Source organism: Homalodisca vitripennis, chromosome 1 (genome assembly GCF_021130785.1).
Source record: "Homalodisca vitripennis isolate AUS2020 chromosome 1, UT_GWSS_2.1, whole genome shotgun sequence".
In the NCBI taxonomy this organism is placed as follows: Eukaryota; Metazoa; Arthropoda; class Insecta; order Hemiptera; family Cicadellidae; genus Homalodisca; species Homalodisca vitripennis.
This window is the reverse complement of record NC_060207.1, coordinates 80,602,309-80,890,666: the sequence shown is the minus strand read 5'-3', so window position 1 is coordinate 80,890,666 and position 288,358 is coordinate 80,602,309. Positions and strand designations below refer to the sequence as shown.

The 288,358-nt window shown below is 33.1% G+C and overlaps 2 protein-coding genes and 1 non-coding gene across 3 annotated transcripts; 2 read left to right on the top strand and 1 right to left on the bottom strand.

The window, feature by feature from the left end:
• Window positions 1-79,873: 79,873 nt before the first annotated feature.
• Window positions 79,874-264,149, top strand: LOC124367727 (dynein axonemal heavy chain 2). The gene is made up of 89 exons (XM_046824842.1): window positions 79,874-80,217; window positions 85,074-85,147; window positions 87,928-88,285; window positions 88,918-89,083; window positions 90,052-90,256; window positions 90,463-90,550; window positions 91,858-91,971; window positions 94,354-94,478; window positions 98,329-98,495; window positions 100,546-100,711; window positions 102,141-102,271; window positions 105,395-105,571; window positions 106,521-106,686; window positions 108,832-108,978; window positions 110,240-110,454; window positions 110,892-111,049; window positions 113,197-113,354; window positions 114,322-114,467; window positions 114,603-114,696; window positions 117,153-117,323; window positions 118,745-118,940; window positions 119,499-119,646; window positions 120,677-120,877; window positions 123,173-123,300; window positions 124,912-125,033; window positions 126,690-126,804; window positions 127,911-128,044; window positions 128,484-128,782; window positions 130,320-130,443; window positions 131,276-131,427; window positions 134,199-134,310; window positions 137,001-137,139; window positions 137,573-137,793; window positions 137,916-138,027; window positions 139,738-139,865; window positions 140,467-140,556; window positions 142,527-142,656; window positions 145,633-145,795; window positions 146,472-146,650; window positions 147,521-147,712; window positions 149,357-149,499; window positions 150,434-150,571; window positions 154,422-154,592; window positions 155,248-155,421; window positions 164,326-164,443; window positions 166,537-166,673; window positions 168,152-168,307; window positions 168,449-168,657; window positions 169,735-169,920; window positions 174,861-175,059; window positions 178,776-178,854; window positions 181,850-181,995; window positions 182,644-182,827; window positions 185,093-185,202; window positions 185,730-185,845; window positions 193,055-193,155; window positions 193,695-193,904; window positions 194,854-195,032; window positions 195,846-195,935; window positions 196,019-196,158; window positions 198,600-198,744; window positions 200,754-200,792; window positions 201,761-201,906; window positions 207,610-207,740; window positions 210,170-210,366; window positions 212,126-212,290; window positions 212,737-212,903; window positions 213,905-214,076; window positions 214,608-214,820; window positions 222,160-222,375; window positions 223,493-223,643; window positions 224,816-224,965; window positions 229,696-229,828; window positions 232,238-232,382; window positions 232,784-232,983; window positions 233,504-233,670; window positions 235,170-235,316; window positions 240,653-240,959; window positions 243,078-243,209; window positions 243,659-243,743; window positions 245,085-245,276; window positions 247,844-248,028; window positions 249,927-250,149; window positions 252,605-252,721; window positions 253,000-253,150; window positions 255,670-255,824; window positions 256,516-256,611; window positions 262,186-262,336; window positions 263,835-264,149. The coding sequence occupies exons 1-89, from the start codon at window positions 80,136-80,138 to the stop codon at window positions 263,987-263,989; spliced, it is 13,812 nt and encodes a 4,603-aa protein (XP_046680798.1). The 5' UTR covers window positions 79,874-80,135; the 3' UTR covers window positions 263,990-264,149.
• Window positions 97,567-97,637, top strand: Trnaa-ggc. The gene has a single exon. It is a non-coding gene; the product is annotated as a tRNA-Ala (tRNA).
• A 938-nt stretch (window positions 264,150-265,087) lies between the features above and the next one.
• LOC124365477 (transmembrane protein 258) lies at window positions 265,088-277,751 on the bottom strand. Its single transcript, XM_046821462.1, has 3 exons — window positions 277,578-277,751; window positions 270,169-270,418; window positions 265,088-265,308 (listed from the first exon to the last, which is right to left on the bottom strand). Exons 1-2 carry the CDS (start codon window positions 277,578-277,580, stop codon window positions 270,179-270,181), a joined length of 243 nt encoding a protein of 80 aa, XP_046677418.1. The 5' UTR covers window positions 277,581-277,751; the 3' UTR covers window positions 265,088-265,308; window positions 270,169-270,178.
• Between the last annotated feature and the right edge of the window lie 10,607 nt (window positions 277,752-288,358).

Sequence of the window (288,358 nt, the reverse complement as noted above, 5' to 3'; positions counted from 1 at the left end):
TCGTGGACGGTGAGCGCTAGATTGGGCGGGGACTTCAAGGTACATATGGGGAACACCCGATACGAGCCATGGTAGACGTGAGCATCGTGGCAGTACCACACGATGGCGTTTATCCGCCACCAATTATTCTAAACATTAAATGTTTCTCCTGCCGCTTAGTCTGTCATTGCTGTGCAACTGGACGCAAACGCCCCCTTCTCGACGTTAATTTTTGTAACTAACCCACTACTTTCTTCTCCAAACGATATCTTATTAAGCTTTGTATAAATTTAACTGACATTCTGGTGTACTCAAAAACCCGTGCTGCACCTCTTATCAAACCGTCAAACATTATATTACTCAACGAACCGAACTTTGAAGTCTGTTTATAACACTGTACATTTTAGGCCTGCGCTACCTAACACACGTCTTACCAAAACAATATTTTCTCTGAAGAATAAGAGTTGGTCAACTTCGTCTAGAGACCCTATTTCGGCGACTGAATAATACTTAAGTACAGTACAAAAAACCCGTTTGTATCGCGGTTACTACCGCTCTGCCGCGTTCCCGCTTAAAGCGTACCACTCGTTTAGTGCCGAAGTCAAAAACGATCGGTCGGCCGATTTTAATTGTCGAATGCATTGTTATGTTTTTTTGGAGGGGGGGGCGAGGCTTGCTTCGGCACAGGAGTAGAACTAACCAAGATAAACTCACTTTACTAGTGGAGGTAACCTTAGATCAACCGGCGTCAGATGTAGCTGACGAACATACGTCGACGATCTTCATTCATAATTTCACGAGCTACGTCGCGCAAAATACGATTTTTCGTGATTAATCAGTTCTTGATACAAGAAGCTATCAAACTATGTCTTGATTTTAGAAGTTCTTAGAGGCAGAAAAATTATTTTTGAAATTTTCCCGGTTCTCAGAAAAATTCTCGGCTTATTCCCGGTTTCCCGGTCGGGTGACCACCCTGATCTGTCTCACTGCTGGTGCTGATATATTGAAAAAAATGAGCGTATTCCAGCAATCAACTGTTTTTCAAATCAACTTAGGTCAACAATAAATACTAACTAAAACTACCAAAATCACAGCTCAGCACCAACAAACTAGTTGGTATTGACTTAAAATTCCTTCAGCTTATATTTAAAAGACATCAAGATACAATGTGTGTAATATTTTCAAGGAGCTGGGACCCAAATAAGAGAAACCTCTTCTTCCAACTTCCAGCTTCCCTTTTGGAAAGTGAAGCCTTCCATCTTGGTAGGTGTTTCGTTGAGAGACCTCCTCTTGATATAAGAGTTTCTTGCTGAGGTACTGTGGTTCTCTTCATTTGAGAACCTTGTGAACCATGCAACATGTCAGTAGCCTACACATTCCCTCCATAGGGAGCAACTTGACAGTATCCCAGAGCACATCCTCTGATGACAGGGCATTTTTAAATCACATTTTAAATATTGGTAATCTAAGACTGAACTATTTGACTATTTTGAAAGAAATATGAATTTTGGAAACACAAGTTAAGAACAGTTTTTATTAAAATGGACAAACAGCTGATGAGAGTGAATTTTGCCACATTTGTTGTTTGATTGCTGAACATTTAGATGAGATTTAATATTTTATCATTACAATTTTATAAGATTTTATACCCAATTCTAAAATACCAAATACTAAAATTAAAAAAAATTAATTTTCTACAATAATATTCTAAACATTTTAATTAAACTTTCACTAATTACAGCCCATTACATGTTTAAGTAAATTGCGCAAATTGCTGTAATACCTCTTTGAACACCCTTGTTCAAATATTAAACATCTTATTTAATTTGTGGTTAAAATTAGAGTTCAAACTATATTTTTTGTTAATGTCTGATTAAGATTATATCTGTTAAAAAATAAATGTGAACTTTTATAGCTTATAATAGTTGTAGAAATATACCCGCTAAACAGTCTGTGTCCACCATTAAATCAAATTATTAAAAGTAAGGATAAGTTTACTATTCTAACTATGACCAATTTCAGTTTCTATTACTTAAATTTGAGTGACAATGTCTATTGCATAAACGTATCTATAATGACAATAATATATCCTGAATCTTGATTACTTCTTCTTAATAAAAACATACACAGCACTGAGAAGGTAAGAACATATGACAGGTTGTGTTGTAAAGCTTCGTGTATTTGTATTGACTTACATTGATTGTGTAATCACTATAATCACAATGTTAAACCTCATGCATTTTATAACCTCATTTTTATTAACACATTATGAGAGATGTCTATACTTCTTGAATAACCAAATGGTAAAGCACAATAAGCTTTCACATAATGTTTTCTGAATAATATATAAAAGTATTAAAAAAAACTTTTGGATGCGTATTAATTGTATCTTTAAAATGAGACTTCTTCCATAATTCTATAACTTAGAATAAGGTTGTAAAAATGCATAAGGTTTAACACTGTTCATATCAGTGTACAAATAAGAAAGCCAGCTATGTTGCAGATCGAAACACTTTCACTTGTTTTTACACTTTTTGTTCAAAACAATTTACTATATTAAAAAAATATTAGTATAGAATATAAACTATATAACAATATTTCATCAATATTTTTAATACAGTTTTAAATCAAATTTATTCAACAATGATCATTAATCTCCAGTATTTTTATTTCCCACACCAGGAGTGAGATAGGGCTTTCCTTCTTAATATTCTAACTTCTCTACTTCCGTTGAATCCATGAAGGCTTTGATTCAGGAGAATGTTTAACAGGGCCAATTTTCCATTTGAGTAGTGCATAGTTTTTTAAATCTGCCCTTGAGGATCTTCCATCAGCTGAGGCTACAAAATTCTAAAGAACCAACCTGTGACAAACTGAGGGGAGAACTGTGGCACCACAACTAGGGTGTAGATGTCAGGGCTGCTTATTCTCCATTCACACTATATTCTTTATATGCTAGAGTTACAATAATAAAGCGAGTAAAAAAAAGTAACCTTCACCATCTTAATTCAAATCGAAACATATAGAAATCCATTAGACTTCTTAACATTTGTTTTATTTTGACAAATTTCCTGAAATGGCAGAAGTTGAGAAGAACTCAGAATACAGTAATGGCAACTTCATCTTGTGAAGAATTGAGAGAACTTGCAAAATTTGATGTAATTCTACTTATACAAGAAATTACACAATAAAATCACGAATTTGTATATTATAGTTTGGAACTTCATACCTTTGTTAAACAAAACAGCCCTTTAAAACAAATAATAATTAATTGTGAAGAATTAAATATTGACTTCATCAAATTAAACGTGACTTTGCCATAACAGAACCAGTCCTCTGTAGTTCTGTTTGCAAATACTCCCTCCTCATCCCATATTGTTCCTGCAGAGTAAGATCCACAAAAATATCACTTATCATTCTCTTTATCAATGTTGCCTATTATACTCTCAATGAAATGTGTCCCAGTGGTTGCAACAGATTTGCCAGCTCTAAAGCAATGCTGTTCTCTCGTCAAATATATTATTCGCCTTAAGAAAATAAACTAATTGTAAATACATAACACGTTAAAAAATGTTAGAAAAGCTCGTAAATTGATAAAGGTTGGTAATTATTAGGGTCATTTTCACTTCCTTTTTTGTAAACAGTTATAATTTGTAAGATTATTAATTTTTGGGAAATATTGCAGATACATAAGAAGAATTTATTATATGTGCCATGGGCCTGATTAGGTACATTTTAGCCTCCTTAACTACTGGCACTGGAATTTCGTCAGAAGAATATTTGTTAGGAAATTACATTATAATTTTTACTGGTTTAGTGTAGAAAATTTTGCTTATATTTTAATTATTAAAATTTAGCATTAACTATGATGCTAGTTGACAAGTTTGGTATTACTTTCTTATCAACAATGTTAATAAAATAGTTAGAAAATATTCCAAAATATCCCCTGGTTTAATATTTATGGCCTTCAGAAATCAATATAATTTTCTTTATCATTATTTATTATTTTCCATGCAGATTTACAAATGATTTCAAAATTTCAAATTTTATTTTCATTCTTTTTTCGTTGAGTTCAAATATTTACTATAATTTTTTCATCTTTTTTAATAACTGATTTATGTTGTATCTTTTGTGAATCTGAAAGTTTGACTTAAATTTATAATTTGCTCTTTTTTCTTATTTAAAATAATAATTATGCCATTTAACTTAAATTTACTCTAGTCTTTACTAATGGAAAACTTATATAAAAGTAGTACATCAAGATTGTATGAAAAACATTTAGTATTTACTGAAGCACTGTACACCTACAACCATGATTCACTGCTCAATCTATTTTTAAAGATTTGAACATTTTTACTAGAAAACTTTCTGAGTTATAATGTTGCATGTTGCCTTTTTAATACATATTTCAATTTTTAAAAGTTGTGCATCATGATTGAAGAGCTCAGTCATTATACCTTCTGTTATTAATGACTTTCCTGGTAGATTAGTAATAATATTATCAACTGCACTTTCACAATTCTGAGTAATTCTATTTGGAAAATTTCATTATGCATATTGCATGTTATGTTGCCTTAAAATACGACGTAGTATTACATAATCTACAGTGACTTTTAGAACATTGCAATACATTTACGTACCTTTATTTTAGCAACTCAGCACTCTTCTTTTATACTAGCACAGAACAGTCTTAGAAGACAATGCAGAAATTATTATTAGTACAGTCAGACTAAAGACCAAAAACTAGTAAGGAAGGTTGAGGGTTGATAGTAAGAAGGCATTCTGGTTTCAGGTTTGTTCTCTCTTACATAACTTGCCATATCATCATACACCCACCCATGCAATTATAGTGGTTTGTATAAGTACTATAGCGCATGTGGATCTTGAGAGTGAATTGAGATCTTAGCAGCCAGCTGATTATATTTATACCATAGCATTGCATTGAATATACATGCTTCCATATTTCATTTACCTATTTTCACACTCTATTAGAAACATCTACATGGTTTCCTTGATTTTAACATAATCTAATGGTAACGTGCAATGAATAACTCTATAAACATGAATATCTACTGTACATAAACAAATATTTTCTGATAATATCACCTTCATCTTTCATGAGCAAAAACGCCCCCTTAAAGCTAAATCACTTTAACACTTAAATTGAACCTAGAAATAGAGAAAGATGGCTTGTTGTGCACTGGGGTAACAATGTTTTATTTGTTGTACGCACGCTCATGCATGCGTGGTATGTGTGTGTGTGTGTGTGTGTGTGTGTGTGTGTGTGCACGCGCGCACGCGCCTCTTGTGTCCTGACAATGCAACTGACCATCATCAGTTGTTCTCACATTCTTAGATTGAGTTCCTGGTGTCTTGGTTAGGAAAGAGTTTATAAAAAAATAATAAATAAAAGAATTTCTTGAACAAAGCTATATTAAAGATATTCATTCTTTAAAAAAATTAAATTAAAAGACCAAGTCATCAATTGAAATTGTTTGGCAAATGGAGCAGGATATTCTGTAAGTTGAAGGAGATTCCAATGAATCAACCAGTAGAGAGGTTCTAAGATAAGACAACTCTTAGATTCAAGGTCAGCCAAGAGTCCCCCCCCCCTGAAAATTGTGTATAAATGTTCCTTTCTGGACATTAGAAGGAAGAAAAATAAGAAGAAACTAATATCACTACAGCAATTATCTTAATCATTTGATATCACACCTCTGTTACTACCTCAGACTGATGGGTCAAAAAATCTTGTCAGCGTTGACACAAGGTTTGGACCATAGCAGCAATAACTTGGCATTAATGTTATCACTTGCTTTGATCAATCAATTTAATTGAAACATTACCCAATCCCCTACTTCAAACGGTAGTAGTTGTCTTCCCAAATTGTATGATTTCTCTAGAATTCTCCAGGCCTTTAGATTGGTTAGGCTTTATCCCAGGTTTTACTTGAGTGTCAGGATAATAGATTAGTTCATACAAATCCTATGTTAATTCGAGAGGGTGAGCTATACTATCCTCTAAAAATAAGTTTGCAGGTAAGGTTTTTGGTGCTTTCATGTTTTACAGAGTTATATACAATTTTAAAATAAAGAATATTTTATATCAGGTTTTGTGATCATTTGAATGAAACATTATAATTGTTGTCTTCATCCCATAGTTCACCCTTTCTGCGTTTACGAGATTAGGGTAGTAAAGAACCTTCCTTATGTTCTGTATTCCTAGTGGTAAACACATTCTGCAAATACACAAGATCTGTGTAAGGTGTTTTATTAGTGATAATGTATTTAGGACAGCCAAAATAAGTCCAAATAAGACCAAAGAGTCCTTTAGTCATTAACGAAACTGTAGTTTTTGAGGAAAGTTTTTCACAGCAAGAAAAACTGTATATTTTGAGAAGGCATATACTATTGTTAATAAGTAATCATTTCCTTCACTAGAGCACGATAGTCTGCTTATTTAACCCTTTTAACCCCAGCCATTTTTCCATGGACTTGCCAGAAAGCCCATGGCGATAAGGGAACGTAGTGCAGAATTGAGGGAAAATACATCTAGTTTTCTTATTTTTGAAGATAATTTTGAGGTTTTTGTTTTAAATTGTTCACAAATAAGTGTACTTTTAGATTTAATAGTTAAAAAGTACTTTTACAGAATGATTTGTTTTTTTTTTAGCGTATACATACATAAAATTTTTTAATTTTTTATAGTTTGGACATAGATAAAGGGCAGAAAAAAAAAATTGTAGCCCCTGAAAAATGAAACAATTTTGTTGTACACATATTTCTTACTACGCACACAAAATTTGAAGAACTTTCCTTGATCAATGCAGGAGATATATCCAATTCATTGTATTGCTGCATAAGCACTTCTTCATATATTTTCACATACAAGTACATGTCAGTAAAAGTATACAGATATGTACATTTGTTTTTGCACTTGTGAAATAATAACAATTAATTGTAAAATAACACAAACTAATTGTAACAATTGTAATTGTTTGTAACACTAAAACTTATTTAATTTTTCAAAAAAGTAAAAGAAATAATATAATATTTACAACATATACATTTTATATAAACAACTCAGTTCATTGTCTTCAAAAATAGCACCTTCACCACTAATAATATTGTTTATCAAAGTATTTTCACTCACTGGTGACATTTCTCTATGACGTTTACTCATGTTTTTACTAATAATACAATAAATCACACGAAAAACAACCGCTTTCAATCACGCAAACTAATTGAGGTTATAACTCAGCATACAACAACAAATGCAACAGAAGTCGTTTGACGGCTGAAATCGACAAATAAACTATGCTCAACGACGACGAAATACAATGCCAATTGTAAGGTTTATTGTTTTTGCATGTAGCCTATTTCTTCACCGACCACTATACCGAAACTGATGGCATTTGGACATATTATTAGCCAGCTACATTAAATTCTCGAGACGTCCGGTATATCGTACATTGGGCATTTTAGTTAAACCACCTCTGTCCGATATATCCGACGCCGGGGCTAAAAGGGTCGATCTAAATATATATATTTTTTTTTTCTGCAAAGGTCTGGTAGCCATTTCTACTACCCTACGATGAAGTTGGTTTGGTAATTGGTACAATAGAACATTTTCTAGTAATACGTAACTTGGAGGGTTTTTACTTTGATTAATAATTTCCTTAGTTTTGGGTATCTTTATTAGTGTTGAGCTAGAACCATAAAGGGATTTATAAAAAAAATTACAAAACTTGGCACTTGTATAAAACCACTCCTGAAAGGCATTCTGAACTATTTCCCTCTGTATGAAGCACCTCAGGTTAGCATGAAATATCACAGGCGAACACTATAGCTAATGCCTCTAAAACAAACAGACTATAATTCTCTACATGTAGATTCAAGGGTTGAGACACACAACCGATCCATTATGGTCCTGGAGTAACACACATCCCCAAGAACTGTGCCACTTGAAGTCGTATAGAGGGCAAAGGCGCAACACTTCTGTATTGGCAACACCAAGTACTGAGTCCTAAAGATGAATGGAAAATTTGCTAACATTTGCATGTCTTGAATGTCTTGATTTCCAAACAGACACTATTCATCTGAAAATTAATCACCCTGATGTTTTATTAACTTTTAAACCACTAACTGTGGCAGATGCATTAATGCATGCCGACTACTGGGGATATTCAATATCCTTCAGCATAGAGCTATAGTAAAGATGTTAATCACAATATTTTTGATTTTTTTATCCTGTATACAAATGAAAAACATCTTAAACTATGTGACCTCAAAAATATGTTTTATTTACATCAGCTGCTGTAATGGAGATATGATGAAATAGTATGGTAGTTAGAATTTTAAAACTGATTTCATGACTAGCAATATTAACAACTTAAAGTTTTATAAATTGTGAAAAATATGTGCTAATATATTATTATTGCTTAGTTCACTAAAAACAATTACATAAAATATTAGTTAAATAATATAATTGTTAGTTATTGGTTGGACTTCAGTATTATATAAAACAATACATCAGAGTAACTACAGTAAGTATCAGACAGAACGTGATACTTTACCGATCTAAATGTAACTTCTCCCCCCTTAGCCCTGTATATACTAGGTTTCATGTCTCTAGGACCTTTCTATCAATATTTATTGCATAAATTGACAGACAGATTGACAAAAATACATTGAAAAATCTACCTCACATTCAAGAATTCAGTTTTAATCCCTGGCAAATATCAATTTCAACACTTTAGAGAAACCAATAATAATCTATAAAATCTCAACAAAGCACTCATAAAATGTAGTTACAGTTTCCAGAAGTTTTAGTTTATACAAGTTTTAATCTTACAGAATAATGGATTCAGTTGTTACATTTAGGACAGAAGAATGATTTTTTTAGCACAGCAGATAATAATTAGATATTCACGAGTAAAATATTAAAAATTTACTACTAGGTGAGTTAATGTTTAATAGTCTAGCTTATTTAATTGGGAACCGATGACGATTTTATAATTAATTAGGAGAAAAGTATCAATGTATAGATTGCAAATAGCCAATTATTAGCTTACCATAGTTTTAATCGTTAAAGTAAATAATACTTGATGGCAATCAACATACATATAGAAAAAAGAAGAAAAATAAATAGGTGTATTAAAACAAATAACCAAAACAAAAACAGAGTATATTTACTATACTGTTTATAGCAAAAGGAAGTCTATTGGTCATAAAATATACAACAGTCAATAACATAACAATCACAATTAAAATTAAATAGAACAACTAAAAACTACTCCACTGATCTATAAGATACTAATACTAACAATAAATGCAAACAGGGAAAAGATATAGGTATGGTAACATTAGTGTAAATTATTCTAAATTTTTGTTTGAATTATCAAATATTTTCCTGTTTTAATATGGAGAATTTCATTGAACATATATTTTTAGTATATCTTTGGTCTAATAATGTTTCCAAATCATTTTTTATATTTTTATAGATATAGAATAGGACAAAAACAATAGCAACAAATAAAATTGTAACTTATAAGCTTCTAATTTAATATCGATTTATTAGTACTTTCATACTTTTTGTATGTTAAGAAATCAAGTACACACAATTTGAAAATATTTGAAGAATATTATTAAAAAATTAACTATCAAACCAATTTGTAAATCAGTCGTCGACAGTTTAAAGACCAAATGATCAGAGGTTTACCAGTTTGCAATAAAATAATTTTAAGCTAAAAACAGAATTCCAAATAATCACATAAAGACCTACATAATAACTGATTCATAACAATTTCTGCTTCAAAATATCACAGACGACAACGGTTGACACTTTTATAAAGACAAATAACAATACTGATGCCTTAAAATCAATACTAGATCCATAAATTAGGAAAATGTATTGCTATCATTAATATTTGTAAATATACATATTTTTAGTAGAGACATATTCTAAAATAATACAACAGAATTTAAACAAACAGGATAGCATGAAAACACCGAGGATAATCTTCCAAATGTTTAGGTTTAAAATTTAATGAACAGTCAGAACACACATGTGCAGCAAACATAGCTTTGTGTTGTACATCTTCTGTTTGTTTCCTTTTGATTTATTTTCCTCAAAATAATTTTTATATATCCCGGCTGATGATAGTTTGATGGCAGGGTTTCCGTCCTAACCCTGTACAAAATTTATCTTGGTTTCCCTGATTTTAATGAAGTTTGATTCTTAATCTCCAGGTGTTTGTGTCTTCTTTAACTTTGTTAAAACTTAAAAACTATTGTTACACTCTAAACGTCAAATCATATGCTTTGGCTGATGATTCTCTGTGGAAACAACATAAAAAGACTATTAGGACAGGTAACAAGATCTTCAGTGAATATGAAAGTGCACTAAAAATACAAATAGAATAGACCATAACATTCATTTCAGTATTTTTATTAAATACATAATTAAAAACATACAAAATAACAAAATAAATCAAATACTAGGCACGAGATCTTCAAGCGCATGCAAAACTTTAAATAATTACTGCAAAATAATTAGCAAAAAATATTTCCAAAGTTCCATGTTATTATCTTAATTTGTGTTCAAACATAAACAAATAGCATACACGAGATTGAATGAAATTTATTTTGCAATGAAATAAATGATAACATTAAAAATAAAATACATTTTTGAGTTTGAGTGTAAGATTTGAAACTCAGTTTTTTTTAATACAGGTTTATTTGTTTTATAAAAATAGCAATTGACCCATTACTTTCCAGAACATGTGTATGTAAAAACTATTAAAAATTGTTTAGTTTATTTAAAATTAATGTAATTCTTGAACAATATTTATAGACTTATAAGAATATTCAAAATTCATTGAACTTTTACAACTTTGCTGGAATTTCTCGTTACTTTTGAGAAAATACTTTGGGCCCTATATATTTATTTCTAATATGTTTAAGGGCCATGCTAGAAAATAGCTTATGTTTTGCAGCATTGCAAGGGGTATAGCTGCCACCACAACTTTGGTGTCTAAGCATTCTGTGACTTAATATATGTCAAGCCGCAATATTATATGTTTCTTCTTATTTATGCTTGATAGTGATAGTGTGACATTTAAAATATGTTATGCAATTCAATCTTGGTAATTGCAAAGTGCAATCCATAATTTAATTTTTTATTATAACAAATAGTGAGCCCATTGAAACCTATCAACTATATGTAATTTTAAGTGGTGAGAACATAATGAGTGAAGGAGGAATGACGCACAATGTTAAAAAGCAGTTGAACTTGCATTTAATAGGATTAAGTGGCTGACGAAGCACAGTGACAGATAATCTTCTCATCCTCATGCAAAACCCATAAGGCTTATGAGAGAATGTTTCAGTAGAATGTGTATATATTGTGGTTACAATTCAAATAAAATTTTTGACTTAGACTGTTGTCTAGTGAATAAGAAAATGCAAGAAAATTACTATAACACAAATACTTTGCTGTCACAGATGGTTACCAGATCTCTTGACAGAAGACCACAAAACATTGTATTTGACAGCAGCTTTGACTTTCCTGTAGCCTGAGATTATGGTGTTAATTCAATAATTAATCATATTGTGACTATGGTGAAGGATGTGAATTATAAAACAGTTTATGGAGTGAGGACACAAGGACTCTCCAAAGGTACCAAGAATGTCTGCAAACGTTGTCTGCAAGAAAGTTAATGGTCATAGCTATCTGGAACATGAAGAATGTGATTTTGACAAATTACCAAAACAGGGTACAATCATAATTTTGGAAAGATAATGTGAAAATAGAAAATTACGGATGGCAACCAAAACAAGCGAAAGGTAATGTTTGTAAGTAAAGGTGTGTTAGTCATTCCAAAGTTGTGTTTCTTTACATGTTATATAGTTATTGATAACTTTTAATTTAATTTACCCTTTTATTAGTTAAGTTAATACACAAGGCATGTTTTTTTTAAGTAAGTAAAAATTTTATGTTTTTAAAATTAAGTAAACCTTTTTGTAACAATTTAATTTTTATATGAAAGCCTACACTTTTATTTATTTCTCTACATAATTGCCACCATTATTAAGATTACTATTCAGCAGTGACTGTAACACAATCATTTTAACGCTATTGTCATCGTTGCAGTGTTTACATTCGAGATGCTTTTTCCCATAAAAACATAAATGATAGTCACTGGGTCCTGAATTAGGGCTGTTTGAGGATTATAAAAATGCTATGATGAGATCTTGAGTTCATTTCGTCGCATGTAAACTGACGTTGTCATACAGTAAAACATGTTTCTCAATAAAAATGTCATAGAGTTTCCTTAAATTCAAGAAGTGTTCTACTTCTTGAATTTAAGGAAACTCTTCTGATAATGCAGAAATTGTGAAACGTCTGTTCATTACATCTTTATTATTTTCTCACAAAGTCATTGGTAGTCCTTGAGGGTCGTTTTTCAACATTAACATTATTTTGACCTTCTTTTAAAGCTCTTAACTATTTGAATGTTATTCCATCACTTTGGGGGGGGGGGGGTGGGGGGGGGGGGGGGTGGGGGGGGGGGGGGGTGGGGGGGGGGGGGGGTGGGGGGGGGGGGGGGTGGGGGGGGGGGGGGGTGGGGGGAGTTATTTTTTGTTTTTGGGGGGTGTTTTGAAAATTTGACGGTTAACACCACAAAAGCGGCATTCATTAACCGACATAATTATGTCGTAATTTAACTGTTTCTAGGGTTATTAAAAGCTAGAAAAACACTGTGTTGTAGGACATCTATAGGTTATGTCAATTAAAGTTGGGTGGGGTGATCAGTGTTTTTTTCAAGTTCTATTTCAGAATGTAATTATTACTTTAATTTGTATAAAAACAATGATGAAAATAGGGTTCTCAGCCTATGATGTGAAGGTGAAAGTTATCTTGGAGATTAGCTATATAAAACAGAAGTAACACAAAATATCACAAAAAACCAGAAAATAAGGTTTTTAATTTAGGGGTTTTTTATGATTCTATGGCTGTTTTCAATGTATTAATGGAACAATGCAAACTGTTGAATCCCACCAATTTTGCTCTATACTCGTTATTAATAAGAATTTATCAGTTCCTTGGGTATGTGTTTATGAATTTTGAAATGGTTTTCCTTTTGCTATCAAACTTATTTATTATTTCATTGTTGCAACTTTAAAAACACCACATTTTTCTGGATAACTCAAATGTGCAATAATTCATTCCTTATAGTTTTATTACTTTTTGGGTTTGAATTGAATTATTATTTAATTTAGGTGTTAAAAGTGGTAAATAAATTAAATTTCCTTTTTTTCAGAGAGGAAATCAAAGGGTCTCGACGACAAGCTTGGTCCATACTGGCAGCTTTTGCTCTCATCTTCATAACTTGCCTAGGTCTGGCTCTATTCGACTACATCCTGTGGCTCGACTTCCTCTATGACTGCTCTTACATCAAACTGACCATCACTCTCATCAAATACATTCCACAAGTAAGTTTTGCAGATTTGTAAATAGCCTCTTTTCTTCCATGGCTCACTCTCTTGTATCAAACTGAGTATAATCGCTCATCAAATGTGTTCTACAAGTAAGTCTTATAGATTTAAAACTAACCTAGTAAGTCCCACTGATTCATAAATATCACCTTTGTCTATGCTCTCCTGCTTCAAACTGAGTATAACTGCCATCAAATAGATTACAGGTAAATAATCAATACATTTTTATGAAACCTGTTTTGAAGACACTGTAGGACAGTCTTCAGGTGCTTACACTTGTTTATGATAGCAATTAACAGAGGGAAATTACTATAGAGGCATAATTTTTTAGAATCAGGGTAATACAGATCTACATAAGAGACAAGTACATTTTATATTACGTATTTAACCATCAACAAGTAACTCTTTTCAAAAGATAAATAGATGGTATTGTGGTAAATAGCTAGTGAGGGCTTTTCTGTCTATTGTTATTTCACTATGAAACCGTTCATTATGGAGTATTAACCCTAGATTTGGTGTGGCCACATGTTAGTTTGAACCACTATCCCCCGTGTGATGGGTGGGCAAGTTCAGTTGCTATAAAAACAAATTGTAATGAATGAATTATGTAATTTTTGGTACCTTTGAAATGTAGAGATTCCATTATTTACAAATATAATATGTTTTGATCTCCAATGTTTTAATGAATAGAATAAATGTAATAAAAAAAAATGTTTTTGGTGAAATTTCATTTGCCTAGAAATGGTAAAAAAACCATGATTACCGCTATTTGATTGATTTTCAAAACAGTGATGTAGCACTGAGTTAAAAAGAAAATTTAATTTTCTTTCAATTGCTTCTACCGTGAATACGTTTTGTTGTATCACCTTAATTGTAAATCCTTATTTATGTACTAGTATTCTCATAAGTACACATGCAATCAATAAATATTCACTTTGAATTATTTTGTTGAGCAATTGTCATGAAAGATCACTATTTAGTTATTGAGGCACTGAATGTATTAATGTATGATTTATTTTAGGTTGCAAGCCTCATCATTTTCTAGTACAGATAATCAGTCAGAGTTATTTTCTATAAAGTTTTAATACAATTTTTATGTTACAAAATTGCTCTTCAAGATTTTATATTTCTTTTTACCACTTGGTTTTTTATAGTAAAATAGTAATATTTTATACATAATAACTTTCGGTATGGAAAAAATATGAAAACATTATTTTTATTTTATTTTCAGTATAAAATGCCAAGTTTTCAAATGTGCAAAATCAGAGTGAATTTTTTGTTATAAATTTTCATACTACTTAACTTCATTATTTTTGAAAGCTTGTAGAATAAAAGAAAAAAAACAATAAAAACCACTAAATAAACTATAATTATAGGAAATAAACCCATTTTGTGATGTTTATGTCAAATTATATGGTACAAAACTTTTAGTTTTGGCAACAAATTAATTTTGATTTTTAAAAACAGAAATTAAAGAAAACTTGATATTAGAATAAAACAATTTTTCTAAAAAAACAACCTACTTGCTACACATTAACAATCTTGAAGGGTTTTGCAGTATTAAACAGAAAACACAAAAATTACATTTTAAATATATGCGTTTACTTTTGTTTATAATCTTTTAATTACACAAAAAAATTTAATTGCTACAAAAAATAGACTACTCACCACCAGAAAATGAAACACAGATATTTTTCACATAATATTGTTGTCATTTTGTACATCTTGGTTTAAAAAGATATTGATTTTATCATCCCTATAAGGAGGTTTAAGTTAGAAATTTAGTACACAACTTCCAATAACATATTCATTTCTATCATGAACACGTTGTTTTGCATATTATCATTTACTGTTTTTCACATTATAGGTATAACCTTTCAGTTCCTGACAAAAATGTATGTATAATAATAAATTATTTGGGCAAGGGCGTCATAACATTTTTGGTGATTTAAAAAAGGCTTATATAGAGTGCTGAAAACAGGATGACCATTTTGAACTTTTACTAAAGCACTAGATCTACAGTTGAAACAGAAATATTACAAATTAATTACTTTCAGCTGGTCTTTGGAAAGTGTCCAGACTATTCATATACTAATCATCAATGTTGTAGTGTACAAACTCAATTAAAAAATTTATTTGATAAAATTGTTTAAAGTTGCTTTGTTTTTGTAGGCTTTTATGAATTATCAGAGGAAGAGCACAGTGGGTTGGAGCATTGGAAACGTCTTCTTGGACTTTACTGGAGGGCTTCTCAGCATGGGGCAGATGCTGATGAATGCTTATAACTTACAGTGAGTAAACATTTTATATTTGATAGATTTGTAAGTCTGGAGCCATTTATGAACACGTTTAAACATCACGTTTACCCCATCGGGTACATGCGATCTTTCATAACTGCCGTTATGTACACACTGGGCTTTTGTAAAGCGCATTGTGCACCCTATATAATATTCTTTGTTTAAAGTTTATTTTTGACGATGGAAGGATTGTGAAAAAACAGGATTTTTCCGGACATTTGCCACCGTTCACTGTAAACAATAAATCAGTAACAATAAGTAGTTTCGAGATCTGCAATCTGATAACTGCCTAAATAACTAGCCTAATACATAATTAAAAACTAAGTTAAAATAAACAAATCATACCAAAGCATTGTGGCACGCTTCAACTACCATGTCAGGAATCACAACTACCATGTTGTGTGTCAACTTCACTAACTCTAAATACATGCACTTATAAAAAAACTATACACAACACTAATCATTAAAAACTGAACTACAGAAATACAGGTCACAATACGTCTGCATTTGTCTACCAACCACCTACAACTGACCAGAGGCTAGTAGCAAATGGCAATTGTCACGGCATAAAAGAAACAAGATGGCGGAAATAAAAAGGAAGGGGGACAGGAATGGGCCTTTATTATTATTATTATTCTTGGTTCATGCTAGATGAACTTCTTAAAACCATATTGTGACTCCGCATTGGTTTATTATCAAATATCTGATCCGTTTGATACTTTTGGTTTTCTTTTTAGTTCATTTTTTAGAATTGGCAACCAAGTTCCCTTGATGGTTGGTATGGCTACTGTTCCCTTAATCTTCATTTTTGACTTTCAAATATTAAAAAAGTGGTATTCAGTGACATGTATAATCAATATAAAAGTCTTGGCTTAAGTCCCCAAGACCTGCCTATTCACACGTTTACACTGTACCATTTGTCCTTGTTGGAAATTCTTTTGAGATTGGTCTTCAGTTAAGGTCAATATTAATAATGGTCATGTACTTTACGTAATCACAAACCAATCTCAGAGCCTTTCAATGAAAATGGACCAATGACCCCCAACTGACACTTACTATTGAAGATAACATCTGCTACCTTGGCAGATATTTATTAAGGCTGACCTCATATCTCACTAATTTTTCACCATATTGAAATCCTAATGGAATGGTTAATTAAAATGTGGATTTAAACCTACCTATCACAAGAACAACAATATGGTTTGTGTAACCTTGTTTGTGAAAGCACCACTATTGTTAATTAAACTTAACAGATTCATCCATGACCAGGTTTCACATAAGAGGAAAGATGACACTCCCTAGGGAAAGCTGGTTGTCCTTTCCTTGAGTAAAGCCTCCTCCAAACACACATTCAGACCTATTGATTGGATGATATTACAGGGTTGATTCAAAAACCTAACACAGGCATATCCTCTCGAGAGGCTTATTCTCATAGCTAAAAAAACAAGTAAATAAAGTTTCATATCAACACATATGCCGGAAAGAGGGAAAGTGAAACGCTTCGTTAGCGAGTGTTACGGCACTAGCGAAAGGAATTTCGCCCGAGATTTCCACAGAAACCCTTGGTGGAACTGTCAGGCCGTATAAAATGCGTTAAAGGTAGTTTAGTGACAAAGATACCAAATACGATTCGTTTTTTATGTTTTTTATTATCTGACAAATTTATTAAAATTCGTCCCAGAGCTGTAAATGCAATACTTTCAGAAGATATATTACGTAAAACACAAAGGTAAATTGGTGCAAAGAAATAACCACATTCTTTGTGTTTAACAGTAAGAATTACTTCCATAAATGTCTAAATAAAGGTCATTTTTTTCGTCTAAACAGATTTGTTTACGAAACATTTAAATTCTGAAAAGATTTCATGTGTAGATATTAGCTTAAGGAAATAAAAATTAATTATTTATAGGTTATTCGAAAATTTAGCTTTTACTTTAAAAATAAAACAGACGCACAATAAATGCATATTCTCTTATCTGCATAAAATTATTAAACTAATGTTTTGGTTTGTGAGTAAAACATGCCTGATTCTATTTATTCAACGCAACTGTTTTATCAGTTCATATTTTCTTTGCAATAGGTTGGCAATATCTAGCTGTATCAACAATTAAGTTCATGAGAGTTATATTTGATCATAAACCTGTTATGGAGGTTTGTTGTATTGTGCGGCAGTCTGAGCGAGAAGTATTGTATTATTTGTGAGATCCTTGTGATTTGTGTTTTTTTTGGGAAAATATTTTATTACAAGTGTAGTAAAATATTTTTATTAAATAATTTATTTTTTAAAAAATAATTTTTATCTAATACTATTTTATTATATAAAAGTGTAATGTAATTTATCTTAGTAAAATAATTGGCAGTATAATGGTTAAGATGATATGTGTATTCGTGTTGAAGAGTATACGGACATGATTACTGATTTACGGCAAAGTTTAACAGAAGAATGGTTTGAGCTTGCAGTTTCAGCGGAAATACTTCGTGATACTTTTCCACCATCGAAGAAACAACTGCATCGCTAAAACATTTGAAGCTTGTGGAGAGAGTCGGACTTCAGAGAAAACCCTCGGATAGCTTGTAAACCAAAGGCGAATCAGGATACTGGTCTGTCTAAAGCTGGGAGGAGTTGCGTTAGCGCAAAGGTGGAAACTATAACTAATGAACAAGCTCAATTAATATACAATGCTGTAGGAAATTGATCACCGAACCACAAGCATCCAGAGAAGATTATCACGTACAGTTAAAAATATTTGCCAGTTCAAGCGGAAAAGCGTTATGCGCGGGACACTTCATGATAGGCAACAGTTGTACCCATTCCATAGTAACACGTTGTTCAAGAACTATTATTACCGCAAAGGATCTTATATAAACGGAGATGTTCTGCCGCTGGTTAAGAAGAAGATTGTCTTTTATCCGACATCAGTAATTATTCTATCGGGTAATTCTCCGTTACTGATGAAAATCCTGGTTTTACTAGAAAATGGATATTGTAAATTTTATAGATACCCACTAAACTTGGGCGTACGACAACCCACATGAAACTGCGACGAAGGCATTTTCTAACATACATTTTTCACAGTCAATGTATGGCTTGGATGTTCTGGGTGATAATTTGAGTTGGTCCATTTTTCCTCCCTAATCGACCTCTAAATGGAGTAGCGTACTTAAAATTTTTTAAGAACAAACCTGCTTACCCTCTTGGAAGGATATTCCTGTTTCAAAACAGAATAAATGCATGGGTTTATGCACGACGGGAGCCACCTCCACCATTTTTCTAATGTATGTGAAAAACTATGTTTTAAATGATACATACGGTAGTACACATGGATTTGGTCGAAAAGTGGTGACCGAGTAAAATGGCTCCACCACGTTCTCCTGACCTCACGCCAGCAGAGCTTTTACGCAGGACTTTTTCTTATGGGGTTGGATGAAGTCAATTGTTTATTCAAAACGGATTAAACACCATAGAGCGAGGTTACGTTCTAATCGCATTACTAGAGGCTTGGCTAGGAAGAGATACTATCAAGGAATGCTCCAAACGTTATGAAACGACGCTAGAAAAGACCGTGGATTTCGGTGGGATGCCGGAAAAACGTGCGATCATTGCTAACAACCGCGAGGACACTTTGAGCAACTATTGATAGGTGGATTTATTACAGTTTTATAAAGGTAAATACATTTTATGTTATAATGTTCAGTCTAGAATAAAATTGGATCAGCTGTTACTCACAACCTAAACATTAGTTAATATTTTATGGCAGATAAGAATATGCATTTTTGTGCGTCTGTGTTTATTTTTAGAATAAAGCTAAAATTTCTCAGATACCTATGATGGACACTTTGAGAATGGTTAGACATATACCTAATTATTTCAGTTGGAACTATTTCATTTTATTCTTTCAAACCATTTAGCTTGTCTTTTAGATAGAGGGACATTTCTATTTTATATTTTTAAATACCACGTGAACATTTTATTCCAGGTGTTTAATCGTTTTTTAAATTGAATATGTTAGAATGTCTTATCTGCTGTTGTTTTTTACTGATTAAATCGAGGTTTCATCGTTTTGTTTACCAAATATGTTTAGTTAGACGTTTTGTAAGTAATATTGGGGGGTGGGGGGGGGGGGGGGTGGGGGGGGGGGGGGGTGGGGGGGGGGGGGGGTGGGGGGGGGGGGGGGTGGGGGGGGGGGGGGGTGGGGGGGGGGGGGCAATAAGTACATATATCAAAGCATAATGCACAGGTTTAATAACCATTTGTTATTTTGCTCAGATATTCGGTAAATATGCGGGCTCGTCTACATTGTATTGAACCCGTTTATACTTTACCCTTAAGAGTCGGCTGTAGTGAAACGACGTTGAGTTTTCCATAAGGTCGATGTTAAACCTCAAACACCTTTTTGACTTTTTGAATATTTACGAATGCTGAAGTGCAAAATGTTGAATTTTCCCAAATTAACCAATAAAAATATAAAAGACTGAAGTAAAAGTGTTTTAATTTTAACAATAACCTTATGAATCTTAAATAATGTTTCATACAGTCGGCTCTTGAGTGGCGATTTAGGAAATACAACAAATTATTTTCGTGTTTAGTATTATGAACAAACTGGTTATTAACGCATGCTGTATCAATGAATTACCTATACCTGAACTCATACCAAATGCAGAGCCTTCGTAAATGAAATGGTTAACATGGTAAATTTACTTAGAAGAAGGCTATTAAGTTATATTCATAACGATTCGTGATTATTGCGAACAAAGTTTTATACACCTACTTCAAGTGGTCTGGACAAGTACACCTCCCTAGGCTACAATTATTGGTCAGTAATATTATAGTACAAATGTTAAGTAATCCAAAAAGAAACTAGAACAGTTCCAAATCGTATGGTTCTTTTGCTGGGACTGTGCTGTTACGTGTTTTACGTTTGTACTTCTTCTGGCGTGGTGCGAAATATGTTTCAATCATGTATAACTATTTTGACATACAACTATTTCTCCTTAATTCGCCTTTAGTATATTCATTACTACGAACTAATTAATTTACTTTTTTCACACCTTAAAACATACCTTTGTGTTAGACACCTGAAGAAGACATATTCCAGTACTCGAAATAGCGGGTTTCTTTTACTGTTACACTTAACGATGGCATATATCCGCACTCCTATTATCCCTTGATTCACTCATTAGTTCTTGTATCGCAGACTGATACAACCATTAGTTCTTCTACTGGGATTGACATTCTCGCACACTTAAACTCTAATTGGTGAATACCGTCAATGATGCCGACATTCCAAAATGTAATTAACTTAACAATACAGTGTTATGTACAAATCTGAGAATTTAGTTTAAACTAAAGCACTTTTGACACTTGATTACAGCGGTTATGTTGACAACAGTGCGGTCAGCACCACACGATTATAGTAAGCAGCAATCGCACACCGTGCTTACTCACAACCTAAAAAAAATATAATGACATCATCTACATTACTCACTCATTCACGTGCTCTGTCTTAGCAACAGAGCAGGCGTAATATTGATTTTCCAACATTGCTAACAACAATGACGTATACCCAGTAAGATGTGTACGCGTGAAAACATTAAAGTGGTAAGGGTAACAAACAAAAAATGTTGACGCAATTATTTGAAAATACGTTAAAGACAATAATTAGCACTTTCGTAACAAAATTCCGCTCTTAATATGCCTTAAGTGGCCAAGTAATATTTTAATACTCAATTTCGATTATCATTGATCACTTGCAGTGAGAATAGAGAGGGTTTTGTTAACTTGTATCTGGTTAGACTGTAGCATTCTCAAAATTGGTTAAGTTTGCATTTACATTCAACTGAACGTTTTTACCAATAAAACGTAAAATACAACCAATTTTATTACGTATTTATGATTTCAAAACATTTGAAAGACAGGTGCAAATCAGATCAAATTTGTGTATAGCAGTTTTAATGAAAACTGCTGACATTTATTTATGAATAAGTAACATACTTATGTATTCAAACTTTCGTTGTAGATTCACTTTTTTATAAAAACCTATATCCAGCTTGTTCTTTTTTATAATTTGAAATATTTAGGGTTTCTAGGGTCCTATTTTTCACATTTAGCTTTCCAACTTGGTAAATTTACATTTAAATAATTGTTTTATTTTACTTTAGGCGTGACTGTTTACGTGCGTCCCATCATTAATACTTTATATTGCAGTTATGTTACATCAGAAATATTATTAAAACTAAAAAAAAAAAAAACACTTAAATCGAAATACGAGTTAATTTTCCTAACTTTCTCAAACCATAACAGATATGACAACACTATAAATTCAAAAATAACGTTAAGTTTTAGTTCATTTTTTAATACTAGTCATAATATGCATAAATGAACAATCATTTCTTCAATTTGGCTATTCAGAAGAACATTTAATTCTTCAGTTTCGCTATTCAGATAAACAATTAATTGTTCAATGTTTTTTAACACATTTCTTTGTTATAACGACAAAGGGAACAAAAAGATGTCCCGAATGCCACATACCCTTGGCACGTCACACTGTGTACTTCCTGCAACTCGGATATTTTCCAAGATCAATGTCACCATCTATTTATTATTATTATATTTATCACTATCCAAATTATTTTTATCCTTTTCATCTGGCTTCATTTTTATTACTCCATACACATTAAAATAAAGTCACACCTTTTTATTACTCCATACACATTAAAATAAAGTCACACCTTTGTAAGTAATATATAGGTTGACGCCACAACTAAATGTAAAGTATTGGCTTGAGTGAGTCTTTGCCTTCAAATACTGTTGATTTGTGTTTCATTAATACGCAATAAAAATGAGTATCTCATAACGGATATAGTACACTGCTGTCATTAAAATGAATTGAGGCTTTTAGTGATTATTTCAACAAATACCGTTTCATCACTAAACGCCAGATAGGCGGCCCACTTACTGGGTTAGGATTATTTCGATGCCATCCATCCAATAATCGTGGTATAGTACTCGATTATCTTGCAATAACCGCCACACCACCTGGTCAAGGCTGCTACAGTGATAGCTGTAAATAATTCGTCTACCTTCAGTGTGCCATCTGTCTGCTCCAGCTACTTTAACACTGTTCTTAAATTGTTAGAGATCTGTTTCACTACAATCTATATTGTAAACCTGTTCACTTCTATCTAAAGGTTTGGCTCTCGTTAGAGATATACAACAAAATAAAACCGATAACCTAAAATAATTTCACAACAAATATCAAGTGATTACGTGCATAAATAACAACAATTACAGTAAAACGAATTATATGAACTTATATTGTTATATAACAAAAATAATCATATTCCTTATCACAAAGTAAAATTCTATTTTAAACACGAAAAGTACATTATGCAATATTTTAACATTGTGCCAATTTAGAGATCATAAACCCTGCTTCTGCTTTGTGGTTATAGCAGGAAATGCGCTCTGATTTACTCAATATTTGCGGGCGAACGTCTTTTTGCGTTTTGCTCCAAAATACCTTTCGCTATAGAAACTAAAAATTCAGTTACTCTAATAAGCCAAAGTCTTATCATAGTATTGCCCAAGTTTCTCTATAGAGCCTTACCAGTGAGGTCGGCTCCTCCTGTGAGCATACTCCTTCAATGAGCAATATTATCTAATTGGTTTAGTTCCACTATTGAGCCAAGATAATCCATGAGCCAAGCTCTTATAGTAAGAGGTATGTTCTCAAATATCGCGAATTTTTAATTTACGCGGGTTACGTACATCCATTTTATATTTGTATATTTTTGTTTGTGGCGTTATGTTGGTACACATGTCATTTTGAATGTTCAGTTAATTGTTGACAGCTGATATATTTGCAAGTTTCGTGGCTTGTCTTCAATTTGTGCCAATTGAAAAAAATAGATCAAAGAATCTGTATCAAACGTTGCGGTAAAAACTAAACTAAACGCGCGGACGCATTACGAATGTTGACTGTAGCATAATATAGAGAACCTACCTTGAACCGAAGCAACGTTTATCGGTGGTACAAAACGTTTTCAGAGAGCCGAAAAGATGTAAACAACGCTGCTCGCGATGACCCACATTTGCTACAGAGGGTCATAACTATATAGTAAGAAATCATAGATTTATGGTTATGACGTAGAAACCAAAACGCAATCATCCCAATAGAAGCTGTCGCACGAGCCAAGACCGAAACAAGCGCTCCGAGTTCAGTCGAATGTGAAAGTTTTGCTTACAGTTTTCTTCAATTGCAGGGACGTGGTGCATCATGAGTTCTTGCCACAGGGTAGAACTGTCGATAAGGATATCATCTACAAGTTATGCGCAGTTTACGTGAAGCAATCCGCCAGAAACGGCCGGATTGAACAAAAATTAACTTTTGCACGACAGTAACGCTCCTTCTCACACATCGTTACTTGTGCGCGATTTTTTTTGGCCAAAACAAACACACAAATGATGCCGCAGCCACCGTATTCCCCAGATCTGGCTCCTGTGACTTTTTCTTGTTCCCGAACTGAAGGGGCCTATAAAAAGACGACGCCCCGACGCTACGCTAGGATTGACGAGATAAAGACGGCATTGAAGGAGGAGCTGAACAAGGTCACAATATCGACTTTTTGAAGTGCTTCGAGGATTGAAAGAAACGTTGACACAAGTGAATTGAATAATATCTAATGAAGATTACTTTGAAGGGAACAAAATTTATAATGATGAATAAATTAACAATTTAAAAAAAAAAAAACAAACAAAAGTTGCGATTGTTTTGAAGAGACCTTGAATGTCCAATGACCTCACGCCATTAGCCATTTTAGAGGATAAATTTCTTCTCACATCTTAATTTTTTTAAATCATTGAATTATGACAAATGTACTAAACACTCCTTGTTATCTTCGCATTCCTACCTATAAAGAATGCATATATATATATATATATATATATATATATATATATATATATATATATATATATATATATATATATGAATAAAGAATCATACAATATTATTAAAAAATAATATGTGTAAACACAATGATACGCTTTGAAGAATCAAAGATTGATATTCCATGCAATTTAATTGTATTTTATGTGGTAAATAAAATACTAGTATGTATTTATAATTGTCAATAAGATTCATGATGTATTTATACAATCATAAATATGTTACTGTACCATCTGCTGTCGAGCACTCTTTTCTCCCCCGACCGGGTTCTCCAATACCACTAACATGTAGATAAGCTGATAATGCACACAGCGACTCATTGTTGTCAATATAGGATCAGAGGTCACTGGAATGACTTCATCGTTCAAACCGGCCCGGTTTCGTTTTCACGAGTCACTCAACACTGACTGCTGATACTTTCACATGTTTAAAGAAAGGTAATTAGCCAGGAGTATGCCAAAACCAGTTAAAATTTCCTGGACACTATCGCACCTAGACACATGGAGTAGGCAACTATTTTGCAGGTGCGCTTTATACGAGATACGAGTATTTAAAGTTGTATCCTATTCACAACAGACGTCAAGTTAGTAAAATCTATCTAAATCAATTACTTACTGGTCACATCTTATTAAGGAAATTCCAATTTTCGGATTACATCCTGGCCTTATACGCTGGATCAAATCCTATATTTTGTGAAGCCATGTAGAAAAACACTTGGTTGTGTCTATTTAGGATTTTTTGACACTAATTCATAAGTGCCTTAAATAGCCAGCTTTGGACCTCTACAATTATTGTTCATCCTGTCTTTCGATTAAGTTGTGTAGAGTACAACTTGATGGCGTCTATCCTGAAAATTTGTCGTTAATCCATGAGGGCCCTACGGTTCCAGCTTCGAACCCCTACAACTCTCGTTGTTTATATGGATCAAATCCTATCTTTCGATAAAGTCATGTAGAGTACAACTTGGTGTTGTCTATTCTGAGAGTCGCTCGCTGATTTCGGAGTGCTTCAAAGCTTTACTTTCATATTATTTAATTAACTTTGTTTAAATTAATTAATGACACGCTCTAGTCATAATTTCGACGTTCAGTTTTACTATACCACATTTCTGAACATATTCTCATTTAGTTAGATAATTTAGCTCTACAATTAGCAAGCCGTTTGTTCTGATGTCAAGATTGATAAAAGTTTATATCAACAACTTGAGCTTAACCTCTCTTATAAGATTTGTGCCTTCAGGATCAAGATAAACTAAACGTGTAGGATTATGGTGTTCTAATGAATTCCAAGCTGACTTTCTCTGAATACCTAAACAGTGTTGTTTCGAAAGCTAGGAGAAACTTAAAACTTGTTATGTGGATCTCCCGGTTGTTCAAAAACAAAGATTCGAGCCTGGTGCTTTACAAATCCTGCTTCAGAAAAATACCATGAATGCCATCGTTGCCTCAAACAAGGATAGGAGATATTCATAAGCAACAACAGAAACTGAACAGAAAACATCTTTTGGACGGTTTGGTAAGAACTGGTCAAATTAGGTTTGCGAAAACCGAAACCTTCATACTTTTCAGCCCGTCACACCATGGCTTATTTTCCCGTGTTCTGCACAGCTCACACTCCAACAGAGAAATGTAGGTAATAGCGGTAATTTAATATCAGTAGTACATCCTAAAACCTAAAGATTGGATTTTCCTAATTTTAAAGAAATTAAATAATATCACTGAACCATGATTCCATGATCGATTACATTATACTACGTCTATTTATAAATTAATTTTTAAAGTTCTGCAAATAAGAACTTGTCTTTAATGTTGTTTTAAACCTCGATTTTTCATACTTCTTGGTTACCATTGGCCAATGAGAAGATCGGTAAGAACTGGATGAATGGGAACTTTACAAAGAAATAAAAGAGCATTGTATTTGTGCTAACAATTGCACAAAAAATTCGATTTGTCTCAAGTAATTACTAATGTTCCACGCTCTTCGTCAATGCTCAACATTGTCTAGTTCTGACTTATAAAGATATTGTTTGTTGATTGCTAGTTCTTAGTTGATTATAAAATATATGTGTAAGCATTAGAACAGTTTTCAGACTTTACAACTTAAAATGCTTATGGCAAAAAATATACATTTAAATATACTGTTGGAACACTGCAGAATAAAACGTTTGGCATGAATAATGTGTAGCCTATAAAAATAATAATTTGAGAAGAGCGTACCAAAAGAATACTTACAGTATTTTTATTGTGTTATCCTAACAATCAAATTTACGGCATAATACGCTACTCAGAGAATCTTATTTGTTCAAACTTTATAAAAGTACACTTGTATAAAAACACAGTTTCAATTACTTGATTGGATATTCTTAGGAATACGCATATAGGTGAACATAATTAACAGACATTTTTCAAATTTGTCTAACTGTAAAGAGGAATTTCACATCATGTGGTCAAATATTTGTCAATATATTTACTAAAAACTTATTTTATTTTTGTAATATTTTATACAGTAAAAACATTCTTCAATAAATAAAAATACAAATCTTCAATACAGAAATCAGATTCAAACTATGGAGCGAACTGTAAACTGAATGCATGCACGCAAAGAACCTCATTCTTCAATCAATAAAAATACAAAACTTGAATATGTGGAACTTAAATATACAAATCAGATTCAAACCATGGAGCGAACTGTAAACTGAATGCATGCACGCAAAGAACCTCATTCTTCAATCAATAAAAATACAAAACTTGAATATGTGGAACTTAAATATACAAATCAGATTCAAACCATGGAGCGAACTGTAAACTGAATGCATGCACGCAAAGAACCTCATTCTTCAATCAATAAAAATACAAAACTTGAATATGTGGAACTTAAATATACAAATCAGATTCAAACTATGGAGCGAACTGTAAACTGAATGCATGCACGCAAAGAACCTCATTCTTCAATCAATAAAAATACAAAACTTGAATATGTGGAACTTAAATATACAAATCAGATTCAAACCATGGAGCGAACTGTAAACTGAATGCATGCACGCAAAGAACCTCATTCTTCAATCAATAAAAATACAAAACTTGAATATGTGGAACTTAAATATACAAATCAGATTCAAACCATGGAGCGAACTGTAAACTGAATGCATGCACGCAAAGAACCTCATTCTTCAATCAATAAAAAATACAAAACTTGAATATGTGGAACTTAAATATACAAATCAGATTCAAACCATGGAGCGAACTGTAAACTGAATGCATGCACGCAAAGAACCTCATTCTTCAATCAATAAAAATACAAAACTTGAATATGTGGAACTTAAATATACAAATCAGATTCAAACCATGGAGCGAACTGTCAGCCGAACGCTTGCACGCAAGATCCTCAGTGATAGTTACGTTTCTAATTTTTATTATTTTAATAAGAAATTAATAGTAACTAACAATTTTATTCAATACAAAATTTATCTAGGGCCAAACGACAAAGAAAATAGCTCACATAAAATAGTATAAATACACTACTTACGGACCGCTTTACTTTATGGAGATATTAAACTAATATGTGGGGAATTAGAGGTCTCTGCATACATTCGTGTTCAATTTGCCTAGTATAATGTTCAACGGGAACTTTTGGAATTCTCAGTTATTTAAAACATTATTTGTTATTTACACTATGAATACTACATATACTATACTATTATTAGTCATATTTTGGAAAAGTGACTGACAACCATGGTAGGCAAATATCATAACCGTCATGAAATTTAAATGTTATCATCATAGCATGCTTAAGTGAGACTGCATGAGCAAACCCAGTATTAACATTTGAATAGAACACGTTTTCTAGTAATTTCCAGAAGGCATGCATGTGCAGAATCAGCAATAAATAGCTTTATGAGTAAAAAAGCCTTATAGTAATATCCAGAATTACAGCATATGTAAGCTCAGTATTGGTTTTAAGAGTAGAAAAATCCTTCTAGTAATATCCAGAGGGACTGCTTTTGTAAGCTCAGTACTGTTTTTATGAGAAGAAAAGTGTTTCTAGTAATATCTAGAGACACTGCATGTGCAGACTCAGTACTAGTTTTATGAATAGAAAGATCCCTCCAGTAATATCCACAGGGACTGCATATGTAAGCGCAGTATTGGTTTTTTAGAAAAGTGTTTCTAGTAATATCCAGAGGGACTGAATGTGCAAACTCAGTACTGGTATTATGGATATAAACACCTTACAGTAATTTCCAGAGGAAGATCAGAAAACCCTTATAGCAGTCTCCAAAAGGCCAGATTGTGTAAGAGCAACGCACCAGAAAAGGTTTTGTTCCATATTTATTTCCACGGTATTTAAAGAGGATCTAAACAGAGATCATTAGTTGCTGATGGTTCCAAGATGGTTGCTGGTCCTGGCTCGAAGAATTTCATTGATAGATGTTACTCCAGATGCAGTTAGTTGTGTCCTTGACATCTCGCGGTGCAACTTTCTCTGGCTTCTGTCGCGTGTGACAGACTACAGTGGTAACATCTCCGCTTCTGTATATACATGCATTGCTCTATTCAGTTTCGTTAATAAGAAAATTAGTATCACTTTAAAAATTGTCTAAAATACCAAGTTCAAATTCAATAATTTAATTTACATAACGTATGATTGTTAACACACAACACGTCCGCTACCAAAAGTTATAATAGCATTAATTGACACGATACCCAAGGGTAGACACTGTGACTCTTTGTACCCACACTGCTAAGTTATTGTAAATATTAAAATTACGTAATTCATCATTCTGTGTCGCATTTCTGATATTTATGAAAAATAATATTATATATTATTGAATATTAAATAATATTTAATGAAAAATAAACATAGTTATATACTGATACTAAAATGAGATTGATCTAAATATAATAATACTTGGAATTTGTTCACGGTGTAGTATACATTGTATGAGAATAGTCCTTATATGGTTTTTAGTAAAGTTTGATCTACAGAAGAAGTCCGATTATTCGAGGTGCACGGTGAATCGAAGCAATTTTAAACAATTATACTTTAAGAAGTGTGTACAAAATGTCTCTGGATATGAGGGCACTGTTAGTAGCGCGGGGCACGGAACACTGCGTCACGACGCGACGTTCGCATGGCTCTACATTGTTAGTTCGAGCAATACAGGCACGGGTCTAGGACGCGCCAATTGTCACAGCTGGGTTGTAAGTCACGTAATTTATTTCTTAAAAATACTATTTGAATAGTTAATATTGGGTTTTCTGTAAATTGGGATATTTTACTGCAACCTCCGTATTATCCGAGGTTTTCCTGTTCCATTTAGCTCAGATCATCGGACTTGTATTTGACTTTGATGAGGTAATCAGCAGTACAACCCGATACCTACTAATCAGTAAGCGCCCGTGTTCGTAGAAGGGAGACCGCAGTACCGGGTATTGCAGTGCAGTTCATTCCCCTCTCAGCTGACATCCACTTACCCGCCATTCCTCCCACTCTCAGGGTTCTTTTGTGCAACAGTACCAACTCATATGCAGTATTAGGGAAAATAAGGTTTACAACATGTACCGATTGTCAGTTTTAAAATAGCACTTACGCCGTTTCTTATTAATGTTTTTTTTATCAATTATATTTTGTGAAATTACCGTAATGTACCATCTATGATACAGGTTATTTTACTGATTACATGACTGTGGCGGCTAGCTGCATTAAAGACAAGTCGAAACATATAGGTACACACCACACGCTAGGATAATCCGAAACGTGCCGCTCCCAGACAGCAGTTCTTAATATTTTAGCAAAAAAATTCAGAAACTGCTGAAGGAATAACTTGTCCAAACAAAAGACATAACAAACCCCCTTGTAAAATTGTTTTTTTATCTACTACTATACACTACTATAAACTAGCTAAGCATAGTGGAATGCTAGAAATAATTAGGTATACTGGTTTCCTTTTCTTTGCAATCATTATTTAATATTCTCTTTCAATTTAAAATGGTGATGTGTCAGCTAGTAGGTAGAACAGCAAGAACTTCGCTCATGAGGGAGAGGGGTTAATCGTGCCAGCTATTTTAGGATATTGAAATATAAATGAAATTTCATAAAATGGGGGAATGTTCAGAACTTTGACGAATTAGAAAATGTAGGCTATTGATAAAAATTAATTATTTCTCCAAAAGTCGAACTTGAGTTAACACTGACAGTCTTTTTGATAAAATATAATTGGAAAAGTTGTAAGTGTAGAGGTGTGACACGCTAATGAGGTAGATGGGTCTCACCAAAAATCACTACTTTTCACCACAAAAATTTAACCAAAAGGGTTTTAAAAAGAGAAATGCTGACTCTTTACCTCCTGCAGCCTAATAAAAGTTGGACTATTGGTATCCAAACACTAGTTTTAAAGGGAATAAAACTAATTTTGGTTTAGACCTAAATTCCTCTCTATTCACTACCTCAGTGTAATAGAGAAGACGTGGATGAACACAAAATTAATGTAATATAAACAAAATTACCCAACAATAAAATTAGTTTAACTTTAACAAGACATTATCTAAAATCTGTTCATATTATACTAATTTTAAGTGATTTATATCATATTTATGACAAATGAGAGATGAATGATTTATGAAATGTCACACTATCCACGATTTCGTAATCCCCCTGACATTTTGTACTCGGATATAGAATGATAATGTCATTTTATGTAGTACTACTAGTAGTTGACTTTCCATTTTTATTAGAATAAATGATAACAACACTTACATTAATACAAAACTTTCCTTAACTACAAAAGATCAGGAAAATTCCACATGTGAGAAGGTTTTTATTAGTTTGGCCAGACGATTTTTGTCAGCGGAAAATTTGTTGGAAAATATTTAAAAAAATATTTCTACTCTTCATATGTTTTTATAAACTATATAATGTGCTTACAATTGTGGTCGGAAGTGGTCCTGTCTATTTATTTCTTTGGTCTATAAATGAACTATCTGAGTAATAATAAAATTAATGTTTTATACCAATACTGATTATTCAACATAATGTTATTCTCTCCTCTGCCCCAAGTCCACACTATAATGGAGTTCTGGGTACGCCCCTGAGTCCAAAACAGATGTTTTGTAGCGTAAACTGCTGATGGTTACGTTACCGTTAGATGATAATCGGATCATTTACACGACAATTAAGACAGTTTACTCACCCAAATTAGAAGAGTTAAACTGCTTCGTGGTACAACGATAAAACATAATAGGACACTAATATAGTTGGTGTTTTAAAGCCAAAACATTTCCTAGAGTAAATATCAAATCATAATTTTATATATATATATATATATATATATATATATATATATATATATAAACATTTCCTAAAGTAAATATCAAATCATAATTTTATATATTTATATATATATATATAAACATTTCCTAGAGTAAATATCAAATCATAATTTTATATATATACAAAGTATTGTACGAAAAATCAGGTTCTTGGGCTATTAAAAATGCACGTAATCACTAACCAAGAGAATTCTTTAGTGTTGCACTAATCCAGAATATAGAGATTTTGTTCTGGGTTTGCTGAATACAGTCTATAAACACCGAATCTCTTCTCCACCGGTCGTTCTACCTTTGAATAAACGTCCGCTTACCCTATCATTAAGGGCACCATATAGAGAAGTATGGCAACAACTACGTTTCCCCTACCATTTGTGATAATTGGGCAAAATATCACTTGTTCCGTTCAATCGGACCATTAACCGAGTACTGTCGAACTCATGTATACTGTTATAATGTATACTCGATACGATAGTGGTTAGCGTTGGAACCTTGTCATACTTATCGCACTTCCTCTAATGTAATCTCCCTTCTGGAGTACTAGTAGGAAGTTTCCACATGGTTTCAATATAAATTACATTTTATTTCGCTCTAGAGAGATAGTTTTTGTGTACTTAAAATCGAAATATAGCATCACAGACAAACGAGGTAGGTTTGTGTTTCGATGATGGTACCTAACAGGACTAAAACCAATAAGTTGTTAAATGATTGAGATGTAGAAATTGTGTGATGGAAAGTTATTTGGATGTAAGGATGTAAGGAAGATTTTAGACTTTAAGAAAAGATTGATTTATCTTAAGAAGGATTTATCGAAAGGACACACTTTCAGGGAAAGAGCATGTAAAGGCTTATTGAAAAGTATAAGAACTAGCATCGGAACGTTCTATTATTTAAGAAAATGTGCTATATAAACCTGCTTATAGTCTTTACCATAGTGCATAGCGCATACGCTAATCATCTCAATATTTCTGTACGGTATTCTTTGTTGGGGAGAGACTTAAAACAACTAATACTAAAATTAAGAGTTATACAAAACCATTCCATCAGAATTATACTTTAAAAGAATAAAAGGGAGTTATCTTATCCATGGTATGTGCAAATTAATGTATTCCCAGTACAGCACCTATACATTTTAAAGTAATTCAGTTTTTTCACAAGAAGTGGTTTTTATTTATACTTTTTTGTTCTAAATACACGAATCAAATTTTTACATTACTCGGTTACTACTCTGAACTACACTACAGACGTATACATACATACACTGGGCAAGGACAGCGACAGGACAGGGACAGGACATTGATAGCCGTTCTAAGGAACCTCACTCCTGACGCTTATCTAAGCATTAGAGCTAAAGTGAGTGACTAGATTAGATAAGCATAGTAACAGTGGGCAGTTTTCATTAGATTTATACTTTTTACGGTTGTTAGATTGTTTTGTTTATTTTTATTTAATAATTGTTATTGGTACAATTATTTATTATTAATATTAATTGCTATTAATTCATATTGTTATTATCCTTGTTATTATTGTTAATCGTTCCATGCATTTTGTTTTGTTTTAATTTAGTATAATGGCACAAGTCCCAAGTATTCAATTGAAATTGGTAAAATGTAGACAGATTTTGTTATAAGTATTGCCTAGCCATCGGTACTGGCAGATTATGGCTAGTGATATTTCATGTACTGATTTATAATACTTTTGTAATGAAGTATGGAATAAATCATTGTTTCATTGTTGTTCCTTCCTGTTAAGTTAGATGCTACCAAATGTTTGTATTATTACTAGTGTTGTATTACTATGTATTGTTACTAAGTTTGTTATTCTTATTGCACGTTATTTATATTTTGGTTGTTGCTGGGGAAATATTTATTGTTCTTGTTGAGATGTACTGTTATTTATGTTACTATCATATTATTTATGTTCGTTGATTAGGATCTATCTATTATTGGAAATAAAATTCGACAATAAAATAATTGTGAATAACGAAAACTATCGCAATAATGTAAAATATGATTTCCTCTATTAGTAACTTTAAATGTTTTTAATCCCATTAAAATTACTATACATTTATGTTTGAAAATTTAATTTCTGTTGACATTGTTATATTTGTTTTATATGTTCATATTGTTACATGTTATTAACAATATTAATAGTTTGAATACAATTTTGCACGTATGTCAAGAAGATGGTAGTGAGTATATTTAGTTTACCCCTCAAATGGCGACTAGCTAGAGGGTATAATAGCAAAACTGTTCGCATTTCGATTCATTTGTTTAAAAATAAAGAATTCAAGTATTATTACTATTATTATTGATCTTGTTAATATTATCGCCAACATTTTATATTATAGTTGTTAAGAAATAAATATTACCACTATTGTTAAACCTAAACCCTTTAACTAATACAATATCTACTTTGAATTTACATAGTACCAGTCTATATATCAAAATAAAAATACCTACAATATTACACCTTTAGAGAAAAGATAGCATCTCATACTCTGATCCGAACGTGACTTTAACTTTGTTACTTCACTATTTAACTAATACAATATCTACTTTGAATTTACATAGTACCAGTCTATATATCAAAATAAAAATACCTACAATATTACACCTTTAGAGAAAAGATAGCATCTCATACTCTGATCCGAACGTGACTTTAACTTTGTTACTTCACTATTTAACTAATACAATATCTACTTTGAATTTACATAGTACCAGTCTATATATCAAAATAAAAATACCTACAATATTACACCTTTAGAGAAAAGATAGCATCTCATACTCTGATCCGAACGTGACTTTAACTTTGTTACTTCACTATTTAACTAATGCAATATCTACTTTGAATTTACATAGTACCAGTCTATATATCAAAATAAAAATACCTACAATATTACACCTTTAGAGAAAAGATAGCATCTCATACTCTGATCCGAACGTGACTTTAACTTTGTTACTTCACTATTTAACTAATGCAATATCTACTTTGAATTTACATAGTACCAGTCTATATATCAAAATAAAAATACCTACAATATTACACCTTTAGAGAAAAGATAGCATCTCATACTCTGATCCGAACGTGACTTTAACTTTGTTACTTCACTATTTAACTAATACAATATCTACTTTGAATTTACATAGTACCAGTCTATATATCAAAATAAAAATACCTACAATATTACACCTTTAGAGAAAAGATAGCATCTCATACTCTGATCCGAACGTGACTTTAACTTTGTTACTTCACTATTTAACTAATGCAATATCTACTTTGAATTTACATAGTACCAGTCTATATATCAAAATAAAAATACCTACAATATTACACCTTTAGAGAAAAGATAGCATCTCATACTCTGATCCGAACGTGACTTTAACTTTGTTACTACACTATTTAACTAATGCAATATCTACTTTGAATTTACATAGTACCAGTCTATATATCAAAATAAAAATACCTACAATATTACACCTTTAGAGAAAAGATAGCATCTCATACTCTGATCCGAACGTGACTTTAACTTTGTTACTACACTATTTAACTAATACAATATCTACTTTGAATTTACATAGTACCAGTCTATATATCAAAATAAAAATACCTACAATATTACACCTTTAGAGAAAAGATAGCATCTCATACTCTGATCCGAACGTGACTTTAACTTTGTTACTACACTATTTAACTAATACAATATCTACTTTGAATTTACATAGTACCAGTCTATATATCAAAATAAAAATACCTACAATATTACACCTTTAGAGAAAAGATAGCATCTCATACTCTGATCCGAACGTGACTTTAACTTTGTTACTTCACTATTTAACTAATGCAATATCTACTTTGAATTTACATAGTACCAGTCTATATATCAAAATAAAAATACCTACAATATTACACCTTTAGAGAAAAGATAGCATCTCATACTCTGATCCGAACGTGACTTTAACTTTGTTACTTCACTATTTAACTAATACAATATCTACTTTGAATTTACATAGTACCAGTCTATATATCAAAATAAAAATACCTACAATATTACACCTTTAGAGAAAAGATAGCATCTCATACTCTGATCCGAACGTGACTTTAACTTTGTTACTACACTATTTAACTAATACAATATCTACTTTGAATTCACATAGTACCAGTCTATATATCAAAATAAAAATACCTACAATATTACACCTTTAGAGAAAAGATAGCATCTCATACTCTGATCCGAACGTGACTTTAACTTTGTTACTTCACTATTTAACTAATGCAATATCTACTTTGAATTTACATAGTACCAGTCTATATATCAAAATAAAAATACCTACAATATTACACCTTTAGAGAAAAGATAGCATCTCATACTCTGATCCGAACGTGACTTTAACTTTGTTACTACACTATTTAACTAATGCAATATCTACTTTGAATTTACATAGTACCAGTCTATATATCAAAATAAAAATACCTACAATATTACACCTTTAGAGAAAAGATAGCATCTCATACTCTGATCCGAACGTGACTTTAACTTTGTTACTACACTATTTAACAATTTATGAGAAACTCATAGTTTTGTGTTTACTTGTGTTATAAATAATCACTAATAGAAACTAATGATAAAACTAAGTTTCTAAGAAACTGTTAGCACCACATTACAAGATAGCATTAGCAAAGCCCTCTGGGGTTGATAGTGATCGCATGAACACAAAGTATTAAACTGTAAGTTTTTTAATGACAGGATGAATCAAAAGCAATTAAGAAGTACTTTTATATATCATTTCAATTGTCCTAGAAAAATTATTAATTCAGTTTTTTTCTATCTTTTAACAATAAAAATGTCTTTAAATTAGTGTTTTCACTGAATTTTAATTGTAAGATTTTAAAACCAATATGCGGAATTAAAAAAACAGAACATTTCGGACGCCCATGAGATGACCCACGTGTATATTTCCAACTCAATCCCAGACAGAAATATCATAATAGGAAGGAAGGATGGATTACAAAAGGATTAGTAGGGGAAGGGTATACATTCCATCAACTGTAGTAAAGGGTATTAAAGGTGATAGGTTTACCTGATCATATTGATCAGGAAATTTATTTATTGTCCACCCGAAAGATCGGTTCATCTCCGGATGATAACATGACGATACTATTACAGTTTACTACCCCTAACCCGACTTTCAGACCTTAAGGAAAATAAGAAGACTAATGGGTTTTTACTCATTCATAGTCGCAATCCCGTCCAAGGTCGTGAAGATAATTAGGGTGATGTGGACAGTTCCCGCGGTCACGCTCTACAACGACCGCAGTGTCGACTACATCTGTGTCTGGACATCCGTACATGGAACTGTATCAGCGGAAATCCCCGCTAGGGTCTTCGTCATCGTTCTCGTCATCAACGTCATCGTCATCACTTTTATCACTACTTACCAGGAAGACTTGCCTTAAAGCTGGGATTTCAACCTGTTATGAAATCTTAATAAGAATATAAAACTATGAAAAAGACAATACCAGGTCAAATATATTGATGAGTTTATATGATGCTGGATGGTTCCACAGCACATATAAACATTAAACACACACAAAATCTACTCCAAGGGTTAATATCACAACCAGGCGAATAAAGGTTATCGAAGATCGTTTATCACAAATATCACTTAACATCTAGGTTTTCCGGTTCACACTGCTCTGAAACTCCCCCAAACAAAATTAAACACTTAAAATATTTTGGCATAGCGAAAGAAAGCCAGCCACCTTCAGTCAATATATAGTCATTATAATTAATTTGTTGTGAGGTTGCAGCTTTTTTTCCAAAGAAATTAATGACGTTTACTACGTACATTAAAATACACTCATATTTATTACCTCGGATAAAATTGTTTACTGTTTAGATACTTACGTATTCGAGTAAAAGAAAAATATGTATTGTGTTGTGGATAATGATAATCAAAAATATTTTTAAACGTGCTTATGTTTAAAATTTAAGCCTTTTTCACTTGAACTCAACATTATTCAAAAAGTAATGTCAGTAAAAAATCTCATACAGTATTTTTGGTACGTCTCTAGAAGAATGAAATTAAGAGTTTCAAATTAATAATTAAAGAGTAATGTTTTGTGAACCCTTACGAAATTGGTTATTGGTTATTATTTTGATATTTTGAAAATACTGTATGATACTATACATGCATGTCGTGAATAATAATGGGTAGTAGTTTATTTTCACACCATCCCACACATAGAAGTTATTTCAAAGGAGTGTTTGGTGATTACACTGCGCGGCGGGTGAGAATGGCTGCTTCCTGGGCCAGGAGTACAGTCTGTGTCTTCATGTGACAATACTCGTATTGAGGCCGAGCGCCATGTCTGTGAGGGTGACGTTCGTTCTCTAACGATCATTATAGAGCTTTAGCTTAATATGGGAAAGCCAATGTCACAGGGTGAAAAGTAGCTTACTCATAAAAAAATTACAATTAGGACTTCCTCTTATTACAACTCTTTTTACTGCCTGTTAGTTATTACAAACCTACCGTGACAAAATTAAACATTTTACAATTTTAATTCAAAATGAATAAGCCAATTTCACAACATGAAATTTAGCTTATTCGCATAGAATGTAATTTATAACTATGTTTTCGGCGCACGCATGCACAATCAACATAAAAATGTAAGGTGCAGTTTGATATATGGGTTACTATGGAAACTGCTGGACAGTCTGTAGAAGTAAACCTGTGGCCTGTGAAGCAATGAGTAAAAAATACATGTGGGATTTTTGCTAAAATCCGAGAAAAGATTAAGGAACAATTCTTTACCCATATTGAACATTTTAATGAGAAAATAAATTAACTTCATAAATATATTGGACTTTTTCAAAGAAAATTCGTGAATTTAATCAACGCATTTTTGTTTATTTTATTTTACATTCCAACGGAAATCTCCACTTTTACAGTATTAAAGTAGATAAATATAAACATAGATAGATAATGGGTATAAAATATACAAAACGTTATGATGAGTTTTGTATATTTTTTATTAAATGAAGAAAAGCAATATGACATAATAATATTGTTTGAAATATGGATTAAACATGGGGAAGAGGAACAATACCAACAACCAGGATATGACATGCTGGTTCAGCTCGGGTTGGAGGCATTGCTGTGTACATGACATCTGGACTGCTACAGTACTATTACTGCCCACTTGTTGAAGTTATTTTCACTTTCACACACTCGTGTTGATATTACATGGTTTGTTTTATCGGACTGTATTACATGTTTTGAGTTTGTTACCGTATTCATCGTATCCTGGGTTTGGTGTGCCTAATGTGTTGACAAACTTGTGTTGATATTACATGGTTTGTTTTATCGGACTGTATTACATGTTTTGAGTTTGTTACCGTATTCATCGTATCCTGGGTTTGGTGTGCCTAATGTGTTGACAAACTTGTGTTGATATTACATGGTTTGTTCCATCGGACTGTATTACATGTTTTGGGTTTGTTACCGTATTCATCGTATCCTGGGTTTGGTGTGCCTAATGTGTTGACAAACTTGTGTTGATATTACATGGTTTGTTCTATCGGACTGTATTACATGTTTTGGGTTTGTTACCGTATTCATCGTATCCTGGGTTTGGTGTGCCTAATGTGTTGACAAAATTGTGTTAATATTATATGGTCTGTTTCTCCAATGTAAATGAACTGCAACCATATATAGAACTCGTAGATTATAGGCGTACTCAATGAAATCATGAAACGAACAAGCGTTTTCCCTCATAAGAGCGATGTGCAACCTAGTACACTTTTACGACTTTATTTTTATCGTACCGTAATGGAAGATGGCTCATTTTGATGATCTTACTGACTATACGCATACTAAACCCATACTTTTTTATATTTAAATAAATAAATTTAAAACATTACATCAAGTAGATTTACTCGCCAGAGTAGGACTGAAACACAAAACCGTTTTAAAATAAGAAGTGTAATATTCCCGCCAATAGTTCTGTTAGTGGAAAGTATATTATTTACAAACTCTGAATTTGAAGCGCGACATTTAATAAATTTGTCCTCTTGTTACCATATAATAATTTTTTTCGGTTCTGACAATCGGTTGCTCAAAAACCAATTGAACAGATAAGGTAATACTTTGACGGGATGTTAGACTCCTCCTACGGTAATGCTATATCACTTTGCTGGTGATATAAAACTTAAGAGGCTTTTCTCGAGCTGAAAGATGATTGAGACAACTGATGTAAGCCAACATTTACACAAGGCGATCTAAGAAGCAATAAACTTCAATCCATCAATGCATAAATAACGCTTCCTTGAAATAACCAGAATTTTATGAACAGAAGGCTTATCAAATGTAACCATGTAACAGACTGGGTTGTCAATACATTTGGTTTTAGAATCTCATCCTTTAGAGTAACTATATACAATTTCAGAGAATCGGTTTTTCGTCATGTGTTTTCTTCTTTTACTAAGCTATGCGTATTTCTATGTATTATCATCTCATACCTTTACTAACAACGTACATTATCACCCCTTTACAAAAGACCACGGGATCAGCTACAATTAACCACCTAATTCTATGAAACCCACAAGAAAATTAAAAGAATTAAACATATAAAAGATAAATGCAAAATTAGATTTTTATTTTTACAAGACAAGTGGGGTAAAATAAATAGTAATATATAAGTTATATAAAGGCTATAAATAAATAAAATAAAAAAGTAGCGGTTAGAAGCATTTGCAAAACTTATTACACCTCTTCAATCCAAAATTAAAAAAGTTATTGCTGTACTCTGTGCAAAATCATGTAACAATTTGAATATCTCTACATCTTTACGACACTAAGAAAATCGGTGTAGAACCAAAACACTAAGGTAATCACGCCTGCAGCCGCCAAAATGGTGACAGAAGAGCTGATGAGACTTTCCGTTGCATCCAAATTGTGTGAAGGCGCACCAACATCGCACGCGGTATGAACTTTTGTAGAACAATTCGACACTGTTTTTACTACCGGTATACGTCAAATTTCAGTTGAATTTTTAATTTTACAGACATATACATAAGAAATATGTAATTCATGAAATACAAAAAATACAAATTCTAATCACCGGGCTTCAAAAATAGTAATCAGTTTAAATTTAATTTTGTTATTGCAATATGAAAACATCAACTACGCAACAGTCACAGCGGTCTTTCATGTCACTACCAGATAACAACTTTAGCCTAAACGTGAATGCGATATCGTAAGATTGTTTGTTACTACTAAATTGCGTTGATAGCGATTAACGGCATATTTATGACTTCTGCCACTCAAACGTGCTGCACATATTGAAATGAACACATTTGCAATATCCATATGTCCAGCATACTTCGGACTTCCAACCCAGATACTCTGTCTGTTCGCCTGTATGAATTAATGTTTTCCACAGGATTGCTGATATTGTCTTCTCAGTGCCAGGGAGAGAGACGTCACACGAGGGATTCCAAAATCCCAGATAAAGTTACCAATCACTTACAAGATTTAAATTTTGAAAAACATTAATCATAAGAGAAAATTAGTTAAAACATAATATATAAACTTGGTCTTCTAATTGTATTATTTTATAAAAACACACCACGTTTTGGCATCACGCCATTTCAATAGTATTAATACTCAACCTATTGTATAAATACACCTCAACAGCTATTAACACAATGATTTTAATAAACGTTAATAACTTGACACAATTTTCAGTAATTCGAACACATTTATTCATTCATACATTTAGAAATTGCAGTTATACATTCCAAGAGCTATGTTAGGTCATGTAGAAATGTTACATACATAAATGTACAAATAATATTTTAACGCATATAAATATTCAATTCCAATTTTAGGGAACAGTAACTAATTGTTATTGTAGTTTTCTTTTCAATTCTCAAGTTTCTAAAGAAATCGAAGTTACTTGTTCTTTGGTTTCGGATCATTATAAGGATTTTAGGATCCTTAGGGTCGTTAGCATATTATTTATGGCCACTTTCATTAACTTTGTTGTAAATTAATGTGTATTATCTTTTGTTCTATAATTCGAGAAAATTAGAAATGTTGTTCAGACAATTTTCTTAACGTTTGTTAAATAATACACGCAATATGTTTGATACGAGCGAGACCTGTTTAAATATTCATCAACTTTTCATTTTAATAGTTTAACCAATAATATCTTATTGTATCCATTAATGTCATGTGCTAAATAATTTATTTTATTTTCATCATTCGTTAGTAGGCTATATCCACATTATATCTTCCATTGGATGGACTACAATTGATTAATATTAACCGAACACATATCAACATGTTATACAACATTCAAATCGGTCACAGACTCCCAATCACAAGTAAATTTGTGTTAGTTCTCGGCATTTAAATATTTTTAGTTGGTATTTATTTGAAACTGGTATAGGTATTATGTTATAGGTTCAGCAGGGTTATCTGATGATAACTCGACACCTGATATGTGGTAACACTGCCTGGCATGGCGCTGTGGGCGGGCCTTATCGTCAACACAAGGGAGGCGCGGTGCTGCAACGTGCTGTGAGAAGTGCTGGGCAAAACTCACCAACAATTCTTTGTATTTTTGCTTTTACTATCTCAACTCAAAGCGCGCTTAAAAAACTAGAATCGACGGTGAAATTTAATTTTAACTGGTCAAAGAGTGAACACTGTTAATTATATTCCGACCAGCAACCATTATTAGCAATCAGTCTTCTTTTGTTTGATAGGACCAATTAATCTTTGTTAGGTTTTTTAGGTTTTAAGGGTGGAAAACAGGTTTTCTACTGGACGTGGTTTTCTCAACAGTATATCGTATAATATATTAGGACTTTACCATACATTACATAAGAATATTATCATTGTTCATATTTGTTAGATTTTTAGCATGTTGCATAAATTGACAATCTTTCAATTTTGCGCTGAAAATGGAAACGTTTACTGTAATGTAATTTGTTATCACCCCAAACAATATACTGTAATACTGAGCAATACCGTAATCTAAAATTCTTTTCAAAGAGACTTTTTTAACTATGACTTCATTCTCGTTAACGGCCACATTAAAATATTTTTTGTAATCAATATATAGATAGCAATGAACACATGATAACCAATTTTCAGTCAGGAGACATTAAATATTAATTAAGAAAAGAGCGGAACATATTTATTGTTAGTTTAAAATTAATTATTGACAATGGATGATTTGAAAGGATACAGTGTATGAGTACACCAGACCATCGCTAAGTGTAGCCGACAGGCCGTGGGATGAAATATAATATTGTCATTATAAAACTCGATCAAAATTTAAAAAACAACTATAGGATTAGAATTAGGCTAAATTAACAAAAAGGAAACACATAAAATGCACTAATACTACTCTAGATTCCAGCATTACATGGAATTGGAGACTAAGTAGGAAATTCTATCACGGCTTATCCTGCGTCCTGAGAGCTCGGCTTCCTACTATCGCATTTACTATTAGCGGCATTTACTGTAGGGGAAAAGACACGATGGCGAACGTTGAGGGAGGGAAATGGGCAGTTGCCCTTCATCCTTACTTTTTATTAATATCGCTACTGTATGAAGACCCGATTAATTTTAGTTCGAAAAGTTACTTCACATTATATTATGTTGACTCCATCCAAATTCTATGTGATGCATCACATAAGTTGTCCAGTCTACACCGCTTTGAAACATTGTTAACACAACTACATTCTTGAAATGTTTCGGTCTCACTGTGAAGAGCCATCTTCAGCCAACATAATACAGTATGTTAAAACTGAAACTGACAATGAAAAATTCTGCCTATCTATACAGCTGAATTGAACGGGACGGAGTTGTGACGTGGTTGGCTGATCTGGACAATTCACACGATAGTCATGATTCCACCGCTAAAGCCTGGGAAGATTGTCCGCTTCTCTTTTCTCAGATTAAACCACATTCCCATTGCAGAGACATAGGTGTTCAATTTTAACATAATACGGGACCCTATACTTGGCCATACTCTTTGGTTGGGTTGTGGTTTGTTGTTTAAAATAACCTATTGTGGCAACGAGTGGTACAAACAAGTGAATCTGTGCGGTTATTTACAACTCAATATTATGTTTTTATCGCGATAAAGAAACAAGAATTCGATAAAACTGAAGAATTTTAAATTGGGGGTGTGAAAACAATTGGCCAAACTTCATTTCAAAGAGTTTTAATCAATAACCTACCAATCTCGCAATTTGTTAAACTAACAGCATCATAGCATACTCAAGGCATGGATTCGAAAATATCGGCTATGTAACCGGCGAACATCACAGTTTAAAATTACCATCTTCAGTGTAATCATAACCACTCCGCAACTGTATAATCGCATATGCGCGTTGTTTGCCGTGTCATTAGGTGTTCGCGGTTGGCGGTTAAACCGCTTCTTTGCTAACGTAGTAGCCTACTTCTGTTGCAACCATCTAACCACCTTTAGACAACTGCGACAGTTTTGAATATTCATTTACTTATGTAAGCTTAACAATATTCTTCTTCTGCCTGTCTATCTGCACATCTTTGTCAGCCTGTCTGCCTATCTACTGTCCGTCTTTTACAGGATATCTCGAGAGCAAAATGTGCTACAGACTTGAAATTTTGTATGAAGCTTCATTTACACGAAGGCAAGATTGGGTTTGATTATGGTGTACTGTATATGCGTCCATTAGACATGGCTGAACGTTAGCGATGGCTATCACTCAAGAATATATCCACCAGGAAGTTATTGGGGTAACATCCCTCATAGCCTCAAAGCTTAAGCGCGCTCCTGTGTTGTGATACTGCTTGCTACCTTGTATGTATAGTTTAGGTACAGGATAGTTTAGAACATCTGCACCAAACCTTAAATAATAAAGAAGGTTATAATTTAAAAATACCTTATTCTACTTATGTTTCATCTTATATTTACAGCATTTTATTGTGCTTGCTTCTTCTTTTGTTAAATCAAATTTTCAACGTATCATTGCCCTCGGATCAAGGACAAATATAAGTTCCACCTAAGACCAGTTTTTCTCACACTATTTTTACAACAGCTCCACTGGTCATAAACATGATTGCATAGCTTATTAAAGTATTCAACATTGCACATTAAACTAAAATTACAATAGCCTGCTCACAACTTCTAACCGACTTTGTAACCCACCCTCTTTAATTTAGCATAGCCTACCAGTGGCTAACATCAGGTTGGCACAATTGATGGCTAACAGCAATTCAATTTAACTATCATTCAAAATATCCTGAAAATAGGATGTTGGATAGTTGTATGAGGATTACCAGCGTTCTATTTTTAGTATGTTTTGTAAAAACAAGATATGAAATATTTACAGTATTTAAAATAAATATACCAGTAGTGTTTTGGAACCACAATCAAACAATCTTTCTAATTATTACTTTTTTAATTCACACAGCTAACTATAATAGCTGTATTTTGATTTTCAAGTTGACTTTCAGTATGTTTTGTTTCGTCAGGTAGTGGTCATTATACTGATGTTGGACGGTTTTTTTTTAGTTTAGAGACAACAAGCAAAAAACCTAGTGTTAAGAGCACTAAAGTAGGAGAAAAAAGAACAAAATTTGTATACAGGGTGGCTGGTCATCAGTGTAAAAAATTTTTGGGTGAAATTACAAAGTAAATGAAGTGTAATGATGCATATAAGAGGTTCCAAGTAAAAAAAAATTGCTTCAAAAAGAATTATTTTAATTTTTTCAAAAATAACCATGTTTTTAAACATATTACAGCAATTTCTCAACTACCTGTAAACGTATTTGAGTAAATGACGTAATTTTCGTATTCTACATTAAATTTTGAATAGGAATAAGTGAAAATTTTAAAGGATCAATAATAAAAACTCCATTGTTAATAGTTCCAAAGTTTAAAATTTAAGTATCTGTTAAAAATAAAAAAAACATTGGCCTATTGTATTTTTCTACACCCTGTATACAAGAAGGTAGCTAAATATTTTAAAAACTGCGCCATTTTATAAGCTTTCCAACCATACACTACACTATTGCGGTTTAGATCTGCATATGTTCATTTTAGTATTTTGAAATCTCCAAAACACGGGGTGCAGAAAAACGGTTAAAAGGCAATTTATAACAAAAAAGGGGTAATCTAAACGTAGAAAATAGTATTAATTTACTAGTGCCATAATAATCTTATTTTGATTATCAAAAACTAATATTTTCGCTATTCATTTCATGGCCATAAATCGTTATCTAACTATCAAAACAACACTGGTATTTTGAATTATTCTTATCTATTAGATAATGATAAGATAAAATGGTTTATTCCTGTTTTCTTCTTCATGTTATTTTTTATCTTCTGATCAAGCAAATACCTGCTTAGATAAAACATTGAGGTCAGTCAGTTGAGCATAATCAAGTATTTTTTAAAAACATTTGGCCCAATCCAATTAAAAGCGAAATATTAGATTTTTTGAATCATGTGCAATTATAATAACATTAAATTTGTATAAATACAAAATATTAATGTTTAAAATTTTTTTGTTTTTTTTTTCTTTGACTTAACATGTTAAAGAATTTCAAAAAAATTTTGTTAAGATTTTAAACAAATAGTAAGCATGTATTCAGCGAAACTTTTGTTCTAGTTATAGTTTGAACAGTTTTTAAGTTCCCTGTGTTTTCTTGTATTCAAACCACTGAAACAAACATATTCAGATTCAAACTTCAATAGTGTGGTGTATGGTTGGAAAGCTTATAAAATGGCGCAGTTTTTAAAATATTTAGCTACCTTCTTGTATACAGGGTGTAGAAAAATACAATAGACCAATGTTTTTTTTATTTTTAACAGATACTTAAATTTTAAACTTTGGAACTATTAACAATGGAGTTTTTATTATTGATCCTTTAAAATTTTCACTTATTCCTATTCAAAATTTAATGTAGAATACGAAAATTACGTCATTTACTCAAATACGTTTACAGGTAGTTGAGAAATTGCTGTAATATGTTTAAAAACATGGTTATTTTTGAAAAAATTAAAATAATTCTTTTTGAAGCCAATTTTTTTTTACTTGGAACCTCTTATATGCATCATTACACTTCATTTACTTTGTAATTTCACCCAAAAATGTTTGTAACACTGATGACCAGCCACCCTGTATATGTGTTAAATGCAAGAAAGGGCTGCACAGTTTTACTCTTCTCACGTCTGCTGAGTTTTTTTGTTTGTTTATGATTCTTCTATTTGTACGTATATGTAAAACAAGGCAAGATATTGATGATTCCCATGAGTCACTAATACTGTTATACCAAGCATAAACACTACTAGACATGTATTTACAAAGTAGTGTCTACGTTTCCAATTTGTTCAATGATTTCTTCATTAATGTGTCGAATGCAAGTTCATCTTCCACATCGTTGTCTCTTCTTCAACAACAATCAAGTGCAAGAGTGTCTTCATTTTTCTTTTCACCTGTTTCTGAAGTGGAAGTATCTGACATCATCAGATCTATTAAAGTAAAGGTTTCTTCTGGCTTCGACAATATATCATCTAAGCTTCTTAAATCATGTACGGAGTATTTTGTTAGGCCACTTGCCCATTTGATAAATTTTTCATTTGAAAATGGCGTGGTTCCTGACATTTTAAAGTTGTCTATAGTGAAGCCATTGCATAAAAGGGGACTGGTTGAGGAACTTGATAATTTCAGGCCATAAACAACCCTAGTTAGTAGTAGCAATCATCAGCACTTCTACATAGCAAGCTATTTGGATGGCCTGTTTAAAACAACTGGATTGTTTTTAATAGTAAACAATATATCCTGTAGTAATTTCAATGTTCATTAAAGGCTACACCATTTTGAGGACTCCCAGGCACTACAGAAAACAAATAATTGTTACTGTCTATAACGATTTTGTTATTCTTGCTGCATATTATATAAAACTATGCTTGTTATTTAACATGAAATTACAATTTATTAGTTGTGGAAATTCCATACGTTGACGTAAATACTAGGAAAAGATGCTTTTCTGACGAGCAGATTGTCAAGACGGGTGTGCCAAGGGCTCCATTCTAGGACCCTTCCTCTTTATTTTGTATGTGAATGACCTCAGCAGTTGTGTTTCGAGGGACTTGTTGTGTTTGTTTGCTGACGACACATCACTTGTAATTGATGAGTCTTGCCGTTTCAATATGGAGATGAATACGTTTGTTCAGTGTAATTCAATAGTCCAGTGGTTTCAGAGTAATGGTTTGGCCGTGAATGCTGATAAAACTACATTGCTGGATTTTCCGCTTTCATCAAGACGCAATGACTCTTTGAGTGTTTGGGTTGGCGAAGCAGAGGTTTGTTCTGAGCAGATGGTCAAGTTTTTAGGTCTAATTGTCGATAGGAATCTTAGCTTCTCCTTTCATGTAAATCATGTCGCACATAAAGTCTGTGCTGGTTTTTTTGTTCTTCGTAGACTTTCATCTTTCACGGGAACCGATGTGCTTCTGACTTCATATTTTGCATTGGTTTATCCCTACCTTTCATACGCTGTTGAGATTTGGGGTTTTGAAAATTGCAGAACAAAACATGTCTTTCTTTTGCAGAAGAAAGCGGTGAGAGCTATTGCTGGCATCCGTCAATCAGAATCCTGCAAATCACATTTTAAGAAGTTCAATCTGCTTACTTTTCCAAGTATATATATTTACCACACATTGGTATTTTTGAAGCAAAACCAGGGCATTTTCGAGTCACTAATTCCACAGTCCAGACATTACCTCAGAAATAGCAACAAATTAAATATTCCCCCCCATGCGACCTCTTTTTTCAAACATCACTGTTTTTATAATGCTGTAATTTTTTATAATGCTGTATTTTTTTATAATTCTCTTCCTCTGGACCTAAAGAATGTAAATGATGAAATGGTCTTTAAGAGAACACAGAAGGCTTTTTTAATAGAAAAATATTTCTACATCCTCAGTGAATTTATTTGTAAATAGTCTGTATGTATAGATGTAAACTGTACTTGTATTTTTTTATATTTATGACGCAATCCAATGCATGTTATATGTCTGTTTGGAAATAAAGGATATTTGATTTTATTTTATTTGAAATGAAATGTTTTCCTGGTAAGTAAAATTTTTAATGTTTTTGAAGTAAGCATTTTAAAATTTTGAGCTTTTAAACTAAATTAAAAGAGGAATTAAGCCATTTACCTAATGTGCCAATGTGATTTTTTTTCTACTGCATTTTGAGTAAAAGTAAAAAATTATTTGTTTTCTTTTTAACTAAAAAAAATAAACAAATTTGAATGTATAATTTATAATTCTATGTTTTAAATATATGTATCTAGGAATAATAAAAAAAGAAATAGGAATTTTTTTTCTTTAAGAAAATGAGCAATTTTTGGCCAAAAGTGGCTGGCAATCTTGTTACAGACGCGTGTGAAGGCCAGGTATGCTTGGTACTGGAAGGGTTAAATTATCTATATCAATAAAAATGAATTTCCGTTCGTTAGTCTCGCTCAAACTCGAGAATGGCTGAACCGATTTGTCTAATTTTGGTCTTGAAATGTTCGTGGAAGTCCAGGGAAGGTTTAAACGATGAGAAAATATAACAAAATTGCAAGGAAAATACTAAAGACGACAATTTGATTTTCTCATACAAACTGTTCTTACCTGTCAAACATTTGATTGATGTTCATGTATCCATAATTAGTCTGTGTTGGGTGCGTTTAGAAATATACATTGAAATTCACAGACCCGGTGTTGCCAAATTAACTACTTTATAGCTAGATCATCTATAAAATATTCCTATTGATCATTAAAGTTAAAAATAAATCATTTAAATAATAATAACTAAATTTATCAATTTCATTCTTTTAATTTTGTTTGTTTGTGTTTTCTTTTGTTTTGTTCTTTTCACACGTATCTGGACGGCGCACTACGCAATATTTTTCAATCTGTGGTTTGTCTTGACTGGACGTGAAAAAAAAGCTGTCGCCATTATAGGTTAACATTATTAGTGCAAGAAAACATTAATATCAGATACTGCTTACAATACCGAGAAGAAAACGACCTAACATAGGTCGTCGAAGTAGATCGAATGTGCGGCGAGCTACCTCACGCGCTAATCGCACTGATGACCAGCAAGAGACTGATAATGATAACAGTCCTATTGGTATGGCACATTTGCGTTCTACAGTAAATCAGAATGAATACCCGGTTCTGCAATACATAATAAGGGTTTAAATTAATATGGTTTATGTTAAGAGGTACCGTAAGTGAAACGAAGTTCACCTGGTTAGCTAGTATAGTTATAAAATTATATATTTTAACATTTAACATCCAATCCACTAAAGCTGTTTAAACACAACTTTTAAATCCTGATTCTAACCAAATGTATTATTTACACATAATCTGACAAGGATATAGTAAGTAATGTAAAGCATGACAAAGTGATAGAAAGAGAGAGTGGACAATAAGTCACTGATGATAATCAAACATTCAACATTTCAACAATACAATGTTATAAATAACATGAAACACAACAGACTTTTGTGATATGATTCGGCCAATGAGAGCACCAGCATCATGACTCCTTTCACCAATGGGAAGATGAACATTATGAGTCCACTTGGTCTTCCAACAGACCAAAGATAAACCATTCCACTGTGGTGTTATGAAAGGAAAACTTTGTCCAAATTAAGATTCTATTTCAGATATTAGGAATGATACAATAATGATGAAAGCGTAAAAAAATGCAACACTGATAGCAAAAATGATTGTTGATCTTGCTGAAATAGTATACAAATGTCTTACAAGCCCAATAGATTATGGGTCATTATTTTAGATAATTTTATAACTGATTTGCTATTATTACTTAACTATAAGTTTAATTATTATCTGACACATGAAACGATAACTTTAATGTTTTTTCTCTTAAATAAACCATGATAAATACAGTACTGCAACAGTATTTTTTCAGACATTTGCTACTGTTCAGCCCTACAAGAAATCAGTGACAGTATGTTTTGAGATCTGTATTCTGATCTCTTCCTCAGATGGATGACTTACATTTCTACAATCTGGGTTAAAATAAACAAATCATGGCAGAATGTTGTGACACACATCAGACAGGAATCCTAATACACATGTTGTGTGCCAACTCCATACAAACTATGTCTAAAACATGCATTTAACTAAACAAAAACCCTTTATTAAAACTGAACTACACAATACACCCCGCAATTGGTCTGCACCGACAGAATCCACTACAATGACAGTGAGCATGTGACAATAGCTGACAGCACTTTTCTCACCAAAGTGGTCTGTCTGGTCAATGGAAAAATATACAAAAATGATTCCATTGAACAAAAAGTATACAAATAGTGTCTTAAATACCCTAAATACCTAATTAAAATAGACCACTAGATGATGATAACTTAATATTTGTATGAGCTGTAATTTAATAATAACAGTGAAAGAAAATTGTAATTATAGGAATTAGGTGTTCTAAAATTTAATTTAAAATATAAAATCTTGTGAAGTTTATAAAATTAATGTTTACTTTTTTGTTTGAAAATTAAATTTAAACTTTTTTTAATTTTTGATTATACATGAATATTAAATGTGTGATGTCATAAACTTTTCTCTGCTTAATTAAAGATTTCCTTTAAAAAAAAACTTTCTCGTGTTTCATATTTGAAATGCAATTTTTAGTTAATCAATATACTTTGCTTAGGTTTTTCATTTTTAATCCAACATTATTTTATTAAAATTGGGAATAAAACATAACAGTTAAATTATACTTAGAAGCGATTAATATTATTTAGTCAATCCCATAAACTATCAAATTGTTGCTGTTATCTATTGGTAGATAGTAAATCAAAAATCTTTATATTTTTAAAAATCTGCTTTTACAATTACTTTTAGAACAGAATTTCTGACAACTTATTGATTTTCTTTCCTGATTATGATCCCCAAATCAAAAACCACTTCCGTTTGAAAACATACATGCATACATAAATGTGTTCTTGCAATATAATAACTGTAACCAAGTTAGATAACTGGTCCGAATCAGTTAGATATCAGCCATTCTTTTCAAACATACACCTAAGGGTATAAAAATTAATTACTGAATTTCCTAATATAACCGTTAATAAAGCCTTCAAAACATCTAATAAAAGTAGAACTGATAATATTTTGCATTAAAAAAAAAATTATTTTGTCATTTTCTTTAGCTTTGAAGTTGTAGCTTTCTTACTGGCTAGATGTAACCAAACATATGTTTTTTTTGGACAGCTGATACATTGTTAATAGTTTCCCTCCAAACAAATTGAGGTTATGTTCAAGAAGATTGAAGTTTTTCTCTTCAACTGGGGAAATTTTCATTTTGATTTGGTAAGTTTTTGCTGGTTTTTTTAACTAATACAAAAATCAATTCTTGATGTCACGTCCGTAACAAAAAACTACTAAAAGTTTAAATACCAATTGTAATAGTTGGTTAATCAACATGAAATTTTATAAAAGTTAGGAGTGTACCTTTTTTAATTAATTGGTAGTCTTTATAGTGAATGAATAAAAATATTTTCGACAAAAAATAAGTGTTACAGACGTGACATCTCGTACTGTTAAACACGATTAATATCTTGTCTGATATGGAAAAGGCAGTGTTTTAACAGCTTGTGTGTGCTTTTAAAACCTATAGGCCTACTTGAAGTTTGTTTTTGTACCTTGCAGTGATTTCAGTAGCCTAGGCTTACATGGTGCCTTGTGTTTCCAACCTTAAAAAAATGTGGTGCTAAACATTAAACTTCGTTTGAGTAAAATATGCCAATATAATTAAGGTTGTGGGGAGTGGTGATATCAAAACCCTTAGATAGCCTACAGTTATTTGTAATTTTAATGGATTCTAAACAACAGTAAAAGGTTAAACCTTCACTTGTCTTCATTGGGCATTCCTATTCGCCAGTTACTGAGTTACTGGACATACCCACACCGCAACTGGATGAAGTGGGCAGATGTGATCACCGCTTAGGCCTACTGATTACAAAGAGGTTACATTTCTAGTTTATGTTATAGTCTTAAACTTATAGTTTTGGAGTGGTTATTTAAAACTAATATAACCTGTTTTATTTTTTCCAGAAAATGTCGAGTAGAGATCGTGTTGCCAAATGCAGAGCGAAGAAGAAGAAAAATCCAACTAAGTGGCAAGAGCATCTTGAGAAAGATAAGTTGCGTAAGAGAGTCGTCAGAGCTAAGGAAAAAGAAGATTTACATGGTGATAATAAACTTTTACTCCTAAAAAGGGAAAAAGATAGGGAAAGACAGCGTCGTTGCAGGTTGAGAAAGAAAAAATGTTAATGTTGAAGTCTCTGGGTCTGATCTTGGCTCTTACAAAAGTCCAAGAACCCTAGGAAAGGCTGTGAAGAAGGTAAAAGCTTTGTTGCCTAAGAGTCCGTCAAAAAAACGTGCAGTTTTTAAGCGTTTAATGTATGAAAACCTTGGTCCTGAGATAGTTAAAAATATTTTAAAACAAGAAAATCTGGATCAAGACAACTATCAGAAGAGTGCAAACAGAGCGTGATTGAATTTTATTAACAATGATGAGATTAGCCGTCAGGCTCCAGGAAAAAAGGGATGTCAAATCTGTAAAGGACCCTCTTACTGGGTAAACGGGGCCTGATCCAAATTCGCCATATGGTTATGGGAATTAGAGAGGCTTATGAACAGTTTAAAAGTTCGCATCCAGACGAGAAGATTTCAAAATCTAAGTTTTATAGCTTGCGGCCTAAACACATCCTGCCCTTAAGTGAGATGCCCCCATACAGTATGTGTTTGCATTAAACACGCCAACTTCTCGTTCTTGATTGAACCAATATCTAAATTTCATCCTGCATTCCCAAAAACTCATAATGAGCTTTTAGGGTCAGTTTGTTGTGATACAGAATCAGTGACCTGTATGACAAATGAATGCGAGAACTGTATTCAAAAATTAGAGACTCTGCTGAGTTCTGATGTTGATATGAATAAAAGGCTCAAGTGGAAGGAGTGGAAAACAGTAAATAATAGACCTAAGTTGGTAGAAAATACTACAACGTTGAAGAGGATGGTTTTAACATTAAACAGTCAACTAGCTGCATTTAAGACGCCACACATATATTAAAAGAGTACAGGCACAATACTTTGAGAAGTGTAAAAAATCTTTGACCAAGAACCCCAAAAGTGCTGTAATGCAAGTAGACTTTGCAGAAAATTATTCGATCATCCAACAGGATGAAATTCAAAAGCGCTCACTGGGCTCATAACCAAACTACAATATTTACCTGTTGTATTTGGCACAATGACAAAGTATACAGTTTTGCTGTCATAAGTGATGACTTGAAACACAGCAAAAACTCAGTGTTTGCTTTTATGAAGGCAATTATAGTTAAATTTTAAGGAAGTAGTTCCACAAGTAAATAAGTTGATTGTTTTTTCAGACAACTGTGCAGGCCAATTTAAGAGCCGGTATAATGTCGCAATTGTCTGCTACGCTGAGAAAGATTTTGGAGTTACGTTTGGAGTGGAATTTTTTGCTTCGGGGCACGGCAAAAGGGGCAGTTGATGGAGTGGGAGGTTCTGTCAAGAAGAGAACTGTCTGGAGGGAAGTTCAAGGGAGGCAATGTTTTGTGAGCACGCCTTATGATTTTTATGAGGACAGCCAAAGTAAAGTGCAAAGAGACTGTCATTTTATTTGTCCCACAGGCTGAAGTAGATTCAGTTGCAACACTCCTCACTAAAAGATGGGACAACCTGATTGAGATACCTAAAATACAATCTATGCATCACTTTCAGGGGTATGACGATAACTACATGCTCATTGGTAAGACATCGGTTGATTTGATGTTTAAAAGTTCCAATTGTAGAAGAATCTTTAAGTGATGAACCTTCAAGTGAAGAAGAAGACAACCCTTCTAGTTCAATGACTCTAACAAAAGAAGATCATAGACCGCTTCTAATAGGTTTAAGGATGTGTATACTGACTCTGAGGACAGCTCTAAAGAAGAAGAAGAAAATACAACGAAACCTGCTCCATACACATTTGATGAATTGAAGCTGGATGTGTACCTTGTCGTCTCATTTACCACGGTAAAAAGACTTTGAATTTTGTGGCAGTAACTCAAGGAGAAGTACAGCCTGATCGTGAAATTGAAGTTATGTTTATGGAACCTTATGGAGGCAAATCTACGTTTAAGCCTAATGAAAAATGACATAAGCTTTATATCTTGTGACCAGATCGTTGGCATTTTGCCTAAAACCTGATATAATTACCAAGGGGAGGTAGAATTCTTTACCAGTTTAAAAATGATGTTGCTCTGTAAAAGTTAGGACTTGGACTTTTGTCAAGCTCTGTCACTAAGACAATTTAGTCATTATTTTATTTATTATTATTATTTTATTGTTACTGACTAGTCAGTAATATTCTTCTTGTAATTTTTTTACATTATTTCAGGTTTTAGATCAGGTAAAGTTTTTCCACCACTCACGGTGATTTTTCTCTCGCCCATGGCGATTTTAGCCCTCACACACATATATTACATGATTATATTATTATTAATTATATTATTACATATAATATATGTTAAAGTGTGCATTGTGTCAAATAAATGGTTTTTAATGAGAAATTTTACTTTATTGTCACGTCCGTAACAAACCCCAGTCACGTCCGTAACAATGTTTACATTTTTTTATTTTTTATTTCCAATGTTTTCTGATTAGACATTAATGTTTCCCAGTAGGAAATTTTCTTTAAGACTATCACAGATAATTTTAAATTGCATATTTCTCAAATAATTAACAGACTTTTAAACAGTTGTCATACTATGTCAGAACCTAGGTGCTTTTCACGTCACGTCCGTAACACCAACTCTATTAGAATATGGCATTAAAACAAAATAATGTTATGTATTTTATATTCAGGATGAAAATTGTATACACATTTGTCTATCTGCTTGGTATTAAATATTTATAGAAAAAAAAACTTTAATTTTTATTCTAATGAGAAGGTGTGTAACTGTCACGTCCGCAACAAAAGAATGGCTGATATCATGACATTTTTCTATACATTAATGTAGTAGGCAGGAAGGGTTGATTCAATGCGAATGTTTAGTTTATCTCCTTTTTACCTTCCACTTAGTGTATCATCTGAAATCTGACAATGTCACAGACTTTATTCCTGCAATATTTTGTAGTCCAGATGTCTCTAATGTCAAAACAATGGAAATAGTTTGTTTTGAACATCTCCATAGCCGAGACAATCTCTTTAACACATTTCTTTATCTCTTTAATGAACATGTACTCCAGATACCAGGTGACAAGTCTGTGACAGTGTCTGATTTCAGACAATAATAGGAGTATGCTTTTATCTATGTTAAAAGACAGAGGTTTACACAGCCAATAGTGTATTTGCATAGTGTATTACTAAGATTACATATTAAATATTTACAACAAATTTACTCAAAGCTACATTTAGGCAAGGAAATATAAAATGGAATATTAACTAATTGTGATTACTTTGTAAAAAAAAAACTCTAAACAGCATAGTAATGTACAATTTGAGTAATGAAGCTTAATTATACTAACAAGGTAGGAGTATGCCAAACCACGTGTCATTTAACAGTCTTCATCGTTGTTAAGTGCAAAATTTCAAATCTATAGCTCATTTTTTTACTCTCAAGATGGATGTCCTCTAGATAGTTAGTCTACATAATGTGAAAGGCTCAGCCAAATTCCATAAAGAGACAACCACATCATTAAACACAACGCTGCCTCAGCAAAAATGACGTTAAATGTCAAACTTCAAGCCCATAGCTTAATATTTCATTGAAAATAAACACAAAGCCTGATAAACAGACAATCAAGACAAAAGAGCAATATCGCCCACAACCTTTAGTGATAGCTGAGAAAAATATACAAAATGTTAAGTTTATCAATCAATTTATAATCAAGTCTTTCTAGATATATCATCATGAGTCATTCTGAGTGGGCATGTCTGTGGACTTTGCTAACTCATCTAAATCCAATGCTAAGACATACACCATCAACGAACTCTATCTTGTTTGTATACAAATGAACTCATATAACGAGAACCCGAAATCATATTATCATTAGCATTTCTACCAGGAACTAAATTGTATTAATAGTTAAATATGAAAAGATTATAATACTATAAATGAAATGTTATATGTTAAGTTCAATAAAATTAGCCTACACACTGCACTAGATACACAATTTCTACAAATTATTAAAACCAACAATAATTATGTCATAATAGTCCAAAGAGACATAATTTCTCTTTTAGAATTATACTATTAGACATTAAATGTATGAATGAAAATGTACTTTAAGACAGGCACCAATTTATTATTAATGTAATTAATATTTTCACCTGCAACTCTGGTTTAGGTCTCGAAAAACCTGTTCAAGAACTGCAATATGAGTACCATCCCTTATCAACCCTTCATAAAAAAAAAACACGTGATTCAGACAGTGGGTACCAGGTTGTGACCGTGGACTCAGCTTCCATCCCTTAAGAAGTAGGTAAGGAATGGCCTTGTTAGGTGTGTACCTATTGTCCGTTTACCATTTGTACTACCTTTAAAATATCCTAAACACTAAATAGATCTCAGACCTTTGCTAAACCTGTGTAACGATCTCTATATTTTTTTAGGGTGAGGCCCTATGCTCTTTTAAGTCATAAATAAGTTATAGCTTCTCTCGATGATTTCATAGTGCATAGAAGGACTCTGACTGGTGAGGACAGTCCCAACGGTCACCACACACAACCACTGCAGTGTAATCTGTAATGATCAGTAGCGAAAAGTGGCTTTGATAATATGTTTTAATAACTTTTATAGTCTATGTATTCTTATATAATTCATTCCTATTTGTTTCTTTTCCCGATAAACAGTACGCAACACGAACCTTTCAGGTAGCAGCATATTTTAACGTGTCATGATCTTATAGACAATTGTATTATCAAACATGGTAGTATGAGGTACGGTACGGCGGTCATTATTTATGTGGGCATCATATTGTAATAGTCCATGGGTGGCAAATTTTTGTATCCGCCTCTGTGTTTGTATATATGGCAGTATAAAAGTTAATTTAAATTACAAAAAGAGTCATTAAAGTAATATACCAATTGAGATGGTATCAGTCGGTGAAAAATAACTACACCGTGATAGCCATTTTGTCTACGAATTACAAAAATTACCAAGAAATAACTATAAAGATTAGTAAATTTATGTAAACAATATTGCATATTGCTAATACTTGAACAATGACTTTACATTTTACTTATCAAACAATTGTTTTTAGATGCTAAATTGAACTTGTCTTAGGTCAAGCCAGAGTACATGACCTGCTAAATTGCTTGGTTTATTAAAGAATATGATGCGTTGCAAGATAAATTATATACATATGTCATCGAAATAATTGGGAATGTCTGGGGCAGAATTGTCATTTCTTTTTCCTTTTCTTACAGCACCATCTTTGGCAGTCAAGCAAAGCAAAATATTATACTGTTTTGGTCAGTAAACATCTTTATTTTTTATGTTTTTTTAAATTAATTATTCTTACTTTCATATACAAATAAACTCAATATAGAATTTAATGGAAATCTATAAAATAAATCTGAACATAAAATTAATTAAAACACAAACTGTCACCCAATAAGTTTGTGTTTTAATTAATTTTATGTTCAGATTTATTTTATAGATTTCCATTAAATTCTATATTGAGTTTATTTGTATATGAAAGTAAGAATAATTAATTTAAAAAACATATATATTGACTTCTTGTATTATACGCATTACCCAATCAATATGGAATGCATGGTTAATCAAAATCAAGATATCTCATAGAATGGGAGATATAAACCCATGCTCTGAGTTCTGATAAAGACATCAGTAAAATTGATAAATAAATAAAATAAGAAAAAATCCTGAGATGTCAGGTTTAGGGAATGCTGAGCCATACATGTGTATCTTGACCAATCCATTTACCTAGAAAGTAGTTAGTTATTATGGAAACCTCAGACATCTGTAAAGATTTGCAAGCTCAGATGCTATGTTTTTTATCAGATTCATCAAGCTGTGAGAAAAGTTTTCCATCGTATCTAAATGCACTATTCCGTTGATGAAAAGAAAGAGCCATTTACTTTTCTTTTATTCAATGCATAACAACACTTAAAAGTGTGCTATCACAAATGTACTTCAAGGTTTATTGTAATTTCACTGAACCAAATCCTACAGTTGTGTTTATTAATTCTACTACACTCGAGTTAAAACTGTTTCATAACCAAATACTACGTTTCCAGTGAAATCTTCATTTTTATCCAACTAATGTATACAGTTCCCTACAAATGTCATGTCAAGCACTTGGAGAGTCCATTTAATTCTCGCACCATTGTGAATATGTTATGCTTGGAGTATATATATTTTTTCAATACAGATTTTTAAGATTGCTCACAAAGCCTTGCATCACTTGCTCTGTGACATCACAAGACACACTGAGATGACCCGAGGAATTTTGTCTTATTGAACATTCAGTTCCAACAAAACACAAGCGACTCATGATTTGTTAACCTACTTAAACTACACAATATTTATTGTGTTAACTTATTGTGTTAAAGCACAGATATTTTTCAAACCTACAGTCTACAGTAATATAATCTTAAACTTAACCTGTGCATCAAAGATTAAAAGATAACCTTAAACATTGGCCATGGAAGCACTCAACAGAGATCAACAGAATAAATTCTAACAATGCCTACTTGAATACTACTTTATCTATCACAAATAAAATTCCTGGATCTTTAGTAGCATATCAAGTGTACTTCATTATTTTGATTTTTTTTATATTGTTAATAGGAACTCCAGAAACTTGCTATAAATTTAACTCATGATCCCAATTCCAGACAACTGCAACCCCACATTTTGGCACCAATACTGAATCAAATTTATTTATTTATTCATTACTATTGCCTCATCCATCTCAACTTACCCATCTTAACAGTATTCATCAACAATGACTCTATTATGGAAGTAATTGACCCATGATAGTCTAGAGGCAGGACCAAACTGCCAACCGTTATATTAACAATTATTACATTAAAGACACACTGACCACTGCCAACCTCAGAAACAAAATCTCCTAATAATGTTTAAAATGCCATCTAATCTCTTTGAATCCCAGGGCTGTTATAGTAGTAAGTGACAATGTCTCCTCGAGATCACAACTGGACAGTAATAGTTAAAGTCTATAACTATGTATTAATCTATCAATATTCTCAATAAAACCATGCTGACTTACTTAGAACCAATTTATGTGAGATCTGCAGAGCCATTGTTATCGCTGTGAGAGAATCCCCAAGCAGTGCCTGGGCTGCAGTTTTTCAGCCCCCATTATTTGGCAATCCTGAAAAAACAAAGTATATCAAACATGTTACTTGAAGCAACAAAGCTGTCCAGACTCATACACCACCTATCAATTAACCAGCTACTGACACCTGAACAACATGGTTTCCTGCCAGACAAATCAACAATAACAGCACTGATAGGTCTAGTGGAGTTTTTGGCTGACCAATTGGAAGACGGAAACACATCCACTGCCATCTTGCTTGACTATAGTAAAGCTTTCGACTGCCTTAGCCATGACCATCACCTATCAAAATTGACTACTCTTGGGATACAAGGACAAGCTCTTAACTGGTTCAGAAGTTATCTCACCGGACGAAGACAGATGACTGAGGTGAAGTACACAACCAGGGGTTTAACATGCCAAACAACATCAGGGCTGCAAACCGTCACCCGAGGAGTGCCCCAGGGATCTGTGCTCGGGCCAGTCCTTTTCATTCTGTACACCAATGACTTCCCCCGATACATGGAAAACTACAGCAGCACAGTAATGTATGCTGATGACACTGTGCTCCTACTGAGTAAAAAACAACAAGAAGACCTTGAAATAGCTGCTTATACTGCCGTCAACATGGCAGTACAATACTGTCATGGTAATGACCTTGTCGTGAATGAGAAAAAGACGAAGCAGCTAGTTCTAGGAAGGCATAAAGACACAACTGGAAGACTGCCTGAAGTGGAGGAGAGCAGTACTTCAAAATATCTCGGGGTGGTAATTGATGACACACTGGCATGGACCCAACACATAGACTTTCTTTGCAAAAAGCTCAGTGCGGGACTATATGTAATACGCAGGGGCAAAGCTCTGGAATGCCCTCCCAGAAGAACTGAAGAAGACAGAACGACAGCAGTTTGGACGGCAACTGAAGCACTGGCTCCGAGAACACCCTTACTACACCCTCAAGGAATACTTTGAAAGAACTGACGACTAACAGATTGCTTTTCTGTCTTGTTTTCTTATTTATGTATTGACGCATGTACTATTCTCTAAGATTATGTAACAATAAAGAACAATTATTATTATTATTAAGGTATCACATTAATTCCATCCCATTCTCCAATTTTTACAGAGTAATGTGTCAAAAGTTTTCCCAATTTAATACTCACTTTTTCTCTAGGAAGTAGCAGACCAAAGTTTATAACAACACACCTTTTAATGTTACATCTGAGAATAATTTTGAGGGGAGTGAAAAATAATCTTAATGGTTGTGATGCTAAACAGGATGAGAATAAGAAAAAGAAGCAATTTACTCGTATAAACTGAAAGATATGTTTTTTAAGAAGCAGAAGCTGTGTAAGCTGTTGTTGCCTATATGAGTGACATTTTATTTTATTTAACAGCTTTACTCATTTACTGTGACATTATACTGATTGATCTGGAGTGGTCTTGATCATTGAGTACACATTAGTGCGTCTGCTGCTGTCAACATATTAATGAATTTCCAGTTATGCAGACAACACTTGTGCACCACAAAAATGGTACACGATTTGTAGATGCCTTGAAGAGATCAAAGAAAATGTTCTTTGTTTAAAAATGTTAATCTGCAATCATTATTATACTTATACTTCAAGCAGTTAATAAGATTAAGTTTACTACACGTCTTGTGTAGTGCTCTTGGTTCTGTGTAGTGTTCATTCTCCTGGACTTACAGGTATACAGAGGTGGATCTAGGGTAGGGCAATGTCCCCTTCCAAAGATTTGAGAAAAGTTTTTTTGAACAAAAACCTAAATCACTCTCAAATGTAAATTTACCTTATACAGTAATGATAATGGTACACTAAAACTCAGGCAGCTCCTGCCAAAAATCAGGACAATCAGGCCTTGTAGGTACATGCTGTTTATTGCATGGCTCTGGAAAGTTCATCATTACACATGTTACTCTAAATAATGTTTTGTATATGCTTAACGTAATGTCTTAAGATTTTTTTTATTCCTGCCCTGAAAACACAGTTTTCTCCAAAATACTATGTTTCTCTTTCAATCCATTCAAATAACGCTTTGAAATTTGTATTTTATTTTATTACACAAAATTATAATTTGTCCAACCATTGAAAGAGTTTAAATTTCCCAAGACCCTTAGATTTACACTTTACAATTTCATACACAGATTACAAATTATTTAGACTTGTGTTATTCAAATACTAGATACTTGCTATTTTATGTAAAAGAGCAGTTTGTTTAAATTTGTATATCATCTTTTTATTTATAATTTATTCTAGCTTAATTTGCTTTGTAAGAATAAACCTAGAATGAATTAGCGTTAATATTTTTCCTTCTCAGTATTGATGCAACAAATCACTTCGAAACTACATAGATGATTAAATCACCCTTGAATCCCATGCTAAAGATTGAACTCGTGTTGTTATAGCGTATGTCATCACCAAAATGTCAGCTGAGTCTGAATACCTCTCTGTATGTTTGCTCTTGTAATCTTAACTGTTGTTGTGACACTATGCCCTTAGACCTCTAACCTAAAACTGCAATTTATTCGTAACAGGCGAGTTTGTCAAAGGCTTTGATATGTAATTTCAATAAGCCATTTGAAAAATTACGCTACAACATAAACTGACTGTTGCAATGCAATTTTAGTGTTTTGTTAATTTACTTATTATAAATGTTAAGGGTTTTTTTGCAGTGAAATACCTCCCTGGTTTTTTAAGTAAAGTGTCATTTTAAAGAGTTATCTGTGAAGGGATGCCATCATAATTTTCAAAAAATTTAACAATGGGATTCCACCCTAGCTTTTGGATGTTTAATGTTATTCAAATGGGCTTGATGTTTATATTCCCAGATGGTTTAAATATAATACATGGTAAAGTAAAAAAAATAACAATTCCATAACCTAGCATTAGCAGCAAATACAAACATCTATAATGCTAGCTAAACAATAAAGAGTATAATAATGAGTTTACAAGTATGGAAAATGAGTCACACTGTGTAATTGTCTGGTGGCATTTGGGATCAGGCTTCAAAATTTCGTACAAAACTTTTATTGTAACTTACAATTACCTTAAAACTTCAAACATCTTCTTGTTCCACAAGTTTCGAAGTGACAATTTTCTCACTTGAGGTCCAGACTGTTGAGAAAAAATTATATCTGATGAAAAAAAAGGCATTTAGGTTTATTTACATCTGGCATTTAGAGTTCCATTGTGTTTTGTCATAATTAATTGTTTACTTTTTCCTGTTTACCCTAGTACATATTACATATTGTGATATTGATTTTAATTTTGAATACTACAATGTGTAAAAGTAATGAGTGTGATCTTATTTCCATGAATACTTTTCTTAAACAATATTTACTTGGTGTGAATGATTACAAAATGAAAATAATTAAACCATTATTTTTTCTTTTACTAGTATAATTCTGTTTTGAATCAGTTCATATAACATTTGGTAGATCTTTATAATAATGTACTTTGTTAAAGATTAGTGTATGAAAATATATAGAAATATGCAGAAAAATCTTATAACTGGTAGAGATGTTATATATTTTATTGTTTCTCAACAATATACAGATTTGTGTATTTTTCATTGGCTTAATGTATTATATGTATTTCACTGTAATATATGTATTACAGTGATACTCAACAATAAAGTAAAAAAAGAAGTATAACAACTTCAGTATTATACTGAGAGCACTCTGCCCTTATCTACAACTTGATATTACCTGGTACAAGTCACTGCAGTGGCTCATATTTTTTGGCTTTGTGGTCAATGACCACAAGGTTACTCGAGCTGAGTATGACATTTCTTCTACTTACCTGTGACATGTTCTTTCCACAGGATCTTATTTTGTTTCTTTTTCAAATGAGATCTCACAATTTTGTTCTTTACTGACCACCCTGGGCTACCCTCTTTTATTTCCGGCACTAGAATCTTCAGAGGTCCTATGTTTGAAGTTTATATTTGGCGATGGAAGAATTGTGAAGGAAACAGGATTTTTCCGGTCATTTGTCATCGTTCAGTGAAACAAAAAATCAGTAACACTACGTTTTGAGATCTGCAATCTGTTAAGTTTTTTAATAAGTACATGTTTTAGAGTTAGTGAAGTTGACACACAACATGGTGCTTGTGATTCCTGACTTAGGCGTGCCACAACGCTTTGGTATGATTTGTTTATTTTTAACCTAGTTTATAATTATGTATTAGGTTAGTTATTTACCTGAAGAAGAGATCAGATTGCAGATCTCGAAATGTAGTGTTACTGATTTTTTTTTCACTGAACGATGGCAAAAGTCTGGAAAAATCCTGTTTCCTTCTTCAGGGGTATTTTCACTTCCATTTTTCTCAATTTCTCTTCTATCTATTAGCCTCTCTTTAACTCTTTCACTTCTTCTCCTAACCTTTTTTCTTATCATCTTCTTCCTAAGAGAGATTGTCTGAAGTTTAATCGGTACCGTCGAATATGGCCTTGGGAGTGTCCAACATCAAGAGGGACATTGGCCCTCTCCTGGCAATGAGCTGTAGGAATTTATTCTGCCTAAAGGTCGCTTCAGTGGAAGTCAGGAACTAGCCACTTTGATCTTTGATTAGACAGTGCGACATAGATGCAGAGGTCAGACTCTGCATTGCCATGGGCGAGGCTCTGTCTATCCATGTATTCCAGGACAGGGGAAACTGAGACCAGGTCTCAGAGAACTGGGGAAGGACATTTTGTCTGAGAATACAACCATTCCTCGTTACTTCGGCCTGCCCCTTGTTGTACAAAGCACTGGTAAAATCTTATGGAAACTGCAGGGGTCAAACCAGAAATAAAAGGGTGGAAAGCTAACATCGCTCATAAAAAAGTAGTATACGTAATGGTGGTGGGAAGGGGGAGTGCTACTGCTGTTGAATTACCATCAGGAGGGACTGCCGGCCCTGCTAACCCGAGTTACCAACACCCTCCGGTCTGAGAAGGGCTAGCCTTAAGAAGAACCTCGCCAATTTGGAACTCCTAAGGTGACAGGTTGACGATGCCAAGCAGAACGAGTGAGAACACCTCAAACTGATCGTCTAAAAGATAGAAGAAATGTCAGATGAACTATAGAGTGCCATTGGTACTTACATCAGGAGTAGACTACATTGCTGAATGGGTCAGATGAATCCAGGGATGTCAGTCCACTAGACACAAGGCGATAGGACAGGAAAGAGTGGTGACTCAAAACCTCCTTTCTGTTGAGCAGTGGCCTCGGAAAATGAAGAAGAGCTTGCCCAGTGCCTCTCTGAAGGTCACGAAAGAAAAGAGAGAGGTGGACAAGAGCATGGCCATAACACCGGGTTTGTCCATGCTTGCCCTCAACTCAAAGAGATCGGTGGAAGCACCTACCACTCCTGCAGAAGCTATGTTGCCCTTAACTTCGATGCCGGGGGTAATCAGGAACCTCAGCTAGAAGAGTCACTGGCAGCTTACTTCAGTAGACCGGAGGAGAGCCTGAAGAAAGGAGAAGCGGGCAGCTAAAGTGGAGAGAGCTGATGTGAGACAGCTTGCTACTAGATTACCCAAGATGACATTATCACAGCAAAACTCCCCAATGAATACTTGCCCGGAGGTTGTCCTCATAAGACCGGACATTGGTAGGACTTATGGAGACCTGCTAAAGGAGATACGGATTAAAGTACTGATGATTCGGGCACTGAGGTTCGGGCCATCAGGAAGACAAGAACTGGAAGTGTCTTGATGGAACTTGGTGGGAAAACCACACACAGTAACCTCTTCAGTGTTGCACTAAAGGATGCGATCGGGGCAAGTGAAACGTTAGAAGGCTAGAACTGATAGCGGCCTTAGAAATCAGAGACCTGGACAGTCTCACCACAGTCAATGACGTCAAGGCTGCCATTACCTGAGATCTGACGTGGAGAGTCTGAAGGTATCCATGACCCAGCCTAATAGACAGAGGCAAAGACTGGCCATAGTGCACCTAACCTAGCGCAACTCATCCGGGAACACAAAACCGACATTGTCATGCTAAGTGAGCAGTGACGGAGACAAGCTGTACTGGTTCCATGATACCCCAGGCACTGCTGCAACTTGGGGTGTCAAACACAAATGTATTCATTAAAAGCCACGGCACCTGCAGGGGTTTGATTTGGACGAATAGCGATGAGGTCACTTTTGTCAGCTGCAATTTCATACCCAATAAAAGTGAGATCGTTTATTAGGATCTGGAGGACTTACTTTCCTATAAGAAATTTGATTGTTGTCTTCAACCCAGTTCCGCACCAGTCATGGCAACTACCCATGACCAGTGTTTAAGGTGGGTAAGTTTGAAAGGAAAGTTCAGAATGTCCCTATGGAGATGTGAAGCATGACGACACCACCCACATGTTCTTCTTCTGCAGACAATAGGAAAACGAAAGGAGACTTGAGATTACCATAGGCCAACTCTCACTGGACACCATTGTTCAGAAAATGGTCTGTGACAGACAGACTTGAAGTACTGTCTCTGCTTATATAGTGGAGGTGCTAACAACCAAGAAATTAGAAGGTAATACAGCTCTGGTGTGTGTGCCTAAACTGATGGCCTGATACTGTAGGAATTCTCCGTTGGCTTAAGTAGGTACCCTGTTATAGTAATGCAGAAAGCAGTCTGGAGAGGAAGTGATGCCTGGGCCGGTGGGGTTTTAGTGGATATGAGACCCACACCCAAGCGAATTTCGCTGACAGTGCATTAGCATTTCCTAATCAATGAAAAAATTTCATAATACAAGTATGTATTATAAATTCAAAAAATTACAGTTAACCTTACGAGCACTCACGTAATCTGAACTTGAATTTAGATACTATCTAGAGGAATGTTTTTCTTCTTTCTCCAGAAGAGCGGGAAGGCACTACCGAAGCTCACACTGATGATGGCCAGGGGTATTTCCAATCGGAACTCTTCGGACACTAGATCACATATTTATAATAATCTAATATAAACCTACTTATATCGTGTAATAACAAGTAGTAGATAGAACCGAGTGGCCTCCGTATAACAATACCAAAATACCAAATTATATACTAGTATTGCTTCCCTTTGATTGACATATATTTAAGTATTTGGAAAAAATATTTTATATGTACCTTTTTTCCACTTTTTTTAATGAAAACAAATTAAAAAAATAACATTATCTCTTGAAATAAATATTTTATGATTTTTTTCCCTGCCCCTAACATTTTGGACAAAATTGGCCAGCACTCTTGGACAGTAGAACAGAGGCTGTAGCCAAAAGAAGAATAGGCTATAGAGACTATAAAAGAATTTATATGTGTTCTTTGTTTAATGTATAACACTACCCTCATGACTTTTCTTGGACCTATATCGAATCTACAATCTTCTTATAAATTCGTGAAAGATCATAGATTTGATCTTATCTGTAACTCACCACAACATCAACTTTGATTACTGTTTTTTACATGTAGGAAGGTCCTCAGCAAATACCGACTCTTGAAAATGTATGTTTGAGTTTAACAGGTGTAAAGTTGTGTAGTTCTACTTTTAATTTTTTAATTAATATTAAACCATCCTGGGACTTCATTGACACCCTGTATATAAAGTACTTAACCCACAAAGTTCAAGCTAGAAAAATCAAATCTAACATGTTCAGTTAATCTAAAGAAATTTTATTTTTCGTTTGATGAAAGTGATCCTTTCTTTTATCTAATTATGTTTTGTAGTGTATTTTTAGCAAAGTTTCTATGTATTCATAAAGCAATGTAAGACATGAGAGAAGTTGCATGGGTTAATAAATGTTAGTTTGCATCTAACAGCATGACCTACCACATAACTTTAAAATAGTGTTTGTGCGTAATCACATGGGTAATCTTTTACAAGCATTCCTCTGATGAACAATCTGTACACAAATCACAGGCTTGTTACCATTCACAAAGATAAGCCACAATTTCTACAAGAACTTTTGGTGATTAAAAAAATGGACAGATGCAGTTCTGTTTACTTTTTAAACTATGTTATAATATCAGGTTTTTTCATAAATATTGTAATGAAAATATCAAAGTTTTTAGAGATTATTTTTTAATTGGTTTAAATTTGTCCATAAAATACACCATTAATAATAAACTTTATAACAGTTGTAGGACTTAACTAACTGTTACAAGCAGTTAAGGTTAAAACCACATTTTTTAATAAATTTCCCACTTTTTGGGTGCTTAAAAGTGCTTTGGGCAAATTCCGGAACCACATTTATAAATGTCCTTCCCACTGGGCATATGCTCAGCTTACATCACTACTACCAACACATTTATGTCCTTCTGGTATTGTTTCAATAAAACCTAATATCCATGTTTCTTCGACCAAACTCACATTGTTATATTTTCATTTTCCTATTTTTTATTCATCTATTACCACCACCACTCCAGGATCTCCAAGCTTTTCTTCCCTATTAAATTGTTAATCGATCCATACAAAACAAACCTCCTGAAAAAAGATTGGGTTGTGTAAATCCGAACTGCACTCATCAATTTAAAAAATCACAGTTTGATTAAGTAGGTTTAGATTACATTAATGTAAATATGTTATTAGCAGTACCAAAGTTAAACATAACCTTTACAAGTGCTTATGTGATGTAAGCTTGAATTTAGGTGCTATCTTGAGGGATGTTTTTTCCAGGAGTCCCACACTGATGGCCAGAAGAATTTCCAATCAGTATGATCACGTCCTAAATCTTACCATGTGATATGACACTGGAGAAGTTGGACGATTTGGGACGTGATATGAAGTCGGGAAAATACCAATCAAATATGCCCCTGGCCATCAGTGCGGGCTTCAGTGCACTGCTGGCAAAACAAGAAAAACATCCCTCGAGGATAGTACCAAAATTCAAGCTCAGATCAAGTGAGCACTTGTTAAAGTTATCTATATATTTATAACATATACATATGTATAGACTAATAACAAATAGTAGATATAAGGACTTCTTAGCAGCCTACTCAATAATTGTGTTGTATAGTCAAATTTGAATTAACCCGTTTATAAATGTATTAGTTTATCAATCTATGTTACATATAGTGAGTTAGTTAAATTTTTGTAGTCTATACTAACATGCTACTACTGTAGTATTTAGCTGACACCGTTTATATTTGTATATTTATTCTTGTAATGTAATGTGCAAATGGTAAATAAAGATTGTTTTGAATTGAATTGAATTGAAGTAACAGGCCACAGGGCCGTAATAACTCAATACGTTATTTTGTAATAGGTATTGACAAACAACAGTATATCCCATCTCCAGTGTGGCCATTACTCAAATACCAAACACATGGTTCTTTCAATTACTTTGGAACAATAAGGTCAAAGTGAATTACGTTATAGACTTACTTATGTAAGTCACTTATGTAAAAGTTAAATATTACATGTATTATCTAGCTTACAGTTGATACAGATTATTTAGTTAATTGTTCAAATTATTGATCAGTATCGATTGTTATATCAATGATTCTAATTAAGCAATAAACATCGTTTGGTAATGTTTATACAAAATGTTTATATCCGGATCTGCTTATCATACTCTACTCAAACCAATTACAGTTTGTTGCCATTATTATTGAAAAATCTGATGGTAAATAAAAAAGTCTGGTTTAAGGTCATTGTCATAAACATGTTGAGTTAATTTTGAAGAATATTGTTATTCAATACATTAAAAAGAGCTGGCAATAATTAATTATAAGGAACTATAATTAGACAATTTTTTTAATTTGATAGTATAGTTATTTCTAATGATAATTAGGTACCCTAATTTGAGTAGCCACTTAGTATACTGCAGTCAGCATTTCCTGATGAAAAATTCAAATATTGGCTGAAAAGTATGAAGTAGCTGTGAAGCAGAGGAGAGTGAAACATTTAAGACCTTTTTAAAGCTGCTTATCAATTATGATTACAAAGAAAGGGGAGACTTTTAATAAGTGGTCTACACTCGTTATTCGGTTGTTTTTGTCAAATTGTTCGATATATATTATCCAAATTCAATATGAAAAAATCGTACACAATAAGAGTTATGATAAATTAGGCCTACCATAACAAGAAGAATCTTGTTTATTACAATTTTAAAAACATAAATTTAACACTAACATTACGAAACAACAAAACCAACTAAGGCCTAGATTTACAGATCAAAGAAACCTTACAATATTTATAACTTGCCCAGCTTGATAGCAATGAGTAACAGCTTTTGTGAAATGGAGGAAAGAATTCTCCCTATGGGTTACCAGGAGCCAAACGTACATTTTGAAGCCACTTAAACTAATCTCGTCACTTGTGAAAAATATCTCACATATTTTTCTCATATTCATCACCATTTTCAGTCTCAAAATATTAGTTACTTCTTGCTGTTTATTGTTTACGGGTAGGGTATGATAAGCGGACCCAGTTTGTTGTATCGAAATTGGCAAACAATATTACTTAATAATAACCATTGATATAACCAATCGGTACTGATTCATTATTTTTAACAATTAACTATAAACTATATCAACAGCTGTAACTTAATCACTTTCAAATAATACACGTTAGGTAATATTTCAATTTTACATTCAAGTAATATTTGATTATTAAAAATGACAGTCAATTTTAGAAAACTACAGCCATTGTTTTGAAAGATGATAAGACATGTTTTTTGTGGCTTCAACATGTTGCACTCGTACCTTAAAACCAATTGTGTGAAATTTGTGGGAAAGAAACAATTGTATCTTTGAGAAGAGCAAAATACAGTCATCTTCAGTTTTCCTAATTTTGGTTATCATAATTTGTTTCATTATTGTAAATGTTAAATTCATAGGGTTGGGTACGATAAGCTGACCCGGTTTTTTATATCGAAGAATGTAGTCTTTGATACCTAATATTCGCATCTCAAATCCTAGACTATCAATCGATATAAAAGTATCTATACTCCTCAATAACAATCATATGTTTTAAATTAAACTATGAATTTAATATTTACAGTGATCAAACATGTTATTAACAAAAATTAGGAAAACTGAAGACAACCATATTTGCTCCTCTCACAGTTACAGTTGTTTCTTTCCCAAAAATTTCACATCATGGGGTTTTCGGTACAAGTCCAACGTGTTGAAGCCACAAAAACAATATATTTTATTTATGTCTTATTATCTTTCAAAGCAATGTCGTGTAGTTTTCTAAAATTGACTGCCATTTTTAATAATTAAAATTACGGGTAGGGTCCAATAAGCGGACCCGGTTTTTTTATATCGAAGAATATAATCATCGATACCTAATATTCGCATATCGAATCATAGACTATCAATCGATATAAAAGTAATAACAATCATATGTTTAAATTAAAATGTGAATTTAATGATAACAAATAATAAATGAACATAACCAAAATCAGGGAAACTCATAACTTTAACTAAATGAAACAGAACGAAAACGTTTTTACTAAAGTTGTGTCCACCATTACCTTCTTTTTTTGCATCTGAAGACGACCATGTTAGCTCCTCTGACAGTTACATTTGTTACCTTTCCACAAATATCACATAATGGATTCTTAGGTACTAACCCAACATCCTGAAGCCATAAAAAAACATATTTTATCGTCTTTTAAAGCAATTTCGTGAAGCTTCCTAAGATTGACGGCCATTTTAATACACAATGTTACGTGAAATTTAAAATATTACCTTGTATTATTTGAAAGTGTTTACAGCTGTTCATATAGATTATTTAAGTTGTTAAAAATAATTCATCAGTATCGATTGATTATATCGATGGTTATGATTAAGTAATATCGTTTGCCAATTTCGATATAAAAAAACCGGGTCCGCTTATTGGACCGTACCCAAAATTACTTATGTAAAATTGAAATATTACCCTACGTATATTATTTTAAAGTGTTTACAACTGTTGATATAGACTATTTAAGTTAATAATTCAAAATAATTAATCAGTATCGATTGATTATATCGATGGTTATGATTATCCTAAGTAATATCGTTTGCCAATTTCGATATAAAAAACCGGGTCCGCTTATCATACCCTACCCAATTCATATTTTAATTAAAAACATATGATTGTTATTGAGGACTATAGATACTTTTATATTGATTGATAGTCTACGATTGATTGAGATCCGATTATAGGTATTGATGATTAAATTCTTCAATATAAAAAACTGGATTCGGTATTTATTTACAATACCGTGACCATGAAAAATGGACTTTTTTTTCATGGGTTGGGCATTTATAGCCAAGTATTATTATCACAGGTGCATATAAACTGGGGGGAAAGTATATCATTGTATTATATTGATGCCTTTCGGGCATTATTGCATTAAGGATGGAAAATAACCGACAAAATTTTGTCGAACAACGGAGGGTTAAGGATCAGGGGCATCACGTGATCTGGGATTCGACTTTTGCAAGCTCGAGTTAATTTTTTTTTTCTAAAAGAGCAAGCAGTGCGCAGCACTGCGCAGCACTGCGCAGCGGGCAGGCATCGTTGACAGGATTAACGTCATCATTTCAGTAAAATTGCCAGAGGTACTGTCAAAAACAGAGTTTTCAGAGGATTTCAAAAAATCGTAACTCCTTTGATTTTTGTTGCCGACGAATTTTTTATTCACTATTGTTTTCAGGAAAAATTGTAGTTTTCAGGAAAAAAAAATGAACATACCTTTCCATGGTCACGTTATTGTAAATTGATACCCTGGATTCGCTTATCGTACCCTACCCTTGTTTACATTAAAACTGGTATAAGTAATAAGGTGAAATCATATGCTAAGTTAAATAAATAAATTGTAATATCGAATTATGCCTTCCGATAAAAGCATGGATAAAAACATGGAACAATTCGTTAAAACAACCGAACCGAATAACGGTGTAGGCCGCTTATTAAAGTCTACTCCAAAGAAAATCTGGAAATGTATTGTGCACCCACCTTCAGTACATCCTGCAATACTGCAATAGCTAATTAAAAAGAAAGGCAAACACTAGAACTACCGATTATTCACTTTATTATTACATAATATGACAACATAACCTGGTTTACACGTCATGGTACAATAGAAATGTAAACAATTTGTTAGATTCAAGATTGGCTATTTAACAGCTGACTGTCAAATGTCTTTGAACTACACAATGGGAGACAAAGAGTGAAGAATGAAAAGTAGATAGAATTCAAATAACATAAAGGTAACAACAACAACCGGTACAACTATCGAAATACAGAGCCTTTGGTTATACATAACACTAAAGTCTCCCGGTTCGTATCGCGTTGAGACATTACTTACACACAATTATGTTTTTGAAATATTATAAATAAATAAATAACTTCCATCTCTGCACTGTATTTTATGCCACTGCTTCAGGATGGTATGCAATTAAATCGGTACATGTTTAAAGAGGCTCAGTATTAAAAAATTGAGTTCTTTATGGAAACGGATTAGTTGCGGAAAAATTGTAGAAGAAGGTTATAGAAACGAGAGGCTGACAAAGACTTATGGGAAAGAAAGACAACACAACAAACTACGGTGCAAGTTGTGAATTTTGTTGGTAACAACGAAATACAGTATCTGAAAGCAGGTCGGCTGATATGCCACTTTTTAAACTTCGTTCCACGGTCCTTCATGAGCTTTCGACTGTCTATTACTGTCTATAAAAGATAATACGTTTTCTATGTGAAAAGTGTTTAAATAAGTTAGTTCATAATCAGTATCGGTTGGTTATATTGATAGTTATAATTAAGTAATATCTTTTGTCAATATCGATATTAAAAACCGGGTCCGCTTAACGTACTCTACCTTTCTTCAGCTTTAGATTTGTTGCGATATAATATGTCTTTAGTTTTTAATGTTGTACGTGCACAAAATTATTTTGTAAATTTTTTGGAAGTACAATAAATGTTACATATTTCCTTTAACTTTCATGTTTTAACAGAGACCAATCGGGTTTTATTTGATTTTAGTTACCTTGCTATTATTTTTTTAGATTTGATTTATTTAGCAACATAGATATTACATACGTTTTTCTTAGGCCCCCCCCCATCCACTTACAGTTCTAACTGCAGTCCTGGACGAGACAGTCCGTGACTGCAGTTTGAACTGACAGTGAGATGGGAATCCGGCAGGCGAATCGTTGGACTGTCAACTGTCGCACGGGTGCCGACAGTTCAACGATCGACCTGCAGGCGGAACCTGCTAGGTAAGTGGAGCACCCGTGACAGGCCCACAGTCCGACAGTCCAGCTGCGGATATTGCGCATGCGCTAGCTCAGCTGCTCCGTGTCGGCCTCATGCGTTCATTTGAGTGGTGAGCGTTTGGGTGGTTGCGCATTGTTTTGTTGTGACGCGGCAATCATGTCCAGTTTGGTCGAAGGATAATCTTTACCAGTTTTATAGAGGGAGTTTTTAGGAAACCTGAAATGTATGGAAGGTTCAGTCACAAAAGACTATCACAATAGGGAAAAGAAGGTAGCATGCCCACCGTAGAATACTATTAGAAGTGAGAAAGGGTATGGAACAGAACTTGCAACAAAAAGCGAGATGTGTTTTGGAAGAAGATAAACAATATCAGAATTGCTATTCGTAGGAAACAAAGAGAAAGAAACAAGCCTCATCAACGTTCTGGCAGTTGGTACAGACGATAATTATATGTACCAAAGTAGCTGAGGTAACTACAGGAGAAAACCTTTTGTTTCTTATTGACCAGGAAGAATGTCTAGGAGGGACTTCCAACTTAGGAGAAGGAAGAGTCAGTGAAGACGAGGAAAGAGAATTACATTAACTAGTTTTTGCGGTTAAATAATGTATTCACATGCTACAACTAACAAAACAGTTTGTCAATTCGGAGGGTATTTTGTTTTCAAATATCAATATAAAAACTATAGATGAATCTGTCTTTTGCCATTCCACTTTTCCTTTGTTGCTAAAATAATGAACAATTTATTTCGTACTTCTTTGTTGCACTAGCCATTGGTGCGATCGGTTTGAGTCTAACTTGTAATGCCGATGTGATCGGCTGGGTTCTTGGTCCATAGCTTAGACACACCAAACGTCGTCGTCCCATCTAAATCCAACCAGTCTTTAGGAGAGTACCTTTTGGAGGGATTGTCCCTACGAACGGCAAATAGTTATTTGTGCAGGTAGCATCACGCAACCACAACACTATCACATTCTTCAAGTCAATGAAGGTGAATTGGTTTTTGTATAACCTGAAATCTCTCAGCGAGAATCCAAAACACTTTCGAACCATTCCGGCGTGCCTCTTGAGAGTCGGTAGTTATATACCTTCTAGTTTTGTGTGGCAACCCATAGGAAAAAGGTTTCATTATGACCTCATTAGGGGGAAGGCGTCATCTGCAATAGTAATACGTATGGAAGAGGCTTTCGCCGTCTACAATGCCCTCTTCAGGTAAATTGAGGACTTTATCGGTTATTTCTGGTTGAAGTTCTGTCTCTTTCAACTCCTCCATCAGAATACCCGGCCAATTAACACCAAAATGAAAAAAATTAATTTCATAGTTTTGCACTAGCAATGCAGAAAAGTACCTGACTATGGAAACCCTTATATTTATAGAAGGTAAGATCCGACTTCCAGGTGGTGTGTTTGGCAATCTGCTTTCCAATCCATGCTTTGCTAGCAGTTGGGGAAATCCATTTTTCCCCTACTCCTGTGCAAGTGTTTGGTTTCCACTCTCTCGGCTGTATCGGTACCCTGAAAACAATTCAAAACCTGTCAGCTGTCATATTTCCAGACCACGATTTGTACGGAACAAATTTTAATGAAGATCAAACCCATCGAGAACCGTATCACCCCTCGATTTCGTCGCCACCCCCTCTTAAAATTTTTTTTCAATATAATATTTTGAGAAAGTAATAATAAGTAGTTAAGAATGTACTGTGGTGATAACTGAATCATTATTGATATAGTGTTCAATATTAAGATAATTACAGGGTGTCTACCCGGGCACGTGAAACTAAAAAAATCCGCGAAAAGTCACGGATTTGACATTTTTTTTCAAACAATTTTTTATTTTACATGGAGATTGCTGGACGATTCACAAAAAGAACCATTAGATGCTGAGGAAAATGTACCACGCCCCAACTCTCACAGAATCCTCCTCAAGTTGCTCGAACCGCTTCCGAAATTACCTCTGCAACACCTGAACCTAAAAAATCTTTTAAACGGCAAAAAAAATTGTTCCCCTAAGTGATCAAACTTGTGTTAATATTGGACAACGACACGACTGGCAACACCACAGAAGAATGATCACTACGAAGCCTTTGGGAAGAACGTTGCTCCAAGAATGCTGGAGATTGCTGAACAATGAGCAAAGGATTTTAGATGTTATGCGCAAAACATTAATGATGCCCTGTTTGAAGCAGAACTAGTGGAACTATAACACGAATTGCTAACAGTTAACCAGGATATTCATTTTACTCAAGTTCCACAACCACCATCGCAGCTAGGTTATCCGCCCAATGTTCAGAGGTAGATCAAACAAACCTATGGAAACCAATGTATTATGATCACAGCAATGGTCGCTTTCAGGTGTCAACTATACCAAATCTAAATTAAAGTGTTCTATTAGTAACAAAGTAGGAGGCTTAAAACCTGTAACCATTTTCACAACCCAAAGCTGGTAGCGGGTTTTTAAGTAGGGCCTACTACGTCCAGTAGTTTAGAGTACATTGAGAGTTATATGTTGAACAAATTACATTTAATTGTATTTTTTTTTTTATTTTTTTTTTTTTTTTTGTATGTGTGAAAATATTTTGCACTCAAGTTAAAAATATACACTTTATCTTTATTATTCATATCGGTACTGTTGTGAGCTGGCTGGCTGGCCATGATGTTTAGTAAAAACTAAGATTGCAATGTATAGTTTTGAACAGTGTCATAGGTTTTTTAAATAATTATTTACTTTATTACACTCAATTGTGGTTTAAAAACACTACACAACCATAGGGTACGTATTTACTTTATTAAAATCTTATACATAACATTAATTATATTGATTTATTTTAATTTTTTATTTTACTTTTTATTTCTTCCTTAATGTTATAAAAAGGTAAATGTGTTGTTTTTGTAACAAGGACCAAACAACAAATTACAAGTATGGATAAATATAATGTTTATTTACCAATAATTTTGTATGAGTTTCAATTAACCTGATTAATTAGATTATAAAAAAATGAAATTAGTACATATTACCATGTTTCTAACTTGTAAACCATTACCATTTATTATAATGCTTTTTACTACCTCCACTGTTTATTATTAAAAATGGTTGAAAAGTTGTGAGGCACACTAGAGAAATGATACTCGGAGTAAATCGTTAGAGAAACATCACTTGGGAGGTTGTTGGTAAATTTACAATTAGCGAACAAAGAATTGACATAAAATACAATGTGAATAAGTAGTTAAGCGTTAATGTACCGTTTTAAATATAACCCAAATTCCCTAAAGGAGCGAGCTTAAAAAATATAAGTAAAATAATATATTCCTTACCTGTATATTTCCTGTCTTATCTTTTGTTTCTTATAAATAATAAAAACATATTTTGGCATTTGTATTATATTCGAAAATCAACAAAAAACTCAGCCCCTAGTCACTTACTTACATGATTTCTTTTATTCCTATTATTTCTTCTTTTCTCAATCTTTTTTTTTCATAATTATTTTTTTTTTTTTTTCTCTAACTTTTTTAATTATAGATCTGGTTTGTCATAATTATGAGATATTTATTCTTTTCAAAATATTCAAAACGAACATTTTGTTGGAAAAAACAGAATGAACAACACAGTATTAAGGAAATAGTCACAAATATGAGGATACTGATAGGCTAACCTAACTAGGTATTCTACTAACCTTGTGACAACAATAGTCATGGGGTGCAAAAGGAAGGAAAAAAACAGGCAATCAATGGGCATGTTCTTCAAACATGTGGTCAAAAACAAACACAAGAAGGTCATATGGTTTGATTTTCCAAGAAGAAGGCCTTTGGACGAAAATAGCTGATCATGGAGCAGGTGTCTCATTCTTTACTTCATTCTCTCGTCATGTCTCTCCTCCCTCTGGAATATTCTTGATATTCTATCGCTATAATCGGTTTGGGGTCTGTTGGGTGTGGTTTGGGGGGAGTGGGAAATTCCCTCCTTCGCCTCTCGTTGTGAAAACTTTAAAAGAACTTTTTAAAAATTTGTTGTTTCCGATTGTATGATCTTCTGCCAGTGCTGGCTTTAGATATACAAAAAACCTGTGCGCGGTCAAATGTCGCAGGGGGGTAGCAGGGATGGGGAGGTGTCCGCTTCAGTAACGTCAGTTTTTTTTTTTTTCAAATGGTGGTGTAATTATGATGAATGAATCGTGCTTTCCCCCACCTCATTTTGTTTTGTAGATCCTTTGTTTTGGTAATCATATGTGTTAGTTATCATATATACGTAATAAATCAAAGTAAAACGTTGTTTTTGTGTTTTCCCCCTTTCTCCTCGTTTATCCTTTTCCCCCCCATCCCTTCGTTTTTTCTGTGGTTTTTCTTTCTTCCCCCCCTTCCCCTTCCCCCTCGTCCAGCCATCTCTATACGTAGGTTTTGATCCAGATCCTCGTGAGGATATGGCTTCATCGAAGGCTACCCAAGAGAAGAAGGGTGACCAGTGTTAGGAGTAAAAAAGCAAGAAATAGGAAATCCTGTCTTTCACTTTTCCCTGAAGCCATTCTGTTTTTCACATATGAGCCTTCGTTTTCTTGCGTTTTTTAATAGCTACCGCTATTACAGCGTATGCCTGCCAAAATCTTCAAACGTAGACATTGCCTTTAACTTCACATACGAATAAGAACTTAGAATGCACTTTTTCTCTCCAGCCACAAAACGAATAATAATAACTAAAAATATAATAAAATAATATAACGAATAATAACTACAAAGTAACACAACCTACGGCAAAACAGTCCGGGCGGAAAGACTGACCTACGGACAACCACGCCACCGACACGGCCCTGGGCGGTCCCGGGACCTTGCAGTCCGTACTGGACGTGGAACGATTTTTTTCAACAGTCCCACAGTCCACCGGTTCACGATGTTCTGACTGCAGTCAAGAACTGCAGTTCGAACTGTAAGTGGATGGGGGGCCTGTACCACACGGTGCTGTAATAATTGATACATAATCAACGCATAACAGCTAGTTCGCGTTGTTCATCATAAATATCATTCATGATTGCACCTGCCATTTAAAGTTTGTATTAAAATTATAATATAACTTGTACCTAACTTTAATATCTAAAAATTATTAACTTTCTATTGACGTTAACTATTGATAATGACCAATATAAACAAAGATGGAGGTGGGCGATATTGTACTGATAAAAGCGCCGAATATCGTTGCCATAGAAATGTAAACAACACGTTACCTTCCTTGTTTTGTGTTTGCTGCGATTATTAAGTATTTTACCTTTAGTGACAATTTACACTAAGCTGATTATACTGAGTAGTCTTGGTTGTTCGCTGTGAGAATGTATGATTATGTATTTTCTTTTATGAAAAACTGCATTATTTATAGAACAGCTGTATTTGTTATTTGAGCCATCTCAGTATTAAAGACATTTCTGATAAACATTAATTTCAACAATATTTGTGAATTATAGTTAAGACATTCTGAAGTGTTGAAACCTAATTACAATGGAGTCAGAAATAGCATCTGACCTTCCAAGTGGTACTGGAGGAGGCTCATCAGCTTCGGGCAGTGTAGTCGCAGAAGAAGGTGAGCATAAAATTATGTCAATAACCAATTAATATCACTTTCAGATTCAGTGAGTTGGTGATCACAGGCTTGTTTACTATAAAATGTAGGCTAAAATCCTGACTTGATGAATCTGAGCACACGCACAATGTATCAGTTACTATATATATATATATATATATATATATATATATATATATATATATATATATATATATATATATATAAGGTGTAAATTAAGTCCTGATGCCTGGATATATTCCAAGTGGAATGAGATATCTATATAACAATCTTCACCACACCTATTAAAATACTTGTTTTGGATTTGTTGAAGGATAAAAATATTTCTCCCCTTTTTCAAAGGGGGGTAGAGAGGGCTCACTTTAATTTTTCAAATTGCAACTCCTATCTTGTGACATGTCATTTTAAAGGTAAATTCAAGAGAAACAAGGGCATGAACACATCTCTATGACGATCCTAGCAAAAGTTATAGGCAAACAACCCCTTACATGTAAGGGTGTAAATTAAGTCCTGGATATATTCCAAACGGATTGAGATATCAATGTACTGCCTTCACCATACCTATTACATTATTTTGTTTGATTTCTTTTAGGGTAAAAGATTTCACTCCCCTTTTCAAAGGGGGGTAGAAGGGGATAATTTTAAATATTTAAATTGCAATCCTTATCTTGTGACGTCATTTTAAAGAACTATTCAACGGAAACACAATGACATGAACAAAACATCTTTATGACGAAACTAGCAAAGGTTATGGGCAAATAATCTCTTACATTGTAATGCCATCTAGAAAAAGACACCTCTTACCAAAACTATGCACACCAAAACCATTAGATACTACATAAATAGATAAGCTGGGTCCCTCAAAGTCTTACTAAACAATATTACGCATGCATTGTGTTGATATGCGCAAGACATGTCATTTTCCCTACAGATTATTATTTTTTGCGTTATTTGCCCATAACTTTTGCCAGAAATGGTGTAGAGGTGTTTTATCAGTGTCATTGTGTTTCTATTGAATAGATATTTAATATGACATGTCTCAAGATAGGGGTTTCAAATTGAAAATTTATAGTTACCCCCTTCTACCCTCCCTTTGAAAAGGGGGTGCATTTTTTTACCTTAAAAAATCGAAAAAAAAAGTAATTTAATAAGAATGGTGGAGATCGTATATTGGTGTCTCAATCCGTTTGGAATATATCCAAGTATTTCAGGAATTAGATGGAAGGGGCTATTTGCCCATAACTTTTGCTAGAATCAAGATAGGGGTTTCCATTTGAAAATTTAAAGTGATCCCACTACCCCCTTTGGAAAAGGGGAGGGGAAAATGTTTTTACCTTCCAAAAAGTATTTCATTAGGTATGGTGAAGATTGTAAATCGATATCTCAATACGGTTGGGATATATCCAGGCGTATCAGGACTTAATTTATACCCTGTATATACCACCCAATAAACCTGCTGGGGTAAAATACTTGTATAAGTAGACCTGGTTTTTATATCTAAATTATCGATATTTAATTATGATATCCATCATTAAAATCAACCAATAGTAATTAATTTGAATAATATCCAACTCATCTGTACCAACTGTACACACATTTTCATATTCTAAACACAATTTGTTGTATAAGTAACTTGTATTAAACAAAAGAAGATTGTTGAAATTAGAAAACTATACAAAATAGCACTAACATATTATTTACTGTTTCTTGCTCGGTTTCAAGATGTTTGTTTTGTTGTTATGGTTTCTTTATTATTCAAATGACATTTTGCCTGTCACCTGTCTTAAATTTTTGTTTGATTAAAGAATATGGTTTTTTTGATAATTTATGACATTACATAGTTTAAGCTATTTCTATTCATTTGAAACATACAACTTTAATTTATTATTTTATATTTGTTGATATCGATTGATAGTTTTGTTATTCTATATATATATATATATATATATATATATATATATATATATATATATATATATATATATATATATATGTCAAACTGTTGCTCTTTACACTATGTTTACCAACGAGCTTGATCAGATTGTAAACTTCCAAAGCTTCTATGAAATTATCATGCATGTTAGGTAACTTCAATTTACCTAACATAGACTTTACTGGACCTCCTCAGTTGTGAATTGGGCTGAATCCTCGCAGTCCTTCCGAAATATGGAGACCTTGTTTGTTTAAGCAACCAACAGTCCAATGATAAGGCTTCAGGGACAGGCTTGTATATTACTGAACCACTTGGACTTTTTCTGGGGTTCTTTGGCGTCCTTCAAAAGAGCTCTTATCACCTTGCAATGGAGTGTTGTGCAATGATGACATCGCCCTGCCACTGTTGATACTTATTTGTTTATTTTACTCTTGTTACTATTACATATCACTTATTTATTCAATAATATTAACTTATTGTTAACTTATATTATTAATTTGTAATGTTTTTGATCTGTTAAACATAAATGAAAATAAACAACCCTAGTTAGTAGTGGCAATCATTTTACTTCTACATAGCAAGCTGTTTGGATGGCCTGTTTAAAACAACTGGATTGTTTTTAATAGTAAACAATATATCCTGTAGTAATTTCAATGTTCATTATAGGCTACACCATTTTGAGGACTCCCAGGCACTACAGAAAACAAATAATTGTTATTTTCTATAACGATTTTGTTATTCTTGCTGCATATTATATAAAACTATGCTTGTTATTTAACATGAAATTACAATTTATTAAAAGTATATGAATTAAATAAATAATTATGTGGACCAGTGATTTAAGAAGTGGTCTTATATGAAATGGAAAGCTATATTCCATTACAATGAGTAAATTGAAATTATTTTGACTTAAAATCAAACTGGTTCCAATAAATACACTGTTCATGTAATATTTTCAATTGCAACTATACTTAGTAGACATGGATGTGGTATCACTATATCATTAATTGTTTTGCCAAGGTACAGCTTTTTCAGTTTTCTGAATGGTCCTACTATTTTTGCCATTTACTCTGTCTGACACAATTGTAAAAGAACAAAGTATATGTTTATTTAAATCATTAAATTCATTGTGAGCATGCATACATTTGTAAATTTAATCAAATAATAGTTGAATACACAGTGGGATACATGTAGTATTGTACATTTATTTTCAACTTAAACAGTAATTGACAGAATGGGACCTTGTGACACCCTAATATTTCTGATCATTCTGGAAGAGAATAAAAAGTAGTGATTGTTGCTGATGCTTAACTTTTTAAAATTTGATGTAAATAAAAAGGTATTAGTAAGTACCCTATAGTTGTAACTTTTATTTCTCTGGTCGAACTAGATACTACCTAACTTTAAAATGAATACAGAGTAGTTTCTAGTTCTTCAGTCTAGTTAATTATAATCTTATAATTTTAAGACTTAAGTTGAGCATACTTAACTTTTCTTGGCACTTGGCTTGTGCCAGATTTTTCGTTTATACATGTCATATGAACAATTTTACTGTATTTGAAAGAGTGCTCATAAGAAAATGTACTGTTACAATTTAATAATTATTAAAAAAAAAAGTTATAATTATATATATAAAAGTTAATAATTTGCAACCAATTGTCTGTAATCTAGTTGTAAAACCAAAATGAGGAGCCCTTAAGAGGTCAAGGAAAGTAAGGCGGGTCTTTTAATGTTACTTGATGAAAACCTTAAATACAACTTAAAGAAAGTTTCGAATTTCTTTAAGTTGTATACCTATCAATGGTATATATACAGAGTGTAACAAAAAGGTTGGGCTGACTATGCATTTTCAGATTTTATGTGTGATCCTAAACTAAAAACCAAGAATGACTTTTTTTCCAATTTCCACTTTGTTTAACCGCTAGCCACGATTTTGTATTTTTGTTAACAAATTATTATCTCTAAAACTAGTAATATAGTTAGCTGATTATTTTGCAACTGTGATTAGAAAACTTGAATAAATAAAATTATGATCAGAATTAAAATTCTGGAAATTAAATATTTTTCAAAAATGAAAAACTTTCCAAATAAAAACAATAATGTTTTAGCCTATCCCAAAATTATTACATGACAAAACTAAAAATTATGATTATGTTTGGTGTTTTTGGAAAATGATGACCTTTTATACTTGTAACACTTAACAGACCTGAGGAAGTAAGGCAAAACTCAGACAAAACTTTGTGAGACAGTAATGTAGGGTACTTATGGTATAACATTTTTATGTTCAAAAGGTATAATTATTATCCACTTAAACTGAAAAGTTATAAAACAAAAAATGCAACTCTAATATTTAATACCGTACTTAAGGTTATATGTTAATTTAATATAGACTGATATTTCTTTCTGATTTTAAATCTGCTGGAAATTAGAAAACAATTTTACTGACTAGGTTTGATATTTTTATTTTCTACATCTAAAAAGATTGTTGTGCTCTAAAAGCAGGTATACAACTCTTGAATACAGTGTGGTATATAAAAAATCAAATATCGTGCTCCTCCAAGGGGAATAAATAATTATTTGTAGTGGCAAACAAAAAAATTATTTTATTCAGACTCTTGCTACCAGTAAATCTCATAATTAATAAAAGCAAAAGTTAGTTGTATCTCGACTTTCAAGGTGTAAATTCCACGTTGATTCTACTCTAGTAGTATTATCTACCTAGTAAAATTCTAATTTTATTCCTGACTGGATAAGTTACTTCTATGCTCCAGTAATTAGAGTTAGCTCTTGTTTATTCACCTTACAAATAGTTATTGATAAGTCTAGGCAAGAGATTCTACTTTTAATCAATTTTGCCCAGTGTGGCACAGTTGAATGAGTGAACTCAATGGGGTTTAATGAATTCTTGAAATTATTGTTCCAGGAGATGCAGCAGAGTTCTTAGAAGATGATGAATCACAGGCTGACTTCCTATCAGCAGAAGAGATTGATTTACTGGTAGATTTTGTATTTATTCTCTTTAGAACAATTTTTAACCCTACAATGTTACAGTAATTTTGACAGTTTTGTTGATAAACATTTAAAAATCCATAAAAAATAAATGTTCAACACAAATTATATGGTATAGCATATCATGTCAGTCAGTATGAACTAGAATAATTTTAAAACATGGTACATACCTGACTAACTTTTTTTCAACAGCAGAAAACAAAAAAATCTTTAAAATACTTATTTGCATATTTTAAAGCAAATGGCTCTAATGTTATAAAAGATAGATTCAAACTTAAAAGGTTTGAAATTTTAATTGTTTCATAAGGAACAAAATGTTTCGTATGCATAAGTTCACTAAATCTAAACATTAATTATGTAAAAGTTATACATAATTAATACAAAGACTATGTGCAACCATTCTTTTGGCATGTTTCCTTAGTCTGAATCACACGTGATCTCATACAATATAAAATGAATCAAAAACAGCAAGGTCAAGTAAATTAAAAAAAATATTTTCTTTCCAATACTTCTTGGTAGGTCTGCTATAGGGCAGTTGATAAATGCTTTTATTGTACCAATTATCCACCCCCATTTGCAAATTATATTATATTATATAACTTAGTAGTACTTCAGGACACATTTTTAATCTGGGCTATGGGTCTTTTGTTATCGAGTATTCTTGAAGCATTCTTTAACTCATCTTTGTGTGCAGTGTTTCACTCTGAACTAGCACTGCATGCACTTCTAAATTTCTCACAGACTGAGTTGAAAAGAGCTTACTAATAACATGCTCAATCTTATCAGTGTTCATGTTTAGGCTGGGTAACAGATATCTAAGCATTTATGATACTCTATCCGAAATCTCGGAGATCTACATGAACATCATGTCATATCTTCTTCCTCTTGAAGTGCTTGCTCTTACTTTTGGTATAAATGTTCCTCTTGCATTCCGTTATTCCTAATAATCTTCTGTCCACATGGTTCACTCTCCCTTTCACCCTGTTTAGGACCCTATGCTGGCTTAGATGTCTCCAGCACAAGCGAGCGACCCTATATGGCCACCAGAATACTTCTTTTCTCCCTCACTGTCTTAACTTCTTGGACTTGTAGATGTTATAGGCCCCTCACAGAGAAAAAATTGGTTGCTTCCACCAGGTCTTCAGTTGTCCAGCATCTCATTCTTATCTGACTTGAGTATTTCCTAGAGTATTGTTTTATTATGTTCCAATCAGTAGAAGATGAACCCATAGAAGCCAGAGAAAGATTACTGTATAAAGACTGAGCTGCAAGTTGATATACTAGTGAGCCTAAAATATTGCACTCAGTTGCCTTTGTTGCAAATGCAACATCTAAAAATATCTGATTATAACCAAGCCTTTAAAAAGTGAACACACTCTCCTCGTTGATCTAAGGACATTGCAGTTGATCCAGTGCAATCCTACAACCTGTCACAGATCTTTGCCTTTCCTCGTTGATCAAGCAAGTTCTATTCTTATCACCATTTCAAGAATGTATTATCCTCTGGTGTATGTGTGAATCAATCACTAACCCAAAGCATTTATACTAAAATTATCAGAAACCTTGAAGTTACCATCAGTTATTGTTAAGGTTTTCTCCAGATTATTACTCTTTGTCTGAAAAAAATAGAATACATTCATTATCAGCCAATGTCTCCAAGAAGATTCATAGGAATCTGCTCATGTTTGCCTCTTATTCCACTGAACTGAGTTTAATTACATTTTTCTTAATTTCAGGCTCTGTGCTTTTAAGCCTAACCTTTGCTCAGATCTCTCCAAGCAGCCGAGAGAAATTCTTCCCATCTATAGGCTTGATTAAGAGTGCTCCTGGATGCATCTTAGCTGCCCTTCTTTTCTTATTGGTAATTGTCTGTGAAATGGATGGCATTGCTTTAAAACACATAATTTTGTTGGTCACAAATCATTGGTTTTTTTTATTTTCAGTTCTTCATGCTTTGTTGAGTAACACAGACATTCAGCAATTAACTGTGATGGAGAGGAAAAAGGCAAAGAAAGGTAGTATTACCATGGGAGTTTTTCAGGTGATACCATCATCTCTGCCCTTAGTATTATCTGGTATTTTTCCATTCTTTCATGCTGCTTCATAACAGGAATGGCTGTTCTCAATATAGAGGCTATCTGAGTGTCAAAATCATGCATTTTTAGTGTGATTTGGACTACTATATCAGCTGACCTTTTCACTTGGAATTTCTGCAATACACTCTTTGGTTAAATACCGGAGTCTGCAAGGTCTCATTGGGATCGAACAATATTCTTTCCTTGTGGGAGATATATTCTTCTGTTTTTGAGTGATCTCATGATTCTGTTCATAGGATCTCCTGGCAATATAACCAGTTTTGGTTGAATAGTAACTATAAATTTTACAATTTATTTGAAAACAATAATTTAACCTAATAGTAATATACTGATCTGCAAAAAAATTACCAATTATATGTTATACTAAAATAGTCATAACTAAATCTGATTTAGTCATGAATTTCAAGATATTTTATTAAATACGATTTGTTAATATTTAGTTTTCACTAAATAAAATCTGTGATTTTTGGACATAAAATAAAGTTTTACATTATACATAACAGTTGAAATATTTTGTTTTCAAGACATTTGTTTTTACAAAGTTCTAGGAATATAATGTGTCAGTCATTTAGGTTATAAATTGTTTTCAAATTTTATTTTGAGGGTGCTTTTTATAACTTTTAGGAAACTGATGTGATGCATTTTTGTGTGTAATAATGTATGTACTTTCAGGTAGAGAAAATTAAAAACTATACAACATTGTACGATTTGAGAATGGAAGATTTCGATGCTGAGGTTATTGAAATAATCAAGAAGTTTTTAACAACACCCAATGAGGACATCTTAACTATTTTCTATGATGAAGACACACTTGTAGCATCACTAGGTTTCCCAGAGATAGAGTTCGACGACATCATGTATTTCTTAAAAGAGGAGGACGAGAATGGAGCCATAAAACAGCTCACTTCGGAAAATTTCTCCACCTCCATCATGTTTGGTACAATGGATTCCCCAGTGGAGGGATCTATCCTGAGAATATTTGAGACTTTGTACTGTCCTATCTTTGTCAACACTACCACTTGGCCTGACAGTATCCTTCATATAGTACAGTTTTAATTGTTGGTTGAAAGTATTAACTTTTAAACACATCATGGTAAAGAAGAAATAATAACAGAATATGCCACAAACTTTCCTCCTTCACATATTGGAAAATAGTTGTAATCTTATGTTCTATCATACTTACTACCAGATATTTCTGGCAAGTCTACATTGAGACATTTAGATCTCAGTGTTATTGAGTGTTCCTTTATACAACTTAAAACTCTTTTAATTAATGACTACTCAAATCTTTTTAACAGGAACAAGAAATTATAAATTCATTCAAAACACAGAAATTTGAAGTGTAATTTTGAAATATGTGGCTTATAACCGAAGTACATGTTCTTTTCCTCATACCTATAATTTTATTTAAAGTTAGAAATGGTAAAATATAAAATTTGGAATTCATTATGGTAACAATATTAGTTATGTTTTATAAAGATTTGTAACATTAAAAATAATTAATTATTATAATAAATACAAAACAAGAATTTAATAGGGCCAGTCTATTATTTTAACATAGAGAAATCAATCTATTCAATATACTTAAATTGTGTTGTTCAGGTTAATAAAAATTAGTTTTAATACTATGCTAACCTAATGTTTTCCTTAATTCAAAAACAGGTGTGAAGGGTGACTTTTGTTCAAATCTAGACACATTTCTAAGTCACCTGACTGAGCTTAGATACAAGATAGCTGGCTTGACAGCCATCTATGTGCCTAGGGCTGCTGTCAACATCCCCTTCAATGTGGCAATCAGGGACAAGCGGTTTATCAGGAGAATAGAAGGGTATGCTCTGTGTTTGATACTTAACTTTGTAGTTAGTTATTATAAAATCAACAATTTAGTAGAAATTATGATCCCCATACTGCAAGACAACAATACATAATGTTTAAAATAATTATAGCATTCGCTTTTGTGTAATATTTTGTATCTCAGCTGTTATAACAACAAACATAACTTTTATTGCACAAATTCTGTTTTCAAATACTAAATTTTCCCATAAGAAATCTCCCAGACCTCCTAGAGGTTGCTGAGATGATTTCAATTTTTCAAAATAGTATAGTGTTGTATCCAGTTCTTGATTTTTAGAATTAGAGGTGGCAGAACTTTAACCTTCAGGGGTCTGGAGTACCTCCTTGACTACAGGGGTCCTTTAGAAATATTGAAGATATAATGTCTTAAAACTGCGATTTGATGCATATCTGAGGTACGGAAAATTTTCTCACCCAAACAAAAAGTGCTCATTGTTTTCAGTGGGAAAGGTATGGAAACTCAAATAAAGCACTAGTTGTATCACAGTTATTGAGCTGAAATATACTATTTAAAAACCTCAAAATGTTTAGAAATCCCTTCTGTGTTTATTGCAGTTTAGATATCTTATTAAGTTTCTCAGTTTCAAGGATTGTGAAGGTAACAGGATTTTTCCGGACATTTTCCATCATTCAGTGAACAAAAAATCAGTAACACTACGTTTCGAGATCTGAAATCTGATCTCTTCTTCAGGTAAAAACTAACTTAATACAGGGTGCAGGCAAAATGATCTGACGGTTTTCGCCACCGTGCTGTAGAGCGAGTAAGTGGTGGGGGGTGGTGGGGATAAGCGCGTTCGGGAGCCCACATGTGGACATTTTCAGTAGCCATGGAGCAGTGGTCGGCTGAGCATCGTGCGTTCTTGTTGATGTGTTTTTTAAAAGTGGCGATTCCTGCGTTGCTGTTCAGTGGCAGTTCCGTAGACGTTTTAATGTTGGTCCCAGAGGAAGAGTCCCAACTCGTAACACGATTATGTTATGGGTGAGTAACTTCAGAGCTACCGGTTCAGCCTTAAAACGTAAGTCGACTGAACGTCCAAAGTCAGCCCGGACACCAGAGAATATCGATCGAGTGAGAGAAGCGGTGGAAGCCAGTCCTCGGCGGCCGGCCCGTAAACAAGCTGCTGCTTTACGCATGTCTGACCGCTCGGTACGACGAATATTGCGTTTTGATCTGCATTTCCACTCATACAAGATGGCTATCGTCCAGTAGTTGAAGCCTACTGACTATGCAAATCGGCAAGCGTTTGCAGAGACAATGATTGATTTGACGACTGATGAAAAAATTGTCATGATGAGCGACGAGGCACATTTTCAACTGATTGGTTATGTGAATAACTCTGTCAAGAACTCCAGAGAAATCGTTTAGTGCGCCGGAGGATGTGGTTCCAGCAGGATGGGGCAACTTCACATACAGCCAATGAGGTGATGGACTTCTTGAGAAGTAAGTTTCGTGGCCGAGTCATATCACGTTTTTGGGGACATTGCATGGCCGGCTCACTCCCAAGATTTGTGATTTTTTCCTGTGGTGGTTCCTTAAAGCAAGAGTATCCACAAACAAACCCCGCACACTGGTCGAACTAAAAGAAGCCATAAGCTAAGAAATTTGCAAACCTGCCTCCTGCAATGTTAGAGAAGGTGTTCGACAGCTTCAGTGCAAGACTTGAAGAATGCTTGGCCAAAGAAGTACATCATTTGAAGGACGTTATCTTCAGGTCTTAAATGTGTGAAATAAGTTGTACTGATGTTATTTCCATTAATTTACATCAACATCCTTATGTAATAACCAATAAAATACTTTTATCACTTTTAATTTTTGTGTTTTTTTTTATTTTAAATACATCAGATCTTTTTGCCGCACCCTGTACATAATTACAAACTAGGTCAAAATAAACAAATCATACTAAAGTGTTGTGGCACGCTTAAGTCAGGAATCACAACCACCATGTTTCACCAACCAGATGAACTTCATCTAGCATGAAGCAATAATAATAAAAAAGGCCCATTCCTGCCCCCCCTCCTTTTTATTTCCGCCATCTTGTTTCTTTCTGCCGTGACAATTGCCATTTGCTATTAGCCTATGGTTAGTCATAGGTGGTTGGTTGAGGAATGCTGTGACCTGTACTCTGTAGTTCAGTTTTAATGATAAGTTTTGTGTATAGTTTTTTTATTAAGTGCTTGTTTTAGAGTTAGTGAAGTTGACACACAACATGGTGGTTGTGATTCGTGACTTAGGCGTGCTACAACCCCTAGATGCTAGAAAACTCTAGATATACCTTTTGTTGATTTGAAATACATGCGCCTATAGGGCTACACATGCTTCCGAAATTCCAATCTTAAACCTATGAATTTATGTTTAGCTTAAAACAGTTTATTACCAAAATATACGTGTTGCTCAGGCATTTATTCTCAATCGACTAACCGACTTAATAACAGCTGATTGGTTATAACACCCACTAACTTATTAATTGAACACAGCTTATTTCTATATGATGGCGTACAAATCTTCTAGATTAAAGTTTTCTGTGTTATTTTATACAATTGTATCACATTACAATAATATTTAAATAACATTAAATAACAATAACATTTAGTGTATTTTTCATGTATTTGGAAGATTAAACTTTGAGCACATTACAGTTTATATGCCAGAGTATTAATTACTGACAATTAAAGTACATTATTGTATTAAACAGTAAAAATAACACAAAAAATACCATCACAGGGTTATTTTAGCTTTTTATTTTTCAGACATTGTAATTGATTGGACTTGCCAGATCCAAGTAGCCCTAAATGATCAAGACCAGTCAAGACCATATAACATGTTTACACCCATTGATGAGTTTGAGTTCTGGAAGTATAGATGTGAGTTAATCATCTTTTCACTGTTATCTTATGGTATCTATTTTCTGTAGAATTGCTTATAACCAATTATAATAAGATGTATTTTTGAGTTTGGTGTATTGTTTGTCTCTAATTACCATTGACCAAGGTATTTTTTGACAAAATTAAAGCAATACACTCTCCTTCAGAAATAGTACACTAATTAATTGAAAATTCATGTTTAAAGTTATAGCTTGATGTCAATAATTGTTTCAATAACGAATCAGCCTTTACATATATAATGGGGACTTGAAGCAAGTCGGTCATATTGGATTGACAATCCAGCAAGAATTAGGTGCTTGGACTTTGAAACTTTTTATAAACACCGTTCTTAGGCAGCCTTAGAGTGTTGATAAAATTAATATTGAAATGTTGCAATCTTTTGGTCAGATTTGTTCTTGTATGAAGCATGCAATTAGAATAATAGTTTTTGTTTTTACTGTCAATTAATGTAATATAATATTTTAATGTGATCTTAATGATTGTTTTTCAAACTTTACATGAAAAAGTTATTTAGCTGACAATTTAAAAAGTTTTTTTGTTAGAGAAGTTTTGTCAGTGATAAAGTTTGAGATATGGATACATTCTACTGAAATTCTAGATTTTTTTTATGTCGGCTGGTTTTGATAAAACCGTTTTTTATTTGAGCGTAAATATATAGTCTTAATGAAAGGCTTACGCTGCCAAGCGCCATTTTACTGCAACAATTCAATTAAAACCTTTAGCACAAGACATTTGATATTGAAGTCTCTGATAGCGCAGATATGAGGCATGTAAAATCTATGGCATTATAATTCTAAGACTAAACGTCCTTAAAATGTAATAATAATTACAGGAATAGAAAACATTTACAAAAAAATTTGAAATTGAAGAAGTTTTTATACAAAAGGTATGAGGCTACCTCTGTACGTAATGAATAGAATACTGATTGTAGGTGAAACAATAGTGATTAATAATTATAAAACTATTAAATTTTTTATATCAGTATGTCGGTCTTTTATCACTTTGGGGAAAATGTGGAATGGAATATTTTACAATATATAATGATATATTATGATGATAAGAAGACATAATTTTTATAAAATATTCTTAATGGAGATATATACTGCCTTCATTTTTAATTTTATTAAATGAATACTTTCACATCATTTATATTTTTACATGCATAAAAAAATCAACAATGCTCAACCATGTCCTCCCTACCCAACCTGTTAAAGTTAATTTAAAATATGTAGATTGACAAACCAACAGATTTTAAAAGTAAACAATCAACATTCTCGTTAGTTTTAAAAAATACCAGTTTTCCCAAGTGCATTTTAAACAAAACATAACTCTATCATCCTACACAGTCTATAATTTTATAAATAAATTAAAAGGCATTATAAAAACAAGTTTGATTGAAACAATAAAAGGCAACAAAAGTTCATTTCACGAAGAAAACAGTATAGTTTCTGAATTAACATTTAATTTAAAGAGTAAAATTTTACCCAATGTTTGAATTTTTTTCATATAGCTATAGGAGTAGTGTTTAGTATGACTTAACACTTTTGTGAGGAGAGGCATGAGAACTAAAGCATTGTGATACATACATCAATCTAATTATAAGCATAGATGATAATAACACTGCCATGCATTGAATGCTAGTGTATCCACTATGGCACAGCAACACTCAACTAAGATGACTGACTCATGCGCTGTAGTCGCCATCATTGTTTGATTTGGGTTCTCAAGCCGTGCTTCAATCGAGGGTACGAGGTAACCCCTCCATTTTATTCTTTCCTCCCTGGTTTTGACTTATATATAAAAGTATTGACTCCAGATGAATTGGTTATTATATCAAGCTATGTTTGTTATGCAAAGTCCTTAGCTGTTTTAGTCTTCATAGAACTCATGAGCTAAGTGTAGGCAGCGATTTCAGAGTTAGCCTATTATACCTTATTGCATTATAAAGTTTTAAGTAGAAGGTGTTAAAATGAAATAATTTCTCATATATTAGTGCTTCTCTTACCACCAGTTTTACCCTCAAACTTTATCTTTATACTACATTTAATATATTTTGTTAAAATCTTTCCATGAAAGTTATTAATTTGTTAGATATTCCTAATGGGATAGCCATTGAAAATTACCAATGGTATCAGGTTAATTATCTAACTGACAAAAGTCTGGGTGTAAAGAAAAGCCTCAATGTATATGGGATTTAGAAAGGGTTTTACACATTGATTTTAAGGGTTAAAGTATAAGGTTTGGATTATGTTTCTCAGTTAAACCACTCAAATGTTATTTAACATTCTGAAAAGATTAATACCTAAAGATATCTCACCCTGGTTACATCTTTGAGTAACTCTAATTTGATACTTGTTACAGATGAGAACTTGTGTGGTATCAAAGCACAGTTAGAGAACGATGACCTAATTCGCATCACTCACATGTTGAAAGCAAATCAGTCTGCTCATATTGACAGATTTGAGGAAGTAATCAGTCATATTGAGGTATTAACAACTCCGTTCATCGGTTTTAATCTTTTATATTAAGATTTGTTTAATTTTTTTAAATCAAATGTGTTTCAATTTTTTTAAATGTAAGTATAAAAAAATGTTTTCAACCACTCTGTATAAAAGATTCCCATTTAATTACATATAAATCCATTTAATTTCAGATGCAAATTTGATGGAAGGAACCTAAAGTATTATTTCTTATTGTTATGTCACTTGCATATTTATTGTTTGCAATAAATAAATGTGTTTTTAAAGATTGACAATAATTATGGTGCTACAGTTTTACAGACTGGGAAGTTAGAACTTCTAAGTCTGTTTGTATATCACTGTGTGAACATATTTCTATGTTTGAATATTAGCGGCCTGGCAGAAAATGAAATTAAAATGATGACTGAAATGTATTTATGTCATATTTTGAGTATTTTCATATAAATACTTTCTGTATCAATATAATATGAGTATATTATCTTAATAATTTTGTATCATGGTTGGGGGTGATTTGAAATTTGGTTTAGCTTTACATTACGTACTATAGGTACTATATATATATATATATATATATATATATATACAGGGTGTATATTATGTCTGGGAAACACCCAAATATATCCTTTAATAATTTAAATATAAATTTGAAACCTCTTACAATCGTGATAGAGATTGGACATCTACTTTTTGGAACAATGTTTTGTTATGGTTCACACCAACGGGGGACGTCCTGGCCGAGGGTATCGTGAATATTCTTAATGGAAAGCCTATACCTTGTGATACATAATTTTAAAGGTAATAGCTTACTGAATTGAATGCCACAAACCGCATCTCAAAGGAATTATTCTATCAGAAAATAGAGCATTTTTTAGTATTGAAAATTTACTGATGTTCAACAATGTAATTTTAACATGGTTCTTGCCACAAAATGTGTTACACTAATTTTTTAGCATTTTTTAAATGTTCAATTAAAATAAAATAAACAATTTTATTTTTAAGCAGGTTTCATTAGTACAAATTTACCAGTTTTTTATTACAATGAATAAAACTTATGAGTCACTTTCTCTGATTACTTATGAATCTGTACTTGGTGTTTTCCAGTCAGCAGGAAGGTTTAAAGAGACAAAGGTCACTAGCCTATGAGAAACATTATTGTGTTATTAATCATCTGGTCTACAGGTTTCAGTTTGTTGAGCATGGAGCTTTCACTAGACAGGTCTAAGCTTGGGAATTACAAATGGACAAAGGTCATATCATTCCTGTCGAGTTAATCAGTGTCTCTGAAGCATTGCTGTCAACAAGTTATCTAATTACAGTAGTTCAGTTTTTATTTGGCATTTTAATGGAATTGTCTGAAAGAGAACGAATTACTCTGTTGATGATGCGAGGATATGGCGATCGTCAAAGATCTTATCGGGAAGTTTGTAATTTGTTTAATGACACTTTCCCCAGAAAGGAATCCCATAAGTGTTTCAACAATATCAAAAACTATTGAGCGTTTTGAAATGACAGGGAGTGTACGTAATCGGCCAAAGTCGGGTAGGATACAATCTGCAACAGATGAAGAACATGCACTAGATGTTTTGCAAACATTTATTGAAGACCCACATACATCGCTCAGAAAAGCTGCACAGCAACATGATATGCACCCTATGTCTGTGAGTAAGATTTTGAAAATTAATAAATACAAACCATTTAACGTTCATTTAGTCCAACAGTTAAGTGAGGATGATTACGACAGAAGAGTTGAGTTTGTGAACTTGTGATGCGCAAATGTGATGACAATAGAGATTTTCTGACCAACATACTATTTTCTGATGAGGCAACTTTTTTCCTAAATGGCAATGTTAACAGGCACAATTGCCGTTACTGGGCTAGTGAAAACCCACATTGGATTACTGATTCCCATTCACAGCAACCACAAAAACTGAACGTATGGTGTGGAATTTTAGGTAACAAAAATTGTTGGACCCTTTTTCATCAATGGAAATTTTAAATGCCGAACTTTACTACAATATGCTCCAAAATGAAATAATCCCAGCTATTCAAATTGCATCAGGAGAATACTTTGATAATGTATGGTTTCAGCAGGATGTGCTCCACCCCATTATGGGAGACAGGTAAGAGAGTATTTGGATTTAAGGTTTCCTCATAAAATGGATTGGCCGAAGAGAGAATTCGAATGGCCTCCAAGATCTCTCCGGATTTGTCACCAATCGATTATTTCCTATGGGGTCATTTAAAATCCAATGTTTAGAGAAGAAAGCCTCATAATTTGGAAGACCTAAGAAACAGGAATTATAGAGGAGATTGCTTTGATAACTGAAGAAATGTTAGGCAACTCTGTCGAATCATTTTACACAAGATTGGCTCATTGTCAAACCGTAGAAGGAACACAGTTCGAACAATTGCTTTTGACACCAAATGCAGGTAAAACGTTTGTTGTACGACTTTTCTAACAGCATACATTATTTTTTATTTGTAATAAGAAATAAATAACATAAGTATTTCCATAATTGTACTGTAATAAAAACTGGCAAATTTGTGCTAATAGAACCAGCTTAAAATGCTAAAAAATTAGTGTAACACATTTTGTGGCAAGAACCATGTTAAAATTACATTGTTGAACATCAGTAAATTTTCAATACTAAAAATGCTCTATTTTCTGATAGAATAATTCCCCTTGAGATGCGGTTTGTGGCATTCAATTCAGTAAGCTATTACCTTTAAAATTATGTATCACAAGGTATAGGCTTCCATTAAGAATATTCACGATACCCTCGGCAGGACGTCCCCCGTTGGTGTGACATAACAAAACATTGTTTCCAAAAAGTAGATGCCCAATCTCTATCATGATTGTAAAGGTTTCAAATTTATATTTAAATTATTAAAGGATATATTTGGGTGTTTCCAGACATAATATACACCCTGTATATATATATATATATATATATATATATATATATATATATATATATATATATATATATATATATATATAATTTCAATAAACATTGAATCACAAAAAGTACTTGCTCCGCCGGGAGTCAAACCCGGATCTTTCATACAAAATATTTGAATCGGAAAAAGTGAGTGCTCTGTGGTGTAATGGTAGCACATTCACCCGGCAAGTGAAAGATCCGGGTTCGACTCCCGGCGGAGCAAGTACTTTTTGTGATTCAATGTTTATTGAAATTAAATAAGGCTATTGCCATCTATACAATTTTATATATATATATCAATATATAATTCTTGAATTTCCCTCTTTCAGCATTGCCAATTCTCTCCTCTTTTCCACTCCTTTTCTCTTTCAACCAAAACCAATTGATTTGTAAGATTAGGCTAAACTGTTCATGCTTGCATAAGAAGGAACTTGTGTCCAAACTGTTGCATGTCAATCCAATGATAATGTAATTGAATTTGTTATCTTTGTTTTTAAAAACTGAAAAATTATGCATCATACAAACGCCCATACCATTTATAATTCAGACAGCATAGTATTATGTTTGGTACTATGAATACTTACACTATGATGATTCAGTTGGTACTAATGATTATAAGGATGATCAGAGATAATACTGCCATGTATTTATCATCATAACTCAATTAGTACCGCTCACTTCACTTGGTAACATATACAGCTGTGATAAAAATGTAATAAAAATCCAATTTATACTTGACTGGTCTTTGTGTTGTGGGTACTATTCCAAATGTGTCTTAAAATCTGTGTTGAAAGCAACTGATTAGCCAGATTGCATCATGAATTCAAGGCAACAGGAATTCATAGCTAAAATAATAACTCTTATTGCTGAAACTAGTGTTGTTTTGCTTACAGATTTGTTTGGGTGTGTTCTAGCAAGCACTGTTAGAGGCCAAGTCCAATGTTGAATACCTCCAGATACTGGACGAGCCCTGCAAAGAGTTTGAACTGGTCGAGTCGCCTGCTAAGGGCATTGAGTTGATACCCAATATATTGTTCCTGATGAGGGTTATTTGTAAACGTTCACCATACTACAATACTGAGTCAGTACTCTGCATATCTGATAAATTATTTTTTGAAACTTGTGTTTTCTTTACAAGTGATTTTGTCCTCTTCGTAATGTATTTGACTATAAAAATTGTGACAAAATAAGTTGTAAATAAGTATATTACAAACTGTATGCTTTGTGACAGAACAACAAGGAGGTGAATCAGAAAGATTCTTTGCATTGATGGTTGTGCAGTATGAACTTTAAACGATAGATAACAATTGAATTGAATTTTTTTATTTGTTATGAATGCCTCTTGAAATTTAAGACAATGTTTTATACCTTATTAGGGTAAAGCATCATTCAGTTGTGTCAGCCTCAGTTATATCTGTGCATATTATCTGACTCCCACAATTAGATAGTACAATTAACATTATTTTACTTACAGGCAAATACTTTTGTTACTCATGAATTTTATTGAGTGTTAAATATATATCCAAGCTACAACTACTCTAATAACCATTTCATATCTTGATTTTATGTGTTGCACATGTCATGTTAGACAGTATACAGCATATTTTGTGTTACATTTAGCTATACAGTGGCGTATTCAGGAGTTTTGGAGCAAGAGGAATTATGACTTATATTTTATCACTTACAAGTAAACTGTTGTACTGTCTGTCCTGGAATCAGTAAATCTGTACAAGAACACAACTCACTCTCAAACTTTTATGAGTTTGCCATTGTAGTGTTTGTGCTACTATCAATCAAGGATGACACATGAGTTATCAGTTGTGTGCTAATAAATTCAAATGTTCATACATTCAATGAACACTGAAATTAATTTGATACCGGTTCTTAAAAATATCAATAAATTATGAATAAGAATGGTTTAAGTTACTTTTATAAACATTTTACTGAATCATTTGAGATTGCATGTGTAAATAATTTGACCTGGACTACCAGTTATAATAAACCACAGATGAAAAAAGGTTACACTGATATCACACTTTACATGTATGGGATTTATATTGCAATAATCTACACACAAGAACTGGTTAAAACCAGCCACAGAAATAGTCTAACAAGATGAGGCTTGGTCATTAAAACATCTTGGACTTTGTTAAATATATGTGGTTGTCACCGGATTGAGACTAAGCATTGTATGTTCAAGATGATTGGTAGCCAATTGTTCCAGAAAATTTAAGAACTAATACAAGCAACAAGGCAAAAGAGATTAAATTATATTCCTCTTCTTGTTTCTGTACAAATGTTACTTTATTGCAAAATTATAATCATGACACAATGATTCAATTCAAGAAATAGTTTTCTGACAGATCTAAAATTTTTACTAGTAACCATGAGGTGTGGTAAAGAAAAGGCTGGAAAGTTTATTTCTACAGAATCAGCTGATTTGAGTAGTAAAGGATTATATTCTTTGAATATGAAGACAAAAAGGTAGTCATAAATAATGTAATGTAATAAACTGCACAGTTCTGTTTTCTCAGTGTTATTCACCCAGCCAAATAGAGCAAAGAGGGGGAGCTGGTTACAGAGGTGTTCTTGGTTTCCTGAGCTGTCCTCCATCAATGGAACAGGTTGAATCCAGGGTCGATCAGAGTTGTGGGCTATTGAATATATGTAACGAATATATTCATGCAACCATACATAGTAAATTACCATGGAGTTGATGTCATGGAAAAAAGTTTAAAATTTGTTAATTTGAGAAATTGTCTCTAATATATCCAAACGAAGAGAGAAATGAAACTCAAATTGGCAGCCTGCATCAGTCATTGTACAAAGTAGATGAGCTGTAAGTGACAGCGACACTATTGCTCTCACTTTAGTTCCAGAGGGATGATTGACATTTGTTATTGGCAGTAACACTGCATGGTATGACATTTATAAATTATAAAGAAGAATTATGTTGAAATTATAGATCATGTCTACAACTCAGGAATTTAAAATGACAAAAGTCACCGTTTTACATTATTTAATTTCTCACTATTTAGTTTTACATGTACTGTAAACATTATTATATTGTGCACATTGTTAAATTCAGATATACAACACAATCTAGTTAGTTAAATGGTGGTTTATTCCAGGAAAAAGTTTGTCTCTCTATGCATGGGACTGAGCAACCAACTGATTTCTCTATGCACTAAGTTCATAGACATGAACGTAATGTTCAGTGGAAAGTCCCAGGCTGCCATGAAGATGTTCAATATGTGCATCAAGTCTTGTCAAGATTATAAAAAAATATTTGTCAGAGTAAGAAATTTGCATTTTAGTATTTTAGTTGTGTAGAACTTTTTGTGAATAATTTTTGTTTAAGCAGTGATTTTATTGTTATATTGAGTATGGATTTGAACTTGATTTAAAACATTCTATTATGCCTGTTTAGTAATTATAATATAAATTGTAGTGCTTTTGCTACACAAAAGATTAATCAAACAGTCACCCCCCCCCCCCCCCACAGTACTTGAAACTTGGACTATAGATGCTCATGACTGAAATTACTGAAAAATCATTTCTCCTAGTTTTTATTTTACAAAACAAGTTTTTCTTCTAAAAGTTACAAGTTAAATATTCAAATTAACTGACTTGGTAAATAGAATCTACAGATGCAGAACCAAATATTCTAATCGAATAAATAATGACAGAATATGGCACAAACTTTTCTCCTTGATTACTAAATATTGTATTTCATCATTTACACTTCTATAGAAGCCCTAGATTACCTAGGTAGAGATGTTTAAGTTTCGACGCTTTAAATTGTATATTCCTGCCAGATCAAAATTAAATCAGTTTTAAAACAGAATATTTTTGATAATGTCATAATATTAATAATAATTTTGGTCTTGGATTAAATAATACATTTGTATTCAATTTACATTTTTAAATACTGGACAACTCTAGAAAAATAAAAAGAAAAACAGGTTGGTAATATAATGAAGAAAGTGAAAAAAGCAGTCTTAAAAATTGCCAGTAAAAACATTGCACACTGTTCTGTTTTTGTATTGATAATGTAGCTAGATACTTGGGCAACAAGTTGTAATAAACGGAATTGTTAGAAATTAATTTTCCACAATGTTGTAATTGTATTTTTTTTGTCACCAGCTGTTTCTTATACTGAGAATAAGTTTTTAATATCTTAATATTTGGAAATTTACATTTTTCCCCATAGACAATCATTTGGCTCAGAATTGCATGTAGGAACAATTTTTCTGTAAATCAGTCACAAGCTTTCAGGCTTATTTTCAGGACATCATCATGTAGGGGTTAGTGGTTCTTCCAGTGACCATTCAATGACGGTCCTAAGGCCTACTCCATATATCAGTCAGTCCCTCAAAATATCCTTGCGATAGGAGCCCAGAAATGATTACCAATGATATTCCAGTAATATTTACAGGTAATGCGAAAGAATTTGTGCTTAACATTTGTGTTCTTTCATGTAAAGTTACAGATAACATAGACGTTTTAGCAATGTTACAAATTAATATAAAATAATGTTGTTATTAAATTGTTTTTATACATTAAAAGTATAAATTGAAATTGTTTTGATAGTTTTAATAAGTATCAGAAATGAGTCATTTCAGATGTAGCACTAATAAATTAGGTAATGTTTAATGTTCAATTATATTAGTTACTTTATGTGAACTATTAATTTTGTTGCCATAAATTATAAATTGAATTTCAGGCATGCAGCTATCCTAATGAGGGAGAAGGACAATTAGCCAGATACCCGCAGATATTCAACAAGGTGGACACCTTCATACAACGCTGCCAGGATACGGTTGAGGTCTGCGAGGCCATGATTGTTTTTGGAAGGTGAGTCATTAAAGTAGAGAAAACAAATTTTGAGAGGACTTCTTGTTAAAATCAAGTTTTTAAATAGCATGTAACGCATGAAGCACAGCAATTTTACTCAAGAATTATAAGAATAAAAATTTTTAATAAATAGATTTTATCACAAATCTAATGACATCAAAACTATGTAAATCGACTAATAAATTATTGTATTAGAGCAGATTTACTGTGAAAAGACATAGTTTACATTGAGGTTCTCATCAAATAGCCAACAATACGAAAGTAAATAACAGCAGCTCCAGAATATCATATGTCTATTGCACTCAGATTCGAGTTCTTTTAATGAAAGAGATGAAGTACATTATAATCTATTGCTTTTTTTTGTTCTCTTAGGAGCTTATAAATTGCTCTTAGTCCTGTAAGAACCTTTGCGCAACTTCCGGAGTGATAGGATATTCAGGATAGATAAGGTTAGGGAGTAGGGGCCGCCTCCTATCGAGATCTATGAGGAAGAATTAGGGCACTACATCTCAAAGTCATCCCGGAAAAAGGGGAGGCCAGCTCTGAACCAGCCTCTCCAGTCAAAGTAGGCAGGGGGTGGCACACACCTTTCTTGTTGAGGTTAACAAGAACCTCTGAGGTAAGGGAACAAACCCCACCAACTCCCAACAGTCATCTTCCATAGTAGACTAGACCTATCGAATTGCCCATGAACCCCAGAATCTCAACATTTGCGGTTAGTGATGTGCCGCTACTGGACATCCATAGGGTTGCCCAGATTGAAGTAGCACATCGGTTTTTGCTGTGCCCAGTGGTGGGTTCAACTGGTAGGTATAAACCAGCCAGAAGTGATCCCCGCTGGGTAAATCTATTGCTTAGTAACTTTGTTTTATATAAATAAATAAATATATATATATATATATATAAAACAAATATAGGTATTATAAAAAATTGATTAACAACAATAATCGTCTTTAAGAACAATAAAAAAAATTGATAACTAATAATAACAAACTGCTTTATTTATAATAGGGCTTCCTTTATACAAAAACACAGTTAAAAACAAAATAAAGGCTACTTTAACTAGGTTAAGTGTTTCATATTAAGAACAATAAATGACTCGGACAACCTTATACTAATGTTCAGACAACAATGTTTTTGTAATTGGCAACAGTAATAGTTTTATGGGAAAGACAGCTGATTTTCATATGATTTAATTTTAGTAAATAAGTAAATCCTAAAACAATGGATCTTAAAATAAATTCATTGAAAACCAAATATTTGACCGTACTCTAACCTTAGGTAAGCTGTATACATTTAAATTTGATTGCATCAGAAAACACAAAAAACAACAAAAGGCATAAGATATATTTGAGCTGTCCTTTATTCAATATTTTTATTGTTGGCTATTCACTGAGAACCTCTACGTAGACCATATCTTGTCACAAGTAAATATGCTTTAATTCGATAATTTATTATTCAATTTACATAGTTATGTTGTCATTCGATTTGTGACAAATTCCACTAAAATTTGTAATTCTTTAGCAAAATTGCTATAGATGAGCTGCATTGAAAGCGACCTGCGTGAAGATTTCTTCAATTTATGTTAAGAATAGTGCATTGCGTCTATTTAATATGTTAGTATAATTAAGAAGTATTTTAACAAATGTTTATTGTTAACAGCTGTTCTTATTATTACTGTGTTCGTAAAACAGCTGTTATGTATCCCATACCCTACGAGTGGTAAAGTGGTAACATAGGAGTGGTTGGTAAGGAATGTGGAGGAGGAAGTGAGTATGCACTTCTTCTCCCTTTCCACATCTCTCTCTCTCTCTCATTCCCCCCCCCCCCGCACTGTTCACTTAATAGGTAGCTTTCAAAGCGGCTCATCTATAGTTTTTAGGTCATTCATAGCTAAAAAGTTTTAATGAGCGCCATTTTGAAAATATTAAAGACTATATTATAATGTTTTTTCCAATACAGTAATAGGCCTTGTTATCATAAACATTTTACTTAAATATGGTATAATTGAATGTATTAGTTTATAAGATAGGCCTTTGTCCAGAGATTTACAGGACACCCTGTATACCACATATTTTGCTCGTTGTTTGTCTCAGGAGTATGTCACGGTTCTTAGTAGATTGCAAAACAGAGCTCTGAGATTTGTTTATAATCTCAAGAAATTTGATCACATCAGTGAATTTAGATTAAGCTCTAAGATACTATCAATTGGAAATTGCTGTGACTTACAGACTGCCCAACTAATCCACAGGGTTCTTCAGACTGGCAAACCTAAATATCTCAGGAAAAAACTCATTTTTAGGCATGAAATAAATTCTCGCAGTACTCGGCAGGACAGCCTACTTCATTTGCCTAGGGTCCGCCTAGAAATTGGCAAGAAATGTTTTAGCTACTCTGGACCTGAAATATATAATGCTTTGCCCCCTGCTTTAAAGACCCTTAGTTATAGTACATTTAAAAATCATGTTAAAGAGATTTTTATATAATTTTATAAGTTAGAATAATTATGTAATTTTATATCATTTAGAATAACTATTATTACCTGTAATTTATGTAATAATTACTTGTAAGTTATGACAAAAGTTGTCTTGTAAACCAGAGTCTTACTTTGAAGAACGCTTGCTAAATAAAGACGTTATTATTATTATTATTATTATTATATTGATATAAAACCTCTAATGTGTGCCAAACTCTTGGGTTTTATTCCCTTTCCAATGGCAAGGGTGAGTTAACATTTGAAAATTTTGCATTGGGTATTGTGAATTGTTATTGAAACATTACCTCTAAAATATATTATAATATGTCAAAAAACAGGTCCCATTTACTTATAAATATTCCCCAAATTACCTATTTTTGCCTGAAAAGGTTCAGAAAATAAAATGCAGACTTTTGATTACCCTGAGGAGGAATTTCAAATTGCAAAATTTCAGTATAATTCTACAGATGGGCCAGCAAAAACGGCAATAACAATATAACTAGTGCAGTGAAAGCTTAGCATGGGACTCTGTAATCTCTGTAAGAATGGCCTCAATACCCTCCTATTCATTTTCATAGCTCCCCCTCCTAGATGTGGAGTAAGAAACCCTTGCATCATTTAGTTGTACTTCCTATTGTGTTTTCTAGAATGGACGAGACCATTGTGATTGACAAACCATCGTTTGCCCTTGCTCGAGCAGCTGAGTTTGAATCAGTTTGTGATTCAATTGAATCAAGGTTCAAGACCAGTTTGAAGAAAATTGAGAATGACCAAGACATGATTTTTGATGTGAACTCATCCACCTGGTATGAAAGTATCTTACAGTGAGTATCGAACATTTTCCATTTTAACTGCAATTAATTACTTCTTTCTAAAGCGATCTCTAAACAATTTTGAAAACTCACAATAAGTTATTTTGTTCTTTGTTATTATAACCAAACTTTAATGGTCATGATATCAGTGAATTTCATTAATAAAAATTATTTTATTAAATTTTCTAATGATTTATACCACAAATGTTTTATGTTAAATTGAGAAGTAATTGAAATATTTATACTGAAATGTTTTAGTATTAATTTGAGTTCAATTTCATTTGATTTACTCTCTCCAGTGTTGTGAACTGTATTGACAAGATATATTTTGACATATAGTTATGCATTATCCACATTTTCAAGGGATTTTGTATAGTAACAATTGGCATGTTTACTCAATTCAGTCCATTGTAAATACACCTGCTATTTTTTTCTGGCTGGCCCATTATAAAATTTGTTGCAGCGTCTTTTATTGTATTCTGTTTGTTTACAATTAAGGTGTTCTTCAATGATTGCTTTTGGGGTTTTAGTTTTCTAAATATACACTTGAAATACTTATGCTCAACAAATAAAATTCCCAAATGTATTATGTAAAATTTATAAACTCGATTGATTCTATAGGTAAAGAATAGAATCTAGGAGGTAATTTTAATAAATCATCATGTTAGATTGTATGTTATAGAAATGTTGAAAACCCTTGAGTAATTACGACTATTAACTAGTTTATACATTTTAATGTTAGTTATCTGAGTAGTACAAGGTATTTACATCTGGGTAGCAACAGATATGATAAACCTGAATGGCACACATTGCCTTCCTCCATGGAAGAAATACCCCTCAATCCTTTATGCATCCCTTTACTCCTTACCTCATGAAGTCATAAAAAAAACAGTATTTTTACATAATAAAGGATAATCCACTTTCTTATTTCAAATTAATCTGTTTATTTGCTTGTGTACAGATTTCGACGGGAAATGAAAGAACTGGAGGTGATGGTAGAGAACCTGCTAGCAGAAGTATTTGTGACTATCAACAATGTCACCGAGGGCATTGATGTCCTTCAAAACATGTATCAGTATTCGAAACGCAAAGATTTGGCCTCTGAATTTGAGAAAAGAACAATTAAGGTATGAAATAAAATACAGATTGAACAATATTAATGAGATTATGACAATATTGGATAGCTCAGCTTTTTGTCATGTCCATATAATCAATCAAAAGCAGTAGCATGCATTAAATGTATACGTTGTTGTATTTTGAAGAATGTCTGAACTGTTTTAGTGACTCGGGATCAGATCATTGGTTCCAATTAAAACATTATTGAAATAATGCAATAAAAAGATTGCATTGTAATTTTCACACAACGCAGGAAACTTCAACTGAAACAGAATTTTCTTCCCTCCAAAATCATTGGGTTCCCGTTTCTGTATATTTTTTCTGTCTAGGCTCTAATGAAAGCAAAGGGAAAATGGAGAGGATTTAAAAAAAATTATTGGTATCAGCTCGTGACACAACTGCAGCTCACAACATGATTGCAGCTCATAACGCGACACCAACAAAGGTCAGAACTCATTTGACACTGACTTCTCCAATGCCTCCGACACGTCCCTCTCTCTGGTGACTTGGGCGGCGACACCACCACTGCAGCCTTGTACGTCAAGTGTAGATACCACGCAGAGTTGAAAACAGTGATTGGCAGGACAGAAACATTATAATTTGTCAAAATGTATGGAAACAGGCCCTGTATAAGCGGAAAAACGTTACAAACTGGAAACTTTATAAGCGGGCTTTTTTTGCACTAAAATAGGCTGATTTTATTTGGTGAATGTATAGATAAAGATTATATGTGAGAAAAGTTGTATGTGGGAGGCGTTATAAGTGGGATCCATTGTATATCAAAGTTTTAAAAGTTGTAGAATGGGATTAAATTAAATTTGGATTAATTGAAGGGAGAAGGAGGGATAAAATGCAGCAAGAATAAAAAAGTTTATTGTGCTATCTTATTCTTGTTTTACAAGAGATATCCCAGCTACTGATAGTTTTAGTACAAATTATTTAATAGCACACTTTTAATAACACTCCTTATTCTAGAAACTTCATCTTTTGGTCACAGTTGATGGTACCTAAGTAATTTTTCTTGTTTTATTTTTTTCGTGTTTCTTGTAATTCTAAGACAGGTTAGGGTTTCAGCCCTTTTTCAAATCTGTCAGTCCTTTGTTTTAGATCAACTGATGTCTCCTGCCCTTCTCAATAGGATTTCTAGACACCATCATTCCTTGAACCAAAACTTTTTTTATGCTCGTTTATAGTATCCTAAAAATTCTGTTAATTCTAGTTTTTTCTGTTAAATATATTAATATTATCAACCTGTTTTGGTGATAGTTAAATAGTAAATCCTTAGCTTTTCTCAGCCATTGATGATTATCCCTATCAGATGTTTTATCCATCATTGCTTATTTTTCTCTGAATTTTCCCCTCAGAACGTTTTTAATAGACGTCATGATTTAGATATCATCAGGGAAGGGTCAACTCCTTTCCTTACCAAATTATGTGCTTTTCAATTATTTTGATTCTTGTGTTTATGGTACCCAAAGGAGAGAAAACCTACTTAACTGTCATAGTAAACGTTATTAAGTTGCTGAAATTGAATAACACTAACTAAAAATAAATGCCAGAGACAATGCTTGGTAACTTTATTCACTAAAGTTCTCTAATAAATAGAATTACTGTTTACTCAGTAGGTAAGATTCTAATTTTCTTATTAATAGTTCATTATCTTGTTCATATTTTTATTTCCTTTGGCTAAACTCTTTTAATTTACCAACATTGAATTTAGCAAATGTTTATACTATGGTTTTTCCCTTTAATTTAATTTTGTTTAATTACATTGTATAATACATTTCAATTAGGAACTAACTTTATCTGTAATGTTATCTGTTTTCTTCAGCATTAACTAAGAAGTTATCAGATGACATGATACAAATTTTCTTGTTTTTACCCAAGGAGTATGAAATCTGTTACTTAATTACCCTGTAAAATCCACTTGTTTTAACCTTTACTTCAGGATTATGCAGAGAGCAGGCTGTGTTATAAAGACCACCGATCCATTGGGCCTCATCCTTCCCGCTCAACAAGCTGGAACTGCTGCAGATTCTCTAGACACAATCATCTTTTATCTTTACACATTAAAAAAAACAAAATGGTTAAGTTTTTTTGCACTAAAAAGGAGTGCATATGCCAACTCCAGGGTTTAGCAGACTTGCATTTTGCAGGTGTTTAAACTGTTCGCAACAGAGATCCAGGAGACTCGCAGGGAACTGGTGGAGGATAAGAGGCAGCACCCTATGGGGCTGCCAAGGTACGCAGGCCGAGCTCTCATGGCCATCCTAAAGAGAAATCGTCTCAAGACACTCATGAGGGTAAATTCTTATTAGTGAATATATGTAAGTAAATTAAATACATATAAATATTCAGCTGTCTATTACTGAAATTCGTGGTTACAGAATGCTAAATACATAATTATAGGCCAACAAATGGTAATTATTTTTCACTCCAAACATTCTGATATAATTGTGCTTAATGTAAAAGCTTTTATTACAATTTAACCCAATATATAAATAAATCTACATCGAAATCTGAGCGATCACTCTACATATATGTTGGTGGTTATTGAAAAAAATACTGATATCCATACAATACACACATTCATTGTAAAAGGGTTAACATAAATATTTGGCTCTTAATTTACTATGTAAAATAATATTTAATTCATTGTTTTATCATTTAAGAATTATTTTTAATGCATTAGAATCACTTACAATAATGTGGTCTAACTAAGTTTGTGACTAACAAACAATTGTTAATGGGAATAAAAAGTGGAATATAAAACAATGTTTACACATAAAAATTTTACTTGAAACCTGTATGGAAATTCCATATGCTTAGTAAACATTACATGCCAATTGGTCATGAACATGACATTTTTATGTTGGAAGGTCATAGTGATAGAAAAACCTGATACCAATCTGTTACGAAGATGTGTCAGCATTAGATAATAAAATATTTTGTGATAATATGGTACTAATTTTTATAAGGTTATTAGATTTCTAAAAACTTTATATACATGCTTTTTCTCCTGAATTTAAGGGTTTACTGTCATCAATGCTATTAAAACAAAATTACGATTTGTTTGAGATTGCAGTCCCATTTCAAATTGGAGCATCAAATCTATTAAAAAATGACATCAATTACTGTACATACTTAAAAATATCTTTAAAATGTATTATTAAACTTTAACTATTTTCAGTTTTTAATAGATTTTTTTTAACACCCTGATTTTTTAAAATGGAATAGCAGTTAAAAAAGCAGTTTTCATTCATAAAAGACAGAATTCATGACAATAAAGATATGCAACAGGTTTATTTATGGTTAAACAAATCCATCAATGGATACAGTGTTTGTTTATTACTATGTGTGGTTGAAAAGTATATCTTCTTAGCCAAATTTAGAACCCTCTTGAACCATTTTATAGTTTTGAAACTTTTAGAGAAAAACTTTCAATTCACTTATACATTTTCAGTGCACTTTATTTTCATTTATTATTATGTGTAAATGGCATTATTCTGTTTATCTGAGAACCACGCTTTACTTATTCCAAGATGTGCTCACGGTTTCTTTCAGACAGTGAACGAGGCGCAGTGGCTGATGTATTGCCCAATAGAGGAAGATGTGCGCAGCCAATACAAGAAGCTGATGGCCACACTGAGGGATACAGTGATGGGACACCACCGACGCTGGATGGGCTTCACGTCACCTGATATCTCGCGTCGATTCATGCGACCATTGCTGACCTGGTCCACCAAGCGTCCTGGTCTGCTGGAAGTCAATATTGACAGGTTTCAATCATTTTAACTATTTAAAGGAGTAGAGCCCTTTATTATGTTTTATGAAAAGCTTCTCATAAAAGTATATTTCTAATAAAGATATACATTGATTTATTGTATTTATGTAATTTTTGTCATTCTCATAGCACTAACCACCCATGGATAGCGTTAAAGTAAAGTGACAGAGAACAGCATTGTGCTGTATTTTCCTTTTGTTGTAAGCCAAGATCTAAATTTTAAATACTGTACTTTATTGAATATTTTGTTTTCTGTTCTAAAATAAAATTGTAATTATAAACTTTTGAATTTATAATTTTTTATTATTATACTACTGTACTATTTACATCTTAAAGGAAACAGATTTTGAAATTATGGTTTTAATGTAAAATGCAGGCTCATTCAATATTTAGCATGACATCTAAATCTAATGTTATGGATTACACTTGCAGGAAACTGTTAAAAACATGCCAAGAGGCCAAACTGTGGCAACACATGGACTTTCGAGTTCCAGCTCATATAGACATGGTCATGGAGAAGTATCCTCAGCTGATGCTGCTCTTCAGAAATGTGGAAGCAGTCATGATGGATTATAATAGGATAATATCAGGTAGTTTTAAAATTTTGAAAACAATATTGAAGTTTGTGAGCCCATGTTTGAGGTTGAGCATTTTGGATAGCCTCACCCATCATTTGATGATAACACCTGATTTTTGTGTGTATTTCCATTTTAACATAACTTTTGAATAAGTCTATCTAGAGGGTTGAAATTTGGTGTGAAACTCTACCTCTCAATATTGAAAATAATAAATTATTGGTTTATCGGAAGACACTTTTCACATGTGGACCTGAAGTCTGATGTGTGTTTGTTTTTATTAAATACAAACCAAGCATTCAAATATTAAATCTTGATACAAATACATTAAGTATATTCAAGTAGTGGTTCATCGTCTTCTTTCATGGAACTCAGCCACTGATTAGAATGGATTGCTGATTAGTCAGTCAGTAAGGGCATTCTTCAATTTTCTTCCGGATAGATGTCTTATTTCATCTGACAGTAGATTACACAGCTTCATGCCAATGTAAGAGGGTTTCTTCTCATATTGAGAGAGGTGGTGAGCTGGGAGATGGTATCCTGTGCTATATCGGGTGTTGTAGTCATGAAGATCTCTAACTTGTGTCAAAGATTGTCCAATCACATACATTAGAACTTTTTTATGTATAGGTCATTACAGTCATGATCTTCAGACTTATAAATGCTTCTCTACAACTTTCCCTGAAGCCAAGCCCTGATAAGGCTCTTATAGCCCAGTTTTGAAACTAATTGTGGATAATACTTGCTGAGATTCTTCCCCATATGACTAGTCCATATCTAAGGTGTGTTTCAAACAGAGAGTGATAAGCTACTTTTGCAGTAGTTGTATTGCTTATTGATTTTATTTGCTTTATCACACAAAGTGAAAAGTTAAGTTTAGGAAGGAAATTGTCAATATGTTGTGACCAGGAGAGGCTCTCACCAACAATGACTTCTGGAAACTTTACTTGGGGTTTTCTGTTTAATTCAGGAATTGCTGGGACTTCTTCGCATCTTTTCCCAAAAGCTAGTTGGTTTATCTTCTCTGGGTTAGTTGTTTTTGTCGATACTTCCAAAAGAATCTTGTTGTAAAACTAGACAGATTATTTTTAAGTCTTTGTTTTATGGCATGTGACACTCATGATTGCTAGTAGAGTGGTATAAGATGTTATGTTTGCAACACACTGTTCTGCAATAAATTTATGTACTAAATTAGACAAATTAGGTCAAGAAACCTTAAAATTTTTAAGTTAAGCACCAAATTTAGCAAATTTTTCATTAACACTCAAACTGGCATAAGAACTTTTAATAAGAGGAGAAGACAACAAAGACCTTGCAAAAGACACCATTCAACTATGAAGTGAAAAAATGTGGTGTTAATAAAACCAAGGGTTTTTTTTCAAATTATTAATAAAAATGCCATCTTTTTGCTGCTTAAAGGGAGTTCTTTCCATTTTGTGGTTGGTACAATTAATAACTGAGTACTATGGAAAATGAATCAAAACTGATTCAGTTTGGTAATTGAGCACTGATTCAATTATGTCAGTTATGGTCTTTAGGTAATTCTCAAACCTAGGTATGTAATTTATAGTTTTGTATTAAATACTATGAAAATTAACTATTATTTTTGTGTGCTCTGCATTGGTTTACAAATATAACTTGTTAATTTTATAACTAGGTGACTAAGTATTATTTAGTCTCCCACTATATTTTATAAGCTTTAATATATGTAACAATAAAATATAGTTTGTTGATATTGTAAAATCTCTGCATTCTGAAAAATAGAGCTTGCTGTAAGAGCTATTTCCAGTCACAGATGTTAACCCAAGATTAATAGTGTCAATATTTGGAAAGTGTGTTTTAAAAGTACAACAACGCTCAAGAGTTTTTGACACAAATTTTCCAATGATGGATGTAAATGAAACAGAAGAATAAATTACACTAAATTAGGGTATTCTCTAAATAAAATTTGGCCAGGTCACCCATAGCATAAATATCAAAAGTAACTTTTGAGTAAATTGCATCTGCAATATAAAAGTGTCACAACCCCATTGTTTTACTGTTTAGTTTTATTGCAACCTTGTAAGGAATGTTTTTTGAAATTTTGTGTATTAAAAAACTTAAATTATTCTAATCCTAACTTTAAAGTCAGCAGGAATATCTACACTTCAATTCTATTCCAGCTTTGTCAGACCAAGAACGCATGCTCTTCCGGGAACTGCTCAAGTTATGCAGTCGCAAGATCATGCCTGGACTTACCAAGCTGACATGGATTACTGACATGGCTGATGTGTACGTGTCAGATTGCAGTACCCACCTGGAATGTGTGCGTAACCACGCTGTAGTTACCCTTTTTTACAATATATTTTATTGATCATATGGATATTTTAAAGTTACCAGAAAAATCTGCCTGGTTGACATAAAATGATCAAAAAACAAAATTTTGTGGTCAGAGAGATAAGCGGTTTTATTGTAGAAACAGAGGTTGAAAGCTGCAGGTTAGAGATAAAGTTATCAAAACAGGCTGAGTAACGGGTTGGTTGAGGGTTAAGATAAAATCAGTAATATGTCTTAAGCATGTTCAAGAAATTTTTAACTTTATTGGCATTGTTTCTTGGATCCAAGTTCATGTCACTAGCAATTAAAACCTTAAAGTTACTATATTTCACCATGTTGTCAAAAGTGTCAAAGAGTTTTGCCATTTTTGTGGTAAAAATTTCTTCAGAGGAATCTGGGGTACGGTAAACAGATGCAACTAATAAGTTAATTGAAGGGAAAACGATGACAGCTGCCTCAAACTGCTTGGGTTCGCATAAAGAGTCAATGTTTACAACAACAAAAGAATTTTGATGAGCGTCTCTCACAAGAATAGCAACACCCCTATAGGGCACATTTCTGCAGTGGTTAGCAGCTAATAATATAGTCTACAGGTGTATATGTGTGCTGTTCATCATGAGTACACCAATGTTCATTAATTTGTAGTACATCACGCTTGTTATTTAGAAATACTTCCAGAGTATTAAATTTATTTTTAATTTACTGAATGTTAAGATATGCAAATACCAATTCTGAGTGTTCCTGGATTAAAATACTCAAACTAGACCTAGGCCTACACTGAGTCTCATTTATGTCATCCTACTGAAGGATTTCCCTGAATCTCATAAAAAAAATACACACAATTTGAGACATACAGTACACAATAATTAACGTTAAACAGAAAATGGAGTATACAGTGGCCTAGATTATTTCATATTTATGGGTGAATAATCCATCCATATTCAGAGTTTAATTCTTGCCCAACTGTACAGTTGCAGAAGTTTGTGGATGACTACAAGAACTGCAATGTAGAGGTGGTGAAACTGTGTGAGAAGATTTGTGATACTCCATTGATCGATATTCCTTTACATGACCCGTTCATGTTGAAAGAACTGGTTCAGGTTATGGCAGACTACAGGTAATTACAAGGAAAGTTTCAAAATGCATTTATTGTTAGTTTTTGTATAAAATAGTTTTAGGATACATTTTTATTTGTGAACAAGGTTTTAAATAGGTATTTACAATCTATTATGGTGTATAAAACATTTTTCAGGTACTCGACAACCAAACAGCTAGTTGAGTATTACAATCAGATCTTCAAATATCTGGTTGTTGTTTATGAAGGCTTTGAAACAAACATGCCTGCTGTAAGTAGCTTTTGTATATTAGCTTGCATATATTTACTGGTAGGCTGGATTGAGTAGGTAGAATCTGAACTGTTTAATTTTAGTTTCAGTTTAGAATATTTTAGTAACTTGATGAAGTCTATTGCACTGTTGAATGTGTTTAAAGACCAATAAAGATCTTGAATGTTGTATTAGGCTAATTCTATCTTAAGCATTAAATATGTATTTCTTTACAGTAGAGTCCCGTTAATCCGACCTAATTGGGACCGAGCCCTATTCGGATTATGTGATTGTTCGGATTAGCCAGAATTACAGAAAAAATACGGGTTTAAACTTGAGAATGGGTCTATTTTGTTATAGAATTATCAACATTGTTTATTAAAACATGTTTTCTGACTGTTGCATTGTATTTCTTTACAAATAAACGTGTTTGCAAATACTAAGCACATTTACCGTATTTAGTGTGAGAGTTCTATTGTTAAGCAATGTGAGTCATCCAATAAACTCTCTTCAATGCGACAGAAGACAATAACTGAACTTATGTCTTTTAACAATTAATATTGTACTCAATAATAATATCAGTACTGTACGTCCAATTTTTGTTTGATTTCACTTCTTAATACAGTAATTTAACTCATACTTAACCTATAAGTTTCAATTTGGTACTGTATTTAACTTCATTATTTATGTATTGTACCGTACACAATTTGTCTTAATAAAATACTGTATGTCTATTTAATTAAAGTTTTTTTGTTTATGTACGAAATGATGCACCCATTTTCATTTTTTAAGTAATTAGTTCCTATAACTGTTCATTATCGTTATAAATAATTCCTCCTGGACCTGTTCGGATTAACCGACGTTCGGATTACACGTGTTCGGATTAGCGGGACTCCACTGTATTTCATTGCAAAAGAACTTTATAAATTTGGCGGTTGCGGTATTTTGCAACAAAAACTCATAGTTTATTATTTGAAAAGTTGAACGAGTTAAAACAATTTTTTTTTTAAAAAAAAGGTCCTGTTAACAAAAAAATATTCATACTACATGTAATGTAACTTACATTGGCGTAAGTTAAACTATTATTTGGTCTAAGTGGCAGTTCTATGGGATTTACTTGATAGTATAAAATTGTATTGTTCTATAAGAATACCATTGTAAAATAGATGAAAGATGCTAAACAGGGGCTATGGTAGGTTTAACACTGAAATTGTGCTCTCCAAAAGTTTATTTTTCAGAAATGAGTGTCCAAATGGGTTGAATTGAGGTGGTTACACCTAAGGTGCGTGATTCCACATGCTAACAGGAGAAGCTCATGAGCAATGCTATGGCAGTTGGATATAGGTAAAAATGAGTATGAGAATGATTGGGAAGTTAAAAGAACTTGATGTTCTGGTGGAACTGGCAAGGAAGAACAGAGTTACACTCAGTTGGGTGCCGCGCAACGAGGGCATTCGTGGAAACGAAAAAGCAGATACCCTCGCCAAAGTTGGTACAAAATTCCTTATAGTAGGGCCTGAGCCAGGCTGCAGGCTGTGGAGTACCTTCTCCTACAGCGAAACTCTCATAAAAGATTGGGAAAAGAGGATTAGATCCATTAACTGGAGTAGGGCCTCAGGATTAAGACGATAAAAAAATGTTTATCTTTCCTTATGATAAAGGGTGGGCATCTCTCCTAGAACAAATTAAGGAAGATATTAGATTGACTGTAGGGATGCTGATAGGACATGGCCCCCTTAGAAAACATCTTATGAAGGTGGGTTTTAGTCAGACTGATGAATGCAGACTCTGCGGAGAAGCAGAAGAATCAGCGGAACACATATGTCAAAACTGTCCTGCCATATCAAAAAGTAGGGAAAGTCTTAGGGGCATATCTTCTCAGCCCCAAGGACATCACAGAACAAGAGCCCTCAAATTTAATTGGCTTCTGTAAAAGTCAGATTTTGAAGACACAAACATAAGTAAGGGAGGCGGAAAGGTCCTTTTAGGACCATGTGTGGAGACAACTGCCTCCTTCCCTCGGAAGAAAAAAAAATATAAAAGAAAGACTAATTTAAATGTGCCATGACCTCTACAAGATATGGGTATATTATTTATGTATACATGACACTGAGATAACGCATAAAAATAGTTAATGACCCTATAAAAATAGTTAAATCAGAAATGCCCCTGGCCATCAGTGAGGGCTTTGGTGGCCCAGCACTTCTGGTGGAAAAAGAAAAACATCTCTTGAGATAGTACCTAAATTCAAGCTCAGATCACTTGAGCACTCTTAAATGTTAACGTTAAATTTTTAGCCTGAAAAACAAATAGTAGATAGGCACAGAGTGGCCTCCGGATAATACCAAAGTACCGGTTATTTACTTACATGTTTTATACAAGAATGAAAAGTGAATATTTAAACACAGTATTAATTAAGACTGGATATTACAATATTGCTTAGTTTAGAGTTAATGTTGTGTGATTGATTGGCGTAGATGAAGACACACTGGTTGCTGTATGTGGAGAAGATGGACAGGCTGGTGGAGGAAGCATTCCGACTGTGTGTCAAGTGTTCTCTGCAGAGTCTGCTAGACCACCTGGTGGGTGACGGGACCGCTGGCCCCACTCCACTAATCGTGGTGGCCACTTTCCTCAAGAACAACAAGGTGAACACAATGGACAAATCACACAAATAAATAAGCAAATCATAAAATCAAGCTGTTGATGATTAACAAAATTATTTGATTATTTTTGTTAATATTACTTTTAATTCTGGATTTCTAACAAAACTAGTTTCTGTCAGTAATCAACTATAAAACAATATTTTGGAGGTGTTTAAACAAACTATAGTAGAATAATTTGTGTTCTAGCTCAGAATTACTGATGTAATTTGAATCGATTCTCAAACTGACAATCATGGCCTTCTTTGTTAGTCTATAATGGAACAGGGGCAGTTGTTAAAAATTTAATTAAATTAATGTTCAATAGCAACAATAACCTGTTTTTAGGGACTGATAAACGTGTGGTGCTCAGAAGAAGTGTCCAGTTTATAATTCTGTTTCAGATTTTATTGTATCACAACTAGAAAAATGCTTGTTTTCCATATGTTTTGTAATAAACAACCAGAAATTGGTTTTGTAATTGAAGAACTTGTATGTTATTTGTTTTCTGTTTGGTTTTACTCTCATAGAAAATGAGATATTTTTTCCTATGTATCAGTAGGTGGGCAATAAATGTTAAAAGTACTTACTTGATGTAACCTCAAAGCTTGGCTGATAACGGGCCACATTTTAAGATTTAAAAATAAAGTAAGCAATATCAAGTAATCAATATTAGTAATTTAGTATTTTAAACTATTTTTATGGTTATTTAAGTATTTTCTTTACATTTAAAGAATTATTAAAATGGGTTTAATAGTCCTAGTATTTTCGTAATTTCACTTCTAAATGAATATAGAATGTTATAAAATTCATTTTGCTTAGTAGTAGATAAGATATTTTTCCTCCAAAAATGGTAAAAAAACCATCAAAAATTTCCCCTCATATACCTAAACTGCAGACTCTAAACCCAAATGTCTTTCCTGGGAGGACTAATGAAATAGGTTTTGTCACAACAACCCTCCTTATTTTGCAGTGGTAGGAAAGTCTACTAAAGAGAAATGCATGTTACAACTGTGACTCACTTAATACAGATCAGCTCTTACAAAATAGCAATTTCAATTTCAAATTAATTTCAATTACTTTATTTTACATCTTGTATTAAGATATTTGAACCTATGTGTAACTTGACGCAATTACTGTTCTTGACGAATATGTAAATAAAGTATTATGACTATTACTATGACTATGCACTAAGTAATGCATTAAGTTGAAGCTGAGTTTTTAACTTAATTACATTTAAACACATAAACCAATACTTAACACTTTTATTTTTGTGAGGCCTTGCTATTGAAAGGCCTCTCCATTTTTTAAAGGAAAAACAAAATTAACATATTAATTTATGAAAAACTGTAATACAAATTAACATTGTTATATCTGTTCTTACTCTCTTGGGAGTCTGGTATCATTGAACTGATATGTATGTCCAGATTGTCTTCAGCCCAACACTTGAGCAGATATTTGCCATGAGTAAGAATATCCTACCGGAGCTGGTGGTCTGTCTGAAGCCCTTCCCTCGTCTGATGGACAAGTTCCACCTCCACCAGAGGATCAAGAAGGTGCCCTATGCCATTATCATTGATGCAGACAGTGAATGCCGCAAGCTGCAAGCTGACATTGAGAAAGGTTAGGTTTAATCTCTTGGTACCCAAAAGTTTGTTTTTTAAAACTCTCTAAGTTTAAACTTTGAGCTTGAAAAGTCAACCCATTTGCCCAAAGGTATTAACTCTTTGAGTTGGAAAGGTTTTAAGTTTATAGTGTTAGAAGTTTAACTTATGAAAGTTTTAACAGGAATTTCAGTCACTGAATTACTGACTATCTCAGAATAACTGACGTTACAGGTGATTCCAGTGGTTGGACTGAATATAAATTAAGGTGGATTTTATATATGTACTAAAATTCTAGAAAGTTTAATTTTTTGAAAATATATAATCTTTTTTGTGAAAGGTTTAATTATAATAACTAGGTTTTAGCAAATGTTAAAATGCTATATCCCATGGTGTCTGTTTAATAGCTCTGATTTCATAGAAATTTGTTAGCATTTATGCAGTACCACGTGACATTCAAAACTTTTAAAACAACTTTGATCTAGACATAGCATATTCAGTTGTAATAATATTCTATTGATTTTTACAAAATCACTTGGAAGTGACATGAATCTCATAGCTATGATTTTTGTCGCAGAGGTGGAGTTAGCGATGGGTGAGCTCAGACAGTGCTTGAAGCAATGGGAGCCGCTGCGAGAGATTTGGGAGACAGACAGGGACCTCTTCATGGCCCGTTATGAGAAAGCTAATCCCAGTGCTGAGGCTTTCAACAATGATATTGGCAAGTAAGTTGAAAAACTTTTTATTGTTAAAAGATAAATGTTAATCCTTTTAAGCCTTTCTTTTCAGTGTCACTAACAAATGTATTATACATTCCCCATCAGGTTCACATAGTGATTTGGATCTGCAAATAAATATTATATTTTTATTTCTTAGATCTGCTTGTCATTTTCTTCCTTTCTCAGTAATGCAATGAATTAATTATATTTAATCATTGTACCTGTGTGGTACAAGTTATGATAACCTAACATTTTAATCAGCTGACCTGTATTAGCTGTAGTAAAGAATTTTGAAATGATAATGTTAAAAGTATTCTTAACTTGACGTTTGATAAGTTTATCTGAGGTACCCAAACAAATGATTTAGGCATTGGTCAACACTAGATAATTACATAACCTCAATAATTGTTATGTTAACAAATAATTTGTATCCTTTCCTTTTTGAAATACTTTGAAAATGGAGTTTGGTCAAGTATTATATCCAACATAATGTAAAACACCAGATGGTTAATTAAATTACTGCACTTTTTCTCCACTCCAAACCTTTTTCCTAGTGCTGTAATCATAAGTTATCGTTAAATATCTGTTAACAAAACAAACAGTCTAAACCTTCTCAGTGAATGCTGTGTAAAATGAAAGTGATACCTTGAGTAGTCTTCTTAGTTACTCAAGCTTAATTATTTTTAGAAAGAGTCATCAGTTGTATTAATCCACCTCTGACTTTTAAAACTAAAGGATTTTTAAATTATTGTTGAAAATAAATCAAATATACTCTTTTAATAATAAATATAATTTTTACTTTGTAAGACTGTACAATGTTAAAAAAACACTATGCTCTGGAAAACATTGGTTCTTGGATGAAATATTTTAGAATAAAAAGTCTTCTTTTCGATTGTACAGTTATTCCTACAAGTGTGTTATCACATGTCCTTAGATGTTCCACATTAAGAATAGTTAGTAGTATTATAGTTATGAGTACTGATTATTTACTGAAAAAATATGAAACCAAACTTTTTTTGTTGTTGTAACTGCTTAGGTATGAGCAGTTTGGTATGCAAATAAATCAGATGGACTCTGAGACACATGCCAGATTCTTTATGATCAATTCCCAGTTTCTGAAGGAAGACGTGATGGGTCACTGCGACCAATGGCAGAGCCGATTGTGCCAGTTGCTGTTCAACATTGTCTGTGACCAGATAGAGTCCATGTACAAGTACACTATTGAAAATGGAAAGAGGTCAGTGATAGAGCTTTTGCTTCTTATTGAAGTTCACTTAAGGAATAAGAAATAACCTCGAATGAAGTTTATGTAAGCCAAATTTGATGAGATGTCAATTTTGATGAGGACCCCTCGTTGCTGCGCCTATTGATGTAGGTTAAATTTGATGCGAGTGTAAATTTGATGAGAGTCCCAGGTTATAACACCAATTTGCTATGTGTCACTCCCACGTTGGTTACGATAATTTGCTGAAAGTCAGTTCTTTAGAATTATTCACTCACCATGTAGTTGTACGCGCCTTGTCACCAGTGGCACGTTGTTATACCATGTTGTTCATCATAGTATCGGTCGCCATCTTGCCCAATGCTAGCTGTATTTCCTCGTATTACTCAAAAATTATTAGATTTGAATGTCTCTGGTGTTATCACCAGAGACAAGTCTGTGTGTATGTCAGGGTTCCAAAATATATTAAGTAATAATTACAAAATTTAACATCACTCCACACTTTTTGTAAAAGGGATATTTAAAGAAAGTCAAAGCAAGTGACCACGAGATTAGTTTATTAAATGTCACACTCTCAACAATATTATAAACTCACTCACCTTGCAGTGCTTTGATAATTTTAAAAGTCTAAACAATATCCCATCCTTGATTAAATTTCAATATACTATAGAACAGATCATTACTTTCCCAGGAGAACTAACACAACCTCCTTGCTTCGAGTCTGATGGTAGAAGAACGAATCTCCGTATAATACGACGGATACTGATTCAAAACAACACTCATCACTTCTCTCGTTCAAATCAGCGTCTTCACGAATAAATTTGATTTAATTCTTTCTTATAATTGTCGAAATTTATCACGTTTACTATAATTAATCAATTTAAGTATTTCTATTTTCTTTTTATTAATTTTTCAAAGCTTTTTATTTAAATTTTTAGCAACATGTGCTTTATGACGTCATAAATTTACAAGTCATTCATACCACAATTGGCTCTTCTGCGTAATTCTATTTAATGTTTTTGTAAAACACGAATTTTGGTTATGTTTACTTCATTTTAATTAATCAAATCTTTTCCCTTATAAAGTTCAATAAATGTCTTCGTTATTAAATAAATCTCAATTCCGACAACATGTGATTCACTGATGTCACAGTCTGCCGATTCATTGACGTCACAGTCTGCCAATTCCCCGCGAATATTCAAATGTCGTAATTTGACCTGTTACAAAGTTATGAGGATTTTTTATGCTTTCAGCGAGAAAGCATAAATATCATTGGTAGAGTAGTAGGATGAGATGGATTCAAATATATACTCCATGTTTGGGTGAAATTTTTGGAAATTCTTAAAGTATTTGTAGCATGGTAGGAAAACGCTCTCTTTTAAATCTGCCACCCCCACAAAATTCATAAATCTTCCTGAGTGCCTCCTCCACTAGAAACCAAATACACTACAGAAACAAAGGTGCATAGCTCCTATAAATGAACACCTGTTATGATTGCCCATATGTTTATGTATCCAAATTAGTTCAGCGGGGTAAGTGTATCTTCTGGTGAGATGTGTGCTTTCATACTTGGACATTGGTCGAATCTGAAGAAGTTACGGTAACTTATGTTTTTCTAAGCTTTGCAATTTTTATTGTGTTTGTGACATAAGAACTTATTGAAGATGCTAGTGGTTAGTGATTAAGTTTATTTTGTAGCTCTAACTAATGAAAAATAACTAATTTTATGAATTGATTCATGGCTAACTTTTTTATTACTTCAGTATTCTTTACACAGATTTAGCCTTACCAAGTTACTGCAAAACTTATCAGAACAAAGAAAAACAACAAAGGAGAAAAATACTAGTTTCATAAATTGGTCAGTTTAGGTCAGGCATCAACAGTCATGTAACAATGTAACAGCAAACTTTACTGAACATGGAAGAAATTGTATATAATTTTTGAATTAAACAATTAACACAGTTAATATGTGACTGTATTATTCTCCATACAGTGTTGTATAACCAATAAATAACTAAGCAAAAAAGCTAAGTAGTTTTAAAAATTTATATTACCCTGAATTCATTGAAGTACTTGTAAATATTTATGTCCTTGTACAGTCAAAACTTAAAATGCAAACTTAAGCATTTACATAAAAAATATATTATTGGTTTAAAAAAATATACAATTAAATAAATAAAATCTAAATTGACTGAGCTGTTGGCTCCTTTATGAACACATGCTGGCCTTATGATCTATGAATTAATGTGTATAGTAAGAAAAGTTATATAAAAAGGATTTTTTCATAGCTAAATTCACAACTTGCTGCAGGGTAAATGTTGCACCCAAGACACTAAAGGAGATGGTTGAGTTTGTTGAATACCACAAACAGATGAAACAGGAGGTTCCCGTCAAGGAGGCTGAGTTTCCATTAATTAGTGATGCCATGTATGTTGTGTGTAAGTAAATAGCTGTTCTACTGAAATATTGTTTTATTTATTTCAACTAATCAGGGTCTTTTGTGCTAATCTATGAAACCACTTCTCTAGTTAGTTAATAGCTCAAATCTACCTTGATGAATGTTGTTTAGTTAATTATAACACCTAGATCAGAAAACATAATTTATTCATTTGTTTTTTTTGCTTTTTTATAACTAATGAAGTACACTAAAGACACAATTATCTGAATTTGATGGAACCATGCCTATTTCGGATAAGGTGGACTATAATTAAAAACTTACTTCTGGTTGGTATTGTATTTATAAATAAAACTGAGCAGTGACATCATGCACACTTACATATCTCAAAGTGAGGGTTGGGGTCCACGATTTATAGCCTCATAATCAGTTCCTAAGAGAAAGCAAGCTAATAATATAATCTATGAATAAAATTAATAACTTGATATTTAATATCCTTGTCTCAAATGCTTATCACATCTCAAAAGAAATATTTGTTCACCTTTGATCCTTCCAATGCAACAAATTTTATTTGTTAGTTATCTAAAACTACCAAGGCATATTTCATCCTAAAGGCATAGTTTCACATAAGAATTCAAATTTTAATTTTTCTTTATGGACATTTTTAATTTTGTAGATAGATCTTAATTTAATTTTTAACTGTAGATAATTCCAAAACTAATAATATATGAATAAGTAATATTAATGAACATTAAATAAATTCTTTTTGTGTGCGATTCTCACATGTGTAATGTAAAATATCACCCTCTTTCAAACATGCATGCCAACTTTTAAAGCTTTCCCTTGAAATGTGTAATAGAAATCTTATTGTACAGATTTACATTCACTCATATAGTACCAATAAAACATACAAAGAGGCCACAAAAATATTTTTGCTATAAAATATACACAATATGACTTCAGTATTTTTTCCCATCTAACTAATTAATACTGAGTTGTGTTATGCAATTTTTATGGATTTAAATAGCTTGAAAAGCAAAAATAATAAATAAAGCAAATGGTCTGATTTATTGGACCTTGTTGTGAATTGAAAAATGATTTTTTCAAATTGCGTCATTGATATTATTACCAATTCCTCAGTCACAAGGCTAAACCTACCTTTGGTCCTCATTGTGAAGGTCGGTACAGTCATTTTTGAAACGAAGCACCATTTCCTTACTTAGCTTTTACCGATTTTACATTTCCATAAATATTATAAAGATGACGACAAATTTCATATTTTCAGGTAGAAAATCTAATCACAGAATGTACCTCACAGATAGTGGGATTTTCTATTGCACTACACATTTCACCACATCATACAGAGAAAAGTAGGAACATGCAGTCTACATGTTGCAACAATTGGATGAGTACTAGTATTGCAAAGAGAGAATTATATTTAAATATTTCACATCAAGATACCTAATCTTTGGAATGCGTTTCCTTAAAAGTTTGCTTTGAATCAAAGGTTAGATCGAATTTAACTAACTATACTCCTAAAGCTTTCAGTCTCTATCTCTGGTCATTCAAAACTTAGCAGTGAGGGGATATTTTATCATGCTATATAATGTTATTTTGTGTATTATTGTTGTGTATATAAAGCATTTTTATATAGGGCAATACATAGGGGATGCAGTGCCTCCACTGATGCAAACCAGACATGAAGGATTGCCGGAACAGTGGAAAAAGTACTTGAAGAACTTGGACGATGCTGAGGAGATGTTGGGTATCAGTCAGGTACAGTATTATTTTTTTACATCAGGCTTATATACAGAGTTGTAGCCTTTTGAGTCACTGTGCAAATGTAATTTAAGCAAGCAGAAATAGAATGAAAAAATAAAAAAGTGTTTGTTAAAAACTTTGACAGTTTCATAGATAATCTATTCCAAGTTTATGAAAAATTCCTATATTTGGCATTGTAATTAAGCATTACAGTAAAATGAAATTTGGTGGATTAAATGTTGTGGATTACCTGAGTTACCTACAAAGTTAGGTGAACCTATGTTGATTAATCTCTTTACAGAGGTGTTTAATGTCTATAGTTGCAATTTCTTCATCGTGGTATGGTATACTGGTAATCAATAATATTGGCTTGACTTTAAACAATACATTGAAGATCCAAATCTGTATTTATTTTACAATTATTAGTTTATACAAAATATATTTCTAAAACAATTATTAATACATCATGGAACTAACTTTATAAATAACCTTTTTTGGGCATTTTTATGTATTACCATTTTGTTCATAAATTTAATACAAATACACAAATTATATAAACATAGCACATAACTTTTTTAAGGTAATTTAGCCTTAGGTATTTATTAATTAAAAATGCACTAGTCCAACATAAATAAAACATAAAAAAATTACATTTTATTTATAAGTTATAAACAAATTTACAGGTCAGACTTATAATTAACATACAAAAATACAAACTCACATTAATATAAAACACATTTTTTTAGAATAATTCTGTCTTGGGAATTTTTAACCTAAAAATGCACTTATTAAATATATAGGAAACTTAAAAAGGTACAGTGTATTTCAAATTATTAACATTTGTACAAGTCAGAATTCCAAACATTTAGCATAAGTAAAGGGTATAGCGCTTAGTGTTAACTCCTCTTTATATATATATATATATATATATATATATATATATATATATATGTATGTATAAAAAAAACAAGACACGTTTCTTAACCTTCACTGCTTAATATGTCATCACTTTTCAGTGACATCATAAAAAGCATGTATAAATAAAAATAAAATCAAATACAAACAGTGAAAGTTAAAAATTTTTTGTAGGTATTTTAATAATCTAAGACTGTCTTCCTCATTGATTGTTTTGCTTCTTGATTACTTCTAGTTTGTTTTATTATACAGTACTTGAGTAATAGTACAACTTTTTTTTTCAAGTAATTTTGTTAACTGTCTAATGTATCACATCACTGAGATCATTATTACTGCAACTAGAATCACCTTGTATTGAAAAAAAACATATTTGTTTGTATTGTAATCTGTGTAGTTTCTACTCAATTGCATATATTTTTTCAAAATTGATTAAGACTTACTGTTATCCATTGCTAAAATAACAAATTATAACAGTAAATGATCCATGTAAACGTTGAGTTTAGCTCCATTTCACCTTCTGCCTAGTGCCACTTGTTACTTTACAATAAAAATGCTATTTTATGCAGTTATGCACACTCTTAAATCACATTTATTGATGGTTAATATAATGATCAGTTCTTAGTATTTTTATTCAGTGCTGCTATGTAGTACATAATAAGTTTATTACATAATTAAAGTTTAATGGCAGAACATTTCCATCATAGTATGTTCAAACAATACAATTATGTAAATAATTTTCAGTAACTTTCCCTACAGGAACACTTCCGCACTGGTTTATTGGAAGAAGCGGAAACTTTCAAGATAGATGCTGCTGAATTAAATGAGAAGTTTCTCCTTAACGGACCATTCACATCTGATTTTACTTCTGAAGGTCAGTTTGATCTTATAATTTGTATTGTATAAACTAGAAAAAATTGCTTAGAGATTATTAAAATATGTACTGTACAGTATACCGAAAACAGTATGTCATATAGAGAGAGGAATTAAAATAAATCAATCAATTATTGTAGAATAATTATTTTTGTAAACATTTGGAGGACCAGTCAGGATCTCCAGTTTCCAACAAATTTAAGGAGACAATTTGAAAATAGGAAATGTCATGGAATGTGCCAAAGAAGGGACTCACCAAGAGAAGTTGTCTTTCCCGAGCACCACCACGAGAGGAGCCCCTGGACCAGGCACAGGAGATCAGAGGGAGACCAGACCAGTGAGAGTTCCATGGGGAGTGGGCTTCCAGAGGTCCACACTGGCAATAGTCCACGTTTCCCTGAGAATATACACTTTAGCATGCACAATGGGGCACATAAAGGGTGTACAATTGATAACAAAATAGGTCAACTTGTGAGCTAAAGAGGGTGAGATAGGATAATGATCAGAAAAGTGAATGTGTGCAGAAGACACATAGACACAGGAGTAATGTAAAGGAGATGTAGGTCATGTCAAGAGTGACAGCGACCATACTAGTACAAGAAAAACAGCTCCACTAGCTAGATAAGCAGCAATGGGGATGGCTCGGCTGTGATAAATTTATAATTGTTATTTGAGGGATAACAACTCAACTCTCTTACTTGCTCGTTGATTAAACTTAATATGCTTAATTAAAAAAAATATCACTAAATTTAGTTAAAACTAAACACAATATTTGCTTCATAAATATACTAGGCAGACATAAGTTTAAATAATTGTTCCCTTATAAAATGGTCAAAACTAAAAAAAAGAAAGGAATGTTGACAACCTGGGATTTTTTATTCATGCTTTACAAAATGGAGGCCTTTTAAAAACTATGAATGTAAATAATTCTATGTAATTTTTCCTTGACGTATTTTTAATTAATTCAGTTACTCTGAATTAATTAAAACAGATCCTCCAAACAGATTGCTATCATTGGCCAGGATTAGTATGGTTCTAATATGAGATAATGATCTTATGCTATTATCAATACTTATAATGATAAAAACCTGTACTTTTGTTGTACAGGGGCTCTCAAGATGCTGGCTGAGTTAAAAGCTCAATTGGAGGCAATGTATGCTAAAGAGAAACAGCTGACTGAAGATCTGAGCGTTTTTAATATAGCCATGCCACCAAACTATGAACTGCGAAGGCTTGAAAAAGTGAGTAGCCAATAATTAATTTTTCTAAAACTTAACAAAATATATTGCGCACAAAAACGGTATACATAATTTTTAAAACTCATTTAACATAACAATTTAATCCTTCTCATATATACTAACTGATTGTTTATTATTTCAATATCTTTGTCATATGAGCTTCAACATACTGTAATTTAAAAGATGGATTAAAAAAAATAGAGATAGTACTGAAGACGTGAAACTTGATGCATAGGTTACTCTTAGTCCAAAAAAGAACGTATTGATTTGGAATGAAAACGGCCATTCTGTCTGTCTGTCTATGCAATAACTTTTTCGTTACATCGTGTCGAGTTCTTTGATACTCTCATTGTATATCTGATTAGACATGACATATAAACCTTTGAATTGGTAGTGGTTTGTATTTCTTTACAGTGTTTTTATCAAAATCGTTTACTTGCAGAATCTGAACTGGTTGATACTCGTATGGGAGCTGACATACGAGTGGGACATGGCCTGGCAGAGCTACAAGACTGGGGTATTCTGGGACATCAAGACTGAGGACATGGAGATCACGGCTCAGACCTTGTATAAGCGATTTACAAACCTTGTAAAGGATCTGAGAGACAAGAACTGGGAGATAGTGGAACACTCGAGGCGACGAGTGGATGCTTTCCGCAGAGTGCTTCCACTCATCACAGATCTCAAGAACCCAGCAATGAGGAAGCGACACTGGGACAGGGTCAGGGTTGCCATCAACAGGTGATTGTGACTTGATCTCTGTATGTTGTAACTCTTTGGGTACTAACATCTGGATATTCGGTCATGTGAATAAATGCCAAAAAATACTAACGTCCTTTTATATTGACATGCCTGTAAATGGTGAAAATGAAAAATGCTAATATCCATATATCAGGATGTTCCAAATTTTATCTTTATATTTTCTTTTCAATTAAATTAAGTATAGTTTATATATATATGTATATGTATACTGTACCTTAAAAAGATACCTGTATACTGTATCTTTAAAATTTAGGTTTCCACTTCACATTTCATGATTGAAAATAGACTAGAAACTTGAAAATGTGTAAAAAAAGTCCAACGTACACAATATTTTAAAACTGTTGTATAAAAATTGTAATTTTTTTGTAAAGCAAATAAATATTCAAGATCATGTACAGTTTTATCTGTGGAGTTTAGTGAAATAAAACATTTAAATCTGGAATTTGTGTGAAGAATGTTATTCTTACTCAAAGAATAAAAATAAATGGTATTTTGGTAAGAATATTTTTTATTATTACTTTAATTTTTACAGTTATTTTATAAAATATGCTGTGTTTATTGTTACAAGAATTTATTTCTGTACAATTATTTGTTAAATCATTAATATTCACCAAGAAATACGAAAGTTACAGGCAAAAATGTAAATTAATGCACAACAGCCTAAAAGGAGTTTGGCATTCTTCAGTAATCCGTGAGTAAAAGTCACCGGTATTCCTCAGACACAAAGAAAAATGTTGGTCTGGTACCCAAACCAAAATTTGACCTTGACAGCTATGTAAAAACTATAGTTAACCATTTGAGATTAGATATACATTTTCTATTTCTCATTAATGTGTTTTATTTGACATAAATATGAAAAAAGTATTTAAAAACTTGTGTTAAAATTCATAAAAAATAACAAGAGAAGAGTTTATTTGTATTTAATTATATGATCAGTGTAATATGAAAAATAATTAATTTAACTTGCGAATTTATGGATTCCTTTATAATTAAATAAAATTGAGCAAAAATAAAACCATAATTATAGACTTTATTCTTCCTATTTAATCTTTCAAACTCTCCTGACAGAATTCTTTATATGTAGCTATTTTGTTATTCAAGAACTGTTGTGGGCTTTGGTTTTATTGAGGTTGGCTGTTAACAGGTAGATAAGTCCTACTGATCAGCTTTGATTTGGGAGAACAGCATTATACTGTGAAAGGGTAAACAAACTTGGCTGGTGATTTGAAACTTCTCACTCAGAAAAGACTTTTGGTTCCCCACCTTGGAATTAATTTCTTATCCATCTAATTCATAATTGTTTATACATGCAAAAGTAGGCTATAAAATGCTCACCCAACCATTGGGTATAATGATTAAAATTAATTCCGATAAAGTTAAAATTCAAATTGTAATAAGAAGATATTAAGAACAATTCACAAGTAACAACTGTAATTAATTGAATCACTGTTTGTGTGCAGAGTTGTTTATGAAAATATTGGGACTATAAATGTTCAAAGCTTCTTGGTATTTTCAGAGATTTTGATGAAAACTCACCAGAGTTCACGCTTGAACTGATCATTGGTATGAACATGCAAGATCATGCTGATGCTATCAAAGAAATTTCTACCGCAGCATCTGCTGAGCTCAATATTGAAAATGTGAGTAAGCAAAAGTATCATCATTGTTTCCATGACAAGCAAGCTTCTCAATGATGATAATCTTATTTTTTATGTAGATGTAGCAAATTGTTTAACACTCTATTCTGTGTACTCTTACACAATTTTTGAAAACAAATCACAATCTTAACTAGACAAGAATGATACTGTAGGGAGTGGCACTATAGGTTTGACTTGGATGCATCAATCAGTTTTTCATGGACACAATAGTCAGCTAAGCTGAGTATTAATTGTGGACAAGGGAGTGTACAACAGTCTGGAATAGTCTGGAATTCCCCAGGAGCAAGTTGGAAGAGTCAACCTCATGTTATAGAGCTGTTTTGTAGTTATCATGAAGGGTAGGACGGTTATCAGCGTGAATAATCTAGGTTCCAGTTATTGTCAAGGGTAGGACAGTTAGCAGCGTGACTAATCTTATGACAGGACATTCCATCAACATTTCAATTTTGACTATAATCTGTAGGTGAATAGGGCTTTCTATAGATGTATGCATTAATTATATTTCATGTTCAATTATGTATCCTGTAATAGAAAACTACAAGCTTCAAAATAAGTCAAGTTAGTAGTTTTATGCCATGTAAGTTTTCAATTTCTCAGATGTTGTTTATCACTAAAAATTGATTTCACATTTCTAAAACCTATAAATCTCTATTATATAGAAGTTAATATAGAAAGGAGTTGGTATTTATACAATTTTGCAACAAAAAGTTTAATTATTTTCATCTTTGAAATACAACTGAATAATCTGTTGCATGTGTTCTGGTATACGCGCAATTACCAAGTTGCAGTGTTTGTGAATATGTTGTTTACTCAGGGCCTGAAAGCCATTCGAGAAACATGGGAGAAGATGGCACTGGACATGGTTAGCCACAAGGACAGGGGTGTCTACAGGCTCAAAGGGGTGGATGATATCTTCTCCACTCTGGAGGAGAACCAGGTCCTGCTCAGTGCAATGAAGTCCACCAGGTAGAGAACTTGAAACTTTTTACGTAAAATAATATACAATAGGAATAATGTTGTGAATTATTCTCTAGACACTTTGTCAATTGTTTGGTTTCAAATGAGCTGATTCATCCTTCCTAGACAATATATTGTAAACAGTAAATGGACCAATAAAGTTAACAGTAGCTTTCAGAATAATTGTTTATGTTGAATCCAGCCCAAGAAGGCTGTATAAACCGATGCTACCCTGAGGGACAGTGCATTGAAAATGGTTTGCCTTGCAGATTGTGGAAGAATAACGTATAAAAGATAAAATAATTAGATGTAATTTTTTTCTTATTGCCTTTGTAGCTTCTGAAAATATTTCCAAAAAATGTACAAATTAATATATTTTAGCATAGGATGAAAGTTACTGTAAGACAGGAGTGGAACAATCTCCAATCAATTTTAGAACCATTTATGTCCTAATGCTTGAACATTGTTATTAATCTTGTACATTTTAATACTGAATATTATTATGTATCAGGGTTTTTGGAAACTGGAACAATTCAGTTCAACTCAGTTGTTTATAACTTTATTTGTCATTTGTGCTTGATATTGTACTATGAATTCCATCCAAATTATAACTATACTGTTTTATAACATTAGGTAAATATTAGAAGATAAGTTTGAAAATAAAAGGCAGTTATTGCATTACTATTGATAATAGACAAACTCCTTTATCAGCACATTCATCAAGAACAGCAGTAGAGCATGAAATAACTCTTGTATTGTTATAATTATAATGTTTAATAAGAAACACACAAAACTAAAGACTGACAAAACAATTTACGAATACACAAAATAATTTACAGGTGAAAGAACTAAAAAACAAGTGAACACGAATTCTGTAACACAGTAAAATTGTTTATAACAGTTAATAACGTAATGTTTAGTCCCAGAGCGTACAAAAGCTGATTAAGCTGCAGAATCCAAGACTAGACAATCTGATGCTTGTGCAATTGCAGCGTTTTCGCAATGAAGTGTGATACCACTCCACAGATTGTCATTTTGTTAACATTGAAATAAGAAATCCACGTTTCATCACCAGTTACTATGTAGTTAAGAAATACGTCACCTTCTTCATGGTATCGGATAAGAAATTTTAAGAGCTGGTCCAATTCTCTTTATTTTGAATTTGGGTACCCATTCAGAATTTCACACATTAGACTTGATATCTCTGAAAAATGCTTTAAAAGATCTGTGATTGTATACTGTTGTAACACTAATTTTTTTTAAATTAAACAATTGGCATGATTTTAACTGTGATATAGCTCATAATGTCTTCTCCATACATAGAATACAATGCACAATGCATTTCCATGGATTTCATTTTCCTTAGCAAAATAAATCTAATAACGACGCTTTGTACTTCACAGTCGATGGTAGTGTTAATTGCAACGGCCATTTTAACACTAGTTTAGAGCACTAAGAATGGCACAGCGAACCTTCACTATGACACCCACCGTTGGATGTGTATTGACTGTAGCCACAAAACACACTATTCAGATCGCACCACTACCTTCATCTGCTTGACAACATATGCCTCGGCAACTTAATTTCTGAATGACGTTTGTATAACAACAAACTTAAGAAGCCAAAAATGTAAAAAAATCAGTTATTCACAACATTTTTCTTACAAGTTTTGTTTTTATTTGGATTTAAAACTGTTAAATTGGCTCTGTGACAAAATTATTTCTGGTTTCAAACTTACTACCACATTTAATGTGGCTATTTTACAAGATTTTGTGTGGAATTTTTCCGTACACAAATTTATAATACAATCATAATTTAATTTTTCATATAGAATATTTGTTAACTATCATAAATTAAAACTTTATGGAAAAAACTAGTTATACACGAATTAAATGTTTCAATCACTTATCAAAAAATGTAAAACATATTAAAAAATTAAATAAATTTAAAGATAAAGTGAATTTTTATAATTAAAACAAAATCTTGTAAACATTGAAGGAACTTTTTAAATGATTGTTTTGTATATAAATGTGGTAATTCTTCTTCTTTTATTTTTAACACGAGAACTTGTAATATTATTTTTGTTTTGACTCTATTTTATATTTTTAAAATAAAGATATTATTGATTTATATTCTTAATGGATAGTGTAGAACCAGCAAGTGTCACAACTTCCTTCAAAACAAGTATCGCTGTATCTGTAATTCAATCAATCAAGTGTAAGTTTATAATTTGCAAGGTGATGATAGTTTACTTGTCAGTACAGTCAGCCAGTATCCTTTATTGAATTGTATCAGTTTCTACCTTATTGTTTTTTTCATGTCAATGTAGTGTTTTATTTTTTTACTATATGATGTGATATTTGATTGATTAATAAGTGATATTGATGTAATAATAAACTCAAAAGGTATACAAACTGTGGCTTTACAGTCTAATTAACTTGTTATTGTTAAAACTCCTTTTTGTTTAATTATTAAAATAATTTTTGAAAGCTATCAGTGCAGAACTAGCAAATGTGAAAGATTTTACCTAACCTAAATCCATCTACAATGTACAAAAAAGAAAAAAATGGAATCAAATAAAGAGTCAAAGCATTTAAAATGTTGAATGTTGAATTGGTTAAACGCCCTCTTCCTTTCTAAAATTAACTATGACTGTTTTTCAAAACAGTTGTGTTTGTATGTGCTTGAATTTAATACTTTTCACCTTTTAAATTGGTAAACAAATTGGTTCTGTCTTCCCTCATAGAACCTTTCTTCATTTACGTACATGTATTTTGCAGATATGTGCAACCATTTGTGCATGAAGTGGACTATTGGGAGAAAGCACTTTCCCTCATCATGGAGGTTTTAGAGGGAGTTCTTAATGTGCAGAGACAGTACCTTTATCTAGAGGTAAGAGTGAAGAGACAATACTGTTATCAAATATACCTGACAGTTTCTTAATACTAGTAACATAGAAAGTTATTTAAGGGGAGTTAAACGTCAAAATTCGAAAAAAAGTTATTTTTTTAAATATTTGGTTATTTCTGAACAATTTACTGCAGACCCCACAAAAAATAGTCTTTCCACTTAGCTTCTATGATTTTTCAAAGATAAGATTGCTTAAAAAATGTTGTGCATTTCACGAGATGCCTTCGTGCCTTTCATATAGTAATGTTTTAGTTGGCTGCAAAAGTTTGTTCAATGTGTGTGAAAATTTATGTTGTTTTATTCCTCATCAGATCAACCCATATAATAAACTGATACAAAAATTAGAATGCGTTGGGCATGTGGAAAAACGTATGGGCTCTAGGCTGAGAAAGCTAAAACAGCAACTTGGTAGTACCCCACTTGAAGATGGAAAGCCATTGAAAGGACCAGGTCAATTGACAGATAAAGTCATTGATGAACTGCAGGCCTTTTATGGCAAAAGTATTAGAGACAAATGCAATGACTTGACAGCTATGCATATGGCAGTATGGGCAACATATTTCCATAGGTTGTCGACAACTGAGAAACCGTTACATCAACTTTGACCTCCACCACCCAACACCTGGTGTAAATACAGGATAGCACAGCAAGACAAAAAATAAAATACCTACAGTCATAAACATTCCCTCCCAGAAACTGTATTGACAGCTATAAAACCAAGATATAGGGACTTGTCAAAACTAGACCTTCTAAAAAAGTGCCTCCATGGCCAAACACAGAACGTCAACGAATCGTTTAACAATGTTGTGTGGAACCGAATTCCAAAAAATGTGTTCGTAGGAAGAGACTCTTGAGCTAGGTGTCCATGATGCTGTACTAACTTTTAAAGAGGGAAACATAGGAAGAATAAAGGTTTTAAAAGAGCTAGGAGTAAAGGACTGCGGCAGATACACCATAAGCGCTTTGAAAAATCTCGATGAAATCAGGACAAGGAAGGCAGATGTGAAAGCAGAATCAATGACTAAGGAGGCAAGAATTAAGAAAAGAAGACAACTATTAGGGGAAGAAGAGGAAATGGGTGACAGCTACTGTCCTGGAGGCTTTTAAAGGTGACATAATCCTAAATATATGTTGATTTTTTTGTTTTTCGTCATTTCTGAAAAATGTGGTTTTTTAATGTATATGTACCTTTTTCTAAGAAACCATAAAAGCTACACAACTGAAATTTTTACTGCGTATAAAATAGCCTCATAGAAGTATATACCTCTAGTTTTATCTAATTTCCTTCATAAATAATTATTTAAACAAATATTTTATCTGTAAATAAAAAAATAAATTTTTTTTCTTTGGTTGTACTAATTATTTTACAAAGATTTTAGAGCTATGTGTATAGTACATCATCCTACACCTTGTGAAAAAATTTCAACCTCCCACCTGCTATGAGTTTTGAGAAAAAGGTACATAAAGTTACCTTATTTTAACATGCGGTCTTATGGACCGTTCAACTCCCCTTAAATCTCGCCACCAGTATTTGATATATCGTGGGATCAGGGGATAAGTCTTGTTTAGATGCTTAAGCCACTAGTGTCTATTGTCCTCCAGAGAATTGAAAGATAGAAGGACCTGCCTTGTCAAAGCTCCAATGTTTCCATAAACTGCCAGAAACAGCTGGCTAGATCTTCTGAGGAAAACTGTAATTTTTATTCAGATTACAAAAGATTTTCAGGTGACTTCTTTCAATAACTAAGCAATCAAAAAAATGGTTTTAAGTTTTCTGTTGCTGGGTTTACTGTCTACAGAGTAAGTTATCTATAAAAATACTTATTCTTTGAAGATGTTTCCCTAAAGTGACTATACCCTATAATCAGATTCACCATCCTAAACTATATAAAAGACCAAAAGGAACAAAGTCATATGGAACTTTTTGAGACGGTGAAATAAAAACAGCTTGATTTTTTTGACCCAGCAGTTATTCTCATGTACTTGTGTTTAAAAGTTCTTTCACATTTTTGCTGGCTTTCTTAGTGGACACCTTGGCATGATTGTTTCATATAGATTGTGTAATGGTTTATACATGTTTACTTTTAAGGTCCACCATTCTTGAAAGATAGAATATATTTCCTTGTATTGAGTTTCGAGATTACTGATCTATAATAATAAAGGTTTAAATAGCTACATTATTGGCCAGTTATATTAATAGTGTATCTAGTCAGCAGTCCCGTACTCAGACAGGTATTTTTCGGACAATTTTACTGGGACCTGGACCCTTAGGCGGCCAGGATCAACCCTGCCACACTTATACAAGGGCGGGTGGCGGTACATGATGGGGTCCGGCTGAATATTTTTTCTGGGGACTGCCAAAGCTGAGTACGGCTCTGCTGGTCAGGTAGACATATTTAGATTCATCAGTAAACTACTGAAAAGCCATGAAAACATTAATTCACTGTTGCCACAAAGTCTTCTCCTCGTAAAACCTTTTGTAATTTCATCCAACAAAAAACTACACCTTTTTTGTACTAAACACATCGTCACTTGGCTAAATGAAAACTAGCAGTCCATACATGAACCGATGTCCAATTTAAGCTTCATAAACTATTTAATAGTACACTAAGTAAGTTGTCTGTATTATTGATCAATTTTCTAATATTTCATTTTATGGATATTTTACACAGAACATTTTCACTGGTGAAGATATTCGTAAGCAGATGCCTCAGGAAACGAATGAGTTTGATTGCCTGACTGATGAGTGGATAATCATAACTTCTCGCATGTATCAAGATGGTCTAGCACTCTCAGCAACCCACCATCCAGGTTAGTCACAGTAGAGATTGTAGTATTATTTTTAGCATTTCTTGTATAATTCTTGACACTTCAGAAGATACAACATCATCTTTTGTCCATTTTAAAAGAGTACCTAATTGATAAAAACAAAAAATTACTGAAAGGAGTAAAATTTTTTAAAATTTAAAAATCATTCAAAAGATGTTTATGTGTTAAAAACATATATCATAAAGGTTACATGTTTTATAAACATACAATTCAGTCCTTTATCTTGGTCTGAACATCCTCAAAAAAAGGATTAATGCATAGAATAGAGTCACACAAGTTTTGACAGGACAGCCGGTCAAATATGAACGTGTGCAATGATGACTATGACTATGGCTGTTTAATAAATATAATTTACTAATAGAGGTATTAAATTGTAAAATTACATCCAATATCTAACAGCATTTCACTCGTCTAGGGCTGTTGGAAATCCTGAACAAGATGTTCGAAAAGATGGAGTCCATCCAGCGAGCACTGGAGCAGTACCTGGAGACCAAGAGGCACATCTTCCCCCGCTTTTACTTTATCTCGAATGATGCCCTTCTTGAGATCCTTGGCAACTCTAAGAAACCAGAGCTAGTTCAGCCACACTTCAAGAACCTCTTTGACAATGTCAACAAAGTCATCATGGGGAAAAATGTAAGCTAAGCGATAGAATATTGTCCATCATATTTCTGTACAAACCTGTATTATTCAGATTGTTATTTGCTTCAACTTTCGTTTTTTGAAGAGGTTAATTTATAGAGACAAATATGTTTCAGGCGCAAGGGAAGATAGAAGGCACTGCAATGCAGTCGGCTGAAAATGAAGTTGTAGAATTTTCCAATCCAGTCCTTCTGGAAGGTCCTGTAGAACTTTGGCTTTGCACTCTCGGTAAAAATGTTTATTAAATTGATTGTTTCCTACAATAATATTTTTAATTGTATTTTTATAGCACTATTCAAATTTAAATTAATTGGAATATACAATCTTGAGATTGATATAAGATACTCCCGCAAATATAAAATTAAAATAATGTCTCTGTTCTGAAAACGTAAAATATTGAAATGTCAATCCTCACTTTACAAATTAAAATGCCTATCTCGATTTTTTAACTATTGATTTACTATAATAACAATCCATAAAGTAATGTTTGTACACACATCTCATTATTCCTTTGACTAGTAATCCTGCAACAAATTTGGGAGCGCACTACACACCACCTGTTGTAATTCCAACAGCCTTGTGGGAAGCGCTATAGAGCCACACAGTTTTCGCAATAATCTCTCGCCTGAATACGCATAGGATCTAATGGGATGGATAAGAAACACTTTCAAGTAGTCATTCCCATTAGATCACAGTTACTCTTTACTTTATATCTTTTCAATTTCAATTGACTAAGTATGATGGTGTTCAGTCAGTTGTTCCAAGTAATCAGCTGATTCTAATTCTGTTAGTGTACAATTCTGTTATTATTTTTGATACATGTTGTAATCTCATTTTTATGTTGCCAGTTAACCTTGGTATGTTTATAAGAAAATACTGATAATATTTTATCCTATATTCATATTTTATAAATAGAATAACTTTTAATATGCATAATTATAATAATTTATGTATTAGGTTGTACTTAAAAAAACTTAAAATGTGTTAAATTGAGTGTTTTTACACTACTTCTCCTACAGTAAATCCAACACACCTAAACAATATAAAAATAAAAAACTCACTTTTTAAGGCACTCTTACAGAGAAAAAACCCACATGTAATCAGTTAGCTGTCCTTCCTGTTTTAAGTCTGAACATAATAGTATCTCACACTTTCAGATATGACATTTTTTACCATTCTTCATACAGTCTGCACTATGTGCACAGTGCCTTTCAGCTATTCCCAATACTGAATGAGCATCTGGGCGTAACACACTTCCAAAATGATCAACAACGTACACCATATTTTTTCAGTTGTGGCATTGTCACTTTTAGCCTCCAGAAAATGTATTGCAAATATCAACTCACAGTTCAAAACTGCAGACATCATACCAATTAAGTTACAATATTTTTTCATAAATAGTAAACATTGTTATTCTAAATACTATTTCTTATCGTATTTGATCAGCCCGACTGGATTTAAAGAATGTAATGACACTCCTTCTTTGCTGCAAGCATTCCATTTTGCAAGCACAGCTGGTAATGCAGGCAACATATGCTAATTGTCTATTGCCTCATTAAACTTCCACTATCCCACCTTCCCTATCTTATTGTTTCCAATCAGCCTCAGGTAGTATTTATGATTGGGAATTGAATTTCTTTCCCTGAGGCTGTAAAATGTCCTGTAGAGATATGCTTATCAGCTTGTGCTGGGCCTTCTAATCCTTAATAATTTAACATCCACGCTCATGCCATAATGAATAGATATGCAGCAGCACCTAACTAGTTAAGAATGTTTACGCTAAGGAATATTAGATAATCTTTGAAATTTACATGAATATTATAAAGAACCTAAATATATTATACAGCTTCCATTTCAGAATCAATTCAGGTCCATAATGCAAATGTTAACTGTTAAAAAAGTTACTGTTAGTGAATGGTACATATTCACATTTTGCAGAGGATGTGATGAGAGTAACACTCCGTAACTTGCTTAAAGTCGTCAGACTGGCTCTGAAGAAAAACCTCAATGACCGAGACAAGTGGTTCAAAGAGTGGCCTGGTCAGATGGGCATCACGTCCAGTCAGGTTAGTGTAGTACTCTTACATTGACACTACTAAATTTTCAAACACCATTAAAATCCTTTTCATAGCAGTGTAACTAGCAAATTTTTGGAAACGATGTAGTACATATCCTAAGTATTAATACAACAGATACATACAGTTGAAACTAAAAGTTACATCTTATGAGACATGTTTTCAATACTTTAATTTTATATGATCACAGGTTGAGCTTTGGTCTTTATTGGCTCATGCGCCAATCCGAGATAAGGTGAGATGCTATAAATACAGTGTGTAACACTGTAAATGAAAACACCTGTTGTCAACACGGACTAAATGATAACAAACGTTCAGAAAAATCCTGTTTCCTTCACAATTATACCATCATCAAAAACAAACTTCAAACAGAGAAAGTAATGGATGTTAACAAAGTTAATTTTAGTTACAAAACTGTGTTTAATTTATTAACTACATCCAACACTCACATCACTTCTTTTACAATTATTCGCTCTAAAATATTTACTTGTTATATTGCTAATGAGAGAATATTTATTAAAATAATGTGTATTATCATCAATGTTATTTTAATAATTTTTTATAACTAAGTATATCAAGCTATTGTGTTTAGATTCAATGGACAGTGGATTGTTCACGGACATTGCGGATTTGCAAAGTTGTAGAGAATAAATCTGCCCTGAAAAAATTGAAAAAGAAACAGGTTAGTAGAATTTGTAATCAATTAATCATTTGTAATTTAAATTAGTTTGCAATAGTGGAATTCTAGCTGGATCTTGAGTAGAACCAAAATATCTGTGAATACAACATAATGTCTTTCAATCAATCAATAATTCTTTATTCATTAGTTGTACAATGAGGTACATCGAATAGTGTCATACATTACTTATATATTCAAGTTCCTCTCTTGAATACAAAACTAAATCAATCATATAGTTTTTTAGTTTTCTTTTAAATTTGGTAATATTATTTTCCATCTTTATGCTTTGAGGAATATTTTTCAGAAATCTTTTCCCGATATACATAGTTTTTTTTGTGTGTGTATTTCAAGTCTATGATGATCACTGATGATTTCAATCTTATGGCGTGTGTTATATTTGTGCACATTATTTTCTAAATTAATTTGTTGGCTATGATATAAAGTCCAAAAACTGTTATTATTTTTAATTCTTTAAAGCAATTTCTAACAGATTCTGAGAATTTAAGCTTAAGTATACTTCTAATGGCTTGTTTTTACACCTTTAAAATGTTAGGTTTTTCTTTGTTGTGGCACCAAATATGGCTATGCCATAAGCAATATGTGAATCATCCCAGCTCAAGTGACAATCAATGATCAATCCGAGGAATTGAATTTTTTATGCATTTTCAATCTCTGAATCGTCTATAAGAATATCAAAATCATAATCATTATTATTTTGTTTTGTTTTAAAATTAATGAATTTAGTTTTCTCATATTTAAATTAAGTTTTTTGCTATTAAAAAACTGTTGCAGATTAGCAACTCTTTACCTTTCTATTTCTAATTTTGGCAATTGACATTCTTGGTACTTAACATACAAGGGCTATTCCAAAAGTAACTGATGTTCACTTTCAGCATTGCTGTAGTGAAGGAAGGTATTATTCTCTCTCATACATTGGCACTCACAGCAAGTCAGTCGTTATCTAGCTGTGGCAGTTATAAGGTTATATGAAAGCTCGTTCATTTTCTACAGCTTTGTAAAATGCTGTAGTTGAATTTCCCGCCAAGTACAAAGTGTGTGCTGTAATTAGATTTTGACACTAAAACAATATTCAGTGGCGGCTATTTATAGGGAACTTTGTACCATTTAAAGACCAAATGTTTTGGATGAAGGGCATGTAGGTGAATGGGTTTGTGTGTTTAAAAGTGGATGAACAAACATTCAAAAAGAAAGGAATGGCAGGCCATCTGTGGTAAGTGATGAACTCATTGAAAAGATCAAAGAAATAGAAAAGATCAACGTTTACAATCTCTGAGTTTTCACAAATTTTGAAAGCTGCTAGCTCAGTGTTTTGGTGATGATGATGAACTCAAAGATGCTGTCACTGGCTGGTTTTAGGTGCAGGCGGCAGAAGTTTTTTTAAGAAGGATTTCTAACTACTTTCTAAGTTAGTTAAAAGGCATGATAATTGCTTAAATCTTAATTTCAATTTTGTAGAAAATAAAGGAAATATATAATTTTCAAATGAAAATAATATAATATGTTAATATGATTAGGCGTTTTTTAAATAACCAAATGGTGTTTACTTTTGGAATAGCCCTCATTCAATATTTTCAGTTTTATGTACCTCATCACATATTTATTTTTATTTGTAGTGTGCTTTTACATAATGCAATAAATGTTATGTTCTTTATAAATTAAATGAAATGTACTAACTAATGGCCATTTTATATTTTTTTTATTTAAATATGTACATTTTTTAACACAAGTCGCCTCCCATTTTTGTAAATTTTTTGAAACTTTGTAAATAAACATTATAAGTATATTATTTTTAAAATAATGAATTGAACATATTATTGCAATATATTGCAAATGCAAACCTGGTATACAACAATCCTTTCACTCTCAAAATGTAATTGTTTCTCCATTCATTCAGCATCAATGTTTTGAAACTAAATATTTTATTAAATTGTAACCTGTGTGGTTGATTACAGAATGCATTTTTATCAAAGTATTCTGATGCTATAAGAAGCAATTTGGCATCACTTCAGAGACTCAAGGTAGTACAACTTGTTACAATTGAGATCCATGCCAGAGATGTTATTGAGAAGCTGTACAAAATGAGTGAGTGTGGTCTTCCATATTTCACTTTTAAAATTAATATTGTAGCTAAACATAATATAGATCTATTATATAAAAATGAAACTGTTCGTGTGTAACAGCATCACTCACAAACGGCTGGACGGATTCGCCTAATTTTTTTTAAAATTTGTTCGTCTTGATCTGTAGAAGGTTATAGGATACTTTTTATCCCTTTCCCGATTCAGGATTCCGCCCCACTGGTTACAGAAATACCCGTAAGAAATGCATTGCAGCAAACATATGTTATTAAGTGAAAGAGTCTTTTCAAATTTTTAATCAGCTGTTCTTTGTAAAACATATATAATGCGACAAAAAATATATTTATATATAATTTAATTACTACACTTATAGTTTTAAAGCATAGAGTAAGCTTAAGAGAAACGACAAATTTTGTTTAAACTGTTTCTGCAATCACTGTTAAACATAGACTTTACTATCCAGATAATACAATTCAAATTTGACGTAAAAATTCACCTTTAACTGCAATATTTATTTAATATAAACCATGCTCATGCTTGATCAGAAGAGCAATGCAGATATCATAATTACTATCTTACGTTGGCTACAAATATAAAGAATGTTATAAAATCAACCTTAGTTGTTTTTTTTTGACAGAAGTATCAGGAATGTGGTACATACCTTCATAATGCGCCCAAGAAGCTCACGAAGGAACGACTATCAATTATCTCAGCAATGTTTAGAATGTGATAGAAAATGAATAAGTGAATATAGTGTACTGTTTTCAACGGGAAATTGCGTGCGAAGCCGCGGGAAACTTATTGAAATGCGCAGCGAAGCGCGCCGGGTCCGCTAGTTATGTATAACTTTAAACTAATACAACTTTGCCAGTGCCCCTTCTAGGGAAGGTTTATTGGTTCTCTATCAATTTAATTGTCTTAATTTCAAAATGAAAAAACTGAGAGGACAAAAATACAGAGGAAATATTAGAATCAATTTCATTGGTTTCTTATTGTTCATTTAAAATGTTAATAGTAGGGAATAGCAATTAACACTATTTAAGTAAGATAGGACAAAATGTAAACAAATCAGATGATTGCTTGACAACCAATATTAAATATTTGTTTATATTTTATTTTAACATATTCGCTATCAAGCGCTTAATATGTGTGGCATACTTATGGACTGACGTTCACAGAAGACTATGAAAATAATGTTATTTAATAACATTAATATCCTTCATAATAGCCTCAAATGTACATATCAATGTATAGCTATTGTTTTTCTCATGTTTAGAGATTTTGTAATGTGTTTCACATTTGCGTTGCTTTGTCCATACCAATAAAAGTATTAAATATTTGACTGTGGACCAAATTATGCACATTTACTGCACTGTAAGTTTTCTTATTTATGGTAATTTTGAGTAATTTAATGTCCATATATTTTCATGTTGTCACATACAAACCTGGTAACTGCCAAAGCCAAGCTTGAAAGCTTACAAAGGCTTGGCACAATCTTTGTAACCGGAGCATTCAGGAGCAGTCCCTCAGCGACCCTCGAGGTGGCTTTAGGACTTCTACCTCTTGATGTCCATATAAAAGCTGAAGCGCGTAAGTCAGCTTATCGGCTGATGGTTGCTGGCTTGTGGAGGAATGGCGCGTCTAACGCGAGCCATGGCGCCATCACTGAAGCTGTAAACCCAAGCGCTATTCTCGAAATGGTCTCCGACACAATGAGAACGGAGTTCGTATTCAATAAGCCATTCTCTGTTGACTTCTACTCCAGAGATGAGTGGAAATCGCAAGATAACATCCCAACAATAAGAAAGAGCTTTGTCTGGTACACGGATGGCTCGCTTATTAAGGGTAGAACTGGATATGGAGTGTTTAGTCAATCCCCTAGAACTGCCCTTAGCGGCAGTTTGGGTCGGAACTGCTCCATATTTCAAGCCGAAATCTATGGTATCCTAGCCTGTGCCAACCTAGGCCTCACCAGAAGGTACCAGGGAATGAACATCTGTATAATGTCAGACAGTCAGGCAGCTCTTAAAGCTCTTGACTCCAACAGCATTTCATCCAGGCTTGTGTGGGAGTGCTTTAACACTCTCTGCAAGCTTGGATCACGCAACTGTGTGCGTCTTGGTTGGGTACCGGGCCACACAGGCATAGGTGGCAACGAATGCGCCGACAGGCTTGCCAAAAGCGGAGCAAGCATGCCATACACCGGTCCAGAACCGAGTTGTGGTATAAGCAAGTCAGCCGCTTACCAAAGTATAAACAAATGGTCCAGGAAGACACACCGCGTGCGGTGGCAGAGTCACCAAGGACAAGCACTCGGCAAAAGACTGCTTGCCGATTCTAGCTCCGGATTCACCAGATGGCTGATGGGGCTGGGCAGGGATCGGGTTAAGCAAGTGATTGCCTTGATCACTGGACACGGCCACTTCAGGAAACACCTAAACACTCTAGGTTTACGAAATGAGGCCTCGGAGTGTAGACTCTGCAATAAGTCTGAAGAGACTGCAAAACACATAATACTGGACTGTGAGAGACTGGGAGCAAGGAGAAGGGCTCTTTTCGGTGACAAACAACCAGGCGACGAACCAGATGCTAGTATCGGGGAAAAGCTTCTTAGCCTAATTAAGGGCACGAAGATAGGCTTACCCCTCTAACATCAAAGGGGCACACAATAAGCTCAGGTTGACGTGTGAGGATCTATGAATCCACCCCAATATCCCAAAGGAAAAAAAAAAAAAAAAAAAAAAAAAAAAAAACCTGTTTGTAAAAATTTGTATCCGGAATACATGTACGAGCAAGTTACACACATCCTCTGATTGTGAGAAATTGGCTGATTTGCTCTTAAATCCATTTGAATACGTAGAAGAAAGATTTAAATGTACAAAACCAACAATATATAGACTAAAATATATGTACATGGATGTAAATCTTGGTCATTTCTGATAAGCTGTCAGGTACCTAACAATTACTATGTTTGTTTTAGATTGTATGGATGTGACAGCATTTGAGTGGCTGTCTCAATTGCGTTTCTACTGGCACCAAGAAATTGATGATTGTATCGTGCGACAGACCAACACCTACTTCACTTATGGCTACGAGTACCTGGGCAACCCTAACCGGCTAGTGGTCACCCCCCTCACTGACAGGTATGAGAGATCATTTGTGTTGCAGAATGGATATCTCTTCCTTTAACCTTCCTTCATGATTTTGATGTTTTGAACTGGTTAAGTTTTATCAATCCGAACCGTTCGAAGAAAGGTTTTGATACAGTATTAAAAATATTGCTTTGGTTAAATAATGAGTATTTTTCCTACTTAACAAATTTTAGGGAAAAGATTTTATGAAGTTTACAAACTCTATGAGATTTACCATATTTATTATATGTAAGGATTTGGTTGAATGGAACTCAATCAAATTCCTGGTTCCACCTGTCGGCGGTGTTAGTAGAACTATTGACTATTAGTTTAGAATTTTTTGTTGGTAAGCCTGATTTATAAACATAAAAATTACTTGACAGAGATTGTTTACACTTTATTAGATAAAAGAGTGGTATCAGCAGCATTTGCTTTTAAATTATTGGGTGGATGCCCAAGTTTCTTTGCAATGTTTCCTTATCTGCGCAGGCAAGGGGAACAAATCTATTCTTCAAGATTTAAATTTTTATACAGTGGATGAATGAAGCCAAATTTTATAGATGTGCTATATCAGCTAGTGGTATGAACTGTGTCCTTTTTCTTAAGAAAGCATGTTTAAAAAAAATCCTTTGTATCTAAAAATGTTCTTTATTTTTATTTTAAATATGACAGACTATTTCCTTACTAGGTGTTTTATCACACTGACAACAGCTCTACACCTGCATCGTGGAGGCAGTCCCAAAGGTCCTGCAGGCACTGGGAAGACTGAGAGTGTCAAGGACTTAGCGAAGGCACTTGGTTACTATGTCATCGTCATCAATTGTTCTGAGGGGCTTGACTACAAAAGCATGGGACGCACTTTTTCAGGTTATTTTATGTTTTTCACTAAAGAAACTTAGAAATAGTATTTGGAAATAGTTTTCTCTATGAATGGCTACAATACCATATACATCTAATTCATCCACTGTTTATATAAAAAAATAAGAAAAGTATTAAATTTCCTAAGTGATATGATGGGAGTTTGAAAATACCACTCATTGAAATATAGACTGTTTCTCAGGTGAAGGAAAGGATGATGAAACCCATCTTTGGTTTGTTGAATAATATTGCTAATTAAGAATTAGTTGTTTCTTCTAATGTTAGCCATAATCATGAAGTTGAAGTGCATACGGTATGAGCCGTAGCAAGTCTCACCAGCTTCAACAAGATATTTTAATGTGATACTTGTATACATTATTGTATGTACAACTTTACACGTACAGAATGTTCCAGAAACTATCTGCCTGAAACTATAATAAATATTTGCAAAGACTTTGTCACCATTTTATGTTAATCACAGTTTAAGTTAGTAAAGAGCTGTTTACAGCCTGTGTGTTAAATTGAGTTCAAGTTTTATGTAGACTACTTTTAAAAATAGAATGACTAAATGACTACTTTTTTGACCCACAGTTTGAGTATATCTCTATCTCCAGTATATAAAATTAATAATATTTGTAGTACTCCATCTCTACTTATTAATGTTGGTGTTTATTAAAAGACTTTATTTCTCTCAATACCATACATAAAGCAATCAGTACTGTGACCAGGGTTATTTCAAACCTACCATATTTTTCACAGTGCAATTAGTAGAACAGGAATTAGATTTGCAATAAACTCAGACATAACTGTAACATTCTAGCAATTTGGTCACCAAGTAGTATAGATCTCTGTAATATAACTAACATGTTTTCTGTGAAGGTTACGCCCAGACTGGAGCATGGGGGTGTTTTGACGAGTTCAACCGGATCAATATTGAAGTGTTGTCTGTGGTGGCACAGCAGATACTGTCCATCCTGTCAGCACTCGCTCAGGGCTTAAAGAAGTTTGCGTTTGAGGGCATTCTCATTAACTTGGTGCCCACTTGCGGCATATTCATTACCATGAATCCAGGTACTGTTATATTATATTTTATTATATCATATTATTTTATGATCAACTTCTAACATTGCTATAGTAAAATTGTTTAGAGAGTGATTTAATTATTACAACTAGTGACACAACTAGTTCACATAGAGTAAAAGTGATATAAAAATTATATGGTTTATGTTCTTATGACAGAGTAAATAACTGACAGAGAATATATTATAAATAATCTGCAATGTACAATAATAGTTTCCTGATAGTGGATCACTTTTAATAGATATGGTACAACCACATTATCATTAGGAGAAAAAATGTAAGATCTTTACATACCTGATATTAAGAGGTTGAGGAAAATACAAGAATGGTAAGACCAAATATAGCATCACAAAATCCAATGAGAATAGTAAATAAGAGCAGGGTTATTTAGTTAAGCTGTGAAAAAAATCTTGGAAGTGGTCCCAAGATTTTTATGGAAATTTGTATTAACATAAAAAGAAAATATTAATGAAAAAAGAGTCAGGAATGTAGGATGGCAAAAAGAGAAATTGGTAGATAGAAAAGGTAGCTAATAACTCTCACAAGTGAGATGGACTTAAATAGTCTCATGCGCTAACTACTACTCCTGTAGTTCCCTTAATCCTCTTGTTCCAAGAACTTAAGACTCGACTTTTAAGTCTTCTAATCAATGTTCAGCTGTGTCATCACCTGAAACACTGCTGGTAGGCCTCATGGTATGCTTCTGGGATGCGCAAAATGCCCTTAAGGTTAAGTGCATGGCAATAGGCTGCCCTATAGAAGAAGAAGAAGTCTTCTGATCTGTTGGATAATGTATAGGGTATTAAAACTCTTGCCAGATATTTTAGGGATCTTTCCTATGGTTTAGTAAACTCATTTTAAGCTATAGTTGGTTTTTTTTAATTTTTGCTATTCTGTCTGTACTTTTATTAAAACATATTGTATTTGTGTTTTGAGTTATTTGAATTAAAAAATGTTTAATAATTACTGTCTTGAAATGGATAGATTTAAAATTTTCATTATACATTTTTAAATCAACATTATTAATGTTAACATCCATCCCAGACTTGGTTAATGCATGTATAACAATTTTAAGTAAAATATGTTTTACCTAAAAAAACACATACACACATAATACCTAAACATTTAAAGTCCAGCCATAGCTGAAAAGTTTACTATAATCATATGAACGATTCCCTAAAGTATAGTTCTGAAACGCACATAATCTCATACATTAAATATAAAATTGTCTTCTCAATTGTTTGACATGTTCATTTTTGTAATCTTGGTAACATCTTAGTCAAAATCACTAAACAGTAGTAAGGAGTTAATGAAATATCAAATTCGTTTGGTGTTTTATAGGGAAAACATTTAGGAAGTGGTTCCAAGATTTTTATGGAAATTTTTAGTAACATAAAAAAAAATATTAATAAAAAAAGAGTCAGGAATGTAGGATGGCAAAAAGAGAAAATGGTAGATAGAAAAGGTAGCTAATAACTCTCACAAGTGAGATGGAATTAAATAGTCTCATGCGCTAACTACGCTACTCCTGTAGTTCCCTTAATCCTCTTGTTGTAATATATATATATATATATATATATATATATATATACTATATACTGGAATTACCTACTATAAACAACATTATTTCTTCAGGGTATGCGGGGCGTACAGAACTGCCTGATAACCTCAAATCTATGTTCCGCCCAATATCCATGATGATTCCAGACAGTGTTATCATCGCTGACATCACTCTCTTTGGTGAGGGCTTCCGAGATGCCCGGACACTGGCAAAGAAGGTATTAGAGAATTTATTGATGCTGGATTTGTTTATTAAAAGTCTTGCTTGCGGTATTAACAACAATTAGGAAACTTGTCAGATCAGCAACTAACCTGAAATCAGATTAGTTGTGGAGAAGTGATGGCAGCTGCCGCAGTATTGGAAAATGTGTGCCATAATAAATGGGCTAATCTTTTTTACTTTCTGGATAAACTACATATTTAAGTGTTTTGATCTCTCCATCCTTAAATATGTATTCCCTTAAATAAATAAATCTTTATATGTGGCTGGACATTCCTTCTTCATTGACGTACTAGACATTAATTTTTTTCATTATTTACAACAGGTGGTTCTGTTATCCCTAAGCTTAAATTAAAAATCCAACCTTTAAGAGACATATGATTTGTTGTTTTTTATATTATATTATTGGGATAATGTAACCAAATTTGGTATGGTTGCTCATTTGTAACTACAAATTTTTAAAAGTAATAAGTGCTTACTATTGTTAAATATTACCTTACATAAATGAAAAGCAAAAAGATGTTTGAACAAGTTTTTAGGCATGTTATTTTTAGTATAACATATTTAAAGAATAAATATTTATCACATCTATTATTGTATACTCTAATATGCCTAATTTTGAATAAAAATACATTTAAATCTTGAAAATTGATTGAAAAATTATTAAAAAATTGTTGAATTTTCAAACCATTACAATTTTTCTTTATATGAGACACAAACTTATAAATAGAAGGAAACTCCATCTTATTTTCATTATAGCCACCACTCCCTTAATCCGAAAATCTACTCTCATTCATCTTTTGTTTTTGTTATCTACTAACTAAATTCAGGACTGACAGAAACTGGGGCTGACTCAAATAGTTAAAAATTACTACCTGATTATGTACATTGTTTATGTTATCTGATTTGTGAAACAGCATTTCACTGTTCAGGTGTACACCTTATTCTCACTGGCTAGGCAGCAGCTCAGTAAACAAGACCACTACGACTTTGGGCTACGGGGAATGGTAGCCCTGCTCAGATATGCTGGGAGGAAACGGCGACAGCATGCTAACATGCCTGACGAAGAGGTAGAATTTTTTTGTTACAAGTAAATTAAAGTGACAGTGTAAACTTATGACAATTATGATATCTTTAAGTATGAAACTTAGTATTTGATTAGTGTTAATATCGTGTATAGTCGTATTTTTAAGAGTGACTGTTATTTAGAATAATGCTATTTATCATTAAGTAATTAAGAAATGACAGATACAAGTATATTTTTCAATATAGATTGCTTGACACCTGCCAGTTAGAATCAGAAACGAGTTTTGAAGGCAGATACTATTAAGACAGCTTCTTTACTGTATATTATATTTTGTTAAACAAAACACACATCATTTTCCTGCAGTAATAACAATATATAACTTTTAGCCTTATCTACTGCCTTTCATAGAATATGCAGTACATATTGAACATTAGTGGTGGATGGTAACCTTTTGAACATAAGTATAGTTGTGTTAACACTCATTTCTTGAAAAAGAATACAGCCTGTAATGATTCCAGACTGTTTGGGAAATGAAATGCTAGAGAAAACCAGTCTGGAGATTCGCGCTTATTGCCTGACATCTGCTAAGTTTGGTGTCTGCTTTGTCTTGACACTGAAGCCCATGCGTGACTCTGTAATGTAGTTTTATTGTAATGGTAGGTCATTCTACTTTTTTAGCCTCATTCTGCCCATCCACATAAACCACAGGCATTTTCAAGTATATCATCTAACAGAATAAGGGGACGAGTTGGTAGTCCAAAATAAACAGTGCTAATAAGGTGTTCCAGCTAATAGGCAGAATTTTAACTTGATTTATCTCTAACTCAGACCCAGAGTATAACTCTTAGACTTTTATCACGTGCTCTCTACTGCTTTTCAGGAGTCAGCACATGCAATGTGCTTTCCAATAGTTGTTTTGGCATGGATGAGTCTTATTAAAACATTACAAGAATAAAAGTTTAGTTACTTGCTCTTATTTATTTAATTGAGGGAAAACTGTTTTTACAAGCGATTTCAAACATGATAGATAAGAACCACATTTCTCCCTGTACTCAACCAATATTGTTGTACCATCCAGGTCATCACAGATGGATTTGTGGAATTTCTCCTGCTCAATGAGGAAACAAAACTTCAGAAGATTTTAGGGTCTACTATGGGTCCTCCTGAGCATGAGAAATATATCCATCATAACATAGCCTTGCCAGGTTTTTGCATTGTGCACGCATAGTTGAAAATCTATTATAAGCCACTGGGTTTAAGGTGTTTTTTTTAATTGTGCATGCAGAAATTTCTTCTCTTCAACCATGGCCTTGAGCTCAGAACTAAACCAAGAAGGATAGGATGAGCCAAGTATTCTTAGTTGTGTCTTGTTGAGCACAGCCGTTCTAAGAGAATTGACGAAGCAAGAAAACTTCATCCTTATATCATTGTTTGAGGATTCGACTGAGAAGTCAGTTGCCATTAAAGACACGAAAAATACAAATAGTTTTGCAACACTTGAAATTCGTAATATGCCTAAGTGCAACAGTCAGAGGAGTAGGGCATAGTATATCAATTTCAATGACCAGATGATGATGATCCTCTGAAATCCAGAGGAAGGAAAACTGGGAATTGAGTGTTGAGGGTTTGGAAATAACAAGATCTAGAATTACTCCACGAGAATTTCTGATGTTGTTGGATTGAGATAACTCAAAAGTATTCAATAAATCAGCTTAGGTATGAGAGGCAATATTGGCAATGAAGAAAGATCCTCCCAAGGAGCATTTGTAACATTAACCCTTTGAGTGCCACGCGATGTGGCGGAGGTCTTGCAGCCAGTGCCAGTCATTTGTGACAGGCCATTCCCCTCAGTGCCAAGCATTATTTTTATGTTACTGCAGTATTTTACTAAAAAATTAACACCTTCTTTAAATATTAACATAATGGAACACTTTTTGCTTTATTATTTAGGGCAAGATACAGGCTACAAATTGGTATATATACATTTTGACCATAAATAAAAAAAAAAAATATATTTATATATGTATAAGCAAAAACAAAAAACTAAAAAAACACATTTTTTTTGTTTAAGATACAAAAAGTATTTATTTATTTTTGTTTTATGTGCCAATTTTATGTTCACTATGTTAGTTGGAATACATGTACCAAGTTTCATAAAAATACATTTATATATAACTGAGTTTTGAATTTTTTTTATATATTGCTGCAAAATGCTGAAAACCTGCCCCAGCATGCACGCTTGCTCTTGTTCATGTAAAATATATTTTACTAGTTTTAAGAAATTAAATCAAGGTAGATTATACAACTGTTATTTATTTATTATGAACAGACATAAATTAATTACTTTGGGCTTATTTCATTAGGCCTATTATACTAAATTTTTCAGATGAAATAACTGAGTGATTGTTTTTATAATAAGAATAAATTAATGTATTTTCGCGGTCAGATTCCGTTATATGCCCCCAACGCTTAAACTTTTTTCAATGAACTTAGAACTTATAAAACAATGTAGTTGAGTAACAGAACTAACATTCCATCAATCAACAAGCATTTCCAGGTATTGCGATCGGTATTGTTGTCGCTGTTATCTCATCTTTCTCGAGAATCCCGATTACGGCAGGCCGCGCGGCATCACATGATTATTTAAGTTTAGGTTAGTTTAGTTTAAATTAGCGTTGGGGGCATAATGTTAGTTTTGTTACTCAACTACATCGTGTTATAACGTTCTAAGTTCATTGAAAAAAGTTTAAGCGTTGGGGCATATAACAAAATCTGACATATTTTCGCTTAAGGGCGATCTGTTCCTTTTACTCATTTCGGCAAACTATACCTTATTCAATAATGAAATTGAACTGAAGTAATATAAGTAGGAAACTTTTAAAACATTAATCAAAATGTCAACACAGCCATAATAGACAGCTAACAAATTAAAACAACTGAACGTAAACAAAACGACTGCAGCGTGACAACAGGCGGTTCGCGCCACAGGCTTCTAGATATCAGCTACATAAAAATATTGTATACTATATATACAAACTATCACTACTTGAATTATGTCGTACATTTCTTGGGCTTTAATTTGATACGTTTTACGATATTATACGTCAATATTTAGCAATAGGATGACCAATATTGGAAAGGCCGATCTAGTCGGCCCTTGGCAATTTTCGTCAATACCATCGGGCCGATTACATCGGCCCTTGGCACTATGCGGAAAACGTTGCTAGGCCGATTAAATCGGCCCTTGGCACTCAAAGGGTTAATATTCCCAACAATAAGTACATCAGAGAAAGAATCATATGCTGCTGCTTCTTCAACTGCATACCTAAAGGTGACAGAGTTTGGGCAGTTCTATCTCTAGATAATAGATACATCCAGTAGATCAGGTAGTCTCAAAATTTGGTCTGGGAGAAGGTTTTAAGAAAAGCTGAGGTTTCAGCTTGGGCATTAAAAACCATGTTTATACGAGACTTCTTATTGGTTTACTTCCCAAGATGAAAGAAGGTAAAAGAATCAGTTTTAAACTGAATAAACTCAATTATTAATTTGGGATGGCTAAGATCATCTTATTTCTTCTTCAGTGGTTCAACATGCTGGCTTTCAGGTATATTGTGTAATATGAAATTTGTTTCCCTGCTAGATCTGTTGTTAATTTCATGAATAATATCTTTAGCACTTATAGAGCCAGCGTTTTGACATGACACAGCATTCTTCAAAGCATGTTGAATTGAATTCTCATATTGTTTACCTTGGTAGATTAGGAGAACCATCACAACTTAAGTGGAAGACAAAACTTAACTGTAGAACTATTCTAGGTAAGAAAATTGATTGCACTTTCAAAATATACCATCTCTTTATGTAACTTATTTAAAAATTGCTTCCATTATTGGCAGGTGGTACTGCTTGCAATGAGAGACATGAACTTGGCCAAGCTAACCTCTGATGATCTTCCGCTGTTTAATGGCATCACTTCCGATCTCTTCCCTGGAGTTGTCCTTTTCCCCATTGACTACAGTGTCATGGTTACAGCCATCAAGCAGGAGATGCAGCAGCACTCATTACAGGTATTTCATCAATATTTTGTGAAAGGTGTTATTTACTAATAAGTATAGGAATTTACATAATTAACCCTTAATAAATTTTTTTTATTAAATTGATATTGTTGTAATGTAAAAGCTACATAAGTAACAGAAAAGTATTTTACTTTTTCAAATCAGCATATTTTTATAGCTATTAAATTTGAAATGGTCCCACTCAGTTTTACAGAATTCTTTACAACTATAATTCTTTGGTACAGCATTTCGGCCTCAATTACCTAGAATAAAATAAACCGATACAATAAAGGGACATAACAGAACGTAACAAAAGAGTTATCACACAGATGGATCTGAGAGGTCCCTCGCCCTTTTCATTCCAAAATTAATAGAGTTCTTTCTTTGACCAAGAGAAACCTATGTACCAAATTTCTACTTCTTCTTGATGTTTCTACGACTTCTATTAAGAGTTATTGCACAGATAGGTGGACTATGACATGATTTGTTTTGGGATGTCCTTAATAATTGCCAAAGCTGGTGGCACTGCATTGCATTGAATTCTGGATACGTTTTGTGTTACCTCCTTATTTATTCCTTGTTTATAGTTTTCTTTCAACATTTTTCTCCATGTAAAACAAATTAATAGCAAGGTAACGATGAGTAAGTGATATATTTGTTCCATTAGACAATAGAGATAGCCATCAACAAAGTGATCCAGCTGTATGAAACCAAGACGTCACGCCACTCAGTGATGATAGTGGGCAAGACCGGAGCAGCCAAGAGCACCACTTGGAAGATGCTCAAAGGCTGCATGGGCCGACTCAAGGCAGCTAATGTTCCTGGGTACGAGTCTGTTACGGTGAGTAACCAAACCACTTCACAATTAGCATAGATAGATTAGAGGAGGGATGCACACTGCACAGTGTATCTTGTCTAACAGATACATATGTATGTGTCTTAATGTACAGGTACTTATATTCCATAATTATACATACAAACCAGAAGAATTTGAGGAAAATAAGAATTCAACTAGGAGTTGTGCTCAGTGTTAACAAAATTCCAAAAGATGCTAAAGAAATTTCTATTTAAGAATGTGAAAATAATTTTGTATAAAACCATAATCTAGCTTGTATTCCTACCATATTACACCAAAATACAGACAGAATTGCTAACAAAATTAATAGAATGAATTCTCTCCTGGAAATACAAAAACCAGATGTTGTGATTGTAACCGAACACGGCCAAAATAAAGAAACACTCCTGAACACTAGGCTTATTGGGTACACACTGATTTCTGACTACAGCAGGAAACAGCATCTAAAGGGGGGAGTAGCTATCTACACAAAAGAACATCTTAAGGAAAACAGTGAGGCTATCATCACTATCAAAGATCTCTCGATAGAAATGGTGTGTGAAGTGGCTGCCATTAAGCAAAAAGTGGGCAAGTCAATTTTCATTATAGTAGGTATTTGCAGACCAGATAACAACCTCGAGTCTGGCCTAGAAGTGCTAGCTGAAGCCCTAGAAAACTTACAGTCTCAGCAACACCCCATCATTCTAATGGGTGACATAAATATCGACTGCCTGAAAAATCAAAACGACACAACACTACTGATCGAGACCCTGGCAAGCTACAACCTCTATAGAAAGAACCTCCCTGCCACTCGGATAACACCAACATCAAGAACATCCATCAACTGTGTATGCTGCAACATCAGAGAAGAAGAAATCACTGTAAAGGTAATAGAAACCAGCATATCAGATCATACGGGACAACTATGTATCATAAAGGGAAGAAAAACTCAAACGCCAACCACAACTTGTTGGAGGGGTAGAAACATGAGTCACAGAAACATACTGACAATGAAACATCTCCTTAGTCAAGAAATCTGGACAGAAGTATACAACTCCAATGAAGTTAATGAAGCGTATGACAATTTCAGCCGAACTCTTCTTGCAGCACTCAATCAAGCATGTCCAGTGAAACATACCAGGTACAAAAGAAGCGGAAACAAAAATAAACACACTCTCCACAACCCTAATGCTCAACAATTGAGGCAAAGATTTCTTTTCGCTCAAAACGCTTACAACACCACTGGTAGGGAGGAACATAAAAGACACGCTGCCCATCTCAAAAAAGAATATGACTTGCAACTCCGCCACCTAAGACAACAAGACACAATAGCTAAGATAACAGATGCGGATAATAAAACAAAAGCCATGTGGGATGTCATAAACTTAGAAAGGCAGCCAAAAGAAAACAAAAATGCCCTCACCCAACTCGAGGTAGGTGGCCAGGTTACGTCCAGCCCAGTGTGGATGGCAGACTATCTCAATAACTTTTTTGTCAACATGGCTGAAGAAACCATCATAAACAATGGACTGAACAATAAACAACCATTTACTCCGACCGAAAATAGTTACACCCCCAACCTGACACTGAAGCCAACTAATTCAGAAGAAGCTGCCAAAATTATTAGTGGATTGAAGTCAAAGCCCTCAGCAGGATACGATGACTTATCTACCATAGTCCTGAAAAAGTGCCAAGACGAACTTATAGAACCACTGGTGCACATTACTAATCTATCTTTTTTATCAGGAGTTTTCCCGTCTGCCCTGAAACTGTCAAAAGTGTACCCCAAGTTCAAACAAGGTGATGCCACAAAAGCAGGCAACTACAGGCCTATTTCACTAATCCCAACCATATCCAAAGTAATAGAAAAATTAGTGCTGATTAGACTTCTCGAACATCTTTCAAACAACAATCTCTTAACAGAATATCAGCACGGCTTCCTACCAGGTAAATCTACAACCACAGCACTGATTAATCTTGTAGAGTTCCTACTAGATCAGCATGAAGAGGGGAACACATCAACTGCCATTCTTCTAGACTACAGTAAAGCCTTTGATAGTCTTGGCCATGAACACCTTCTGAAAAAGTTAATGACACTTGGAATTCGTGGAACCTCAAAAGCATGGTTTACCAGCTACTTAACGGAACGAACACAAATGGTTGAGATAAGATACAATAATAGAGAAACGGAAAAGGTCAGGTCAAGCACAAAAAAGATCACAAGAGGTGTACCCCAGGGCTCTGTGTTGGGACCTATTATGTTCATTCTCTTCACAAATGACTTCCCTAAGCACATACAGGAATACAGCAACTGCATCATGTATACTGATGACTCAGTGCTCTTGTAACAGATCAAATTACGACATTTGAATATTCGCGGGGAATTGGCAGACTGTGACGTCAGTGAATCACATGTTGTCAGAATTGAGATTCATTTAATTAATAACGAAGAAATATATTAAACTTTATACGGGAAAAGATTTAATTAATTAAAATGAAGTAAACATAACCAAAATTCGTGTTTTACAAAAGTACTAAATAGAATTACGCAGAAAAGCCAATTGTGGGATAAATGACTTGTATATTGATGACGTCATAAAGCACATGTTGCTAAAAATTTAAATAAAAAGCTTTGAAAAAATAATAAAAAGAAAATAGAAAGACTTAAATTGATTAATTATAGTGAGCGTGATAAATTTCGACAATTATAAGAAAAGAATCAAATTATATTTAATCGTAAAGACGCTGATTTGAACGGGAGAGGGGATGAGTATTGTTTTGAATCGGTATGTGTAGTTTTATACGGAGATTCCTTCTTCTCTTTCCAGACTTGAAGCAAGGAGGTTGTGTGCATTGTCCTGGGATAGTAGTGATGAAATTAATAGGAAACTGTATTATAGTGTATTGAAATTTTAATGAAGGATGGGATATTATGTTAGATTCTTAAGTTATCAAAGCAAGGTGAGTGAAATTGTATATGTATGGACAGTGTAAAATGGAATAAATTAACGTCAAGGTCACTTGGTTTGACTTTTATTTGAGTATCCCATTTATAAAGTAGTGTGATAGGAACTTTAATGGAGTGATATTAAATTTTTAACCACTACTCAACCTATTTAAAAACCTGAGATAGATATAGACTTGTTGTTGGTGACAACACCACAGACATTCAAATTTGATAGTAATTTGGCATTAACTTGGAATAGTATGAGTTAGCCAACACGAAGTAATTTACATAACCAATGAGAGGGAGCACATTTTGAATAGTGATTGGGAAAGGATTGGGACAGCAAACTGTTTATCTGGAAGGTGGCAGAGTTTCAAGCAGTACCAAGGGGACGCAGCTAGCTTTGGGCAGATTTTGAGCAAGATGGAGACCAACACCATCCGGAGCAAAATGGTACAGCAACGTGGGACTCGTAACAAAATGGCGCACAACTACATGGGGCGTCAACAACACTAAAAAAAACGCGATCCGCAGCAAATTGACGCAAGTACGTGGGGCAGATACGCAGCAAATTGACGCAGCCAATGTGGGGAAGATACGCAGCACTCTTGCTCGGCAGAAGAACTCCTGGTCAACTAGAAATAGATGCATACACAGCAGTGAATATGGCTATCCAATATTGTCATAACAACGACCTAGTTGTGAATGAGAAGAAGACAAAACAGCTCATTCTAGGGAGGTGTAGAAAAAAAACTCCAAGGCTACCAGAGACCGATGACACCACCTTTACCAAGTACCTTGGGGTAACAGTTGACCAAGACCTTTCTTGGACACCACACATCAACAACCTCTGCAAAAAGCTAAGCACCAGACTGTATGTAATACGACGAATAAAAAATATAGGAAACACCATGACCACGAGGGTTGCATACTTCTCCCTGTTTGAATCCTATATCCGCTATGGGATAGTAGCTTGGGGAGGGACAACTTCTGGCAACCTGCAACGCATACTTTTGAAACAAAAAAAAGCCATAAGAATACTGGGTAATCTGCAACCACGAGAGTCTTGCAGGGATGCTTTCAAGCACCTCAAAATCTTAACAGTCATAGGCCTGTACATTAGGGTGGGCTGAAAAAACTAAATTTTCGAGTATCGAGTTCTAATAGGGCTCAAAAGTTGCGTATTCTTGAGCTGATTAAGAGAAAAATAATTTAAAAAATATTATTTAAAATGTTTAGTTCGCGCAACGAGCTTAAAGTTTTGTAAAAGTGTACTTTTTTGCTATTTTCAAAAAAATATTTTAAACCGTCTTATGATGATTTTTTTGTACTACCGTATATATATTACGTTTATAAGTCCATAACGTCAATAAAAATATTTAGATACTTTAAACAAACATATAAGGTTCTCAAGAAATATCGTAATTATTAGAAAATTGTACGAAAATAACAATTTTTCTTCAAAGAGTAAAACATCACAGATTTGCAGCTCTTCGCCCATTTCACCAATGTTTTGGTGGAATGACCCAGAACTCACCACGGGGAGGTGGCTGCAACTCGAGTTCCATCCACACCCTACCCAACCATCCAACCAAATAGGGTGTGTTTGAATGTATTTACATTATTTACATGTTCTACGCTTCCCTAAGTTTACGTACCTTAGAATGACGTCGAAGGTTTAAACTCTGATTTATGTCCAAATTTTGGCATGACAGACCTTGATAACAATGTGGTTCTGATAAATCCATGTCTGTTATCTTGACCACACACTTTGTCCGACGCTTCTGTCACTAACTTAACACACCTTTCCACGGCTTGTGTGTGGCAAGGAAAGTTCATGAACTCGAACTCTGGTAAAGTTTTGTTCCTCAAATAGGTTGATATTGTTTCCGTTGTTAATTTCATAGGAGGAGGAGAAACTTTGCATTTAGACCAATCAATGAGCTCACTGTAGTCCTTAGCTTCAAACTTAAGAGTGGGTGTATGAAATATTCTTACAGCCGATTTGCTGTTATTTTCCACACTTCTTGCCTTCAAAACTCTTCTGAAACCTAACTCTCTTATATGTAGTCTTTCGTCAGTTATCATTGTTAACAGCTTGTTTTCTGGGTGACAGAAAAAGGAGTTTCTTTCAATCACAGGATCGATAACTTTTTTTATTTCAGCTAACAAATCTCTGGTAGTTTGGATTACTTTAAACACATGTTTTGGTCCATACTTCACGGAATGATGGCGTTTTATGTCGAACCAGACTGGTGCATAGGTCTTCATTATGTATTGAACAAGAATCTTCAGTTCATTTGAAGGATTACTATCTGAAATGTACAAACGTAACACCCTATTAGCACAAGTCAACCAACGGGAATGACGTAGAGGCCCTGGATCTCTATTAGCCAGATCTGGAGTACAATTGCCCGTTTGGATGGTTCTGACGATATCGAGAAGGTACTGCTGATCTTTGCTTAGATCTTTTGTGTCAATATCTATGATTTCAGATTCTACTTTTTCAAACTCCACAACAGGCATTTTGTTGCAATCGGGAAGATGTTTGCCAATAACTCCACTGAAAATTGAAGGTCCTGTAGATTCTCCATCCAAGAACTGAAATAAGTGCCTATACGGTAGTTCATTAAAGTGAAGTAAACAGATAAACCACTGGAGTGGACGATTAATTTTCGCTTCGATATTTCGAATTACTCCATTTTTCCAACCAGTATTGGTTGTTGTTCCATCACAACCAACAGCTTCTACCTCATCTAAATCAAAGGAATTATCTTCAAGGTACTTGAGAATGCTTTCTGCAATCCCTTGTCCAGTTGAGCTGTCTGGGCTTACATGACCTATGTATTGGCCTCCTGGTTCTCGTACAATACTTATGTGTTTTTCTTTCTTGACCCTACGGTAGATTTTATTTCCAAGTTTATCCTGGAAAAAAGTATTGTCTTTTCTCCCACCAATGTAGATTCCCTTTGTTTCTCTATTTTCGAGGTCTTTTTCTTTAATAGCCTGTCTTGCCTTTTGTTTTTCTCTTTGAATTTTATTTTTGTCAATTACTAGTGAAGTATCTGACTCTGATACCATTCCAAGATCAAATAGCACACTCGATGCTATTGCTGCCGTTGCTCTGTCAGATATGCCAAATCTGTCACTAACTAAAGCAGTTGATTGAAGACTGAGTCTCATTTGAGATGTATTGGAGGGGGTTGTCGGTGGATTAGGTTCAGTCGGATTTTCTTGCGAAGATCTTCCTATTTCCTTGGCTTCCTTTTCAAAACCATCATTCAAGTTTTCCCGCAGGCTCTCTGCTTATTTCCTTTCTTCTTTCTTCAAGAGTTGATTTGTTACTACCTTATCTACACCCCCAATGCATGTCTTCCTATTAGTTCGCTGATCATGCAAGAACTTTCTCTCTATGATAGGTATCTTTTTCTGTTTATCACAATTGCACTCCATTATAATGGGGCAGTCACAGGAACTTGTCTTTTTCCCACATTGACAAGTGTAAATCATTTGACATTTACAAGCGGCAATGTCGAAAAGTTTTGATTTGGATTCTGTAACAAATTTCTCAAGTTGTAATATGAATCGTGGTAAGACCGAATCATTTGGACAACTCGTGTGTGAGATACAATTGGAATTGAGGCTTTGACATAAATAGCTTCAATCTGAAAAGCAACATTCTCCGCAATTAGAGAATAAGAAATGTTTTTCTTTGTTTCTGATTTTACTGACAACTGGTAACTTTCTTCGAAACAACACAACAAAACATCCTCATATGTAGGAAGACTTACTCCATTGAGGCCTTTGGATAAACCGAAAATAGGACACCGGTGTGACTGTCTTGTTAATAGTTTGTTTGAAACAGCCATTTCACCGCCACTACACAGAACACACAACTTTCAGAACTAACCGATCGCACAGTAAAAAAACTAAATTCACTTGAAGCACAAACAAAGGTAGGTCAGGTAGGGAGGTTTCATGTCGCGACTTGCTTACGGCGCCAGATGCCTCAGAGGTTTCATGTAGTGACTTGTTTTCTACTCCGTGCCTAACTTCCTGCTGCTCACCGCGTGAGTCATCAAACTACTAGATTATTTGTTTTTAATGAATTTGTTAGAAATTTTCGTTACATTATGCAAACTTTATATGTTGGTTTAAAGTATCTAAATATTTTTATTGACGTTATGGACTTATAAACGTAGTATACATATGGTAGTACAATAAAAAAAATCATCATAAGCGAGTCTAAAATATTTTTTCAAAGTAGCAAAAAAGTACATTTTTTAGAAAACTTTAAGCTCAATGCGCGAACTAAAGATTTTAATTAATATTTTTTTTCTCTTAATCAGCTCGATAACACACAACTTTTGAGCCCTATTAGAACTCGATGCTCGAAAATTTAGTTTTTTCAGCCCACCCCACTGTACATCCTGGAAACAGTAACGTGTGCCCACATCAAGACTCCAGGCAGAAAGGGGTGAGCAATTCCATCACTACAACACCAGATGTGCCACTGACTAAACTGCCTTCCTGTGCACCGACTCCGCAGCACTGAACATAAGCCAAGTTACATCGGCGCCAAAATGTGGAACTGTTTGCCAGAGATGCTGAAAAAGGTGGATCAACAACAATTCGCTCGTCACTTGAAGACCTGGCTTCTCAATCGACCCTTCTACAGCATCGAAGAATTCATGAGCTGGCAAACTCAACCGGACTTTTGAAAAATTACTCAGAATTGTACTTGCTCCTCAGTAATATTGTATGACACTATACTTATCTTGATGATAATGTAATAAAGATATTTTTGATTTGATTCAGAAGTAGGAAAATAAATGATGCCTTTATTAAAGAGGTGAATTTAGGGCTCTCTACCATTCAACCCTAGAGGACGAACTTTATCAAGAGAATTAAATCAAAGTTAACTATTTTATTTACAAGAAACACACAATTCTTCAATAATTTTTTACACTGAATTAATTTCCACAAAATATTTATACTGTTTCACATTGTTGTTTGATTCACATTTGACAATGACATTTTGGATGTCGAAAGGATTTGTGTTAGAAAATTAAATAAAAACCTTATAGAGAAATTAATTTGTTTTCCATTAAGAAGAGCTTTTCTTCAATGAAAAAATTAACTATATTTTAAAGAAGAAATTTAAAGACAATCTTGTCTTGAATGTGTGGAGACTGTGAATAAAAACTGATAAAAACTAATAATATATCCAAGGAGAGGAACACTATTTGTGAGATCTAGACTTTAACAGAGAGTCCAGAAGGATCTAAAGCAAAATACATCATTGCCAAATGCGTAATTAATTGTTGACCAAAACTTTGAAAATCCTAGTAAATACCTAAACTCTGCTTAATTTTGAGCACTAATTTAAAGCTAATGTCATTTCGTTGGACCTAGACTCACACTTAATAACATTTAATAATTAAGAAGAATGCTATCCTGCATTTGTTAGCAGTGCACAGTTACATTAACAGTGACAAAGAGGTTCATAGAAGTAAAAAGCAATTAATGCACATTAAGACAATACAGTTTATCCAACTTAAACTGTCAGTTAAGTGTGTTTTTTATCTAAAAATATTTTTAGACCATCTTAAAATTGCACAACAATATTGGAATTGTCATAAAGAAAACACAAACTAATCATGAAATATATTTAACAAAAGAAATGTTATGTACATCTATAATGGTAGGTAGTGTTCTTTTTAGCTTTTTAAAGAGCAAATAGCTGGGGAATGGAATGGAACCATTTTCCAGCTATTACCTTCCTTCTTTTATAGGTTTCTAATTTCAGTTAAGAAGCTGTAAAATATAAATAAAAAAAATCTTAATTCAAATTGATTAAAATTATTTTGTCATTTTTTATCATATGTGCTTAAAATCCAATAGTTAAAGTATTGTAAAATATTTCTGGAATGCTACTTAATATTAGTGGATGTGCTTTCTAGGAGTACCCAATCAATCCTAAAGCACTCAACCTGGGAGAGCTCTACGGAGAGTACAATCTGGCCACTAACGAATGGTTGGATGGAGTCTTGTCGGCTATCATGAGGAAGACTTGCGCAGGTACTGTCTGCAGATATTAAATTTTTATTTTCAATTTATAATTTTGGTACAGAATAATGTGTTTTCTACAAAAACTACACATACAGATCTTTGAATCATCCTAAATATGTTGAGAAAAGATTTATGCATTGTGTCTGGGGCTAATATGTTATAAGTGCTTTATCTTTGGAATTTTAAAGGTTTGAGATTTTCTTCTGTTGATCAAAATAAGGTAAAAATATTTGTAATATTATGTTTTGTAAGGTATGTTTGTAAAGTTTTAGTAAAAAACAGAAAGAAATTGACGACAAGCTTTTGACAATATGATGAAAGTGATACTGATTGCTGTTGTCACATGTGTTGTTGATTGGTTAAGCTTCAGCCAATTTTGATAAAGCTCTGCTCCCTCAATTTACCTGTGGAAGTGAACATTATTATCAGCAGTTTCAGTTTAAATTCTGTTGACTGAAGGTAGTCTCCAAAATATTTCAAAAATTTAATTATGTTAAGAACGTTTTGTTACACTACAGAAACTGGAAAACATAGGATTTAGTTAGATGACACTGGTTGTGTAATCCTAAGAACTATCACAGTAGTGTCTTCTATATAAATAAATAGATTGTGTTCAACAACTATAAACATAAATAAATACAATTCACCCACAAAATTGAAATCAGAGGAGTTACACTCTTATGCAGATGGACCGAGGGATTCGAGTAAGCAACTGAGGCTCTACCAGCCATCCATGAAACCTTTATGTTACCTACGAATTGTCATTCTGTGATTTATTTAAAATAAATAAACTATCTGAACACCTTTTATTTGAATATAACCACGAGATAACTTAATAAATCAGTAACTATTACAGTTCTTGCCTCTTGGGCCACGAGAATACCTAAGGATGGGCTTTAAGGGAAAACCCAATCAATGTTCTTGGAAAAGAAGCCCCTCTACCTTGCCCCCCATCAAGTGACCGACTGCCACCATGTGCAGATCCCTTAGCTCATCTGTACTAGACTGGGCTTCATTGTGTTAATGGAATTTTCAAGTCATCCTTGAAGAGTTTGATAGGAAACAAGCCAGATTTGTAATAATAATAATAAATTTGTTTATTTGTCGTAAAACATGTTACATGCATTGACAAAGTCTAATTCAGCTACAGACTAAGTAGCATTGTCTCTAAATAATATTTAATAAGTATAATACATAAATATTATATATATAACAATATAAGACATTAATTGTCTAGTTGATAATTATACTAGTTATATTATGAGTTTATCTTAAAACAATCATTAAAAGTCTATTTTGTTAATAGAAAAAAACTCATCAATATTATATAAAGGGTTTTTTAATAGCCATTCATAAAGTTTATTTTTATAAATTTTTTTTAAGAGGGTATTTTTCTATCAAATGTTTCAATTTGTTATACACCTTCAAGCCAATTATAACATGACTATTCAAAGATTTGCTCAGTCGACAATATTCAATTAAAATGTTATTTTTGTTTCGTGTGTTATAATTATGTGTTTGTGTATGGTTTATTAAGTCCTTATTATTTAAAATGTAAACAGATAAGTCAAACAAATATAAATTAACTATTGTAAGTATTCCTTGGTTAATGAAAACAGGTTTACAATGATCAAGATATTCAGCTTTACCAACAATTCTAACAGCTTTCTTTTGAAGCACCAGTATTTCCTGAACTCTAGCACTATTTCCCCACAGTATTAATCCGTATCTCAAAATTGACTGAAAGTATCCAAAATATGCAGTCCGAACATAATTTTCACTTATGCAGCAAGATAGACGTCTCAATAAAAAAATAATTCTAGATAATTTAGTAGACAGAAAATCAATGTGAGGTCCCCATGAAAGATTATTATCAATATGAATTCCTAAAATTTTGATTACACTACTTGATTCAAAATTAAAAATTAAACTAAACTAATTTGGATGTTGTTAACTCTGAATAACTATATTGCTGCTCAATACTGTTTTAAAATCATATTTCCTCTTTACTCTCGATTTTAACCAGAGTGGTAAAAACATTCAGTATGTCCCCGAGGTAGTTTGTGTTGTATATCTTCACTGTAATATGTGTCAATGCTCAGATGAAGGCAGTGATGAGAAGTGGATACTGTTTGATGGTCCAGTAGATGCTGTCTGGATAGAGAACATGAACAGTGTCATGGACGACAATAAGGTGTTAACACTGATTAACAGTGAGCGGATAACGATGCCTCCTCAGGTTAGTTTAATTTTATTTTTTTATCGCACAATTAAAAGTTTGACACAATACTATTTCACAATAGGTAAACAGGATTAGTTTTAATTTTAAGTCTGTTTTGGCAGAATTTTCTTTTTTTTTCAATCTTTAGATTATTGTTGAAAAGCTTAATTAATTTATATCCACCAAGCTCAAGGAACAACTGAAAAATAGATTCAGCTTGACCTTATCAGATTGTAACAATGTTGCCATATTTACAACTGACCTTTTACACCACTCTTTAAAGCAGAAGATGAGAAAGTAATAATTTGTGGTAATTAGCTCACCTTAATTCATGATCTCTTTCAGCCTTATTTTATCTCATTTCAATTTTATATTACCATGCATTATTGTGGTTACTAGAGCAGCCCACACCAGATCAGTTTTGCCCACCACTATCACTTGACTTTCACCCTATGCTGTCTGCTTGATTTACATGTGGTCTGTAAAACAGATGATTTTATGTATATTTGTTTATGTTAACATCTGGTAATGTTTAGGCAGATAAGTAATCTTACACGTAAAACTGGCAACAATGTTAGGTGGGGGTGTTGAACGGGTATTCAGAAACACCAGCCTGGTCCGACTATTTTCATGTTGTCTACAGCTCTAGTGTTTATTTGTCTGTCATCATTTCCTTGTGATCTATTTGAATGTCTGATTATATGCTTTAGTATACGACTTAAATACAGTGGAAATTTTAAATGTACTCCTCCTTAATCTACAATAGTTTACTTCTTATCTTCAGTTGACTATTAAATACTTTATTTTGGTGTGGTTGATATTATCATCCTTAATTGTGATTTGGAGGTGGAACTAACTTACTTCATCAAAGATATATGTTTTTATACTACTTATTTATAATAGAATACTTTGATATTTTTGCTCTAAAGTAATAACTTTTTTTAATATTTTAAAAAGTTTTAAATTATATTCAATTTTATTTTTAACTTTATTCAAAATGTATATTTTAAAGATTGTGTATGTTAAAAATACATTTGATTTTATTAATATTGTGAACTAAAGTAGACAATAAGGGACCTATTTAAGACTGTTTAACTAGTTATCTTCATATCATTAAGATTTGTGTCTTTTGCGATCCATAAAGTTCAACTAATGGGAATAATATGTATAAAAATCAAATTAAAGGGGTTTATTTCTAGATTAAAATTGTATTTGAAAGTTACTTTACAGGTAATAAATACACTGCAAATTTTGAGATAGAATGTTTTTAAATTTCAATTCTAAGAATGAACAAATAAAAAAGTCATGCAGTAATGTATTCAGCATAAAACAGTAATAGACAGTTGTGTTTCATCTTTAGATATGTAGAATAAAGAAGTAGGAAACATTTAAATTTCAACTAGACACTATAACAGTATATTATTATATAGAATTTCAAATAAAAAAAGAGGAATGACGTTTAAAAATCACCCATAATAATGATTGTCTGTTTTTAGGTATCACTGCTGTTTGAAGTGGAAGATTTGGCTGTAGCCTCACCGGCCACTGTGTCTCGGTGCGGCATGGTGTACAACGACTACAAGGATTTTGGTTGGGAACCCTATGTCTCATCTTGGCTCAGTAGTTACACTAACAAAACTTATGTTACCACTGTAAGTGATTTTCACTTTGCTTTTAGAAATAAATAATAAAGTGTAAAGTGTAGCCTTGGACATTCCCTTTACATTTGGGACACACAGATCCATTATTGATTCCTAACCTATCTAATGTTCTGTCCATAATGTGGCACACAGATGGCAAAGAACTTTGACACATACGTGGGGCCCATGCTGGAGTTTGTACGGCTGCAATGTGACCAGATAGTGGTGATACCGGAACTGAGTGCCGTGGCAGCTTTGTGCAAGCTGTTGGCCATCTTGACCACTGAGGAGAATGGATTCGTTGCCGATCCTCCTGAAATCACACAGTATGAGTACTACGCCCGGCTCTGGTTTCTGTTCTGGTTAGTGACTTAACTAGAACAGCTTGTACAATTAAACAGGATGATATATTCCCAATTTTTATTCAGGCATTATGTTGTACATATTTAATTTTAAGGTTATATAATATACTTGTATATAATACTTGTTAGCATTAAATTGTTAAAACAATCTTGATCACTTCATTAGCTTGTGATTCAGTCCAGCATTTAATATTATTACTTTACAATTCATAAGGTGTTTGGCTTTTCTTCTCAATATTTCTATAATGTGAAAATGTGATGGCAATTTAAAACAAATAGAAATATTTAATCTGAGTAATTTAAAGTAAAGTTAATTAATTTAAAGTAAACATGTTACTCCATGAAAATGTTTGGCTACAAAGCTTTGTATTTTAAATAACACTAAAAAACATTTGGATGCAGTTTTATTACTTGCCACACAGTCTATAAGGTCGCCTTCTGTATGACACGAAAAATAGTGTTGTGTAGCTTATCATCACTGACAGTATGACTCTTAAAACATGATTTTTATAAGTAAATCATCCATCAAGATAAGTGCCTAAACCTTGGTTGAAATTATAATTAAATCCTCCCTACCTACATGTATTTTCTAGCAGTCTCTTGTATCAATAATATATTTCTGTATATTGCAGTGAAGGTATTATACCTCGGTATCTCCCTAGCAATAACATACTATGTTAACCCTCAATCTGCCTGAGTTTACCTCATTCTCAATGGAGCCTGTTATATCAGTCTTCTACTTCAGGGTGAAGCAGTAAAAGCATTTAAATTAGTTTAAAATTTAATCTTTGTATAAAAAGTTGGGGTTCGAAACAAATTTTTGAAATATTTGTACCATCCTTGCTTTCGGTAATCAGTATCTAAATTTATTTTGAAGCTGAGTAATTCTGAGTCAATTTCCTCTTCTAGCATAATTGGTGCTGACAATTGAAGACATATCGTAATCAACTTTGAATACTATATGCTGGTTAGTGATGTTCACATCCAAATAATAATAGTCCAAACTTAAAACAAATTCTTATTCACTTTAAAACAATCCTGTGCTGTGTTATATATCTGAATTAAAATCAATTCCAGCATGATCTGGTCGCTGTGCGCTGGAGTGAATGAATCAGGTCGCAGGAAAGTGGACACCTACATTCGGGAGATGGAGGGAGTGTTTCCACTCAAGGACACTGTTTACGAGTACTTTGTGGATGTAAAGACACAGAACTTTGTCAGCTGGGAGGTGGAGTTGTCCTCCTCCTGGAGATATGATCCCGAGTGAGTTTTATTATTTAGTTTTTAAACGTTACTTAAACAACATTAGTTAAATTTATATAATAGTAAATGCCATTAAATGCATGATAACAGACTTATTATTTAATGACGGAAAAGATTTAAAATGTTATCATAAAAAAGGCTAAAAACATTAGATACCTCAAAGAATAAAAATACAGATTAAATGTAATTTCTAACACTACATTTCATTGTATATTTCAACCCTTTTAAACATCAAGTAATCAAATCTACTATCAGGGGCGGCCCGTGATATACGCGAACTACGCGGCCGCGGGTGGCGCCGCGAGGAGAGGGGCGCCGTGGGGGCGCTGTGCACGTGCGCCCTGCACTGACTAATGCACCGCTACCCGATACACACGCCCCACCCCTTACGCGAGTGACATGGAACCGTCCGCATGACTCATATGTCTATTTCTGTTCGCAGTCTGAGTCTCGCAGTTACGTTACGGTCACTGTTAGCGCCGCTTCGCAAGCACCCTCGCCATGACAGCTGTCTGTCTTACTATTTTATATAATTACATTGATGTGCGTTGTACTGTAGTAAGTTGTAAAATTAATGCCGTTTTTAATTAACACGAAATGTCGAGCAAGAAAAAAACATCTGGAGCATTTAACCGCAAAAGAAAGTTGCAGCAATCTAAAGAAGATGAAAAGCAGTGTAAAGCACTGCAAAGGTTTTTAACAAATCCACCATTATGTGCAAGTGCATCAATAAGCGTAGAGACAACCGAATTAGATCATGATGTGGACAATAATTTACCAATAACTGAATCTGAGGTTCTGCCTGGACCGTCAACCAGTCAATTCCATAGTTATCTAGCTACAGAAACACCATTTCTACCATCAAATATTGATTGTGACGATTCTGTAGCCGCCACCAAAGTTGTGGATGATGATTTATTAGTTGATACAGTGATGTCGTCGTCATCTTCATCTACGTCTGTTGTTACGCATAGTCAACAAGTCATTGAAATTGTAAGTTGACTTATTTAACTTACTTAGCATTTTTAGGATAAATAGGTCCAGCAATAACCTCGGCCAACTTAGTTGGATTATTAATCATGAATATGATATGATTAGGCCTACCGTTTCAATATGGTGGCCGCAAACAAAAAACACACAAATGTTTAAGCCCTTATTTGACTTTTATTTAAACCAATTTTTATTTTATACCACCATAACATAGATAGGTGTAAAAGATGTTTTAAAAATGTTTACTATATTTTAGTTAAACCTAAATAGGAAGGCCTATTTATTATAGACTATAATAAAATATAGATATAAATATTGCATTAAATATTTGAAATCCTGAAAAGGGTAATTTAACAGAGTTATCACACATCATACATCTCTTGCGATTACACCACGATGCCAACTATAATGTTTTGTTTTGTCTTCCAGGAACCGAACAAGGACACAAACACATTACCTGTGATTTCAAATGATTGTGGGAAGTGGCCACCCAAAATAAATGACGAGGTACGGAAAGTGCTTGTTGAACGAGGGCCTCAGCAAGTCACTGACAAAGAGTTTCCTGCGGACAGTAAAGGTAGGAGATTTTCTTCAAATCATTACACAAGGAAGCTGTGCAACGGAGAACAAGTTCACAGAAATTGGGTACTATACTCAATATCGAAAAATGCAGCATTTTGTTTTCCTTGCAAACTGTTTGGAAACACGAATTCTCTTCTTGCTAGTGACCAAGGGTATTCTGACTGGCAAAACCTACACAAGACTTTGACCAGTCACGAGAAATCCTCTGCTCATGTTAAAAACTGTACGTTTTGGCGTGAGCTCTCTGTACGTTTACGATTAAACAAAACTATTGATGAAGAACATGAAAGACTTATCCATGCTGAAACTGAACATTGGCACCAAGTCCTGAAACGATTACTGTGTATAGTACAGTTTTTGGGGACACAGGGGTTGGCCTTTCGAGGGAAAAAGGATGTTCTTTTTGAACGTAACAACGGAAACTTTTTAAAATTGGTAGAACACATAGCAAAGTTTGATGTTTTTATGGCTGAACATGTGAGAAGGATCAAATCAAAAGAAACACACGTTCATTATTTGAGCAAAAATATCCAGAGCGAGTTCATTCTGTTCTTGTCAGCCAAGATCCAAGATAAAATCTTGCAAGACCTACAGCAAGCCACATATTATTCGATAATATTAGACTGCACTCCTGACGTTAGCCATACTGAGCAAATGACGTTTGTGATAAGATTTGTGAAGATTACTGAAAATGAAGATGTGGTAATTAAAGAACATTTTTTAGGTTTCATTCCTATTAAAGATTCATCAGGTGAAGGTCTCACAGAAGCATTATTGAAAGAACTAAAGAACGAGGAATTCCTTTAAAAAACATGAGGGGTCAGGGCTATGATAATGGTTCGGCAATGAAGGGAAAGCATGTTGGAGTTCAGAAGAGGATCCTTGATCTAAATCCTAGAGCATTTTATGTTCCATGTGGAAACCACTCCCTGAACTTGGTAATTAACGATGCAGCTCTGTCTTGCAATAGTGCAGTAGACTGTTTCAGCACCATACAAGAAATATATAACTTTTTTTCTAGTTCTACTTAAAGATGGAGTATTTTGCTGAAAAACGTTTCGAGTCTAACAGTCAAACCACTCTGCAACACTAGGTGGGAAAGTAGAATTGAGGCATTATTACCCTTGAGGTACCATATTGAAGAAGTATATGATGCATTATATGAAGCTTCTCAAGACAAGAACCTTGATGCATTTGGTAGACATACTGCCGTAGGACTAGTAAAAAAACTGCAAAGCTTCAAGTTTCTGTGTTGTATTGTAACTTGGCATGAGATCCTGTATAAAACAAACATGGTTAGTAAACTGTTGCAAAAGGTCACAAATGATCTTCAAAGTTCAATAGATCTTCTTAAGAGTGTAAAATCATTTTTGGAAACTATGAGATCTGAAGAAGGACTAAACAGCGTCATTACTGATACAAAGGAACTTGCAGAAAAAATTGATGTTGCAGGTGACTTTGAACAAGAAAAAACAGTTAGACCAAGAAGAGTTAAAAAACAATTTTCTTACGAGAGTGAAGATGAAGCTGCAAGTTCTGGTAAAGATTTGTTTAAAGTAAATTTCTTCTTTGTTGTGCTTGATAGAGCAATATCCTCGTTAAAGGAGAGATTTGAACTGATGGAAAACCATAGTGAAGGTTTTAAATTTCTCTATGATATTGCTAGCTTAGGAAAAGCATGGAGTGAATCAGAGTTAAAGAAAGCCTGCAAACACCTTGAAACAGTTTTGAGCGGTGGTGATGGAGATGACAAACCAAAAGAATATGACATTAACGGAGATGAGCTGTTTGATGAGCTTCAAATCTTTGGACCAATGCTGCCCCCTACAAGTCACCCAGCTGGAGCGTTGTCTTTTATAACCAAACGTGGTTATGTGGATACTTTTCCAAATATTTTTGTAGCATTGAGAATCTTGTTAACGCTGCCAGTATCCGTGGCCAGTGGCGAAAGAAGTTTTTCCAAATTAAAACTGATAAAAACTTACCTACGATCAAATTTGAGCCAAGAACACTTAAGTGGTCTAGCAACCTTGGCGATTGAAAATGATGCCCTAAATGAAATGGAAACGGACATTCTACTGCAAGAGTTTTCAAAATTAAAAGCCAGACGAATTCCTTTTTAATTGCAACATTGAGTATCTTAATTGTAATTATTAGGCTATTATTTTTTAATTTGAATTGTCTGTAATACAACCTGACGTTTAACAATGACTTGTACACACAATATTGATTGTAGACGATTTTGTGTTTTCCATCATACATCACATAACTTAAACTTAATAATGTAATGTATCGTAATTGTAGTCTACAATGTGTCACTGTATTTGTAAATGAACACTGGTAAATAAACATAAACTCTGGTTTGTCAGCTATTTTTTTTTTTCTCCTAATTTGTTCCCCTTTGTTTACTATTTAGGTACAAGGTATGTGACATTTACCGTTCTACGGTGTAGTGTATGACGGTTTATTGGGGGGGGGGGGGGGCGCCAAAACTACTGTTTGCTTACACTATAAAATTAGCTAGGGCCGGCCCTGTCTACTATGAACCTTTGTTTCAGTTGATTAAGAAGAGTTCTGTAACAGATAATTAATATTATATAAGTGGTATTATATATTGTGTTTTTGATAGTTACAGTATAATTCTACAGGAAATCCTGTTGAAGGAAGAAAATTTTAAATATTATTATTTGTCAGTTTTGTATACTTCTGTAATCTATATGATAGCCACAACTAAACTTTATCTGCAAAATCAAAGCTTTATATTAACGCCTTTACTACAACTTTAGTCTGACTGATCCTCATTAGTGTGCCTACTCTTAGATCAAAAATTATAGATACCAGATCTTGAACAATGATGGAAAACTAAGTTAAGTAATATAGTTAAAAAACAGGAGTTACATTAAAATTTAGCTTGTTTATTTCTCAATTTAGACACATAACACAAATTATTTACAAACCATTACAGTTTTTATTGTTGGTTAGAACAAAAAAAGGTACTGGTTTTTGGTGCTGTTCAACCAAACTGTAACTTTGAACATTCATAACTCAGAAACTTATGATCTGATTAAGACCAAATTTTTATACGAAATAGGTATAAGTGTACTATTGCATTCAGAAAAAATTGTTATAAAATTACCATACTAACTTTTATTCTTTACCAGGTGGAGTTCAACCAATGCAGTGTTGGTCTCGTTAAGGAACTCTTTACCAATATTTAAAATGTTTAATTTTTAACACAGATTTAATTGAGTAGGTTCTGTTAATTTATAGTGGCTGGTGTCTGCTTGTTTGAATGTGCAAACCGACACTGGCAACACCACCCTATATTAGTCCAAAGAAAAACATTAGGCTGTTTCACTTTTTTGCAGACTACCATTTTTCAAGATTGTGGTGCCAACGGTGGACTCTGTACGTTACGAGTACTTCACATCAAAACTGCTAGCAGCACATCACCCTGTGCTGCTGGCGGGGGTGGTTGGCACAGGAAAGACCTCCACAGCACAATCAGTGCTACAGCGGCTTGACGACACCAAGTACTCTTTGCTTGCCATCAACATGTCTGCTCAGGTACAGTTGCGTAGCACTACAACCCTGTTAGACATTTGAAAAATGTGAGATAGTGAAGTTGGATCCATGTTTAAACTATACAAAACTATTTTTCATTTAATTTTTGTTTTTTTTATTTATTTACTGCTTCAATAGCTCTCCAGGACAACTTGTCTAGTAATCTCTGTATTTGAATGAAATAAAGTTGTCTATTTATTAAAATACAAATTCAAATTCTTTATTGTCACAGTTTACATAATACAGGGCGTTAACACGAGTAACTTGACAAACTTCTAATGTGGTTTCTTCTCATCAAAATAATGAAACAAATTCATATAAATATATGTCCAAAAACGCTTTGTTAGCAAACTATGGCTAATGAAAGATTTCACCCAATTTTCTGGGATAGGATGGAAATAAAGCAAAACTGATGTTTTATGGTGTAAAGTTAGGTATTAAATGTATTGGATTTCCTATAAAATTAAATTAACTGAAAAATTGAATAAAATATTTCCCAGACCTGTAAGAACACCCATATCTGAGATATCAGACAAAAGGTGCAAAATTCTGTCTCGAAAAACATGATGTTTTAGATTTGAAGTACTTAATTAAATGAGTAGTAAACACACAAACTGTTTAACCAAAACTTGTAGAGAATTTAATTCTGAAGAGGATGATGTAAAACAGGCCAATAATAAACAAACACAAGGTTTAAAAAATTAATGTTTAATGAAATTAATAAACACGAAAAATAAGACAGAAAATACAATATCTGTTTATTAAATCAACATTGTTTGTAATTTTTTAAACTTTGTGTTTGTTTATTATTGGATTATTTTACATCATTGTCTTTAGAATAAGCTATCTACAAGTTTTGGTTAAAAAGTTAACATGTTTATTGCCCATTTAATAAAGTGAGTGTACTTCAAATCTAAAAGAAATTGTTTTTTGAGACTAAATTTTGCATATTTTGTCTGATATCTCAAATATGGAATGTCTTATCAGTTTTGCTTTATTTCTGCCCTTTCTCAGAAAATGAAGCAAAATCTTTTGCTAGCTGTAGTTTGCCAACAAAACATTTCCTGACACATGTTTATATAAACTTTTTCATTATTTTTATTAGGGAAAACCACCTTAGAAGTTTGTTGGGTTACTCATGGGTCACCCTGTATACATTCTATTAATCTAGCACAACTGGAAGAACAGGTGACATTGTCAAGGTATAAAATAGAACTTAATATTACTACCAGTTATCAAATATCGTCAAAGTCAAATATTTAATTAAGTATGTTGTTGTACAATTAAATATGTATAATGTTATTAAATTATTGTATAACATAGATATTCTTCAGTAGAGTAATAGTTTTTTTCTTTTAACATATCTGAAACTTTTATTTTACACTTTCTTGTTTAAATCTAGTAAGCAGCTTATGTATAATTTTCTTCCAAGATACTGTGTTGAATTCTCAAACAAAGTCTATGAATTGGAAAGTGCAACATATCTGAATTTCTTGTATTATAGTTATGGTTATAGTGATTTCTTGAATATAAGAATATCAAAAGAGAGCTTGAAATTCTGCCTTAAAACATTAAACGTCTCAGCACAAAAATTATTTTTCAAACAAGAACACATCATCGGAAAAATCAATGTCACAATCAAAAAGAAAAAATAAACACTCAAACACTAACTAAAATGAGTAAAAACGTTAAGTAATGTAGTAATAAAAAGAATAATGATTAACTAGATAGATGAAAACATCAAGCTTTCATGGGTTATAAGTTAAATAAGGTAGAATTGAGTATGCTTCGACTATCAAAGAATTAGTCCTTTAGTATTAATGCTAAAAGAAGCTGTTTACAAAAATCTTTTATCATCAAGTAAACTGTCTTCTTATCCAGTTAACTTTAATGAAGTACGGAAAGTTGAGTGAGCGAAAACACCAACAAATAAAATAATTCTGAGCTACAGAGGGAGTTGCCAGAATATTTACATATCACACAATGTTGAGATGAAGTTTATGTTTTCTTTCATTGAACATACTATGGAGCCAGTTTGTCAAGTAGATGGTATCTAATTACAGCTAGTTGTGTGTAGGATCTGAATATAACATCAATTGAAATTATAAATGCAGTACACAGTGTGTAGTTGTATTAGCGACCTTTGCCAGACAGGATGATTGCAAGGCTTGGTGCGTAAAAGAATTATACATTTTCTGTAAACATAGACTTTATACATAGTGTCTCGCCTCCATTTGCCTTGCTGTTGATTAGATAGGCTGATATTTTATGTATGTCTCTTGTTAGCTCCGGCTGTGAGTGTAGTTACACACTGTGTTCTGAAGTTATGTATTTAAATGTAATACATGACTGGAAGGAATTATATGAGTTTAATAATAAATGATAATATTGAGTAAGGACAGAATTCATAATAAGGTAGAAGTACGCAATACCAAGTTTCACGTAAGTAGCTTTGCTAAGAATAAAGTGAGGGACATTCCCTGGAGGGATATGCACAATCTTTGAACCCAAAGTTGTCTCTGTAGAAATACATTTTCAAGCATGATTTCAAGCCTAGAGCTCTATTTATTCTAGCAATATAATGTGGACAAACAGAATAGAAATTTTATCAGGTTCCAGAATTATAAGCTTCAGTAATGCTCAGCCAAAACCCATAGAGCAACAGACACCATTGCTGACTTAATGTTGCTAATTTAGAATAAAGTTTCATACATTTCAATTCTATAGCTCAATTCTCAATAGCTGTTCTCAAGGTAGCTTGAGGACAGTTAAAACTCACTAACATTCAGCCAAATCCTATGTAGGGACATCCATGCAAAATGTTTAATATTTAGCTCTGTTTGTTATCAAAATATTCTGCAGACAGACAAGAGATCAATTTTGCCAATCAAGTCTTAGGCAATTAGGCAAGTACAGGAAAACTTATAAAATGTAAAATAACTCAGTCTAATTTTAGGATAATGTATTGAATGCTAATGATTTTTATGGGTCAGATGTTAATGTGCTGTATTCTATGTTCTGTGTTAAATCTTACATATTGTCTCATTGGTCATTGGGACAAATCCATTTTAGTGATGTTGGTTGTAAAACTGAGAATGTCACAGCCAAAGATGGAACTCTAAGCTTCACTTACTACATCATTGTGCAAAACTCTTAAGAACTGTATAGGAATTGTAACCAGTAAACCCATTAGATATTTTAGTCAGATATTCTGGTGGCTGCTACCAGCTTCTTACATCTATAACATTGTAGAGTCTTGGGTATTGTTAACACAAGCTCATCTACCCTGAATTTGGTGTATGTAGCTGGTCTAATATGAGAAGTGTCTTTGGTTATTATTACTGTATTTTAAATGGACAACCTACAGACAAAATATACAATTTACAGGCTAGTTATAGTATTACAGTCGTTCTATATATAATTTGTGTCATACAGTATTGTCTGTATCACAATGTCCAATATTTATTAGAAGAATAAAAGACTTTCTACCATAGCAGACATAATGCTTGACTCAAGTGTCAATTTTGTGGCCTAGAATACATTTAAAATTCTACTCAAATTTAAAATGTTGAGTACTTGCACATCTATAAAAGAAGTGAACATAGTTATAGATTTATTTAACCTGTAAATATATGTATTCTGCCATTTTGGTACATTTTATAATAATGTGGAATAGGGTTTAGACAATCAAAATATTCCTTTTCTTTTCTTGTTTGCAGACAACTTCAATAAATGTTCAAGACTTTATTGAAAGCAGAGTGGAGAAACGGACAAAAGGAGTATATGTACCTGTTGGAGGTGTGTTGTTATTTTTGTTGATTCATCTTAGCATGTTTACCACTAGCTACATATAGTGCAGTCATTGAAGCGAAAAAATACGGTCTTACCTCCGAATTTTTTTTACTGTGAACCGATTTGCATGAAATTTTGGAATTAGGCTCATCTTACCCTTAACTTCAAAAGTGAAAAATGATCTGGAACTCCGCCTATTATTTTTAAGGGGTGTAAACAAACCCTTAATGGTAAAATCGACATTGACGCCATTTTATCGCTAGAAAACATGTTTAATTAGTAAGTGGTGAAATTTTAAAGTGTTTTATAACACAATTACCTCATACTAAAATCATTTTCAACCCCTTGAAACATCTTACAACCCTTGCAAACAACCCCTAAATTGAAAAAAAAATCGCAAAAAAAAATACTTTTGGTATGATATAAAAAGATGTAAGTATAGAGTTAGTAATATTTTATATTTTCTACAATAATTATCAAATTTTTAACCCCCTTTCAACCCTTGAAAACTACCCCTTGATAAAAAAAATTGTTAAATTTTTTTTGATAAAATGAAAAGGATTTAAATATTATTCCACACTCTCGAAAATGATTATCATATTCTTAAGCTTTTCTACCATTAAAAACTACCCCTAAATTTAAAACAGTAAATATATATGATTACATATTATTTAAAAATAATTTAATTTTAGAGTAAAAAATTGCCATTTATTGGATAAAAATATTTACGAAATTATACAAAAATTCATTCACATGTGTTTATATATACATATAAGAAAGTTGGTATGTATTCATGCCTACGTTTCCAAAATATATGAGCCATATTATGTATATATATATACACATTACAATAGTTTTGGGTCTCTATTATACTGCGTACTTTCACATTGCTCCAAATATTCACACTCCGAAATTTTCACTAATTAAGTAGAAAAAAATATAAGTTTTTTGACCATAACTCCTTCAATTTTCATGCTATCACAATTTATAAAAAACCATTGTAAAGGTAATTAAGAGAGCTACAACATACTTTTATTGCAATATATAGTAAAAAACCTTTTTCTCAGACGGTGAAGGGTTTAAAGGGCTTAAGAGAGGCTGTGATTGCGCTGCCACGCGCTCTTTAAACAATAATATTTCCGTCAATTTTTGTTTTACAGAAAAATCAAAAAATCCAAATTGTTTGTCAGAAATATACCTACATTTTTCATAACTACTCTTTTATTCGTATATGTCGTCATTTTTGAGATATTATGAAAAAAGGTGGTTTTTTTAAAAATTTGAAATTTTTTTTAATCGTGACTTTTTTGAAAAATATGTGTCCCTAAAGCAGCCAAACTGATACAATCTATTAAAATCTTCATAATAAAGTTGATTCTAGGCGGGAATACGATTAATTTTTAATTTTGGTGGAAATCGCACTTATGAAACCCATTGATTTAAAAGAAAAAAACATTAGATGCTCCTCTTATTTGCAATACAGCCTCACTTATTTTACGTGCAAAAGACTTTTAATAGTGCTCATTTTAAAGCTTACTTCAAGCACTATAAAAACTCTTTTTTATTAGAATGCCTAAAATGCATCTGCTCGCCGCTAGATGGCATTGACCCACATCGATTAAATTTCAGACAAAATAAAAAAAAACGGCTATGATTTTTAAATATCTAGCTTAATATTGCAACTTAGAATACTTTATAAAAAACAAAATTGTTCATTGTTTTACCTGCTACAATTGTGTTCTTTATACAATTTTCGATTTTAAAAAACGTATATTTTTGGAGATATTTGCAAAAAAAAACGATGAAAAACGTGAAACAATTGCGAATTTTCAATTGCCAATAACTTGAAAAAGTATTGGATTTTTCGAAAAAACGTTATAGATGATCTTTTGCTTAAAATTAGGCCTTCTATCGATATCCGAGGTTTATTTTGAAAAAAAATAAATTCATTCCCGAGAAGGGTGGCAACCACCCCCAGGGTGGTTGCGGAGTTCAAATCATTTTCACTTTTGAATTTTAGGGTAAGATGAACCTAATTCCAATAATTTTATGCAATTCGGTTCACAGTAAAAAAAATTCGGACCAACAATGCTTCAATGACTGCACTAATATCATTAATACACATTCTAGCTGTCGAGTGTTTGCTTTGGGGTATTAATTCCAAGATTGTATAACATAATTGTGATTTATTTTGTTTTATAAACATTTTTCATTTTTTTATTTGCAAACATGTATGAGAACATATTCCCCACAGTTTATATTTCATGTCGAGAATTTAAATTAAAAAAAGTAATAACCTTATTTATACTGTCAGAGTTAACATTAAGTTAACATCAATTATACATAGCTGGCACTTAACCTGATTGAATTTTAAAATATCATCAACATAACTAATTGTAACTGCAAAATGAATAACTATAAATGAATTAAGTGTAAAATAACTGTAAAAATCACATATCACCTCAAAAAGTGATAAAAGTAAAATCTTTATGTGTACAAACAAATTATACAAATATTAAATCCTGTATGGAATGTAAAAAACTTGTTTGAACATTAACTAATTTACTGTAATACATGCATCTAAATGAGCTAATTAATTCAAATCTTGTTTTATATTATATTATGCTTTTAAAAAATCACTAAATTAAATGAAATTTAATCTATTTGATATATGTTCTGTAGTTTTCAGGTTAACGGCCAAAAATATTATTATCATCAGTCGGAAGTTATATTCTAAGGATGGCATACCTAAGATTACACATTAAATGCAAAACCATCATCAAAATTCAGTAATATCATGGCAAAAACTAAAATCAAACTCACTCTATAACCCATTTTGTTTTTTCTGAGTAAAATTAAATTACTTGTGAATAGATTAGATTGTTGATACACAACAAAACTGATGGTAGTGAAGGACTAGAGATGCCCACTGCACACTGTTAGCTAGCATATGTTACTAACTATAACTAGCTACAAAAATAATAACTAATTGATTTTGTAGGCAAGACAATGATAACATTCATGGATGACTTCAACATGCCAGCCAAAGAGACATACGGGGCTCAGCCTCCATTAGAGTTGATCCGCCAATGGCTTGACTATGGCTTTTGGTACGACAGGCAGAAACAGACCCAGAAGTTTATCAAGGTATATTTTATCATAAATGTAAGGGTGGCTTGAAAATTTAGTGACAAGATACACAGTACTTAATTTTATTATATAAATAATGCTTATTTTTCAGTGTAATCTCTTTTAAGTATTATACTCTGAGCTCACTGCTGCTCCAATTTTTGTAACTATTTGAAATGATAGGGTTGGTCAAATTCAGGAAAATATTTTATAAAATAAAGAACTAACTATTGTAATCCCATACAAAAAAAGTCTGATGACATAGTGATGGCAGTGATGTTGCCAAATCACTACTGATCACCAGCTGTTCCCACTATGACATGACAATACTCAACTACTTTCTGTTTCACTTATATGTTGTCTGCAAATCAGATGAATGAAATCAAATCTATACTGATGATGTTATTTTACTACAATAGATGTTGAGACGGATTGGTAATTTTCAACACATGTAAAACTGACAGCAGTGTTGGGTACAGGGTGTAGAAGGGTGCATTCAGGCATCAGCTATCATTGGACTATTTTCGTTTGAGCTGCTCTCACAATGTGATGGCTGAAAGTGGGATTTATCATATTTTTCTAATCAGATCATTGTGATTTTCCATATGACCTTGAGTGTCCATACTTTGATACCATCGTCTCATCATCTGTTTTCTCTGTATACAGGGTATGTTATTGTTGAGTGCTATGGGACCACCCGGGGGAGGCAGGAACCATATCAGTGACCGGTTGCTTAGCCGTTTCTGTACGATCAACATGACATTCCCTGCTGAAGCTCAGATCATCCGAATTTATGGAACCATGCTCTCTCAACATCTGCAATTTTTTGATGAACTCGTCAAGCATTCTTGTAAGTTTGTTAACAACTTGAAAAACATTGATAAAATGAATTCGTGCATTTGTTTTTTATGAACTTTTTGGGTAAAAACTGTGCCAATTTCCAATCCAATGACTGCCTCGTATGTAATTTTTATGATTATACTTCATGTGTAGTTTTAATTAAGAAATCAGCCTTTGCAGTTTGTAATTTTGTTTAGCTTTGCAACATCATATTTTTACATTAGCAGTGAAAAGGTTTAATCCAATATGTATTGTTGTAATGTAGATACCAATTCATCATAGTTGTTGTAATTTTAAAATTTACCAATTTAATAAAGTAAACTGATTACATGTGTTACTATGTCATATATTAAAATGTAAACACACTGTACTCAGTTCGTTTCAAATTATTTATTCTGAAATTTTCTTATCACCATCATGGTTACTCAAAAGACCAATGTAAAAATGTTTGTTAATGCTTAGTAAAAACCCATGGAGTAACTGACAAACACCATCATCAAACTTTGTTGTTTGTTAAATGAAGCTTCAAGCAAAATTTCAAGTTTATAGTTCAGTTTGTTCTCGAGGTATTGTGTGAATAGACAGAGACATAGAAATTAAATTTTGCCAGCCCCTTCGAGTGATAGGTTTCTTTTAAGCCTCAGCCAATTAAATTATAGAGTTAAATTGCTAAACAATTGTTTATTAACCACACTCACACTACTAATGGTTCTAATGTGGCATATATATTACAAATAATTGAATTTTAAATAATAAATTGTATACATCTGGTAATAATTCCATATTTAATTAGTAAAATTTATTAGTGTAGTACAATAGTTAAGAAAGTATGTTATTGTTAAATTCTCCATTTTTGCATACTATCCTGATAAATAAATTATTTAAAATTTGTTTCCTATAAACAGATGAATACTAATTCACTAATTTAATCTAAAACAAGCTTGAATGGCTCCTTGAGAGTGTTCTTTGATTTAACCCTTTGGGTGCCAAGGGCCGATATTATCGGCTCACTATATTTAACCAAAGCGTGCCGAGAGCCGATATTTTCGGCCCTTTACGTTTAACCGAAGTGTGCCGAGAGCCGATGTTTTCGGCCCATTACGTTTAACCGAAGTGTGCCGCGGGCCGATATTTTCGGCTTTGCGATTATATTACTTTTTTAAATCATATAGTAAGCGAATCTTCATAACAGATACATCAAACGAAAGAGGAAGAGTTACTTAACAAATTGATAACAATTGTTATAGTATAAGGTCCAGGACAGTATGTGTCAAGTGCACCCGGGGTTGCCACCTTGACTGTCTCCCCCGCCACGAGTCTAAATAGACTGAACGTTTATGTAACAATGTATATATTTTATATAGAGACATTTCTTTGCATAGTTTTTTTATAGACTTAGTAACATTTTTCAATAGGCCTATGCTATAGACTATAGGCACTAAAAAATAGTGAGTGATTGAAGATTGGACTTTTTCTGCCTTTCAATAACTGAGGGTGAGTAAAAGCAAATAATATAAAAAATAGGCTATTTGTCATGATTTTTTTTTTTTTTTGTGAACATGCATTAGGGTCCTAACCAATGTTTTTCAACCATCTCAATGCTAGTTTAATAAATATAGTTTTGTTTAGAAAAGTCCTTACAATAACATGCCCTTACATTACATTGTCAATATTTTAGCATTTTAGTCCAAATGTCCATATATTTATTAAAAATCTTATAAAACTTTTATTTCTCAATATTTCTTTCTGAAATTTTCTATATTGGTTCATAATTATACATACTAATGTAAAATGTAACATATGTTTACATAAATAGTAAAATAATAAAAGTTTTCTAATTAAAAAAATAAAAAATTTAAAAAAAAATTATTATTTATTTTTTTTTTTTTTGTTTACTAATTTATATTTTTGGATATTATCATGAAACTTTGTTATTACATAACAGTATATTTCATAACCTACAAAACAAAACAAAAATTGTCCATTTATCAGTATTAGGATAGGAGTTATACAATTTTTAGTCTAACATAACAAAATAGCTGTTTTGTGCTTGGCACACTTGGCTGTTATAGGCCATTTACCACTGGCACTCAGGAAACACCCACAGCTCACATGCATGGCATTACTCAAAACGAATCTTGAAATTTGCTTGGCATCCAAAGGGTTAAACACTTATTTTAGAAGTTTAAAACAATCCTAAACTATTTTAACACTTTTCAGCCCCTTAATTAATTTATCATTGTATGTGTTTCATTTTATATTGTAAAATTTTCAGGTGAATCACTAACTGGTATGACGATTGAAGTATACAACAATGTTGTTGCCAAAATGCTCCCCACTCCAGCAAAAATGCACTATTTGTTCAACTTGCGAGACATATCGAAGGTAACCAATATTAATAGTATTGTATGTTCAGATCAAAACATTTTACAAAAGATGTAATGGAACTAGTTTGCATTTTTAAGCTTCGTTATGAAACAGCATGCAAATATTATATTAATAAAAATTATTAGACATTCATATGCTGAAACTTCATAATAATAGTTTAAGTATCATGTATCAAAATAATTTCTGTTATTATATACAGTATAGACTATAAACACTTTCAACTATTATATCAATGTTTTTAGACACTGTATGTCAGACACATGCAACAATATCAGATTACAGAAAATATTTATTTACAATAAGTATGATTCAAAGATTATGAATGTGTTAATATTGCTGTTGTCCGTGGGATTCAATGGAGATTTTGTGAGGGTAATCCATTTTTGTTGAGTAAATCAATGCAATCTGTCATCCATCCATAAATCTTGATTTTTAATACAGTGTAGCATAGTAGTTGCAATGTTGTTATACATGATAGGACACAGCAGATAAATGATTAATAATTATATTAATATCTTCCTCAGATATTCCAAGGCCTGTTGAGGAGTAACAAGGAAAATCTGAATACCAAAATAGCCTTTCTTCGACTGTGGGTTCATGAAAGTTTTCGTGTCTTCAGCGATCGACTTATTGATGAAAGGTATGCTACTAAACAAATTTTTAAATTTTATGGTTATAATGTTTTTTTTTTTTTAATTATGTATTACTTTTACCGTGTAAGTTAAAAGTATGGATACACTCTGTTAACGTTTTTATGGATGAAGGTGGAGGGATGGAACTGGGACACCTTTCTAGGACATAGAAGTGAACTTTTTAATCACTGTTTCAACTTTGCCCATTTCCCCAAACTGGGATTTTGGAGGGGTGGCTCAAAATTTATAAATGTAAAGACCCACTAGGTGACACCTCATTTGAAAGGTCTTGATAAAGGAAGATGAACAGTGGATATTAGAGCTTTCTATCTCAACCCAGTACAAAATGGCAGCTCATTGAAATTAATTAAGTTAAATGCATAGATAAGATGGAAAAATGAAACTCAGGACACCCCTCTAGGAAACAAAAGCTAACCATTTCCCAAAATGGGCTTTTTGGGGGGCAGTTTAGAATTTTCAAATGTAAAGTTACAGTAGTATTAGTAATTACAATTACATTAAGCAATAAAATGGCTAAAACTTACTAACCTGTATTTTTATATCAAATGTTCAAACTTCTGTCCCAGAACATTTTGACAGTGTTCTAGAATCTTGACTGCTGTAGAAACTTGAAACGGCACACTGTTTAAATTCACACGGGACTAAAGATAACTGTGTATGTGGTAACTAAAGATAGATGTGGCGATCTTGGTGTCCACTCAATACTTTTTCTTCTGCCTATCCAGTGATTTGGAAAAATATTGTTTAAATACTCACATACAAGCCATAGTGTGTAGGTGCCCCATCCTGCTGGAAAAAAACTTCATTACAGTTGTGGTTGCTACTTGGATAGATAAACCTTGTTTTTTAACATTTCCTGGTATACTTCAGCATTAAGGTTTCTATCAATAAAAAAGGGTCCAACAAACTGATCCCTCATAATTCCAAGCCAAACGTTTAATTTTTCAGGGTACTGGGTATGTTGCTCTCTCATCCAATGAGGGTTAACATCAGTCCAATAACCAGCATTGTGTCTGTTAACATTATCATTTAACATGAAAGTTATTTCATCTGAGAAAGCAATGTTGTTAAATCTAATTGTATTATTACCAATTTTCCGCATCATTATTTCACAAAATGCAACTTGACGATCAAAATCGTCCTCACTTAGCTCATGACCTAAACAAATTTTGTATGCTTTATAACCACTTGCATGTAATACCTTACAAACTGATGTTTGAGATATACCTTATTTTTGAGAAACATTTCTTGTTGAGGCATGAGGATCTTCTACGATACACTGTAAAACGTGAATTGACAATACTTTGTAGCCGATTTTGGTTATCCAGGTTTTGGATGGTTTTTTAATGCTGTCTGAAAACATTGGATTGTTTTTTGAACTCCTGATTTAGATACAGGGTTTCGATTGTGATAAGTGTCATGAAATACATTTCTTACTTCATTATAAGATCTCACCCGGTCTCCGTAGCCTCGCTTTATCAGGATCATAATACGCTCTTGTTCACTTAACACTCCATTTATGTATATATATATATATATATATATTGTGTTTACAACAGAACACCCAGCAGTGTATGTGGGCTACTTCCCATACAAGCAGAGTATTTGTCAGTGCTAATGGGTGATGTATGTCCCTCAACTTTATAATAATACATTCAGATGAATAGATAACTCTAACAATACTGTCCACCATACAATGATATTCTATGAATATAATAAGTAAAAAATTTTAATTTTGACATGAACAAAAATCAGTGCCCAAGATCATTCAACCCTAATGTTTAACAGTGAAAATAATTATTAATGGTTCAATTGGTAAAAAATATGAAAAACTTCACATGGACTTAGGCTAGGACTTATAAACTTACCAGTGGCGTAGCGAAGGGGGGGTCCAGGGGGTCCGGACCCCCTCCCCGAAATTTTAAGACATATTAAAAAATAAAGCATGGAACAGGAGAAAAAAGGACAGTTATCATTACTCTTGTCTACAAACATTAAATTGATTGATTTCACTGATTGAAGTGACCGTTGTTAAAAATATAATTGTCCTTTCGTTTAAATCATAAAGTGTCAAACGATACTTTTGGGCTCGGTCTTTCGGATAGTGTAGTGTAATCACGGTATTTCTATAAGGCGCGGTCACGTGACGTCGCAAAGTAACCTGAACCGTAACACGGCGAACAGTTTAAATTAGCGACCACTTCGTTCAAATTTGTCGTGGGGACGTAAAGTGACTACATAGAATTAAGTTAAGAAGTTGATTTTAGGTGTCATTAAACTGTAAACGTGTATATAATTATCGAAAAAATCACTTTCGGTCGGAAAATACACTTGAAAAACTCTACTGATTAGAACTTCAACTAATTTGGACTTCAATGATTGAGGTAAACGTGGGGTTTTCGATTGAGTTAGGCGACGATTTTTGTTATCATTAAACTGTACACCATACCTATATAATTATCGAGAAAAAAAAATCACTTCCGGTCGGTAAATACCGAAAGAAAAGCTCTCTACAGATTCAAGTTTTGCCGATTTTGGATTTCATTGGTTGAGTGGTTGAGGTAAAAGTGGTACTTAGGATTATGTTAGGACGGTGATTTTAGGTATGAATTCAACGCCGACTAATACATATATAATTATCGAGAAAAAAAACAATTAAATCATTTTAAATTAGCGACTTTCTTCCTATGGAGTCCCACAGGGATCTATACTTGGACCAGTCTTGTTCCTTGTGTACATCAGCAGGCGGAACTCATCGCTCCTGAGAGGGAAAATGGTCCAGTATGTTGACGATACAACGCTCTGCATTAAAGCTCCAACAAAACATGAATTAGAAATCATTTCCTTTTTAGAACTGAATTCATGTATTCAGTTTTTTTCTAAATTAAATCTGAGGACCAACAACTCCAAATCAAATGCACTAAATTTATGTTTGCGGCAAAGAGAGATTGAGGATCACGCTGCTGTGATGGCGGACGATGTCCTCATAGAGGAAACTGATTCCACCAAGTTCCTCGGAATGTACCTTAATCGAAGTCTGACTTGAGACAATCACATTGAAAGTACCTGCTCAACGGTTTCTTCAGGCATTTATGCTTTACGGAACCTTTCAAAATTTTGCTCCCGGGATGTACTAAAAATGGCCTACTTCGGCCCTGTACACCCCCATCTAATGTACGAGTTGAGGCTATGGGGCAGCTGTTCTAAATACAAATTTGAGCGAGTATTTAGAAGTCAAAAGAAAGCTGTCCGCATCATTTCAAAATTGAAATCCCGAAATTCATGCAGAGATGCCTTTAGGGAGCTTGGATTGCTAACTTTGCCCTGTCTCTACATCCTCGATGTCGCCCTGTTCTGCCGATTTAAGTGCGAGTTCGTCCGGGGCAGGGACGTATATCAATACGGGACAAGAGGCAGGGACAACCTTCGGTTACATCCGTACAGAACAGCCGCATTTAAACGTTTGCCATCCGAGGTTGGTGTTAGGCTGATCAACAAGCTCCCTGATGAAATCAAAAATTTGAATGAACCAACAAAATTTAAAGCTCGATTGAGACACTTTTTGGTGTCGAGGGTGTTTTATTCAGTGGAAGAGTTTAAGATGAGCCGCTGGGATGAAATTTAAAGTAATTCGATCATCCTCTATTTCTGGTGGTAAAATTTAGAAGATTTTAAAACGTATGGCTGTAAGTATGTATCAGTCTTAGGAATGAGTGTGGACTGTGTATGAACGGGTATGAATGGGGGCAATTTAAAATAGATATACATATTTCTAAATAATTTAATTTGACGATTGTATGCAATTTTTATTATTGTTGACACAATAAAAAGTATTATTATTACCTCCGGTCGGAATATACCGAGGAAAAGCTCTACTGATTCAGATTTTGACGATTTTGGGTTTCACTGGTTGAGTGGTTGAGGTAAAAGTGGTACTTAGAATTATGTTAGAACATTGATTTTAGGTATCAATTGAACGCCGACTAATATCTATATAATTATCAAATAAAAATTGAAAAAATCGCTTTCGGTCAGATAATACACCGGAAACACTCTACTGATAAGAAGTTCCGACTACTTTGGATTTCACTGACTGAGATATTATTTCATTTTCCTTATTATATTCCGACCGAAAGTGATTTTTCCGATAATTATATACTCGTCTACAGTGTAATGATACAAAAAAATCGTCATTATAACTCATTCATAAATACCCCAATCAGTGAAATCCAAAGTGGCCGAACTTCTAATCAGTAGAGTTTTTCCGGTGCATTTTCCGACCGTTAGTTTGATCTGTACCCGAGCAACGCTCGAAAATCGCCCTTCTTTTCTAAAGGGTTTTCGGCCGTCATCAGTGGCCCAATGTCCCCGAAGGAGTATTTCATTTTCTCCACAGAATATAGTTGAGTCAATTATACGCTTGAGTGAAGCTCTGTTTTGATCTTTTTATTTCTTATCCAGTGAATCCAACATCACTTTGGTGCCTTCTACTCGGCCAGAATCGAACTTCGTAAAGTTTCTGTAGCTATACAAGAAAATTTGTGGTACTAGAGTTGCTGTGAGAGTTTAATTTGCCTATTACTTCTTTCCACTTTCTATAAGGCGTAGTTATTAAAGCTCCATATTTTTGGTATTTACCTTTTACCAGTGAATTCATTGGCAAATAACACACAAAACGTCCCCCGGATCCCCCGGTTTCGGACCCCCCCCGAACGAAATTTCTGGCTACGCTACTGAAACTTACTCTTAATGATGAGCCATTAAGGAGATTGTCTACAAGGAGCCAGTGAATATTTGAATGAAACATGCATTTAAAGATTTTTATAAAACAAGAAAATAAATATAAAAAATAAAATTTTGACAGCTGTATGAAAAATAGTGGCTGTTAGAAGATTTTAATACTGAATAATACAAAACCTATATAATTTTAAACACATTATTTATTTAAGAGTCAATAATAAATGAATCGTGAATTGTAAAAACCCCATAACTGACATTTTGGTCAAAATGGTTTTTTTACATATTTGGATAGAATGAATGCAGATGCAAGTCTTAGTGTAAAAACAACATATCTGACATACCCACAACACATTGAAAAATGGCCTTGAATTATGTGTTTGTTGGAAAAACCACACAAGTAACACTACTTATGTTGTTTTTACAACAAAGCAGTTGGTGGTACTGTAAAATCAGCTGTTTTAATGTATTGCTTTTATGTTTTTGAAGTAACACTGTTGTTGATGTGTTGCTTAGCTGTTTTCTATGAATAATAAGCAATATGAGTGATTCGATAGATAGTGAAATGAACACTAATGAAGTGTTGAAAAGAAAACGAGGCAAAGAAATGTTATTAAACATAAAAGGTTGAAAGGTGAAGAGTACATAACAAAGAAAAGAAACCTTGTGCCGAAGGCCACTATTGGACCAGATTGCAAGTAACACAGTTGCTGGACTTTGTTTTGACTACATGATGTGTGTTCAGCTGCCTGACATACCATTTCAGGATGTATTTTATCTTAGACAGGTAAATGTTTTTTGTGTGACCAACTTAAAAGACAACAGCTCTAAACTATATGTTTATCACGAAGGCACATAAAGGGCCAAATGAAGTGATTTCCTTCATTCATGACTACATTCAAAATGAATTAAGAGGAAATACTAAAATTCTGTATCTCTTTTCTGACAATTGTGGAGGTCAGAATAAGAACCATACTTTGGTCAAGTATTTTAATGCTCTGGTTGAAATGGGGAAGTTTGAAAAAATTGAACAGTTTATCCTTTGCGGGGCCATTCTTTTTTGCCTTGCGACCAAGCATTCGGTACAATAAAAAGAGCAAAGAAAAGAGTTGATAGAATATACACAATAAGAGAACGAACCGAAATTATTGTAAACTCTTCCCCATTGTTTACAGTAAACTTGGTTGAAAAAGAAAATTTACTCGATTTAAAAAATTGGTGGAAAGCTTACTACAAGCAATCATGTATGTCTGACCGCTCTTATGGACGCAATGTGCTGAAACATGACAAGGTTCATTTTAAGATCTCAAAGTTCAACCACTTTCTGCACACAAAAGAACAGAAAGGGAAGGTACTGTGTAATGAATTTATTGGGGGAGTTATTCCTAATGAAGTTTTCACCATACCTCTACCCGTTAGAAGTACTTCTCAAGATATTATTATCCCATCCATAGCAGCCTACAATGACCGAGTGCCCATAAACATAAAGAAGATGAACGATCTAAACAATATCTTCCAGTATATTCCCGATGAAAAGAAATGGTGGTATGAAGAAATTTATACATGGCCAACTACAGACCAGAATAATGAAGAAAAAGATGATAATGATGCAAAATGAAAACTTGAAAAAATATTCTGTAAAAATAAATATGATTTAAGACTATATCAAGTATCTTATGTAACATAGTATTTAGTAAATAAATTGGTTTCAACTTAAATTACAGTAAAATGTTATTTAACCCACCAATTCAGCATAAACTATATTATATTAAATAGTGATTTGTTGGGAAAACCCCATAAGTGCAACATAGTTAATTATATAATTACAGAGATGCTTTTAGTGTTAAATTAAAAACAATATGTGATAAATATGACTTTTTACATGTACTAAACAAGTACAAAAATTCAATAGTATTAAAAACTTAATAAACTATTTAAATGGTTTTTTGTAGTTTACCGAAAGTTTACTTTTTGTTACTTATGGGGTTTTTACAATTCACGATTCAAATGTATTATGAAGATATATGAAAATTATTGATCTTAAATAGAGTTTAAAAAGTAAATATCCATCCTAAGAGCCTTTCCTCTTCCAAAAAATATTACATTTTTTGACCTTTATTGTATCGACCTCCTTGGAATTCGAACTTGTGACCCTTTGACTAGTGAACCACATTTTTACTGTAGGGTACAGAGGAAGAAGACTAATAAACATTTAAAAATTAATATTTAAATATCATGATATGTCAACACACATACACTAAGGCTATATTTTTTTTTAATATTTTATGGCACAAAAGTGTTGAATTAATTAAATTTTGTCAAGATAACCTTAAATTAATATAACTAAACAATTATGTTATGTTACTGAGTTATCAATATTTCTAATAACTGATTATATGAATTATAGAAATATCAATATTATACATAAAATGTATAATATCTTTAACTTGTTATTTTAGTGACCGTGACTGGTTCAGGAATGAAATTAACAGCCAACTTGGGAAACATTTTGATACAACTTTCAACAACATATGTCCTTCAAAGTCTCCACCAATATTTTGTAAGTATTATTAAAACTTCAGTTACAGAGAAATTGCCAGTATTATATTTAAATATAATCCTTTATAAAAGTGTTTTGGATTATAACGTTATCTCTAAGCTGGATGTTGTAAAAATGACAGCTCGGGACAGCAATATTGATCACTGGATGGACAATATTCTAACAGTAATAAATAAACTGTAACATTTAAATGTTGATAATTTGGCTTAAAATGTCACTGCAAAATGATAATTTCTAGAATTTTGTATATTTTAGAATTGTATTTAAATTCCAATAATGATAACTGTTAAATTGTTATTAAATATACATATATATTATGTGTAGGGGCAACTGGATCCTGAATCAGTGACAGAAACAGATGAAAGCCTCAGTGTTCCTTATTGGCCCTCTTTTCCAGCAAGAGATAATGGCTAATATATTCTGAACAATCCACAAGTCTTTATTTTCCAACTGTGTAGAAAATTATTGGCTCAAATATTAGATATAACGTTGAATCAATAACAGATGTTATACGATTGTCATGTTGCGTCTGCTTATAGGTGATTTTATGAATGCATACAGCTTGTATGAGGACATAACCGATATGACAGCACTGCGTGCACATGTGGAGCGACAGATGGATGAATACAACGTTTCCCCTGGCGTGGTGCGCATGGACCTGGTGCTGTTCAAGGATGCAGTAGAACACATCTGTCGTATAGTCCGTGTCATCTCACAGCCACGTGGCAATATGCTGCTTGTCGGAGTCGGTCAGTGGTTAAAATTATACACTGTCTAGATTGGGTAGATAAGTGTCAAAAAAGAACTTCCCTGCAGGATACTCTAAGCTACCAGTCTCACCTGTTGGACAAAAAATGTTGTTTTTATCAGGATAGACATGGAAATCTTGTGGTAAAAAAGATGTAATTTGAGTGAATCTAAGGCAGGTAATACAAATGAATGGCTTCTGTAATGCAAACTAGGTTTACAAGTCATCACCTCTTTATTAATAAATTTTCTCAGACATTGCCAGTCAATAGATGATTAGGATTGATTGGATAACTGAGATTGGTAGTTTGGTCTTGTTCTACCTAGAATTTTGGTTTTGAGCCTAGTATGTATTTGAGTCAGGTTTCCTTTGTTACCTGATGTTCTCACCAACCTCTTTGGTGAACAGAGTTTTGTGAATGTATCCACACCACATAAAGAAAAGTGAAACGATAGAATTTAGTATTCGAAGCCAGTTTTTAGCTGCCCACTAAATGTAACCAAGATGAGAATTCCTGTGGTTTAGATCAAATTTTAGGACTCTCTTGATTGAGATTGGTTATTGAGCTATTAATTAATTTTACTTGTTAAGAAACACCCAATCTTAGCTACTAACATACCTAAGTTATACACCATTATACTCATGTTTCAGTGATATCTTTAAAGTTATGTATCTCCCATAATTCTATAACTAAATAGAATTTTCAGAAATTGTAAAATAAAATATCTAGCAGTCACATTTTGCAAAAGTTAATTATTCAATACATGAATTACTAAATTAAATGTATTCAAAAAATAATATTTTAACAGTTTGTATGCTATGGTACAGAATGTTTGCAATAAAATATTACTTTATCTACTTTATGCTTCCTACTTGAAAGTTGATGTGTAGTGTAGCTGCAACACTTATACACAAAATTGTGAGGCTAACGTAAATACTGTACTGTGTAGGGGGCAGTGGGCGGCAGTCACTCTCTCGTATAGCTGCATGGTTGTGTCAGCTATCTACTTTCCAGATAGAGATCACCAAGAACTACCGCACTGGCGAGTTCAGAGAAGACCTCAAGGGCCTCTACCAGTCCACAGGGGTCAGGGACGCCCCCACCTCTTTCCTTTTTAATGACACACAGGTCAGTAATATTTCTGTTCAGTTAGTATTCAAAAAACTTATTGTTCCATATCCTTAATCCAAATTTTATCATTTAATATCATAATACAATTCTTTCTCTGTGTTATAAATGGAGGATACTCACTCCAAAAGTGTTTGTACTACTTACATAACCTTTTGTCATGCCTTGCCTTTTTTTCATTGTATAATCCCTGTATACTTTCCTCGGTACTTTAAGGACTTCACCAGAATATATTCTCACCCTAAACATTGAATTATATGACTAAACACAGGCATTTATCAGAAACAATCTGTAGCTTTCCAATAGGAGTAGTAGAAAAATGCTACCTGGTTCAGTGTTTTCACTCTCAGTACTACCATCTTCAGGAAGAGAAACTTCTGATTTAGCAATTTTCTGCCTGAAAAATTTCTGGAATTAACTCTTTCTCTTGTGTGTTCACAATAGGTAAGTTTATATTTGTGCATACTTGCGAAAAATGTAGTAATTATAAAGTATTCCCAGTGAGTTGTCTAAATAGTTGATGGGAACAAAACAACTATTGCACTTTGAGTTGAAATTGGTAATAATAGTATAATTAATAATTTTGTTTGTCATATAACTTTAGGAGCATTGGTAATTTCAATTATACAACTAGTAGGTTAAGTGTATAGCCATCCATTAGGGAAAATATCTGAATTGTCACCAGTACTTAAAATGCTGTGTTAGCTAACCATCATAACGAGAATTTGTATTTGAGCCTTTAAAAAATAAACTGTTATTTTAGAGCCCCATTACATTATGTGTATAATAAATTAGAACCATGTTTTATTTCAGATTGTGGAAGAAAATTTCCTGGAAATTATCAGCAATGTCTTAAGCAGTGGAGAAATAGCCAACTTGTTCAAAAATGAGGAGTTTGATGAGGTAAAATTGTCTCTCTCGTAGATTTGTTATGTGTTTGTTATACAATATATGTAGAATATGACAACGATTTATAATTATTGCAGATCCGCAACTCACTTGCAGATGTGGCCAAGCGTTATGGCATAGTACCCACTCCTGAGGCCATGTACTCATTCTTCATTGAGAGAGTCAGATCTAACCTCCACATAGTTCTGTGTATGAGCCCCATTGGAGATGCTTTCAGGTTTGTTACTTATGCATTCACTAATTTGGTATTTGCTTTGATTTCCCTCTTGTTATTATAAAATTTTTGTGTTTTTATAAGTTGTAAACTTAAGTTTGGTTTTAGAATTTACTTGCTTTGAGCTGGTTTAACATGTTCCAATATACATTATCCATTACTGCTGTTAAGTAGTCATGAAGTGATATGGCACATTGAGACATATAAGCATCAGCACACGTGTGACTTCAAGTGTTATGCATCAACACTGTAAACTTGTGCAAAAATAAAACTCCACTGTGATGAACATTTAAAAGTAATCCTCAACATACACAGAGCTTTATGCTGTACTTTAACCATTAATGCTCCCAATGATTAACAAGTGAAACATTTAAGATGTGAGACACAATGAACTATAGACGTGCACCTTAACCCTTAGAGCGCGTGCTAAAATTGGCTAATTTTCATTTAGCGCTCATTTAATGAAAAGAGGTAAATTTGTACTAATTTTTTTTTATTTGTAACCTTTATAAAAAGTTAGAAAAAGCAAAAAAAAGGTCAGAATGTCTGTTTTTTGTTTTAATGTTAAAACTCTGAAAAGAAAATTATGTTTACATTAATATTTGTTTTCTGCGCCTTCGCTCTATGGTGAGTGAAAAGAAACAAAACGAACGTTAAATTGAATCAGTTTTTTTACAAATATATTGTAATATATAGAACATACATACAGGGTGTTTGAAAAGTATGGGTACGGCTTAATATTTTAAAAACCATAGGAGATAACATCTATAAACTTTGCACAGTGTCATATGACTATGTAAGTTATTTTTTCTTGCTATTACCATGACATGCCAACCATGGGGGGACGGCCCACAGAGGAAAACATGGAAATCTTAAATTGAAGCATGGGTCGAGTGATACCTCATTTGAAAGAGCTCACTTAGTAGAGTTGAATGCCGCAAACCGCATCTCAAAAGGTTTATCCAATCAGAAATGGCGGGTTGTTTTAGGTACACATTGTGAAGTACATTATGCGCTGCCATTTCTGACTGGATCGTCGTATTCTGATGCGGTAGGCGGTGTTTCACTCTACTACCCAATGTGTTTTCACTGACTCTTATTAATTAGCAAATTATGTCATAAATTTATAACACAATAAATACCGATGTTTTTTAGTTTTAATTACTTCCTATACTCAAGAAGTACTAGTGGCTTTTTTCTATTTTTGATTTGTATTGATCGATGCAATATGTAGGAATTTATAATTCCACCTTCAAGGAACCAAAAAATGTTTTTCAATACCACGTAAGTCACATAACTTAATAACTTGAAATGAAGTGGTCACTTCGGTCTACCACACCTATGTGTTTAATGTAATTCAACATGATGTTTGGCTTGGTTGTTGGTGGCATATTTGGCCATTTACTTGGACATTGGGTAAATGCTGTTTTTTAGATCACTATCAAAATCGTCAATCTCAGGATCATTGGGTTTTGGCATTGTATGAGAAAATAAATAATGCAGCTAACAAACTAATTAACTGAAAAACAAAATAGTGCAAAACACATTACAAATACACCACACAAGCCAAATACACTGAGGGTTCACACTTGCACAGTGGTTGGACTAGGACTGGCACCGCATGTATATCGGCGCTGGGCGTGACCTACAGCTGCCCCACCTCCCGCCATAAATAGATGCAGCTGCACAACATCCGACCTTGATGTTGACCTACATTTTAGTCTGTGAAGATTCCATGCATGGGATAACACATGATAGCCGCACTCCGGGTAACCATGGAGACGCAAATAAATCAAATATAGCTAAATCAAGTATACACGTCAATGGTGTTTTAAGGCTTAATATTCACCTAAACCATATATCTCATCTACTATTTATTTATATTGAGTGATGTTGGTTTTGCAAATATCACTTGATTATTAGTTTTACAATTTAAAATTTTAATAAAACAAACATTTTTTATAATTTTCCAGGGTGCTCTATCATACAGGTAACAGAACTTGGCAAAAGACTTTCCTATGGGCAATGCAGAAATGTTATGATATGCTGTTAACACATGAAACAGTACTTGTTAAAATTATTCTGGTTATTTTTGTATAGCATGTGTGTTACCTAAATAACAAGCCAAAGGATTAAAGGATACAGTGAAATAAAATAAGGATTAAAATTAGCAAAATGTATGCATAGTTTTAAATCTAATTATTTTGTTAACATTAGGCATATTTGTTTCTCCGAGAAAAGAAAAAACAGGCAAGATTTCCTTTTATTCTCAAATTATTTAATCTCTACCCAACCTACACTATTAGAATATTTCCTCAATTTTTCATAAACCATAACATATGTGAATGAAATACCTTATTTGTGTACAAATTCACATGTAAAACTGATATATCTATAGGTACTGGTCAGTTATGCCAGAGTTAAATAAACTTATATTATGACAGGGTTCGCTTGAGACAGTACCCTGCCCTCATCAATTACATGACAATAGACTGGTTCATGGATTGGCCTAAGGATGCTCTGCTGGAGGTGGCCAACAAGTTCCTTCTGTCTGTGGACATGCTGGTGACCATCACAGGAGAGCCCAGGGTGAGAAGTGCTTTCTTTATATATTACACTATACACAGTACCCTGTCCTCATCAATTGCATTATGATTGATTGGTTCATGATTTGGCCAAAAGATGCTATGCTACAGGGATATGAAAGACTATTGTGTTGAGGTAAGGTAAGAGAGAAGTTCTTGTGACATTTAGCTTCTCTCTTTGTTGCTTTACTTTGTGTTGCCATCGATAATAGCATTGTTGTGCCTAAAGATAAGAACTGAACTTGTGTTGTTGTTTTTATCACAGTTGCTTATGAATCATTCAGTTTGAAAATACTAATTCAGATAGAATTTTAAATGTGGTGTAGATAAGTAGAAACTGTTGTAACATGAAAATGTTTCTTGTCCAGAAATTTTTATCAGTAATGTATTTTAATTACAGAATAATTTCTTTTACAACTTCTTTTTAAACTAAGCTCAACATTTGAATTCAGAACAAAGCACATACACTGTAAATATAAAAACTGTATTATCAGAAAAAGGTTTATATTTTATAGTACAATAATCTATATCAAATTATTCAATGCAAGTTATGTGTCAATCAAAATTATTGTCATTATAGACAAAAAATATATGTTCATAGGGAATATGTTTACTTGTAAATTACATGGAGTAACTATGCAGCAAGTCTTTGTTTTTTTAATCTTCCATAAGGATTTTTGGAACCCACCTGGCACAAAATTTGTGATATCCAAGCTTCCCAGAACAATTTCATGTAGTAAACTTTGTGAAATTTGTGGGAAATGTTCCTAGAGTTCAGTCATTTGAAAAGGCGATTTTCACGAACTTTGTCATTAATTTTCAACATCAAATCTTCAGTCACTAGGCTAGGCCGACTGTTAAGACTATCGTTATGAACATTGGTGCAGCCATTTTAAAGTCAATACATCACTGCCTTACTCTACTTTCACTCATTATTTCATTTCCATAAACTTCAAACAGTTGGTGATGGATTTCAATTGGTTTATGTTTTTTGCCAACAAAAACCTTATCACTATTGGCAGGATTTTCAATTGCAGCACACATTTTAATTAATCACAGAGAGAAAAGTAAAAGAGATACAGAGCGCATGCAACCATAGCTCAATGTGTACTGAACGCTTAAGTGTTTTGACTCTAAGATAGTAAATGTAGCCCCCCGCCCACTGGTGCACCATACAAAAACATCTGTTACTTTCTGGATAGCCCTCGATATTTGATATAAACCCAGCATGAGCAATATCTTCACATTATTACTGTGCACTATCATCATATATGTGGTGTGTTATCATATTTCAATCAGCCATTTACTTAATTTATTCACTTTTATTTAGAACTCAAAGTAGATATCCTGTGACACTGAAATGCTCATATATAACTGTGACACTTAATCTTAAGGACTCAAAACCTATGGCTTACGGCAAAATCCATTTAGCTAGTATGTAATATATACAGTTTAAGTCAACATTAAGTGAAATACTGATAATATTTAACTTACAACATTTACATTGCTTATTATAAGTCTTCCATAATAGTTCTAGTGAAAATATCCAATAAGTCTATTATTTCTTATACTCTCTTTATTGATGCCAGAAGAGCTCTTCCAGTAATATGTAAGACTCAGTAAATGCAGAACTCAAAGATCTATAGTGGAAGAAACACATACTTAACTATGTTCTGAAAACACTACTTTTAGTGGTTAGTCATAATATGAGTATAGTAATTTTGATCACATTTTCACCATTTACAATATATTACCAAAATATGGGGTTAATGATGTTTAAAGATTAATAGTTCAAAATTTTGATTTCACAGGATAAAATTTAGTTATAATCATGGGAACCTAAATAAAGTTTCAACATAGACTGAGAATTTTGTTTGTGTGGTTACGGCTGAATAAAGTAACTATTATGGCCAAAGAGAAGGTTTGTGCCATATTTTGGCACATTTCTTCTATTTGGGATCATCATTTTTGTTTGCTTCGTCAATATAAACTTTATCTGATTTTTGCTTTCAGGAATATGATGAAAAGCTGTATATTGGAACAACAAAACAGGTAATTGTGTAATTCTTTGTTTAAAGTTAGTTCTTTACAACAGAAGGACTGAAAAGGAAACAGATTTTTCCGGACATTTTCCATTGTTCAGTGGTACAAAAAATCCATAACACTGTGGTTACAATAGGTCTGTACTGAATGACCAAACACTGAAAAATAACCAGAGGTCAATAACATAAACCAATATAGTCACAGTATGGTTTTGAGAAGTTCATCTACAGTAAACTAATTATAAAAAAGGCCCACTCTCATTTCATGTTGTTTCTAGGTCAGTTTCCATATGTAGTGTGTTTTTTTTATTAAGTGTATGTTTTAGAGGTAGTGTCCATGGAGTTGACACACAACATGTTTGTTGTGATTTCTGATTTATATGTGTGTACACAGCACTCTTATATGATTTGTTTTTATTAACATAAATTGTAGCTATATATTAAGTCAGACAATTACTCAGCAACCACCCACTAACGAACAACTCCCACCTGTAGTTTCACCTTATTTGTTAACTAACCCAGTGACATATTCATTCTGTAAATTGGTTGACAATAAACAGTATAATTGCTGAGGCTGACAACTGGTCTTCTTATTGTGCACAATCTCTTTTTGTAAAGTCAGAGCAAGGAGTTTTTATTAGTTTGGAGTTACTTTAATTTTATTTGGAGGATCACAACTTGGGTTTACCGAGGCAGTCAAATGAAATTTGGTTGATGGAACAATATGACCATTATAGTTGCAAACGATGTACAAGATAAAATATACTTGTAATTGTACCATTTTTAAATATTCTTCCTAGCTTTTCGTGTCTCACCTGTTTCCTTCACATTTGTTTCATTTCTCTTTCTAACTTTCTAATTTTTACAATAAGTTATTGTACACAACGGAACAAGTGTTTGGCCTTAACATTTGTACTGTATGTTTCTGATATACAGTCCTGTACTATGAGTTATGTTCTCACCAGTGATGTTCTGCAGGAGGTGCTGCAGCAGTCGGTGGCCTTCATTTTTGCCACCATCCACGATTCTGTGTCACGTTACTCTTACACCATGCTACTGGAGATGAAGCGCCACAATTATGTCACACCCACCAACTACCTGGAACTTGTCACTGGCTACAAGCAGTAAGTCATACCCACTTTGTCCTCTGAATCTCAGCCATTATATGCCAATAAGTGGCAAATGCTAGTTGAAAATCTATGCATTTTGTAAAACATGTTCACGCTTTAAAGTGTTATCATACAAGTAAATTGTTGAATTACTATGTGCGATTTATAATCATTAAGTACAAGTGGCACATACCTTTTGCAACCTAGATTAGGTTAGTTTGTTACTTTACTGCAACTTTGGTTGAGGATACAGTATAAATTTGTGTTTTAATATCTCAACACTTAATTAGTACCAATATTCTATGTAGTTTATATGTAATTCATGTATATTATGTATGTAATTTATATATTTACATCATTACGGCACACTATATTACTGTACAGTATTAATTCACTTTTCTTAATCAAAGGCCATGATATGAGATGCACTCTGCTTTAATAATTATTAATATAACCTTAAATAATAAAAATGAATTATATGTTATAAAACAAATTCCAGGCTGTCTGTTGCACTTCTACAGGCTTATTGTTATCTGATTCACTGCTGATCTTACATCCACTGTGTTATATTGTAGGAATGATAAAGATAAACAACTTTAATACCACTTTATTTACTAAATGTTTCTATAACCAATTACAGTATAGGTAAATTTCCCTGTTGAATAGCTGTATCCTGCCACGTTTTTAATTTTACTGATGGCTTTATAGATTAAAATAACAAAGTACCATCTGAGACAGAACAATATTCTGATAGTAGACAATCCATTGTAATCAGTGGCGTAGCGAAGGGGGGGGTCCAGGGGGTCCGGACCCCCCCCCGAAAGTTTAAGACATATTAAAAAATAAAGCATGGAGCAGAAGAAAAAAAGGAGAGTTATCATTATTCTTGTTTACAAACATTAAATTGATTGATGTAATTGATTAAAGTGACTGTTGTTAAAAAATATAATTGTCCTTTCGTTTAAAATCATAAAGTATCAAACGATACTTTTGGGCTCGGTCTTTCGGATAGTGTAGTGTAATCACGGTATTTCTATAGGCGCGGTCACGTGACGTCGGAAAGTAACCTGAACCGTAACACGGCGAACAGTTTAAATTAGCGACCACTTCGTTTGTCTTGGGACGTAAAATGGCTGCTTAGAATTAAGTTACGACGTTGATTTTAGGTGTCATTAAACTGTAGACGTGTATATAATTATCGAAAAAAAATATATAAAATCACTTTCGGTCGGAAAATATACTTGAAAAACACGAACTGATTAGAATTTAACTAATTTGGACTTCAGTGATTGAGGTAAACGTGGTGTTTTCCATTGAGATAGGACGACGATTTTTATTATCATTAAACTGCACACTGTACCTATATAATTATCGAGACAAAAAAATTACTTCCGGTTGGTAAATACCGAAGAAAAGCTCTCTACAGATTCAAGTATTGACGATTTTGGATTTCACTGGTTGAGTCGTTGAGATAAAAGTGTAGCCTACTTAAAATTATGTTAGAACAGTGATTTTAGGTATCAATTGAACGCCGACTAATTCCTATATAATTATCGAAGAAAAATTGAAAAAAAATCACTAACCGGTCGGATAATACACCGGAAAAACTCTACTGAAGAAGTTCCGACTACTTTGGATTTCCACTGGCTGAGGGTATTATTTCATTTTCCTTAGTATATTCCGATCGGAAATGATTATTTTTGTTTTTTTTACTCGATAATTATATATTTATTAGTCGGCATTGAATTGAAATCTAATATCAATGTCCTAACATAATTGTACCACTTTTACCTCAACCACTCAACCAGTAAAATCTAAAATCGTCAAAAACTGGAATCTGTAGAGCTTTTCATCGGTATTTACCGACCGGAAGTGATTTTTTCCTCGATAATTATATAGGTAGTAGAGTTTCAGTTTAATGATAACAAAAAATCGTCGTTCTAACTCAACCAAAAATACCACGTTTATCTCAATAACTGAAGTCCGAAGTAGTTGAAGTTCTAATCATTAGAGTTTTTTCAGGTGTATTTTTTTCCCGACCGAAAGTGATTTTTTTCCCGATAATTATATACTCGTCTAAAGTGTAATGATACAAAAAATCGTCATTATAACTCATTCATAAATACCTCAATCAGTGAAATCCAAAGTAGCCGAACTTCTAATCTGTAGACCTTTTCCGGTGCGTTTTCAGACCGTTAGTTTGATCTGTACCCGAGCAACGCTCGAAAATTGCCCTCCTTTTCTAAAGGGTTTTCGGCCGCCAGTGGCCCAATGTCCCCGAAGGGGTATTTCATTTTCTCCACAGAATATAGTTGTGTCAATTATAAGCTTGAGTGAAGCTCTGTTTTGTTCTTTTTCTTTCTTATCCGTTGAATCCAAACATCACTTTGGTGCCTTCTACTCGGCCAGAATCGAACTTCGCAAGGTTTCTGTAGCTATACAAGAAAAATTTGCAATACTAGAGTTGCTGTGAGAGGTGAATTTGCCTATTACATCTTTCCACTTTCTAAAAGGCGAAGTTACTAAAGCTCCATATTTTTTGTATTTACCTTTTAGTGCAATCATTGAAGCATTATTGCTCCGAATTTTTTTTACTGTGAACCGAATTTGCAAACAATTTCGGAATTAGGTTCATCTTACCCTTAACTTCAAAAGTGAAAATGATTTGAACTCCGCAACCACCCTGGGGGTGGTTGCCACCCCTTCTCGGGGGTGAATTTATTTTTTTTTCAAAATAACCTCGAATATCGATATAATGCCTAATTTTAAGCAAAAAATCATCTATAATGTTTTTCGAAAAATCCAATATTTTTTCAAGTTATTGGCAATTGAAAATGCGCAATTTTTTCACGTTTTTCATCGGTTTTTTCCAAATATCTCCAAAAATATACGTTTTAATTATCGAAAATTGTATAAAGGACACAATTGTAGCAGGTAAAAAACAATGAACCATTTGGTTTTTTATAAAGTACTCTAAGTGCAATATTAAGCTAGATATTAAAAATCAAAGCAGTTTTTTATTTTGTCTGAAATTTAATCGATGTGGTGAATGCCATCTAGCGGCGAGCAGATGGATTTTAGACATTCTAATAAAAAAGATTTTTATAGTGCTTGAAATAAGCTTTAAAAATGAGTACTATTAAAAGTCTTTTGCACGTAAAATAAGTGAGCTGTATTGCAAATAAGAAGAGCATCTAATGTTTTTTCTTTTAAATCAACGGGTTTCATAAGTGCCATTTCCACCAAAATTCAAATTAATCGTATTCCGCCTAGAATCAACTTTATAATGAAGAGTTTGATAGATTGTATCAGTTTTTCTGCTTCAGGACACATATTTTTCAAAAAAGTCACGATTAAAAAAAAAATTCAAATTAAAGAAAAACACCTTTTTTCATAATATCTCAGAAATGACGACATATACGTATAAAAGTGAAGGGATAAAAAATGTAGGTATATTTCTGACAAACAATTTGGATTTTTTTATTTTTCTTTCAAACAAAAATTGACGGATATATGATTGTTTAAAGAGCGCGTGGCAGCGCAATCGCAGTCTCTCTAAGCCCTTTAAAACCCTTCACCGTTTGAGAAAAAAGGTTTTTTTACTATATATTGCAATAAAGGATGTTGTAGCTCTCTTAATTACCTTTAAAATGGTTTTTTATAAATTGTGATAGCATGAAAATTGAAGGAGTTATGGTCAAAAAACTTATCATATTTTTTCTGCTTAGTAACTGAAAATTTTCGGACTGTGAATATTTGGAGCAATGTGAAAGTACGCAGTTATAATAGAGATCCAAAACTATTGTAATGTGTATATATATACATAATATGGCTCATATATTTTTGAAACGTAGGCATGAATACATACCAACGTTCCTATATGTATATATAACACATTTGAGTGAATTTTATATAATTTGTAACTATTTTATTTAATAAATGGCAATTTTTTACTCTAAATTAAATTATTTTTAAATATGTAATCATATATATTTACTGTTTTAATTTAGGGGTAGTTTTAAGGGTAGAAAAGCTTAAGAATATGATAATCATTTTCGAGAGTGTGGAAATATTTAAATCCTTTTCATTTTATCAAAAACAATTTTTTTAACAATTTTTTATCAAGAGGTAGATTTCAAGGGTTTGAAGGGGGGGTTAAAAATTTGATAATTATTATAGAGAATATAAAATATTACTTACTCTATACTTACATCTTTTTATGTCATACCAAAGTATTTTTTGTGATTTTTTTCAATTTAGGGGTTGTTGCAAGGGTTGTAAGATTTTCAAGGGGTTGAAAATGATTTTAATATGAGGTAAATTGTGTTAGAAAACACTTTACAATTTCACCACTTACTATTAAACATGTTTTCTAGCGATAAAATGGCTCATTGTCGATTTTTCCATTAAGGGGTTGTTTACACCCCTCAAAAATAATAGGCGGAGTTCAGATCATTTTCACTTTTGAAGTCAAGGGTAAGATGAGCCTAATTCCAAAATTTCATGCAAAATCGGTTCACAGTAAAAAAATTCTGAGGTAAGCCCGTATTTTCGCTTCAATGACTGCACTATTTTACCAGTGAACTCATTGGCAAATAACACAGAAAACGTCCCCGGATCCCCCGATTTCGGACCCCCCCGAACGAAATTTCTGGCTACGCCACTGATTGTAATTTAGATTGTTATTATAAGAAGGCAGTACTCATCAGCTCAATGTAAAGCAGAGTAAGTACAACTAATTACTGAGTTATACAGTGGTACTGTGCCATAGGTTCTAGTCTTATGAGCGGGAGAGAAAAACTTTGGATTTTTCAAACAACAAAATATACATTTTTATTATTTACTATTTTATCTGCCATTCTTTTTATTTTATCTTTTTTTAAAGGCACTTCAGTAAAAAGGATCTTCAATTACAATTGTACTATTACAAGTGAAATTCTCTATAAATACATATTTTATACTTATAAATATGAATGGACATTTGTTATGTGTCTACCCACAGTTTTGTTGAAAATTGTGTGAAAATGTTATTCAAATTTGTGTTATTTTTGTTGCATATAATGACAAATAGGTACAGTACATCTATTTATTGTCTGATAGCAAAATATAGGTTCTAATGGGCTTAGTAATAATAATAACTACAAGTTTTATCTCTAGTATATTTGAGATAAAAAAAACTAACCATTGTGGAAAACAAATTTCATAATGTGTGCTATATTTTAATAGTTTGTACTAATCTAGATTCTAAAACGATTTCCTATTGATTGTACTGGGGTTTGTTGAACCTGGTATCTGAAGCTAAGTATTATCATTTCCATTTCGAGTGGTAATCTGTACAACAAATATAGGAATCTCACGATTTCCTATTGATTGTACTGGGGTTTGTTGAACCTGGTATCTGAAGCTAAGTATTATCATTTCCATTTCGAGTGGTAACCTGTACAACAAATATAGGAATCTCAATTTATTCTAATACACACTGGATCTCTAATTTCTAGATCTAATATTTTAGATCTGAACTCCCTATAAAATGCTGGATGCCTAATCATTTTAAGCTGTAACCATCCTGCCACAGCCATAAGCACATAGTTAAAATAGCCTAAAAATTTAATAAATTTGCTGACATTCAAACCTCCCTCAATTGTTTTCTTGTTTGTCTATAGAGTTTGTTCAAAAATACAACATAACATTTTAAATAACCACTTATTTATTTCACAGAATATTGGCTAAAAAGCGGATGGAAGTTGCAAGTGCAGCAAATAAGCTGAGGAACGGGCTTTTTAAAATAGATGAGACCAAAATCAAAGTTCAAGAGATGTCAGTAGAATTAGAGAAGGCTACTGTCCAAGGTTTGAACATGTCATAGAATTTTACACTCAGTAGTAATTTGCCTTTCGTTCCCCAAGTAATAATTGCACACTTTTAGTCCGCGTCTAGAATAGCCTTATTATTGTCACTGTTTAGAATTTAGAATTGTGTTTATTGCTCCCAATATTCTTGTTGTATAAATGTTAGTGAAGGAAACAGGATTTTTCCAGACATTTGCCATTGTTCAGTGAAACAAGAAATCAGTAACACTACGTTTCGAGATCTGCAATCTGATCTCTTCTTCAGGTAAAGAACTGACCTAATGCTAGGTTAACCTAATTAGGCTAGTTCTTTACCAGATACGTTTCACTGAACGATGGCAAATGTCTGGAAAAATCCTGTTTCCTTCACAATCCTTCCATTGTCAAAAATAACCTTCAAACAAAGAAGTAAATGTTAGTGTTGTGCCAGCTCATCCTGTTACCTGTTATTAGCATGACTAGTGCCCATATATTAATGCCATGCTTTAAAATGTAATGTAATGTTGAATATTCTCTACTGTAAAAATACAATATTAACAAAGTTTAAAAATATTATTTGTTGCATTTATTCTCATCATGTTGTAATTTTGTATGATTAATGTGTAACATTGAATTTAACTATCAGAAAATCTTTATTCATTTTATATAGTATTGCGGAATTAATATTTCTAGATAAAACAGTGCAATTCTTTATAAGTTTTTATACTGTAGGTTCTAATATATTTCTATTTTTGGTTGATAATAATTTGTTTCCACTTTTTTGTTTAGTTAATAAAAATAGCCATTAGTATAAAAAGAAATAAACTTATAGATCTTGTTTGTAACTCAATCACTCAATTAACAAACTGGTTTCTTCACAATATTGAACTCAAATTAAACTTTTGGGTTTGTTCATAGTTTTATCCTAAATGGACAATGTGCAGGGTGTTTAACTTAAAAGAGGCCCCATTGCTCATTAGGTTGTACAAAATAATCTTTTTTAAGAAATGCATATATTTGTGTGAAACGGGGTGGATACCATTTCTAATGTTGGTATGACTGGAGCTGGAGTGGGAATAACTGTTTATTCCACACATATTGCAATTGAACTAATGAAGGTCAAGCATTGTTGTTTGAACAAATTGAAGTTAAGTATCATATTAGTGCATTGTTGTTTTTTAAAATGCATTTAACTATTAATTGAAGAACGTGTATTTGCGATTGAATCTTATTTAGTAACAAAATCTCCTGCTGTATGTCGGCAATGATTCATGGACAAATTTGAAAAAGAAGCACCAGTTAAAAGTGTAATACAGAAGTTAGTTAAACAGTTTCATGACACAGGTTTAGTGTTAGACAAGCGTTGTGACAGACAGTGGTCAGTTTTAACTCTGCAGGTCGTTCAGGATATTAGAGCATCAGTTATGAGGTATCCACATAAATCTTTGCAAAGACTAAGCCGGGAAAAAAGCATTTCATTAGGTTCAGCCCACACTGCTGTGAGAAGAATACTGAAATGTTATCCAGACCAAATGTAGGTTTTCCTTGAACTGAAGAGTGCTGATGTCAAAAGGGTTCACTACTGCCAATGGTCGAGGCACTCATTAGAGGCAACACTGACATTTTAGATCAAGTGTTCTTTACTGATGAAGCTAGATTCCATCTTGGACTTCATGTTAATAGCCAAAACTACCGGACCTGGGGTACTAACAACCACACATTTTCATCAAAACTCCACTACACCCAAAAAAATAGGCATATGGTGTGTGGTTTAAAGGCGAAGAATAGGAACTTTGTTTTTTTTTAAACAACCGTGAATGTTGGCTGTCTACCAAGGCATTATCCAACAGTTCATAATCTTATTGCAAGAGGATGAGAGTTACTGTTAGCTGCAACAGGATGGTGCCACTTGCCTAACAGCTAGCTCTAGTATGGAGATACTGCAGGATTTTTTTTAATAGAAGAATACTTTCAACAGAATTTTGGCCACCATGATCTCCCTAATCTGTCAATTCTTGACTTCTTTTTGTGGGGCTACTTAAAAGAAATTGTTTACAGGAGCAATCCTCATATCCTATAGGAATTGAAGACAAATATTACCAATACAATTAATGAGATAGACAGAGTACACCTAAGAATCGTGGCCAGGAACATGGTGAAATGTGTTGACAAGTGTATATAAATGGATGGATGGCATTTTCAAAATCTGTTGTAATTCAGTACAATGTAAGTGTTGGTAAATAAATAAATTGTTATTTACACAGATTTGGGGCTTCTTTTAAGTTGAACACCCTGTATATTGTGTTGCCAGTAAGTGCACACAGTATCTAGTCCCTTTTCAACAACATTCATTGAAATCTTAAAGTTAATTAATTGCATAATTTGGCTTTGTAATGAGTATTCAATTGAAGAGGATTAATTTTGTTGAGTAAATGAGCTGCTTGTGACAGTGAATCAAATGAACCAAGAGTGTGACGAGTTTCTGGCAAAGATTGCAATACAGAAGAGGGAGACAGATGAGCAGCAGAAGACTGTGGCTGCCAACACTATCCTCATTAAGGAGGAAGAGGCTGAGTGTCTCAAGATCAAGGACAGTGCAGAGGCCGACCTACAGGAGGCCATGCCTGCCCTAGAGGAGGCTATGCAGGTCTAGTAATTTGTTTTGTTACCTTAAATATTTAATTTTTCAGTATATTTTAGTAAGTAACGTTTTTGCATTGCTATCCACATGTCTTGCACTCATACAAACTAATCTACCTAACAGACCCAGAAGGGTTCATATCTGTTTAGAACTAAACTGAGTACGGCTAAAATTGATGTTGCCATTTACATCTTGGCAACCCTGATCAACAACACATGTCTTCAATGTCAATATTCTAGAGAGGGTAATAACTAAGTCAGTAGTTCTACTTCATTGTGGAAAGATGACAGTTGATGTGGGTGGAGCTCCTTTTGTAGTAAATGTTACACGCAAGACCAAACTGTACTGTAGCCTGTGGTCAATCTAAGAAGGTGTGGCCACCTGTTCTGTGACCTCTGGAAGTTTGTCGACTAGGTTAAATAAGTTGGAATACCAAAGTGTCAGGGGAGTTGCACTTAACTGAATTAGAAGTTTTCGGAGGGGTCACTGTTAGGTAGCAGAGGTTAATCACAATAGCACTAGCTCTATTCAAACGTATGAATCTCCTCAATCAGAAGCAGGTGTCCCTCAATAGTCTGTTTTAGGCCCAGTATTGTTCTTCATTTAATTAATTATTTGTCCAAGCAACTAAACTATGTTAACAAATGAATTCCTTTTGCTAATGACACCATAAGTCTAATTAAGTCACAAAGCAGATTTTACCAAACTCAAAAATTACTTGAAAACATGAATTGAATATTTAGTTACCTTAAAAAGACTATAACAAATTTGCTTGAAAAAAAATATACACTAATATGACAATTTTAATCTCAATTTACCAGAAAATTAGGAACTATCTCATTTAAATTGCTTGTGCCCTGTTTAATTATTTCCAGTATTTAAGATTCTTATCTATTGACAAACATTGTAACATTGTGATATGTTCTTTCATGTTGAATGTGTTTTAAACCTGAGACAGCCTACCGACTTGTTACTTGTAACAACTTTATCCTCCTCTTCTTTCTAGCTGGCAATTAGCTACATCAAGAAGTAACCCACAAACTACTCTGACGGTGGTATGTTCTATGAAATAATGCCAAGAGGTATCTTCATTCTTGTTATAATTGCTTCTATAAGTTGCTTAGAAGCTTGAAGTTCATGGAGGTTTCAATTTTAATGGCTTAAAAGACAAATAGTACATCAACCAGAACTAATCATAGTTGTTTGTTATGTTCTGAACCAATGCTGAATGCTGAGCTAATGGTTGCAATGGATTTTTTAATCAGTGTTCAAATTATAGCAGGTTTAAATCCTTTATTGAGTGTACCACATTTCATCAATATGTAAATCTTGTACTTGACCAACTCTCCATCTTATTCTGTTTGATAAGATTATTGCACAAGCCCACTAGCACAACTTAAAGACCCGGACAGAATCAGGCTAAGTAGACAACCACTCCTTTGTAAAAAAATTTTAAAAATTGTTGATTTCCAAATCTTGCCATGTTTATCCAACATCTTTGTTGAATTTGAAACTTTTAATTTTTGATTGAAAAACTACATATAAATTTTCATTGCTATGTGAATGTCAATACAGGAAAAAATGTATAAAATACTAAAATTGTAGTGAAGCTGAAAAACTGTATTTCAAAGGTATGTTAACAATCGTTAATTTCATGTTAGATAGTCTGACCAATTATTAATTTGTTAAAAATAACAATGTTTATTACAAATGATAATTCTAAATTCAAGTTCCACATAGTTTATATAATATGATAACATTTCAGGCTCTGGACGCTCTCAACAAGAAGGACATCACTGAGGTTCGCTCATATGGACGACCTCCAGGCAAGGTGGAGCTGGTAATGGAGGCTGTCATGATACTCAAGCAAGTTGAGCCTACTTGGGCAGAAGCCAAAAGACAGTTGGGTGATGTGAACTTCCTAAACCAGGTAGCAGACAATTCTCTCACTGATACTGTGAAATTCCATATTTAGTCATGGTTTTTGTTGATAATAACAAAGGCCATTCGTGATGGATTTTATTTAAGTCATTAACAGTCAGCCACCTACACTTTTTTGTTTACGTGACAATAAAAAATTACAGTAAAGCGTAACATTTAATTTTGTTAATTCATATATATAAGTGTTATTTGTTCAATTTACTTTGTTTACAATATTTGGTGTTTTTTACACAAGAGATTAAATTGCAGATCTCAAAATTTTGTGTTTCTGTTTCCTTTTTTAAAATTTTGTTTCCGTTACTCAGCACATGAAAACTTCTTTAACTACACTGTTATCTTAACCTTACTCTAAATCTTTACTATTTACACACCAAATAGTTTAGTATTTAAAAACATCTGTTCTTCCCATTTTAACTTATTTGTTATTTCTAAAAGCTGAGGGATTTCGACAAGGACCATATCTCAGAAAAGACTTTAAAGAAGATTGCTGCATACACTTCCCATGAAGACTTCAAGCCTGACATCGTGGGAACTGTATCGAACGCTGCTAAATCTCTGTGTCAGTGGGTCCTGGCCATAGAGAAATACGCAAAAATTTACAAGTGGGTTTATATTCTTATAAGGATTGATAATATTTTTATTTATGAAAGATTTCACTGTGTTCAAGAAATAGATTGTTTTGACTACTAATGTTTGGTTTGCATTTGTAGGTTTTATTATCATCTTCATCTAAGTGTAATAACATCATATAATTGTGACAATTAAGAATGTCTTGAAATGTTTGTAAAATAGGATTTTTGTTTGATTTTTACTTAGAGCAATAATAAGACTAATCATCAGATATTTTGATTAAGAATTTTGGCAGTTGATAAGAAATATAATTATATCAGGGAATAAAGTTATAAGTTTTAGACTACGGTATATATTAGATAACTTGGGATGCTGAAAGGCTTGGAACATCAACCCAAGGATTAATTTTTGTTCTCATATAGCAAAAATGAGAAGAACTATTTTCATTCCTTCCACAAGCGGAATAATAGCTTCTCAGTATTGTAGCAAGGTATACTTCTTCCTTAATTTTAATTTCAAGGAGTCCTTTTATTGTAGACATTTACATAATCATAAATGATATGTCCATCAAGCTTGGTTTCCTGATTGATGAAACAACACAGGGAATTAACATTAAAATAGATCCCACCAAGTGTCCCAGAATCCATTACAGCTGGTCATGATCCAAGGGCTGAGAGTGTTAAAATAAACTTAGTTGGGTCATTACATTTTTGTTGCTTGAAAGAAAGTTCTTGATATCATTTTCTGACGTCTATCCTTTTATTCTTCTTATAATTGCAATCCTTTTAGTATTTAAAAGGATTATCCTCTTAAATACAATAAATGATAATTATTTAACAATTTAACGATTTGGGCCGTAGAGTTACACTCTGAAACCATGTATCAGAGTGTAACAATACGGTACTTATTAGTAGTCGTGGTATAGTTGATAACATGATAAAGAAGAAGAAAGTTTATGGAAGTAGCTTTGAACTTGCTGTACTGATATTGTATTAGTATTAAGTGTTCATGTATTGTTGGATTTATTGTATAGGATCGTAGCTCCCAAGAAAGCTCGGCTGGATGAGGCCATGGCCTCTTTAAAAGCCAAACAGGACAGCCTGGCAGCTGCTCAAGCGAAGGTGGCAGAACTACAAGCCATCCTGGACAAGCTTAAGGCTGACTTTGACGAGAAACTGGCCATGAAGGAAGAGCTCAGGCAGAAGGTGAATATATTTGACTGAACCTAAATTTCCTCATTACATAAAATATAACTTTTTACAAAAATCAGGAGTATCAGGGCCAATATCATAGTTGATATTTTCAAAAGGTAAATTTCTTAAATGCTTTATCTCAAGATTGATTTGTCTGTTAAATATCCATTAATTGTCTAAATTCGTTATATGAATTTTTAAACAAAAGGCTTCCTAAAAGGGTAAGACATGTAAATTTTAATCATCATCAAACATTTATATTTACTGTAATACCAGAGCTGTTTCGAAATTAAAGAGTGTCTGTGCATCAGTCAAGTATCATCAAAGTATCATCTCAGTTGCAGATACTTTACCACTGTGAATCCGTGTTAAACAATTAGCCACTGTTCCTGCCTTAATTTAGTTCATGTTAAATCAAATTTGTTTCAGCACCAGTAACATAATTTTTGAGGTGCGACTGCTGCAGGGTTAAAAATTAAACTGATAAGCTGAAAGAACAGACTGGAGCACATCTTATGTGATATCTGGTAATGTTGATAATAGGCAGAGCTGCTGGCGCTGAAGCTGGAGCGGGCCGGGCAACTAGTTGATGGACTGTCTGGGGAAAGGTCTCGTTGGGAGCAGACCGTAGCGAACCTGGACCAACAGTTTGACTTCCTACCTGGAGACTGTCTGCTGGGTACTGCTTACATCTCGTACATGGGACCATTTGTGTCTGTGTACCGTGATCAGCTGCTCAAAGTCTGGTCAGAGTCGGTAAGTCAACACCTCTCCTAGATGACAACTCAGTTATATGTATTCTTCTTTTCGCTAATACTCATCCTAAAAGAATTCCAATAACTTTTTTGATGCTGGGAGGCCTGGTGGGTGTGTGGTCTCAGGTGTCGGGCATTACATCTGGGTTATTAATAGCGTAGATGCCCAATTCATAAAATACTGATTAGTTCAGTTATATGACCTTTATCAGAGTGACAGTTACTGATTTATTTTTCCCATTACAGCACTTAATTTTTAACTCTCCCTTTTTCACTCAATTTGTAACTTCATCACATGCCACAGCGTTCCGAGACCATATGTACAAGTGAGTGATCATAGATATAAAAAAAACCATTGAAATCAATGGAAACACATCTTGTTGGGTTATAAAACCATGGTTTGTAAAGGAATTTTTTTCTTTGAAAAGTCATGGATAAAATCTCAGCTCATAAATTATAGCTATAAAATTATAATAACTATGTTATAATAGTATACGAATTTGCCCAATTACAATCTTTGAGTAATTATTTTACTGATCTAATGAAATCATTTTAATCTTCATTTTAAAATTATATACATTTGTAATTGAATGATTTGTTTCATCATGATGATAAAAATGTATTGTTACAGCTGAGCAGATAATCAGATATATTGGATTAGTCCAAAAGGCAGCAATATGATAACAATATGCTGAAAATATGTCATCCTGAATAATAAATAATTGTTATATTTACCTGATCATCGGTTTCCAAAACTGATAATGCTCTATATAATGTAAATTTTATGTATTGATTTTTTCTTGACAGACCAAATCCCAATGAAAATATTTTACTATATTTAGTATAGTATTTATACAGTGTGAGTTAAAAATATAGATACACTCTGTTTAGTTTTTGATGGATAAAGATGGAGGGATGGAACTCGGGACACCTTTCTAGAATGTAGAAGTGAACTTTTTAGTTATTGTTACAACTTGCCTATTTCCCCAAAATGGGATTTGGGGGAAGGGGCTTCTCAGCATTTTGAAATGTAAAGAACCATTAAGTGACACCTGATCTGAAAGGTCTTGATTTGTGAATATTAAAATCTTAATTACTTTATGTATAAATTTAGATTTTTTAGATAGTTTGTTATGTATCCATCGATCTCTTTGTTGCTCACCATTGATTTGTCTATTGCATGTATATATTTGCTTACAGACAGTAAAAGTTTCTGATTTCTAAGGTCATTAATGCACTGGTTTTGTTTTATGGTCAACTAGAGGAAGATCTGGCAATCTTGGTTACCACTTGATACTTCCTCTTCTGCCTATCCAGTGATTTGCAAAAATATTGTTTAAATACTCGCAGACATGCAGGCCATAGTGTGGAGGGACATTATAGTTTTTGTGGCCACTCGATATTTCCTCTTCTGCCTATCCAGTGATTTGCAAAAATATTGTTTAAATACTCGCAGACATGCAGGCCATAGTGTGGAGGAGCTCCATCTTGCTGGAACAAAACTTCATTACAGCTGAATAAACCAGATTTTGTAACATTTCCTGTTATACCTATTATATACATGGTACAAGTGTCATTAAATAAATTCCTTACTTCATTGTAAGATCCAGTGGTTAATTTCAGTGGGAACGCAAGGGAACGGCGTTCCCTTACCTCCCAAGAGTGCCGGAACGCAAGGGAACGCTTTTAAAACTACGAGTACAAGTTTTAGTTAAAAAAATTGTAGGTAGGATCAATATTATGCTATGCTTTGTTTGCGAGTGACTCGTAAGCAGATAGTAAGCGCCCGTACAAGCAGTTGTGAGCTGTGCTGTGATGAGTCTTGCACGGAATCAGGCAGGAGGAAGGTGACGGGCGAGTCATCCTAGTTCGCGAGCATGCGCGGCTGCGCCTCTCAATAACAAAGCAATACCCACCAACCCACCCCACCCCCCTTCCTTTCCCCCTCCATTCCTTCACCGCGCCACCCGCCCCAGTGATCACAAGTGTGTTGACTAGTTGACTTGACCTTGGTGTGTTTCGCGTTTAAGTTACAAGTTGCATCGCATCCCATCACGCTTAAGTTCGTTTTTGAGGTGCAGGTCGTTGATTGTGTTCGTGTTTTATGCTTATTAGTGCTGGTGCAGCTAAATAGTTTCCTAATTGACTATGACTACCAGAAAAATTGTTGATTTCTTTAAACCTAACCCTAAGAAACAAAAAAGGTTAATGCGAATAATGAGGACTGCAGTTCGGAAGCATTGACTACAACTTCAATTGTTGATCAAGATAAAAAAGAAGACGCAATCGGGATCAATGAGGATAATTGCGATTACCATTCCCCTTCGACTTCCTCGTCGGTCAAAATAGTATCCAGGTTGGTGGGTTTGGGATCTGATGCAGACGAAGCTAAGGTTAGTAATGAAAATAATGATTTTGTTAATAGGGGTGAACAGCCAGTTTGTTGGTCTGAAGAACAAATTGTTGAATTTAAAGCTAAAAATCCATGGTTAATTGTGAACAGAGAGAACTAGGTTGCAACGTTTGCCGTAGTGTGAGTACTCTAGGTGCAGAGAAAACGAAGGGCCTAAAGATTAGCGAAGAGTGGGTTTTAGGAACTGTTACCGTTATGGAAACAATAAAAAAAGACCAGCAATCCTCTCTTAGGAAAAAGATATTTTTACAACCGTGGGTCTCGAGCTCATTCTTTAGCTGAAAAAATACTCATTGAAGCTAAGAAAAGATACAATGAAAAAAAGCCGTTGCTTCTATGCATAAAGAGCAGCAGATTGTAACTGAGCGCATTTTCCGCACGGCTTATAAGCAAGCTAAACTAATAGGCCATTTTTTGAGTTTGAAACTGAAATTGATCTTCAAATAATGAATGGCTTAGATATGGGGCGAATCCTACATTCAAATGTTGCTTGCTCCAATATAATTCATCATATTTCTGATGAAATGAAATCAGACTTGATAAATGGCCTAATCAAGTCAGACTCTAAATTTTCCCTGCTTTTGGATGAAGCCACTTCAGTTTCAAACAAAAATGCTTTGGTGGTTTATATCAGAACTGTTCTAAAGGGAATGCAAAACCCTATGACAGTGTTCTTAACACTTTTTGAGCTAAATAGCACAACATCAGCTGGTATATTACAAGAACTTTTAAATCAGTTTACAAGCATTAGGTCTAAGCTTTGAATTCATGAAAGACCATATGATTGCTCTAACTTGTGATGGTGCTTCAGTGCTACTAGGCAAGAAATCTGGCCTTGCTATACAGCTTACTGAAACGTTTCCCCAACTTGTTCATTTGGCATTGTTTGAACCATCGTTTAGAGCTTGCCGTGCACGATTCCATAGAAGAAGTAGCTGGAATCAATCATTTTAAGATATTCATGGATAAAATTAGAAACATGTTTAGTTGTTCACCCGAAAAACAGCAGGGAGTTGGCAGAAGTTGCTAAAGGACTAGAGGAGCAAATGTTGAAAATCGGCCGTGTTTTAGATACTCGTTGGGTAGCCTCCAGCTTAATGGCGGTGAAAGCAGTTTGGACAGATTTTAAAGCTTTGTACAATCATTTCATTGAAGCATCTGAAGACAAACAAAAAGGGACTCGAAGCAATGGTTCAACTTACAAAGGGCTTTGTAGTACATTATCTTCTACAACTTTTGTACACAAACCTGGCATTGATGTTCGATGCTCTAGAAGAGTTATCGGATTTTGTCCTTACAGCTTCAAAAATCAAGCCTCAACCTTATCCAAGCCCACAGTGATGTAACACTGTTAATCAAAGTGTTTGAAAACCAAGTTGAAAACATGGGTAGACGTTCAGTGGAAGCTAAAAATTGCTATTGACGATTTGATGTTTCAAGATGTTAAACCTTTGTGTAAGATCCAAGATACCCAGTATTCCAGAAAAACAGTTCTATCGGAGCCTCACTAACAACTTGACTTCAAGGTTGCTATCATCATCTTCAAATGCGGCTGAACACTACACCAAAATCATGAATGACATCAAAGTGATCCACCCCATGTATTGGCCAAAAGACTTATCCATCACCTACGGAGAATGTGAGATCCAGCGAATCTGCGATAGATTTAAGATTAGCAGCTCTCAGGATATAATTAGAGACTTCAGACACTTCAAGCAGGGACTGAAGCCTATGTTAAGTGGAGAGAAACCTACTATTCTAGAGCAACCGCCGTCGTTTAAGAAACTGATTTCCATCATAAATAGTATATTGCAGTGTCTAGTGCTGAATGTGAACGTGGGTTTTCTGCAATGAATCTAATTATGTCACCTCTTAGATCTTCACTCTACATTAGCACTGTTTGCGATTTATTGCGGATCAGGCTCCTAGGACCTCCTGTGGCTAGATACAATCCCGAGCGACACGTCAAAACCTGGCTGGTGAAGGGACACCATTCTGCACTTTGACACCAAGTCAAAACAACGAGGGCAGAAAAACTTACCATGAAGACAGCATTGCATTTGTGGGAAACTTTTTTCCTAAATCTGTTTTTTAAATATCTTTTAGAATTTCAGAACATTTAAGTTTTTCATTAAAATAACTAGCCTATCCGAACTTTTAGTTGTGTTCTGAACTCAAGTTTCTGAGTTCTTTTTTGTACTTACAGTTAGTTTTGTGTATTGTTGTTTTGTTTCTTTTGTAGTTTTTCACTTTAAAATATTAACAAACAACTAAAAACTAAGTTTTACCAACATCTTGGCATTGCCTTACAATATTATACTACAAATCCGTACATATTTGTTATAATAACTAATAAGCAAATAAAATAATCAACCTTAACTTTTTAAAACTACACTAAATTTAAAAAAAATGAAACCGTGTTACTCCACTCTTTGTGTCATTTATTTTGAGTGTAATTAAACGCTTCCTTTTCCTTTCCAAGAAGTTGGTTTATTTTGAATGTATTAATATTGTTTTGTACCCATAAGGTATGCAATTTTTTTGTAAAATATGCAAACTTGTAAAAAAGCTGTTATATTAACAAAACATCCATTTACATATTAATATGTATTATTATTACTACTGTAATGTGTATAAATAAAACTGTGAATAAGGCTCAATTTGTTTTTTATTTTACCATTCATTAAAAAATTAATATTGGCGAGCTTCATTGATTCAAACAAAATGGTCAATGAAATCAAACCAAATATTTCTGGGAAATTTAAAGTAGGCAACAAGGTGTTAATGGAGTAGAGTAGAGTAGAGAGTAAACTCAATAATTTAAATTCATGTTTTTATTTTTCTTACATCCTAATCAAGCACCTTAAAGAAAATAAACAGCATTAAAATATCACTTGGTATTTTATAAAAATGAATGTATTATTATGTCTGGGTGGCCTAAAAAACAAAGGTTTACAGTTATAAATTTTTCAAAAGTTTTCCTGGGTGAGGGCCCCCCTCCTTCCTGGGGTGTATTCCATACCCACCGGTCTGAGCTTCCCGCTTTAAGAGTTCCCACACCTAAAATTTTAGAAATTAAGCACTGGTAAGATCTTACCCAGTCTCCATAGCCTCGCATCATCAGGATCATAATACGCTCTTGTTCACTTAAGTACTCCATTTCAACATTAAAAAATCACAAAAAAAGTCTTAACTGTATTAATTCCAACCAGAAACTGAATATGATACTGGACCTCCTCAAAACTGATAAGATAAGGGAGGCCTGCCCTGCAGCAGGTGATGACCGCAAAACAGGTTTGAATTTGTAAGTGAAGTGTTTGTCTATTGAAGTTATTTACCTTCTGAATGTGAATGTTGATGTTTTGCCTCAATTAATTTTTAATTAATTTCAATGAGCAGGCCATTTTGTACAGGGTTTAGATAGAAAGCTCTAGTATCCACTGTTCTTCTTCTTTTATCAAGTCCTTTCAAATGAGGTGTCACCTAATAGGTCTTTACATTTAAACATTTTGAGCCGCCCCCCCCCCCCCAAATCCTATTTTGGAGAAATGGGCAAAGTTGTAACAGTGACTAATAAGTTCACTTTTATGTTCTAGGAAGGTGTCCCGAGTTCCATCCCTCCGACTTTAACCATCAAAAATTAAACAGAGTGTATCCATACTTTTAGCACACACTGTATATTAAAAACACCTATATTTGAATCAAGTATAAAGGGTAGAAAAGAATTAAAAATTTATGGTATTGTTCAACGTGATATTGGAATCAATTTAACCCTTTCAGGGCCAGGACCAAATATGAGATGTTACAAAATTTTTTCACATATCATATCCCCTTGTGACTAGTCAAAAGTGCCAGGCTAAAATTGGCGATTTTGCAGTCTCTTAGATTAAAATTTATAACTTTTCATAAAAATTAGAGAATGACCTAAAAGTTGCACTAAATTACTCGTATGGATATATACTATAAAAAAAAAAATATATAGATGTAGTTTTAAGTAATTTAAAATTTAAAAAAATAATGTTTTAATAGATTACATAAAATTTTTTTTTTTTTATTTTTTTTTTAAATAACTAAAAAAGGAAAAATAATTTTACTGTAGGAAGCTATTTTATTATATTGTACATTTAGAAAGGAACAACCATAGAACATTTTGTGTTATTTCTCTCATAAATAAATTTTTTTATGACACATTTTGTAAAAATATGCATAATTGTACTTCGCAACAAGTGATAAAGCAACTGACTCTTACACTGCAAGAAACTTAAAATAAATATTCACATTATGGTAAACAGATGATTGTAGGATCCATAAACAGTTTCAATTCAGTTAAAAACACTATTTACCAAGAAATATTTACACAATTTTATTTGTAATTTATTTACACTTTTTCTATTTACAAATATGCTACTTACAATTTCACTCCCGTGAGATCGCAAATTGTCAGTCATTGTAACTACTACACACAATAGCTAAGCACGTAACTACTAACACTACTAATATTTACAACCACAAAATAAAATAATGAAGAAGAATCCAGCATACAATAGTACGATTACACTAAAGCATAAAGAATTAACAGCAATAGATCGAGTCAGCTGATAATGTCACGTGACAATTATTACGAAATAAAAATGCATGACCTCCAAAATAAAATAATATTCATATTAATTATCTACAAATATACCAGGGAATAAAAAAAACATAAAACTTTAATCATTTGACGTCGTATTTATTTAAGAAAACGACGAATATGAAGGCGACTATATATTGCCGCCTGGCGCTTTTCGCGTATGTCACCGACGGCAATATATTGCCGCCTGGCCCGGAATTGTTAAATCACTAGAAATAATACATTAGTCTTTAATTCATTCTGTTAGTTTTCAAAACTTTTTCACTCGCACTTATTTTGAATTTAATTGTTCAATAGATAAAAGCGACAGAGGTACCATTTTCACCAGGGTTCAGCGTAGTGGAGTTTCTATGTGACCCGACAACAATCCGTGAGTGGAACATCCAAGGGCTGCCTACAGACAGCTTCAGCACGGAGAACGGTATCATCATCACACGAGGCACACGGTGGCCACTCATCATAGATCCACAGTGTCAAGCGTGGAAGTGGATCCGCAACATGGAGGGGCCCAAGGTCAAGTTTCTTGTCTGAGATTCTTGTAAAATAACAAAGAAGTTGTGACCATCCTAGGATACACATCTCCTCACATACTGAAATCTCTCTTTCTTTATTCCCTAATTACAAAGCCACATTAATGTAAGCAAATTATAGAGTGTAAATTGTGATGCAAGTACTTTAAGGATAAACTCAAAGGTGAAATGAGGTGAAGGTGAAGAGTTGAGGTGATGAGACTTGACGATGATATCTGTTTAAAAATTTGTATATAACAACAAAAGTTGCTGTATCTGAGATGGCTAGAAGGTACACAGGATTCTCGCAAAGTATGAACATTTTTGACAGCCAATAACATCAGACCAATACCTGTGGTTTGAAGGTTACATTAAACTCTACGTACTTTAGTTTTTCATAATTATTTGTTATGGGTAATCTGAAGCTGTAATATAGAGGTCATTGTCATATTTTTCAGGTTAGACTCATTATTATTTGTTACGATTTGAAAATGCCAGCTCCAAACTGGAATCGAAACTCAAGTCTTACTTACCACTGGCAGCTTTCTAATCTCTTAATTATTAATTAATCACCATTTTTAAGTATCAGCTGATTCTGATCGTGACTGGACTTCACAAAATATTTTATCTTGTATAAAACATTATTTTAAACAGTACAAACAATAGTTATAAATACCACTGATGTTGAAATAAAAAAAGCCATGAAAATAAAGAATAAACCAAATTTATTACTATTCTTAACTTTTTAGGCAGAAAAGCAAAATATTGATAGTGGATTATTTTTTTGCAAATGCACCTAAACAACTAATTTAATTTAAAAAGTAAAATTAATTTCAAGTTACAAATTTTCTGTGTGGGCAGTGGAAATGTATGTGTCTATACTTATGGCTCTATAAATAATGAATGTTCATTGATATTAACAGCTTATGCGTATAATGAAGAGGAAATATTTAATAGTATACCCTCCAATGTAAACTATATCAATCCAATAAAAATAGGACAATTACAAATGTTTACGAAAATTACAAGTATTTTCTCAAGATTTTTCCCATGCATTTTGAAATCTCTTAGAAAAATAAGAAGTAACATGTCTGGTTTATATTTGTATTGGATGGGTACAGGATCTGCAAGTGGTGGACTTTGGTACCCATCATTACATGAAGGTGGTGGAGCTAGCACTGAGAGCAGGCTGGCCCGTGCTACTGCAGAACGTCATGGAGGTCTTGGATCCCTCCATCATGCCAATACTAAACAAGGCTATTGTACAACAGGGTTAGTCAAAATATCATAGTATTATTAAGAAAATACTTTCAAACTTTATAGTCTTAAAATATAACGTGTGATCCAAATTGTATGCACACTGAAGGGATCTTGGAAACTGTAAGAGATATACAACAAAGAATAAATGGACAACATTGTGTGTAATAACAAGACTAACAAAGCAATGTGGTTAATTTGTTGCATCGTTGAGTCCTTTATTATTTATTTGATGAAAACCATAAGGAAAGTATAACATATACAGTATTTTTGAAATCGGTAAAAAAACTACTTTCTTTTCACTAAGTAAAACATGGGTAGTTGCATTTAAAAAATCAAACCCTATACCCTTTGTTTGCTGTTCTTAAAAATGTTTCATTTATGCAGATCTCACGTAAAGAATGTTTCAATATAGGTACTAATAAGGTAACTGTAACAGTTTGAAGATTTTAACCAAAAATGTTTTTTTGAGCGCAGTGAGTGAACGACACAACCAATAATTATCTTAACCATTACAATTATCTATAACACACAACTTTGTCCATTTAATCTTTGATGTATCTCTTACAGTTTCCAAGATCCCTTCAGTTTCCATAAAATTAGGAACACACGGTATATTATATTTGAAGGCTAGAGGTACAATGAATGTCCTCCATACTTTGGTATTTTTAAGTAGTATTTTTCAGTTCTTCTGTACCTATTGCTACAAATCTTTATTTATTGTTTACTTTATCTTTACTAATGTTTTCTTGATATATCAGCTTGGCTTGTCAGTTAAAAAAAAATGATACAAAAAAAAAACATTGAGCCCTAGTGTTTTCAAATATCAACAAATACTTGTATTTTATTTTATACAGATTTTTGATATCGAGTATGCTCTCACTAAAAAATGTTTAGTAAGCAGTATCATTTTTATGTCAAAGTCTAAACTGTACAAAATTTTAAGTGCTGGCTCTTGTATTGATTTAAAATGAATTTGATTAATTCCTAAGGTACCAATTATGAATAATCATAATTTCCACTATACAAAAGCTTAAAAATCTTAGCCACTCTTAAATTTAATAAAACAATATTTTCCTCATGCAGACAAATTATAAACGATTTTACTTACAAGAGTTATGCCATATTTCATGTGCTTGTAATGTATTTGATAATTGTAAATTAAATTGAATTTTTATTTGTTGTAGATGGCGAGTGGTACATGAAGCTGACAGACCGATACGTTCCATACAACCACAATTTCCGTTTCTTTATCACAACAAAGCTTAACAATCCACATTATCCACCGGAAATTTCCACAAAAACAACACTTGTGAACTTTGCCATCAAGGAGGAAGGTAAGTTTTATTAATACTCCATCTCTTATTCTCTTACTTACATTAAAACATAAAACCAATATTTAACACTTTTATTATTTTGTGAGGCCTTTCGATATCAAGGATATCGAAAGGCCTCACAAAATAATAAAAGTGTTAAATGTTGGTTTTATGTTTTAATGTAAGTAAGTTATCAGTACCAATATAAGCTCCATCTACAACATTTCTTATTCTCTTGTTTTAAGTATGTGCTAGAAGTTAAAATGGGGCATTTCAATCCAATGGCATTCATTAAGGTATAGTTAATTCCTACTTCTTCATTCTGGACAATTACTTTCCATACATGGTTAATTTTATGTACATATAAAATAAAAAATAAGGTCTTTATTATGAAGCGGTTTTCAGCAAGCATGCTGATTTACAAAATAACTCAGGTTAAAAATTTACAAAATCCGATCTAATGGTAATACAAATAGGTAGTCAGATACTTATAAACATTTCTCTTGCATGCATCACTAGATATTTGCTCATCTGTTACGTTAGAGGTAATGTATTTTATATTTACTACCTAATATATGAAAATTGCTCTCTTTCACACTTGTGGCGAACGTGAGGCAACTACAATTCATGGTCCTCTATCTATCTAGTGGTGTGAGATCTAATCTGAGACCAGGTCTTCAGTCTCTTCCTTGGATTCAGGCCTGCCACTAGCCAGGACTCTGTAGGTGACACATGTATCAGCATTAGACAGCAGACCCAACAAGCACCATGTCTCCGAAACGTGGTCAAACTTCCTCAGCCCACAAACAAACCTGATGCACATGTTTATTACTCTCTGCAACCTTTTCACATCCCCTTAGATGCAATATTTCCATAAATAGGGAGACAGTACTCAATCACAGAGAGTACCATGGACTGGACAAGACGAAGCCTAGTCTCCCTGAGAAACATGCATATGTGTTTGTACATCATTCTTAGACGACCAAGTGCTCGTTGAAAAACAGCAATCACATGATTATAAATGTGAGGTGACCACCAAATAAAAGTCCCAACAGTCCTGAGGCCTCACATTCCTTTAATATCACATCACCGAGTACCACCTCAGCTAAAGGCTGTGACCCTGAGACTCAAGAGGAATTGTACATTTTTCTTTATTTTCCCACGGTTTTCAGACCACTCGTGTACAGTATTCAATTCATCAATTAGAATGAACACAGCTGTGTCAGCTCTTCCAACTTCGTACGAAACACTTAGTCATCAGCATATGAATAAAGGGAACTATTTTGTACGTCTGTGCCATGGTGACAGCAAATAAGGTGAAAAGAATGAGCCTAAGACAACTTCCCTGTGGAACACCAATAACCTTGCTTAAATACAATGAGAAGTCTGTCCCAATTTTTACCCTTATTTTTCCTATTCACCAAATAGGAATGTAACTAAGAAACCACTTCAGGTCAAAAGTTATAAAAATTCATAACTGCTAACAATATCTCGCGGTGTATAGAATCGAACGCATGCAAACAAAGTCCAGCATCACCAGAACAGAAAATATTCTTCCTACTCTTGCCTTGAGCAAGTATCTCAAAGAAGGAAAAGTGCAGTTGTGTTATAGTCCTATAAACCCAGACTGCAGTACTGGAAGAATGCTCTCTGGTTCCAAAAATCTCACCATCTGGGAAACAAATAACCTTTTCATAACCTTTGATAGTGCAAGCAAGAAGGAAATTAGACAGATCAGAATTAAAGTTCATTCCTACAGCTGCAACTTTCATAACATTAATGAATTATACCTTCTGACATTTCTTAATATGGCGACAGACCAGTTCCTCAGTTTGGGAAGGTATAACATTAACGCTTCTTTCCATACATCAGGAAATGTATTAGAGGTCATCAACTAGTTTATTAAGCGTGTGATTGCATCACTACAATAATGGCTTATAATTGTTGTAGATATGCCACCAGAAGATCCAACTGGCCCTGATGTGATACTATTTAAATGCTCCGATACTTCACTCTTTGTTACCCTCCTGAAGCCGAAATTGCCATTGATAACCTTGTATTTGTTTGTTTTATAAAACTACCCAATGAGCTTGTGGCACAATACCCAAGCTCATATTAATCAAATAGGTACTTGTTTATATTTTTCAAATCTTTCAGGAAATGTGGAATGGTTCATTCATATGAATCGCTGATACCATTTGTCTTTATTGTTGCCAAAACATCTTTAGAATTTGTTCATTTCTCCATTTCTTTTCTAAAGTAATTTTGTTTGGATTTTCTTGTTTCAAATTTGAGCATTTTTCTAACCTCCATGGGGGTGGGGATTATTTGATGTCTCAATAGGGATTTCTGTCTTGTTACTCTTTCTTCACTAAAGCTTTTGTTTCTTTAAAAATGTGATTGGTAGCAGTGTTTATTACATCTAGAATGTCATTCACCTTTTCATGCACATAAAATCCTCCTACTTAATATTTGAAGTGCATTATATCATCTTGTCAATGTTAAAATTTGAGAAGTTTCTGTACATAATAATTCTAGAAGTCCTTTTAGGATTTTTTGTCCATAGACATATGTCATCTTATGATATAAAACCAGAACACTTCTCGAGTCATATAAAGCAGACATGTCCACAACGTCACATTGTGTATAATTTATATTTAGATTTACAAGTCTGTGATTGATCAAAGTGGAAGAAGTTTTTTTTAACTCTAGTAGTCACCTTGAATAACTGAGTCACCTCGTCTTTCTTACAATTTCTCTGCAAAACGGGTCACTGGTGATGACAAACAACAAATTGACATTGAAATCGCCTATTACAATAATGTTATCAACCTTCTAATAGCTAGAAAACAGAATAAAGAAAGGATTCCAGACAAAAAGTCCTCTGACCTGTAAATGATGCAAATACAATAAGATTTATCAAAATTCCACAATATACTCTAGAAATTGAAAGTGATCAATAACTTTTACTGTAAAATTAAAGCAGTTTTTCACATATAGAACATTTATTTCCAATATCCTCGTCCAAGTTAAAATCCTCCACAACAGTCCTTATCTCTTCGAAGCCCGTAGAAAAAGAATTCATATTAGGTTGTGCAATCCTGATAAAAGTATCAGGCCTGCATTACGGTTTTTTTGTCATTCCACATCCTCGCTACCCACTGATTGTGACAAGGCAGACCCATCATCCTCAACCAGGAGCACTCCACCCGATACAGAAATGTCCTCCTCAACCAAGAATCCTGGTCGAACCACCATACAAGATAATACATAACACTTATTATGAATTGATATATCATATACATCCTGCTTAACATAAGTTCTATCGTATAATTTTAGGAGTTGCATCATAGTAAGATTAATAAATTAAACATCATTTTGAAGTTTAGAACATTCAAAATTTAGTGACTTGATAATATGAGAAGTAATAATTTCATCTGATAACCATTTATCGTGTTATCTTGTTAACTGAACAATTTTGTTAGTTTTACAGGCAGTTCTTCTTACAAGACATTACATCTATTACCACTTTCGTCAAATAACTTTTTAGCTGACTATTGTCTACTATTAACTTATGATTAGCACATTGGACTCTGTCACAATCACTTAATCATGCTCTGAGTATAGATTTCTTAAAAGAGAATTGTTACATTCAGTCTTAGACAACCTTTGACCAAATCCTTTGTTTTACTTTCTAATGTATTGTTTTCTTTAAATAAATAATCATTATTGCTAAAAGAATTACTTAGTTCAGATAAATGAGAATTTCTTTCCATCTGTCTTTACGTACTTAAATGGTTAAATTTGTGTATAAGATCTTTAAATCTACAACCCAGATCATTCAACTTCATGAACTATGTCAAACTTCAAAACAACATTAGTAGCTCCTTTAATTGAACTATTGTAATTATAATTACAATTTGACACAATTTTATTCAGATGGACACAAAAATCAGAGACTATAGAACTTGTGTCCTCCCTAAAACTTGTGCAGTAATATAAAAGGCTACCCATGGCAAAATACATGTTAAAAACTTGTAAACAAGTCTCACTTAAAACTAAAAATAAAACACCTACCACTATGCTTTGGTTGTTTATGTAGGATTAATTATAAAACTTTCATATCATACAGTTACAAGTTTAAATACTCATATTAAATTATAAACAAGCCAATTCTTTGTAATTCAAATGGTTTTCACTCATTGTGTTGTGTATATTTTACAATAGTACATGTGTATGTAATTTTACACTCTTTTCTGATACCAGACTAATCTTTTAGTATTTAGAGAAACACTAATAGAGATAGGACTTCCTTCAATAGCAGTTATCAAACTGTCAGATCTATAAATGTAATTGATAATATTAATTCAAGAATACATTCAGTGAAGAGTTGCCATGAATCCCTGGGTTTTATACAACTTTAGAAGCGTAGCTGCAAGGCATTACTAAGTGAAAACATAATTCTGAGCCGCAAGAACAAAAGGACTATGGTGCTGAACATTGCTGATGAAAGCAAGAGAACACTGATCACTCTGAGGTTATCCAAGGTATCAATATAACATATCTGTATATTTCATAGGACTGGAAGCTTAAAGAAAGAAATGTAGCTGCTGATCCTCTTTGTGTAGAAAGGGTTGCCTCAACTGTAGGAACAAAAAGTAGTCAATAGTGCTGAACACTGTTGATGATAACAAGAGAACTGTAATAATTCTTGAGTTTTCTCCAGTTTATGATTCCTCTCTGTTTGGCAGGATTGGAAGCCCAGCTTCTGGGCATCGTTGTACGTAAGGAGAAGCCTCAACTGGAGGAACAAAAGGATTCATTGGTGCTGAACATTGCTGAGGGCAAGAGGACTCTGATCATTCTGGAAGATGAATTACTCAGGTATTAGTTACTGAAAGTTTTGCAAGTTAAATTCAAGTGAATACACAGCATGTCCGACTTACAATACCATGCTAATGAAGAGATGCTGGGCTTTAAACAATATAAACGAGAGCTGTCTAGAAATTATTCTATATTCAATAATTACTCCTGCTAAACGCTCAAAGAAATCAAATTTGAAACAGTTGTAGAGGTGAAACTGAAAGTGACAGCAGAGCTAATAGCAATCCCGAAAGTGGATTTTGCAACTTGTTCGTATGGGAGGATCATTTGAACAAGTGCATTGTATCCAATAGAGATTACTGTGAAGGATACTAAAGTGTGGTTGCTGCAGGTAAGCTATTTTTTTTTTCAGAAATATCAAAATATTTAATACTTTCCAGACAGCCCTTGTATATTAATGCAAAAATTCTACTCCAGAGATTTTGCAGGATCTTTTTCTATTTGGTTTTCCCCTTTCTGTATTATATGCATGCAAAGGAGAGGTTTTTAATTTTATTCCGTTATGATTTAAATTTTTTTAATGTGAAAAGTTGATCATTAATTTGTAGCTAGATTTACTGATTAAATCACTATGATAATCTTTCAATAGTATATTAGCAATTTGTTTCTTGAATATGCAAGGACACATAGAATCCAATAAGTTTATTTGACCGTCACAAGACCGCTATGAATTTAAGGTAATTTTTATGGATTTTAGTGTATTGTAAAACATATATACATACATACATACATATATATATATATATATATATATATATATATATATATATATATATATATATATATAGGACATAGAGACAGATAAAGAATATGCTTAAGAAAATAGTTTTAATTTAAACTTGTGATCAAATGTCATGTGCACAAACAAGTAGATTATTGGTAATATTTTTTGTTTTTTGAAGCTCTAATCACCACAAAATGTTATTATTATACTTCTATAAAGGTAATGAATTTGTGAGTTTTAGCAAGAAAATGCCTTTAATTTTATAACCATACTCGATAATTGTTTTTAAAAAGTTGTTTCCAAAATATGTATGTATTTTGCATTTTGGAACTCCAATAACTACAACTCCAAAGACTTCCTACACACTACAAAATTATAGCTGGGTGTCTGGAGACTTACTCTGTCACAATCCTGGGTTATGTTTAGATGTTTAGCAACAGAATCGAAGACAAATAAAATTAATAGCTCCTATTAGATTACTTGATATGACAAGAATACTTTCAAAAACTACTCCAAAAGTATTTTCTTTCTGCACATTTACAGTCTTTCTGGTTCTCATGGATTTCTGATACGAATTACAACATACTGTAAACATTACATCATATTTTATTTGTTGGAAGTTAATTAACTAAGAATATTTAAAATCTTGTAACTTCAGAATTCAGAGCTAAAAAAAATCTCCTCCTTGCCATAGCTTTTTATTGCATACCAACAAATATAAAAAATAATTAATTACTTTTTAGTAGTTTCTACTATTTTGTTTGGTATCTATGTAATGTGTCCTCAAAATCAATATAATTGATTGCAAAACAACTTTTATTTTTGAAATGGTTTTATTAATCAGAGCCAAAAACCATTATAGTTATCTGATAGCAAAATCATAAACTTTCAAAATTTATCCTGTACTAGTAAACCGTATTTCCCACTTTTGGGCCAACCATGGCGTACCTTACTCTTTGTTTCCTAAACCTTTTTATTTTTGTTTAATGAACTGGAAATGCTCTTTTTTTGCAGAAATCAAAAGTTGTAGTAAGTAGATCCCAAAAATATTTCACTATTTTTGAAAATATTGAAATGGTTAAAAAAATACAAGAGTGGAACATTTGGATCCGCCTGTAAGTTTTAGGATAGTCTTTAGTTTTGGTTATGGCTCAGTGGTAGGATAGAGACAGATACCGCTAATTTTTCCTGTTCAGTTTCTTTTTACCAAGACTTGATAGGGCTTTGTATTTAACAATTTTTAGCTGCCTTTATAATTTTCAATTTTAGGGCATGTGGGTACCTTGAATTATGCATAAAAAATGCACCTTTATGCAATATATTCATTGTGATTTTTTTCTACTCCAACAAACTAAAACGTTTTCTGGATGTCTCGAGACATTTAATTAACCCTGTATTTAAAAATGAGACTGCATAACTAAATTTGTAAGCTGCAGTCTCAACCAGTTTAATTTGGGCTTTCTAAGACTCATTCCTCCTTTTCTATTTCTGTGAAAACTTAGATATACATTATTTTATATCTAATCCATTAGTTCTATAATAATGTACACCATAGGATAAAGAGAAATCTGACCTCATGTAACCTCTGTCATCATTATTCCTCGTAACATATACACTGATTCCATCGTAGTTGTTGCTGTCTGTACCACCAAGACCATTATGCCTCTGTGTATTGTGTGTGATAGATTGCTCAGTGAGAGCAAGGGTTCTTTGCTGGACAATATAGAGCTGCTGACAACACTGCAGACCTCCCAGGCCACCTCGGCAGCCATCAAAGTGCAACTAGAAGACTCTGTGGTCACTGAGGTTGAGATAGACACTGCCAGAGAGGTACGTTTTTAGCAATATCAATTAAATTTTTAAATGTGTGGTTTAAGAAATTACTCATGTAATATAGACCAATATTTTTAATCAATAAATTCTTCCCAAATTGTATAGTGTTAGTATTTACAAATTGGACCATTATTTTTGAGTGATTAGAAATAAAGATCATTTTAATTGTACTTTATAGAGCAAATTGAGAGTATGGAGCATTTTGGTTCAAAAAAGCCTCCAATGGAGTATATGGGTTGCTCTTTGCGCATTATTTATGAACTTGTGAGCAGTGTCAGTGAAGGTTTCCATAAACCAAGTGGGTTTGTAAGAAAATATTCCATAGTTCCTCAAGTGTAATCTGTGGTATAGCTGGGATTTGACTCTATTCTGTACATAACACGGAGTTTGCTCTGCAGGGCTACAGACCTTGTGCAAAGCGAGCCTCTATCCTGTTCTTTGTGCTCACCGACATGGCTAGGATAGACCCCATGTACCAGTTCTCTCTGGACTCCTACATCTCCTTATTCAACATGTCTATAGACAAGAGCAAGAAGACTGAAGTGCTCGAAGATCGCATCATCAACCTGAATGACTACCACACTTATGCTGTTTACAGGTATTATGATTAGGGGAATAAACACTAGGGTTCTCCATGTAAGCAATAGATGGAATGGAGACGTTCATCTCAGCTACAGGGCCATGTAGGGCCAGTTAATCCTACATTATATTATGCCACATTAGGGAGTAAAGTAAGTTGAAAAGAGTCCTTTCATTGCTTTCTCTTCCTATTTATATCTGTTTCCTCTTTATTTCCATTTATGATACTAGTAACTTAACACATTAATAACAAAATACATTAAATTTATTAACAGAAAACTTGTTTGTTCAAAATTTGTTTAAACACAAATTTTTACTCTTGAGATTTTTATTACTAAGATTGCATGTATATAACAAATGAAAATAGGAAAACTGTTCTTAATTCCTCAAATTACTCCAGTGTTCACTGACTTGGAACTTATGAGACATTTCAATTTCCTTCTTATTCCAAAAGTTTACATAATTCATGGACAGGGTTGGTGAAAGTGTTTTATGTGCTCTTTGGTAAGAAGAATATTATTGTATTTACTGGATGACAGGAACACTTGCCGGGGACTGTTCGAACTCCACAAGCTACTGTTCTCGTTCCACATGTGTATAAAGATCCTGGATGCCGAGGGGAAGATTAACTATCATGAATACATGTTTATGCTGAAGGGAGGAGTTGTGCTGAACAGGGATGAGCAACCAGACAATCCTTGTCCAAGTACGTTTCATAGTTTATCATGAATGTCTTTGTACTTTGTGGGGGTAGAAGTTAATATTAATTAATGTATTCACTGGATCTGATAATTAATCTGATGACACAGTATGATGTTAAGAGGATAATTTCTACCCCTCATGTAAGTCAAAGTAAGCGTAGATTAAGAACAGAGAACTCCCCTCAATTGCAGCTATATTCTTGTTGGATCATCTTTTAACTCTTGTTATACAGACCTAAAAACTTACAAGATGGAACACAGTGTACCAGATAGGTGGTGGTACAGTGTATCAGATATAGAATTTGGGATGGAACTTATTTGTTGCATTAATAAGGTTTTTTCAACTGTGACCAACTTGTGTCCTAATTATATTTACTCTGTAATGTTGCACACCCATTTGTTTCTGTGCCCATGAAAGTATAAAAGAATAAAATTTAACACATAATTCCTTGAATTTCTTCATAAACACACCAAAACTCAAATAAATAATAATTATAATTAATTAGTTGTAATTTTAATTTAAAATTTGTTATTAGTTAAGATCATTCAATGTACATATATATATGTATATTATGTGAGGTTGAGTGGTAGAGAGGGCTAAATAGCCCTAACTCCGCCTCTTAAATAAAGGCATAAAATTATTTCATTTCAAAACTAATTTAGTCACAATTTATACAAAGTATGCTTTTTTGCATTTATGAATGATTAATTTTTTGTTTTTAATGTGTTAATGATTTGGTATAAAAAGCAATTGTAAAAAATATTAAGTGTAATGTATTTGTTTCTGTTTTTAACAGTTTTTACTGTTTGAGATTCAACATAAATTTAAACAGTAAGGCTGTAAATAGCTGTAGGATAAAATTTGTGTAAAACTTATAAAACAGTTGAAACAAAACTTGCCTTACACGTATCAATTGGTTCCATGGCAATCAACCCAGAGTTAAAAATGTACACTGACAATTACTTATGTATTAATCAAGGCATCAGAATTATTATTTTAGAAAAATATTGTCTATAAATTTTATGAAAGAAATTCAGTAAAGAATGAAGAAAAATTATGTTTACATTAAAACTTTAAATACTTCATGATAAATACTATGCTTGTATGGCACAAATATGTTAAGATTTGGCCCATTTGTTTTGTTCAAACCGATGTTTCTTAATATTAGACAATACACATATAGACAACAGTTTTCATAAAAGCATCTTCTACTGCTAGGTATCCAAAATATGTGTCTATTGAAAATCAGAATGATATTTATTGAACATTTTTTTTTAATTATTCTGTATTGAGGAGAAAGTAAAATCCCAAATAGCAAAGGCCTTGTAAAACAACGCTGTTTGTGGTTTCATATGTTTTTGGGATGTTGATATTTGTTTGCTCAATAGTTCTTTTTGTATAATCTGTATTGTGTCATACATTTTTCCATTTCATAAATTAATTGTTGACAATAGTACATTGCAATAAAATTGTTTGAGTTTCACAAGGGTTGTATTTTGACAGCCTGGCTGCCAGACTCTGCGTGGGACAATATCACAGAGATGGATAAGCTGGCAGGGTTCCATGGAGTCACAGACTCATTCGATCAGTTCCCTCGTGACTGGAAAGAGTGGTACTTGGCAGAAGAGCCAGAGTCCTTGCCTCTTATTGGTAAATACTCGTAATATAAAAGATAATTGATAAACATATCGTTTTAGACATGAGTTTTGCTGCACTGTACAGGTCAAGTGGAGTAAATATGGCTTAAGATTGATGAGTATATGCTGAGGTAAATATGAGTATTCATGCATTTAATCCTTACTACATTAGTGCTTTGGCAGATTCTTGATAGCATTGTACTGATTCCAACTAGATGTGTGAAAAGTTACATATTTGTTGGTTCTTGCCTAATACTGAGATGTATATATACATACATTTGAACCGGTTCTAAGTCTTGAGCCCAGTTCTCCCCGGCTCATGTATATGTTTATTTATATAGTATATGTAAGTGTTGTTCGTTGTGGCTGCAGAAGGCACTGACTGTGCTGTTTGAGAGCGCTCTGCACATCCTCTTTAGAGTGGCAAGGAACTTCTAAATTCTCGCATGTTAGTGGAAGTACGTAATACTATTTTGCATTTTTTAAATTATATTTGTTAATTCTTTTTTTTAATTTTACCACTAACATGCTGACTTAAGTTGCTGTTTCGCACTGATGAGGTCCAGAAGAGGAGCTCTTGCCTCCTGCTGCTCTCTCATCATGGGTGGTCACAGACAGTTTCCAGGGTTTTCCTGCTCTGCTGGAAAGCTGGCCTCCATGATGAGCTGAACACCACCAGTCAAAATCTGTGATACCCTGCTATTTGTTATTTATTTATTTGTTTAATTTATTGATTTGTTATTGTTGCCAGTTATTGTAGTTTATATTTTGTTATTTAGTTTTTAAGTTTAGTTTAAGTGCTATTTAGTCGTATTTCTTGGTTTTCATTAGGAGCCCGCCTTTAGCTGAAGGATACCGGGTGTAATTGGCAGTTCTTGTTTTAAATTATGGCTGTTCCTAATTTTTTTATCCAGGTGCTCCTGAGACATATGACAGAAAGTTTGGGGTTAATTGTAGTAATGTGTTTTTTCTTTCTTAAATTCGTCTGGCCATTATTGGTTTTTTTTTGACAGAAGGTTCTTATCTTGGTTAAAGATGTTATATTTTTAGTGAATGAATAAGTAAATGAATCTGAGCACGCTATCCACGGTGTTTTTTTTGCCTTCTAGGTTTAGTTCTGATCCGCCATCTCGTTCGCCACCATGGGGGCTCGCTTCCTAATTGTCTATTTTGGGTGTGCGAACGAAGATGTGCGGTTTCACATTGGGCTAACTGATCAAATACTTTATACTAAGTTTAAGTTTTTCAAAGGGAAGTAGATGTATTTGAATAACATTTATTTTAATTTAAGTACCAAACAATAATTTGCTATACATATATTAATGTTTTAGTGTTTGAATAAACGTAATTCATTATCAGATTTTAATAAATAACACACCAAACATTTTATCATATTAATGGTCTACATTTTATGTGTCGTATAAGTTTCTTTCTGTACTTAAGTTTTTGTGTGATTTGGTTTAAAGGTTTTAAAGCAGCTGCCATTTGAAGCTAGTTAAACCATTTACTTTATTTTTAGCTCTGAGTCAGGTCTGATTAAAACAATTACGTTTACAAAGTAATTAAACTATATTTAAAAATTATAATGAAATTAAAATTAATTAATATCACATATCACATATAGATGGAAAAGTAAGTGCTTTAGAACACATATTCAAAGAATTTGTTTTAACTTATTTTGGTGTAAGGAATCACCTCCGAAAGTGTGTTGCAATGTCACAAAAACACCCTGTACATTTACCATAAACTGGAAATGACTGATAAAGGATGTGATGGGTTTGGGAGAGGGAGTTTCATGATCAACAAATCACTCAATCAAAATGATTCCTCAATTCAGTCTTTTATTCGAGGCGGATTTTAAAATGCTATTGTGATATCACTGCTTCCTGCCCCAACTCATGATTACTGTACCACCCCCTTCAGCCTACCTTGTTTAATAATGTAATGGTCTATAAGAAAATATGTCATCAAACACTAAAAGCTGTTTCCAACTGAAACATTCACGTTGCATGCTATCAAATTGTAAACTAAATAAACGAGAATGATAAATATTTTACTTAAAAGTATCAACCATTGATGCTATCGACTCAGTTTGGTTAAATTGGTCATAATGTTCTCCACTCAAAAGTGAAAAAAGGTGGAGTGGTGTTGAATTTAAAAAAATGTACAGCTTTAAACTAACTAAAGTCTCTCGTTTTTGTCTATTGCGTCATTTACATAATTCTCATGCAATTCTATCAACCCATCAGAAGCCAGCTCGGTAAACATCACCTTATATGGTGATGCCTCTTTCTACACATTTACTGTTATTTTTTTAATATTCTACTCTTGCATTCCAAAATATCAAGTGTAATTAATTTATTCCTGCCAATTTAAAATTGATTGTTATTTCTGATTTATTGAAACAAATCCAGTCATAATTTGCGATTGTTATACTATGTTATAATTGATTAAACACTTGCAATAATAAAATTTCTGCAACAATCCCCATTGCAAGTGCAAGTTCTACTACATTATAAAATTTAAAACTATCAATAATTTCTTTCCAGTTAAATGAGATACCATTGTACCGTTGTGTGTAAACAGTGCATTAATTGCTGCTGCCGTTCTTATGATATCAAAAAACAATAGTGTTACATATATTTGGAAATTCTTATTAAAATATCTTAATACAAAGATGAAATAATGTTTAAATAATTTTTTCTGTCCTAAACAGATTTACATTATATACAAATTTAACAAAAACCAAATAGGTAGAGTGAAACAAAGTGTGATTTTTATAATGTAGCTGTTCCTGTACATTGATATTAATGGTACATAATGACGTAATCAATCCAATTCAACAAACAATACTATTTGTATTATATTGTGTTATAAAAAACACATAATTACGTAAAATTAATTAAGTAAAATAGCTAGCATTATAGCACAGTATACCATTTAAAGTCAGTTGATTTAACAATTTGACTACGGCAGGACTCCTTAGGTAGCAAAATCAGAGTGAGATTACTCAGTATAGAGCCACAGTGAAAGTACTAACATTTTATGCAAGTTACCGAACTGCTTTAAACAGAAAAGGTTGATTATCTATATAAATAAAAATGAATTTCCGTTCGTCAGTCTCGCTAAGACTCGAGAACGGCTGAACCGATTTGGCTAATTTTGGTCTTGAAATGTTCGTGGAAGTCCAGGGAAGGTTTAAACGATGAGAAAATATAACAAAATTGCAAGGAAAATACTAAAAACGACAATTTGATTTTCCCATACAAACTGTTCTTACCTGTCAAACGTTTGATTGATGTCCATGTTTAACTTAATTTAATTTAACAGCTGTAACAAATACAAAATGACGAAGTGTCTCAGTATCATATATTTACTTACTACTGCATGCAATTTTGGGTAAAAAAGCTGTCGCCATTATAGGTTAACATTATTAGTGCAAGAAAACATTAATATCAGATACTGCTTATAATGCCGAGAGAAGTAGATCGAATGTGCGGAGAGCTACCTCACGCGCTAATCACACTGATGACCAGCAAGAGACTGATAATGATAACAGTCGTATTGGTATGGCACATTTGCGTTCTACAGTAAATCAGAATGAAGTGGATAGACAAAGAATGCAACGAGTTCGGGCACATCGATCACAACAGCAGCGAGCCCGGGAAAAGGAAATTGACCGATTCCGCAAACGCAATGCTCCTGTGAACCTGGAACGAGCAGCATTCTCCTACGATCCAGAAATCGATTATAGTGCCGACAAATCAAATTAAACATATATTGATCAGTCTTTATGGTAAGAAACATATTTTCTTAAATTTCTCGGCACTTGAATCTTTAAACAATATAACTTTCGAATGATGAGGGTTAAAATTAAATGTTAAACTCCACCTCTATATCAAAATTATTTATAAACCCGGCTTGCTAATGATGTCTTCACTTTGATCGCTAGGACCTGACGGCGTGGCGGGAGGCCACGGTGACTCGGACAAGTCTGGCACAGCCAGAATATTGCTGATGTGCTGTTGACTTTCTCCTATTTCATCCAACGAGATTGACGGCAGGTGCGGGAGGCCTCGGTGACTCAGACAAGTTTGGCACAGGCAGAATAATGCCGATATTGTGCTCCTGATTTTCTTCTATCTCATCCAAATATTTTAATTCTTCACCAGTTAAATTAAGTTCTGTTATTCCTTCAGGTGATGATGATGATGATGGCATTGTTGACACGAACTTCGGTTTTTGATAACAATTGTTGTTTCACTTGATATTTTTGTTCCTTGGCCCTGTTAATTCTTATTATGCGGCTCAAATTGTAACCGCACTTGATACAAAAGTTGAAAGTATCAGCAGTTATTGTCAAACATTCGTCGCATCTTAACAATTTTTTAGTGTAACTGGGACAGGTAGTTGTTTTATTCTGCCGTTCTATCCACTTTTTGCAAAAGAGACAATGCATTATAAAAGTTCTTCTTCTATAAAAACAAATCAATCAATCAATTTAAAGGAAAGTGACTATCACGTTACAAACGAATTCAGCCAATTATAAAAACAAAGCGATCTGACAGTTGATCTGACAGAAATTTAAAACACCATTATGTTTTTTTTTTATTAATTATTGTGGCATTGTTCAACAGCTGCGGTGTAGAAGGCGCTGTATTCATTGAATTTTGAACAGTTCTAAGATGCCATAGCATGGCCTATACTATGATTATGATGCCTTTATAAAGTTAACGTTTCTGCAATACATAATTAGGGTTTAAATTAATATGGTTTATGTTAAGAGGTAAGTGAAACGAAGTTCACCGGGTCAGCTAGTTCAGGATAAATAAGTGTGTTGTTACGATATATAATAAACGCAGTTTTCTCTGAAACTGTAATAATTTTTTAAGCAGCTGCGGCGGATAGCGGCTGACAGGATTAATGACAACTTTCAAGGCCCTCACACGCTATGCAACCATCATATTGTTGAGATTGTTGTACAGATATAGCAAAATTCTTAATCTGAACAGTGATTGCATAGTATGCACGGAATTGTAAAGGTAATACAGATTTTTTTTTTATGAGTGCACATCAAGTGAACATGTTAATCTTTCTCCATAATATTTTTATTAAATCTGCCCAATAATTGTGAGTGTGGAGTTCATTCATCTTTTATCATATACAGTAATACAGTGTACAGTGGCCAGCAGAAGAGCCTATTTTAATTCTAGCAACAATAATAGTAGAGCCTGCTTTTTCACCTCTATTTTGTTGTTTAGTTTACATGTTTCTGATGTATATCCTCCATAATTTGCCATCTCATGTTAAATATTATCTCCCAGCAACTAGTGTACTATTTGTCAACAGGTGAGTGGCAGGACATCTGTACAGAGTTCCAGCGAATGTTGTTTGTCCGCTGTCTGCGTCAGGACAGGCTGTCCTTCTGCATTTCGTCCTTCATTGTCAGTTACCTTGGACCCAAGTTTATTGAGCCGCCGGTACTGGATGTCAAGTCTGTTTTGGACGATTCCACTGCTCGCATCCCACTCATCTTCGTGCTGTCACCTGGCGTAGACCCCACCACCATGCTCATCAGCTTGGCCGAGGCCAACAATATGGCCTCCCGCTTCTTCTCTCTCTCCCTCGGCCAAGGACAAGCTCCCATTGCTACCAAGTAAGTTATGATATACCACTTCAGAGTAAGTAATCCCTTAAAACACTTTTAGCAACATTAACTGACTGCAGAATGTTTCTTTGCTTTGAACTTTACCATGGAAGAAAGGTTTGTATGATTATGTCAGCATAATTTACAAAACTGAAACATTTCTTTTTTATTTGTTATTTTATCCATCCTCCCTACAATTCATCCCTAGAACTGAAAATAATAAATTGGCTCTCTTATTTGTAACAAATAAATTTCTTGTAATCTCAGTTTATCTGGATCACTTCTGGTCCCAATTAATGAATGAGGCTGTACTGTATGTATATGAGTGTGTGTAGAAAAAAGGCTAATACATTAATACTAGCCATTTCACTTAACACTTTTTCAGGTACTTAACACATATGATAATGGCTTATTAATGTACTTTTTTATTTGCCGTCAAATTTTTCAATAATAATAAAAAAAAACCGTAGTTTTTTTTTTACATTATATGTCTAAGTATAATGAGAAAAGTATGTAGGCTTTGCAATTTTGCATAGACAACATTATTTCAAGATTTTTTTTCAATGTCTCTCTTTGTACCCCAAGGGGTACCTAAAAAATTAATTTACCTTAAAAATAAAGCAAACGTTTGCCCGGCAGTGTATTTATTTAAGCACGGGATCAAATTTAACAAAGACAGGCAAACAATAAAAACACAATAAGGAATTGCAAATTGCAAATTGCATAGCAAAATTGTACCCCATCGGGCACATGACGCACTTTACAAAAGTCCAATGTCTACCCGACAGCAGTTGTGAGAGATCACGTCATCGTGAACATGTTAAAAACAAACAGAATAAAATACATAACCTTAAAACACAAGAGATTTAAGTATACAGAATAATTTTTAAAAGAGAAACATGATTAAACTGTGGTAGTACAGATGTAAGTGATATGTGCAGATTATCCAAATTATCAAAGATTTAATCCATAAGGTAATTTTGAATTTATTACAATTTGCCATGCTTGTTCTAAGGTTGATGTATTTGAAATTATTATTAATGCTACCTATTGGTTTCACTTTACATAAATTTTCAAAAATCATAATTTCTATTAATAAATGTAAATAATGATACAGTTTTGTTTCATAATTATTCTTAATCATAATGGTAACCTGTCAGCCTTATTCTGAGATTCTTTGTTGTAAAGCTAACGTAGTCTTTTATTCATTTTTGATATAGCGTTTGTTGCATAATGTTTTTTTATTACATGTTATAGCAACATTAATTTTCAAAACTTTTTTAATCGAGTTACTTTGACATTTTTATATGACTCTTCCATTTTCTTACCAATCATCTTAATTCATTACGTGGATGAAGAATTTTTCTTCCACATCAGAATTAACTGGCAATTTTTATTTTGATGTGATATCCTTCAAGATTGGAGACCTCTTAAAAACAACACCTGGAGTACATTTTGGAAATAAGTTAATGCAGAATTTCAAAGAATCTTGTGAGTTATTTAAAACATGTTATTAATTTGTTTTTGTAGAGACCAGGATAATATTTTGCCATTAATTTAGGATTTTATACTCTTTCTTCTTATCACATTTATTGTTAAAGTTTCTTTCATTAAGCCATAACTTTTCTTTCAAAATCCCCATTAAAAAAATGCAACTTGTATGTCACTACAGTATTTGTTTAAATCTTCAATTTCACTACATACTGTAATTCTGTTGCTTGTGTTAATAGGCTTTTAGAGACTTATCTTTTTACATATAAAAGATGACAACTGTTTTAGTGAAGATATTAAAAAGTGTTGATAGGTTTTATGTTAATTTTATATTTAAAATAATCTATTTTATGAATACTCTACTTATGAAATGTCACTGACTGTTGAAATATTATAAGTAATTTTAAATTGTTATCAAAGGAGTTCAATATGTTTAAGAAGTCTAAAAGTCTTTCATTACTCCTATGTCCATATCATATGTGTCAATAAATCTAGCCCAGAATAAATGTTTTAAAATTTGAGAATCTAGAAGCCCTTATTTAAATTTTGTGAATGAATCACTTTTATGAAACGATTTGCACGTTAAAAAAGGACATATACATTTATATATTAATTTATATTCTTGTACTAATTTAGATTGATAGAGAAAGGAAGAGAAGAAGGTGACTGGATATTTCTAGCCAATTGTCACTTGTCTCTGTCATGGATGCCGGCTCTGGACAAGATTGTTGAGAATTTGCAGTCTGGCAAACCGCACAAAGATTTCAGGTATGGTGGAATATTCCCGTAAGAGATTTCTAAATAATAATTGTGAAAAGCATTTTTAGTATTTACCCTTAAAGTTTTCAGGGTAGTTGATGACCATACCCATCCTGATGTATTCATATCTAATTTGACACAGAAGATATTTGTCTCAGAGATGTCTTAGTAGTCTGGGCCTAACATCTACGCTACTGAGAATGATCTACTCAACCTAGTTTTCTGAAGCAGCCACATGTAATTTTAATAAATGGTAGAGGATGACTATCAGGGTGTAAGGTGTTGTAATTGATCCTTTGCTTACACATGTAATAGTTGAGTGTATTTAAAATGGTAACAACTTTGGTTACATGTTCTATTTATAAACTAATTCACTTGTTATTTGTATCTTTTTCCTACTACATTTATACTATTGATGTTGTCGGTAATGTAAAATGTCAACAAAACTACTATCACAGGTTATGGCTGAGCTCAAGTCCACACCCAGACTTCCCCATATCCATCTTGCAGTCTTCTATCAAAATGACAACTGAACCACCAAAGGTATGACTAATCTGTATTGTATATCTCCTTATCCATGAATAATCTTATGATATTAGTCTAAACCCATTAAAATAATTAAGTTTCTTATATATAAAGTACTTCTTTCGTCGTAACTAACCAACGCAACACTAATGTGATGTTTTAAATAAACTAGCAATAAAGGAATTAACATTACAGTGAGTTAAAAGGTGAAAGAAGTTTACTGTGAATTTTATATTTTTCTTCTTTATTTTGCAAACAGAAGAGAATTTTTTCTAACTAGGATAGTCCGGTAAAATGATGCAACCTCGGAATGAAAGATAATAAGCTAAAAATTTGCATACGTCTTTATTTTGATGGTATAAAACTTATCTCAAAAGTCTCATATAATCACGTGTACGCGACTTAAGATATTTAAGGTCAAAGGTCACGAAAATCAGTTTTTTGCAAATATCTCGTTTCCCTTACGCTAAATGACTTTGAAGGTGGTTAGAGAAATTGTAGAACGGAAAATTCTCTTCAAATTTTGTCTGAGGTAATTTTATGTACATTCAACTCTTTTTGAGATACAGCGCAGAGTAGGGGACCGCTTACCTGTATATACGATAATGCGAGGTCAGCCAGTAGAATACAATAAATAAATGAGTTATGTTGTTAATTATTCACTTACTATTATTATTATTACTTAATACTATTATTATTGTTATTATTATTATCATTATTATTAAATTTTTATTATTATTTATTATTTAATATACCATATTTATAGATATTAATTATAAATTATATATTCTCTAAATAATACTTATTTTATTTTTACCAAACATACAATATTAAAAGAAATATTTCAAATGAATTTTAATTATATATTTATTTATTGATCCAATAATCCATTTATTACAATTACAAATGTAAACATTTTTTTATTATTAATGATTAACTTAATATTTTTGTTTTAATTTTCTTCTTGCTCATTGTCTTCTTCTTCTTTTTCCTTTGGCTGTTAAATATTGGATTCATTATCATCATTCTCGTTTACTAAAGTATCAGAATAGAAAGATTCAAGAATATCAGGTGCATATTCACTTTCTTCATTGAAATCATCTGAAGTTGGTGAAGTGTCGAGGCATGATTGTCCATTACACTGCCCACAAATTAAAGTGCATCACAATCCTGATTTCCTGCATCCGCAATTAGAACCACAACCTTTCTTGTTTCTGTTAGATTTTTTAAATTTATATTTAAATTAGTTTTTACCTATTTTGTTAAAAATGATTTATACTTACCACATTACTTTTACTTCAGTACCTATGGGCCTGTACCTAACATTTACAATAATTATATTTATATTGGTACCACTAGGGTTTACGAGCCAATATGAAACGTCTGTACAACTTGGTGAGTGAAACACAGTTTGCCGTCTGCCAAAGCCAGACTAAGTACAAACGACTTCTCTTCTCTTTGTGTTTCTTCCATTCCATTCTTCTAGAGCGGAAAAAATTTCAACAGTTGGGCTGGAACGTTGTATACAGCTTCAATGACTCAGACTTTGACGTAAGTACTGTAAATAGTCTATATGAATATGAGAAAGTTTTTTAAAAATCTAACTTAATATTTGTAAATACTGTACTGTAAAATGTTTGAATATTTCTCAATAAAATAACCAGTTCCCCTGAAATTTAGTGTTCAGCGGGCTGTAGGTCGTTTGAAAGGGCTGCACAGATACCGAACACTACTGCCAGAGTGTGCCAAGATGCAGATCATGCAGTCAATGGTCTTATCTGTATTTAACTACTGCTATCCTGCATACGGAAATAGTTTTACAAAGGAGGACGCTGGCAGAATTCAAAGGCTGCAAAATTCTGCCATAAGATTTATCTTCAGCCTCAGTAAATTTGATCACGTGTCCCCTTCTCGAAAAGATGCTAATATCATCGCAATGCAGGACGTGTGCAGAATGATAACCTGCTGCATGGTCCACAAGGCACTAACAACCGGGGAGCCCGAGTATCTCAGCGAGAGACTCCTTCGTCGGGAGGATGTGTCTGAGCGGAGCACACGGCAACGTAGATTGCTCCACTTCCCTAAAGTACGCCTTGAGGTTGGGTGAAAAGGTTTTGATTATTTCGGTCCGACCATGTTCAACGGCCTCCCTGTTAACCTCAAACAAATTAGATCTGTTCCTAATTTCAAACTTAAACTTAAGGAACATTTTAGCCATAGGTAGTTAGCCATAGGATTGTTTGTGTAAATCTTTATGTTGTGTTGTGATATTTAAGTATTAATTTATTGTGTATTTGTATATTTATGTATTTGTTGACCTGAGTTGATTTGAAAAACAATTTGTAAAATTGAAATACGCTCGTGTAATAAAGGCATTTTTATTTATTTATTTATTATTTTAAATTTCTTACTAAATTTGTGTGACTATCTTAAAAATAAATTTACTAATAAGATGAATTCTTAAATGTACCCATTGACCATACACAGGATGTATACAAGAAATCCTGAAAAAAGTCACCTATTTTCAGTAATGGTCACGAAAAATCAAATAATCCTTAATTAAATATAAATTACAGTATTTTTAAAGATTTATCAAGCATGTAACATATACATCCCATCAGTGTTTTGGCTGTAGAACCATTACATTACCAGTCTGTGTCTCTGTGGTAAGTCCATTCAATCTATTTAGGTACAGCATCACTAGTAACTTTGCATTGATTGGGACAAAACACATCAGCAGAAACACAGTTTTGCATAACAGTTTAAATTAAACTATGTATTTACCATTCCCAGCAGATCATCCTGACTGTGTGTTGGGTGTTCAAAGGTAAATTGCCTATATGTATGTAATCAGGGCTGTACTCAACTTTGACGGGCCCAGAAAAGATAATTGGGCGGGCTCCGTCATGTACTGTGTCACCAGGCCCCGTACAACTGTGGTTAGGCTGGCCCGCATCCCATGAGGTCCTGGGTCCCGGAAAAATTGTTCAATAAAACCGGTCTATGGGCCTGTATGTAATAGAATTTCAAAAACATGGCTTGCCACATTGCCATAAGCTAATAGGCTCTTCCTGAAGGAACAAAGTTCTGAAAATCAGCTCAAATTGTTTAACAATGTTAGGCCACAAGTAGGCCAATAAGTAACTAAATATGTAGGCCTATAACTTGATCATGTAGAAGTTGTGATGAACCAAAATCAACCGGTATTTTTCTGTGCACATAGTCTCAAGAGAAAAAGTTTTTCTTCAAACATTGTGATTTTTACTATTTTTTCTAGATATTGCTCACTAAAAAATCACCAAAAATTGGCTTATATTGTCTAGACTTGTTACCTGATATGCCTAGATATATTCTAAACGGATTCAGGTATCAATGTCCAATCTCCACCATTATTATTAAAATACTTTTTGGATTTTTTGGAGGATACAAAAACTCCCTCTTCCTTTTCAAAGGGGGTAGAAGGGGGTAACTTTTAATTTTAAAATTCCATTTCTTATCTTGTGACATACTATTTTAAAGTAAATTTAAATTTAATTATGAAAACTAACAAAAAAAATGCACTTGATCCTTAACTTGTCTTATATTATGAAATATCACTTGTCAAGTAAAATAAGTAACACACACAAATAATATTAATGCTATAGCGTGACTAAATTATGCACAACTGTAATTACTTCTAACACTAAAACACAACAAGAAATGTAAGATATTTTAAAATTTATAGTTAAATTAATGTGGGTATTCTAAAATTCAAATTAATTTGTATTTTACTCACCAAATACTAAGTGATAACAAGGGTGGTCCAGTACAGATTTTCATGGGGAGGGGGGGGGGGGTTAGGAGACACCTTGATTTAAGTTTACCAGTATCTTAATTGTAGCAGGTAATTTTGCACAAAAAATAAAATATTTAAAAAGATATAGTCAAAATTTCATTCATTAAATAAATTTTCTTTTATTTTGTACAGTTACAATATGACAGTTAGTTTTTCTCCTTACAAACATTTTTTTCAAAATCTCGGAGGGGGCCATGGTTGCATGGCCCATCCAATGGATCCACCACTGAGTGATAACCATGGAGAAGATGTGCTGATAGTAATCCCTATGGTGTGTCTTTAGGTATCAGAGAATTTGCTTGCCATCTACCTTGATGAGTATCCAGACACTCCATGGGATGCCCTGAAGTACCTTATCGCTGGAGTCAACTACGGAGGTCATGTCACCGATGACTGGGACCGAAGACTTCTTACCACTTACATCAATCAGTACTTTAATGAGGGTGTTCTTACATCACAATTTTATAGGTAATCTTCAATGACTGAGTACTGGGTTTAGCAGTGTACTTACAAGTTATAATGTACAGCCACATTCAAGAGCAGGTGTGTCCAACCTGCCATTGCAGTACTCATCACGGTGGTGTATGTAGAAAATTGTTTCAGAGGGGACCGATACACTGGGTGGTTTAGGAGGTATAAAATACCATCCAAAAATGGGGACTCAGGAATTATTATCCGGGAACATTTTTGAGCTGTACTACTTTATAAGTGTGTTGTAGCCTAAAACTAACTACTGAGCGCAGTTTCAACATTTGTCTTTCAAAATTTCTAGGGGAGAGGGAGTTAAGCCTCCTGAGCCCTCTCAATATATACACCCATGACTCATCAAGCTAGAAATTACCCATGACCATAACTCAAGAAATCACAAGTGTATGGGTTACTTATGAATGGATTAAGCTTGTTGTTGATGGCTAAGAAGGCTGTAGTATAATGTGATGATAATTCTTGTAACTGTGCGATCTTTTGTCCTTTCAATTAAAAATTCTGTCTGTAATAGCTAACCAAAATTAATGTAGGAAAATTATTGACAATGACACAACAAAGTTCAGAAGGATATTTTGTCACCCACAAGTGAAACACTCAGCTCAAACCAATAGAAAACTTCTTGAACATTTTCTCTTTGACCCTCATTATATCAGTAATTTTATGGACATTTTCCCCAAAAATCTTGATGTTTAACCAGTAATACTCAATAGGTCAACACTGTTTATTTATTCAGTAGTTACATAATTTCCATGCTGACAGAAAAACTAAGAACAGTAAAAAGTTGCAAATCTAAGTGCATGAGTACACATTTATCACAGCTGCCATATTCAATTGGTTATTGCATTATTTTATTTACATCATGAAATTGTATATGTATGAGCTAGAATTTCAGTACCAGATCAGTGACTAGTAAAGACTCAAGGGAAAGTTTCAGAAACACATCCCAGGATTTGGCAATCCTTACTGTTATTCCCATCTACTCATATATCGTGGAAACTGTTTTCTTTTGTGTTACTATAGACTTAACAAGGCATAGAGATGTGCTTGGACACAAACACTGAACACGTAGGCAACTTCCATCTTCCTGCACATAGAACAGCCACCTATACAAAAAAATCTTATGCTGGAAAAAAGGTATCTATGCAATGCATTATCTGCAGATTTGAAGCACAACAGCTCACAGAAACTGAAGAAAAAATCTGAGCACCCTAGTAAAAAAATTGCATATTTAGATCCAACAGCCATATCAGTTAATCCAAAAATGGACTGGAAGAGTGGAATAGTGGCAAGGTAAATAGAGCTAAAAATCTGAGTATCACAATTTTTCCTACCCAGAGCCCTATCCACAAAACAAGTAATATTTTATGAAATGCACCACTTTTAAAATCCTAATGATTAATTCAGTTCATCTAGCTTAAAATTAATTTTTACTGTCCAATTTCAAACAAACCTCATGAATAAAATTCAGTCACATAATGTAAATAAATATATTGGTTATATTCTAAATATATGATGCTGAGTAATGTAGCAAAAAAACGTTGAAGCCATGTGTTTAGTTTCAGTCAGTAAAACGGTTTTTTCAAATTGTTTTTTTTTTATTTAGTACTAGAAGTTTCTCTTAAATTTTGTGTAACAGAATAATATAAAACATGTACACTTGAGTTAAATAATAAATTGCAATTAATTTTAATTTATAAAACTCTTTTACTCACTGCTTAAAATAAAATTATGTCAGTTTGTTTGTACCATAAAGTCTTCTACAGCCTAGATTCGATTATACTGTATATCATAATTTAAAATAAGAGGTAAGCTAGGATAGATCTGTTAAGAAATTTAATACTAGCAATATAACCTATACAATATTTGTTGTCTGGGAATAGGTTATCAAGTCTACCTAAATACTATATTCCACGTGATGGGAGTCTACAGTCTTACAAGGACTACATTATCACGTTGCCTGCTGTGGACCAGCCACAAGCATTTGGACAGCACCCTAACGCAGACATCACATCACTCATCACAGAGTCTCGGCTGCTGTGCGAGACACTCATGTCACTCCAGGTGCATAGTGGCGGTGCCCAAGAAACCAACAAGGAAGATGATGTAAGTACCTGTAGTATTTTATTACTAGAGTGTTTACCTCTTCAAATCACATTTATTCACAGAGCTCGTCTATTCTAATAACTAACGAACTGCACAATGATGGGTCTGTGCCTTCTACTTACATCTGGTCCGGGTTGGGATCGGCTGCTGGCCTGCAGATGGCACTTACCGGCAAGTCCACACCGAGCTGTTTCCAGCAAAGGTCAACCATGATCTGGTTTGTGTGTTTTCCTTTATCTCCTTGCACCCGAAGACCTGAATGTTGCTTCTCCACTAGTACTGTTCTATTTTGTCCATCCTAGTCACCAGCCTATCCTCCAACAGCCGCTCAATATCTGTCAGCTTGGCAACTTTGTTACAGAGTCTTCAACCTCTTCATTAAAGTCAGAGAGCGCAGCTCTTCAATCACAATCTTTATCTCCCCTGAGAGTGTTGTAACTAACTAGGTAACAATATCAGAACCGGCTGGGTTCACTTTGCTGCTATTGTTACTAGGAGAAGCCATTTTTGTTGATACAGACTCAGGACAGTCAGTAGTAGATTATGACGATAAGGAGTGCATGGGTTTCTAGAAGATAGCGATAAAGCCACTGACTGACCTTTTGAATCTTAACTGTGACAGTGATCAAAACGTGATATTATTGACTTGTAAGGCAGTCTTGCACTTCTTACACTGATCAGAATGATATAATATAATTTGTTCTATTCATATCTATATATATATACTATACATTTCTTAGAAAATTAATTCAGAAAAACCCACTTAAAAATACGAAATATTGTGGATCTGAATTCAACATACGTTACTCTGCATTGCTCATCTCATTCGCCTCGATATTTATATAAAGCAAAACATTAAATTAATAATATGAGTCAAAGAGGAGATACTGACATCTTTGTATAATATGTATAATATGCAAGATCATCTAAAAGTCAGTGGCCACTCCAGTCATTTCTAGACTGTTTAACTAATTGAAATAAACATTTAGGTAACTTTTTAGGTTAATAAAACCTACTTTTTATCATTTAAAAATGTGTATGGAGGCAGTTTACCTGGGGAAGGTGCATCCCAAATCAAAATTTTTAAAGTAGCAAACCCCCACATGTGACACACTATTGGAAAAGAAACATTTTGGCGAAGACCAGAAGTTGCTGTCTATCACCATTCCAAGATGGCAGCTGCTAAATGGGGGTTTTTAGCTATTTACACGATATTTGGATTTGCTTGAAACTTGGTTTGTGGGGGGTTTTTGGTTCAAGAAACGGATACATGATATAAGTTTACAAATTACTCCCACATTTCCAAGATGACAGTATCAAGGGAAAAAGAGATTATCCTTCAACCTTCAGTCATTTTTTGACGGATTTGAATAAAAATCAGCATTTGGGTTTTTTTTTAAGTCGAAAAGCACGAATTTGAAATTGATTTTCATCATTGTATTTGTAATATCTTCTGTTATGGTATAGATTTTACCCTTTACTTTCGTTCTCAATTTTCCACACAATGACACAAGTTGTTTGAGAGCTGATAGACATCACCGCACGACAAGATGTGAAATCTGATCATAATCATAATATTCTAGACATTATGACGGAACAAACAATACTTGGGCATTAAGTACACAGTTTTTTTAGTCAAATCAGTAGGTATAATATTTTATGGGATAAATTTGTGGTGAATAAAGTACTTCTGAATAATGTTATTTATATCAAATTCAAATAATAATTGGTTCCAACGGTGGTGACTTACAAATAAATAAAATAAGTTTTATTGACATTGTAAGGAACAACAAAAATATCAAAATAAGTAAAATTCCTAAATTTATTAACACTTAAAAAGACAGAATTCACCTCAACGAGCTAGGCATAGATGTTTATGTAGAAAAAATTAATGCTACCATTTACCACCACCTTTAAAATGTATAGGTATTTGAAAGCCAATTATTCTGAAAAACTCTAGAATACTGATTTTTATTCAAATCCGATGAAAAATTACATGGAGACTAAAAGTAACCCCTTTTCTCACTTGTTTGATGCAGCCATCTTAGAAAAGAGTGATTAATTTGTAAAACTTATATCAGGTATCTCACTGATATCTGAGTGAAAAATACTACTGTATACAGTAATTTCTCTTAGAAGAGTTCTTATAATGTCTTTTCAGTCTTAATTTGTCAAACTGTTTAGAACTCACTTGTGACAATTAATATGTTCTCGTGACAAAATAATATAGATAATCATCAGTATATAATTCTAATTCACACATCAGTTGTAAGACATTGATCATCTTGAATAATTATACCACAAACTTAAGAGCAATAAATATTTTTGTCTATCAAACTATACATGTAACGCCTATTATAACACTAATTCTCAGTGGTGAAATTCAAGCTCAATCGTACACTTGTACACAAAACAGTGTTGTATATTTGTGATTATAATAATTGTATTATTGTAGGTCATGACGATCTCGACTGAAGTCCTGCAAAAGATTCCAGATCCAATAGACTATGAGACAACCGAAAAACTTATTGGTGCCAAGAAAACCCCCTTGGATGTTGTGCTACTGCAGGAGGTAAATCTGTATTTGAAAGGGAACATTAATATTGTCTGGTGTAGTTGTTGTATAGGTTAGATTTCCCTCCTGTAATTTTTTAATATTTTAACTTAAAGTTTAGTTCAAAGAACCTTTCGTAAAAACAAAGTATGCAATTAAATAAATAGCTATGGTCAGGCTACTTTTTATGACCTGAGCTGAGATTTTAAGATTAAAGAGCCAAAACAGAGTTAGAGTACTTTATATTTGTGTGATAACAGCATTTTTAAATCAGTGTTGTTATAATTAATGTTCAGATATCGAGATACAACATTCTGCTGATTTCCATGAAAGACAGCCTCCAAGAACTGCAGAAGGGAATTCAAGGTCTGGTTGTCATGTCATCAGAGCTGGAAGAGATCTTCACCTGTATTTACGAGGGGAGGGTGCCTTCACCTTGGCTCAAAGGTTGGCTTAGATTAGAAGAATATAGAATATTTATTTACCAAAGGGATATTTAATTAAAAATTTGTAGGGCAAGCCACAATAATAAGCAACATTGGGATTTATGATAAGAAGTCTTCTTCAGTCCATTGTTCAAATACTAACTCACTAATTGAGTAAAAATGCTTAAGAAAAAATTGACTAATCTTGTTCTTAAAATAAACTGCCTTACAGTTAGAGGTATTTTATTGAATAACTTGCAGGACGTGATCAAACAACTTTTAACGCTTTTGCTTAACCTATGAGATGGCAACTAAACCTAGTATCATAAGAATGTATTTAATTTCTTAATTGATCTTTTCAGTGTAATTTTTTAAATATAACAAACTTTCAATGATGTAGAGGGGAAGCAAAATATTAATTCTGAGATCTCTAAATAATTCTTTACAATGTTCAAGTATAGCAGCTCCTGCTATAACTCTTATAGCTTTTTTACTACAAATACTTCTTGTGATAGTGAAGCACCATCTCAAACAATTGGACCGTAACTAATTTGGGTCATAAACAGCCCGAAGTAAGCCTGTCGGAGATTGTACTTATCTAATTCACCACTAAGGCGCTTCAGAATAAAAATAATTTGACAAAGTAACTATCATGTACAGAAATTTAATGGTTCACTAGGGTTTCTTTCACATTTTTACAAACAATAATAAAAAAAATTGGTTGAAATTGTTTAATCGGCTTTAGTTTGATTTCACATACATCAACCTTTTTTTTGTTTTGTTTTTATTTTCAACTTTTCATTACTCTTTAGTCTGATAAGAAGAATTACTTATGTGTTCAGAATTTGCTAGTATTTTGCTTCCTTTATTTTTTGTTTGTAGTAGGTTTTCTGTCTATGGTACAGTGATTTGTGGAGTATCTTTCAAGTACATCATATTGTGTGAGCTTAAAACCTAAAAACATGTTCTGTAAATAGTACATTCATTGTGTTAATATTATTTTGTTTAACATAAAAGAATGTTATAATTACCCTGTAAGTTAATTGGTACTTTGTGGGAAAATGTACAACTAATTTGTGGCAGTAGTAGGCTATGAGTTGTTAGCGAGTTTCATTTCACCACACTTTCTAGACACTGGCACTATCTGAAGAATCTCCACACCCATCACCCATTGCTCCAATTATTGTTTGGTTGATCACTAATAACACAACTTGTATTTCTTTCTCATTAAAAAGCCTAATTAATTTTAGTTTAGATTAAAGCATTGATGCATTATTAGAGTATAGTCAAAACATAACTTGGTAAGAATAAAAGGTTTCAAAGAGTTGCCACTGTAGTGTGTTACAAGTGAAACACATTGTTTCACGAACTGGTATCTATCGCCTTCTAAAGGTGTCATACTCAAAAATAACTAGGTAAGAATAGATAGTTTCAAACAATTGCTACTGTAATGTGTTACAAGTGAAACACAATTGTTCAGAGAACTAGTATCTGTTCCCTTTTAGAGGTATTGTACTCAAAAATTAAGATGAAGCACGCAAGAATGAGACAATTAAACAAATATGCCTATGAACACATCAAAATGGACTGAAAACAAAACATTACATGTAAATGTCAAAAACACATTTACAGTGAATGTTTTTAAACTAAGAGCCTTTTTTAAATTAAAACAAATTTTGTTTTAATAAATTTATTTTTGTGTGGTTCATATATTTTTATTTTTCTATATAGTTTTACCTTGCTTATCTAAGCACTTTTCATTTCTTAGAACTAAACTTTGAATTCATTCTTCAAATAAATTTGCTACATGCTCTGTCAACCAAGGTGATACTTGGTTGTAGGCAAAATATTTTTTTTCATCTTGCAACATCTTTGGTTTGAATCTTGGTTACTGCTGCAAGGTAGGCCTTTGTATTGATTGTTGTTTCTTGTGACATGAACTGTACCAGCAAAACAGCATACTTATTCCAAAATCTACTGCCATGATTTTTTGTGACAATCCTCACAATGCTGTCCAGACCCAGGAAATGATTGATTCTTTCAGATGAGATCATCCACCGTTTAGCCTCGACTTTGCCTCAAGCAATAATAACTTTTTTCGTCATCTTCTATTATGATAAATTAAGGTTTTAAAGTGATGTTATAGTCCTAACTTCACCTCCAATACAGTCATGTTTCATTTCTTTTCATCTTAGAGGGAAACATTTGAGTGACGATGAAGAAGGGAGAACAGCTGTAGACCCTTGGCTGTCAAAGCAAACAGCAAATTTCTTAGAAAAAGGAATCAGAATTTAGTTTTATGATATGACAAGTGCCTAAGTAAACAATGCAACTATGCAGAAAAATAACGAAATTTAAGTAAAACCTAAAAAGGTTTTTACAAAAATTTCTTTAGGTTTGTATATATAAAAGACAACCCTTTGGAAATGTTTCTCTTATATACTAGAGTCCCAACACCATGCTAGTAAAAACCACAAATAAAAAACCATGACACAACACAAAGTAGTTGGGAAGTTGATATTTTTCTATTTAACATTTCAGCCTACTCATCTGTGAAGCCTCTGGGATCTTGGACTCATGACTTGATGCTGCGGGTGGAGCACTTTGCTACGTGGGCTGGCACTACGCATGCTCCCTTACTGTTTTGGTTGGCTGCATACACCTTCCCCACCGGCTTCCTTACGGCAGTGCTTCAGGTATCATGTATTCGTACTACTTATACGTTGTGGTCAAATTACATATTGGTGTGATTTAAATTATGTACTCTGAATGTGCAAGGAAACAAGTATCTTCATGTACTTAAATATTGTTTTTAATTAAAAAATTCAACACTTTACCAAGATAACAATAAACATATATATGATACCTATCATATTTTAAATAGCTACTATTAGAAACTAACCGATTTTTATATAATCTTGTTATGAAAACTTGTACTGTAATTATTTATGAAAAAGTTTGATTCCTCATTTTTAATATCTTAATTTGGTCTAACTGATAGATTTCTATTGGACTGTTAAGAGCCAGTGTAATAAAAAAACTTTTTGTTTTACCCAATGGGTACAGTGATAAGCTTCAAAACACATCTGCACCCATATTTTTAGTTGTATAATCATGGGAGATTTTTCATAGTAAACTAATTCTGATGATACTGCATTACTCATATCCGGTTTTTAAGTATTGGTTTGAAGGAGAGGGCTTACCTATTGTTTTTTGTGCAATAGAGGAAGAGTTAAAGAAATGACGAAGTGTCATTAGCATTTTTTAATAGTATTTATTGGTATCTTCTCATTATATTTTCTGCTGCTCCTGGAACCAGAGAAGTGGTGTTGTACAGAGTTTGGCTTAACCTTGAATGGTTTGTGACATTAATGTGGTGTGTTACAGACATCAGCCAGACAGCTGGGCATCTCAGTGGATCTGCTAGGGTGGGATTTCACTCCACAGGCACTCCCTGAGCGAGATATACAGCTGCCGCCTGCAGTAAGTAGCTTCTCTTGTCAGTCTCTATGATTAATAAATTGATCTCATAAGGTAAAACAAGTAACCATAAAAATAGGATTATATTTATATCAATTTACAATGGGTGCTCAAATTCTGTACCAGATAAGAAAACATAAAGTGAGTAATTAGGCGGTTGCCAGGTCAGACAGTTTGAGGTTATTTTCAACTAAGAGCATCCCTTGGAGGACCTGACACCAACTTTCATAATGGATTGTTACTCCGTATAATTATCATCAAAGTCTCCTTATTCACACTATGTTGAAATATTGTTAGTACAATTAAATTCTTTAATATTTCATCCTCATTGTGAAAAACCATTTTTGCAAAATGTTAAACCAAAACTGCTAATAAAGATCAGGACACACATACCCGCACCGCGCACAACAAGTGAATCGCCTGAATATCAAGTGTCATACTGTAGACCACTGTTTTCTCAACACCAAATTATGACAGTGTACAATGTATATATATATATGTATATATATATATATATATATATATATATATATATATATATATATATATATATATATATATATATATATATATACCAATGTCTTAGCAATTAAGCATAAAGAACATGACTACATCACTAATCCAGGTGTACATAGGTATGAAACCAGGAAATGCCTTGATGTTCATGTAAATAGATCTAGGTTAGACAAGATCTCAAATTGCTTCCCTATTATAGCCACTAAAATGTTCAACTCCATACCCCTTACAGTTAGACAGCTCCCGGTACAGAAGTTTGGGCCTGTCCTAAAATCCTGGTTGTCAGATATCCCTTTCTACAGCCTAACTGAATATTTTGAATCTGACCATTCCCTTCTGCTTGGCTATTTAAATTAATTTGTTTTTAATTTCTGCATGTGTTTACTGTTATTATCTGTATATTGCATGACCCAGTACTCTTTAGATTGATATATGTACTTGAATTAATGAGCCCTGATTAAATAATGGTTCTTAGTCATATCATGACTGTGTTGTATTCTTAGATGAAGTCTTTCACAAAATGTATGACTAATTTTAGTTTTAATATTCACATTTATGCCTAGTTATATTTATATTTGTACTAGCTGTTTCCCGCGGCTTCGCACGCGTCTCTTAAGCTTTGCCCGTATATTTCTTTGCCTTCAAATAGTGTTTGGATATTTTAATATACGTAACTACTGTGTTGTAATTGCAGTTTATAATGTGCAGGCGCTTTGATAACTTTTATATCTTGCAGTACAGCCTGGTGGTTAGTTACATCAATGGGCATTGCGTATAAACCTTCTACATAGAAAAATACAAATTTTCATAGTGATCGGTCCAATAGTTTCTGAGTCTATAAAGGACAAACACACAAACATTCATTTTTATATATTATGATTGCAGAAAAAGTTTAAACAAAATTTGTCGTTTCTCTTAAGCTTACTCTATGCTTTAAAACTATAAGTGTAAAGAAATTTATATATAAATATATTTTTTTGTCGCATTATATATGTTTACAAAGAACAGCTGATTAAAAATTTGAAAAGACTCTTTCACTTAATAACATATGTTTGCTGCAATGCATTTCTTACGGGTATTTCTGTAACCAGTGGGGCGGAATCCTGAATCGGGAAAGGGATAAAAAGTATCCTATAACCTTCTACAGATCAAGACGAACAAATTAAAAAAAAAATTAGGCGAATCCGTCCAGCCGTTTGTGAGTGATGCTGTTACACACGAACAGTTTCATTTTTATATATATAGATTAGTGCAGGGCCTTTTATATATTAATTAATTAGTAAATGGACATGAACTAATGCACACTGTTTGTAACTATTAGTCAAATCTTTATTTTCTTACATGTAGTCATTATTTTAAATGTTGGTTAGTGTTTAATTTTAATGCCTGCATAAATGCTTAGTTTTATTTATATTTTTAGTACATGACCTAATGGACATTTGTTGGTGCACGGACTCTAATTATGGCACGCAGCTAAGTTTTGTAGTTGTTTTCACTAGACGTAGCCTATTACAATTTGTAGATCAGCTGAATAAATAATTTGAATGGTTTACTGTGAAAGAATTGCAGCACGCTATTCAACGTGCAAGTCCATACATGTCCGCACGACACTGGGCCGTTTGTTTAGGTTTGAATTTTGACGTGCACGGTGCGGTCTAAGAACGTCATCTATCATGGTCTAAGAACGTCATCTATCATGGATATAGAGACATTTATAGAAGAAGTGAGGAAGAGGTTTTTTAAAATAAACTAGTAATGATTTCTTACTGCACTAAAATTACTACAAAACACATTAGGTGGCATTTAAATTTTTCTACTAATAAAAATTAAAAAATACCTTCTATACGTAGAGAATTTAGAGCAACTAAATTAAAATAATGTAAAATTAAATGTTTTTTTATTTTAAAATGATAAGAATTTATTTGTTTTGCACAAAACTAAATTTATTACATTCTAACTACAGTACAGTCCTCAAATTAAAATATTTTATATGCATTCAAAATGATTTGAGAGTATGAATAAACATTATAATAGGTGTATATTTTACAAATATTTACTATGTGTTGCCAGGGTAAACGGACTGTAGGTTCACGTTGTAAAACTGTCGGGGTAATTTCTTACCTGCTTCTGAAGGGGTGGACAGTGGGTCCCAGGCCAGGACCATGGACCCACTGTCCGACTCACGGGTTTCTTTTGACTAGGGGATCGCCGTACTCACTCTACTGCCCTTGAACGGTTGTTTCGAGATCTATACTCTATATCTGATAAATATTATTCAGCAGACTACTGTCTTTTTACTAGTTCTTTCTGACTCGCTACGAAATAAGACATGTACAGAAAGATTTAAACAAACAGCTAAATGCATAAATGAAAGTCAGGCTTATTTTCTTAAGTGTATTGTTAAGTAATACACCATTTATAACATAAGAATATAACGATTATAATGGTCTTTGCTTTGTGGATTCGTTTTCACCCCGCTATCATAACAACTATTAAAGTATCGTAAAATGCACGGAAAAATCAGGTAATTAGAATAAGAATTTTATATATAATACGAGTCTGTTAACTTTAGTTAAGAGTTTTGTTAAACTATTCTGTTTAATCATTATTTTGTGATAGCACAATCATATGTGTAATTATTTTACCACTATTTTCAATTTATTTATATTTGGTGTCGAAAGCATAGAATTAGCTTGATAAGTAACCACTAATTATTTAACCTTTTCTGCAACCACTGTTGAACACAGAGTAAGAAAAATATTCAGATAATAAAATTAAAAGTGTTGGTAAAAATATACTTTTAATTGTACACTTTAGTAAATATTGAGTATGCAGTGTTTGGTGAGTACTGTAAAGCTGATATCAAAGAAGCATTTACTAGGTTTCTAACTTTATAAATTTACGGTTTAACTTAAAATAGATGTGTAATATTTACTGTAGGGCTGTCATATAAATCTCTAACGCTAAACAATAATAAAATACACAAGGATGCAGTAAACTTCATTTTAATAACATTTCTGTTGCAAAATATTATTTTATTGTTAATCGTCTTCCTTTTAAAATTTTACTATGGATATAAATACATATATGAGTAATACACGTTGTTTTAATCTATCACCTACCTGGACTTTGGACAATGGTCCCACTTATTACATTTGCATATTTTATTACTTTCTTCAGTAACAGTGTCCGGTAAAGTAATCTTCTTCTAGGATTATATTAAATTTGTAAGTCGAAAGTCAACTAAAATTTTAGGTTAATCTAGTGTTAATATTCAATTCAGCATTTATTTGTAAATTGCAATTAATCATGTATTGGTAATTCAAAAATAAAATTTTTAATATGAAATCATAATTAGTTTTCATAATCTTTTGTAAAATTGTCCATACTGCAAGCATGTTTTTTAATAATCATAAAGTTCGTTGTTAGTAAAAATAATCAACAAATTTCCCTAATTGAGTTATACCTCTTTTAAAAGTTTAATTTTTAATATATCTTACCACCTGATATACATGTTAGTACTCGCACTCTATTGTGTAAGCTAATAATATGTAACTGTAGACATATTTTGTCTATGTAGTCTACTATTGATAAAGTAATTTCATACCATTATAAATGTGATATCTTAAATATGATCTAAAGAGTTGTTTTAATTAATAACAGTAATAATAAAACAATCAACTATCCATTTCAATTAACGTGTACTATGAGTAACGTGCCTACTCACATATACAGTATTATACTAATGATGGACCAAGATAAGGAATAATTAATACAAACTTATTATAGATGTTTATCATCCATTAGTATATTGCCGAATTACACAGATAGCGATGTGTGGAATTTGTTCATATATATATTCCCTATTAGCAATCCACTTCAAGCAATCCATAGCTTGAGTTTTGGTTTGAGTAAACTGTTGTCTATATTTACTGCCTAGGCAGTACGCTGTGCGTGTATAGTGGCAGTATCCCTGATATTCTTCCACAAAATGAAAAATGAGTGCAGGTAGAAAAATTATTGCACGGCCAGGTCAGTTTTGAAAAGTAGGACTGTCGGCGTGGACTAACTGTCCTACCCTGCAGAAAAGTGACGTCAGCCACCCTCGTCAAAACTAGGTGTGGACCTACAGTCCTATAATCGTGTTACCAGTTATTATAGAAAGACTTACAAAATTACTGTTACTATTTTTTAACTTGCTGATAGTTTGTTTAGTATCTGTCACTTTAAAATCCTAGTACAAACAGTGATATTTTTGCGCTCAGGCAGCAAACAGACATGTCTGACTTCACAACCCGGCCTGCATAGCCTACATGACAAAATAGTAATCAGTATGATTTCTTTATTATAGGCTATAATTTTTTATAGTTTCACACAAAGTTACAAAGAACGCTAATTTTTTTGCATTAATAAACAGATGTTACATTTTCTGTCTTATTTTTCATATATGTTGATTTAATTAAGCATTAATTTGTTTAACTTTGTGTTTGTTACTATCCTAGTTTACATCATTCTCTTCGTAATTAAATTCTCTAAAAGTTTTGGTTAAAAAGTTTGTGGGTTTATTACCCTTTTAATGAAGTTAATGTACTTAAAATCTAAACAAAGCATGTTTTTAGAGACCCAATTTTACACATCTCAGAAATGGATGGTCTTGCAGGTCTCGGATGTATTTTATTCTATTTTTCAGTTCCTTTTACATAAAATCTAATAAATTAAAAAACCTATATGCCATAAAAACATCAGTTTTGCTTTATTTCCGTCCTTTCCTAGAAAATCGGGTGAAATCTTTTGCTAGCCTCAGCTTGCTAACAAAGCGTTTCTATACTTATGTTGTATGAAATTTTTTCATTATTTTTATGAGAGGAAACTACCTGAGAAGTTTGTTGGGTTACTCATGGGACAACGTATATAGTAAGTGAAATACTATGTGTGTGTGTGTGTGTGTGTGTGTTTTTATATAAAAGGAGCTTAGGTCTAAAAGCAAGAAATTTTATTTACTTAAAGCCATTAAATATAAACTAAATAAATGATATTATTCTTAAATTATGTATTGTACAGGAAGGGGTCTATGTGAGAGGGATGCACCTAGAAGGAGCAGGTTGGGACCAAAAGAAGTTATGTCTTTGTGAACCATCCCCTCTCCAGCTGGTATGCCCAATGCCTGTCATACTCTTCAAGCCATGCGAGGTTACCAAGAAACGCTCCAAAGGTGTGATTAATGCTTGTTAAATTCCCTGTTATTAAAAAAAAAACACAATATTGTCTATTAACTCTTTCCATGCCATAGACGGATATATTAGAATGACAAGACTTTGACCAAAACGCCAAATACAGTTATATCCGATATTATAGTCTCTTAGAGTTTTTTAGTTCACAATAGGCCTTCAAAATGCCCTGTGCACGCTCCGTGCTCCGTGCTTATTGCGGTTGCCATGGAAGTATTTAAAAACGACCTTCACTCAGGAGCAGGGGGACGGGAGTGCCCTTTGTGTAACTCAGACTGCCTGCTCGTCAGTTCTATGTCTCCTATAGCGCTATAATCTAACATATCCGTGGTGTGTATTACTGCTTTCTCGGTTGTCACGAGGGCGCGCTCACGGGTGCATCTACTATGTATCTCTTTATTATTCTTCATTGTGTGGTTTAATTACATTTTACAATGAAATTAAAATTAATTTAAAATGCTCTGTTTTACACTTTTTTTGCTTTTACCTTTTATAATTTGCCTTTTATAATTTGGTTATGATAAAATTTAGCTTTGAACTTAAAGAAACAAATTTTTTTACTTGTCTTGGCGTTATAGAAGTTACTGGATTTATTAGTGCCATAAAAAAGTTTAAATTGCATTTAATTCATTCAATAAAAATTCAATATAATTTATTTTGTTATTAATTTAAATCCACACAGTGTATACACAAGTTTGTATTACATTATAATAGCAATTAAGAAAGTTTTGCAATTTGTTTTGAGTTTGTGAACTGATAATGCAATGGTTCCTCTGACAGTCTCTTTTCATTTATTCATATTACTGATTGTGAACTACTGTAAATTGCAATGTGTCTCATTTTTATTTATAGTTTGGATCTATTGTATTATGGCAAATGCAGCCTTCCCAGTCATTTACCATATTTGATACACCCACAGACATTGCAGAGATTAAGAGGCCCTAAACATTTTTGGTAATATACTATATAACTTGACAGAAAACAATAAAGAAGTCTGAGAAATAAATGTGTATGCTATCCACCAAATCACAAGCTGAGTTGATCAAAACTGTCCTGTCAGTCAGTAATAAGCTCTTACTCAATTTTCAAGCTTTTAAAGATAGGTTTACTCAACTAGAAAACATAACTTTTCATTGGAACACAAGTTTTCTGAAAAGAATCAGACAATAACTAAGAATGAGTTTTGATTATGTTATCTTTAGATAATCACAAAGCCACCCAGTTTTGCTTGTAACTATGTTTAGAGTATCATGACTTGCAATGCATATAGGTAATACCCATCTATGATTCTCTGGGCCTATCAGTAAATAATTATGCTTATGATACTTCAAATATAAATCTCGAGTTAGACATTACGTTTTTACAGATTTACAACTTACTATTACTTAATGAGATAAAAAATGTCCTGACGTTTTGTTATATTTTCAAAATTTGTCAGAGTAATCTTAAACAGCCAGTGTAACACTTGTACATTTCTTGCAGGCATGTATACCTGTCCAGTTTACTACTACCCAGTAAGAGCAGGAGGGCAGAGCAGGGAGTCATTTGTAGTGGCTGTTGACCTTAAGGGGGGTTCAGAAGAAGCGGACCACTGGATCAAACGTGGCACTGCTATGCTTCTTAGCCTGGCCAACTAGTACACGAGTTTTCCACTACTAATGATAAATCATTTTATTTTATCTTTATAACATTACCATTGCGCTTTTGTAAAAGTAGTTTATTTTTTCACAAATGTTACATTTTAAAGTTTGAGATTTACTTTTATGAATAAAACTTTTCTAATATGTTGTTTCCTTTTTACAACCCTTGGTCAGACTTGCTGTATACTCGTATTGGGCATTAAAGAACTTTTTAACTGGCAATGCCACATATTATGTGGCAATGCAATCTTAAACTATTTTTAATGTATGACATTTGTTTTTGGAAAGATACTTCTCTTTACTCAATTCAAAAATGAATATCAATTAATGAATTGATATAATTCAATCAATGGATTGATGATGGTCTCATCTTTTTATTATGTTTTATCTTTTAGGAAGTATTACAAAATATTTGTGGATTATTGTGCGATTGATTTAGATTGTTTTTAGGTTAGATCGCAGATACGTCCAAATACAAAATAATAAAATTATTTATAACATAATAATAATGTTGTATTTGGCTGTATCTATGATTGGCAGGGCAAGTACTTTTGTGATTCAATGTTTATTGAAATAAATTTCGGCCATTTATACAAATTTAATTAATGTAAATAAAAGTTGTTTGACAAGTATTTGGTTTTCCGACCATTTGTTAGTTTGGTTATTAAATACGCCGTTATTTAAATATGTGACAGATACAGCCAAATACAAAATAACTGAATTGTAAAAAGTAAGAGCTCTATGGTGTAATGGTAGCATATTCACCTGGCAAGTGTGGGATCCAGGTTCGAGTCCCAGCATAGCAAGTACTTTTTGTGATTCAATGTTTATTGAAATTATATATATAAACACACACACAAATATATATGGATAAGCTACAGTGTATTTTTTTCATGGTTCACATATTATAGTTAATGAGTTACTGAGCTAATGTTTCTATTGTATAAAAAAAGAAACTATTTTCTCAGCTGGGAAACCAGAATGATAAATTGTTTTAGCAAGTACTTATACAGATACTTCCTAGTTTTAGCTTTCATACAACATAAAGGATAAATAGGGGTTTAATGATGGTGTTGAATTACAGAAATAAAAACATATTTTGTAATGAGTTGTAATGTCTTAACATTTTTACAAAAACACTCATAGTGACAATCAATATTCAAAAGTACATGGAATGATAGTGTTTGCCTGATAAAGATGTAATTGTTTCAGTTACATAGTTGAATATCTTGTCATGGTGAATATTTATTTGCTGTGAGATAGTTTCTGGAAGTTAATAACTGTGACAAATACACCAGCATGAAGTTTTTGACACACTGAAACATAAAAACAAATAATTTAGTGGCATTTTTTAAGGTATTAAAAATATATATGCATATATCAATTATTTAGAAATTCAGTATTATAGTTACAACAGTTTTTCTTTGTCATGTAATGTTTAAAATAAATGATATAATACACGTTATCCTTAGAAATATTTGGTTGACACAATTAGAAGGCAATGATCACTGTACCCGGTTGCCAAAAGTTAATCCTAAATGTTTGTAAGATTCACTTCTTCAGTAAATCCAGTTGCTAGTATCACTTGTCAGATCACAAAACGTACGAAGGCTATCAACAGGCATATATCGCTAATGTCTTCAAAATAGTATTGGCCTAGAAAAATGTATTGATAAATATATAAAGTACATACATTTTGGTTGTAATTTGTTTACTTTCATTAGATCTCTAGTTAATGTACTAAATAATGAATCTCATTTCTCAGACACAAAAAATGCTGCCAGTTGTCTGCAAAAAAATATATTTTTGTCAATACGTTGTTTTAGTTTAGCAAAACATTCACATTGGTATAAAACATTAGCAATTTCTTTGTTGAACTTTTGATTGAAGAAAATATTGGAGTATTCTACAGTTATGAAATTTTGTTTTTGTTGCTCATAGAACTTAGAAAACCATTTGAGTTTAATATGTTTATATTCAATAATAGAGATTATTGATTAATTTATATGAGATATACGAGGTATGGCTATATTAAATAACGGGACTGATATTGTAAAAAAATTTATTTTCATTTTAAACATAATTACTTATTATCACCTTCAATATACATCCCTTCTCTATCCCTGCAACGCTCCATGCGAATTTTCCATTGTTGGAAACAATGCTGATAGTCATCTTCTGTCAACTCTTTCAGGAGTCTTGCCGCTTTTTCTGGAACAGCTTCTACGGATTCAAATCTCGTACCTTTCAATGCAGATTTCACCTTAGGGAAAAGATAAAAGTCGCATGGTGCTAGGTCTGGCGAGTAAGGTGGATGTTCTAACACTGGGATGCTGTACTTGGTCAGGAACCACTTGACAGATAACGCGGAATGAGCTGGCGCATTTTGTCTTAGTGCAAAATCCATGATTTGTCCTTCCACATTTCGGGTCGTTTTCTCTTACTCTTTCACGTAGTTTATTAAGTACCTCAAGATAGTAATGTTGATTAATTGTTTTACCTTCAGGAACCCAGTGAAGGTACACAATCCCACGAATGTCGAAAAAAACAATCATCATTGCTTTAAATTTTGACTTGCTCATTCTTGCTTTTTTGGCTCTCGGTGAAGTTGAGGTCTTCCAATGCATGGATTGGCGCTTCGTTTCCGGATCATAAGTAAAAAACCACGATTCATCACATGTTATTATTCTTTCCAATAAATTTGGGTCATTTTCAATGGCATTCAAAGTGTCAGTACAAACATTTTTACGAGCTGCTTGTTGATCAATCGTAAGAATTTTTGGTACCATTTTTGCACACACTTTTCGCATTTTCAAATTGTCATGTAAAATTTGCCGTACACATTCTTTATCAATGCCTACAGATTCAGCAACTGCACGAATGCTTAATCGTCGGTCAGACCGAATCAAATTAGCAACTTTTTCGACATTGTCTTCCGTTTTTGATGTTGAAGGACGACCTGGCCGCGAATCATCTTCCACGTCTTGTCGACCATCTTGAAAACGCTTAAACCATTCAAAAACACAAGTCCACGATAAACATTCACTGACATACACTTCTTTTAGTAAATTATAGGTTTCGGTAGTGGTTTTTCCAAGTTTAACGTGAAATTTAATAACAATTCGTTGCTCTATTATTACGCTAACCATTCTTCCGGCAAAACAAAATAACAACACTTACATAAATGAAGGTTATGACACAACAATGTTGTTTACTGCATTCTAAAGAGGAAGTCTCAAACTACACAGCTGTTGGTCATTGTTGGTTGGCGCATGCGCACTCGTTCCACTGCAGCGTCAGTCCCATTATTTAATAGCCATACCTCATATTCTATTAAAAAGAGCTCAACTGTATTTAATGTAAGTAATCCTGTCATTGCAGGGTGTCTGCTTGTTTATTTGGCTATTTTTTGTGGCTTGAAGTTATATACAATCGTACAAATAAAAATGAATCGTTAAATTTGTTGCTAAGTGATAATCTCTAGAACAGCTAGATCAATTCGGCTACTTCTTTCGTAAAAGTTTGTTCAAATCCGAGGAAGGTTTATATGAAGAGAAATAGTGGAAAAGTTTCCCACTATATTTAGAATTTGGGAAAAGTTATTTATGTTTCATAATCCAAATGACACCTAACAGCTGTTGACACTTCTAGCTGAAGATTGTCAAAGAGACTGAAAATTTTGTTACATTTAAATTTTAGTTCACTGCTTGATAAGTAGTGTAATGGAGAGAGAAAATACAAAGTTAATATTTAAATTTTACTCCAGATTGTACCAGTGACGAATTTAAAACAGCTAATGCATCAAAATACTATTGAAACACTGTTACAAAACCCACTTTAATGGGCAAAGTTGTGAATGTTTTCACTGAAGGTACCTATCCAAAACTGGTTGGCTTCTATGATAGTCATATGGGATTTTTATTGGCTTAAGAAAAAACAGGAATGAGCACTAACACGTCTCAACAAGCCATTCCTTCTACTACAGTACGAAAAACGACAAGATTTCTATAATATAAACCGTTACAAACAACTATTTTGAAATTTTCCATGAATTTAACAAGTATTCCCCCTTAAAACTGAAATATATGCTTTTTGGCAGTAACAGGCTTCTCAGCCCTACTTAAATAATGTATATTTTCTTCATTGGGACAAGGCAAACTTAACTATCACACTGTCTTAGACCAAAAGTAGATTACAAGAGCCTTAATTATACACTTTTTGACCGAAGTAGGTTTTTGAGAGATACATGCTTTTATCTATATATATATATATATATATATATATATATATATATATATATATATGTTTATTGAGATAAAAAAGCAAACTGAACTGTGGCAGTGAATTTAAACACCCAGAAGTAGACATCTTTTGACCGATGTAGGCTCTCAGTCCTATGTATGTATATATATTTTCTTCATTAGGACTACAAGGCAAATCCTACTATGGCACTGGAAATGTATTTAGACTGGAAGTCGACGTTTATTGACTGGATTAGGTTTCCGAGGCCTCAATATAGCCTACATACATATTTTCTTGGTCGAGGCAATAAGAAAAACTAAACTGTGGCGATGTAAGTAAATTTAAACAGCCGGAAGTATATGACAGGGACTCAAGAAAATTCTTTTTGATCAAAGTAGGTTACAAAGACCTATGTATTTGTATTTTCTTAATCAGGGCAACATAGCACACTCAGATGTGTCAAGGGAAATATAATTAATTCAAACAAGAAATGCTCATACACTGTCAAGATCATATATAAGAGTTAGTCCCTTCAATTCTGATCCTCTTAACTATGAATACAGAAATAATATGTACTAATATATATACACTAGTATGCCTAGATGCGTTTGAAAAATGTCAAAGGATTCCAATCTTGTTACATCATAAGTGCTTTTACTATGTAGGCTAAGGGGTTTTGAAATTTGCGTACGAAGCCACAGATTATTAGAAATAAAAAGAATATACTGACAATAAAATTTTAGTATGTAGACCAAACATGGGTCTAATTAATAAAACTTTAATTATTAATTTACAGTAACATTACTAATGGCTACAAATAATTCTTCTAACTCAACAAGATTTGATTTTAATTTTTAGTATCAATCTTTAGTATCTTGAAATAGATGCATTCATTAAGGGTGGTTCCCTTTTGCAGTGGCTAGAGGATAACCTTCTTGCAGTCAATACAACAAAAACCAAATTCATTGTCTTTCGCATACGTGATTGTGATGATTTCGCACATGCGAATTCCTGTGTTATGATAGGAGACTCAGAAATCTCATCATCTGAGTCAACTGATTTTTTAGGGCTGGTCATCGATTGCAATCTCAAATACCATCACCATACAGACAAGGTATGTGGAAAAGTGAGTAGAGGAATTTTTCTATTGCGTCGACTCTCACTTTTCTAATAGGGGAATACTTTTTGCAGTATATTTTGGTTGTATCTACCCTAATACATCTACCCCTAGTACGTATTCCGCTTACAAAAAAAGGCAGTGAGGGTAATTCTTGGCCTCAAAACATCACAATCGTGCAAAGGTCTATATTGTGCAAACAACCTTTAGACATTTCCAAGTATGTTCATTTTAGAAACCACGTCCTTCATGAAACGAAACACTCAACTCTTTAGTTCCTACACACAACCCAGTTACACTCTGCGGGATCTCTACCGCTTCCCAAATCCTCAGCATCGGACAGCACTTTTTGAAAAACAAATTTTGGGCTCAGCGATTAAACTATTTAATCACTTGCCGGTATACCTAAGATCTGAACAGAGTATGCCTGTGTTCTGGAAAAATATGAAAAGATTTCTTTTAAACAAAGAATACTATACTATTAATGCTTTCTTATCTGACAGAAATGTAGTATAATTAGGTTAGTTTAGTATATTAATTTTGTTAGGTTAATTCTATTAATTATGTTAACGTTTTTATGCAATTTTATTGTCAATGACAAATAAACGACTGGACTTGACAATGATTTCAGTAATTTATTCTGAATTTTAGTTTAGAATTTTTTTTTAATGTTTTATTTTAGTTTTATGTACCTAATGTGTAGTAATATACCACTTTAAAACAAAAATTTCAGATGCAAGGCAATAGAAAGATAGGTAAACTCTAAATAGGTAACTTTTATAAATTTAGAATATCTTGCACAATAAAATTTACTTACTCTCTGTGTATCAGACATATATTCCAACCCATAACATCAGGAAAAGTATTCCAAAACCAGAAAATATTGCTGCAACTAATGACACCAATAGTTCCTTGAACAAATCTCTAGTGAACTTTGTACTCGTGACTTCATACACAAAAAACCAGGCTGTGAAAAATATTCCGATCCCCAGCAGGATCACTGTCAGATGTGGAAACACTGCTGGGTTCACTGGAGAGACATATCTCGACATTGACTCTAACTGCACCTGTAAGAAAACTTAAGGTTAATCACAGGGGTTCAAAAACTTTGCTTCTACAATAATTATATATTTTCAACTTTTACCAAGACTACATACATTATATTATTACATTTTACATAGGTATGTATAATATATATATATATATATATATATATATATATATATATATATATAAATTTGTATAAATGGCAATAGACGAATTTAATTTTTTCAATAAACATTGAATCACAAAAACTACTGGCAGAGCAAGTACTTTTTGTGATTCAATGTTTATTGAAAAAAATATTATATATATATATAGCATTTATTTTTTTATGGAATTCTCTAGAATTAATGTAACAGTTGCATTTTTCTTACTATTCAAATATATATTTAAAATTAATACTGGTTTAATAATAGATGATTTTAAGTATCATAAAGACAAAATAAACTAGAAAATACAAAGAAATGTATACAAAAGTTTTTTTTATCTACCTAATATTTTAAAAATGTGATTTTAAACTAATCTGTGTTTGGTTTGTAATAACTTGAATGTGCTGTTTCTGATACAAAAGTAAAGGAATAAAGTAAACTTAATCAAGGAAGGAAACATAAATTGAAATATCGGCAGCGATAACATAGCCAATGTGCCACATCTTATCTTGGTCAACCTAAAGAGAGATATGCATTCACGTGATTTGAGCTTGATTTTTAAACACCATTTTTTCAACTTTTGCCAGATGTGTGGTGGAGCCTAAACCCGCACTGATGGCCAGGTGCTTCCATGCTCATATATCACTTTGAATGCTTTAGCTGGTGTAAGGTGCAATCACAAATTACCCCACCCATAAATCTGTATGATAGAAAAATGGTAGATAGGGATAAAAGATAACCTTTAGTTTATTTAATTTTGATATACCTGTTATAATCTGAAATATCATTAACCCTTTTGAGTGCCGCTGGCATTTTCCCAAGTCATATTCATAAAGTGCCAGACTGTTTTTAGCATATTTGTAAGCTTTGGGAGAAAAAGCTGTGTAAAATAACTATCCAGCAGATTTTCATAATTTGGTTGTGCTTTTTCGAATTAAATGAAAGATGTGAGACATATTGTTACAAACAAAATTTGATTTATAACAATATAAAATTTCAGTTTTTACAAAAAAAGTTAATTTTTTATAAAAAGAAGTTTGAACCTAATTTCAGTGTATACGATTATTAAAAGCTTTTTTCCTTTATACCATGATAAAGGCCGTACAATTTTAAAGAAATATGTGATTCTACATTTTAAACAACAAACATGGCATTTTATGTATAAACAAAATGCTGCCCTTTACCGCCATTTTGTAAGTTGTATTTCATTATAGTAAATGTAGAGACAAATACTTGCTTACATTACTTTTATATGGATGTCGGCAACTTTGTAAAAACCAAAATAACCCTTTTATATTTACAATGAAAACTTACGTTTTTCGCTCGGACACAAATCAAATTCACTACATTACTTTTATAAATAAATACAGTAAGACACTGTATAAGTTATTATTTTTATTTTGTATTCACTCAAATGCTTAGTTATCGGCACATACACAACAAGAATGGCCGTTACGCAGCACGGTACTCGTCCGCTATGTCGTGACAGGAAGACAAAATCATCGCATAAGTACTTCGGTATTATCGCTGCCCACTATTTTTTGGAAGAGCTTTCTTTATCAGGAACCAAAATAAAATTCATTATACGTTCCTAATACTTTCCTTCTGCCATAATAAATCGAAAAATACTCAATGAGTCATACTTACTATTGCCTGCAAATTGGCCTACACGTGCGACCCTTCAAGTAGATCTAGACGCTTTCATCGGTTGTCGTAATAAACTTGTAAAATTAAAAATAGATTAAAGAAAGTTTGTTCTTTTTAATACTGTAATTGATTTTGTCCCCGATAAGGAAAACCCGTCAGAAAATAGTGGCCTCCTGATAAGTACCCAAAAAACATATGTTTCACTGATCAAAGAGTAGGGGAACAACATAAAAATCGTATTTATAAATAGTTTGGATCCTACTGAATACAGCTATCTGGTTACTTGACCAAAATAACCTTTGAGTATTTAAAATATCGAAATGCGAAACGTCAAAATTAGCGACACCGGCACTTTATGCACTTTTCGTACCGTCAAAATTAGCGACACTGCGACACTCAAAGAGTTAAAACATTCATTTTTTAACATATTTCAATCATTAAAATTGAAGTTGATACAATAATAATAGAGTATTAGCTTAACTGGTTTTATTCAGTGGAATAAGTCTAGAGTTAATAGTTACGTTGAAATACTGTAATGATTTGCAACACCGTTCATTTTTTTTAAAACGCTACATATTTTTTTAATTCTTAAAAGCTGTTATGGTTATGATTTGATAATAAATGCTATACAAAACATATAACACAAATTGAAATTTATTTTATTAAATTATATTCTTTTTATTTTCAATAAACTGATAATCTATCCCAGAAAGGTATTGAAATTCCTGATAAACCTTATATCACACAGTGTGAAAAACAAAATTGGAATTTCTTGGTTTGGAGTAAACCGTATATAGAGTTTAGTTTGGGATTTGCAGCAAGAGGATTGTTATCTAAATTTATGAACACTGAGTTGAAGAAGTTAACCAATTGGAGATCACTGATAACCTCACCCATTGGACTGAGCAGTTCTTTAGGGCCCTTAACAGTTTTATGTTTCATCTCCTGGTCTATTACTGACCACACAGGTATTGAATTATTATCAGAGTACGTATTTTAGCATCTTAAAGATTTTAGGTTTAGGACATAGTTTTTATAAACCTACCTCTTGCTCAAGTTCAAGCAGACCAGTTAGATTAAGTTCTACTTGTGCCCTAAAAAACTCCTCCTCAATCTTTCTGTTTCAGCGTCAGATATCATATAAATGTTTTTAGCCTTTAAGTCTCGTTTTTTACATGGACAGCCATGTTTAATTACCATACTTATTGTATTTTATTAAAACATTTGTAAGAATCGGATATGTTTGTAGTATTATACAGTTCAAGCCATACAATCAACTGAAGACTGAGATTTGGATAAAATTCTTGAAAGAGGAAGTGTGACTCTGGTTAAGCTATGGCTCAATAACACTTTTTCAAGTTTGCTGTGGTCTTGGTTATGCAGAAGAATGTTAAGTCTTATTAAAATCAATGTTTTACAGTATAAAAATTCAGTTTTTTCACGGTTTTGACATTTTGGTACTAGTTGTAATAATAATAAACCTATTAAACTTTAAAGGCAATTTTGAGGAAATATAAACTCACAAATTAAGAGCTGATATTACTTTACACTTATCAGAATACTAGCTATTGTGTAAATTTAAATCTCATATATTTGAGTTGGCTTAATTTAAATCTTCAGAATTAGTCTCATTTAATTAACCCTCTCCCGTGCAAACGCCTCGAAACGCCTCGGCAGGGCGCCTGGCGCTACAGTCCAAACGCCTCCAACTACTTTATCAACGCTCTCTGCTTTGTGCTGCTGTCATACGGTTTGGGGAACTAATACTGGAAATATCTATTGGCAGTGTCATTGTTGCCTTGTTTATTCATAGTTTTATGACTAGGGACGCTATCTAGGATTAATAATTTGAAACGGTTCATTGATTACTTCATTGACGGTGATCTAGTTGTTCAGTAGTACAATTCTTTCTGACTTGTGCTGCTATCTTACGTAATTTGATGAACTATTTGGGACTTTTTATAACCACTTATTTACTGAAATCATTTCATTAGTTGTTTTCGCAGTCTTTACATTTGGTTCTGTACTTCATAGATGGCAGGTTCAAGGTGTTAGCGTGATAGCATCATTTTTGTTTGATTTTAATTTACCTCATAAGGTTGATACTTTTTTTATAAATACAACGTTATTATAGAGGATTTAATCATCTTTGTAACGATGTACAATACATAATAGTTTTATTAAAATAAAGTTCTTAACTTAGTAAAAACCCGAATAAGTGTCCCCTAGCGGCAAAGCGGTTATTTAATTCAGCCCAGTAACGCCAAAAGCGCGTCGCGGTAATTCGACCGGGAGAGGGTTAATCACTGTCATATATATTGTTCATAAATAGAGCAGTTTGGTAAACACATGATATTTATAACATTAAGGTTATTTAACAATATTGACTCGTTACACATAATACTCAAGGGATAATTACAAATTCACTCTAAAAATTTGCTAAAAATAACGTATATATCGCAGGAAAATATATATATATATATATATATACGTATTCAATTTTCAATACCTAGCAGTAAGAATACAGAATAACCTAGGCTCTAACTAAATTTCTGGTATAAACAGACCTCAATATGTTAGGATAGCAACTCAATTAGTTACTTAATTGAGTTGCTATACCTGACGAGACTTATTTTTAAAACTTTTTGTTTTAAGTTAAAAATAACAATAACGTGGGTAACTGCAATAATGTCGTTCACGTGTATTAACCTACCCTACCAATATTTCAACTTCCCCTACCCATATCAAGTAATTTGTTACACCTGTATCTTAAACCTATCATAACCAAATAATATATTGGTCTTAAAAAGAATATAAAGGTCATGGACATGCTCTAACCTCTTCACCAGACGGCCAACTGCACTACTAAAGAGCAAAGCCAGTGATGCAATGCGACATGCCAAGTCAATCCCCTAATCTTTGTCCATGAACCCTGGAACTGGGTTTCATTTTTGCACAGCATATACATATATATGATAATAAAGTAGTGTAGGATGGAAAAATGCTCATTAGTAAGTAAGTATGTCACTTGTAATTTATTTATATCTTAATGGAACTATGTACAGTATTGACTTGAGTTGTTCTGTAAATCAGTGTACCTGAGAAACGCTTCAAAATAAAGGCATTTTTATTTATTATTTATTTATTTATTAGGAATTTCAACTGTGATATTCGATTCAGAGCAAAGTTATAAATTTAAAAAAGTAAAGAATAAAACATATTTTTGCCAGTGTTAATATAATGAGAATTACTCCAAAATTTCAGATTTAAAAATTCTTAAGAAATTAAGGAAACATGTTTAAAGGTTTCAATGTTATTAACTTATTCTGCTCATCTCAATTAAAAAACTATGTATGGTTTTACGGGGTGGAAATCACAAATAACTATGTTTTTAATAATTGTCATGGAAATTATTTTACCCATATTTGTGTACTGTGCTTCTAGTTTCTATGATTTTCAGTGTCATCTCTGACTCCATCAATTAATTTTGAAAGTTATTTACGTGTTTGATCGTGGATTATGTGAGCAGTCAAAATATTAGAAAATTTATTTATTTCTTATTAATTCATCATGTTTTTTCAGAGTGAGAGTATGTATTGGTCATGTAAACGTGTGTTAATTTTAAATTCAGAAAAGATCATTATATACGATCAGAAGTTAACAGGTGACAGTTTGTAACTAGATTGTATATAGCCTACATACGAAATTAGGAAATGATGACGACATTAGTTTTGCTTATTTATTAACTTATGTTTGATTTTAACACTATTTATTCATTTATAAAAAGTTTAGTTAAATTTGTTTTCATTATTCAAATTTATATTTTCAAACTATCTTTTTCTCCACACTGGTAGGCTAACGAGATTCACGTTGTTACTCTAATTCAATCGTCCTTCTGAACAAAACAAAATAAGCTTTTTGGGGTATAAAAATTACAAATAACGAATTTTAGATAGTTAAAAGTAGAACTACTTTTCTTCAAAGATAGTAGGAAGTTTTGGTTAGGTGAATTTGCAATATTTGTTTGCTTTGTCAAGTGGTTTCCTTGCTAGCAGTAATGGCCACAGACATCGGGATCAGACCCTCTGAACTTTTATCTTATAGTTTTAGGTACTACCTAGAGGAATGTTCACAATCAACGCAATGGCCGGTAGCCCTTGTGTCAGGCTGATATTAACTTTTATTCTCAAAAGGTCTAAACGAACAAAAACGTCTTTTATTTGTGTCAAATTTCCCAGATTTCCCCTGAAATAAAAAATTATAGTTATTTTATGTATCCAAAGAATGCGCAACAACAGCAACCAATACAAGGTTGACTCATGGTCACAATATTATATGACGCCCATCACAGTTGTAGAACAAAGAAATATTACTCTGTGAGAAAAAAGTTGGGTATTTATTTACAATACAGTGACCATGAAAAATGGACTTTTTTTCATGGGTTGGGCATTTATAGCTAAGTATTATTATCACAAGTGCATATAAACTGGGGGGAAAGTATATCATTGTATTATATTGATGCCTTTCGGGCATTATTGCTTTAAGGATGGAAAATAACCGACAAAATTTTGTCGAACAACACTTGGAGGGTTAAGGATCAGGGGCATCACGTGATCTGGGATTCGACTTTTGCAAGCTCGAGTTAATTTTTTTTTCTAAAAGAGCAAGCAGTGCGCAGCACTGCGCAGCGGGCAGGCATCGTTGACAGGATTAACGTCATCATTTCAGTAAAATTGCCAGAGGTATTGTCAAAAACAGAGTTTTCAGAGAATTTCAAAAAATCATAACTCCTTTAATTTTCGTTGCCGACGAATTTTTTCTTCACTATTGTTTTCAGGAAAAATTGTAGTTTTCAGGAAAAAAAAAAATGAACATACCTTTCCATGGTCACGTTATTGTAAATTGATACCAAAAGTTGTTCCACTTTTAATGTTCTATAACTTCATTATTTGTTATTTCCGACTATTGAAACCTTATATTGTTTTTAGTTCAGGACAATTAAAACATGTTGATAATGCAAAACTTGTCTTTTGCCAATCCAGCCATTAATTTCATATGTACCGAAATATGTATTATATTCATCATTTTATTAAAAAAATTATGAAAATATGTAAAGTGAAATTCATGTGTGGGGAGGGCTTGCAAATATACAAGTCAGACTGGAATTTCTAGGGGACAACATAGCACAATAGCTACAGCACTCAAAGATTTATTACATTAATGTATTTGTCCATTGTAAATATTCACTCCAGAAAATGTATAGCTCCTGAACACATCAGGAATTATGAAAACAATGTTAAGACAATAATCCAAATAAGCCGGCATATAGTAAGGAATAGACAAATAATAATTGCACACACGTTACTTTAACAATATTTATACTCACCATTTTCAAACCTGTTTCAGTAATTATGAGCAACTGAAACAAAATTAAAATATGAAATGTTGATAAAACACTCTTTCCTTTTATTAGGTTATCTTTCACACCTGATGTGTAAAGTAATCAAATTCTAATTTCTAGTCAGTCTACGTGTCGTTCACTGGTCTTTGAGTTAAGATCAGTGCTGCCAGTGTCAAATGCACAAATTGCCCGCTAATGGAATTAATTATCCCCAAGATATTCTATTCATGTTATTACTACTTAAACTCCTGAAGCGCAAAACTATTGCTGCAAAGTTAGGATACCGTATTTAACACTCAAATAAAAATACTCCACAGAACCTGCATTTATTGTTGGATATTTTCAGAATATGAATATACAACATGTTATTTTTAACAGGAAGTGGTCCAAAAGCCTTATCATAAGAAGAAACATTTTTTTGAGATGAAAATAAATTTAGAATTACAAATTGATGAGTAGGCGATAGGTTAGATCAAAATAATGGGTAAAGTATCATTGAAAAAATCTTATATAGATAAAATCATAAGTAAATATTGGATTTGCCAACTACCAGTCTTGTTTTCAAACTGCTCCTTAGACCAGCACCGTTATATATCAAAATTCCCAATACAATACACACAATAATTCCAAGAAAAAGGTATTTTTGTTTTAATAGCTTCAGTTATACCCCGGTATGACTCCCACTAAGTTTACGGCACCATGCAAGTTGTGCTATAGCGTTGTCAGAGGGAAGGGGAGAATGCGTGCAGATATGTTGTTTTGGATGATAGTTCCTGATTTACTTGGCAAACAAAACCGGCACAAACCCCCAATGCCTATAGAGATCACAATATCCCAGAAAGTTGAGGATATCTGTTGAGTTTAATGTACAACCTTAATGTACAACCTGGGTGTTTATGGAAAGGCCTAACACAAAAAGCTTTACATTTGCAGATCGGCTAATCTGACAAGAGCCAAAGAGTCAACTAGCTCTAGTCATTTTCATTGTCAGTGGTGGTCACGACACATTAGAAACAATTCCTGCCGAGAACCAGGAACAAGGGATTACTTATCGCCTTAATCACCGAGAGTTTTCAACCAGAGAATATTTCTGTTAAGCAAGCTGCTAATCACACTGTACACCTGATCGTTGCCACGACTGCCTAAAGAGCAGAGCATCATGATAAGGTTGCCCTCATGGGCTAGGGTACAGGTTTAATGGTAATATTCTGCGCACTAACCCCAATTTTAACCAACATATACGACCTAGAAGAGGTTCCACATAACCTAAACTATTCTCGCTTCAGTTGAAAACTCGTAGAATGTTATAAAAACTAGTGTTGGTATTCCTTCAAGCAGTCAGTGTATCGCCATTCTTCAGACACAAATCGAACCTGAAGCAATTGTGGAAGCTGGGCAACAGTTATTTGTCTTCCTCTACGTAACAATGCTGGATTGGACACTACATCCCTGTCATCCCCATTTCTAGCTACTCGTCATCATAATTTCAGAACTTACCTGCAAGTTCAAATGTGATCATCCAAATGAATGAATCCGATTCAGTAGGGATGGCACAATCTCAGTAACTATCCTCCTACCTCTATAGAAATAATGTCATATTTGTGCTAATAACAATATCCTGCAACAACAGAACGTTCGGCATACGAGCCGGAGGGATTTCACTCAAGGCAGTCTTTTACCAACACCATGCTACCAGACTCAATGGAAGTTGATGGCGTCAATCAAAATCTGAAATATTTCGGGGATAAAAAAATTTTATGTGAAATAAATCACATACTAAAATTATAACAATAAAATAAAGTTGCTTGATAAATTTACATATTGCTGTTAGTTGTCTGGCTGCTGCCAAAGTTAAACCTGCTGCTCACTGTTTGCATATCTTACCTCAGACTGTAAGCCGATATCCATTAAATCCCATTCTTACTCAGAATTAGACTCTAAATTTATCTCCACAGATACAACAATAGATGCAACCCTCACTCAAAATAGACGCCCAATGGCTTTTTTCAAGAGATCTCAATTCAAGTAAATTGAAGCATAGTTCTGTAGAAAAAGAAGCCTATGATATCATAGATTCTATCCGGAAGAGCAACACTATTTACTCAGGAGGCACTTTAAGTTGGTTACATATCAGAAATCTTTTCCCTTTGTGTTCCATTCAGTTTTCTGGTAAAATAAAGAATGAGAAGATTATGAGGTAGCAATTTGGCCTTTCGTGTTACAGCTATCATTTGTATGCCTGGCCGAGAAAATGTTGCTGCTGACACCTTAACACGTGTTGGAATTTGTATTTATATTAATGAAAAACTCGATCAACTTAGAAGTTTCCATAATTTACTATGCTATCCAGGCGAAACTCGAATGTATCACTGGGTCAGGAGTAAGAATAAGTCAAGAAATTGGCATCTTCTTGTAGAGTTTGTGCAGAAGTAAAACGTAGATTTTGCAGAAATAAGGATTTGCAGATGAGAAGGAAAACTCATCAATTTAACAACTCCGTTTCATCGGTATAATGTTGACTTCAAAGGGCCCTAGCCAACATATTCAAGAAACCGCTACATTCTTACTATTGTAGACGAGTATTTAAGATTCCCATTTGCTTTTCCTTGCCCAGATCTTTCATCAGAAACTGTAATATCAAAATTTAAACAACTATTTACAGTATTCGGCACGCCTGCATTCATCCATTCTGATCTAGGAACCTCATTTATGTTACAAGACATAAAGGAGTGCTTATTCGGCAACGGTATTGCCACTAGTCGCACCACTCCTTACAACACTCAATACAATGTTCACTTTAGCGCTATAATGGGATTGAGTGAAAAACTGTACAGTTGGCTCTAAAAAAATAATAATTTAGATATTTATAAATGGGAATTAGTTTTGGATGAAGCCCTACATGCAGTAAGATCTCACTTATGCACTTCTACAAACTTCACCCCTATAATGAGAAATATTTGGACATCTTAGGCAATTTGGTAGCGGAGTGTCAACACAAACTTGGCTTATGAAATCCGGCCCAGTTTTTATGAAGCGCCATATTCGTAATTCTAAATATGACCATTTAATGGAAGACGTCACATTGACAGAAGGAAATGCTCATTATGCTTACGTCCGTCTTCCTAATGATCGAGAAACTAGAATATCGCCAAGACACTTAGTTCATGCAGATGATAATGATTTATCAAAGGGGTCACAAGTTTTGCCTTCTTTAAGGCATGTTGTAGAAGATATTACTGCAAGAGAAACCCCTATAAGAGATCAACCAGGCCCACCATCTGAAGTCTTAAACCTGCCTACTCAATAACGTTACCAAAACTCCGTCAGTTATCAACTGTCTCTTCCTTGTAAGCGAAGGAGCTCTAGAGTAAGACGTTTTTTCCTATCTTTCAGATGTAACTTAAACTAAAAAATAACTGTGGAGAATATAATAATAGATCATAGGTGAATTTGCTATGTTATGTTTTAACTTCTAAATGAACGGTTTTGTTTATTTTAATATTTTGTTGAAATCGTTGCAACTTTGATTATGCTTGTTTTATAATGGGGCCTACCTCAATTGTGTTTAATTAAACCTAATATCAGGTAAACCCTTTGTGTAATATCTATTACAATAAGTATTAAATAAACAATGATAAGAATGTCATATTATTACATCATTTAGGAATACTAAATACTGGTACAATAGCATATACTGCTACTAATGTGATAACTATTAATTTTAATATTTAATAATGATTGGATTTACTCTATCAATTATTAACTATTTTCTACATACATTAGCATCTAGAGAACAATACTAATATATCATATTAACTGGAATGCTAAACAGGTAAAAGATTGTCTTGCAAAAGGTCTTGGAAGGTGACGGTGACTGAAGTAGTAAATTAATCGACCATCTGCCCGCTAAGCAAGCTAATGCATCGGCGTAAGTCGTTGGGACAACGCCCGGTGGTATGATTGGCCCTCTTTTGAACACTGCAGGATTTATAACAGTTAGGCTCGTTGGCCCAATGACCCACTTATTATTGCTTAAAATTAATTCATGGTTCAATTACACCACTGATCGTTGGCCCAACGAACCTATTTCGGTAAATTAAATCTATAAAGCTCCTTAGACCAAGGACCCAATTTTTTACAAATTGCAGAATGAAACAGACAGGGTCGTTTGGTCAACGATCGATGGAACATAGAACAGCTCCCAGCCTTTGTTAGAAAAAATGTTGAAAAACAATTATACGAGTTCAAAATAAACAAATAAACCTAGTAAATTTGAAAATAAGTAGGCAATAAAAATTAGTTTTTAACAATTGTATAATAGGATCAATTTTAAAATGCACTATGTATTTATTAAGAACCAATCAAAATCATGAAAATTCTAAAGTTATGTTGATAACACTGGTCTGAAAAATACACTATATGCAGTTAGATAGAGCTACAATGATGGAATTAAGATAACACACTGCGAAATTAAAAAATATAACTGTCTAAAATAATATAAAGAAACATAACTCTCTACAAATTATAAAAGTTAAAGTGTAAGAGAAACCTCAGCCAATAAAATATGAACGCTCTAGATGACATTGACTTGCCTTCAAGAAGGGATGAATAAGCAGTAGGCAATTGGTGACTGCCCATCCCTTTCCTCCTCCAAACTTTCGATATTATTTTAAACCATCCATATGTTATTTAACTTTAAATAAATGATATAAATCAGCTTGTCAAACAATTACAATCCATAAGTTACAGACACCTAACGCTACCTGTATATTATTATGACTTTTACAGTACTTTAACACAACAATTTTATTTGTGAGGGGGTTGGGAAATGGCCCTACCAAAGTAACACTCTGTTTAGAGGAAAATGTTAAATTTATAGTTTCCTATGTCTATGATCTTTAAAATATAGGCTTATTATAAATGTAAATTTGACGTAACGTTGTGGTAGGGCAAGCATCTAACTTGCATGTTGGATGGCTTTAGTGGGATTACATTGTACACAAAAATCAGTAAAATGCACACTTCTGGACAATTAAAAGAGACTATCTACTATCCAGTGGTGAAGTAAAGAAATTATTCTTTATTAAAGAATAGGTTATTTTAAACTTTAATACTATGACATACACATTAAAATGTATTTCTTATATCTATCAGTTTGATGCAGTCGATAAAGAACTAATAAAAAACTAACTATAATTTAATATATTAATGAGAACATGTGTTCTGTTTCACTTAACCTTTAAGTGTTGGGGTTTGGGGACCTTTTTGTGTTCTTAAAGCATACATGAAGACAACTACGCCTACTTCGTGAGCTAACCCCAGCTCACTTTATTTGTGCTAATTTTCGGCTCAAAACGTGTATAGCTAAGTCACACTGCATGTCAACTTAAAAAAATGAAAGTTGTATTTGTAGTCACTAATTGCCTAGGGGGTAGCCTAATTCAATTTGGGTTATCCACAATGGACTGGGAAGGTACCTTCCTAGGGGTGACACATTCTACTAGTACTACAATGGAAATGACCTGGCTACAAACCAACTAAAACCAGTCAGATAGCATTTGGATGACGAGCATTTGAAGTTCAAATCATTCCTGATGTAAAAATGGAGCCTTATGTAAAGTTCCTGGATCTGACTATAACAATATGACTTAGACACCACATATAGACAACCTTAACAAAAACCTGAATATTGGCCTGTATATGATAAAACAAATAAACGTGCCTCAGCAACATTAATACAGCTAGACTAGCCTATTTCTCATTTTTAAACCCGTCTAATATACGACCTTGCTGTACATGGGAGGATACAAAAGCAATAAATCTAAAAAGAGTCCTGATCGTCCAGAAAAAATCTATCAGAGTCCTAGCATCACTACATCACCTGGAAAGTTGCAGAGATTTCAAGTTTTAAAGTCTTTGAAAAATATGATAATAGATGCTGTATACATTCCAGAAATTGTAATGTATGCTGATGAAGAAGTTCAGCTAGAAAACAAAAATATTCACCACTATGATACCAGAAATGGTGAATTACACAACCTTCCAATACACCATCTAAAGCTATATGAATCTAAACCATGGGCAGGAAACGTCACAATAAACTACCGCAACAACATCAATAACAGAGAGGGCACTCTTCTTCTTCTTCTTTTATGGGGCGGTTTATTGCCATGCACTTAAGCCTCAAGGGCCTTTTGCGCACCCCAGAAGCACACCATGAGGCCTAACAGTCTATGATTTCAGCAGTTCCACAAACCGCCGAAAACAATCTATCAGGTCCTCCTTGGGAAATTCACCACCCTTGTCCAAAGTACCAAAGATGGCATACCGCTCCCTTGCTATTGTAGGACAATCCCTTGCACTATTGTAGAGCAAGTGTTCGAAAGAGAGGGTCCTCCCGAAGGATACCGAGTCTGTGAAGACGCTTCTTCAGGTGACCATGTCCAGTGATCAGACCTATAACCCGAGAAGACATCGATCTACTTACTGAGAGGTCAGACACCACTCTGGAGAGGTAGCCCCAATTGATTCACATCTTGGGATACAGCAGAACGGTTGATGGCCTGTCATAATTGACGCTGAGCTCCGGTTAGACAGGGCATTAGCTCTTTCCTTCCCAGGGATCCTCTCATTACCAAGAACCCAACAAACAGTCACGTTGTTGATTCTGGCAAGAGAAGAAACCACTTGATAGCAATCCTAGACAAGATGAAGTTTTTACGGGACACAAAGTTGCTCCGGTTTACGAGAACTCCTGATAGTCGTTTCTCGGAGGGGACGCCACAGAGTTGTGGGGCCGCATCATTGACGATGTTTTCTCAGCAGAGGATATGTGTCTGCAACTCAAGAGATACTTTCCTGAAAGAGGTGCTCTCGTCATGTTGTGTGGCAATGATAAGACTAGATGGTCCTGTGGCTAGGAAGGACTCTGAGACCATCCTAAAGACCATTGCTAAACATAATGCTGGAATTTTCGTGGCTGAAAGGTTGTTGGGAGATGTCCACACGAAAAATTCCAGGACGATGGTAATGTTGGTAGGTGAGCTGTCTGCAGCGACTCTTAATGTGAGTGAGAAACTAGAAGGTTGGTTAATTGGTTCAGCCGTGGAAGCAAGTTTTGGCGACTGATCATGGGGATCCTTCATGTCAATCTGGAGCACAGTAAAGCGGTTTCAGCTGTGTTCTGCAGATGCTTTTTAGCGTAAGAATTTCATGTGATACAGGAACCCTAGATTTGTAAAGGTAAACGTATCAGGGCTTCCATGAGATGGATTGAAATTGTTAGCACGCATGTTAATAATTGCTGTAAGTGAAAAGCATTCCTGTTCTTGAATTTTGTTACAAGGACCTCTCCACTCACGGTGATTGGGACGGGATGAACCTTTTACAATCTTATCATCATATATTCCATATGAGGATGTGGATTCCACATCCTCCAGAGAGATGGCTGCTTTGGTCGGTCATGCTGGGAGGAGCAGCGTGCAATTGGTGATATGCTGTGATGCTAATTCGCACAGTGAAGCTTGGGACAGCACCAACACAAACAGCAGATGTAAGTCACTTCTGAAAGATATAATGTCCTGTAGTCTAGTGATTGTAAACGTGGGTAATGCTTCAACATTTCGCCCTTGGACGCGAAGGAAGGTGTTAGACGTAACCATGATGACGGAGGTCATGGTTAATTTGATACACGGTTGGCATGTGTCAGATGAGCCTTCCCTCTCTGATCACGCATTCATATCATATTCATATTTTACATATGCTATAATATATGAGACCTAGAACTTGAAGAAGTTTAATACAGGAGTCCGAGAAATACAGACTGGATGTCGTACAAGGAAAACAAAGATATAACTGGACATCTATGGTAGTAACAGGAACCGGATTTACAATACAGTGCTGTTGGATAAATCTGCTAACAGTCTGACTTCTGCGATTTTGGGTTCATTTAATCTCAGCTGTTCTGTCATTAAGGACAGCAAACACTTGTGGTACTTGGAAGTTCTACTAGAAGAGAAGTACTAGAAGAAGAAGAAGAAGACCCTAAGAAAATACTTTTACAAAGATAAAACATGGAGAAATAATTCTAACGCAGTCACTTCAATAAGCAAATAAATATTTTCATTGCGGTAATAGGATTCTGAGAGATTACAATAAATAAATAGCAACCTTCCTGTGTATTAAGTAGATATTTATTTGTACTATATACATTTACCAGAATATATATATATATATATATATATATATATATATATATATATATATATATATATATATATATATAAGAAAGTCGTGTTAGTTGCACTATTTATAACTCGAGAACAGTTGGGCCGATTTTTGATGATTTGTGTGTGTTTGGAATTGTATTTGAATGCATTGCAGCAAACATATGTTATTAAGTGAAAGAGCCTGTTCAAATTTAATCAGCTGTTCTTTGTAAACATATATAATGCGACAAAAGAAATATATTTTTATATCATTTTTATCATTTTACATTTCTTTACATTAATTTGAAAGCATAGAGTAAGCTTAAGAGAAACGGCAAATTTTGTTTCATCTGTTTCTGCAATCAATGTTATGCATAGACTTTACTATCCAGATAATACAATTCAAATTTTTATTTTTTACAATTCAAAACAAATTATCTCTGCATCTCCAAGTCTGATACGTACATTATTTGCTATCATCATTTTGACATGCTTTTCATCGAACCCATCTAACCTGTGGCACAAATACAAGGATAATATGGCAGAAGATATTTTACATCAAATTCGTGTCAGTTCAAGAAATTCCAATCTTGAAATGAATGATGAGATACATAATCGGGCTTTGCTCTTGATCGAAGACGTGTTATCTCATGTGCGGTAGTTTATTAGTCAGGTTAGGAATTCCAGCGCCAAATCGTGAAATAAATTACGCATTTAATCGATAATTGGAACGGGAACGTGAATATGATCACCAGGAATTAGATTTAGTAGTTCAAACGAATGTACCCCCTGATGAATCCCCAACAAAAGGAAGTTTATGATACATTAATGAAGGCAATTGATGATGGAAACGGTGGTTTATATTTCCTGGATGCCCCTGGTAAGACATTCCTCATGTCAGTAGTTTTAGCCACTGTTCGTGCAAGATCCAACATTGCTGTTGCAGTTGCTTCTTCTGGAATAGCAGCCACATTGCTAGAAGGATGTCGTACGGCACATTCTGCATTAAAATTGCCATTACATTTTCAATCTATTGAAGAACCAACATGAAACATTACAAAGCGCTCCGCTATGGCCAAAGTTTTATCAGAATCTAAGATCATCATCTGGGACGACTGCACAATGGCGCATAAACGTGCATTGGAAGCACTTAACCGAACATTGCAAGATCTACGTAATGACTCGAGATGTTCTGGAGGCGCAATGATTTTACTGTCTGGCGATTTCCGCCAAACATTGCCAGTAATTCCCAGATCGATTGCTGCTGACGAAATAAACGCTTGCCTCAAATCATCGAATCTATGGCGCTATGTTAAGAAACTTCAACTGACAACAAACATGAGAGTTACATTGCTGAACGATACATCTGCCGAAGATTTCTCTGAGCAATTGCTGACTATCGGTAATGGTCAAGTACCTGTCGACGAATCGAGCGGATTGATTTCATTTAATTTCCTCAGAATTTCTGTAACTTTGTCTCATTGAAAGACGAACTCATCAACAAAGTATTCCCAAACATCATCCCTAACCTAAAAAATAATGAATTGGTTGAGTGAGCGAGCAATTTTGGCAGCTAAGAATAAAGATGTACATGACTTAAACTACATAATTCAGAATGAGATCATTGGTACACTGCATTCTTTCAAATCTATTGACTGTGTAACAAATGAAGATGATGCCACCAACTATCCAATTGAATTTTTAAACTTCTTGGATGTACCTGGCTTATCACCGCTCAATTTACGACTAAAGATTGGTTCCGTAGTAATCATGCTTCGAAACTTAAACTAACCAAAACTGTGCAAAGGAACATGTTTGGTGGTAAGTAAATTGATGAACAATTTGATTTACACCACAATACTCAAAGGAAAATTCAAAGGTGAGGAAGTTCTCATTCCAAGGATCCCGATGATCAGAACGGACATCCCATTTGAGTTTAAACGGCTTCAATTTCCGATCCGTCTTGCATTCGCCATGACTGTAAATAAGTCACAAGGCCAATTGTTGAAAGTTTGTGGTCTTAATATCGAACATCCACGTTTATCCCATGGCCAATTATATGTGGCATGTTCACGGGTCGGAAGAGCTTCCGCGTTATTTGTTTTCACGCCTAATAAAAAAACAAAAAATGTAGTTTATCACAAGGTTCTACAATAAATGACAAATAAAGAATCATTGAATAATTATATCTTTTTATTTACAATTATTCTAATTTAAAAAGTAAAAAATGTGATATTACCTTTAAGGCGGAACAAAGTTTGCCGGGTCAGCTAGTAAATCAATACAATACAATACTCATTGGAGACTTGAGATAACTGAGGGAAATGATTAACGATAGTTGTAAGTCAGGCTTGAGCCTTCTAGACAGGTTAATGCCAATTCACTTGCATTTTGGTTCATCAGTTATAAAAGTATTCTGTTAGAGATTTCCCATGCTTAAGTTTTTTGCTAAGTGCTTACCTTACTGTAATATGTTAATGATATGTAGGCAATAATGACCATCAACTTGACAGTCCAGTGCACCTTATCAGATAAGTTGTGTCAAACTCTGACCTGCCA

Coding starts and splice junctions, on each gene's coding strand:
- LOC124367727 (XM_046824842.1), top strand. CDS start 80,136: ATGGAGTCAGAAATAGCATCTGACCTTCCAAGTGGTACTGGAGGAGGC. Junction 195,936..196,018: donor AAAATGAGGAGTTTGATGAG/GTAAAATTGTCT, acceptor TAATTATTGCAG/ATCCGCAACTCACTTGCAGA. Junction 214,077..214,607: donor AGGAAGAGCTCAGGCAGAAG/GTGAATATATTT, acceptor TGTTGATAATAG/GCAGAGCTGCTGGCGCTGAA.